Genomic DNA, 265,890 nt, shown 5'->3' with positions numbered 1-265,890 from the left:
CTCTGGCAGCACTGGGCAGCTCCTTCAGTGACCGGCTGCTTCACCCCAAATGTGGGAAGGAGCGGTATCGCAGGTCCTTCCTTCCTGCTGCTGTTAGACTGTATAACCAGCACTGCTCCAAGCAGATCACACACTCACTTTAAATCATTCATTATTCAGAACAATGTGCAACTTTTTCCCCATGTGTAATTATTACAATGTGCAATATGTGCAATATTTTTTCCCATGTGCAATAATTTGTAATTATTTGTAAATATTTTGTTTTTTCAGAGTTTTTCTGGCTTTTTATTATTATTATTATTATACACTGTACTTTTTATTGTATATTTTTTGTACGGAGTGCTTTACTGTCCCTTCGCTGCTGCAACACTGTGAATTTCCCCACTGTGGGACTAATAAAGGTTTATCTTATCTCTTAAAATGGACAGTGAGTGTAGAAACAAGGAGGTGGTTTTAATGTTATGGCTGATCGGTGTACATTTATATATATATAATATATATATATATAATATATATGTATATATATATATAGATATATATATAGATAGATAGATAGATAGATAGATAGATAGATAGATAGATAGATAGATAGATAGATAGATAGATAGATAGACCTATTGTTATTTTAAATGAGTATGTGTGATGAATAATTGAAAACAGTGTTCTATTGTTTCCCACTGCCTCTGTAATCCTTTCCCACCTGACCCAAACACCAAGCCTGCGCTGCTTCTCAGGCAAGACAGGTAACCACGTGCTAGCCTCGAGCTCTTTAAGTACCCTTGTATGGACAGAGGATTAGCCATGATAAGCTAACGGTCTCGCGCAGAGGAGGAAGCCCTAATTTCCAGGGTCAGTGCTGGAACCATAGGATTACAAAGAGGCTAAAACATACACCTCCTCCTCTACCTTTCTTTAGACTTGCCTGAGCCTGGTTGCCATGACTGGATACCTTTTCAGTGCTCAGTCTCCTGTTGTTCGGTACAAAGCGCTGCTGTAAGCACATGGCTGGTATCAAGCGAGCGTGAATAAGCGGGGAGGAGGCGGAGAACGCGGCAGTCAGACGTCTCTGTTAGAGCGCGAGCGATGTGAGGCTGCGCACGCGCTGCACTGGAGCCTCCGCGTGCTGCATGGGTTGTGGACGACGCCGCACTCTCAGTTCTTTGCTGTTTGAATTAATGCATGCTTAGAAAAGGCTTCCTTAAAGCTTCTTTGCATGGCTAGAGGTTTTAAGAAGAACGGATTTTTACTTGAATAACTGATCTTAAAAATAAATAGACTTTTAGCTGCTATGCATTATTTCAATATCAATTTAGTTAAAACATTTCACTTCAAGCCAATACATTACTAAGTCCCATACCAACTGCAACCATGACAAGACCAAGACTAAAGAAAGCTGAACTAAAATTCAGACCCTTCAAAGTTTATAAGTGTTTGGAAGAGTAGATATGTTTTGGAGAATACAGTATTTTATTTACAGTATCAATTTATGTGAAACCAAAACAAGAATGCCTTTTTTCTTTATTAACATATTTTACTTAAAAACTGCATTCATTTCAGGATTAAAGCTAGAGAGAGTAGAAGAATTTTTTTTATTAAAGAAATAATACAGTACGGGTTGTGTGAAGCATTATATTTCCTTCCATTATTATTATTTTTATAACCAACAATTCTCCCCACCCACCCACCCCAAACATATGCAGGCAGCTATTGTGTTACAACATTCAGTACAACATTAAGGAGAACATTTTTCAAAATATATGTTAAAGACCAGAAAGAGCTTAAGATCAAGAAAAGGCCAAGACCAGGACTCAGTGGTTTTAAGACCATAAAAGAGCAACCGTTTCAAGCAAAAGTTTAACTGTAAACTGTCCATTAACAATGCATTTAAAAGTGCATTAACAGTGCACCTAAAATGAGGAGGGGCTGTCATGCTAAAGACAATTATGAACATTCTTCCAGTTGTAAAGTTTTAGAGCTCAAGTATTAATTAACTGGTTACTTGTCACAGCTTTACAACATTTTTCGATTCTTCAGCATTTGTGCTGTCTTTGAATGCTGGCTTTTGCTTCCAAATTAATGATTTTCTGTTGCACCAATGGTACCTTGACATGTATCTATTATTATTATTATTATTATTATTATTATTATTATTATTACTATTATTATTACTATTATTATTATTATTACTATTATTATTATTGTTATTATTATTATTATTATTATTATTTTAAATTATTATTATTTTAAAGCAGTCAACCTTTGTCCAACATTTTCTCTAAATGTTTTCAGATTAACTGCCCTTTTCACTCAATGATTTTAGCTAGCCAACTGGAAAAAAATAACAATACAGTTCACAATGCTCTTTTTGTAAAACATGTTCAAATATTTTTGTTATTAACCAATGTGTCATTTATTCTTATGTTAAAACCTTTTTTTAACCTGATTTTTATAGTTTAAAAGTGTGTTTATGAGCTGTAATGTGCGTACTTATGACTTTTGTTTGTTTTAGTCAGTTGTAAATTTAAGGTACAGCAGAGGCAAACTCTTCTTTATCATTCATCAACAGACAATAATTAAAAAGAAAAAAAGATCCACATACATAGAGAGGAGTATTTTTGAAAGGATCACTGTTGAAGATTTGCAAAATATAGTAGCATTATGGGGACACCAACTCTCTGAATCTACAGTAAGATGTCACCTCCATGCCAACAAACTATTTACATTTTCTTTTTAAAGGGTCCTTTCATTCTCCTTTAAAATGCACATGGAGTTTGCTAGATGCTACTGAAACTGAATTGAGTTTCATGATCAAATGGTGCTCAGCATGGTTTTACTGTACACGTGACATCATGGAACAAAATTAAAATATATTTTATAAAATAAGGTTTTTATCCTCCTAAAATGTTTAATTATTGATTAAATTTAGTTATCCTTAATGTGAAATTAGGCTAATTAACCACACATATTTTAAAATGTACCTATCTTTATTAAGGGTGTCAGTAATTCCAGAGCTGACTTCATCATAATTATTGTAAGAATTTTTGGAAAACACCAGATAAACCAGTAAGGTCAAATTGACCAAATTTAAAAGACCAAATTAAAATAAATTTTTTTTTACCTAAATTCTATTTAACAGTTGTCCACTAAGTTTGGGTAAGTGGGAAAGGAAAAAAAACTTCTTTATTAAGGATCAGTTAATATTCTGGCCTTTGATATCAGTCACATATCAGAAAGGGTAAAAATGTAAAAATTCTTGTGTCAGTGCTCTTAGCACAGCCATGCCTGTATATAGTTTTGCTGCTGTTACTTTAAAATACCAATACACCACTACATCTCCAGTAAAGCATTTGCTGCAAACACATCTTTGGTGTTATGAAAAGGTTTATGTTGTTTAAATGATGCATTTTTGGTTTGGGTTTAAGTACTGTGCATAATAACAGACAATGTGTTAAGGTAAATACATTTTTGTGTTTTAAAAAAGCATTAAGGTAAAAACACATTTAGGTTTTAAAACAATGTATTTTTATATGGCAATGTGAGATCAGTATAGTCCCACTGCTGCACTGATCACATTCTGTAAATTATGATGTGTTCATTTATAAAATTCTCTCTTGTTTTTAATTATTTTGCATGAATTTTAGTCTGTATTTTTTCTCTCTATGTGTTGTTAGGTACTAACATAACAAGACCAAAGCTAGCCATTCCACTAGCTTGTACAAAAAGAAAAAAAACAAGCTCACCACCAAGCATGTACAATCTTTTGAATTGCTATTGAACATTACGTTACAAGTGTCACATTGTTTTTAAATATTGGATAAAAATGGCTCAGTCAATTGCATTATTTTTATTTCTTACTTGTCAGTATGAACTATCGGAAGCTCTGTTGCAATATCCAGACAGTGTTAAGCTTCAGTCTTTGGTGATAACAGTGGGTCTAGAATGCTTCAGAAACACCAGTGGCATTTACATGTACCCCTACTTTATTTTTTATTTGTTGTTTTGCATGCTTCCACAAGCATTAAATATAAAATATAAATATGCAATTTAAAGTACTGTACTATTAAAATACTTTTGATGCATGTTTAAACATATGGCAAAGAATACCACACAATATCCATTGTATAAATAGCTGCTGAATTTATCTTAATTTTGTTTTATTTTATTTAGCACTGCTATAAGAAATTTCCCTTGTTGTTAAGGGATATGAAGTCTATTTAATAAAGACTAATCAACTTTTTTAAAATAGTCCCTCACTATTTCTTTTGTTTATGTATTTCTGATTTCAAGATTGGCTCTGCTGGTGCAGTAAGAAATGTACTAATGGCATTGCTATTTGCTATATTCCTTAAGCTTCAATGTCACTGACGGTTTTAGCAACATTTACATTTATAATATTATATGTTAGTAACTCCAACAGTGTTTTATCATGTACAGTACAAATAAAGTGATACAAAAATCAAACAACATTTACTGTTAAGTTCTGATTGGATATGTGCTGTGGGAAATTCTAGTGGTGAGAAAGTAATTAATTAAAGGATACACTGCATATAAATTAAAGTCTCATGGGGATTCTTAAACATCTACTGATGACTGCATGTGGTAGGCATGTGAGCAAATTTATGTGTATATGTGTTTTCCTATGCAGATCACACAACCTCTGTCTAGTCCCCACGCCTTTGCACTGGTCCTGTACTGGTCCCACACAGCTAGACAGACACTGGGGAAAGGGGGTATTGTCGCCCCAAGTCCCCTTTCTCTTTTAAATCCAGACATTTTTTTTTTATCTGTCTGGACTACTTGTGGAAGACAGCACTCCTCTCCATCACCCCGACACCCTTTCCATCACTTCCCATATAAGAGCTAAGAGGACCTTGACCTTCTGTCACAAAAGCTACCCAGAGGGGCAAAGGTCAACACACACAGTCATTTTGCGACACAGTGCTGAATCAATGTTGAATTATAATCACATTTCCCGCTCAGTGGAATTCAGACATGCATTCCTATAGACTTTTAACAAAATATCTAGTATTTAAATTGGAATGTATGCTTAAAAGTAGCATCTGGCAATTTTTTTCCTAATTCTTACCTCTCTGTTAAGTGTATTTTAGACATAACCAACAAAGTATTAATAATTAATAATAAAGTAGGTCGTATATGATAAAGTTATTAAAGTTTTGATGCATTTACATTAATTTTGATTTGAAAAGAAGCTCATAATCTTCTTAACAATAAAAAATAAAAATTATATACTCTTATCCAATAAGAGTAGTCTTATATTGAGAGTGGATATTAATATTTGATATTTTATATATTATACATTTAGTTTAAAACTATAAAAACAAAATAAATTAAATGTAATTAATTAGCAAAGTCTTGTTTATTTAAAGTTAAAACAGTACGATTTTTAGGTTAAGTTACATATCAAACTTATCATCAGCAAATAAGGTATTAAAGCAGTTGATTCAAACCTAAATCAATCAGGCGATTATAAAACTCGGTATCCCATAACATCCAGTAGTGCTGTGAGTTTACCCAGTGCGTTGATTGTTAATAATTCAGGTCGGCTGTGATTTAATGTAAGGTAGCCTGAACTTTACAAACATGCTGTACATGCACATCAAAACGCATTACAAACTCAGATCAAATAAACAGATGTGGATTTTAGCTGAAAAACTTAAAAAGCATTTTAATTTAGGATGTCACAGATGCTGAAATTAATTGAGTCTCTTCCAACATTGCCAGCACTGATAAGTTGTTGATTACTATTGTTTTATAAAGTAAACATTGTTTAAAACTTCAGCCTTATATACTCAAAATAACTAATAGAGGTTTTGTACTGTACATTGCTTGAGCGTCGCATATATAGAACGTTTTTAAATCCACCGTTAGCCAGTATTTTTTTGCTCTAAAAACCTGGGTGAAAGCAGCCCAATTACTGGGATTCTTATATGGGTTAAATACTTGCAATTTCGTTTCAGCAATACCGACTTCTCACGGTCAGCATGAACAGTATGTATTGGATTTTATATATATATAAATTATATATATATATCAGAAAATGTACCAGGGTGTCATTAAAGTTAGTTTTATTGCAACCTATTGTAAAATCTATTATCTAGATCAGTGCAAGACAATCTACTACTGCTACTACTACAACAACAACAACTAATAATAATAATAATAATAATGATAATGATTATAACAATAATAATCTATTATTGTTATTATTTTTATTATTATTGTATAATACATACATACTTGTGTGAAGAATACATACATTTGTTTTGATTAATTTATGTAATTAGTGTCATACTTATTTTGATATTTTAATTTTAATTTGAAATAGATTTTTAAAAAGATTACATAGCTGTATAACTTCAGCAAATGTATCTGTGAGTGTGTCTTTGCTGTGCGCATTAAATAAATCATAACCTGATAAATGTTTAGTTTTTTGTGTTTTCCATGTATTGTTTTTAGTTTTATTAGTTTTAAACAAATCAGTAGATTTAGAATACTAACCAACGTACTTGCTTTTGACTAGAACATAGCCAATAACAAAATGCTTATTGTCTCTTAGCAGCTTTGCATATGATTTTCGTGATTTTAAATGTTTGATCTATTAGTTATTGTTTTTTTATTTATTATTTATTTTTATTTGTCTTAAGGGGTTGGAAAAATAACAGAATTTAGAGGGGTCAGAAAGCACTGCATTTAACCAGTGTCAGTTCTGTTGGAAAAAAAACATTACTTATTTATTTTTAACGTTTCAGTAATAAAGATTGTTAAATTTTTATAATACTATTAAAAACTCTTTGTTATTACTTAAAACAAAATATAAATAATTTGAACAGAAATTTAAGAAGATCGTTTATTTTATCTGTATGGGGAATTTTGTCGTTACGAATTTAGCTCGTATAAGAATATGTTGTTTTAAAAGTGTACAGTTTTTAGCCTGAACATCGTTATCAATGTTATATACCTAATTGTAAGGGGTAATTACTTCTGAGTGACTCATGTAACCCCGCCCACTTCACCTCGTAACGCTATGATTGGTCAATGTGAACGATGGCGCTAACGGAGACTAGGTGACGTCAGCTCAGACGGCAGCGAGCAGTGGAAGAAAAGCGCTGGTCGGTACCTGACGTGCAGCAGAGCAGTCGGGGGATTCGACATGAGCATCACCAGACGATCAGTGAAGTTTACTGTGGTATGACTGGCCTACTGTACATATTTAGCACTTAGAGGAGGACATTAGCAGACATAGAGAGCGTGTGTTTAGGGTAAAGACGTGGAGCTCCAGACTGCTGCATGTTGCAACATCTGCACGTTTGCTGCGATCATAGAGGATGCTGCCTTATTATGCTGATCTGATTTTAAGCGAATGGAGTCTAGAGGTATTTTATTCACCTAAAATAACAAAATTTGCTATTTATAAAATATGCAACAGTAAATTAGTTATTTAGTATTTCTGATTAGGCTACCACTATAATAGACCTGACTTTAACTGCTTTATCATATACGACCAAAATCTTACTTTATGCATAGTACCATAAGCTATCTTGACCTATGTACATTAATAATGCAAGATATAAACACGCTCTGATCTGACTGAGCATTTACGTATGATATGCCATGATTTATGCTTTTGAAATAGTTGTTTTCATGCGTTCTTGTTCTTTTAAGTTCTTATTCAGCAATGGACTAAATCCAGTTTGTAAATGTTCTTTTGTACACTCATTCACGTGTCTGTAAGGTGCAGATAGTGTAACATTTATAGATGTTTCAGAAATAGCATTTCATATTCATTAAGATTCATTGAGTCATTTTAATTTGATATATTATAGGCATACTCTGGGATGATCTAGACATTTTGTCGTTAATGTTTACATGCATTATTATTATATTGCTTAGTTCTTTTATTCATTCATTGTCTGTTTTACCAAAGCTCTATCTTGCTCAGGGTTGCGGTGGGTCTGATCCTTTGGGCAAAAAGCATGAAACAACTTGGATCGGTCGCCAGTCCATCATAATATTGCACATTTGTATTTTATAATTTACAAGACATTTTTTAAAATATACTATACAAAAATCAGTGTAAACTGCCTTAGCAACTTTCTGGTACATTTGCAGAGGCTTCCAACACACACACACACACACACACACACACACACACACACACACACACACACACACACACACACACACACGCACATTACATACCCAGGCCTATGTTTCTGTAAGGGATTTTTTTCTGTAAGGCCAGCATTCTAATGATTTTAAAATGATCATTTTTGGTAATTCTCATTGTATTTACATTGGCTAATTGGTCGTTTTATTTTACATTTTGACTTCTGATTTACAGTTTTGCTTTAAAGAATAAAGGCATGCACAAACCAGGTGCTTTCCCAAATAGATTTAATATTCTGCATGTTTTTTATCAGCCTATTCATTACTGCTGCCTATTTAGAGGAATTACCAAATACAAAGTGTAAAAGTGAGTGAGTTAGTGAGTTAGTAAATGAGTGAGTGAGTGAGTAAATGAGTGAGTGAGTAAATGAGTGAGTGAGTGAGTGAGTGAGTGAGTTAGTAAATGAGTGAGTGAATGAGTGAGTGAGTGAGTAAATAAGTGAGTGAGTTAGTAAATGAGTGAGTGAGTGAGTAAATGAGTGAGTAAGTAAATGAGTGAGTGAGTGAGTAAGTGAGTGAGTGAGTAAATGAGTGAGTAAGTAAATGAGTGAGTGAGTAAATGAATGAGTGAGTGAGCGAGTGAATGAGTGCGTGAGTGAGTGAGTAAATGAGTGAGTGAGTGAGTGAGTAAATGAGTGAGTGAGTGAGTAAATTAATGAGTGAGGGAGCGAGTGAATTAGTGTGTGAGTGAGTGAGTAAATGAGTGAGTGAGTAAATGAGTGAGTGAGTGAGTGAGTAAATGAGTGAGTGAGCGAGTGAATGAGTGCGTGAGTGAGTGAGTGCGTGAGTGAGTGAGTAAATGAGTGAGTGAGTGAATGAGTGCATGAGTGAGTGAGTGAGTGAGTAAATGAGTGAGTGAGTGAATGAGTGCATGAGTGAGTGAGTGAGTGAGTAAATGAGTGAGTGAGTGAGTAAATGAGTGAGTGAGCGAGTGAATGAGTGCGTGAGTGAGTGAGTAAATGAGTGAGTGAGTGAGTGAGTAAATGAGTGAGTGAGCGAGTGAATGAGTGCATGAGTGAGTGAGTGAGTGAGTAAATGACTGAGTAAGTAAATGACTGAGTGAGTGAGTGAGTAAATGAGTGAGTGAGTGAGTGAGTAAATGAGTGAGTGAGTGAGCGAGTGAATGAGTGCGTGAGTGAGTGAGTGAGTGAGTAAATGAGTGAGTGAGTGAGCGAGTGAATGAGTGCGTGAGTGAGTGAGTGAGTGAGTGAGTGAGTGCGTGAGTGAGTGAGTGAGTGAGTGAGTGAGTAAATGAGTGAGTGAGTGAGTGAGTGAGTAAGATTTTATAGCAGTGCTTGTGAAGCTTGACATGCAGCAGCATGTGAGGCTTTACTGTTCAGGTGACACAGCTGACGCCTACAACAATAATGAGCTGTCGTTCATTATGTCTGATTACATTTCATTATAATTCCATGTAAAGTTTAGGTTAGCGTAAAAGATAAGAAACCTTTAAGAAACGTAATTTCAGATATGGTCACAGTGTTCTATACAATTGATTATTACGATTTCGTTCCGTATTGGTTATATCGAGCTAAAAATAAAACAAATAAATACAACTGCAAAACATGTCCTTTATCTTACTTCTAAAATGGTAGTTTGTAGCCTATATAGTTTTCCTATTTTCTATTGTGACCTTGCTGTGCCATGATGCTTCACTATTGGCGACTGAGAGAGCTGTTATTTTATAGAAACACACTAATTATTGAGCACATTTTATAAGAAATGTAACAATAACATTTAAATATCGATTAAAATATTTAATTTTAAATTTTGAACCGACCTTGGTGAGCTAATGCTTCAGAATACTAAAGCAATGTTTTCAAGATGGTATATTTATTTAACTAATCTATGAAAAATGCTTTCTGTAATAAATAATAAAAAATAATATCAGTTTTATTTGTTGTTATCGTTGTCACTCAAAATTTAAATTAGTAGACTTTATTTGTTGTGCTAAGCTGGCTACTTGAGCTCTGAATACTGTATGACAGCTACATATGCTAAGCTAACATGCATGCTACTCTGTGATGGCTTGCTGTTCGTTTGGCATGTTATTATGAGCCTAAATTATTCACATTTTTATTTTTGTCTTTCAGATACTGTGTATAAGTGCGGCTCTACGTCCTCACCTTTCACATTTTACTGGGCAGAAGGTTCAGGCTGCACATAAGGGATTTGGTTTCTCTCTTTGGTTATCTAGCTGTATGAGTATAAAGGCATTTCATAAAGCTAGATAACCGAAAGTAGAAATAAATCTTAAATTCGCACCCTTCCTGCTCTTTCTCAATACAGAGACTCATTAAGAAGCTGCAGAAATAACTGAGGTACAGAATATTTTATACATGTACACTGATATATAACGTTTTTCCTTTTACAAATATGAAAACGTGGCTTAAAAGCTTGCAGTAAAATAAAGTAATGCTTTTAGACCAAAAATGATAATGCAGACATTAATATACTAGCTAAATATATAATATATATATATATAATTTTTTGGAATTTCTTAATGGAAAAAATATAACCTTAACTAGTAGTGGACATGGTGTCCCTTCAAAATATAAAGTTTTGTATGTATATTCTTTATTTTTTTATTTGATAAAGGATCTAACTGGATAAAAACGTAAGCTGGTATGGGCATTTTTCTGTGTGGGATAATTCAGTGTTGTGCAATTACTGACAATAAGGACAGTATGTTCTTAAATCTCCAGCATGACTTTTAGGCCTACTTCAACAAATAGTGACCAATGGATAGTAAATGATAAATCCAAATTCATAATTGTATTTATACTTCAGTGTAGCATTCAGATGAGTTATTTGATGGAATTGTGAACTACCATTCTCACTTACTTCATAAACATGTGGGCCAGTATTTAGAATATTGCCTTGTGCTCTTTGTGAAAGAGAACATCTAAGGTACATTATAAATGTATGTACATGTGACAAAAATAAGGAGCGTAATGTAATTCATAATTTTATTTTAATTTAATAATTTAATTTTATTATCTTCATCCTCCAGGTCATAATGAACATGACATGAGCATGAGCAACATACTACAGAGAAAGACAGACAGAGAGATGCTGAGAGGAAAACGCCTTTGTCTATGCCATGCTTCTCATGCCAAGAAAGTTCCAGTGCCATCTGCGGCCCTCTGGGGGATGGGGACACTGTGCCCATGGCACTGGCGATGAAGCCATATTAGCACCCTGGAGCCTGGGCACAATAGGCGAGGGAGGCAAGGAGGCCATCTTGAGGGAGATCTCACTAAAACATCTAAGATGGCTGGACTGGCACACGAGGTGAGTTGCATCATTGTCTTTTTTATTTCCTGATTGAAATGTGTGTGTGCATGCATTGGATGGCTAAACCAGTTTGATCAGCTTTTTGCATATGTGATTTTACAATACTAATTAACAGTGGAGGCGGAAAGATAAAGAAACAAATGAGTTTGCACGGATTAAAACAGAAGCTGCTATCTTATTTTGTAAGGAGAGCCATGCAGAACCCCCCCCCCCCCCCCCCTTTAATGTCAAGACACTTTTTACCCATCCCTGCTAATTTTACATTTTATCTTGACTATTATTCATTATTTACTTTCCACTTAGAAATACATGAGTAATACATGCTACACAAGAAAGTAGATTATTCATTTCTTTATGATATTTTTCTAAAATCAGACAATTATTAGAACCCATTGATAATCACTACATTGCTATTTTCCAAACACAATGTGATTATTTATTGGCAAATAGTTTGTTTTTTCTATGTTTAAAAGACTTATGTGCAAATTTAAAACGTGTATCTCGGTGCTTCTTTTTTAAAAGACAAGAGTTGCTGTTTATTGCTTATTGTTCTCTGTAAAACTTTTTGTTTTATTTTTTTTAAGTGAATGCTGGCTGCTCTTCTATGTTTGAAACATTTGGGATGTTTAAAGTGTTTGCTTTGGCTGCTATTCTTTTGTGATATAATTATTTATTGCTCCAAAAAATTTAGAAAGCTCCTTCTTCCTTACCATGATTGCTAATTTGCCAAACTCTTCTAACCCAATGGCAAAATTTTGCAGTACATTTACATTTGAATTATGAATCTAAAAATATGTTGATGAATAGGCATAATAAAAGACTAAAAGATCTCGATGCAGAATTGGATTGTCTGTAATTGTTTTAGGGTAAGTGCAGTGGAAAGGTTACTCTTTACCAATTGTACTCACAATTTAAATCATTTTTAAAGTAAATAGTTTTGTTTGCAGTCAGGGATAGATAATGAGAGGAAAATAGAGAGAAGACAATAAAGCAACTAGCACTACTAATGAGTGGGACTGAGCAAAGATCCTCTTGACATAGATGCATTGAAAGGAAAGAAAAGGCCAAAGCCTTCACTTGTGAATGGTAGAGGCAGCATCCCAGAGGCACTTACCATAGATTATGAGAAAACTGCATTCTGCACCATTCTTCACATTTAACTGGTTTTCATTCACTTAATTATTTCAAATTTTAGTCAGAATCAATTGCCTGTTAAAATGTCAGTTAGATAAACAAGAACTGAAGAATAAAAAAGTCTTTAAAATGCTATAGAGTAAAGCTTTACTCAGCTGGTCACAACTAAAATAAAAGCACAGGTAGAACTTTTTTGCTGTGGATTTGTGGATATTACCTGTAATAATTTGTGAAGAACTGTTATTTTTCTTTAAAATGATTAAGTACATGGAATGTATTACATTACTATACTTATTGATGAAAGCTAATTTTTAAAGCATCAGGGTAAAACTCTTTAACTATTAAAAAACACTATTAAAAGTATTTCTGCATTCAAAAATCTAAATCTTAAACCTGAAGTGTGATCTACCTTACAACAAATAATAAACTGACGCCTGAGAAAAATTCTGAATTAAGTAGATTAGCATGATTTTATGTTTTATAATTTGAAAATGTTGCACAATGTTACCAAAAAGTGATCATGAGACAAGAGCAACAAAAAAGCACAATAGTCTATTCTAAATACTTTAAAATAGTTATTTTACACTTAGGCTACTCTAAATGTCCCTTATGTGTAAGTCAGTAAGCTGTGAGGGAAAGTGGGATTGTGTCCTGTGACATGTATAAATTAAAGAATAAATAAAATATATTATATATTATATAATATGAATTATTGCTATGCCACATGCCATCCATTGTCTGGATAGTGCAATTTAAAATTCATTGCTGTTTAAAATCAATTTATACAATTGAATGTTGACTAAGCTATTTAACAAATATCGACACATTAAGTTAGACAAGATTTTTGGCAGACACAGAAATGCATTTCATTGCCATTTGTGTTAAAATTTTGGTCAAATTATAATGTAAAAAATTTGTAAACTATTCAATATCCCATTAATATAAAGCGTCTTTACTGATGCAGCTTAAAATTAGGGAGAAAAAACATCCTTTGCTTTCCCTTTAGCTGATTGTATTGGTCAGTGTCTTTTTGTTTTTCTATCAATAATTGCTTCACATAGCTCTTTGGGATTAACACAGTGACTGACAACAGAACGCTTGATGTGTATCATTCCTCTTCTTCTCTGGCTACAGCTATAATGGTACCTCGTGCCCCTGGCACTCAGGCCTCCATTTTAAATGGGCGTGAGAGTGAAATGGGTCTGCTGGCTGCCACAGGGTCGGCAGCTGCAACAGCATGCCTTAATAAACGGAACGTGTTGTCTGCCATTATTATTCTGCCCCACTCGCGTCTTTTCTTGCTTAATGAAGGCCCCCTCCTTCCTAAAGGAGCGTTCCCACCATTGTCAGGACTGGTACTTCTTCAACACGGTTTGAAAGGGGGCAGGGTGGGAAAGCCCAGAGCAGACTAGACAAGACCAGATGCCAAAGACATGAGACTGGTATGCAGATTGGAAAGCTTTTGTGTGCGACTGCATGTGTATATATGCACAAGTGAACAGGAGCGAGCCGTGGGCCACCTGATCATGTTAATTGGTCTACTCATTGCTAATGCTTGTCTGGCAGAGATGGAGATGTTGGCATACTGATGTAAGGAAAAAAGGCATGCAGCATCTGTCCAACATAAAAATGGACATTAACTCTACAACACGCTTTGTATACTCAACATTTACATTTAATCTTCCCATAAAGAATAATGGCTCTGCTTTACTTCATTGTTATAGCTAATTCCAGTTCACACCACTTCATTATTTACATATTTGGACAGGTATTACAGCACAATATTTACCAATTTAAACACTGTTGTTCACTAATATAAATGCTATATCAGATATATTTTAATAACTTGGTAAAATAATAGATTATTTCCATAATTGTAAAGAAAATGATATGTTTAAAATCTCACTATCTGATTGTGAAGAAGAATGATTTCATCTTTTTAGCCTGTTTAATTTAATTTTTTTCATGAGCCTCAGACAGATTTTGCTTGGCACTCTCACCTATTAACACCTATTTGGGAGCCAAGTTTTTACTATAGCACTTGTTTGTTATGCTATTTATTGTTAAAAATGATGTAAAATTGAAAGTTTAGTTAATGCAGTGATATTGAATACAGAACTATAAAGTTGTTTAAAATAATAATTATTCAAGCACATAGTTTTGTAGTAAAAAGACAAATAAAGCAAATAAAGAGATCTGAGGAAACAACCAAGGACATAAAGCCCAAGGAAACAACTGCTAGTCCATACTGTTAATGAACCATGACCATAATTTTATTTAGTAGCAGTGGACATAAAAGCTGGAAAAAATTGACATTTAAAATAAAATAAAATCGAGATTTTAAAAATGTTCCAAAGAGGACAGATAAGATTAGTTTGTTTTGTGTGTTTGTGTGTTCAGTTTAGGATGAAAGAAGACATGTAACATTGATGTTTGGTTCTGTCTAATTTTAATAAGAGCAGTGTGCCGGGATAGCAGCTTAGCATAGCCCTGCCACCAATTCTCAGAGCACTGAGGACACAGCAGAGGGAGATGGGGGAATCCAGAAACATGCTTTGAAAGGCATCGAGTAATAAATGTTACCCAACCTGCTTGATTAAAAAGTTGTATTGTAATGGATGTAATATGACAGTAAATAGACTGTATGAACAAAAGTGAAAATGCTACATATGGGTTATACATTTATTGAGATCCAGCTTGCTTGATTGAAAATGGAACCCATTTAGCTTTAATGTAGTTCAAGTGCCTGGGGGGTCAATTGGCAAGACGTTGTGTGTCACTGGGCCAATGCTAATAACTCTTTATAATGAGACACAGTAAAATCTCTGAAATAAAAGTGAAAAAATCTAAGAATAACAACAGGATGTCATTTAAATCACTTTACAAAGGGGAGTGTTTGCAAAGAAATACCAAACCACTAAATTCTGCATAACATGTGAAATACATTTGTGCAATATAAAGTCTGAAATAAGGATGTCTGAAATCCTCCTTAGCCTGTTATAATGACCTAATTTAATTAAGTTTGGTTTGATCGTTTGCTTTGATCTTTTAACTACGTTATAAAGCTGATGTTCAAGATGGACTGGCTAGTCACAGTTATGTATGTATTTAAATACAGTAGATAGTTTAATACCGAAGACAGGTGCTGAGCTACTTGTATTATATTGTTCATTGTAGAACTTACCTGGTTCCAGTGGGGTATTTTATGGTCAGCATACATAGATTAGGCAAAAATTTTAAAAGTTATATTTGTATGTAGGCCAGTCTATATGACTAAATATTTAACAGGTTGCAGAAAAGAGTTGTATCAGGTTCTCCATGGTGCTTTAAAATCCTATAGTCGAATTCTATACAAAATGTTTCATATAAAACAGCTTCTGTTTTTTAATTAAATTAAAAATTGTGATCACACCAACTATTTTATTATATATTTGTTTACTGTGTACTGCTTCTTTTAGTATTTTTAATTAATCTTTTATTTCATTTCATTATTTATATCTGTACTACCAGTCCGTCTTTTGCACAGTACTCTGTTATCTAAAGTGAATATATTCCTTTTCTTATATCTAGATATAAAGCTGCATTTATAATGTTCTGGAAAAAAAAACTTTAGGCTATTCATCAAGTTCAAGTTCACTGCTGTAAAAGCATCTTGTCTGTAGCCTGTCCCACACCCCCGATTTGTCTGTCTGCCTCTATGTCTTTCTGTCGTCCCTCACCGAGGGAGAGCTGCTCACACTCTGACCTGTGTTGAGGTTGCTATGGAAGGGTGGCTGGCTGCCTCAGTTATGTGGCTGTGAAAAGGCAGTGCTGTCAGGGCCATCTCAAGATGTATGCCCCCCTCCACTCCTCCGCAGCTGGGCATGGCCCCAGAGCCTGGGAATGTCAAAGCCCGGAGTTCAGCAGACACCCCCTCACCCACAGCATCAACTCTGAGACCACCCCCTCCCACAGCTTTAGTCTAGCCATAGTCTCAAACCTGATGTCTGCAGCATGAATTCGTTTTCATGCATCCATTCATGCACCCAGCATCCCTAGTCCAAAGTGTGCCTTAGGGATACAGCCCCAACTGCACTTTATAACACAGCCATGCTTCCTCTGTATTTCAGTATGAATTTGTGTATTTTTGTGTATCTCTGGGTGTTACATAATTGCAGGGTAAATGTGACAAAATGCTAAGTAAATGAGAGTTATTAAATTGTGTAAAAGCTATAACAGAGTAAGCCAAGCAAGGATGCCAATCCTTCCATAATGCACCTTGACTATGGTACTTGAAATACTACCTGAGTGTGTGTTTGAGCTCACATTCATGTTTTGTCTCCATTTTATCCATGCATGATGGAATACGAAAGCGAAATAATGAAACAGTGATTTGCATAAGCTGCATAAATTCCAAGATGAGCATGGTGAGAAAATAGATAGCAGGGACCAACAAAAAGTAAAAAGAACAAACCCTACGTTGTACAGAAAGCAAAGAGAAATTGACAGAAAAAGAGTCTGCTCCCCTGCTTCCTGTAGTGATGAAAGGGGTAGGATCATCTGTTTAACATTTGGAAACTTTAAAAGAATGGACATATGATTTACAAACACTTATTGTTACAGGGAAAGTAGGGTTAATTGGGCAACCGTAATTTTCTGTTGGAATAGTAAAAAAAAATACATGGACATAATGTATTAAACCACTATTATAAATTCTGTACAAAAAGAAAAGTTTGGAATTTTCATGTTTTTACATTTGTTTACATATTTGGAGCAAATTGTTAAAACGTGGTTTTAACATGGTTGCATGGTTGAGCATCATAATAATGAACTCAAAATATAAAGATTAAAAACCATTAAAATATGTTTTGTGCCTTTTGTTCACAGACGTTTCACGTTATAATAAGAAGCACCAGAAGAAACAGGAAGACCTGAGAAAGAATGTCCAGCCTTAAAGAATTTCTATTTATTATAATAATATAATAATTTATTATTTCTATTAGCTATTTTTTCTGGTAAATATTTCAGTATTTTACAAAATGATATGAATTAATTTTATTAATTTATTTGTTAAATTTTCAATAGACAACAAATGTGAATTGTATCAACTGTCAAATCTTAATATGTATATGTACTGAATTGTATGACACTTTTTACAATATACAAAAATTACAATAATTTTTTATTGAAATGTATTCAATGTCTTTTTGTTTTGGATGTGAGTTACATAAATAAAAGATTAAAAAAAAAACCTGTCTCTGTCCTGGAGTAAATACATTTTGGATAAACTGTACCCTTCGCTGTCAGCAGTGCTTGCACTAAACACATCAGACTAAACCTGTACAGTAACTCTGTTGAAATTTTGTGGAATTGTATCCAGGACCTTGGACAGAGAACAACACACAAAGAGTCAGAAATATTCACAGCCACCTCACCACAAAGCATTATATGTATAGAACTGAATTTAAATACAACTCAAGTAAGATCTCATTAAAGAGAGGAAATATATTTATTGATACATTCTTTCAATAAATAGGGTTTGATCCCCAGGTGGGGCAGTCCGGGTTCTTTCTGTGTGGAGTATGCATGTTCTCTCCGTGTCTGCGTGGGTTTCCTCCGGGTGCTCCGGTGTCCTCCCACAGTCCAAAAACATGCAGCCAGGCTAATTGGAGACACCAGCCGCTAGGATGCATAAACCAGTTCATTGTAGTGCCAGTCCCAAGCCCGGATAAATAGGGAGGGTTGTGTCAGGAAGGGCATCCAGCGTAAAAACTGTGCCAAATCAATAATGCGGATCACGATCCGCTGGCAACCCCTAACGGGAGCAGCCGAGGAAATAGAGAACATCATTTGAAACATAAACTGAAATTAAAAACATCTTGTTCACCTGATAAATGTCCATGGGCAGTATTATTCAACCCCAGCCTCAGTACTTAGTGGAACATCCTTTTAAGTGATTTCAGTAAATGCTAACAAGCTTCTGACACCTCTCTTGTGGAATCTTAGCTCATTCTACTATTACAAAAGTTTTTAGCCCATTGAGATTCAATTGTTTTCATGCTGTAACTGCTTTCTTCAAATCTAACCAAAGATTTGGATACTGAAAAGGCCACTCCAGGATACTCCAGGATTGATTCCTTGCACAAGCTTTGAAATGAAATGACATTCATCCACAAAATACCTTGGTATTTCTGTGAATCCATGTTGTAGTCATACAGTCAAGATTACCAGTCCCTGCAGCAGAAAAAACATTCCCACATCATCACTGACCCACCTCTATGCTTGACCATGGGGATTGTACTCTTCTGGTCATAAACCTCACTCTTCTTCCACCAGACCAATCCATATAACCGAACTGTTTCAGTTTTGATTCATTATTACATAGAACCATGTACCACAACTTTGCAGTCCTCTCTAAATGCCTTCTGCCCTATTCCAGTTAACTCCTTTGTGCTTCTTGGTCAAGAGTGGCGTGCGTCATGGAGTCCTTGGTTGTTAAGTGATCTTATATTTGCCACTGACACATACCAGCCATCATTAGATCATCCTGTAAGTCTATTGCAGTAACACAGTGGTTCTTGATGACATTGCTAAGGCCTCTGGATAACAGGTTTGCTGCTGTGCCATAAGTTTGGAATTGCTGAATAATAGTTGTGTCTAAGAATGTTGAAGTTCCTGGAAATCTTCTTATACCTCATTTAGCTTTTGTGAATGCTCTTAAGTTTTCACCATGTTCGCATTAGACCTTGCACACCTGAATCTCTGAGTGGTGTTTACATAAAACATTACAGCTAAAGCAGATTAAGGGTTGTTATTGAGTCCCAGTGGTTAAATCATGTTGTAACCCAACTTTACGTTATACAGATTAGCAATAGGTTTTAAGTTTACCAATATTATGTAGGCGTTCATTTATCGTAAGATGGCGGTATTAAAATATTCTGCTACTCTGAAATACTGCATCATTCATTTTCTTCCTTCATCTGCTGTACATGCTACACGTTACTGGTCTTTCATATACAGTATTGCTAGAAAAACACTTTAAAACATTTAAATCTGATGTTTAACAAAATCACCTACTAATTTCTGCAATATTCTATAAAACTGCATTGGCTGCATTAAAGATTTGAACAGTCACACATGCGCATTAATGAATTATACAGTATATAGTATTGTGCAGTATTTGTAAAATCCCATATTCATGCCTGGAAGAATATAAATTTTGACACCTCTGACATGGACCATACCATTTCTCATCCTGTCTGTCTCCATTTACTTTCATTATTGGTTGCGTCTTTGTTAAAGTTGTAGATGCGTAAGCCAGAGAAGGCATTGTATGTTAATGTAAGTAGCAGCTATGTAGCTTATTTAATACACTTTATAGCTTTTGGAGTTTCTGAATTACATTGTGTCAACTAGAAGGTCCTGGGTTCAATCCCAAAGTGGGGAGGTCTGGGTCCTTTCTGTGTAGAGTTTGCATGTCCTCCCTGGGTCTGCATGGGTTTCCTCCGGGTGCTTTCCTCCCACAGTCCAAAGACATGCTAGTGAGGTGAATTGGAGTCATTGTCCATGACTGTGTTTGATATGACCTTGTGAACTGATGAATCTTGTGTAATGAGTAACTACTTGTGCACACTTTCTGTTTGTATTAATAATTACAAAGTCACATGTGCACGTTGTATTAAATTAATAAAACATTAGTGATTAATTACTTTAATTTTAAAAAGAAGCAAAATGTCACAATAAATATTTTTTTAAACTATAGCAAAAACTTTCAAAAAGCATCAAATAATAGGAATTTATTTAGAAGATTCTTTAAATAGAAAAGGTAAAACCATTAACTTAAATTAACTAACTAATTAACCATAACCATTAACCATAATCCATATACACTTTCAGGAGCCTTTCCTCAAATACAGATATTTGTAAAAATGACTGTGTAATATTTTATAAAAGAAAAAAAAACACTAATAGTGTATTTTTTTCTTTAGACTAATGCTGTCAACAAACTGTAGGCTGCAAACTCAGGGGCTATTGAAGGAGTGCTTGTTTCTAGTATTAACCCTTGACTTCCTTGCATCCTTACTCCTAACGAACAGTGTATTGACCCTTTTCGACACTGAACCGAGATAAATTAAGTTGTACTGATGCTTGTTAGGTTTTTGGACAAGACCCGTTTGGTGGCTGTCCCTCTGGACAGTTCCCTGGAGAACAATAAACAAGGTTAAAGGGCTCTACCGGTCAGGGGTTAAAGTCATAGGTTAAGGGCCACTAATTAAATGACAATTTCCTTTTATTCCCTTGTGACCACAATATGCTACATTTTTAAAGTTCTCTTAAATAAACATGTGTACTTAGGCTACAAGTCAATAAAACACCACTGCAGCTTTGTCTATAGCCCAGGCTAACATAGAAAAAAATGTGTAAAATATGTATATATATATATATATATATATATATATATATATATATATATATATATATATATATATATATATATATATACAGGGGTTGGACAAAATAACTGAAACACCTGTCATTTTAGTGTGGGAGGTTTCATGGCTAAATTGGACCAGTCTGGTGGCCAATCTTCATTAATTGCACATTGCACCAGTAAGAGCAGAGTGTGAAGGTTCAATTAGCAGGGTAAGAGCACAGTTTTGCTCAAAATATTGCAATGCACACAACATTATGGGTGACATACCAGAGTTCAAAAGAGGACAAATTGTTGGTGCACGTCTTGCTGGCGCATCTGTGACCAAGACAGCAAGTCTTTGTGATGTATCAAGAGCCACGGTATCCAGGGTAATGTCAGCGTACCACCAAGAAGGACAAACCACATCCAACAGGATTAACTGTGGACGCAAGAGGAAGCTGTCTGAAAGGGATGTTCGGGTGCTAACCCGGATTGTATCCAAAAAACATAAAACCCCGGCTGCCCAAATCACGGCAGAATTAAATGTGCACCTCAACTCTCCTGTTTCCACCAGAACTGTCCGTCGGGAGCTCCACAGGGTCAATATACACGGCTGGGCTGCTATAGCCAAACCTTTGGTCACTCGTGCCAATGCCAAACGTCGGTTTCAATGGTGCAAGGAGCGCAAATCTTGGGCTGTGGACAATGTGAAACATGTATTGTTCTCTGATGAGTCCACCTTTACTGTTTTCCCCACATCCGGGAGAGTTACGGTGTGGAGAAGCCCCAAAGAAGCGTACCACCCAGACTGTTGCATGCCCAGAGTGAAGCATGGGGGTGGATCAGTGATGGTTTGGGCTGCCATATCATGGCATTCCCTTGGCCCAATACTTGTGCTAGATGGGCGCGTCACTGCCAAGGACTTCCGAACATTTCTGGAGGACCATGTGCATCCAATGGCGGTGCCGTGTATCAGGATGACAATGCACCAATACACACAGCAAGACTGGTGAAAGATTGGTTTGATGAACATGAAAGTGAAGTTGAACATCTCCCATGGCCTGCACAGTCACCAGATCTAAATATTATTGAGCCACTTTGGGGTGTTTTGGAGAAGCGAGTCAGGAAACGTTTTCCTCCACCAGCATCACGTAGTGACCTGGCCACTATCCTGCAAGAAGAATGGCTTAAAATCCCTCTGACCACTGTGCAGGACTTGTATATGTCATTTCCAAGACGAATTGACGCTGTATTGGCCGCAAAAGGAGGCCCTACACCATACTAATAAATTATTGTGGGTAATCTGACATTACGAGATTTTTTTACTTCTAAAATTAAAGCAATTCATTTTTCACCCACGGGAGACAGATTGAATTATTCTCACTGACCACGCTCACACGCACGTTTAATGTTATTTAGTTCCGTTTGACAAAAAAAACCCCTTCAAAATAGAGCTAACAGCGAAGATAACCGGTTACAAAAGCAGCGACCGCTGTTATAGGACGTGTTTGTGTTCAATACTCTGTTCACAGTGTCGATACAAGTGATTCAGGAGTCGACTCATTTTAAGCACAGCGTAAGTTTCTTTTCTCAGTCAATTCTCCGTGTTTACTGTTATAATGAATGTTGCGGTTGTAAATAAACACCAAATACTACAGAACATTTTGTGTGACTCGCTTACCTTATAAAGCTCAGGCTTAATTATACTGGTTATTACCACAGAGCAGGAGCCGACTCAGAGTCGTTTACGATTTACCGAAGTGAACCACGAATGGATGTGCTGATAGAATCGGCTCAGATGGGATCGGACTGTATTATCTTTTTAAAGTAAATATTTCAATCAGCAGAATCGCATCGCATGTATGATGTGCACAACGTTAATTACGTGCGTTTATTAATGAACGTTTACGTTAGCTTGTCAGAAGCTTTCTCAATGATGTCTGTTCCACTGCACTATTTTACACTAAAAACTACACTATTCCATAATGCTCCAGATTGCATCATTCTAAATAGGTATCGGTATCGGCGAGTGCAAAAATACATGTACTTGTACTCGGTTGGGAAAAAATGGTATCGATGCATCCCTAATATACAGTGTATCACAAAAGTGAGTACACCCCTCACATTTCTGCAAATATTTCATTATATCTTTTCATGGGACAACACTATAGACATGAAACTTGGATATAACTTAGAGTAGTCAGTGTACAGCTTGTATAGCAGTGTAGATTTACTGTCTTCTGAAAATAACTCAACACACAGCCATTAATGTCTAAATGGCTGGCAACATAAGTGAGTACACCCCACAGTGAACATGTCCAAATTGTGCCCAAAGTGTCAATATTTTGTGTGACCACCATTATTATCCAGCACTGCCTTAACCCTCCTGGGCATGGAATTCACCAGAGCTGCACAGGTTGCTACTGGAATCCTCTTCCACTCCTCCATGATGACATCACGGAGCTGGTGGATGTTAGACACCTTGAACTCCTCCACCTTCCACTTGAGGATGCGCCACAGGTGCTCAATTGGGTTTAGTCCAGCCCCGGTTCTGGACTGCTTTGCTTGGGGGGGCAAAGACACAATTTGGGGGGGCAATGCCCCCCTCAGCCCCCCCCTAGCCCCGGTTCTGGACTGCTTTGCTTGGGGGGGCAAAGACACAATTTGGGGGGGCAATGCCCCCCTCAGCCCCCCCCTAGCGCCGGCCCTGGTTTAGTCCATCACCTTTACCTTCAGCTTCCTCAGCAAGGCAGTTGTCATCTTGGAGGTTGTGTTTGGGGTCGTTATCCTGTTGGAAAACTGCCATGAGGCCCAGTTTTCGAAGGGAGGGGATCATGCTCTGTTTCAGAATGTCACAGTACATGTTGGAATTCATGTTTCCCTCAATGAACTGCAGCTCCCCAGTGCCAGCAACACTCATGCAGCCCAAGACCATGATGCTACCACCACCATGCTTGACTGTAGGCAAGATACAGTTGTCTTGGTACTTCTCACCAGGGCGCCGCCACACATGCTGGACAACATCTGAGCCAAACAAGTTTATCTTGGTCTCGTCAGACCACAGGGCATTCCCGTAATCCATGTTCTTGGACTGCTTGTTTTCAGCAAACTGTTTGCGGGCTTTCTTGTGCGTCAGCTTCCTTCTGGGATGACGACCATGCAGACCGAGTTAATGCAGTGTGAGGCGTATGGTCTGAGCACTGACAGGCTGACCTCCCACGTCTTCAACCTCTGCAGCAATGCTGGCAGCACTCATGTGTCTATTTTTTAAAGCCAACCTCTGGATATGACGCCGAACACGTGGACTCAACTTCTTTGGTCGACCCTGGCGAAGCCTGTTCCGAGTGGAACCTGTCCTGGAAAACCGCTGTATGACCTTGGCCACCATGCTGTAGCTCAGTTTCAGGGTGTTAGCAATCTTCTTATAGCCCAGGCCATCTTTGTGGAGAGCAACAATTCTATTTCTCACATCCTCAGAGAGTTCTTTGCCATGAGGTGCCATGTTGAATATCCAGTGGCCAGTATGAGAGAATTGTACCCAAAACACCAAATTTAACAGCCCTGCTCCCCATTTACACCTGGGACCTTGACACATGACACCAGGGAGGGACAACGACAAATTTGGGCACAATTTGGACATGTTCACTGTGGGGTGTACTCACTTATGTTGCCAGCTATTTAGACATTAATGGCTGTGTGTTGAGTTATTTTCAGAAGACAGTAAATCTACACTGCTATACAAGCTGTACACTGACTACTCTAAGTTATATCCAAGTTTCATGTCTATAGTGTTGTCCCATGAAAAGATATAATGAAATATTTGCAGAAATGTGAGGGGTGTACTCACTTTTGTGATACACTGTATATGTATACATGCACACACATATATACTGTATATATACACTGTACATACGTACATATGTGAAATTGGAAAAAATGTGACATTGACCATGGCATGTTTGATGGTTTCAGACAGACTGATTTGTAGATGTTAGAAACTGCTAACAGTTTTTAATGAGTTTAAACTGACAGAAACATATACCATAAGCAGACAAGCATTTAAGAATGCACCATGTGTCACACCTTGAGACGAATGAGCTACAAAAGAATAGATCAAATCAGATTCTATTTTGCCAGCTAGGAACATCTAAGAGACTGACAAAAACTGAGCGGTGATTGAATTCCTACCTACCCTGTGTTTCTGTTTAGGTTGTTCGTGCTGGTGGTGTAATGATGTGGAAATGTTTTGATATAACATACAGTATCCCTTATACCAATCAAGCATTAACTGTAGTGTTGCTGGTTATGTGTATCACTTTATGGTCACAGGTTACAATCGTATTGTGGCTATTTTCAGCACAATAATGTGCAATATCACAAAGAACAAGTCATTTCTACATGGTTCTTTAAACATAATAATGAGTTCATTGTACTTCAGTGGCTTTTCCAGTGACCAGATCTGAATTCAATAGAGCTTCTATGAGATTTGGTAACATTCACCACAAGAATGTGCACCTAATAAATCTGCATGGTGCAATCATGTCAACATGGAACACTGCAATAAAACAGTTAGTTATTATATATATATATTTATATTAGTTATATTAGTGAGTTTTCTGGCATTTTTAGTAATCTATAATATTTTCGATATGATTCATAATAGTCTTATTATAGTGACAGTTATTTTACTAATAAGCTCTATTAACTTTCAACAGACTTCCTGTTAATCAGTAAGAATTATTGTCGTTTTTCCTTGTCTGTTGATTTTATTGGTGCAATGTATCCTGATTACGTAGTTACTCAATCTTGTATTGATCTATCTATTTTCTTTTGCTTTATTCTAGTACTGTCTAAATGCTATTTAATATATTATCTTAAACGATATTAAAGAAATTTCACCATTCTATGACTTGCTATGCAAGATGACAAAAGACCTGTTTGTTTTTGTAAGCCAGACTGCCTCAAGCATAAGGATGTAGTCTACATTATAAGTTAGCATAAGAATAGTGTCCAGGCTTGTGAACTGGTCTGACCCATTGACCTCTCGCTCTGCAGACATGAATAGCATCACTTTGGGGCTGGCTGATCTTTTCTCTTAGGGTAAGACGTGACTAAGCTCCTAAGCATGGTGATTTAACGTATCCTCAGCTCCAGGGTTTGCTTTTGTATGCACTCATGTTAGTTTCTTTAGGGCACACACACTAAACTGAAAATAAGTGGTTTGATTAAAAACAAAAGGGACATTTAATAAAAAGCAGAAAGTCCTAGCCTCCTTTAATCTAAGACTGACTGGAGAATTTGCCGAAATGTATGTTTTACTAAACTGCATTTACCAAAATATATACATTTCAGGATATGTTTAAAAAAACTTTGTCCTGCATTTGTTATATACAACAAATATGGTAACAATGTAAATGTTACATGCATTTGTACAATTCCCATTTCCAGAACAGTTAATACATTTTGTAAAATGCAAGAAATAGAACATTTATTTAACTGACAAACATCCTAAGAAATAACTTTTAATGTTTATGCAGAACCAACTTGATTGTGTTTTGTAATTATTAACACATTTTGCTTACCAAAGTTTAAAGGAAAATTGTCAATCAGTTCAAAAATAAATTTTTTCAATACTGGATTGTAAATAACCATACGTAATATTGTGAAAATTTAATGGAACCCAAAATAATCTCATTCTGTGTAGAACATTAAACGTTGAATGTGCATGAAGTTTTTTTTCCCTCAGACCGCATTTCATAACAAACCATCATTATATTGTAATATAGAAAGATGGTCTCAGGGGTACTTTGGAAAACTGTTGTCACTGTTGTCACTGATGATGTCCATTTTACCTGAAACAACACAATCCACTGCTGCATTAAGAAATGCACCCTATTACGCAAAGAGAAAGCCATGCATCAATAATATGCAGAAACGCCAGCAGGAGCTGATGGACCGCAAGACAGTGGAAACATGTGCTCTGGTCAGACAAGTTATCGTTTCAGCTTATTTTTAGGAGTTCTCTTTGCCAAATGAGGCAGAGGCATATACTGGGATTTTAAAGAATGCTGCCATCAAGGTGCCATCTTTTCCTGAGAAGTCCATGGTTGTTTCAGCAAGACAATGCCAGGGCAGTTGTAGCCTAGAGGTTAAAGTACTAGACTAGTAATCGAAAGGTTGCTGGTTCAAGCCCCCCACTACCAGGTTGCCACTGTTGGGCCCTTAAGCAAGGCCCTTAACCTTCAGTTGCTTAGAAAATACACTGTCATGGTACTGTAAGTTGCTTTGGATAAAAGCGTCTGCTAAAATGTAAATGACTCGTTTGCACATGCTGCTTTATAGAGTGTGTGTGCTTGACTGGCCTGCCTGCAATTTGGATCTGTCTTCTTTATAAGGTATATAATAAATACATGATTCTTTTTGTACAGCACTTCAAACAGGGAAATGCAGCTTGATGTCTTTTTTTTGTCCACAGGTTGGATTTGCCTACATTAGATTACACAGATCTAAACCACATTTCAATTGTTTGAAACCTCAGAACTGTCCATGACAATAACACTGATGAATAGATTTGTTTCATACATGTCTTTTCAGGAATAATTTTTAGTAAATACATTTAGGACAGTGTATTCATTATAAGCCACAAAAGCACTTAGTACAAAGAAGTATTGTTCCGATTGTGGATAGTCTTAATGGTCAAAATGTAGTTGAATAATTTCAATGCTCTAGTTACTGTATAAAACAAAACATTATTTTGAATTACACTGTTCAGTATCAGTGTGTGTGTATGTGTGTGTATGTGTGTGTGTGTGTCACGCTGGGAGTTTACAAAATATATGACCACGTGTGGTGCTCGGCTCGTGTGTGACTATGCTGCCCCCTGGCGGTATGAGTTAAACAATAACTATCATCCAGTTTCCCTCGCAACTTCATCCTAGTAGCGGTCGCAGTGGGTTCTAAACTTGAACATAAGGCAGAAATATACCAACAGACATCCCAAGTTGCAAAAACTCATTTCAGGGAGGTACCCCCGGACCCGGACCTCGACCCCGACCCCCCAAGCCCAAAAAAAAAAAACTAAAAAAAAACCTCTCGCACACACCAAAGGATATGGGTGATAACAGAACTTTTAAGAGCTGCTAACTGAGCTACTAAGCTAACTGTTCGCGTCACAAACACATTAATGTGTACGACATAGTGCACTAGATAGTGTGAAAGATAATAGATTTATGTTCCCTACATAGTGTACTAGATTGTATATTAGAAAAGAATTTATGTTCCTTACTTAGTGCACTAGATAGTATACTAGATAATAGACTTACATAATGCTTTAGGTAGCGTATTAGTTAACAAATTTAGGTTCCCTACATAGTGCACTAAATTGTATATCCGATAACGGATTTATGTTCCCTACATAGTGCACTAGATAGTATTTTAGATATGAATTTATGTTCCTTACTTAGTGCACTAGATAGTGTACTAGATAATAGACTTATGTTTCTTACATTATGCTTTAGGTAGCGTATTAGTTAACGTATTTAGGTTCCCTACATAGTGCACTAAATTGTATATCCGATAATGGATTTATGTTCCCTACATAGTGCACTAGATAGTATTTTAGATATGAATTTATGTTCCCTACGTAGTGCACTAGATAGTGAATTAGACAATTGGTTTATGTTCCCTACACAGTGCACTAGATTGTATATCAGATCACGGATTTATGTTCCCTACATAGTGCACTAGATAGTGTATTAGATAACGCATCCATGTTCACTACATAGTGCACTAGAAAGTATAACTAGATGATGATTTGTGTTCCTTACATAGTGCACTAGATAGTGTATTACATAATTAATTATTATCCTTACATAGTGCACTAAATTGTATATCAGATAACAGATTTATGTTCCCTACATAGTGCACTAGACAGTATATTAGACAACTGATTTATGTTCCCTACACAGTGCGCTAGATTGTATATCAGATAACGGATTTAATACGCGATCGGGAAAAAAAGGCTGTGTCGCCTACGTGCGTGTGTGTGTGTGTCGCTCTTGGCCGCTCGTTCTAGATTCCGGGAGATTTTATCTGACTTGCGGGCATCAGGGAGCCGCTATATATATTCCTTCGGGATCAATAAAGTGTTATCTTATCTTATATGCGGGAGACTCCCGGAACTTCCCGGGAGACTTGGGATGTCTGTACCAAGGACATGTCGGTAGCTCAGTGGTTAAGGTACTGGGCTAGTAAACAGAAGGTTGCCGGTTCAAGCCATGCCACCATTAAGTTGTCACTGTTGGGTCCCTGAGCAAGGCCCTTTACCCTAAATTGCTCACTGTGTAAGTCGCTTTGGATAAAAGCGTCTGCTAAATGCTGAAAATGTAAATGTCGGTCCATCGCAGGGCAGCTTACGTTCACCAATTTACTCACTTCCACATTTGGGGAATCTAAAATAACCAATACCCCTATTAGCATGTTTTTGTAAGAGGAAAACAGATACTCAGATAATTCTTTACACAGTCCGCCATTACTGAACGCAGTCAGTATCACCTACTATGTTGATACCTGCAGTGTTCGGTTTGTTTGCATTGTTTGTTACCCTGTTTTTGAGTTTGTTTGTATTTGTTATTATTGCACTTGTGTTTGCACATTTGTACTTGATTTAATCCATTGTAGTTCAGACTGTTTATGCTGCCTAATGGGCCTAGAGCAGGGGTGGGCAAACTTTTCGGCTCAAGGGCCACACTGGGTTTTAAAAATTGACAGACGGGCCGGGTGGGTGCGGGGGTTTGGAACTAATATAAGTTCACGTTTAAACCTTTATTTTTGTGATTAAAGGATGAATTTTTGAATATAAATGAAACACCAGACTCATCCTTTTATGTGCACATTTACACATGCGTGAATGTGATTTTTTTTAATGCATTTTTTAAAATTATTTTTATCTTTGTTTCCACTTGGTGTATCGCCGTCTAAACAAAACCAATTCAGCCTTTAAAGCAGCACTTTCAACATAATTTAATGGTTTATGTGTAACATTTTAAACCAGTCAAGTGGTTTGATCATGCTGGGGTGATAGTAGGGTTGCCAACCGTCCCGTAAAATACGGAATCCTTCCTTATTTGGAAACTAAAGGCTGCGTTCCGTATTGAACTGATACGGGACGCACTTTATTCCGTATTTTTTATCAATGGTAGAGAAATGCAGCAGATGAGACAGAGACGGGGCGATCTGTATGAAACAGAAGGAAACTGCTGCTACCGTGGGAATTAGAAAGCGTTTGGTTATTATTCTTAGTGTTCACGTTTAGTCTCAGTAACGCCATGTGTGCGCAGGGATATCAGCATAACAGCCTGTTCATTACACTGCTGTTTGAGTAGCGCAGTGGGCAGAGCACGTGGCTCATGTTTTTCCGCCCTAGGTTCGAATTATGTAAAAATGTTGTTGCACTATGGTTACATGATTACAAGATGTTCTTTATGGATACTGGTTTGCCTAAAACATGGTTCTGGTTTATTATTATAAAGAATAAAAATAATAAATGGTAAACAGCAGAATCCATGTTCCTATGACGGTGTGAGACACGTTATATATTTCATAACATAACCGCCTGGTGTGCGCCATCTACTGGAATCAATTAAAACGCAAGTTTAGTGCAGGAAAAAGATTTAAATTAATGCGGTTTTAGGACAGTTTTGTAAATACTCAGCGGGCCGGATTAAACAGCCTAACGGGCCGCATGTGGCCCGCGGGCCGTAGTTTGCCCACCACTGGCCTAGAGGATGGTTGTTCTATTTCAGTGTTTTTCTCGAAAGTGCTTGACTACATTTCAAGCCTCTTAAACTTTGTTAAGCACGGTCACTTTAACTTCTAAACAAAGAACTGGAAAGCATTTCAGATACACAAAAGGCAGGTTTGTGTAGTTTGCAAATATCTTAATGCGATTAAAAATGACGTTAATATTTTACAAGATATAAGTCTTTGCTCTGTTTTATCTGGAGTATATTCATACGTAGAAATGACGGAAATACTATACACGAGATTAATGTCTTTGCGCTTTTTTATCTGGAGTAAATTGTTGCGAAGAAATGATTGACGTTAAAATTAAACAAAACATATGCGTTAGCATTGTTTTAGATGGAGGAAAAGAGCGACCCCGGCAGGACTCGAACCTGCAATCTTCTGATCCGAAGTCAGACGCCTTATCCATTAGGCCACGAGGCCGATGAAACAGATTGAGAAACCTTTCGTATTTAATCTGTCATACCCATGTTTTATTTGCAAATCATTGCGCTGACATTTATTAAGCTCTATACTGAACGCGCTGTTAATGACTAGTATATTTATGCTTTGTACTTGATAAAAAAATAAATAAAATCAATAATCTTATTCATCGAAATGTGAGTTCCTCACTCGGCCATGCTGTGTCGCTGTGTGTTAAATAAAGCTGTTACATGAGCAGAAGATCCGGGAATCCACCGAAAAGTATCGATTCTCATGTTCTCGATTTAAAAAAGAGAGTCGACTCTAAACCCTGGAGTCAATTACACACTGGTTCAAATTTGCATATTCAGACAGGGATAATAATTTTACACAAAACTTGTCTTTGGAAGGTCACGTAGAAAAAGGGTCAAAACAGCTTTCAAAAACATATGATATTGTGCATCTGAAAAACTATTTAACACAAAGTTTCTGAATGACATTCTCTCTTGTCATCTATATTGTCATATAAACATGTATTGTGTTGTTTTTAATTCTGGTGCTGGTTTTTATTTTGCCTCATTAAAATGTGATTTTATCTCCTGTTTCGAAGGTTTTTGAAATGTATTAATTAATTGACGCAAGACTTAACTCTCAAGACTGATTCCGAATTGGAGTCGACTCTGAAATCGACACAATAAACTCAAAATGGCTTCCTGTGTATTGAAGTCTTGTTAAAGCGGCTCTATCGACTAGATCCAGGTTATACGTAGAACGGTAGTAATGTGCAGTTTTTGTTATAACGTGGAAAGTTGTTGCAATTTGTTAAGTAACTTATTTTTCGACACGCGTATAACACGCTGATGTAAATGCAAACACCACGTACTGAAGTTTGTAGAATGAAAACGGTTCTGGAGTCCTGTTATTTTGACGCATTGTGTAGGGAGGTAAATACACACTGACACTGGTGGCTTTTTCTCGTGACAGCTTGCTTTGTGTTCCTGCTTAAGTGCAATTATGTCCTACGTTCAAACACCACCTGAGAGACTCTTATTCTAAGATCTAGAGTGGTGGAATGGTTATCGAAAATAAGTAATAAAAATAAGTATAAAAATGATCAACAAAGATAATATGCTAAAAAGAACCATAAGGCTTGGATATCTGATCAACATGATCACAATCCTCAAATCTAACACACCACTTGTAAATTAATAATTTGACTGTGTTTGTCTAATATATCTAACCACCATGTTTCCCTCTTGTCTAGGATCTATGGAATCATGAAGAGCTAGACTAAGGAAAGATGCTCCAACTGGTGTCTCCACTGAGGAGGTGGCAATGCCCCTCAGTTGTATTGCAGAGGCGAATGTGTTCAGGTGCAGCAGAGCCAAAAGTGCAGCAAGACTCAAGTCAGACCCGCATGAACCCTCTCAACATCCAGATGCTCTCCAAAAATCTGCATGAACAGATTTTCCGCTACCCAACAGTGGAGTACTTGAGTACCAACGTAGAGAAAAGTATCAGGCATTTGGAAAAGCATAATCTCTGGGGGAAGGAGTCTTCACTGTTGACTGACGTAGATCTGAAATTGCCCAAGATGTATGGCGACAACATTGATGGTCATTTTCAAATTCTTGCCCAGAAGCAAAGTTTGCCTTACTTGAAGGCAGCCAGTTGGCTCCAGCAAACAGAGCTGCCCCAGATGCCTGAAAAGTGGGTTTGGGAAGTGGGCTGGACATTGTATGGGGCTAATGGAGATTTTAAAAAGGTGGATTTTCCAGAGGAGAATGCCCTGGTGTTTGATGTGGAAGTCTGCATGGCTGATGGTCACTGTCCCACACTGGCAGTGGCTGTTTCACCAACTGCCTGGTAATTACAGTTTTCCTTTGTTACATAAATGAACATCAATAACTGAAAAAAAGATCTTTTAAAGACACTTAAATCTTAACACCAACTAATCTTGTTAAAATATTAGTGTATTTAATTGCATTCCTAAACTAAAATTATGTAGAATCTGTAAAAGAAAAAATGGGGGGATGAAAATTGATACTGACCTATCCTATCATCAAGAGAGGTTTATGTATAACTACACATATACAGTATACATTACCTAAAAAGTGTCACTTTTTCCTAGGTGTGAGCTGCATTTAGTAGTAGGGCTTCAATTGAGACATATGAACTGATAGATTTTTGAGCCTATACATTTTATCACTTAACCTAACAATGTTGCAGACTTATTTGTTCCAATTCTTTGTTTTTGTAAAATGGCTGTTTTTTTGCACAAAATCCATAAATATTGTTTTTTTTTGTTTTTTTTTGGATGTTACAGGTACTCGTGGTGCAGTAAAAGATTGATTGAGGAGAGATACAGTTGGTCAAGTCAGCTAACCCTGGCAGACCTCATCCCACTAGAGACTCCAGCCAATTCCTGCAGGCCTCCTGGTGGACAGTGGCAGGAGAGACTCATAGTGGGGCATAATGTCAGCTTTGACCGAGCACACATTAAAGAACAGTACTTGTTAAAAGTATGCTTTTACTCTTGGTCTCATGTACATTACACTTATCTTACTAAAACACTAAATCTTTCACAACAAGCCTAATTCATTTGGAGTTTGTGTGACTTCTCACTATAGTAATTATCTAAGTGGTGTTTTCTGATGTATAGATATTCATCTGTAAATCATTCAGGGTTACCTTTGTCTTGTTGCTTTTAATCAGGGCTCAAAGATGCGTTTCCTAGACACGATGAGCCTCCATATGGCTATCTCAGGACTGACTGGTTTTCAGCGTTCTCTCTGGATGGCTAGCAGGTACGGCAAGAAACGGGGCCTGCAAGAAGTCAAGGAGCACATGAAGAAGCTTGGACGATACTCCAAGGGCCCGGCGGTTTGTTGACATGGAAATTATTTTGCTATTACAAACTCAAGTCATTTAAATGCAGACATGTGACACATGAAATTCTAGTTTATTTATCCACATTGTCACTTAAACATGGTTTTCCGACTAAACCCTCATGTGGAAAATCAGTTAAATCATTTGGATGTTAGCTGCTTCAAGTTTTGCGCTAGGAATATGATGCTTGTTTAGCTATTAAACAGTGGATTTCTATCCAATTTTGTAAATTGACAGATAAAGTCTACAAATGAATGTTTTCATAAAAAGGATATTCCCTACATTACTTTTAGTTATGCCACATGCTTTGTGTCTGTGTTCTGAAGACAGACAACCTTGCCTATTGTGTCTTAACACCAGATTACACTCCACTTCAGAACCAATGCTAACTAAAGTGGTAAATGAGCTACTGCTTGCCTATGATCATGGTTGTGTTTCTGTTCTAGTACCGTTGAACTAAAAAGCAGCATTTAAGGCTATTACCATTACACTTCCTTTACAGCCTAAAAGAGTGCACAGGTTCAGTTTTAGGACCCTTGCATTATATACAGCCCTAAATGCAGTTAATCTGTAGTTCTAGTATGATCCAGTTATATATAGCTTAGCCAGAATTAGCCGGTCAGTTACACAAAATGAGTTAATGAATTAGAGACACAGAATCTTGGATAAAAACAGTTATTTCTGAATTGGACTACAGTATGTTGCTAGCTGGCTATTCAGCAGTTATTGTACATATTTGTTAGCTAGTTTGGAATGCTGCTGTTACCAGGAAAGTAAGCTTAATCATTTACATTATCAACATTTAGTAGGCGCTTTTATCCAAAGCAACTTACAATTATCATTGAATACAATTTGAGCACTTGAGGGTTGAGAGCCTTGCCCAGGGGCCCAATAGTGGCCCAACAGAGTTGTTTTAAGGTATGTACCGAATGTTTAAATGTTTAAGATGTATCCTACCATATGTTTCTGTGTGCTTTTGGTAGATTGGTTCTTGGAACTGGGTTAACATCAGCAGCATTAATAACTTGGCTGACGTTCATGCCCTCTATGTTGGAGGGGATCCTCTTAAGAAAGAGGCCAGGGACATTTTTGTAAAGGGCAGCATGAGAGACGTTAGGAGAAATTTTCAGGTAAAGCAAAATAGCTTTATTTTATAAAGCTGCAATGTATATTGCTCTTTGATATTTCTGTCCAGTTTCGGCCTAGTCTTGCAATGTCATTTTCAAAGGTTATTTCAGGCTAGCATTGGCCAGACTAATCTTGGCCTGGGAAACTATACCTTTATGTTCTAGGAGCTGATGCAGTATTGTGCAAAGGATGTTCTGGCTACTCATGAGGTTTTTACACAACAACTGTCCCTCTTCATGGAACGGTAATATTTTTGCAAGATTTTACTTAGCTTACTAAGCTTACTCCTTTCAGTCAGATTTTGGTATGTTAACTAACTGGTTCATTAGATTAACATGTATTGTTACAGGTGTCCTCATCCAGTGACATTTGCAGGAATGCTTGAAATGGGTGTCTCATACTTACCTGTCAAGCAGAACTGGGGCCGATATTTGGAAGATGCCCAAGATACATATGAAGAGCTGCAAAGAGAAATGAAGAAATCTCTAAAGATTCTTGCTGATGATGCTTGTCAGTTACTGCAGGATGACAGGTACCACGAAACCTTTAATGTGTTTTTTAAAGTTTAAATATACACCGATAAGCCAAAACATTAGGACCACTGCCAAAATGTGCATGGCAATACTTATTTCATAACAATGGTACATGTCATGGTGCAAATCATGATATATTAAATACTGGGCTGATGGTAGTTACTTGTAATATGCATGTTAAATGCAGCAGATATGATCAGCATAAAGGCTTGAGAGAGTTTAATAAGGGCTAAAATCCGAGGGAAGACAAGGTTTGGCTGAGGCTTTGCAATAGATTGCCAACCTGTGCAGGGCATGTTACTGCATTGTGCTTAGTGATTCCATGGAAAAAGGACCCACCACGAGCCTGACTAGGATAAAGCTGTGGAAATAAAATAAAAGACCAAATGCAGTTAGGTGGGCAAAAGAAGGTTAAACAAAATGAAAGATGTAGGGGTGCTAATAGGTGTTTAGTTAAAACAAATTAGTGGTTTTAATTCTTTAGAATAAATGTAATGTAATTGATTGTTAGATAAATCACTTAATTAACCACTAATTCATTACTTTGCATTCTTTTTTTACTAAAGGTATCAACACATTCTGGAGCCTGTTTATTTTTTAAAAAGTACTTTACCCTACATGCTATTTATCTGGTCCTAAATTCCAGTTGAATGCCATCAGCCACAATGTCAGGAATAGTTAGTATTCATTTCTTGATTTAGATATAAGGACGACCCTTGGCTTTGGGACTTGGAGTGGGACGTTCAGGAGTTCAAGCAGAAGAAAATGACCATGAGCAAGAAAAAGAAAGCCGAACAAGATGCTGAGAAAGCAGCAGCAATGGCTTCTGGATCTGACAGATTAAAGAAGGACTGGGATGAAGGTAATGCAAGTATTTACAATAAATTATAAAATAAGTCATGATTAAATTATTCACAATATTTATTTTATGGTATTATGTAATTATTAAAGAATGGGATATTTTTTAGCATAGAAAACATAAGCAAACACAAAACTGAAGATATCAAATGTAGTTAACTTGTTAAATTTTGATTAAGTGTGCAACCTTGGACCTAAGGGCGATTTAGAGATTTCACTCCACCTACTATTATGTGGGATGTAGAAATATACTGGAGGAAATCTTGCCAGACTGGTTATACCAGACTCCCTGCTGACAGTGTCCTGAGGTGAGACCCCCATGTCATCAGGACCCTTAAGCTGTAAAAGGCACCAGTGCCACCCTAGACTCCATCAAGGATTATATTTAAAGAAAACTAAACCCATAAAACATTATTAAATTACATGATGCACTAAAATACTTCTAGAACAGTTGCATCAAAATAAAAAGACCCTCTGCATCCAACACACAGTGCGACGGCATCTCCAAATGTTATGCACAAAAATGAGTTCACTCAAATGGAATGATAAAAAAAATCAACTAAAATATTTCTAAAATAAAACATAAAGATCAAACAACAACAGAATTTCCAATAAAATCAAATGTTATGTACCTTTTACAGATCCAGGTCCTCCAGAGGAAGATCAAGGGACTGTGGACCCCAGCAAAGAACTTGTAGAGAGACTGAAGGAAACTGTAAACTGCCTGCCCAAGAGGAGACGGCACATGCCGGCACACCCTGGGTGAGTACTGCGCTTGGATTTTCTTTATCTTGAGTGTAATAATGTTACTTCATTTATGGCGACTTATTGTTATGCCTATAGATTTCACCCTTAGTGACAAAATGCAGTGGCAATCATTTTTTTCACCCGACTTTTGTGATTTTATTTGGTTTTATTTCTGTCTTACCATAATGCTGCCACAAATTCTGTTACTTTTTAAACTGATCTGCTAAAGGAGTGTTTTCTGTCTTTCTACTTCATTCTTTTTGAACAGCTGGTATCGAAAACTGTGTTTGAGGTTAACAGAGGAGGATGAGGCTTGGTCTCCTGGAGCCAGCCAGATCAGTCTGCAGATGAGAGTGACACCCAAGCTGATGAGCATGACATGGGATGGTTTCCCCTTGCACTATACAGAAAAACATGGCTGGGGCTACCTGGTCCCAGGACGCAGAGATAACCTGGATGCTACAGAGGACACTGAAGGACCTGTTTGTCCTTATAGGTAAAATGCACTAATGCTGTTGGCAATGTCTGAAATATCTCCATTTTTAGGAGCTTACAGTACTTATGGTTAATGATATTTATAGGGCTAAAATGTAGTTAAACAGAGCTTTACTGAGTCTTAAATAAGTAATATAGAAAATTATCCTTTGTTCTTGCTTTATGAGTTCTCCTTTTAAATAAATGCAGATGTTAAATTATGCAAAATGCAGAAAAAACAAAGTGAATGTATTAAACGTTATATATGTAATTTGATTTACTAAAGTTTGGGGGGTTGGCAGCAGGATTGGTGTATCATTTCTTTAGTCATTTTGTTTCCTGGTTGCCAGATTTTTATTCATTCCTAAAGATGGGATAGATTTTTTTTTCGGCTGTGGTTAAATGTATTTTTTTCCAGATTCGATTTTTAATAAATTAACATATAGTAATTTACCTATTTCAAAGTAGTTAGGAAATAATACATGGTTGTAGGACTGCTTGTCTATTTAGCCTGTTTTGGGATAGTTGGAGAATGCAAATAAGGCAACTGATCGTAGTGACACGCCCAGGCTTTGAACGCTACTATCTTGATAATTGTAATGACAGTCCAGTGTTATCTGACCATGCTTTAATTGCTTTTGTTATTCCACACTTGTCACAGTAAACAATTTCAGATCATTAAACAAAAAAGGGAGTGCGTACATTGTCATTTCATATTATTGTTCCTCTTCACGGTGCTCTGTTTTAAAAAAGGAAGTTTCTTTCTGTATATTTTGCAGTAATAAAGCAAGACAAGAGTCTTACATGTCTGACAATATTGTATCACATTATTTTTGTGGTTCTGAAATGTAATTTGTTTTGTATATGATCAAATATTTAATAGCTTGTTGATTGTGTTGACTTCAGGGCAATTGAGAGCATCTACAGAGAATATTGTGAACAGAAAGGAAAGAAGCAGCCACAGTGTCTCGACAGTCTGCCCTCAGAGGATCTCATGCTGACTGACAGCAGTGTGTGGCAAACAGTATGCACTTTAGTGGCTAAATGTATCTTATTAAATACACTGCAAAGGAAGAAATGCCTAAATGATTAGTGCATGTTTGTGTGTGGTGTCTTTTAGGTGGAGGAGTTGAGCCGACTGGAGGTGATGTCTGATGATGAGATGGTGCCAAGAGCAGTGAGAACAGAAAAGGCTAAGGTCAGTTTTTTCAACAATGTATTTTTTACTGTTTGCTAAACAATACTGCTAGATTTAAAAGGTTGCAGCCATATTTGGCTATTTTGAATTTTTAGGTTGAATAATGCCAGAGCTTTAAAAAAAAGTATTATAGCCATCAAAGCCATTTCACAGTAAGAGAAATGAAAACCTGAGCTGATGACGTTATGGTATCTGTTTCATGTTTACTTCAGATTCAGTCTTTCAGGATGCTTTGTAAACAGCATGCTAGCTTACACACAAGTCTGTTTGCTTGCAAACCTGTTAATGTCTAAAGCAGGGGTTTCAACCTTTTTGGACATGCGCTCCCTTCCGTGTGCCAACCTTGACCTTGTGCCCCACCCAAACCAAACCCCTGTATTCTCTCCTTGCATACGGCCCTGTCAACTTAGCTTTATTAGCTTGACTAGCTAAAATAATATAAACAATATAATATTATATTATAATATAAAATAATATACACAAAGTACACATTGTACTTACGCTTCAGTTTTGCTGATTTAAATATTTACTTATTAAAAGATAATACAGGTCTATCTTATTCAATGCGACGGCTGAGCCTGGTTCTTTGGGCACATCATAGAAATTTGTGGTTCAGTATCAGTTACAGTCATTCACAGCGGTTCTTGCTTTTAATGTAGATAAGAGCAGAAAATGTTGGCTACCGCTCTGTGGTAATAGTCAGTTTATTTAAGCCTCCGACCAGTAAGGAAAGCGAGTCACACAAGGTGTTCTGTAGTAGCTGGTGTTTATTTAAAACTGCAGCATTCATTAATAACAGTAAACATAGAGAGCTATCTAAGAGAGATACTCAGAACGTGCACAAGCTTCGCTTCATATGAATCGACTCCTGAATCATTTATATCGATATTGTGAACAGAGCATTTCCCACTATACACCTCTCTTAAGGACACACACACACACACACACACACACACGTCCTATGATACTCGTCCTATGATAGCAGTACTCGTTTTTGTCACCGATTTATCTTCACTGTTAGTCCTATTTGTAAGTTTTGCTAGCTAACGGCCCTTTTTGTTACTGGACTGGATAACATTAAATGTGCGTGTGTGCGTGCTCAGCGAGACTAGTCAAATATGTCTCCTGTGGGTGAAAAATTAATTGCTGTAGTTTTAGAAGTAAAAAATCTCATTTAGAAGTAAAAAATGTCATGCCCCAACCCAATTTCTTCAATTTAGCACTATTATGCAATTTCACAACTGAAGCAAATTAAGGGTCGTTATTGAGTCCCAATGGTTTAATCATGTCAGTAATATTATATAGAGGTTAAATAATTATGATGAGACGGTATTAACAAAATAAACAGCTACTCTAAAATATTATTTTATTTATTATTTATTTATTTATTATTAATATTATTTATTTTATATTATTTATTTCATTATTTGCTTCATCATTCAACTGATAAAGACGTCATTTAAAGCAAAATCTAGCTCAGCAGTAAAGTTTAGAGTTTTCCTTTTAATTTTCTTTGGGGGTTGAAATTGCAACTGTAACTTCCTATCAGTTATGTCCAACAGGTATCACCAAATCTGGAAGCAGGTAGTGAATGTCCCTATCACCATGGTAATGGACCATACAATGATGTAAATATCCCTGGATGCTGGTTCTTTAAACTACCTCATAAGGTAAATGGAATCGTAATAGTTCATGTGAATCAACAGTTGTTCCCTACAGATCTCTGTTTGTATTTTTCTGACTGCTGTTTTTATATTTCAGGATGGTAATGAAAACAATGTGGGTAGCCCATTTTCTAAAGATTTCTTGTCTAAAATGGAGGACGGGACACTTCAGGCAGGCCAAGGAGGAACAAATGCAGCTCGTGCTCTAGAGATTAACAAGATGATGTCATTTTGGAGAAACGCCCATAAACGCATCAGGTACACTTGCTGAGTGCTCTTCCAGTAATGGGGTAGTAAAATGCTCAGTCATTGACTAACTTTTTTCCGCGGTCTTGTCATCGATTTATTTTCTGTCTGCAGCTCTCAGATGGTTGTGTGGCTGCGAAAGGGAGAACTTCCTCGTACAGTTAACAAGTATGTTAGTATTACTCTACTATACATGCTAATGATGCTGTAGTTACTCCACTTAACTCCTTTTTATTTTATAGACATGAGGACTACAACGAGGAAGAACAATATGGTGCCATCTTACCACAGGTTATTACTGCAGGGACAGTCACGCGCAGAGCTGTAGAACCAACGTGGCTGACTGCCAGTAATGCTCGGGTATGAAGTAATGAGAAATTCAGTTACATCCACATATTATACTTGGGTTTTCTGTTTATTGCTGTTCAGTAAAGGGGATTGGGTGGACTACCAGTCACTTTATATATATTTTAGGAAATGCCAGTCTTTGTGCCAGTCCCTATTTTTTTACAGGGCAAAAATCTAACGTAGAGATGGCCAAAATGCAACCATTCAGCACATGGTGGTGTTTTTACCTGTGAATGTTTGTATGCATGTACATTTAATAATAATAATACAACGTTCTTGGTGATAATTGGACTTTCCAGCAAGACAATGATCCCAAGCACACTTTCAAGTCAACCAAATCTTGGTTAAGGAATTAGTCCTGGAACATCCTGAAGTGGCCTTTGCAGTATCCAGTTTTAAATTCCATAGGTGGAATTTAAAGAAAGCAGTTGAAACAATAAAGCCCACAGGTTTGATACCTTAATGAGCTGGAAGCTTTTGCATGAGGATGGTTAAGTTGGCAGAAGTTTGTTAGCAGTTACCGAAATTGCCTATTAGAGGTTATCAAGGCAGGTGGTTAAATAGTTTCGATTGCAGCTCTAGCTCTGTCATAAACAGTCATAAACAGTTGATCAAAACTGGAGACCAAACATGAATTAAGTATGAAAGTAAGATGTTTGCAGTATACTTCACCAATATGTGTTTGATTACAAGTGTAAATTTAGACACAGGTACAAAACTAATTGTGTAGTAGACACAGTTATGGACTAGTTGTGTATTTTTGCAGAGGGATCGAGTGGGCAGTGAACTGAAAGCTATGGTGCAGGTCCCTCCTGGTTATCACCTGGTCGGAGCAGATGTTGATTCTCAAGAGCTGTGGATTGCAGCAGTGCTGGGAGAGTCTCACTTTGCTGGCATGCACGGTAAGATTAGATGGTTTGATTTGTGACAATTAGCTTATTCAGCAATTTATGGATACATTAAATTACTATATTGGAAAAATAGGATTTTCCCAGGTTAAAATGTTTTAAATGATGTGTAAATAAACTTTTAAATGATGCATATTATTTGTGAAAGCTACTTTAACAGTGAACCCGTGCTGTATAAACAGTAGTTTTTCTGTTTGGCTGTGCAATTTAGGCTGCACAGCATTTGGATGGATGACCCTGCAGGGCAAGAAGAGTCAGGGCACGGACCTGCACAGCCGTATAGCAGACACTGTGGGCATTAGCCGAGAGCATGCTAAAGTCTTTAACTACGGCCGTATCTACGGAGCAGGCCAGCCATTTGCTGAGCGTCTGCTCATGCAGTTTAACCATCGACTCAGCCAACCAGAGGCAGCCAGCAAAGCACGACAGATGTACGCACTCACTAAAGGCCTGCGCAGGTAGATCAGCTGAAACACTTCTTTTTTTTTTTTCTTTTTTTTTAGCTAAACTATCCTCACCAGAAAAATGACCTGACTCGTTATTTGTGGACACAGGTATCACCTGTCTGAGGAGGGGGAGTGGTTGGTAAAGGAACTGGGTGTGGATGTGGTGAGGGATGAAAATGGAACTGTGTCCAGAGAGGAATTGCGGAGAATTTCTAAACTAGCTGGGAGGAGGTAAGATTCTCATTTTCAAGTGTTTTTGTAGCTTTAATTTAGGGGTGTACAAAATAACAGAAACAGTTACTTTTGACTCTAAAGGGACAGATGCACTTCTAATAGGTTGATTGCTAATTAACAGCACGTATCAGCTATAAAAGGATACTAACAATTAGTTTTTCCTGAGATTTATTATTCTAGTTCACCATCACGAACATCTGGTGTTATCGGCCAGACGGGTGTTTACACAGAAATGACTGGCTGAAGCTCTGACCGGTTTCCTGGTGGAACCAGACATGCCGCAAACCTGACGAGGACAAAGCGGTTGATGAAAATGAAATGCATAATGTTTTAATGGGAATGGTCTGCTTACTTGTCGGAGGGGCTGGGTGCTAGTTTGTGACTCTCTTTGTCTCTTGCATAAACCCCCCCACTGGCCAAAGACCAAAGGAACTGTAATATGGGATTGGAAATTAGTACATTGAATGAAAAATAGGTGGGAAACCCCCAAAAAATCATGGCAGCATGCGAGATAGCATCAGCAAAGAGGAACAGTTGTTATAAGCCACTATGTATGTAGGTACGGAGAGAATACATAACCCTATAGGTAGCCATCTGGTACAAACAAAAAACAGGAAATATTGATAATTGTTATTTATGGAGGAAAAAAAATTGTAAAGAGATCTCAAGACCAATCAAGATTTTAAAGCTTGGGCACAAATAGCTCTACTAAATAAAATTACCCCCAAGCATACTTCCGAAGTTGGCAAAATGGCTTAAGAACAGCAAAGTGAAGGTACATCCCATAAAAATATATGGGCAGAACTAGATAAGCTTGTGCAAGCAAGCAAGCCTGCTAACCTGACTCAGTTACTGCAGTTCTGTTTGAAGAAAATGGCCAGATTGTGAGAAGCTTGTGGAAGGGTCTATGAAACATTTGACCCAAGTTAAACAAATTAAAGGCAATGATACAATATAGTAACCAAGTGTATATAAACTTCTGAGCCACTGAGGATATTACGAAAGAAATAAACACTGAAATAAATAAAATAATTGTCTGTAGTTTTATTGACACTTCTATTTTAAAATATAGTAGTGATACTAACTGACCTGAGAAAGAATGTGCACTAGGATTGAATGTACAAAATCGTTAAAAAAAAAATTCAACATATAGAATGCTGCAACATGCTACCACAAAACATTAGAAATTGACAGTATTCACAGAGGTGTTACAGCTGTTCTGGAGGCTAAAAATGACCCTATTAGCTCTTTCACACAAACATATTGTTGCACAGGTTTCTATTCTATGATCCATCCCTTCAACTTTCAAAAGTACAAAATTACTGCCGTGATCTCTTGTTCTAGTTCTCAAAATAAGAGGAAGTGGGACGTGGCTGGACGACGCGTGTGGACTGGAGGTACCGAGTCCGAGATGTTCAACAAGCTGGAGAGCATCGCTCATTCAGAGCAACCTGCCACCCCTGTGCTAAGCTGTAGGATCTCTCGAGCTCTGGAGCCAGCCGCTGTCAGAGAAGAGGTATTTCTGTCACCTTTGTTCTAAATTCGACACTAACAAAATGCAAAACTAGAAAAGAATAGAATCTTAATATTGAGCATAAATAAAAACTAAAGTTACTAGTGTGGTGTGGTTTGGGTTGTAACTATAACTAGTTATTTTTAGTTTATCACTAGCAGAATAAACTGGGCAGTTCAGAGTTCAGCAGTGGACTACCTTCACCTGATGCTGGTGGCTATGAGGTGGCTGATGGAAGAGTACGACATAGACGGGCGCTTCTGTATTAGCATTCATGATGAGGTACGCTACCTGGTAAAAAGTGAAGACAGACACAGAGCAGCACTTGGCCTACAGATCACCAACCTGCTTACCCGGTTAGTATACTTTTTACCTTTAAGCTAGTTTCTAAAATGTTAGTGGCTTTGGGCAGCATTTCATGTACTAGTGTTGCTGTAATGCAGATAAATGTTGGTTAACATCAGACACTGTTTTAAATGACTGCTCATATGATTATAAATGCTTCCGTCTTTGCAGTTGTATGTTTGCCTATAAGCTGGGCATGAACGATCTTCCTCAGTCGGTAGCTTTCTTCAGTGCTGTAGATATTGACCAGTGCTTGAGAAAAGAGGTCTCCATGGACTGTGTGACCCCATCTAACCCTACAGGACTGGAGAGGAGATATGGACTAGCTCAAGGTCTGAGTTGGTGATTTTTTTTTTTTCTGAAATAATACACTTAATACTGTGTATAACATTTACATTTTCAGCATTTAGCAGACACTTTTATCCAAAGCGACTTACACAATGAGCAATTGAGGGTTAAGGGCCTTGCTCAGGGACCCAACAGTGGCAACTTGGTGGTAGCGGGGCTTGAACCGGGAACCTTCTGTTTACTAGTCCAGTACCTTAACCAATGAGCTATCACTGGCCCTGTATAAAACAGAAATTATACTGAATTGATATGTATCCTATTCAGGCATCACTTCTAATGTTAAATTTAACAATTACATTTAACAGTGTATGTAAATTATTTCTAATCAGTAAAATCTGGTCTCTTTAATCAGAATCAAATCAGAAAAAGTTGGGACAGTATGGAAAATGCAAATAAAAACAGTGTTTTATACATTCACTTTTATTTTATTGCAGACAGTATGAACCCAAGATACAGGGTTCTTCAAAAACTCTTTTTAAACTCTATTTATTAGTTATTTCCTAAACAAATTACATTACTTTTCTACATAGTCACCTTCCAATGCATCTTTCCCAGCGTCATACCAACTTTTTAAAGCCATGAGCTAAAAATGTTTTGGTTGAGCGTGTAGCCACTGATGAACCACTGCTTTTACATCATCACCACATTAAAATCTTCATCCCCTTAAAGCTTTGAGTGGTCCAAAAAGGTGGAAATCAGATGGCGCTAAATCCAGACTATAAGATCTCTCTCTCAGACACGACCAATTACTACCCATCCCTCCCTCACGATTTCCAACCAAAATATAAAATTGCTGAGCTTTTTGAAGATCCCTCATATTTCATGTTTTGTCTGGTCAATTTAATTTCATTTGTTAATATACATCAATTCTTGCATTCAAAGTAATGTAGGAAACACTGCAATTTTCCCTTTTTTGTTATTTGATTAGAGTGGTGGTGCTTGTATATACACATTATTGCAATCACCATGGTTTTATTATATGTATGGTGCATGTTTTTGTGGTAAGAAAACAGCAATCCTGTAAAATAAATCCCAAAAAAGACTGTCAAATCGGTGCAAACCAGTTTATAAAGGAAGATAAAAAGATACACAAAAATTATTTTTGTATTCAGTGACAAACAACATTTACGTTTGAACATAAAGAGCTGAGTTACATAAAACATACAAAATTGTCACACACCCAAAGATACACAAAATAAATAGAACCATATCCAACTGATATTTACTTTTTGTAAATCAATTATATATTTTTCTGTATTAACAGGTGAGGCCTTGGACATCTATCAGATCATTGACATTACCAAAGGGTCGTTATCAAAAGGAAAATAGCCCAATCATGTCTACAAGCAGCAAGAGAGAAGAAGTGCCTGATAACAGCTTACAGGTCAACAAAGGTGGAATGAAAAGTGCATGTTTCTTTTTTTTTTACTGCTGTCTTCTTTTCTTCTTGGGAGCCTGACTCTCCTCAGCAACTTGTGATGCTTCAGTCTAAATAAACAATAATATTTAGGTCATCACAATGGGAAAAATAATAGAATGGGATATTAAGACGTTCTTTCCTGTGAGATGTTTTGATAAAGTTTATTGTGAGTATATAAGTGGTTATTTTGTTTGTATTTTAAACTCTAACTTTTAAAGAAGAGTGTTACGTTATCCTTTACAAGGATTTATGTTGTTTGTTTCTTTTCTGGATTTTTCCGATCTAGTCATTTCCAGTTTCTCATTGTAAAGCCACTGCCACTTGCTCAACCCAACACATGTCCCCTCCGACACATCACCAGCCAGTGCGTATGTAGAGCCATGCTAAGCTCTATGTGGAAGCCCCCCATAGCACTAACATGAATCTTGGATGCATAAATGAAAAATAAATAACTTTTTAAATAAAGGGCTCATTGTGACTTTAGTAAGGATGTTTACGTTTAACCAGTTAACCAGCAAATAAGTCATTGTTCCATTTATGCTGTCAGCTAAGTAACAGCTGATGCTTGATGTTCAACTGCTTTGATTTTCTTAAGTTGCTTATTTTAAATAGTTGATAATAGCATTTTTTGTAAGACAATTGCAAGGGGTTCAGTGTGTGTGCATGTAAAAATCAGTATTAGTGCAAAAGAGTCCTTTGTGTAAACTGCAGACCCAGCGTCCAGAAAAGTTGGAACATTTTGTAATATACAATAAAAAGAAGAATCTGGAATTTGTTCATTCTCTTGAAGCTTTATTTAACTGATAAAAGTAGAAAGAAAAGATTTCCAATGTTTTCACTAATCACTGTATTTTGTAAATAGAGACACGTTTAAAATTTATAATGTTCCAATTATTACTGCTTGCATCAGACCTTATCATCTATAAATGACACTCTCATAAGTGTTACACATTCAGGGTGCAGTTTTCCCATCAGCATTCAGTAATTTTGTGTGTTAAATTACGCTGACCCAGTACTGCTGAGATCACTCAATCTATACAATTTATTGATAGGACTGAGTGTAACCCTGCCTAAGTCTATACAAATAAGGCTTTGAAAGTGTGTTGCATAATGTTAAGTGCAAGTTGTAGGGAAACAAACCTGTTGGCTTGCTTCCTGCTCCTGCAGTGCAGCATCCAGAGTGGCAGCATTGATCCGAAAATCCCTTGAAGTGCTCAGCTTCATGTATTGCATCAGATTTACCTGTAAAACACATTCAAGCCTCTTGATCTAGTGTTATGTATTAGTAATGTACTGTGCTGCATGTATTCTTACATACTAGGAGAGTGTAAGTATACGTTTAAGTTGTATACCTTTGATTTCTTGGACAAAACAATCAGAAATTTCTCATACTGTTCAATATTGTAGATCAGCGTGGGGATAGGTTTGGTGTCACGAAGAACCTTAGCCTAAAGAAATACAAATTAAAAAGATTAGTGCTGAGTACAGTAGATTCCATAAGAATATGTAAGGATTTCAGAGAATAAATATCCCTACAGAAGCAGCCACAACAGCATCCTCTTCTTTCTTTTTCTTCTTTTTTTCATTCCCCTCACCACTCTGTAAGAGTCAGCACAAATAACAGGTTTTTAAAGTGCAGGATGAACAGCAAACTAAAGAAAGAAGGAAAAATCTTACCTGTACATATGTGATGAATGAATAGCATTGAGGAGTAAGATGAGAACCGGAAAGCTTCACCTAGATACACCAGCCACAGATTAAGCAAAGATGAAATGAAATACATCACTGTTGTTTAAATTTCAGATTTAGCATATACAGTGCACTGTTTGATCCAGTTAAAAATATGCTAGTAAACAGTGGATGTAAAAAGTCTGTTTGTGATATTAAAAAAATCACATTTATTTCCACCCCTATTGTGACCTGCACAATTCAATTGAAAAACTGAAATTGACGCCTTACTCTTAAGTTATTTCCAAGGCAGGAAACGTATAGATATACTGTATATCCTTGTATATACAGTGTATCACAAAAGTGAGTACACCCCTCACATTTCTGCAAATATTTCATTATATCTTTTCATGGGACAACACTATAGACATGAAACTTGGATATAACTTAGAGTAGTCAGTGTACAACTTGTATAGCAGTGTAGATTTACTGTCTTCTGAAAATAACTCAACACACAGCCATTAATGTCTAAATGGCTGGCAACATAAGTGAGTACACCCCACAGTGAACATGTCCAAATTGTGCCCAAAGTGTCAATATTTTGTGTGACCACCATTATTATCCAGCACTGCCTTAACCCTCCTGGGCATGGAATTCACCAGAGCTGCACAGGTTGCTACTGGAATCCTCTTCCACTCCTCCATGATGACATCACGGAGCTGGTGGATGTTAGACACCTTGAACTCCTCCACCTTCCACTTGAGGATGCGCCACAGGTGCTGAATTGGGTTTAGTCCATCACCTTTACCTTCAGCTTCCTCAGCAAGGCAGTTGTCATCTTGGAGGTTGTGTTTGGGGTCGTTATCCTGTTGGAAAACTGCCATGAGGCCCAGTTTTCGAAGGGAGGGGATCATGCTCTGTTTCAGAATGTCACAGTACATGTTGGAATTCATGTTTCCCTCAATGAACTGCAGCTCCCCAGTGCCAGCAACACTCATGCAGCCCAAGACCATGATGCTACCACCACCATGCTTGACTGTAGGCAAGATACAGTTGTCTTGGTACTTCTCACCAGGGCGCCGCCACACATGCTGGACACCATCTGAGCCAAACAAGTTTATCTTGGTCTCGTCAGACCACAGGGCATTCCAGTAATCCATGTTCTTGGACTGCTTGTCTTCAGCAAACTGTTTGCGGGCTTTCTTGTGCGTCAGCTTCCTTCTGGGATGACGACCATGCAGACCGAGTTGATGCAGTGTGCGGCGTATGGTCTGAGCACTGACAGGCTGACCTCCCACGTCTTCAACCTCTGCAGCAATGCTGGCAGCACTCATGTGTCTATTTTTTAAAGCCAACCTCTGGATATGACGCCGAACACGTGGACTCAACTTCTTTGGTCGACCCTGGCGAAGCCTGTTCCGAGTGGAACCTGTCCTGGAAAACCGCTGTATGACCTTGGCCACCATGCTGTAGCTCAGTTTCAGGGTGTTAGCAATCTTCTTATAGCCCAGGCCATCTTTGTGGAGAGCAACAATTCTATTTCTCACATCCTCAGAGAGTTCTTTGCCATGAGGTGCCATGTTGAATATCCAGTGGCCAGTATGAGAGAATTGTACCCAAAACACCAAATTTAACATCCCTGCTCCCCATTTACACCTGGGACCTTGACACATGACACCAGGGAGGGACAACGACACATTTGGGCACAATTTGGACATGTTCACTGTGGGGTGTACTCACTTATGTTGCCAGCCATTTAGACATTAATGGCTGTGTGTTGAGTTATTTTCAGAAGACAGTAAATCTACACTGCTATACAAGCTGTACACTGACTACTCTAAGTTATATCCAAGTTTCATGTCTATAGTGTTGTCCCATGAAAAGATATAATGAAATATTTGCAGAAATGTTAGGGGTGTACTCACTTTTGTGATACACTGTATATGGTATAATGTATATACAGTATAAGGTATAGATCCTTGTATTAGCTTAGAGATTTTTGGCTTCACATAGGAGTCCTCATATTTATATTTGTGACAAAGTTAAATATAATTTTTGCATTGTTCTGGTTGAGAATATCTCTCACTGAGTTGGTCATAGCTAGTCGTTGTCTTTCCCTATGGTATTTAGGGCATTCTGCCACAATATGTCTTACAGTGATTGGAGTTCAACATAGGCTACAAAGGGGGGTGGCCTCCTCTTCCGTTATCAGGTATGATTGAGTAAGTTGAATGCATCTAATGCAAGGGAAAAATAAAACTGCAATAATGTGGTTGCATAAGTGTGCACATCCTCTTATATTTAGGGGCGTGGTTGTGTTCAGAAAGAACCAATCACATTTAAAATCAATTAAATAACACTCAGTGACACCTGCCATCAATTAAAGTGACTGATTAACCCCATATAACGTCCAGCTCTTCTACTAGGATTTTCCTCATGTTTGCTTCATTTCATCTTACAGGAAAAGTCATGGACAGCAAAGAGCTTATAATGTATCGAATGGAGCTCATTATTGAAAGTCAGGAAATAGGTACAAAAAATTTCCAAGGCAAGGAACATAGTGAAGCCATGTGGATACATTACAGCAACTTTTATCCAACGCGACATACAGTATGGCAACACAATTTGAGCAATTGATATTTAAGGTCTTGCTCAGGGGCACAACAGTGGCAACTTGGTGGTGGTGGCTAGAACCAACAACCTTCTGATTACTAATCCAGTACCTTAACCACCAAGCTTCACCATTCTTTTGCCAAGTTTAAGGTCTCTTGAAAAAAGATAAAGGTTTGAAATGATCCAAACAAAGCCCAGACTTTAATCCAATTGAAAATCTTTGGGGTGACCTAAAGAGGGCTATAAACAGGAGATGCCCTCATAATCTGAAGAATTTGAAGTGCTTTTGCGAGGAAGACGGGACTAGGATTGCCCAGTCAAGATGTGCCATGCTGATAGACTCCTACCCAAAAAGACTGAAAACCGCCATAAAATCAAAAGGTTAGTTTAAGGTTTATTGTAAGTTTTTATTCCCCCACCCAATAAGCCTTCATTTTGTTTTTCAATCAATTCACACAGACTATAGGTCACATTTAGATGAAAATGAATCTGAAATAATTCATTTTTGTCTCTTTTTTTACATCACAAAAACCAAGTATTGTAACAGGGGTGTGTAGACTTTGTATATCCACTCTGTCCCCATTAAAATTAGACATTAACCATAACCGGGGTCTTACCAGTTTCTCCAGACGAGCAGGGAGTTGGCCAGGATGTGATGCACACACCTGGATATACTGTAACAGAAAGAGAAAAACTGACTTGAAGAACAAATGTCACATCTGAAGGTTTAGAGCACCAATCTGAATTTTTGCATTTTTATAATTCTACTATTCATCTACAATGCTGTGAAAAAGTATTTGCCCTTCACCTGATTTCCTCAACTTTTGTCAATTTGTTAAGTTTTAATGTTTCAGATCTTCCAACTATTTTTAATATTAGATAAATACAACACAAGTAAACACAAAATGCAGCTCTTAAATGATCATTTCTTTTTTTCCAAGATGAAGATTTATTTAAAACCAGTATTACCCCTAAATCAGAGCAACTGGTTGTGCCACCCTTGATCAAACGTTAGAAACTTGTTAGTTCATTTTTATGTAAAGCCAAACTAAAACATCAAATTCGTTAGAAATATAGCATGTACTGTAAAAACCTGACCATGAATAAACATAATTTCTCATAATTGTTCCCCCCTCCCAATTAAATTCCTTATTATAAGCGCTTGAGCAACCCCTTATCAACGATAAGATTACCACACCGTCTTTGATGTGTCCAATCAACACGCGAGTGCGAACACTTTGCAGTGGTGTGCTAGCATATTAGACCGCTGCACCACCTAAGCGCCCTCCATAATGTTTTTAGCATTCTTATGACAGTATAATCCCTGATCAATATAATGTGCATTTTATATTTCAATTTCGTCTGTATTGCTGAGTGTAGCTCTTACATATTTAATAAGGGTGGTGAAGATGGCATAGGTTCGACTGAGCTCTCTGAGTAAAGCGTCTGTGCAGGCTCCAGGGGGCAGTGCGGTCTGTACTAGCTCATTTAGAGCAGTTAGCAGTGTTCCCAACTGCAGAGTCATGGCCTTCTCTACAAGGTCCTGCTGGGCTAATGGCTGAGTGGCACCTCCTGTCAGATAAACACATACATGCAATGTTCCACTACAATGCTTTCTAAACATTTAAAGGCATTCAGAACATCACCCTATGTACATGATATTTTAATCATGCTAAATCAACAACAGAGTTATAAACTTTAAGTCACTCACACGTGCATTAAATTGGAATCTTTTGCAAATACAGACACTGTGTCAGTGTATTTTAATGTCACCTGTGGTCTTATCAGACGTTAATTGGCTTTTTTTCTTGGCAATTAACCAGTCCACTTCATCCAGTACCCTGCCCACTTGGGACAAGACTAAGAGCTATAGAGAAAGAGAATTCATCAATCAGAACACTGTACTCATTCATTTAATGTCATATACTTTTTAAAATCAAAATGTTTATTTTTATTAATCAATGTTCATGTGGCACAGCGGTAAAACACACTAGCCCACTAGTGCTGAGATCTGAGGTTCAAATCTCTGGTGCTATCGGCCGGTCAGGAGTCTACACAGACATGACTGGCTATGTCTGAAGGGGGAATGGTCAAACAACCTCACCACTGGGAGGTGCATCTGTTGGTGAGCTCTTAGAGGCAGTTTTAAGACCAGAAAAAAGGAGGTATGCATCAGGAGGGGTATCTGGTGTAAAACTGTGCCAAGTGAAATATGTGGACCAGAATGATCTGCTGTGGCAACCAAAAAAATATGTGAGTAGCTAAAAGAAGAAAAATATTTTATTGTAAAGAAAGAAGAGAACTTACTGTGGTCGAAGCTGCTGTCTTCATGCTTATAATGGAAAAGTGGGACTGCTTCTCCACCTCCACGTCCTACAGAAAATTGGGGGAAAAAAGATAATCTTCTGCCAGCCACATATACAAACACAAGTATATACTAGGGGCCCTGGATATAAGTGCCATACACTGTCTTTGGCACCTTTAAAGCATTCTTCTAACAGAATGCTTTACACAATCTCAGTACATGTACAGTCAAGGAGGACTGGTCAAGGATAAAGCAGACATGACACAAAAACTGTAATGATTTTCTTAAATACGCTTTCAGTTTTAGCTAAACTACCATAAACAACCAATCACACTCACACTCTTCTTTTGCCGTGATCCATCAAATCCTAAACAACATTAACAGGGTCCTTATCATTTGGACCTCCCAAGAATGTGCACTGCAATGACTATTTCAAAACAATGATGCATGTCGCAGTGAGGTATATATTAAATGTTGGGCTGATGGTAGTTACTGGTAGTGCACGTGTTAAACGCAGCACATATGAGCTTAGCTGTGCCAAGGACCTACCGACAGTGCCATCAATTGTAGAGATGGGACGATCGATCGGCTACGAATCGGTATCGGCCGATTTTTAATCAAAATATGCTATCGGCGATATTTCCTAAAAGTAGCCGATCCGATCGTGTGATATATAAAGATCATGTTAAGTTAACAGCTCAGTGGATTGATCCAGACTTTGAGCTACGAAGCACCAACCATCACATCACCATTCATCAACAATCGTACAGAAACCACAGTGAAAGCTCTTACGATGTAATTTTGCTGATTGTAATATTTACTTTAAAAAGATAATTAAATCCGGTCACATCTAAGTCGATTCTATCAGCACGTTATATAAACTCCTGGTTCACTTTGGTAAATCGTAAGCGGTTCTTACTTGTGATGTAGATGAGAACAGAAGACGTTACAGAGCCAATCCGAGGCAAAAGTTTATTCATTACCAAATTCGTTAGTTCAGGATCATCTGCTGAACTTTTAGAAAACTTTTAGCTCCTTAGACGGAACGAGTCTGACTCGGTTACAGATCTGTGGTAATAGCAGTTTAATTAAGCTTTTTAATGAAGCTTTTTAATGTAAGAGAGTCACACAAAAGTTCTGTAGTAGCTGGTGTTTATTTAAAACCACGACATTTAATTAATAACAGTAAACACGGAGAGATAACTGAGAAGAGAAACTTACGCTTCACATAAAAACGAATCAACTCATGAATCAATAAATCACTTATAGCGATACTGTGAACAAAGCGTCTCTTCTAAAGGCGCACACACGCACGCGCGCTGCTCCGGTTTATCTTTACTGTGAGGCTCTTTTTAAGTTTATTTACTGCTAATCCCCCCGGAGATCGGAATCGGTGCCAAAAACCCCGATCGGTCCATCTCTAATCAATTGCTGACAAGTTGTTGGGCAGCCAACACTCATTGATGCCAGAGGGCATTAAGGCTATGGTGTCTGGTATGGCCCAGCAGAAAAGCTATTGTGGCCCAGCAGAACTGCTACTGTGGCTCAAATTGCAGATCATTTTAATGCTGGTGATGAGGTGAATGTGTCACAACACAGTGCACCAAACCCTTCTGTTTATGCAGCCGCATAATCACAGGCCAGTCAAAGTGCCCATGCTAACTCCTGTACAAAATTAAAAGCACCTACAAAGGGCAAGCAGGCATCAGAACTGAGCATCGGAACAATGGAAGAAGGCCGTCTGGTAGGACAAATCTATAGACATATGGATAGATGTGTATAGACACACATACCTGGTCTATGTCTCCAAGCTGGCTGTGGATGTCCTGACACATCTCCCACAGCAAAGACACAGGACTTTTATAGAGAACATGCAGATTAAACAGCAGAGACAGCAGACCCTTACTGAAAGATATGTCCTCTGAAAGAGAGAGAGGAGAGAAACATCACATACAGAGCTACACTATATGGACAAAAGCATTAGGACACTCCTTCTATTTTTATGTGTTTTAGCCACAATTGTTAACAGATGTAATAAATTAATTGTATAAAGGAAATTATGTGCTTTTAACTTTGCTGCAACAGAAGGGCCTTTTCTGTTCCAGTATGTACAAAGCAAGATCTATGAAGACATGAATAAATATTTGCCAGCATTTCCCAGCATTCCCCTAAATTACTTAATTTCATTAATGTTAACAATCTTTCTGCTTTCAACTTTGTTGATTCAAGTACTGAGATTCTGAGATCATTTCAAATTCGACTTCCTCCTCTTGTCTGCTCAACACTGCTCTTCTTCAATCAAGTGTCTGCTATTTGTTCTCCTGTAGCTCATCTGTGTTTCTCCTTAGGTTCTGTCCCCACTTCTCTTAAAATGACGTTCATCCTTTGGTATATTAGGATTGGCTCCTAACTCTCTCCGGTCCTATCTCACAAACAGGCATATCTTTCTATAGCTATTCACAACTCTCCTTGATCCGATCGAGGGTTGTTCAACCTGCGGTTGAGAAAATCTAAGAAATACACAATGGTAAACAAGTACTCTGCAAATGTATTTATTTATCTGTATATCTTGCCATAGTATGTTTAAAAAAAGCTTGACTTACACCAGACCTGGGCATTGTACGGCCCGCGGGCCACATCCGGCCCACGAGACATCTCCAACCGGCCCGCATGAGGTCCGTGGCAATTAAAAATCAGATGTAAATAAATGTACATCACACATGCTATATAACAGGATTGTTTTTGATGGGACCACTATGTCTTCCGCAAGTTTGGATTTACGTGTGTGCGAGTGTATCGGGTTTCACCGTAATGTGTCAGCGAACAGAACTGAGTGTGATTGACGGTGGAGTTTTTAACAAGACATGGAGTTCTGAAGTATTTATTTACTGAAGTCAGATGTAATGCTGTTTAAGGATCACAATTTAGGCTTTAAATCGCTGTTACGGTACTAAACAGAGAAATACAACAACATAAACGCTGAGCGTCACACCTGAAGCTTCACTAGCTAAACTGCAAAAGCAACAAGGACTTTTTATAAAGTTTAACACATCCAGAACTGAAGCAGTCAGGACCAGCTTTGTGATTTTAAAAAGAATATCCAACAATAACAAAGGACTGAAAAACAGCAAATGAGGTGATTAGACTCCAATCAAAATAGTGTAAAGTTTAAAAAACTGCACATTTTGTTCACATTTGTTTTTGAAAAATTAGTTAATAAAATAGTGAAATAATGTTGATGTTTTTACTCCGCCTACTTCTGATTGTAACATCTAAACAGTAACAGATTATCAGATCTGTACAATTTACTGCTTTTTATAAAGAGATCAAATTAATATTGAGCAGAATTAAGTTCACCTTATTGGTCCGGCCCTCCACAACAGTCCCAGTTTCTTATGTGGCCCCTTGGAAAATTTAATTGCCCACCCCTGAGTTACACTAAAATATATGTGCAACAAAGCAAAGTTAGGCTGTACTTTTTCTAATTCAACTACTGAGCTATTTATTATACTATATTATTACTATTATTTTAATGCAGTACACTAAAAACATCAAGCAAGAACTCATAGTAGAGTATTGGATCTACCCTAAACATGTTCAAAACATTCAAGAAACACACTGCAACATCTGCATACATGCTAAATCACTGAAACTATCATGCATGCAATGGCGCAGCTGTAAATTACTCTGACCCACTATCACAAAGATCCAGGGATTGAATCCACAGCGGTGCTCACTGTGGTACGATTACTGTTTTATTCAAGACCACAAAGCACTGCAGAGAGTGGTGCGCTTAGCAGAGCGCATCTTCAGGACTGCTTTCCCTTCTCCGCAAGGTGACTGCCACAGACGATGCAGCACCAGAGCAATATAAATGATGAAGAACGCCACCTATTCCAATAACTGCCTGTTTGACCTTGCGCAATCAGGCAAGCGCTTCCGCAGCCTGGTGGCTAGAATTGAGAGGCTCAGGAGGAGCTTTTTATCTCAGGTCATCTAAATCCTCAACACTGACATGCCCACCACAGTCTTTACCACCAACTCTAGGACTTTACTAATGTGGCTATTCTGTTATCTATTTTTTTATATCTCATTCTTACAGTCTAAGGAGTTGGGCCAGGTTTTACATTTCATTGCAGGTTGTATACTGTATATGGCTGTGATTGTGACAAATAAAATCTGGAATCTTGCTATCAGATAGTCGGGCATCTACATACAGACATAACTGGTTATGTCTGAGGGGAGATGATGGCCAAGGCCCTGTTATAGATTGGCTACCTGACTGGGGTCCTGACGCTGAGAAAGCTGGACCCAACACAATCCAGGACCAGGACTGAGCAATGGGAAAACATGAAAATAAGATGAAATAAAAGTATCCATAATAAATGTACAAAGAGGAAATAAAAACCGCTTACCAAAGCTGGTTTCTTTGCAAATTTTGACTGTCCATGTAATCATCTGGACAAACTGTCAAACAAAGGCACCATAATTTAGTTAGAGAAACTCCTTCTTAATAGACACCATTAGCACTGAACTGAAAGAAGTTTGTGGATATTAACTACCTGTTGGGAAGAGGGATCAAGCAGTCGTGAGAGCGAACCGAGGATGCTGACCAGCAGCTGGGCCTCTTTGCTATTAAAATCCTCCTCATTTCCACTCAGTTGGCTGAACAGAGCACGCTGTAGGTACACACAAACACACACAGGGCCAACATATTAAAGCAAGAACAGGCGTTGTATACCATTAAATCACAATGTATTTGATTACTGTCAGCATTTTCAAGCACTGGAATTTTAAGCACTAGTAAGAATATTAACAGACTCAACTAACTACAGTAACCTGTAGCTGCCTGGATTGCTCTTTTTGGACCAAACCACATTTACCACAGTCTAAATTTCTTCTTTTTCTACAAATACCATTTCTAAAAACAGCTTTGTAAAATGTGATAATAGAAGAATCTGTGATTTGTTGAATCTTTATTTACCTGACAAAAGTAGAAAGAAAATGTTTCACTAATCAACTTCATTGCAGTTTGTAAATTAAAACACATTTATAATTTGATACCTGGACAAAGGCAAAATAAGAGTAGAAAATTCAAGTTTCTTGAATCAGCATTGTACAATAAGCAGGTGAATTGGTAATTCAGAATAGAATCAAAATTGGGTATAACAGATGAATCCACCAAAGGATCAGTCTTGATTTGTTGTGGCTCACCACTGTGTTCCAAACTTCATAAAAGAATTGCCAATCAGTTCAAAAAGAACATTTCAAATAATTTAGTCTTTCACCATCTACTCTTCATAATATTGTTAAAAGATTCAGGGAATTTGGAGAGATCTCAGTAGGTGTAGGGCAAAAGCGGAAACCACTGTCGAATAAGCAGGAGTACAAGCTCATTACATGCTACTGAGAAATATAGCCTTTGAAGGATTGTTAGTACTTCAGAAAACCAGTGTCACTCAACACAGTCCATCACTGCATCAAGAAATGCAATCTGAAACTAATTTCGGGCATCAAATTCTCTTTGCCAAAGATGAAAAGGACCATCCAGACTGTCATCAGTGAAAGGTGCAAAAGCCAACATGTCATGGTATTGAGGTGCATCAGTGCCCATGGCATGGGTGACTTGCAGAAGTGTGAAGGTACCACTGACACTGTGAGACTGATGCCATCAATGCAAAATCTTTTTCAGGGAAGTCCAGCAAGACAATGCTAGGCCTCATTCTGTATGCGCTATAGCCGATACAGAACGCGTGTCCTTAAATGGCCTGACTGCAGTCCAGATCTGTCTCCTATTAAAAATGTATGATGCACCATGAAGTGGAGAATCAGACAAAGGTGAAAACAGACTGTTGAGTAGCAGAAGTCTCGTATCAAGCAAGAAATCCACTTGCAAAACTGTAACAATTCATGTCCTTAGTTCCTCCAAGTTTTATTAATGGGAAAAGTGATTGAACACAGGGTAAACACACCTCTGTCCCAATTTTTTTTTATTTTGCAGGCATCAAATTCTAAATGTGTTTAAATATACAACCTACTTTTAACAGATTTCTTTTTTATTGCGTTTTACAAAACGTCCCAGCTTTTCTGGAAATGGGGTTTGCATATTAAGGCGAGAATGGATGTAGCAGCATGTAGCATTCTACTGCAGGGCTATTAGTGTCAACCACAGAGAAAAGCTCACTACCTGAAACTGCCGAATGTAGAAGGCAGTCTTTTCAGTCAGGTTGGCATTTTCATTCTCTCCCTCCAACTCCTCCTGTCTGGAAGCATCTGAGTTAAAGAGAAACAGTCTGCTATTCCTGGTGCTTTGAAAAAGAAAACATTATAGCCTGAATGACACTAGAAGTTAATTATCCAGAAATATAGTCACTTACCAAGTGAACACAGGAAGCTGGTCACTTTGGTGGGGAACTGATGTTGCACAGTGCTGAAGATACGCAGTAACCCCTCCAGACACAGCAAAGATACACTTTGACTCTTTTCCTTCTTGTCTGTGTCTTCCACAGTCGATGGAATGTTAGTGTACCGCCACATTAGCACACTAAGGTAAAAGAAAAGTATTTTAGTTTGTTGAGCATGCTGGTTATATTGTTTGAGAACCCCTTTAGTCACACAATACAACTTTAAGCATTTACTTATTTATTTATTTATTAGGATTTTAACGTCGTGTTTGATACACTTTGGTTACATTCATGACAGGACAGGTAGTTACTGGTTGCACAAGATTCATCATTTCACAAGTTTGTCAAACACAGTCATGGACAATTTTGTATCTCCAGTTCACCTCACTTGCATGTCTTTGACACGGGGAGAACATGCAAACTCCACACAGAAAGGACCCGGACCACCCCACCTGGGGATTGAAGCCAGGACCTTCTTGCTGTGAGGAATCAGTGCTACCCACTGAGCCACCGTGCTGCCCACTTTAAGCATTTAACCAGTGATTATGAAATCATGACTAAATCCAAACATGCAACAACTGATGATTCAGTGAAGTCCATCACAGCTGATTCAGTGAATAGTCAGATATCTCAAATGAAACACACGCGACAAATTCGAGAATGTGCATGGACACTGAGAGACATGTCTTGAAGCAAAACCTTGCATGTGGTGGGCATGGCTTATCGGATCCTTGTGACGTCAAACAAGTTTCAGATTAGGAAAAACAGTGATAGAGACAAACAAAATGCTGATGAAAGTGAACCGGAAAGACACTGTAAGCCAAAAGTGTGTGTATGTTTGGTCAAAGTGTGAATGTCGCATTCTACCTGGAAGTCCTGAAACGTTCGTTGTAACGCATCCAGTGTGTACGGCCATGTTAAATTAGAAAATGGATTTTGCTGCACGACAACAGGCCAGCGCACTGCGGGATCCTTGTGGGCCAGTTCTTACCTCAGCTCACACTGTTTTAATAAGTTACAGTAAAGCATATCTATATTAGTTTAAAGAAAGAGACCTGGTAATGTCACAGAGATGGCGGAAGGTCTTGTCAGGGCTCTGGCCATCAGGCCCATCTGTGTGGCCCGTCTCCTCCAATTGCTGGACTTTTTGTAGAGCCACGCTCACAGAGTAGCGCAGGAACTCTCCACTGGAGCGCAGCACTGACAGGCTCTCCTCATGAGTCTGAGCGCTGTCTCTGCACATGAGAACATAAAACAACTTATTTACCAGTTTCACTTGACCTTAAAAAAAAAGATGTACACACTTTTGGTGCATTCGCTGTTACCCACCGAAAGAGAGCAGTTAGCAAGATGGATACAAATCCAACAGAGAGAAGACTGCGTGGGGTTTTGTTCGATGAGGTGCGGCCTTTGCCTGATTTTTCTTTTAGGATTTCAGCCAACTTGTGGTAGCGATTGAAGAGCTCCAGTATGTCCTGAAAACGGTTCTTACTGCTCAGAAAAAAGGTCAACTATATGAGTACTATTTTCTTAGACACAAAACAAATCAGCTGTAAAAGCCTTATAGTAGTTCTAAAAACACACAGATCAAATTACTTGTAGTTGGCCATGATGAAGTTGTATTCGATGAGAACCTCATACAATCCCATCACCAGCACAGAGTAGATACTATTCTTCACCCCAACACTGGATGCCATGGAGAACTCAGCAGACTTATCCTGTGAGAAACAGAGAATGTTTCTGTAGTCATAAGCTGTCTAGAAGACACTGATGCTAGGTTAGCCCAAAATTTTTCATCAGATCACATAGTGAGAGAGTCTCTGTTTTTGTGATTTATTGGTATTTAATGCTTTCCAGCTTAGTGCTTAGGTGACACAGTGGTAAAATCATTCCAGCCCAATACCACTCAGATTCAGTATTCAAATCTATTTCACAATGGTGGCTGTTCTGGTGTCTACACAGACATGATTGGCTATGTCTGAGAAAGGAATGGCCAAAAAGTCTCACCACTGTGAGGTATACTTGTCAGTGCGTTCTCAGTACCAGTCCCAAGCCTGGATAAATATAGGGAGGGCAGCTGGTGTAAAAACTGTGCCAAGACAGTTATGCAGACTAGAATGATCCACTGTAGCGACCCCTAATGAAGAAGCAGCCGAAAGAGAAACAATGCTTACCAGCTCAAAATCTTCCAGCTCACACTTGATCATGCGCCTAGTTATACTTTCTAATATTGCATGGAGCTCGTCCTGAAATCCTCCTTCATCATCCAGATCTTCATCATCACTGTCACCTTCAGAGGGTGTATGAACATTCTGATACCACAGAAGGCAGTGGATGGTACAGGAAACCAAATGACCCTTAATGAGGGAAAACAAAAAATAATAAAGTAAAATGGTGAACACTTAAGGAAAATAAGCAGTGAATATAAGCATAATATTTATAAACAGCAATTACTTAATGTGATTGTCAACATGGAAAAAATGTCAAAAGAATGTGACCAACACCTTGTGGAATCCATGCCACAAAGGCTGTTCTGAGAGCCAGTAGTAGTATGGTGTGTAGCATGTGGTCATATTACCAAACGTTCAAATTATAGTAAAAATAAAAACAACACATTTTGGTAATATGTCAAGCAGCAATGACTTAGGTAAATCTACATCTGCTTTTGATTGATTGTAAAATGTGTGTAATTTAATAAACATTGGAAGTACAGGATATAAAGTATTGAAAAAAACAGTATATTGTAGGCAGAAGTAGAAACTGTAAAAAATATAAGACTAATATACTGTAAGTCTCTTCTGAAACACAACCTGATTTTTATAAAGTTACATTATTTGACTATCAGTGGTGCTCAACTTTGTGTGTGTGTGGCGGGGGGGGGGGGGCATTCTACACTGATGAGCCAAAATATTAGGAACACCCACCAAAACTGTGCATTGCAATGCCTATTTCAAAACAACGGTGCATGTTACAGTCAGGAATATATTAAATGTTGGGATAATGGTAGTAAACGTGTTGAATGCAGGCATAAAGACCTAATGAACTTTGATAAGGGCCAAATCATTATGGTTTGATAACTAGGTTAAAGCATCTCCAAAACAGACAGCTGTGGCGAGTACCCACCAACGGTGGTTTAAGGAGGGACAAGACATAAACCACGTCTTGTCTTGTACAGAAGAACTACTGTGGCTCAAAAACTTAAGATCATTTTAAATCTAGTAATGAGGTGAATAAGTCACATCAGCATTCTTAATAAGTGATCACCTTAAAAAGCTCAAAACTTTCTACATCATTCAAAGAATAATCCATCAAGACATTTTAGCAACACAAGAACTAAATACGGTCTGCAATCTAAACTAACTGAGATGAAATAGATAATTAAATAAGTAAAAAGCTAAATGTACATTCATATGAGAATTACAAATTTTAAGAACATGACTTGGAAGATGTACTACCAGAGGCTCCTGTAGGAAAACCTGGTCTCCCTGTGCACTAATACACGACTCCAGCTTCACAGGGGGCAGAAGGTCCGGCTCCGGCTCATAGAATCGTTTCAGCTGCAAAGCACACAAATGCAGACACAAACACTATTTAATTTTTTACAGTTAATATGAAAAGTTACCAACAATTCAGCTTCAAAGTTAAAGTTAAGTCAAAAATAAATACAACACAATCAGTAGATTTACAGCATTTAGCAGACCTTTTCATCCAAAGTGACTTACAATTGAGCCACACACAACACAAGCAATTGAGAAGTTGCAGTTCTAGGGCTTGAGCCATCAACCTTCTTATTGCTACGCTAACACAGTCCCACTACATACAAGCACAATAACTTACCTGGGACAGAAGGGTCTGCATTATGGAACCTGCCAGTTGGGAGTTGCGCCTCAGAACATCAGGAAAACCCTTTGGGGGCACAAGAAAAACACTATTGTAACTGAAGAGAAAATCTGAAAGAATGGCAAAAAGATAAAACAAAGAAGAAAAGAAGTCTGACCTCGTAGAGCATGAGCCTCACATCCGCCTGCTGGCTGAGGCAGCGGCGAAGACTGCTTAGGATCTCCAAACAGAAAGCCTCGTTAGCAGCGGCATTATAGCGGGAATGAACATCTGCTTGTACCTGAGACAAACAATACAAAAAAAAACCATAAACACTTTCTATTCCTCCAGCAGACCAGCATTCACTGGATATACCATTTTTGAGATCAAGTGCAGTATCATAATCACTTTTAATGACTGGCAGGCATGTTACCTGGCTAGAAGTTAACATTTGACTGGCCTGACTGGAGGCCACACTGCCCAAGACCCGGAAGTTCTTTAGCAGCAGGAGAAAGCCAGCCACCGCAGACTTTCTCCCATCCAGCTGACTACAAAGAGAACAGACAAGGCGCTGGATGTGTTTTAGGGATTAAAAACATAAAAGACTGACTGACAGCCCCAACACATGGACTTCCAGTAAAAAAAAAAGCACATGAAAATGGCAGAAAAAATAACCTAAAATGACCATCTGATAAGCATTAAGCATCATGTTTTTCCATTGATGTGGAACATGATATTTCATTCATTTCATTTTCAGCAATCGCTTTATCCTGGTCAGGGTCTTGGCAAGTGCAAGGCAGGAATACCCTGTACAGGGAACCAATCCATCACAATCCATCCTTTAACCACCCACCTATAGACATTCGCTGAGATGGAACTGCTGAGATTCAAACCAGGATCTTAGAAATGATGGACTAGTATAACAGACCATTGCAACACCCACGTGTCTCAGTTGTGATATTTTCATTTTATATCACCCTGGCCAGGGTTGTATTGGGCCCAGTTTTAATTGGAAACACTGAACTTATTCACTATTTTGTCCATTATCCTGCAGCCCCATTCAGATACTATACGAATAGCTTTAAAAGAAGTTTTGAAATAGCAGCTAATAAGAAATGTTCATTCTTATCCTACCTGGAAAACATGGCTTTCCTCAGCACCAGAATCAAAGCATCCTTTAGGCTCATGCTGACCTTGAGTAATGGCTGGAGAAAAAAATGACAGATAAAGTCAAGATAAAAGATAAATGTAAAAAAAAATTAGAAAAAAAATTAGAAAAACACAATGCTAACACGAAACATAATAGCTCCCCTGAATGTGTGTTTACCTGTACAGCTTTGAGAAGGCCCTGCACTGTGCTAAGGGGCAGAAAGGATAGCTGGTCAAAAGTCTCTATCACTTTTGAGGAGGACTCCAGGAGAATCATGGGAGCAGACGTAACGATGTTGGAAAGCAGCTCTGAAAGAAGAAAAAACATAAGGCTTAAAACAAACAGAACATTCAAAATCCTATCTGGAAATCCTACAAAAGCTAAAGATCAGTAATTTGCTGAATGGTAAAATTCCACATACCAATAAAATGAGTAACTGGTGAAGCAGTCTTAGTAACCAGTCGATTCAGAACTTGCTCCAAAATCTCTGCTCTGATTGGCTCGTGCATCTGTTTAAAATAAACAACAATACAAAAAAAAAACCATAACACAACTTACTATTTACTAGCAAGCCATATACATTAAATACATTACTTTCTTTAAAAACTTTACCTTAAAGCTCTCAAGAAGAACTTGTCCACCAAGTTTACATGATAGCTGGGAAGGTGTTTTAGCTGCAGCAGTGTGAGATTCTGTGGTTTTCCCAAAAGGTCCTGCTTTTGGTCCAAACATGTCCATAAGGATAAATCCTAACTGTACCAAGCTCTGTGTAACATGATCCCAGCCAAACACGCTGCAAACAAAACTCCAGGGATTAACCTTACTGATCACAATGCTTTAAAGCTATTTATCATTTGTATACATGTTTGAGATTATTATATATATACAGTGTATCACAAAAGTGAGTACACCCCTCACATTTCTGCAAATATTTCATTATATCTTTTCATGGGACAACACTATAGACATGAAACTTGGATATAACTTAGAGTAGTCAGTGTACAGCTTGTATAGCAGTGTAGATTTACTGTCTTCTGAAAATAACTCAACACACAGCCATTAATGTCTAAATAGCTGGCAACATAAGTGAGTACACCCCACAGTGAACATGTCCAAATTGTGCCCAAAGTGTCAATATTTTGTGTGACCACCATTATTATCCAGCACTGCCTTAACCCTCCTGGGCATGGAATTCACCAGAGCTGCACAGGTTGCTACTGGAATCCTCTTCCACTCCTCCATGATGACATCACGGAGCTGGTGGATGTTAGACACCTTGAACTCCTCCACCTTCCACTTGAGGATGCGCCACAGGTGCTCAATTGGGTTTAGTCCATCACCTTTACCTTCAGCTTCCTCAGCAAGGCAGTTGTCATCTTGGAGGTTGTGTTTGGGGTCGTTATCCTGTTGGAAAACTGTTTTCGAAGGGAGGGGATCATGCTCTGTTTCAGAATGTCACAGTACATGTTGGAATTCATGTTTCCCTCAATGAACTGCAGCTCCCCAGTGCCAGCAACACTCATGCAGCCCAAGACCATGATGCTACCACCACCATGCTTGACTGTAGGCAAGATACAGTTGTCTTGGTACTTCTCACCAGGGCGCCGCCACACATGCTGGACACCATCTGAGCCAAACAAGTTTATCTTGGTCTCGTCAGACCACAGGGCATTCCAGTAATCCATGTTCTTGGACTGCTTGTCTTCAGCAAACTGTTTGCGGGCTTTCTTGTGCGTCAGCTTCCTTCTGGGATGACGACCATGCAGACCGAGTTGATGCAGTGTGCAGCGTATGGTCTGAGCACTGACAGGCTGACCTCCCACGTCTTCAACCTCTGCAGCAATGCTGGCAGCACTCATGTGTCTATTTTTTAAAGCCAACCTCTGGATATGACGCCGAACACGTGGACTCAACTTCTTTGGTCGACCCTGGCGAAGCCTGTTCCGAGTGGAACCTGTCCTGGATAACCGCTGTATGACCTTGGCCACCATGCTGTAGCTCAGTTTCAGGGTGTTAGCAATCTTCTTATAGCCCAGGCCATCTTTGTGGAGAGCAACAATTCTATTTCTCACATCCTCAGAGAGTTCTTTGCCATGAGGTGCCATGTTGAATATCCAGTGGCCAGTATGAGAGAATTGTACCCAAAACACCAAATTTAACAGCCCTGCTCCCCATTTACACCTGGGACCTTGACACATGACACCAGGGAGGGACAACGACACATTTGGGCACAATTTGGACATGTTCACTGTGGGGTGTACTCACTTATGTTGCCAGCTATTTAGACATTAATGGCTGTGTGTTGAGTTATTTTCAGAAGACTGTAAATCTACACTGCTATACAAGCTGTACACTGACTACTCTAAGTTATATCCAAGTTTCATGTCTATAGTGTTGTCCCATGAAAAGATATAATGAAATATTTGCAGAAATGTGAGGGGTGTACTCACTTTTGTGATACACTGTATATATATATATATATATATATATATATATATATACCGTATATACAGTCTGTGTGGCCTAAAATATTTATTGCATTTACTCTTAACACAGTCTAAATAGAAAATTCCTCTTGACTCATTTAAGGTTACTGCAAATCTGCAGTTATAAGTTTTTTATGGTAAACCATCCAATATGATGACAAATATGATGAAACATTTCTATCCTAAAAGGAATGTTCTTTTCGAGGATAAAAAAAAAAGCATCTATCCACAGGTCATGGGGTCAAAATCCGGCTTAATGAATATACCAAATAATAAAATTAGCAAGTAAAGAACTATTTTTATTAGAAAAATTTTACTGTTTCGGAGACTCGTGGAAGCTTTCCCAATGTACACTGCAAATGTTCAGGATGATTGTGGTGACCAACACATTGACTGTTACCATTAGTCAGGGACAGATAACTTGGCAACAAAAAACATAATATTGGTATATTATTTTGGCACATACATGTGGCACATGCACTGTTTTGCTGCACTCAAAGAATTAACCCAACTAGTGTATTCAACACTATACTACACTATACATATAGACAATTTTGGAACATCTGTGGTCTTGCGCATCTTAATCTGCTCTATAATCAGAAACATGTCTGTGAACAATGTCTCACACACAAGAACAGGGTAAAATATGCTAGTGGTCTATGTTCAAATTTGAGTCAGTGCTGATCCTAATATCAGACTGGTATAACCAAATAAATCAAAACCTTTTCTTTCCACACAGCAGTCATTTTAAGCTCCTCTAGTTTAAAGCACAACTACTAACCTGTTTCTGACTGTGTCCAGAATCATTTGGGAGATACTGTGGCAGGGTGGCAGCAGATCCCGCAGGAATTTAGAACCCTGCTGAACCTGCTCGTCCTTGAAATTCCTAGTGATGGCTCCTTTGAGGAACTCAAACACCTAGACATCATCCAAAGAAAATGTCAGTAAGAACAGGGACAATATTAAACTGTACCATATAAAATGCTGCACATTTGTATATCACACCCATATTAACCTACATATTTTCTAATGGAATTGAGCTGGAAACAGATAAAAAACATTACTATGTGCAGGGAACATCCAAAATCACAAACGGACTACACTACACGATTGGACACATCATTTTTATTTACCTAAATTCTATAGGGACACAATAGTCAATAGTTTATAACCAATTGTCCTATAAGCTTAGTATATCAGAGTACTTGATGCATGTAATTATACCTAAATGTTTTTCTTCTTCTGAATTCCCCCCCTTTATCTCCCAATGTAGTTATTTTTAATTCCTGATTGCTGCATGCATAACTCCCAATCTGAATCCAAAACAAGATATCTCCCAATGTCCAGATTTAAATCCCATTAAATTGTTTTGAGTGATTTCATAAAAGCAGCTCCAGCATGAAAGCCATCAAACCTCAATGAGCTGGAAATGTTTACATGAGAAGAATGGGTAAAAATTCCACAAGCAAGGTGTCAGAAGCTTGTTAGCACTTAATATATTCACTTATTCAAGGTCATCAATGCAAAAAATATGTTACACCAAGTACTGAGGCTGGGGGTTGAATAATAGTGCATAGTGCACGAACATTTGAAGAACTAGATCTATTTTTTATTTATTTTTTTTAAACCCAAAATAATGTCGACTCCTCAAAACTGTATGTAATAATCACAAATATTCTTTCTCTGTTTAAGATTTCCATACACATCACCATAATACTTTTTAAGGTGAGGGGGTTCAAATAAGTTTAATTGCAACTGTATATATCTTTATATTTCCTATATATTTAGCTATCATACTTGTTCTTCATAGCGCTGGATGCGAGCCACAGAAAGCAGAAGCGCAATGCTAAAAGGACACAGTGGCTGTCCCTGGGATACCTGCAGAGACAAAAGAAAGATTTTAAGTTTTGATCAGAAGCATATTCTTTTTCAGTTCATAAGTTCATAAGAATACAATAGGTTAAAAAGATATATTGTCAATAACACTGAGACAAAAAGAGATGAAGAGAAAGAAAAACATCACCTTAAGGCTTTTTAAAAACTCTCTTCCAAGCTCATGGTCAAGGCGAATAGCAAACACAATGTGCAGAATAGCAGTTCCTTCCACATGTCTGAGCTGGTCGTGGGGGATGGTTTGCACCTCAACATCCATACTTCTGAAAATACATCATTAATAAAGCATTTAGTCAAACAGACCCAGATCTGAGCATAATCAAAGAAACAGAAAGTATCATACTTACTCCCCTTTGGTTTGCTCTTCTTTCTGTTGCCTATCCTGTTGTCGAAAGTAGTTAATAATTCCTTCCAGCAATAGCTTTTTACAGCCCTGCTTAAATCACAAACACACAATTAATGTAGAAACATATTAGAAAGCTTATAAGCATTTATGCCAAGCGCATGCAAGTTCTGCAGACCTTCGCCGAAAGAAGCAGCAGCTGGTAAATAAGAGGAGGAATTTCTTGCAGGTCCAGCTTGAGGAACATCCTGAGGACCTTTTCAATCAAAAATTGAAGCTCGTCTGTAGATAACGGCACATCCCTAACATAAAATAAATAAATGAAACATATGTATGTGTGTGTGTGTATTTACAAGCATGAAAGGAAATTCTTTGTTTTACTTTTTTATCCAGTTCAACAGGATCCTGGATTCATTCAGACCTGCTTTATTTGCTTGCCACTGTTGTGTTTATTTGAGTTACAATAATCTTTAAGTAGGGCAGTGGTAGCTCAGTGGTAAAGACACTCGACTTGTAATTAAAAGGTTGCCTGTTTAAGCCCACCACCGCCAACTTGGCGCTGCTTGGGCCCTGAGCAAGGCCCTTAACCCTCAATTGCTTTAATTGTATTTAGTCACATTTGTAAGTCACTTTGGATAAAAGCATCAGCTAAATGGTGCAAATGTAAATATAAGTTATGGTAACCTTCCTGTCAGGTTAATCCAGTCTGGTTATTTTTCCTCTGACTTCTTACATGAACAGGGCATTTCCAACTGCAGACCTACCGCTAACGGTTTGCACCATTTTGAGTACAAATTCCAGGAGATCAGTAGTTTCTGATAAAGTCAAACAATCTTGTCTGACACAAACACCGGTGCTACAGTCAAAGTCAATTGGATCACATTTTTTTCCCCATTCTGATGTTTGACGTAAACATTAACCCAAGACATATCTTTATATTTGTTACAGTCTATTATCCTAGCCCACCACTGCTGAGCTATGGGTTTAAATCTCAGCAGTGCTTTTGACTGGCAAGTCATCTAGACAGACATAAATGGCTATGTTGGAATCGGGACCTGCAATGGATTGGGTATTCCTTGCCTTGCACCAGTGTTTTTCAGAGGAACAGTAACAGCCATAACTCTATCCAGGATAAAGCAGTTGATAAAAATGACCTGTGATCTTTGACTGTCACATAATATGCATTGCACTGCTGCCACATAGCTGACTAAAAAAATACATGAAAGAGCAGGTATACATGTGTCCCTAAAAAGTGGCAAGTAAGCCAATACTGGAGTTCTTCTAACCTGAACATGGTTGTAAGGTGGATCACACACTGTGGGTCCCACCTGTAAGCAAAAAGACCACATAAAACAGAGAGTAAATAACAAATAATTTCCAAGTCCAAATAAACCATAAAGGCGGTTTGAGTCTTATTGCAATCAAGGAATCATTCATTTGCTCTAAAATAGCCAGTTGCCTCATCATGATTGGGTAAAAAAGCAAGGATCGGTTGTGGCTCAACACTTAATGCAAGACTGGATGCAAGGTCCATTCAGTATTGAAATGTTGTCAATAATACAAATTTTAAGAAGGTAGAACTGTGGCGCCCAGGTGGTGCAGCGAGATATTCCGCTAGCGCACCAGCATTGAGTTTCTGAACTCCTCGGTTCGAAAGTCGGTGTTGCCACCGGTCGGCTGGGCGCCATCTAGCGAGCATAACTGCCAGTGCCTGCAGCAGATACTAATTGGCCACCGTATCTGCAGGGTGGGGGCCGGACTATGTGTGGTTGGGTGAGTCTTCATACGCTGTGTAAGGACCCTGATTAGCGGGAGAGACTGTGCAGAATATGCAGGGGCGAGAAGTGGAGGGCTGTGCACATGTCGGAAGAGGCGTGCTCTCCTTGGATGCAATCTGGTGTCTCTCAGCAGCGGAAGACAAAATTTAGTGCGCTAAATCGGGAGGAAAATGGGGAGAAAATGCATTTTTTTAAAAAGGTAGAACTGTGGGTAAGCAACAATAATCATCTGATATACTTCATACAATATCAGGTTAAGCAGACTGGCGCCAGGGTCGTTCAAGACTTTGAATCAGAGTAAACATAAAGTTCTTGTACTGGAAGAGAAAGCAACTTTTGCTTTACTCAGATACATGTTTGGCAATTGGTTGGAGAACATTTAAAACAGAGATCAGCAATACCTTTTGATATAATTACCGACAGTACCAACAGGATGATGAAATCTAGCTACAGATGGTTTTGGTATCACTAGGTATAAGACATGATTACTTTGTCTGTTTGCACTACTCGTGAACTGTCTCTTACATATTAGACCATTGTAAACAGTTGCATTTATCACTACCTGCTTGAACAAAGACTATTGATCAGCTGCTTTTTGTACTCCTCTCCACTTAACTCTCCTGAAAACACAAAGGCATCGAGTGAAGTAAAGAACATCGTAGTTTGTGATCATAAATCCAAAAACTTTGACATTGTAAAAATAGAGTGAATGACAAAAACTTCACCTTTGCCATAAGCCACAGTCTCGGTAGCTGCCAGGGCAGTAAGGATGGTGGGAAAGAGTTCCAGCGATTTGCCACTGCCTATTTCTCCACCTTTAATAGCATCCACATAGAGAGATGCTAATGCTGCCAGAGCAGGGCCAGGTAGAGTATGTGTCTGTAATATATATAGAATGAAAATAAATAACTTTACTCAAACACTTATCAATAATGTTATAAATACAGCAGACACTGATAAAGAAAATGGACAATGTTTTTAGTGCACATGCATTCACACCTCCAACATAAGCAACCCAATAATGTCTGAGGCCACTTCAGTCTGTAATTCTCCAGATTCACAAAGAGGAATACAGTGCTTATAAATACACAACCTGCGACTGGTTCCCTCTGAACTATTTACAGGTGAGCCTAAAGGCATAGACAAAAAAAACAGATTAATTACTTACGATTGCAATGGCAAAGAAATGTGCTTTACTTTACAATGTCTTCTACATTACCTTTGAATACAGATTTAATCAAGGCTGTTGTATCCTTTCCTTTTAGGGCAGCATTTGTAATCAGAGCAGTAAGCTGCAAAAAGAGCCCCAAAATTAAATACAACTACAAACATCATTACTGCACAAAAATGTTTGTTTAAATGAACTCACGTTGCTTAAGATTCACATCTTTACTCACCAAACTATGATTAATAAGACAAGACAAATGCTGTTACACAAAGCATTTGCATTTTCTCCCTAATTTAGCATAGTCAATTTGTCTTCTGCTGCTGGGGAATCCCTGATTGCAGTCGAGGTGGGTATATTGGTGCTCACGCCTCCTCAGACCTGCGCACAGTTCTTAGCGGACCCCTTCTTTTCACCCATGCATTCTGCACAGCGCCTTTATCTGTCAATCAGAGTCCGTACACAGCGTTTGAAGACCCCACCCACATAGTCCGGTCATGCCGCCCTAGCAGAGACATGTCTGCTTCAGGCACTGCCAATTATGCCCGCTAAATGGCGCCCAGCCGACTGGTGGCAACGCAGAGTTTCAAACCGAGGAGTTCAGAATCTCAGCGCTGGTGTGCTAGCGCCACCTGGGGCGCCGTTACACAAAGCATTTTAAACTTATCAGCAAAACATGCTTTTAGCGCACTGGTATAAAACATAGATAGTAAAATCATTGCATCTTATCAGCCTATGAGGACTTGCCTCATCCCATGTCCACATGGGTTTTCTTTGGGTACTCAGTTGTTTGGTATTCCAAAAAACATGCAGAAGATGGACTGGCTAGCAGTGGCTACTCTAAAATGCACTTTAGTGCGAGTACGTGAGTCAGACTTAAGTGTGTACGTGTGAGCTGCACCCTATTCACGTTGCATACTAAAAAAGAAATCAATAACTAAGTAAATACATGCAAATCTGTCAAAAGAATTGTTAAGTTTTTTTCCACATTCAAATTTCAAAATGTGTATTTTAAAAAGCAAGTACACACTTAGTTCCTCCCCAGCTGTTTATTATCAGATTGTACTGTAAGGGTGTAATTTGTGTAACTTAAAAAGTAATAATATGACTTTTTGTCAGATGTACATATGATTTTCACTTTACTAAATACACACCTGATCATCAGATAGAGAAGTAAGGTGATGCTGGAGTTCCTTTACACCTTCCCCTTCAGATAAGGACAGAATTTTGTCAATGGCTGCCTTCATCCTGGACACCTGCTGATGTCTATAAACATAACAAAAATACAAATATTTACAAAGACAACATTAAGGAAGAAAGTGATTTAAACAGATATACCATGTTACTTCATAAACCTCATAATAACCTGACTGTAAAAATGATCTTAAGTGTACATGGTCAGAACGACACCAGTCATTTGTTATGTGAGAAATTACATATATAGGAATCCAGTGGTCAAAGGGACTGATGTTGACATCAGAAGCATAGCTATTTTCATAGGTAATAGGTTATAGGTTAAGATAAAATACAATAACAATACACTGTCTAAATGCATTTGATCTGTTCATAGGTAGTAAAAATCACACATTTAGAATGCTATTTGTTTGGATGAAACATTTACAGGAAAAGTATACTACCACTACTACTACTAATACACCAATCAGCCTTAACATTAAAATCACCTCCTTGTTTCTACACTCACTGTCCATTTAATCAGCTCCACTTATCATATAAAAGCACTTTGTAGTTCTACAATTACTGACTGTAGTCCATCTGTTTCTCTGCATGCTTTGTTAGCCCCCTTTCATGCTGTTCTTCAATGGTCAGGACCCCCACAGGACCACCACAGAGCAGGTATTATTTGGGTGGTGGATCATTCTCAGCACTGCAGTGACAGTGACATGGTGGTGGTGTTTTAGTGTGTGTTGTGCTGGTATGAGTGAATAAGACACAGTAGTGCTGATTTTAGTTTTTAGTCCTGTAACCACTGATGAAGGTCTAGAAGATGACCAACTCAAACAGCAGCAATAGATGAGCGATCGTCTATGACTTTACATCGACAAGGTGGACCAACTAGGTAGGAGTGTCTAATAGAGTGGACAGTGAGTGGACATGGTATTATAAAACTCCAGGACTCCAGCTGATCCACTCATACCAGCACAACACACACTAACACACCACCACCATGTCATTGTCACTACAGTGCTGAGAATGATCAACCACCCAAATAATACCTGCTCTGTGGGGGTCCTGACCATTGAAGAACAGGGTGAAAGCAGGTTAAAAAAGTATGTAGAGAAACAGATAGACTACAGTCAGTAATTGTAGAACTACAAAGTGCTTCTATATGGTAAGTGGAGCTGATAAAATGGACAGTGAGTGTAGAAACAAGGAGGTGGTGATCAGTGTATTACTAAGAATACTACTAGTAGTAATATAATAATAATAATAATAATAATAATAATAAAGAATAAAAACACAGACAGGCTTACACAAACCACTTCCACAATCAACAGATTATATAAGCAGGTGGAATAAATCAACATAATTTTTTTTAAATGACGTTATTAAAAAAAAATTTTTTTTAATTCTGTATCCTCAGTCATGAAGAGTTCATATTTACTCCGGTTATTTCAGTTATAGAGGACTATTCCCACAGTTTGAGAGCTGTTATAACTAAAGCTAAATGTGTTACATAACCATACAAAACCATCTTAAAACATCAGCAGTAGTATAGTGATTCTGAATTTTATATAAGTAAACATGTAATGGAGGATTAGTAGTTAGTCAACTCTGCTTAATCTTTCATAAAGCAACATATAAAAATTACACAGTTTAAAAAGTAAACAAACCTAGCATCATGTTTCAAAACTACACGAATTAAATCAAAATACTAGTGAGCATATATTCCGTATTGTGTGGTAAACCTGCAACATGTAATTACCTGTGTTAATATTCTGGGTGATGTTTATTAATGTTATTGTTCCTGTCTGTTCCACTATCACAGCAACTCTCTTTCTGAAGAAGATTCTGCCACTGAAAGTCCCGCCAGTTCGGTTGTATTCACTTCCTCTCCAAACAGCCCCATGACCGATTCTCATTGGTCCACTCTGTTAAGTGCCGCCTACAGTCGGCGGTCCTCATCCAATCATTATAAGGGAGAGTCTCTTAAGGGCCAGACAGGTTTTATCCCTAAAGCATAACGAAATTAGATTTTTGTTAATAGATCTAAGTTTAATTTCAGGTGATGGCGAGGCAACGCTTCACTAAAGATTCTGAGCCAACTGCGTTGACAAATGGTTTATTTTTTATGTCTTCAGTGCCAACTAAATCCCTAGTATTCAGTAGAATATGTAAGAAGAAGGTTCTAGGTTCGATTCCCAGATGGAGCGGCCGGGTCCTTTCTGGGAGGAGTTTGCATGTTCTCCCCGTGTCCGCATGGGTTTCCTCTAGGAGCTCGGGTTTCCTCCCACAGTCCAAAGACATACAGTCAGGTTAATTAGAGATACTAAAGTCCTTCTAGGTCTCTCTCTCTCTCTCTCTCTCTCTCTGTGTGTGTGTGTGTGTGTGTGTGTGTGTGTGTGTGTGTGTTTACCCTGTGATGAAAGGTCCTTTCCAGGGTGTTCCCTGCATTTTGCTCATTTTGTTGAATTAGACTGACGACCCTAATAGGATAAAGCAGTAAAACAGACAGTGATAAATGAATGATGTTTTATTCTGGTCCAATTTTTCTGAATCGATGGTTTGTAAAACCAAATATTTCAATAAAACAAGCCAAACATAAAACCGAATGCTCTAGATTCTTCTTTTTTCTTTTTTTTTAACAAAGTGAATGTTCCTCCAAACCTAGCAAGTTTTCTTGCCTTACAAATATATGGAGTTTTTTGTGTTTTTAAAACAAGCGTTCATTAAAGGTCTTTTCAAAATATTAGGAATTAAAGATGAATCCCCGCAGGTGGCTTGAACCCACTCACTCCATTTCTGGCCTCCAATCCTAATCAGGGTCCTCAAATTTGGGGGTGGGGGGTCAGTCCATTGCATTTTTTTAGTATTTCCAGTTTACCTAACTTTGGGCTATGTCTTTGGACTATGGCAGAAAACCAGGGCTCATCAGGGTCCTGGGATTTGGGATGGGGGGTTGCAATTTTTAGTATCTTCTGTGTACTTGACTTTCGATTATGTCTTTGGACTATGGGAGGAAACCAGAGCTCCCAGAGTCCCATGCCGTTCCGCCTGTGAATCAAACCCAAGACCTTTGTGCTGTAAAGCGACAGTGCTACCCGTCGAGCCCTACTAATGGATAAAACCAAGTACAACTGTGCAACAAAGTATTTTGTTAAGTAACATTATTAGTGTTTGTGTTTATGCTTGTAGTTCGGTTCCCTTATATTTTAGTCGTGGCTTGCTTAGCGTTTACACTCACAAATTTACAATCGAACTAAAAAAGTGAAGTATGGCTCATGTATGATGTGCTGTGTGAGCCAGTCCTCATGTAACAGACACTTTTATGTATAATGCAATATACTGAAGATGTTCACTGTATGTGCTTGCATGTTTAATGCATTTTGTCCCTTTAGGGTTTCCACAATCAGTGGAGAGAGGTGTGTTCAATGGTACATAATCAATCACCTTTGAACAGTCCGGTACGGTTATGTTCCCCATAGCTTTGTCTCAGTACACTTATGAGTTCAGTAATACCTAAATGCACTTGGTTACAGTCAGAACAATGCACCATGCTGGGCTTAATGTACTTGTCGGGCCGTGTATGCCTGACGGTATTTTTTACCAACTGAAAACACAGCAAGAGGTGGTACACCAAAGAAGGTACTTCGTTCGATGTGGAGTGTTTAATGTCGCATTATGTGACATGTCATGTTTGGTTCGTTTGGTGCACACCAGAGTTTGAAATGAAGCATTCAGAACCAAACTAACAAAACGTATTAAAGCAATAGGCCACGAGAGACCGTGCGTTTAAAATCATAGCAGTAACGCACGGTCTCGAGTGGCTTATTGCTTTTATAAAACAGCTGTCGACATAAAATATAATAAAATACAACAATGTTTAATTTATAAATGTTTTTATTTACAAAAACACTTACAAAAAGCATTCTTCCGCAAAATCAGGTAGTCCGTTAACAGTGTTGCTAGGCAACATGAGGGCAAACATAACATTCGCAATAAACATTCCTCCACAAACACTATTACACTATTTTACAAAACTATGTTACACTACCGCTTAATGATTAGGATTACTGTTTATATTAATCTGGACATTTCCATGTGTAGTACATGACTTGAAATAGTGTTCAACCAAGTTTGTACTTTTTCTTTTCAGTGGCGTATTAATATGGAATGATGTGAGGTGGTCATAGGTGTACGTTTATCGGGGATTTTACAACGGCTTCGAATGCGGCTCAGCCAATCAGATTTTAGGACCGGAACTATCCGTTTAATAAAGTATTAAACGGATAGTTCCGGTCCTAAAATCTGATTGGCTGAGCCGCGTTCGAAGCCGTTGTAAAATCCCGGATAAACGCACACCTATGACCACCTCACATCATTCCATATTAATACGCCACTGAAAAGAAAAAGTGAATGTTATGTCCGCCCTCATGTCGCCTAGCAACACTGTTAACGGACTCAGGATTTCGCGGAAGAATGCTTTTTGTAAGTGTTTTTGTAAATAAAAACATTTATTTATTGAACATCGCAGTAACGTACGGCCTCTCGTGGCTTATTGCTTTATTTTAATCGAGCCAAAGATGACAAGTATAAACACAACTGTGTCCACGAGTGCGTGTGTTTCTGTAGGATGACTTGGAGTTTTTGGTTTGATTTAGGGTGTTCAAAACATTCGAGAACCACTGAGCATAAACCACTGAGGACCAAGTGATTAAGTTAGACATCGTTTATTTAAAAAAAAAAATTTCGCTAATTGCAGAAGAAATGCTGTTCTGATGTGTTGCAGTTCGAACACTAGGTGGCGCGCGTTTACTAATAATTTCTCACGTCGCGTGATCGCTGTACGGCGTGAGTATTTAAGCGTGAGGAAGTGGTGGGTGTGTAAACGAAAATAATAAAATGTAAACGAAATTACTGTGATTAATTCACGATTTACATTGCTGAAGAGCTTTTCCTTCAGTTATGATGCACATTTGTGTCGTGTTTTCTTAATTTGAAGAAATGAACGGGACTCGAACTCGCGTTTGAGTGGGAAATTTGTGGTAATACCTCGACTAACACGCAGGGCCAGTGGCGCAATGGATAACGCGTCTGACTACGGATCAGAAGATTCTAGGTTCGACTCCTGGCTGGCTCGGCTCATTTTTTTTTCAAATGAGTCAATATGTAACTAATGTATTTTTGCCGTTAACTCAACTGGACTTACTTCAAGTCGATTCGTATTATCTTTATCATCTAGGTTCGACTCATAGCTGGCTCGATTCTTTTTTTAATGACTCAAAATATTTTATAGCCAAGGTGGTTCACTAAAATACTTGAGATTGTTAATTTTGTCAAAGGACGTTCATAAATCTATCAACAGCTTTTAAACATAAATCAAGTTTTATCCTTGCTTTATCCTGATCACTGTTGCAGTGGGTACAGTTTCACAAAATATAGCTTTTAAGCAGTGGAAGCAGTGGACCTTATTTACTTTGTTTGTGACCCAATCTTGCAATTCCAATACTTAAGCAATAGAACACGAGAGGGAGTGTGTTATCGGTCTCAGATCCGTAGATCATCACAGCCGTGATGTTATTCGCGATAACACATGACCTCGAGTGTTCTATTGCTTTTATACAACAGTTTTTACAAAATAAAGTAAGAAAATAAATGTTGACAAAGCTTTAATATTGACAATACCTTCCGCCAAAAAGTAGTTCCACAACAAATATAAAGTTTAACACTACAAAACAGACATCCCAAGTTGCAAAAACTCATTTCAGGGAGGTAAGAACAACAAGAAGAAAAAGTCAAGAACCTCCGAAGAGAAAAAAAGAAACAAAAAACATATTGCACACACCAAAGGATTATGGGTGATAACAGAACTACTAGGAGCTGCTAACTGGGCTATTAAGCTAACTGTTCGCGTTACAAACACATTAATGTTCCCTACATAGTGCACTAGATTGTGTATCAGATAACGCATTCATGTTCACTACATAGTGCACTAGATTGTGTATCAGATAACGCATTCATGTTCACTACATAGTGCACTAGACAATATATTAGACAATTGATTTATGTTCCCTACACAGTGCGCTAGATTGTATATCAGATAGCGGATTTAAAACGCGGTCGGGAAAAAAAGTCTGTGTCGCCTGCGTGCGCGTTTGTGTGCATGAAGCTTGTCGTTACTGGCAACGCGTCAGCGGAGTAATACAGTTGTGGTGTGAAAAGACCGTGCTGTTATCACGAATATCAGCACAGTTAGAACGCTTCTCAACCAATCAGATTGTAAGGTCGGAACTACCTGTTGTATAAAATAATAATAATAATAACATTATACACAATAGAAATAATTGTTCTTCAATTACTAGAATGCCTTTGTCATATATACATATACAGTACAAGCAAATATTTTTCTGCATATCCAAGCTTTTTGGAAGTCAGGGTCAGCCATTGTACAGCATCCCTGGAGCACAGAGCTTTAGGGGCTTTGCTCAAGGGCCCAACAGTGTCTGTCAAGTCAACTTTATTTATATAGCGATTTTTACAATAGACATTGTCTCAAAGCATCTTTACAAAATCCAGAACCAACAGACCAAAACCCCTGCTGAGCAAGCCAAGGGCGACAGTGGCAAGGAAAAACTCCCTTAAAATGACAGGAAGAAACCTTGAGAGGAACCAGACTCAGCAGGGACCCATCCTTCTTGGGTGGCCTGGAGCATAATTTGAATAAATAGGATTTACACAATATACACACAAATTAAAATGAAATAAAAGTTATAACTAGCAAAAAAATGGAGTTATTATTCAGTCCAGTCTGTGATAAAGTCTGTAGTGAGTTCTTGATATTCTTGGTGCAAACACGGCAGGTACCCGTCATATCAGGCAGGAGCAGCACTGTTGGCACGGAAGTCTCGACTTCATTCCTTAACCTCGGGTGGGTAAACAGGTTTCCATCAGAACCACCTCGGGGTAAAACAACAGAAAATGTAATGTAACAGAAATGTAATCCCACCATCTTCCAACTGATAGCCCAATGCTCTACCCACTAGGCTACCACTATCCCAGCAATGCACCTGAAAGATTGCTTTTATAAACTATTTTAATAATGTGTGTTTAATGGAAATAAATATTGATTTGTTATGTAAGTTTTATACACAAAATGTGGGCTTTATTAAACAAATTAACAGCATAATTACTAGAAATGTAGGGATGTTGAAACCTTAAAAAAGAATGAGATACATCACATATAGTTGTATCATACACTGAATGCTCAAAATATTACCCCCCCCCCCTTTTCCCAACATAAAATGTGCATGTCAATGTGTTTAGTGAATTGTATCTGGTCATATATGACTTTTTTCCATCTGTGTCTAAATTTAAGGTGACACCGTGGTACATTTTCTTAGTCATTTATCAACAGATTACAGAATATACAAATAAGAAAAAAAGTGTTAAACCTCATAAATAAGGCAGTTGAGTAAAAGAGCTTAAAGTCTCAAAATGTATTTTTAGCAAGATTAGAAAGTTTATAGCAACCAGAGCTTTAATAAACTTGATGTCTAGAGTAAGATATGGGTGTAATTTGCCTCCCCACATACTGATGAAGATTATTAATGAAGCTAAATGTTCAAGGGTCATGGTTTAGGATTTGCAGAAGATGGCATTTTGGGGTCACTGCATTTTTCTAAACTGATATTAGGTGCCATATTCTAGCCAACAATGTACTTTGAAAGCTTGCCAAATAAAGTACAGTAGACCCTTGACGTACGAATTTAATTGGTTCCAAAGGGCTGTTCTTAAGTCAAAATGTTTGTTAGTTAAACCTATTTTTCCCATTAAAAATAATGTAAATAGAATTAATAAGTGCCAGACCCCCCAAACCACCCCCTTACCTAACCTTTCTAATGTCTTAAATGGTCTTTTTTGTTATAAATACAAGTATATTTTCCCTTAAATCTTAAATTATAGAATAGAAATTTCTGTAATAAACAATAATGAACAACAATACACATTAGTACTGTACTGTACATAAAAACACACCACATAACATTTCAGTACAACACGTGTGCTGTACCATACACCATAATACATTTCCTTCTTTTTTTTATAAAATGTATCTACCAGAAACAACAATAACTCTCATATTTCTCTATTATTTCCTTCTTTATTTCAATAGTGTTGTATTTTGTAGGTGTAATTGCACGAAAGAAAGACTTTACTGAGCCGAATTCCTTCTTCTCTCTCCATCACTGCCTCCTCTGTCTGATACACCGTGACATCTACTGGCAGGAGTAATTATACTGTACAACAACAAATGTAGTTTTTTTTTTTTTTTTTTTTTTCAACACTACGCTTTCTCTGCACATTCTTTGGGGACATTTTAATATTGAATTTTACAAAATATAAAGAAAACACCGGAAAAACACTGTCCGCTGTCCGAATATATATATATATATATATATAAAAAGAGAGAGAGACGGTTGGAGTCAACTTGTTTGTGACGTCACGTGTTTTACGAATTTCGGTTCATAATCCGAAATTTGTTTGTACGTTAAGTTGAAAAAGATTGTTCGTAACCCAAAATGTTTGTATGGTAAACCGTTTGTAACTCAAGGGTAAAGAAGATGACTTTATCCACACTGTTAATCACTGATGTTTTGGAGCTGATTGATGTAGTCACTGCTCAGCTCTGTTTGACTCAAAGATGCCTGTAATCAGATGAGTAAGATCCATTTAGTCACGTTGCATAGCTGCCTATAAAGTGAATCAAAACTCTGCTCTCACAACAAGCAGAATGCAGTGTTAACACTTCAGAATTCTGACAGATTTGTGGCTATCTTTGTTTAACAATATTAGCTCATAGTGAGTCTCATTAAGTTTAAACATAAATAATAAAATCAGTCTTCAGCTTACTATATTCTTCTGGAAGTAAACATGGTCATTAATATGGGCATGAATTTCGTGCACAACGTCATTTCATAATTACTGTATGCCGCTCATTAAGACCTCCTACAGTAATGAACCACGACGAATCTGCGTCACGAGAAACCACCCAGTCACGTAAACACAAGCTCATCTCCTAAAGAAGGTTGGAATGCGTCATTTTATTCCCCACCTGTATTTCGGCCGTTTAGATCTGATTGGTTAGGAGTACGGTAAGCAGTCTGCTTTAAAAAAAAATAGGTGAACTAATTGAGAGCTCAAGAACGAATCGTAACACAGGAATTATGACTTGTAGCCAATCGCAGGGCAGGAGGCGGGAAGTGACGGAAACGGGTGGGAAAAGAAATGTTGTTGCAGGGATTCGCGGTAGGGAGAAGACAGTGACTGGGAAAGTGGAAGAACGGCTCGCTCGGACAGCTGATGTAATGGTGGCAGTTGGGCGCTGAGGACAGATGGCGGTGTGTGCTAGGCTCTGTGGAGTGGGGCAGTCGCGCCGGTGCAGGCGGAAGCAGAGACAGGGCCAGCGCGACCGGGAGAGCGACTCTGAGATGGACATGGACGAGGAAGAGGAGGAGGAGAAGATCGTGGGGAAAAGCAAAGCTCTGACTGACAGCAGCTGTCCTAAACGGCCTGGCGCTGAGTGCGAGGGCACCTCGGCCGATGGAAGCGACATCGGAATGTGCTGTCAGGGAGAGGAGGAGGCTGAAGAGGACACGGCCTGGACTGCTACTGCGCCTCCGCGGCCGCAATCTTTACTCGATTTACCTCCCGAATTGCTAATGGAAATCTTCTCATCTCTGCCTGGCACTGCGCTGCCCAATCTGTCTCTGGTGTGCAAGAAATTTAAGCAGATCCTAAGTACAGAGACCATATGGAGAAGACGCTGTGCAGAGGGTAAATAACACACAGGTTTACTCCATATTCAGGATCAGCCATAACATTAAAACCACCTCCTTGTTTCTACACTCACTGTCCATGTTATCAGCTCCACTTACCACATAGAAGCACTTTGTAGTTCTACAATTACTGACTGTAGTCCATCTGTTTCTCTATATACCTTTTTTTAGCCTGCTTTCACCCTATTCTTCAATGGTCAGGACCCCCACAGGACCACTACAGAGCAGGAATTATTTAGGTGGTGGATCATTCTCAGCACTGCAGTGACACTGACATGGTGGTGGTGTGTTAGTGTGTGTTGTGCTGGAATGAGTGGATCAGACTCAGCAGTGCTGCTGGAGTTTTTAAATACCATGTCCACTCACTGTCCACTCTATTAGACCCTCCTACCTAGCTGGTCCACCTTGTAGAAGTAAAGTCAGAGATGATCGCTCATCTATTGCTGCTGTTTGAGTTGGTCATCTTCTAGACCTCAATCAGTGGTCACAGGACGCTGCCCACGGGGCGCTGTTGGCTGGATATTTTTGGTTGGTGGACTATTCTCAGTCCAGCAGTGACAGTGAGGTGTTTAAAAAGTGTCTTATTCACTCATACCAGCTCAACACACACTAACCCACCACCACCATGTCAGTGTCACTGCAGTGCAGAGACTGACCCAGCACCTAAATAATACCTGCTCTGAAGTGTAGTGGTCCTACGAGAGTCCTGACCATTGAAGAACAGCATGGAAGGGGGCTAACAAAGCATGCAGGGAAACAGATGGACTACGGTCAGTAATTGTAGAACTACAAAGTGCTTCTATGTGGTAAGTGGGGCTGATTAAATAGACAGTGAGTGTAGAAACAATGAGGTGGTTTTAATGTTATGGCTGATCAGTGTAAATCATAATAAACATCTTTATAATGCACTGTTTGAGAATATTGTGGATATTTACATAATGTCTCTAACACACTTAATACCAATAGCGTTTTTTTCTCTATGTTGATTTTCCCTGTTAAATACATCCATTAAATTATTCATAAAATTATTTATTACCTGCTGGTCAAAGGTCGTAGTGGATGTGGCTACAGGCATCCATGGCAGTGGATCACATCCATTTAGTTATTCATTCACACTTTGGCAAATGAGGGCAGCCAGTCTGAGAGCATACATGGCTCAAACCCAGATCCTCAAAGTGCATTTTTCTGTGTGACACTCAGTTCCACCTTTGTTAAATACTTTAAATACTCCAACGATCTGAAATTAAAATTTGTCATTTTTGGTTTATGTTGCTGGTCATATTGGTGCACAGACTATGTTTTATAAAAATGGCAATGCCTGTTTCAGAACTATGGTGCATGTCACAGTCAGGGATATATTAAATGTTGGGTAGATGGTATTTCATGTGTTGAATGCAGCAAATATGATCAGACATCAAGACCTGAGTGACTGTAATAATGGCCAGTTCCTCATGGTCAGATGACTAGTTTGAAGTATCTCTGACACAGTAAGGGGTGCTTACAGGCAGCCGTGGTGAGTACCCTCTGACAGTGGTCTAAGGTGGGATGAGCCACGAACTGCTGACAGGTTGTTGGGCAGCCAAGACCCAATGATACCAAAAGACAAGAATGCTGTAGTTTGCTGCTGGTACAGACCAGCACAAATTGCAGATAGTTCTTATACTGGTGATGAGATGAATGTCACAACACACAGTGCATTGAACCAATCAAAGTGAAAGAACCCATGCTAACTACTATTCACCCTGGAAACATCTAAAATGGATAAATTGGACATCTGAGCAATGGAAGGTTGACTGGTCAGACAAATCCTGGATGGCCTGGCACATGTGAATCATTTACCTATGAAAGAAATGGCATCAGAATACACTGTAGGATGACCCACCTCACAACGTGTAGTCAGCAGTTTTTCTGGTAATGTTCTGGTACCAGATACCACAGAACTTCTTTAGATGTCTTGTGGAGGCCATGTGTCAGTGGATCAGAGCTGTTTTGACTGCATATTTGGCAGATGGCCCAAGATCAGTGTACGTATGCATGGAACTTATATTTACAAGTTATACGATTAACCTCTCTCTCCCCCACTGGTTGAAAATCACTGTGATGTTGCAACATGGACCAACACAGTTATTACCTACAATAATTAACTATAAAATGGCATAACTTTTATTCTAGTTGTTTGCTTACTGTTACATAATTTTGTAATATTTTTTAAAAGGTGCACAGACTAGTTTGTGGCTCTAGTGAAGTACAGTAGATTGTGTCTTAAATACAATATCTTGATTCAAATTTAAAGTAACACACTAAGCATGAATAAGCGCTGTGTTTAGCCTGCTGCTAGACAGAGTATTATACTGCCTATCATCAATAAATATAGCTTTATGTCATGCTGAGGTTTCCATCCATAATGGATTATCATCATAACATTTGGAGAATTCTGTTTAGCCTTTGCATATGTGCTCATGGTTTTTGTTCTCACTGTTTTTCCTTTTTTAGAATTTGGCATGAAAGATGACCTAAGGAAGATGGAGGTGGCAGGGGTGTCAAGCAGGGAGCTTTATGTGAAACGTAAGAATGCCTTTCTTGCAGCAATAGAATGTCAGCTCATTTGTTTACATATACAGCATCCAAATAAAACTGTAAATGTTCAAAGATTTGAGGTAAAACCTTTACCAGTTTATATAAGTATGTAATTTACACCAAATGCATAATGTAGTTCATATACTGCACTCACCCTATAGGCTGTGTGACTGTTAGCTTTGTCCTCATCTGAACCATATAGACTTGGCAGCTGTTTGATCTGGTCCTTTGCTGCACCTCATTGATAATGCTGCAGTTCCTTACATAAATAAACTGCAAACTCAGCTAATCTGGAAATGTATGGGCAGTTGTTGGGACAGTAAAACATAGACACGTTCTTTAAGAGGTCTTCACTAACAGCTGTTGGTTCATTGAAATTGTGTATACAGTCTTAGTTTCTGCTAGTCTCTGCGTGTTAGGTGTAAATGTGGTAGTGTGTGATGGTAGAGTTGGTTTGCAAAATTGCCATGAGCAGATTTTTTTGAGCAGAGTTCAAGAGAGGCTTTTTTGTCATTTCAGCTATATACAAGTACATATTGGAACGAAACATTTCTCCAGGACCAGGGTGCAACATAGAACAAAAGGTGCAAGACAATACAATAAACAGTGCTGATAAACAACAGTACAATGAATACAAAAAGGCCTACAATAAATACAAAAAGACATTTCTAATCTAAAAAAAAAGTAATTAAGAAAGACAAGACTAGAGACAAGTGTAGTGTTGGCCAGTACATGGTACTGAGTAAATGATAGGTGCGGTAAAACATGTTCTGTCAATGCAGTTGAATTTACAATGATTGCAGATCACAGAATAAACTGGTTATATACACAGTACACTCAGCAATCTGCTGAAATTCTCTATTTATATGCTAGTTTAATGGATTTACGAATTTAATGAATCTATGTGCATTTGTACAGCAGCTAGTGTCAACTTTACCATGACAATGAAAAGTGCTAGTAGATGTAAAAGTATTTCGAAAATCTTTTTATTTATGATAACGTGTAATTACTTTGAAAAGTATTAGATATACTTAAACCGAGCAAATTATTGTAATAAACACTGTAAAACGAGGTAAAAAGATTTGTGTCTTAATAATCCTGGTTGTTGGTGTTGGTTGGATATAATCCATTCTTTAAACAGTGGTAAATTACAGTACTGCAGGGATCCAGGTTCAAATTCTAGTGGTTCCATGTCAGTCTAGATGCCTGCTGTGTGGCAGGCTACAGGCTTCAGACACCACCCAGACAACAATAATAATCAAGCTTATCTTTACTCTCTCTAGGTATTAAGGTTATCACATCTTTCCACGATAAAGTGGTTATGCCAGACTTGAGCATATGAATTAATGTGACCTTAATTATTCGGGTCAGCAGGTCTATTTTTTATTGCATCAATCTGAGGGAAAGCCATCTGACCCTGATTTCCTTGGGGTTTGAATTTGATATTGCCTTTTAAATTCTTTCATCTGTTAATTTTCCAATTAAAAGTTTATTTTGTTTGTTGCTTAAACCCATTCACTTTCTACAGAAAGATTTTCTAAAAACAATTTCTTTCAAATGTTTGAATTTGTGGAATTTGTTGGAGTAGATTAACAGACAGTCCTCCAGTTGCATAATGTCTTTATTTTTGAAATATTAGCTTGTTATGTAATTTAAGTTGAATTCATTAAATCTGATCTTCTTGTCTACAGCCAGTTTTATTTCTAGATTAAATATCTTTTTCTGCATAGAAACATATGCTGGTTGTAACCAATTTTTCTTTATTCATCTGCAATATCCTGCAATTTTCCCTCTAAGAACTGCTTTTCATGCATTCCAAAGACTTGATGCGGACACTTCCCAGTTATCATTTTTGTTAAGTTTTTATATCCACCCTTAATTGTTGCCTGATTTGATTAAGAATCCTTGTATTTAGCCTCCAGGTAGTATTCTTCTTTTTACAGGGAGATTCGAATATTTGATTGTAACTCCTGATAGGATGAAGCAATCTAAACCCCCCAAAAAATAAGCTACACACCTTGACGTACAGTATGTGTAATCGATTGCATTACATGCAATGTTGGAAGTGATCTCTGTTTTCTGCCAGACACATTGACACGATGCTCCATGTTCCTTAACATGTTCAGTCCAGTTTCCGTACCATCTTCTAAATAATACTCTTTAAGAGTACATCACAAACACCAAATTTCTTTCTAATTTCACTCTGATATTGCTTAAACCAATTGGTGACCCAATAGGTTTGCACCATAAAGACGCGCTGCTCAATAATGTACACCACTATCCTGATGAGAAGTCGAATGACTTTAAATGAAGGGGTATGGGGTATGTACCCGGAAGTTGCAAACGGAGGTTAAATGTTGCGATGGCAGTCTGGCGCCTATCTCATCGCTCCGACGCAGGGGCATCCCAGCTTGTTCGAAGCTCCATATACTGAGGAGCACATTGCATATTGTTTTGTTCAGATTGCTACATCCTAGCGAGAGTTATTACAGAATATTCAAGGCCTCTTTCTAGTGAATCTCCCTGTAGAATCTGGTATTAAAGCCATTGAGATTGGGATATGGTCTGACAATATGAATTTCAGATGCATTACATTGAACCAAAAAACAGTCAAGCCTTTAAAAAAGGTATGCTCCCTATTTGTCAGAGTTAGATCTCTCCGTCTATATGTATTTCCCAATTACCATAGCATTATTTTTGTGCAATTCTCTTTCCAGAGTAATACGGTTTCTTGAGTCAAAATAGCCATGGCTGGATAAATTCTAACATTAAAGTCTCACCACAGATTAGGATAATCTGAGCCTCCAATATTAATAATTCAGAAGTTTGTTCATAAAATTTCCATTTAAATCCTGAAGCAAAATCAACATTTAGAAAAATAAATAAAACACCCTGCAGAAATCCCAGGATCAATGCAAATCTCATGTTAATATTGTTTTTCATATGTGCACTAGTTTAATTTACTATGAAATAAAAGTCGCTCTTCTAAAACCCTCACAGAAGAAAACTTTTTAAAGCATTTGTTTGAGTTCTGTTAACCCAAACTCAAGACTCAAGTCTCTTGATGGAGAGCTACTTCTACTACCTACCTCTTCAATTTTGCCCTTCATAATTGGATTCCACTGGACCATTTACATTATATGTAGTTACTTTGACTTGATATTTTACATTGTGTCACTAGTGTGTACTGCACTGTACTGTACTGTACTGTACTGTAGGGGTGGGTTTATAAAATCGATTTTTCGATTCAAATCGATCTTTATTTGAACGATCCGATATCGATTCATATAAATGCGAGATCGATCTTTTAAATACGCCCCTTTTTACGGTGCACACGGAAATCTGTTACCCCCTTTAATTTCGCGTGACCAGCCAGTGTTTTTTCATGCAACGAGATCTGACCTGCACATCAGTTCAGCATGGCAGAAGTTCAAGTTATGACCACTACACAACTTTTTGCACTGATTTTCGCTTGGCGACGGGTCGGTGCTGGATTCGGGAGGAACTCGGTGTTCGCTCTGCGATCAAAACTCGGCTCTCAATCAATGTGAGAAACAGCGAGGGGAAACACAGGGGAGAGGTTGTAAACAGGTGGTGGAGCGCAATATAGTTTCTATCAGAATACATCAGCACACGCGAGTTTTACAGTATTTCTGACCTGATCGTTCTCTACAAAACAAAATATTTATTAACCTCCAACTCACTATAGAACAAGCCATGCTGCTCGTGTTGCCAAATCCACTCAGATTCATTTATTTCATCAGCGCACAAACTTTGATCGCTCGCTACTTGTTGATGTGCATGTTTGGACGTGGTATCATTAAACCTTTCATCACTTCTCACATGTGTTTTTGTGACAAAACATAGTTTTGGAGACCAGAGAAGCTCGCCTGTGATTCCCCCTGGTGATAGATGGTGTAGTGTAAAACCCCCATCGCCGATCAGTCGTGTAGTGTGAACATTACGGCGACCAGGTGTTAATCAGAGTGTCGTGTAGTGTAAACTTGGCATAAGCTGTTCAACAGCCAGGTGTATGTTTACATTACATTTACAATGTTGTAGCGTGTCAGACATATAAAATAATAATAAAAAATGAATGTTACTGTTTTCTGTTTTGGATTAATTATTTATGTAAACAAAACACACAAATATTTTTAATAATGAGTGTTCTTTGTACAATTATCACATTCGTTCTCTGAACATCTGTACATATTTAAACAAAACCTGTTAATGTAACTCAAATATGCCTAACTGTGTTGAATCGAAAATTGAATCGAAAATCGAATCGAGAATCGAAAATCGAATCGAAAATCGAATTGAAAATCGAATCGAAAATCGAATCGAAGATCGAATCGGGACCTTGTGAATCGGAATCGAATCGATCCAGGAAATTAGTGGCGATACCCAGCCCTACTGTACTGTACTGTACTGTACAGTGTACTGTAATTCCCCGAAAGCTTTTATAAATCAAATCTTCCCCCCTGTAGAGGGATGGAATTCCAAGTCTTTCAACTCCACCACAGAAGTGGTGCATGAAACCATATGGCTGCTGACAAATCCTCACCACCTTTCTCATTCTTCATACTGTGGCTAATCAACTTAATGATAATCAACTTAAGTTGCCACCCCCACTCTCTTCCTCCTCTTCACCACCTTTTTATGATGTCGTACTGTCCTACAGCCTACACCTTACAGTCTCCAAACTCTTTCAGGTTACATCTCCTGCATAACATGCAGTTCACCTATATGCACCTTCCTCCCTGTCACCCTGGGTTTCTCCTTTTTAATTCATTAAACTTACTCCAGAAACCTTCTTTCTACTCCATCTTACCACCCACTTGTGGGGCATATGCACTGATCACATTCATCAGCACTCCACACTCCACACCAGCTTCACACTCATCACTCTGACACTCTTTTTACCTCAACTACATTGTTGTGTTGTGTTAACCCGTAGAATACTGCTGGAGTTTTGAATAATGTTATAAGAACAGCTTATATAGAAACTTATGCTGAAACTACAGGTCTACTGTTTTTTGTTTTATTTGGAATATTTTCCTTTAATTAGGCATTTACTATGGACTCAACCCTCTTTTTGTACATTGACCCATTGTGACACAAACATACACAGTTAACGTTGCTTTAAGTGGTTTGCCCCTTTTCTCCTTCTGTGGTTAAACCACCTGTCTAGGTGTGAACCCTCGAGTGAAGTCAGGACGCTTTATGAAGCTCCTGCCGGATTACGAGCACATGGACTATCGGGATGTGTACGCACACTGTATGTACTGCCAGCTCTGGGTGTTGAAAGTGGTGGTTGATGTGTGTGACACTTACAGGGGGCTTTGGTAGAGGTTGCCCTTTCCTGCTGTAGCAATTTGGTGATTTTACAGAAATTATTAAATGTATAAGAAGTTTAAAAGATGCTGGAGTTTGATCAGCATTAAAGGGCACCTACCTCAACCCTTGTTTGCCATAGTGTCCTGCATGCATAGAAAAAGGGCACAACACTGGCCTGATGAGCTAAAGTCTGTGGTGATTCTAACCTGATTTGATTGTGTGAAGTGGCTCTTTTCTCATTAACCCTGCTTTTCTCCACATTGCTTTATACCAACTGATGGTGACCTAGATGATTGTGGTTATTGTAGACATAACACATTTGAGTTGTTGTAACTGAATTGTATGATTATAGTGGTATTTGCAGTTAGTAATCCCTCCTCAATCGCGGGGGTTGCATTCCAGAACCCCCCGCGAAAGGTGAAAATATTTTAAGCCCTTATAAACCCTCCCACACTCTTATAAACATTTCCCGCACAGTTATACAGCATAAAGCGGAATCTAATGCTTCTCTCCTTTGCTGAGCCAATCAGCACCCAGGATACTTAACCGCATGCTCTGATTGGGTAGCTTCTCAGCCATCCACCAATAGCGTCCCGTGTATGAAATCAACTGAGCAAACCAACTGTGGAAGCATGTATCATAAATAAAAAGCAGCGAAAAATCCACGATTTTTATTTAGATATGCTTGCATATAAAATCCGCGATAGAGTGAAGCCGCGAAAGTCGAAGCGCGATATAGCGAGGGATTACTGTACTAACCAGAGGAAACTTGTTTGCACAGTGAAAAACAGACATACTATGTTTAAACTACTAGGTAACTAGGTAATTACTTGGGTATAGTATACACTCCTGCCAAAAATAGGTCAAACCCAGTTTTTTAATGGTCCTAACGACAAGTATTTGGTCAGAAAGTGAACAAAATGCCCTCCTGAGGCCTGTGCCCCAATTTGCTTGTTGCTGCCTTGAACTATTATCTTGTACACTAAGATAAATTCATGAAAAGATTTAAATGCTTAAGATAAAAACGTTTTCAATATATCTTTTAGCTTTTTTCTTTCTTTTTCTAAGATTAATTCAATTTTGGGTTTAGCCTGTTGTTTTACCAATGACTACAGTCACCTCCAGAAATATTGGCATGCCTGGTAAAAATAAATAAAAGGTTTTCAGAACAATAAAACGCATTTATCAACAAAGCCATGCATCAAAATTACTGGCACCTTTAGAAATTGTAATTGCCATAGTGAAACTAAGGTATGGTACTATTAATATTTAACTTGTGCACACACAGAGTAGAAGCTTAACTCGCATCCACTGACACATCTTTACTAAGGTAGGTGGAGGTAGGTTCCTAGCATTTTTGGCTCAGAGAATGACAGTTTCTGAGCTCATCTGAAACCTACTGTTTATGTTGCTTTGTGTAGTGTTCATGAACAGCCAAAGATTAGGAATTTCCAATTGAATGGCCCGAAACTAGCTTAAATTACCACATTGAATCCTATAAGCTTAGCTAAGCGAACCTGATCCCTGTAAATAATAGTTCTGCTTGTAATAGTTGTGCCTAGATTCTGTGTTGAATTTTATTCACAGCATAAGACCTAGGCTTTACAAAATCGTTTAATGTAAAAACCTGGTGTAACAAAAACTTGCGAAATTAAAATAATAAATAGGAATGTGCTTCAGTTATTTACATGTATGTCATTTAACAGACACTTTTATCCCAAGCATCTTATAACTGGGGGCATATACAATCCAGGCATTTGAAAGACAAGCAGTGGCAAACTGGCAGATGTGGGCCTTGAACCAGCAAGTTTCTGATTACTGGTTTAGTACCTTAACTGCTGTGCTGTCACTGCAACAGTTCGATTTTGTTAATAATAGTAACACAGGGTTTTGTTTTAATAAAGGGTAGATAGTTAGACAGACATAGATAGTTAGACGGCGGCTGATGTAGACACACACGCAAACATACATACATACACACAGACATACTGTATTCTTGATCTTTCTTTCTTTGCACTAATTTGTTGTGATTGTTTACCCTCATATTTACTCTTGCTTTGTTGTCTTTAAGTTTGTATCTTGTGCTTTTGTTGTAGTGCTCCATCCGTACAGACACGTTTTGGGTCTGTGGCAGCCTGACATTGGTCCCTATGGAGGCCTGCTGAACGTAGTGGTATGTCCCTCTATTAGTAACATATTAGTACAAGATTCTCATTGTGAAATCATTTTGTTCATTAGGACTGTCTTATATGCTCTTTGGTAGGTGGATGGCTTGTTCATCATTGGCTGGATGTACCTGCCACCCCATGACCCACGTGTGGAGGACCCAATGAGACGCCGCCCTCTCTTCCGAATTCACATGTGGGAGAGTAACAAAGCCAGTGTAGAGTGTATGTACGGCCACAAGGGGCCCCATAAAGGAGACATTCAGGTAACAGTGCCTGGTATTTTTTGAAAGAGTTTAGGTCATAATGTGAACAGTGTGGCAAAGTGTGCCCCTTGTGTTGTTGGGATTTAAAAATAATGGACAGGGCAGGGAAAGATGGAGACGAAGTTTCAGTTGTGGTGACCCTTAATGAGAGCAGCCATTTTTTTTTTTTTTTTTTTTTTTTTTTTTTTTTTTTTTTAAACATTACAAATAATACTTTAGCCTTTACATATATTTCCACCCCTAAAAAACATAAACGAAATGGGTTGTGAAAACATTGATTGTTTACTTTTATCTATATTAAGAATATTAGTTCCCATTAATGAGAAATACAATGATTAAAAGATGATCAGATGGTCATGTGATGTGTGTACTTTGTGTTTTTGCAGACAGTAAAAAAAGATGAGTTCTCTACCAAATGCAACCAGACAGATCACCATCGAATGCCTGGGGGAAGACAAGAGGTACAGGACCCTATGTTCTTGATCATTATCACTTTGAAGGATTAGGGTCTATTTACTTAAATTGTTAGTATAAACATCAATTCTCAGGGGTGGTATTTTGCAAGTCGGGCTGATAATAGGTGTGTGTGTGCGCAGGAGTTTCGTACTTGGCTGGAAGAAGAATGGGGACGGACATTAGAAGATATTTTTCATGAACACATGCAGGAGCTGATTCTTATGAAGTTTATCTACACCAGTCAATATGAGTATGTCTGCTAAACAGCGATCATTTATAATTTAATAATCAATAACTGCAGCCGAACAAAAAAAGCCTTAAATTTTACCCAATCATTTTCAAACAACAGTGGTTCTGCAGTTCAGCAACGCTTTGCCTATGTCTCTTTTTATGTCATAGTTTCTTGGCCTGAATTATGTTTGCATACTTTTGTTTGATGCATAAGATTTCAGAAAACATAAAAAAATATTTATTAAAAGAAATCGAATCTATCTATCATGCAGGCCTTGCATGTCTCAGAAAAGAAAAGGAGTGGTGTTATGGTATAGGGATGCATTGCTGAATTGGGACCTAGGTTATTTTCCATATCGACAGAGTAGGGCTGGGCGGTATATCAAAAATATTGATATATTCGATATTACTTTTTACACGATGTTGAAAATGACCATATCGTTATATCGAGTATGCCTAGGATACACAGGTTACCATGCTCTCTTTTGCGCATGAGCGGGTGGGCGCACCACGTGGGCCCGCCATTATCAGTGTGTGCCTCTATACTAATTTCCTCCACTTTCATTAAGCTCATTCAGGTCTACCTCATTACTAACTGATACGTCTGGCAACCATGGAGAAAAATTAACTATGTGGCGAAGATTTAATACCAAAAAAAAGGGCGCAGAAATGGTTAGAAATAGTTCAGCTTCTGTAGGGATGACACACAACAGAGTAGAGTTTTGTGCAGTAAATATTCTGGGAACATAAAGGAAAACATTTACAAAAAGGTGGATTATATCCCTAATGGAACAACACAAGGATTAGATTATGGTCTCAATTTGAAAAAGAGAAGCTTAGGTAAGCAGCGGTTATAATTTTATACTGCTGTGTGGTTGATCTGGTTTGCTGTGCTGCTGTTTATTGTGCACTTTCATTTTGCACTGATAGCAAACCATTATCAAATATTGAACTTTTTCAGGATTTTTTGATACTCATTTATCTAAAGTAAAATGAACAGCAGAAATGTAATTGTGAGGTCTGCCATTGTACTTTGTTAAGTTTACATTATATCGTATCGTATATATATATCGCCACTTCTCAAAAGCATATAGAGAGCCCTACAATAGAGCCATAACTTACTCTCTATACCAAAAAAAGAGGGCATCTGGTCATCAGTCTATCATCTGAAGTGCAATTGGGTTGTGCAACAAAAAATGATCTGAAGCACGAGAGCAATTTTCCTAAATTTAATTAAATAAAAGTTTTGTAGTGGCCCAGTTAAAGTCCTGATTTGGTTGTGGTGGCCAAGAGGAGGAGGCCAAAATTTCACACTCTGATGTAAAGGTTTGACCAAAGGCATTCGCAGACGTTGCTGCTGAAGATGGCGCAATCACTTATTAAGTTCTGGTGCTTTGTTGAAGTAATCCATTAGTGTGAATGTTTCACTGTTATGGATTGACAAAGTGCAAACATGCCCATTTAGTGACATCATGCAGTAAAGTTAGACAAGCAGGCTTGGCTTATCAACACACCAATTTATTCCAAATGTGTATAATGGGGTTAAGGTCATGACTCAAGGTCATTGAATTTCCTCCACACCAAATTAGTAAAATTGAGTCTTTATAGATTGACCTTTTTTCTGTGCAGTCACAGTGGAACAGACAAGGATCTTTGTTGTCACAATGTTGGAGGCATATAATGTATTATATATAATGCACCATAAACAGAAGAAGTCTCCACATAGTGTATCTTAACAATAGCTGCAGAGACCTTGGTTCAGTTAATTACATTTGATTAATTGATTTAGGTAAAACCATGGTAACAGTTCAAATCCAAATACTTATCAAGCCTTAATCTGTGCATATGTGTACCCTATATAAAGTAAACAATCAAATTCTTAGAATGAATGCAAATGTATTTCCTTCAGTAGAAAAGAGGTTTACATGTTTTATCTCTATTCTCTGTTTGCAGTAATTGCTTGACATATCGGCGGATCTACCTGCCCCCATGCCTACCTTCAGACCTGCTGAAGCCTGGCCTTTTTAAAGGCACATACGGCAGCCACGGCCTAGAGATCATCATGCTGAGCTTCCATGGCTCTCGGGCCAAAGCCACCAAACTTACAGTGAGATCTCATCACATGGCTTTACATGGCTTTACAGTCATATATTTTTGACTTTGTGTTGATACAGTATTACATCAAATACAGTGTATAATAGAACAATAAATTCTGCCACAATACATCATGTAGAATTAAAAATCAACAATTTAATTTTATCGTTACAGACTGGTATTTGTACGAGCCTGTCTAGTAACTTACATTTTTGAATCGTTGCCTTAATAAAGACAAAAACACAGTCCTTTGTATTGAAAAGAAGTAAAGTAAAATACTGAAAAATTAAATGTGAACTATTTTAATGTGTCTATCCCTTTTAATAAGTTCTTGGTTAGTTTCAACATGCAGTACGTGGCTGAATGTAGATTTTAAACAAAGTCTGTGGCAAACAGTTAATTACAAGTGCTTATTAAACCTGCTAATAAAATAATAAAGATGTAGTCGGTATATTAAATCTCTTCCTGACAACATTAGTGCAATTATTATAAGATGATGGGCAGATTTTTACTTTTATATACAGAAATGATGGGGATATTTTGCATCATGTTTCTGTATAGTTACACACAGACCTATGTGTGCATAGTTTAACATGCTTTTACACATATTAAAGCCAAACTGGCTCCTTGTTTGTAATTTTAATGTGTAACAGTTCTTTTATTCATTACCTAAATACTATAATAACATTAAACTTAATTCAAGAAAGGAAGAGCTCTCCAGCTCCTCTTACAATTCAAATTAAGCATGAATTGAAATTACATTTACAATGGACAGCATTAACCGAACAATGACCCCTTCATCAGTTACAGGTTAACCGGTTTATCATTGCCCTCTCCAGTTTATAACCACTCCAGTTTTTGGCACAGTGCTTTTTGCTGTTGCACTTTAGGCAAGCCCAAGTTAGGCAAGTGGATATTTATCTAACATTCTTCAATTCTGTAGATTATTAATTTTCCAATCAATATTACATCACGGACAGAAATAACAATGTTAAACCATGCTGCTTTTGCTATTGCAGTGTGCTTGCTAAAAGATTAGATTTCTTTTCAGTTTAATAGTAATGGCAGCTTTTAAACTCTTTTTCTTTGCAATGCGCATTGTTAATTTTTCAGTCATTTCTGACATAACTGCCAAGCTGCTAAAGGCTTTTCCATGATAAGATGCTACCACAACCATATTCTGCTGTAAGGATAATGTTAGCTGACTGATGTGCTTTATTAGATTTATTAGAACCTTACCCTCCCCGGACCACAAGAATTTCTGCCACTTAATTTGGGCTTTTTCTTAGAACTTTTAATTATGGTGATTTGGTGGCACACCTTGAAGATGGTTGATTCATGAACTTTAGTAGTGCTATCAACTGGCCGTGCAACTACACAGACATGACCCAGTGTTTTCTGATGTAAAAATGCTGTCATTTTGTTGAAAAGTAGTGTTGACTTGTATAACATGTCTCATAAGCACATTCTAACTTTTACATTAAATTAGAGATAGCAGTGGCTAAACTGGGAGAAAATCAGAGAATTAAAAAAATATTTTTATGTTATTAAATGCTGTTGAAAGTGCCAAAATGTGTTACAATGCCCATGTCCCAGGTTTTTTAGAATGTGTTGCAGCCACCTCTATGCATGCATTCATTTTAATAGTAAAAAATTAAACACAATTCTAAATATAGAAATAAAATATATACAGTGTATCACAAAAGTGAGTACACCCCTCACATTTCTGCAAATATTTCATTATATCTTTTCATGGGACAACACTATAGACATGAAACTTGGATATAACTTAGAGTAGTCAGTGTACAGCTTGTATAGCAGTGTAGATTTACTGTCTTCTGAAAATAACTCAACACACAGCCATTAATGTCTAAATAGCTGGCAACATAAGTGAGTACACCCCACAGTGAACATGTCCAAATTGTGCCCAAATGTGTCGTTGTCCCTCCCTGGTGTCATGTGTCAAGGTCCCAGGTGTAAATGGGGAGCAGGGCTGTTAAATTTGGTGTTTTGGGGACAATTCTCTCATACTGGCCACTGGATATTCAACATGGCACCTCATGGCAAAGAACTCTCTGAGGATGTGAGAAATAGAATTGTTGCTCTCCACAAAGATGGCCTGGGCTATAAGAAGATTGCTAACACCCTGAAACTGAGCTAAAGCATGGTGGCCAAGGTCATACAGCGGTTTTCCAGGACAGGTTCCACTCGGAACAGGCTTCGCCAGGGTCGACCAAAGAAGTTGAGTCCACGTGTTCTGCGTCATATCCAGAGGTTGGCTTTAAAAAATAGACACATGAGTGCTGCCAGCATTGCTGCAGAGGTTGAAGACGTGGGAGGTCAGCCTGTCAGTGCTCAGACCATACGCCGCACACTGCATCAACTCGGTCTGCATGGTCGTCATCCCAGAAGGAAACTGACGCACAAGAAAGCCCGCAAACAGTTTGCTGAAGACAAGCAGTCCAAGAACATGGATTACTGGAATGCCCTGTGGTCTGACGAGACCAAGATAAACTTGTTTGGCTCAGATGGTGTCCAGCATGTGTGGCGGCGCCCTGGTGAGAAGTACCAAGACAACTGTATCTTGCCTACAGTCAAGCATGGTGGTGGTAGCATCATGGTCTTGGGCTGCATGAGTGTTGCTGGCACTGGGGAGCTGCAGTTCATTGAGGGAAACATGAATTCCAACATGTACTGTGACATTCTGAAACAAAGCATGATCCCCTCCCTTCGAAACCTTTTTCCAACAGGATAACGACCCCAAACACAACCTCCAAGATGACAACTGCCTTGCTGAGGAAGCTGAAGGTAAAGGTGATGGACTAAACCCAATTGAGCACCTGTGGCGCATCCTCAAGTGGAAGGTGGAGGAGTTCAAGGTGTCTAACATCCACCAGCTCCGTGATGTCATCATGGAGGAGTGGAAGAGGATTCCAGTAGCAACCTGTGCAGCTCTGGTGAATTCCATGCCCAGGAGGGTTAAGGCAGTGCTGGATAATAATGGTGGTCACACAAAATATTGACCCTTTGGGCACAATTTGGACATGTTCACTGTGGGGTGTACTCACTTATGTTGCCAGCCATTTAGACATTAATGGCTGTGTGTTGAGTTATTTTCAGAAGACAGTAAATCTACACTGCTATACAAGTTGTACACTGACTACTCTAAGTTATATCCAAGTTTTATTTCTATAGTGTTGTCCCATGAAAAGATATAATAAAATATTTGCAGAAATGTGAGGGGTGTACTCACTTTTGTGATACACTGTATATAGCAAATATGTTACATTTTAACAAGTTCACAGTGTTGTCAAGTGTGGACTGTCTTAGTAACCAGTAGGGTTATAATCCATGCATTACAATTCAAGCTTAGGCATCTTCCACTGCAAAGGTCTGATGCTTATTTAACCTGGCATCGTCATGGTTGGGTAAAAACAACATACAGCTGCCAAATGGTATGTAGTGGCAAAGCTCAACACCATGATGTAATAGGGCTTAATAGCACTTGCGCTTCTATTTTTAATATTCTAGGGTTAAAGCATAAAAATAAACGTAGAAGCACAGATAAATGTTGGCACCAAAACACAAAAACAGGATGAGGAAAGATTTTTATTAACATCTACAAACCTACACTGTATTAACAGTATGAATTAGGTGATATGAATGTTACACTGCAAAATGTGTGTGTTGTGTTTGTGTATGTGTGAAGTATGTGTATAATATATATGTATATCTTTTCGCTGGTTCAGGAGTAGTATGGCATTTGAGTGTTCTCACAGTTCTTGCTGCTGTGTGTGTTTAATTTTATTCAAAGTTGTAGATGACACAAGTTAATTACTTACCCTGTTGAGCCCCGTAAAGCACCAAGTGGGGCTAATGATAGTGATTTATGATTCATTCAATATTTAAACTCTTACCTCTCCCCCTTCCCATCCCTAAACACACACACTCGCACAGGAATTCCGGACCCAGCCCCACTTTCTGTGCTTTAAACTCGGCCAGTTGTGTTTGTTTGGACACAAGGTCAGGATGGTGGTTCTGCTGAGATTTGATTCACATTAATCATCTAACTTTAAGCCTTTTAATCAGGCTAGAAATAAAGTTGAACTAGTTTAATAATTAGATGTTGTAGATCAAACCATATATAAAAATTGAAACTAATCTCCAGTGGTGTAGATAATAAAAACATTTTTAAAAAGTTCTACATGATGTTATTTCTTATGTAAATATACATTTCCAAGTAGGTAGAAGTCTGTGCTTTGTCGCCTCCTTAATTAGAAACTAGTGCTTCCAGTGCAGATTCTAAGTAGTTTTGTTCTCTACATGTGACCCAGAATTCTCCATGTACACTGATCAACCATAACATTAAAACCACCACCTTGTTTCTACACTCACTGTCCATTTTATCAGCTCCACTTACCATATAGAAGCACTTTGTAGTTCTACAATTACTGACTGTAGTCCATCTGTTTCTCTGCATGCTTTGTTAGCCCCCTTTCATGCTTCAACGGTCAGGACTCTCACAGGACCACCACAGAGCAGGTATTATTTGGGTGGTGGATCATTCTCAGCACTGCAGTGACAATGACATGGTGGTGGTGTGTTAGTGTGTGTTGTGCTGGGATGAGTGGATCAGACACAGCAGCACTGATGGAGTTTTTAAACACCAACCAAAAATATATCCAGCCAACAGTGCCCCATGGGTAGCGTTCTGTGACCACTGATGAAGGTCTAGAAGATGACCAACTCAAACAGCAGCAATAGATGAGCGATCGTCTCTGACTTCACATCTACAAGGTGGACCAACTAGGTAGTAATGTCTAATAGAGTGGACAGGGAGTGGACACAGTATTAATGCTGTGTCTGATCCACTCATACCAGCACAATACACACTAACACACCACCACCATGTCAGTGTCACGGCAGTGCTGAGAATGACCCACCACCTAATTAATACCTGCTCTGTGGTGGTCCTGTGGGGGTCCTGACCATTGAAGAACAGCATGAACATGAGCATGTAGAAAAAAAGATGGACCACAGTCAGTAACTAGAACTACAAAGTGCTTCTACAGTGTATCACAAAAGTGAGTACACCCCTCACATTTCTGCAGATATTTAAGTATATCTTTTCATGGGACAACACTGACAAAATGACACTTTGACACAAGGAAAAGTAGTCTGTGTGCAGCTTATATATCAGTGTAAATTTATTCTTCCCTCAAAATAACTCAATATACAGCCATTAATGTCTAAACCACCGGCAACAAAAGTGAGTACACCCCTTAGTGAAAGTTCCTGAAGTGTCAATATTTTGTGTGGCCACCATTTTTTACCAGAACTGCCTTAACTCTCCTGGGCATGGAGTTTACCAGAGCTTCACAGGTTGCCACTGGAATGCTTTTCCACTCCTCCATGACGACATCACGGAGCTGGCGGATATTCGAGACTTTGCGCTCCTCCACCTTCCGCTTAAGGATGCCCCAAAGATGTTCTATTGGGTTTAGGTCTGGAGACATGCTTGGCCAGTCCATCACCTTTACCCTCAGCCTCTTCAATAAAGCAGTGGTCGTCTTAGAGGTGTGTTTGGGGTCATTATCATGCTGGAACACTGCCCTGCGACCCAGTTTCCGGAGGGAGGGGATCATGCTCTGCTTCAGTATTTCACAGTACATATTGGAGTTCATGTGTCCCTCAATGAAATGTAACTCCCCAACACCTGCTGCACCCATGCAGCCCCAGACCATGGCATTCCCACCACCATGCTTGACTGTAGGCATGACACACTTATCTTTGTACTCCTCACCTGATTGCCGCCACACATGCTTGAGACCATCTGAACCAAACAAATTAATCTTGGTCTCATCAGACCATAGGACATGGTTCCAGTAATCCATGTCCTTTGTTGACATGTCTTCAGCAAACTGTTTGCGGGCTTTCTTGTGTAGAGACTTCAGAAGAAGCTTCCTTCTGGGGTGACAGCCATGCAGACCAATTTGATGTAGTGTGCGGCGTATGGTCTGAGCACTGACAGGCTGACCCCCCACCTTTTCAATCTCTGCAGCAATGCTGACAGCACTCCTGCGCCTATCTTTCAAAGACAGCAGTTGGATGTGACGCTGAGCACGTGCACTCAGCTTCTTTGGATGACCAATGCGAGGTCTGTTCTGAGTGGACCCTGCTCTTTAAAAACGCTGGATGATCTTGGCCACTGTGCTGCAGCTCAGTTTCAGGGTGTTGGCAATCTTATTGTAGCCTTGGCCATCTTCATGTAGCGCAACAATTCGTCTTTTAAGATCCTCAGAGAGTTCTTTGCCATGAGGTGCCATGTTGGAACTTTCAGTGACCAGTATGAGAGAGTGTGAGAGCTGTACTACTAAATTGAACACACCTGCTCCCTATGCACACCTGAGACCTAGTAACACTAACGAGTCACATGACATTTTGGAGGGAAAATGACAAGCAGTGCTCAATTTGGACATTTAGCGGTGTAGTCTCTTAGGGGTGTACTCACTTTTGTTGCCGGTGGTTTAGACATTAATGGCTGTATATTGAGTTATTTTGAGGGAAGAATAAATTTACACTGTTATATAAGCTGCACACAGACTACTTTTCATTGTGTCAAAGTGTCATTTTGTCAGTGTTGTCCCATGAAAAGATATACTTAAATATCTGCAGAAATGTGAGGGGTGTACTCACTTTTGTGATACACTGTATATGGTAAGTGGAGCTGATAAAATGGACAGTGAGTATAGAAACAAGGTGGTGGTTTTAATGTTATGGCTGATCGGTGTATGTTGTATTATTACTGAACCTGTTGGTGGATTTGTGGAATGTATGCTCTTTATTATTTCCCTGTTACTCTCAGGGTGACCCTAATGTGCCAGCGGGACAGCTGACTTTAGACATAGACCTGCGAAGTCCAGTGCAGCTGCCTGACCTGGAGAGCCAGCGGAAAATCGAGGAGTTGTCTCGGCTAGTGATGGGGGTGCATGAAGAACTCCAGAGAGGTGCCCAGGGCACTGACGCTGCTTCAACAGGTGCCTCCGCTGCAGAGGGCTTTGATGGCGCTCCTGCATCTGGAGCAGAGGACGATGACGGCGAGAAAGCAGCTTGTTCTAGCACCAGAGCTGAACCTCAACCATTCATCTTGCCTTTAGGGGTCATGGCCCGCAATGAGGTGTACCCACGCACATGCAAGATTTGGTGAGTGTAAATTTTACTGTCCTTTAAACTGTTTTGAGTTGCCTAAATGTTTAGATTTTTTTATTAATGTATTAGATGCCTTACTTTGGCTATTAAAAATAAATTACTGGCCTTTGTATTGGGTCAAAGATCAATGCTTTTACCCTGTCTAGAGATTGCATGTTTGAACTCTGACAGTGCCAGAGCCAACCATGTCCAAAAGAACTTAACATGCCCTCTGTTGAGTTAATGATTGGCAATCATGGGCATCAGTACCCAGTTAGCCTCTTTTTTAAAGAGGCTCAGTTTGTGCATTTACTTATTTGATCATAAGTTGTGGCCTAGCGGTTAAGGTACTGGACTAGTAATCCAAAAGTTGCTGGTTCAAGCCCCACCACTGTCAGGTTGCCACTGTTGGGCCCTTGAGCAAAGCCCTTAACCCTCAATTGCTTAGACAATATACTGTCACTGTACTGTAAGTCGCTTTGGATAAAAGCGTCTGTTAAATGCTGAAAATGTAAATGTAAAATGTAAATGAACAGGATTGCCAGATCTGTGTGAGAAAAGCAGTTTAATTCCTCTTAGCCCCAGTCTGAGGTGTTTTCTGGCTTTGCTTCCAATAACCAGTCTCATAAAAATAAAGCAGTTAGTGAATATTAACATCCAGTGAGCCACCAATTCCCATCCCCAGGTTTTTTTTGGCATCATTAGTTCTTAAACATGCAACCTTTGGGTAACAGGCCAAACAATGTTCTCTTCTGCCACTCAGAAGCCTCAGTTTGATGAACGTTGATGACTGACTGATGTTAATTTGTGATTATGTTTTAGTTTCTACGGAACAGGTCTGATAGCGGGTCATGGCTTCACAAGTCCAGAGCGCACCCCTGGCCTGTTTGTTCTCTTTGACGATGACCGCTTCGGGTTCATCTGGCTTGAACTGAAGTCTTTCAGCCTGTACAGCCGCTTAACTGATGAGCTGGAGCACGCTCATGCTCCCAGCATGGAGCATTTTGAGGCTATGCTTTGCAACATGCAGTCCTGGACATCCTGATGAGCAGCCTTCTCAGCCATACTCTTTTACATTATGCACACTTCAGAAGGGTTGGCAGTTCCAGACTTGCAGTACCGTGTCTTCAAGTGCTCTGGCTCGACTCATATACTAATAATCAATTATGAGTACATGCTGTTGTGTTGATAAAAGCGTGTATTGTAGCGCTGTCCCAGGACTGGAACTGCCCATCCCGCCCTACATGCCATAATATCTGGATTATCTTATCTGCTCCGTATGTCCCTAAACAACCTGAGAAACCTCCCAATAATCTTAATGTGCAGATAAATCTAACCACACAGGTATGTTTGCAGCTACAAGTTTATACAAGTTGCATTATGTACTAAGGCTTTCTTGTCAGCTTTTAATTTATTTATTTTTGTAACCTGAATACAATGACGACAAGGAAGATAATGCAATTCACCCACAATGAGCTACGTTTGCCTTTAGTTTTGCCTCTGAGTTTGTCATTACTATATTTATTTCTTAGTCTTTAGAAATGTGTAGCTGCCAGTACTCTTGAAGTCATTTAATTTAAATGTGAATTTATAATGGCCTGTCTCCAGGGATAGATTTTTGAGCTCTATAATTGGTTTTAGCTTTTAATTGCAGTAATGCAGTGTTTTTGTAGTGTAATTGTATTCTTTTTACAGTGCCTGCAATGTTATTGTTTATACTTTATCTTATCCTTTTAGCTCTGCTCTGCCAAAGTGCTTATAATACAGATTAGATTCTAACTAGGGATGCAATTTTGCCAAATTTTATTAACTGATGACTGACCATCATTATTATTAAGTGCTGTTTAGTTGATTCTGACTCCTGGCGAACATATGGATAGTAGTTCTCCAAAATAATGACTCCTTCTTCCGTTTGGCTCTTCAGGCTTCTTAATAGCTCATTTACTACTACTTTTGTTTCCATCCATTTGCTGCTGGCCATTCTCTTTATGTCTTTGTTGGTTTTAATGAACCAACAAACTTTTAGCATCCTGTTGTTATATTACTCACATCACTATGTTTAACAATTTCTTGTCAGTATAGTCTAAATAGCTTTAATGTAGGACAGCTACATCAACATAAATATAACAACCAGAGCATTCAAGCATTTAGAATTTGTATTTTAAAGATTGGTAGCTAGTAGTTCATGATGAATAACCATTCATATAACATGATTACCAGTTTCATACCTTTTATATTGAGACCAAATATCCAAATGATTTCTTTAAACAAGGATACACACATGCCGGCATGTTACTAACTTCATTATTGTTACTACATGCAGTGCCAGCAGCTCTGTACTGATGCATAAAAAATCCAGGTTTATAATTGAAGCAATGCACATAATTAATGTTAATTAGATAAATGTGTGATATTTGATTTAAATGAGATTTGATTTAAATTCAAAAAGGATTTCCTGCTGGACCTACAAAACCAATTTCAAAACAGTTGGGACAGTAGGTAGAGAAAGAAAGCAGTGATCCATAATTAAATTCAAAAAATAAATTTTATTTGGACCTACAAAACCAATTTCAAAACAGTTGGGACAGTAGGTAGAGACAAAAAGCAGTGATCCATACTTAAATTAAAAAAAGGATCTCCTGTTGGACTTACAAAACCAATTCCAAAACAGTTGGGACAGTAGGTAGAGACAGAAGGCAGTGATCCGTAATTAAATTCAAAACAAAATTTCCTATTTGGACCTACAAAACCAAATTCAAAACAGTTGGGACAGTAGGTAGAGACTGAAAGCAGTGATCCATAATTAAATTCAAAAAAATACATTCTATTTGGACCTACAAAACCAATTTCAAAACAGTTGGGACAGTAGATGGAGACAATAGGTAATGTTTGTAGATACATGTCGATTTCTTATTAGCTGCCTGCAACACATTCTAAAAAAGTTGGGACATGGGCATTGTAATACTTAAAAGTTTGTGGAATGATGAAAAACACATTTTGGCACTTTCCACAAGTAAATGGGTAACAGGGGATGCTATTGTGAAATAAAAATCAACATAACTCTGTAATCAGTATACTTTAGAAAACCCATATTTCAACAACATCCAGAAATGCTGTCAACTTCTCTGGGCTCACAACAGAGCTGGGCTGAAAAAAAGAAAACTTTGAGTGATCCGACCTTTCAGTCCACCTTTCACATTATTTTTTTAAAAAGTGTACATGGTGTTGTCCAGACCAAAGAGGAAAACATCATCCATCAGTCTGTTATGCTGCCATATAGACATCCCCAGGAGCTTGTCTTAAGCAAGACGATGTCAAGCCACATTTGCATGTGTTAAAACTGTGTGCCTTTGTGGTAGAAAAGTGAAGGTGCTAGACTGACCTGCCTGCAGTTCAGATTTGCATGTGACACAATATGAAGCGTAATATACAACAATGGAGGCTTCAGACTGTAAAGCAGAGCAAGCAAGAAGAGGAAATTACTTTACCAACTGGTGTCTTCCATTTCTAAACAATTAAATAACAATGTTTAATGAAAAGGTGATGTCACACAGTGGTAAAGTTGCCCCTGTTCCAAGTTGCAGCCATCACATCTAGAATGATGTACATAACACAGCAATAAAGCTGCTGAGTTAAAAATGTAAAATCCTAGGCCGCTTAGGTGGCGGAGCGGGAAAAACACACGCAGCAACCAGGCTGGGATCTCGAATACATCGTATCGAATCTCAGCTCTGCCTTGCCGGCTGAGGATGAGCGGCCACATGAACAACGATTGGCCTGTTGTTCAGATGGGCAGGACTAAGGCGGATATGGATCTCTCTCTGTCAGACTGGTGCAATTACGACCTCTGCTGGCCGATTAGAGGCGCCTACACAGAGATGAGGAAAGAGTGCTCTTAGGGTGTGTCTCTCCGTACACAACGCTAGGTGGCACAGCACACCTCAATGTGTGGGTGATAAGATGCATACGGCTTGCTGCCCATGTGTTGGAGGGGGCGTGGGTTAGCTTCGATCTCCTCTGTCGGAGCAGGGTTTGGCATTGGTGGAGAGGAAGCATGACGCAATTGGACACGCTAAAAAGGGGGAGAAAAAGGGGAGAAAATGCATAAAAAAAAAAAATCCTGTCTTTGCTGGTTTTAGATAATTTAGATAATTAGAAAAATATAAGTAAAAACAGCAAAGATTTGCTACTGTCCCAACCTTTTGAATTGGAGTTGTAGAATCGAAGTGATCTTTCATTAGAGGGGACGCATTTGGCAGCAGGAATGGATAATTTGGCTTAACAGTGGCGTTATGGGTAACATTCTGTGGTGTTGTGCATGTCTGCTGATTTCAGCACAACATTGGCTCACTATACACAGCAGTGGTGTGTGTGATATCTACAGCTTCAATGTTAGGTTAAATATCAACCAAGAGCTGTTAGAACGGAAATTAAATGAGCTTCTGACCTCATGACTTATTAATAGATCATAATCTTAACATAGATTACTGTAGAACATCATATCTGATGACTCTATTCTATACTCAATGACACAGATCTCAATTGACGTCAATTTTCTGTTTAACTTCTGTCCAGTTTTTTAAATGATGTTGACTCTGTTGGATTTTGCTTGAACACCTGAGCAGCATTTTTAATAGTGTTGTTAGGGTTGATAGATTTTAGCCATGGCAAAATCAAACATAATAGGAGAATTTTCGATGCATGTACCCTTTTAATTTAAACCATTTATTTTAGCCTGACTTTGTTTTCTCAAACACTACAAACTTACACCTCACTGGCATATCCAGATATGACCACACCATTAAGCTGAAAATTAAGTGTTGATAAAAAACCAAACATCTGGTAACCTCAACTTCTACATATGATCTACAAACCCATTTCCAAAAAAATTAGGACATTTTGTAAAATGCAATAAAAAAAAATCTGTGATTTGTTAATTCTCTTAAATTTTTATTCTTTACTGTCTTTCGGTCCATCTAAGATGAGCTTAGGCCCAGAGAACTCTGCAGTGTTTCTGCATGGAATTGTGCAAAGTCTATGTTTTTTTTTCTTTGTGTAATAGGGTTTTAATTTGCATTTCTTGATGCAGCAGTGGACTGTGTTAGGTAACAGTGCTTTTCCAAAGCACTCCTGAGCCCACATGGCTGTATTTAGCACAGTATGACTTTGCCTGAGAGTTCAAAGGTTACACACTTTCAGTGGTTGTTTCGTTCTTGGCCTACACAGACAATTCAATGAAGATTGGTACAAAGAAGTGAGCCACGACCCATCATTGCTTGCAAAGGCTAAGCCTTTGTTGGATCTTACTTTTTAACCAATTATGATTCTGTCACCTGTTACCAATTCACCTCCTCATTGTGGAATATTTCAAAACACTGTCACTTTTCATTGTTATTTTACCTCTGTCCCAACTTTTTGTAGTTTGTTGCAGCAATCAAATTCTAAATGTGTTTATTTGTACAAAATACAATGATCAGTAAAAACAGTGGAATTTTTTCTTTCTACTTTAAGTAACAAATCACATATTCTTTTTACAGCGTTTTACAAAATATCCCAACTTTTCTGCAAATGGGGTTTGTAGTTAATATAGTTTAAATGATAAAAATAAAGAAAAAATCAAACATGTCTTGAAAAAGAGCAGAGTTGCTTACAGGCTGTATACAGATCTGGAGCACTGATGAGAAGTGTCCTATGTATTTTGGTGTTTATTAAATAGATAATTGTTAATATATTTAAGTATATTTAAGTTTAAGACATTAGTGCAGTGGAACTGATTTAAACTCCACCTATCTTGTCTCTCGTAGTGAAGTTATGTGTTCTCATTTTACTCTCTCTTTTCTCCCTTCAGTATTCCTAAAATCTTCTTTAGTTTTTCAGCTATTAAAATCCGACTGTTGCCCTTTAAATTTTGCCAGACTGGAATTTAAGCAATGTATCTCTAATCATGGAATATTTGGTTTGACTGATTGCAGGAATGGTTATGTGGTTTACCTAGTTCTCTTGTTTGTTGATGCCCCTTGAATAATGCACTTAACCTAGATAATTTAGTTGACTACCAATCCTACAAACATATCATTAAGAATATGCATGTTAAAACAAAGCAGTTTTCTTAACAAGAACACTAAGGGTATTTAATTCACCTAGATTTACTATTCAGAATCTCAGGTGTCATCTATATATGTATTCCCCCAATTAATATTATATTATACACGATTTCGTGCTTATTTAAATCATGTATCGGAGAGTTTATAGAAATGCCATTGCATTGCAAGTGAATGTTATTACTGTACTTTCCCAGCTGAGCATTTGGACATAGTGAAAGAGAAGCTTTTGTGTAAAAGATTCTTTAGAGTCTTTAAAACGGCATACTGGTACATGGGTAAATTAGTATCATCACCAGCAAACAAGCTCCTACAAATTCACTGGCTGAGTCTGCCTTAGCATATGTGGATCAAAAATGAGCGCTTGCTCCACCTTAACCAGATTTGCTAGAAACAAGAGACTGATACTGTCACTTCTCTAAACTTGAACAAAAGCTTTGTTAGGCATCTTTAATAACAGCTACATAATAGCATGTTTTAACATTATTATACTGTGGAGCATGGAAGAGTGCAGTAGATCCCCTCTTTTCCTGGCAGCAGCGACAGACTATATATTCCCAAGACTAAAAACCTGTGTTATTTTATATTCCACTGCAGCTTTCAAAAACTAACCACTTTAAGCTAATATAAGCTACATATGAAGGAAGTGAAAGTATTTCATGAGATATTTTTGCTTTGTTTTGAGTGATTGTGCACATAATTACAAAGTTTATTTTAAGTGAACATTTTGTCTGTTGTGTGAAGCTATTTTAAGTTAAAAATCTTAACTCCGTTAATTTAAAAATGAAAAAAAAGAATGTTGTGTTTAATGTAAACCCAGTTGCATAAACTTCAGGGAGCTTTAAAGCTTGTGTACATCTATTCCCAATAAACTGGAGTAAATTGTAATCCTGTTTGTTTTTGAGTTCTTGTTTTAGGTCAAGGGGCATTACAGTTGTAGACATTCTTTAAGATGTGTGCTTTTATTTGCTTGTATAAACTGTCATTTCACTTTTTTATAGAAGGAACAATGAATACAAACTCCATATTTAAGAGGCTTGTAAAGGCTGATTTCAACATAAATGTCAGGTCAAAATGTGGTAAAATAACCCCCAGCTAACAACCAAAACCCTTAGTGGTAATCAGAGATGGATGAAGTCGCACGTAAGTCGCACACACGGCGACTTTAGACTAGTTTCAAGTGACTCGCAAAAAATGACTTGTGGACAGCACAACATTAGTTACGTGTGACAATTATACAGTGGGGTATTTAGTCAGCCACTGATTGTGCAAGTTCTCCTACTTAGAAAGATGAGAGAGGTCTGTAATTTTCATCATATGTACACTTCAACTATGAGAGACAAAATTAGAGAAAAAAATCCAGGAAATCACATTGTAGGATTTTTAAAGAATTTATTTGTAAATTATGGTGGAAAATAAGTATTTGGTCACCCACAAACAATCAAGATTTCTGGCTCTCACAGACCTGTAACTTCTTCTTTAAGAACTTCTTCTTCTGTCCTCCACTCATTACCTGTATTAATGGCACCTGTTTGACCTCGTTATCTGTATAAAAGACACCTGTCCACAGCCTCAAACAGTCAGACTCCAAACTCAACCATGGTCAAGACCAAAGAGCTGTTGAAGGACACCAGGAAGAAAATTGTAGACCTGCACCAGGCTGGGAAGAGTGAATCTACAATAGGCAAGCAGGTTGGTGTGAATAAATCAACTGTGGGAACAATTGTAAGAAAATGGAAGACATACAAGACCATTGATAATCTCCCTTGATCTGGGGCCCCACGCAAGATCTCATCCCGTGGGGTCAAAATGATCATGAGAACGGTGAGCAAAAATCCCAGAACTATACAGAGGGACCTGATGAATGACCTGCAGAGAGCTGGGACCAAAGTAACAAAGGGACCATCAGTAACACACTACGTCGAGAGGGACTCAAATCCTGCAGTGCCAGGCGTGTCCCCCTGCTTAAGCCAGTACATGTCCAGGCCCGTCTGAAGTTTGCCAGAGAGCATATGGATGATCCAGAAGAGGATTGGGAGAATATCATGTGGTCAGATGAAACCAAAATGGAACTTTTTGGTAAAAACTCAACTCGTCGTGTTTGGAGGAAGAAGAATGCTGAGTTGCATCCCAAGAACACCATACCTACTGTGAAGCATGGGGGTGGAAACATCATGCTTTGGGGCTGTTTTTCTGCAAAGGGGACAGGACCACTGATCCGTGTTAAGGGAAGAATGAACGGGGCCATGTATCGTGAGATTTTAAGCCAAAACCTCCTTCCATCAGTGAGAGCATTGAAGATGGAGCGTGGCTGGGTCTTCCAGCATGACAATGATCCCAAACACACCGCTCGGGCAACGAAGGAGTGGCTCCGTAAAAAGCATTTCAAGGTCCTGGAGTGGCCTAGCCAGTCTCCAGACCTCAACCCCCGTGTTGCCCAGCGACAGCCCAAAACACTCACTGCTCTAGAGGAGATCTGCATGGAGGAATGGGCCAAAATACCAGCTACAGTGTGTGCAAACCTGGTGAAGACTTACAGGAAACGTTTCACCTCTGTCATTGCCAACAAAGGTTATGTTACAAAGTATTGAGTTGAACTTTTGTTATTGACCAAATACTTATTTTCCACCATAATTTACAAATAAATTCTTTAAAAATCCTACAATGTGATTTCCTGGATTTTTTTTTTCTCATTTTGTCTCTCATAGTTGAAGTGTACCTATGATGAAAATTACAGACCTCTCTCATCTTTCTAAGTAGGAGAACTTGCACAATCAGTGGCTGACTAAATACTTTTTGACCCCACTGTATATACAGTATATACATTTATAAAACGGATAGTTCCGGTCCTAAAATCTGATTGGCTGAGCCGCGTTCGAAGTCGTTGTAAAATCCCCGATAAACGCACACCTATGACCACCTCACATCATTCCATATTAATACGTCACCGAAAAGAAAAAGTTAATGTTATTTTCGCCCTCATGTTGCCTAGCAACACTGTTAATGGAACTACCTTGCGTCGCGGAAGAATGCTTTATTGTAAGTTTATACACAATAAATACATTTATGAATTAAACATGGTTGTATTTATTGTATTTTATGTTGACCGCCGTTTTATAAAAGCAATAAGCCACAGCTTCCGGCGAAGTGATGAAGCGTTGCTTCCTACTTAAAATGGTGGAATACCCTACATAGTGCACTTCACAGTAACAGATAATGTGAATGGAACGTGCCTACAGAATTGGCCCTAATGATTTTAAGAACCGCTTTCTGAACCAATCAGACATTCTGATTTTAATTGTTAGTAAGAAATGCTGTTATTTGCATGTATTTAGTTTGCAGCGTCACACAGATGATTGTCAATGAAACGCTTGATTGACTTTTTAACGAGTTAGTGTTTTACTTCACAACCGGGAAAAGTTTGGAGGTTTTTAATTATGAGCACATTTACAAAATAACGGATTATATTCCTAATGGGACAACACACGGTTATAAATTTAATAGCATCTGGAACAACATAAGCTAAGGTAAACAGTATTATGGATTTTTTGCTGTGTTTGGGATTTTGCCCGCTGTGCCGTAATTTGCAATGAAAACAAAACGTCAGTTTAAGCTTTTAACTGGTACCTGAGAAAGTAAAGGCACGAAGTAAAACGGCAAAATACAGTCGCTAATCTGTTGTTGTTTTTTATCTGAACTTACATATAATTTGTTTATTTCTATGCCACACTTGCAATATTTGTTTTGTGTTTATTATATTGACTCGTGACTTGACTCGGACTCTAGCCTAAAGACTCGTGACTTGACTCGGACTCTAGCCTAAAGACTCTTGACTCGACTCGGACTCATATTTTGTGACTTGTGAACATCTCTGGTGGTAATTGGAAGGCAAAATCCTACAAAATGTTACTGTGTGCATCTAACTATAAGTTACATGCACATTCATGGGCTGTTTTTAGGAATACACCTTCTATGTTCACCTGCTCATTTATTAGATTATTTCACTAGCCAGTAATGTAGCAGCAGTACAATGCATACAGTCACTGATAAGAAGCTGTTCATTACTGATTTTTCTGGATTCAACTGACAGAAAGGCTAAGGTAACTCCAATAAACGCTCTTTTTAACTGTGGTGGGTGGAAAAGCATTTCAGCATGTATCACCAGCAGAAGCTCACATAGAGGTTTACTAGAACATGATGTTAAAATTCTAATAAATAAAATAAATAAATCATGTTTTACACACTTTGGTTACATTAATGACGGGACAGGTAGTTACTGGTTACACGGTTACACAAGATTCATTAGTTCACAAGTTTCATGTCAATCACAGTCATGAACATTTTTGTATCTCCAATTTACCTCACTTGCATGTCTTTGGATTGGATTGCATGTCTTTTGTATCTCCAATTTACCTCACTTGCATGTCCTTGTATCTGTGTGTAACCCACACAGATACAAGGAGAACATGCAAACTCCACACAGAAAGGACCCGGACTGTCCCACCTTGGGATTGCACCCAGGTGCTTCTTGCTGTGAAGCGACAGTGCTACCCACTGACAAAGAGTTATCAGTAGGGGGATCTGTTAAATTTTTGGGCTATCTAGCAGCCAGCAACACAAAAATGTTGAAAATTAGACACATCATTTTTAAAACAAATGTGACAAGGCATGTTACAAACTAAAAATGAAAAGAGACTGGCTTTTACAACAGGACAATCATCCAACAAACTTTTCCAAATCCACTCTGAATTACTTTAACGCAAAATCTTTTGGAATGTCTCTTACAGTCTCATTATTAAACATCATTAAAATCTGGGAATAGGTATTTAACAATGTGCTCACGACACTAAAAGTGCTCTTCAAGGAGGAATGAGTAAACATTTCAAAAAGAATGGATAGACTTCTAGCTGCCTACAAAAAGCATTAGCAAGCTTTGATGTCTGCATCATAGGGTGTAATAAAGTACTGATTTAATTAGGTGTCTTAATTCTGCACATAGCTATTAATTTTTTATGAGTATAATATATAGTGACTGTTAACTGGCATTTACAGAAAACTGATATTAAATAAAATGTTATTCGGCCAGGGGTGTGCAGATGTTAGCATACAACTGTATCACACATGAGGCTCCAGAAAATATAATCATAAAATGTGATAAAAATGTATTGCATTTATGAACAGGAGTATTTGGTACAATTTAACTCACAACCTTACTCTTATGAGTAGGGCCCTACTAAATTCATGGAAAAATGTGCTTAATTTCACGGACTTTCACGGAAACGTTTTTCAAAAATCACAAATGTCACAAATCTTAGCAAAATTTTAGTGCCACATTTCACCCCTCTGCGTCCACAAAACTGGTTGGGAGTTTTCCAAACCCAGTTACTTAAGTAGTGTTTTAGCTGCTTTAGACTTCGACATCTTGGACTTTTTGACTTACCGGATGCTAACTGAATTGCTGTTCCCACCTAGGGGTGACAGTAAGACAATAACACCCAACATAGAAGCAGTGAAAACGGCTTTTCTAGCAATCTCTAATTATTTATTATTTCTGTGCGGCCCGGTAATAAATAGCTCACGGACTGGTCTGCGGCCCGGTGGTTGGGGACCACTGTTGTAGTGTGTTAACAATATTTTATGTATGTGTTTATGTATTAAGTGCATTTTGTCCCTTTATGGATTCGATAATCAATGGAAAAGTGTGCTTTTGTACACAAGTTATCATCTCTCTGTAGTCTGTGCTGCACCTCAAAAGAACAAGTCAGTAAAGTATTACCTTCCTTATAGTTTATTTCTTACTTTAGAAACTCAGCAAACTCTAAAGAGGCTTGGTTACACTAGGACCACCTCATAGTGCAAATTAACCAGTAAACATGAGGCACTTGAATGCTACACGAATGAAAAACGTTAAATCACTAAACATAAACCTTAAATGTTGAATTTTACAGCAAATTGCATATTACACTGGAAATGGCTTATTCCGTGGTCTGTGACACGATTTTCACAGCCGTGAATTAGGTAGGGCCTTATTTATGAGTGTGTAATTGTTGTTCATTGCTTTACCAAGTTTTTAGGGGAGGTTGTTAAGAAAAAGCTTTCAAAGCACTATTGGCTACCTGCATTAATTTTATTAAAATGTTTTGGCCGTTAAGGTGGTGTAATGTGTTAGCCCCCCACTTCTGAGAAACTGACGTTGCCAGTTAGAATCTTAGCTGTGCTACCTACCAGGCACTCACACAGACATGATTGGGAAGAGGAGCGAGCTGAATTGGTTTAAAATTGCAGTCTCTGTTAATTCGCTGATAGCACTGCATGACTCTTTGTTTCTCTTTTACTACGTACACCCATGTGAACGTCTTAAAGGGGGCACATAATAGTCCATGCCTCTCCTTAGTCAGGGTGGGGGTAGGCAGCAGCTGAGGAAAGAATGGGGGAAATATGCAAAAAATGTATGTATGTTGTATAAAGTTAGTTAAGACAAGTAATCAACAACAATATCAGGTTTGTCACAGCTTTTATTTTTTAGCTTCATAAAGTAGCTACAGCTCTGTCTATAGCTCAGCATGCTCCATCTTCTCCTGAGCTGAACGAATCAGCTCTGGCAGCTTCTCTGTCAAGAAAATATAGCGCTCAGCCCTCAGGTTCTTGCTAGGTTCCTGCTGAAGGTCAATGCTCAGGTACTCTGCTTCAGCTCCATATTCAGGCCACACGGTTAGACCTGGTCCGTTTGGAGACCTGTACATAAATAAATAATAGAAGTTCACTGGCGATGATAAGTTTTTGTGAATAATGAAATGGAAATTCATGACAGTCTTTTAAGTTTGGTAACACAGTTCTCGAACCTGAAACACTTGACTCACCCAGTGCGTGCAAAGTTTCCCCAGTAGTTCATTACAGTCCTGCATAGTTCATTTTCTTCCTCTGTGAAGGATTCTAAAAACAATTAAGCCATAAAATTAATACTTAAGATCAGTGGACCTTATTGGCCAGGTAAATCCCGATTCTGATTTTTTTACTCCCAAACTAGCTGTTAATACAATGCTAATAATGCTGTTAATATAATATAACAACATACAGTTGTTAAACTGTACAGTACACGAGACAGAGCCCATAATAATGAGAAATAAAGAAGGATTTTGGCCCTTTTTATTGGTACTTATTACACTCATTGGCAAATTTACACTCACACTAAAACATTTACATGTATTACCAACTTGCTTTACCATTAGTCATTACATTTCAAAAATGGACATATCTTTGCAAGTAAACTGTATTTTTGTACAGGGGCTCATATTTAAATATACAGCAGACCCTTGACATTATTTAATTGGTTCCGAAGGGCTGTTCTTAAGTCAAATTGTTCGTTAGTTAAACCTATTTTTCACATAAGAAATAATGTAAATAGAATTAATCTGTGCCAGACCCCCCAAACCACCCCCTTACCTAACCTTTCTAATGACTTAAATGGTTTTTTCTGTTATAAATACAAGTATATTTGCCCTTAAATCCTAAATTATATTATAGACATTACTGTAATAAACAACAGTAGTACTGTACATAAAACACACACCACATTTCAGTACAGTACGTGTGCAGTACAATACATCATACACAATTTCCTTCTTTTTATATAAAATGTATCTACCAGAAACAACAACTCTCATATTTCTCTATTATTTCCTTCTTTATTTCAATAGTGTTGTATTTTGTAGGTGTAGTTGCACAAAAGAAAGAATACTTTACTGAGCCGAATTCCTTCTTCTCTCTCACTCACTGTCACCTCTGCCTGATACACTGTGACAGCTACTGGCAGGAGTAATTATACAACAACAAATAGTGATTTTTTCATTTCCTCACCACTGCGCTTCCTTTGCACCTTCTTTGGGGACATTTTAATATTGAATTTTACAAAATATAAAGAAAACACTGGAAAAATACAGTCCGCTGGCCGAATGTTTGTTCACTGTATATATATATATATATATATATATATATATATATATATATGTAGAGAGAGAGACGGTTGGAGTCAACTTGTTCGTGACATCACGTGTTTCGCGAATTTCTGTTTGTAATCCGAAATTTGTTCGTACGTTAAGTTGAAAAAGATCGTTCGTAACCCGAAATGTTCGTATGGTAAACCGTTCATAACTCAAGGGTCTACTGTATACGAGATGGATTTAAAATGAATGTTATTGCCAGTTTTCCTTTCAATCTACACATCACCTTTTAAAAGGACTGAGTGAAAATGTTCTTAGAAAATTATTCAAAAATCAAAAACTGAAATCTCTTATTTACTAATTTATTTAGATCCTTAATTAAATAAAGCTCAGAAAAAATAGTTAAAATCTGACATTTGGCACCTTTTCAAAATGGTAAGGAATAGGATTTCAACAAAGTAATGCTTTTTTTATTTGTACTTAAATGTTAACTGGGAACATAACAACTGCTGGGCGATATAGAAATCAAACTTACAACCAGTTTAAACACAGGAAAGTGACTTAATCTTTGTGTCTGTGTGTACCACAATGAGCATGGAGAAATAAAAGAAGAGCCAACTAAACCAAAACTTCACAAAAGTGCTGACAATCTCAAAGACCATCTCCAGAGGACATAATGTTTCTGCGTCCTTCGAAGGTTTACAGCCGATGGCACTGTAGCTGACCTCCCTGGTTGTCGCCGTAAGAGATATATCGATGAAAGACTGCAATGAGGGATTATTGGAATAGTGAATAATGAAAAAAACCTAACAAATTTAAGCTGACCTACAGACACTGGATACAACAGTGTCTTTGAACTTTTGAACTAGAACTTGCTAGAACTTACTTGAGAATACCACAATCCTTTTGGGGGAATGTCATGTGGACAAGTTGTATTTGGTAAAGCAAAAGATTGTGCCATTAACAGAAAATGAAATAAAGACTTAAAAAAACCCACATAATCCCAATGGTCAAAGTAATAAGAGGTTCACAGATGTTTTGGCATCTTTGTCTTTTAATTAACAGTGACCACTCTGCCAAAAAAGCCTGAATTTTGGAGTAATATAAACATGGTTGTCCATCCAACAGGTTCTCAAATCTCTGCACAAAACTTTTGGAGTGATCACTGGATTAATTCTTACCTCTCTGACCAAGGTCTTTCTTGCCAGGCCCTTCTTACCCAAATGCCAAATTTGACCTGACCGTCAACTCTGTGAAGCTTCAAGGCTGTGCCTAGCCACTTCCATGTGAGAATTATTGAGACCACTGTGGTCCTGAGAACATTTAAGCCTTAAATATTGGTTTATCTTCCTGTGCTCATCTTGTTCTTATTCTGACAAAGCAGTGTAAGTTGTGGGATCTTACAGTCCCAGTTGTGCCTTTTACACATCTCAAGGACAATTAAAGCAAACAGGATGCACCAAAGCCACACGGAGTGGTTTCTGATAAACACCCTTATGAAGTATTATATACAAGAACCATGAACTGTACTTAAATTACAGCTCCAGATTTATGGAAATGTGTGCATGTAGGTTTTTCTCTTACCACTGATCTTTAGATCGCTGTTCCAAAAGCACATGCCAAAAACAAAGGCAATGTCATCAAAATGATCTGTCCCAACAAAGCTTGGCCTTTTCCTCTGAATAAAGCTGGTGGTGTGCTCTAGCTGGTATAGGTAAACTTGAGGTCCAGCAGCTGCCAAGTAAAAGCAATGTTCAAGAGACAAAACAGCTGTTACCAGAATTAAATGTACATACACAATAAATTTGGCATTAATAACTGAATTATCAGTGATACTATGATTAGCGATACTTAATAAGTAAGTCTTAATTTACTTAATTCAATTATAGACTCAAGCAGAAATATTATTGGACATTTAGATTTTGATTCCAGTTGGTACACAAATACAGAATCTTTACCTTTATGGACTTTGGCCAGTTTGAGAGCTGGAATCTTAAAAATGATGTCTCCCATCATTTCTCTGTAACCATCACGAATTTTAATCGGGTCAGCAGTTGAGCCCAGATATTCTTCTACAGTTAGCTCTTTGATCCATAATGAAATTGATGCCTTAATGAAAAAAATATGTGCAAAGCTTACACTTGTTCCTCAACTTCACAGCTATGAAATTTGTTTTATCCTGTCTGTACATTTACTATGCAACTGGGTTCTTACATCAGAAATAAAAGAGGCCATTGATGCGAGTGCTTGCTCTCGACTCATCCCATCAGTCCATCCTGGAGGTAAAAAGGACTGCAGAAAGTGCAATGCTGTTGTAGATATTATTTTAATAATGATGTTTATACTATTCATCATAACGAAAATGCCAAGTTTAAGAGCTCTATGTGCTTTTCCCTTTATTTAATAAATAGCACTGTAACACATACTGTTACAATGTTTACCTGTGTAGTAAACTGCTTATTTCAAGAAAATACATTTCAGCAGAAATGGAGTACACTGTGAATTTAACTGTAAAAATCTGTAATATACTAATGAGACTGTGTTTACTCACATGAGGCAGCAACCAACCAAATTCATCACTGTTCACACCAGTAATAAGTGGTACTTTGTGGAATTTCTGGTCTTCAAGGAGCTCCTTCGCAGGTTTAGGAAGAAATTTCTTATCTACTGTCACTACAAACTGCAGCATCAATTTCTGTAACATATTCAAACCTTCAAGTAAATAACATTGGCAAACATACAGATGGGTGACAAAGCAAAAATTGGATAAATGCATAAAGAAATACAATGGATTCAGAAAGTATTCAGACCCTTTAACTTTTAGTGCATTTTGTGTGGTGGCTTTGATTTGTAATCATTAGAACTGCACTAACCCCCCCCCCCCCTCCCCTTTCAATTCACAAAAGTATTTAAACCCTTATCACTCCACTCCAAATTGTGGCCGGGGGGGAGGGGGGTGCTGGAGCCTATCCCGGCTTTTCAATGGGCACAAGGCACAAAGTAACACCCTGGACAGGGCACCAGTCCATCACAGGGCAGACACACATACACACATATACATACACACTTCCCTTCACCTATAGGGCAATTCAGTGTCTCCAATTAACCTAAATGCATGTTTTTGGACTGTGAGAGGAAGCTCCCGGAGGAAACCCACGCAGACATGGGAGAACAGGAAAACAGGAACAGGAAAACTCCACACAGAAAGGACCCAGACCGCCCCACCTGGGGATCAAACCCTGGACCTTCTTGCTGTAAGGTGACAGTGCTACCCACTAAGCCACGATGCCGCCGCCAGGTGCATTCTGTTTTTATTTTTTTTTATTATCTCAAAAATATGTCTAAAACTCGACTGGAATCCACCTGATAAGATGAACATTAAATTATTTGGGCACATCAGCAAGTACTGTGTCTGGAAAAAAAAACACACATCACCTGGCTAATACCATCCCTACGATAAAAAATTATAGTGGCAAATCATGCTTTCCACATTATACGAGCACTTGTCACTGGTTTGCACACCTTTCGCACTCAGAGCACACAATACCTTTCACACACAGAGCAAACAAATGTATCTGCTGTATGGTGGCTGATTTGAGGCTTTCTTTGTGCCCCACCTCCTTTTTAAACTCCTTTTTATGTTCCTATATCTCTACCAATAATGTCATGCTACTATCCAAGAGATAATTTATGGTCCTACTCTCAGGATGGGAGGAATACTATTGCTGTCTGCCCTACTAGCTCAGCGGTTGAGGTACTGGGCTAGTTTTCGGAAGGTTGCTGGTTCAAGCCCCAACACTGCCAGGTCACAAATGCTGGACCCCTGATCAAGGCAATTGCTTGCATCATAGTAGTTCAGCAAGTTACTTTGAATCTTTCTGCTTAATGTCAAAGAAAAGCAAAACATGTCAAGCCTTATACATGCTATAAGGGCAGTTATTGTATTTTCAATTCTTGTATCTGTTGTTTATGCATTTTGGAGAAAGCATTTTAGTCCTTACCCTCACAGCTTTGTGTCTATAGTACTGTAGATTAGAAGTATACTACCTGCAAGTGCTCACCGGAAGCTCTAAATTAATAAAGTATACGTTGCAAATGTGACTTCATGTGTGTTCATATGGAAAAAGACAAGAAAAGATATGGATACCCAGGAAAATGTTTAGTTTTCTTTTAGTTTCTATTATTGTAGAAATTAATGTAATTATGCTTAATGCAACAAAACAAATCAGTATTAGGTTTGTATCCAGTTAAATGCTAGAAATCACATATTTGCTAGAAATCACATATTTACTTAAAATCAGATTTTGCGTGCGTGAATTACTATAAATAAGGCCCTACCTAATTCACGGCAGTGAAAATCGCGTAATGGATCGTAAAAAAAAGCAGTTTCTTGTGTAATATGCAATTTGCTGTGAAATTCAAAATTTAAGGTTTGTGTTTAGCGATTTAAGATTTTTCATTTCCATAGCACATGAAATGAGGCGCAATATGAAACAGTCCTAGCAATCATACGGCAATAAAGTTAGTGTGACAGACTTTTCTGTGCTGTAGTGTGCTGACAATGTTTGATGTATGTGTTTATGTATTGAGAGCATTTTGTTCCCTTGGAAATTCTATAATCAATTGAAAAGTGTGCTTCTCTACACACGTGATCATCTCTCTGTAGTCTGTGCTGTGTTTCAAACGAATATTGTGTGCAATACAATATTTTGTCTCACCTCTTTCGTAGCTGATATCACATCCTCCACTGACCAGCTCTTTACACACTCAGCAATTTTCTGTGTGCTGATGATGTCACAACCTAATGCCTTAGCCACTTGCTGCAGTGATACACAAGTTCAATGTTTAATGTTTGCTATTTTATACACTTGGTCATTTAGAATTTTAATGGACTGAGGGCTCTAACTTACCTGTGCTGCTGGCAAGGGATCCGCCACGATGCCTTCCATTATGGCAGTGCCACTCTCTGCAATTGCACGATGAAAGAGTCCAGCAGACAATGGAGACAGAAGCTTGAAACCAAACACAGGTACATGAGGTAAAAATTCAGTTATATTTGTTGATTGTACGCATAAAAATGACAAATACAAACAAATACAGCAAATATTCTTCTAAATTATGGACACCTGACCATAAGCTTGTTGGTTTGTGACTGCATTTGTGCCCAGTTAGTCAAAAGTGCATGCATAAGCTCAGACAACAATGCTGAACAACAAAGCCTGGCAGGCAATTTGTGTGTGACCATAAACAAGAACGACTATTCAGCTCAAATGTAAGTTACTTTAGATAAAAGCATCTGCCAAATAATTCCATATAAACAAATTATTATATATATTATATATTATAATTTATAGTTTATATATATATATAAACTATTAGAGCTTGACATTCATGTTTTGGGAAAAAAAAACCTACATTAACCAGCTTACCTGCAGCCAACAATGTTTAAAAACAATTAAATGGTCAGGGTATAAAAACATTAAGCACAGATACACCAGGGACAGTGCATTAATCCATCACAGGGCACCACACACATTCACTCACTTAATTGCTCACATCCATAGAGAATTTAGATTAGCCTATTGACCTTCTGCTTTTGGAAATTTGAGGGAAACTGGTGTACTCTAAGGAAACAAAGACATGGGGAAATATACAAATCTTCTCACAGACAGTGACTTAAGCCAAGTATCAAACCGGGGTCCTTAGGACTGTTGCTGTCAGACACCCACTATACCAAATGTGCCACTCGGGTACAAAAAACATAACACTGTAACGATTTAAATGCAAACTGTGCATTTAACTGTGTTTTAACAAAGATCAGATTAGCAAAACATGCATTTAATAATACAAGAGTTTTACAGAAACGTGATTACAGTATAAGAGAAAAGCCTCAGGTGACCTACCAAGAAAGATACACTGGCACCTCCTGCAGACTCTCCAAAGATGGTGACTGATCCAGGATCACCTCCAAAACTGTGAATATTCTCTTGAACCCACTGAAGAGCAGCCACCTGATCCAGTAGACCATAGTTACCTGGAGCATGTTCATCTCCTGTGCTGAAAAGTAAAAAATGCATATACAGCGATCAGACATAACATTATGACCACCTTCCTAATATTGTGTTGGTTCCCCCTTTGCTGCCAAAACAGTCCTGCAACTGCGATGTACTGTGTATTCTGACACCTTTCTATCAGAACCAGCATTAACTTCTTTAGCAATTTGAGCTACAGTAGCTTGTCTGTTGGATAGGACCACACGGGCCAGCCTGCACTCCCCATGTGCATCAATGAGCCTTGGCCGCCCATGACCCTGTCGCAGATTTACCACTGTTCCTTCATTTGACCACTTTTGATAGATACTGAGCACTGCAGACTGGGAACACCCCACAAAAACTGCTGACCCAGTCATCTAGCCATCACATATGGGCCCTTGTGGATCTCGCTCAAATCTTTATGCTTGCCCAATCATTCTGCTTCTAACACATCAACTTTAAGGATAAAATGTTCACTTGCTGCCTAATATATCCCACCCACTAACAGGTGTCATGATGAAGAGATAACCAGTGTTATTCACTTCACCTGTCAGTGGTCAGAAAGTTATGTGTAAAACCAGTCCGTCCAGTACAACTATCGTCCATCCAAAACAGGTTATACTGTTTTTTAAGGGCAGTGGAAGCTCAGTGGTTTTGGTACTAAACTAGTGATCAGAGGGTTGCTGGTTCAAGCCGCACCACCAACAAGTTGCCACTGTTGAACACCTGAACAGGCCCTGAACCCTCAATGTTTCAACTGTATTTGGTCACAATTATAAGGTGCTTTGGATAAAAGTGTTTGCTAAATAACATAGATGTACATGTATTTACCAATAAACAAAAAAAAAGGTAGTCATGTCAGTATCATATTTTAACTTTGTCTGGCTTGTATATTACTACTAGCATTTGGATGAAATGCAGGTTATTGACACACTTCACAAGAAGTAATTAGTAGAAAAAAATGTAAATAGAAAGAAATAGACATAATAGTTACCTAAAGAATCCCAGGAGACCCAGCCTGTACTGGATTAAAACAACCACCACATTCTGGTAGGCAGAGAGAACTGAACCATCATACACTGATGCTGAACCCAAGCTCAGTCCTCCACCATGAATCCAAACCATGACCTAAACAAGAAACAATAAACAGCAATGAGTTGGCATCTTCTGAGAGTTTTAGTACAAAAGGTCATTATAATAATCATGCACAAAGGTAAAACAAACATTATTAAAAGTTTCTGATAAGAGTGAGGTGTGGATTGAGGTCTTACTGGTAGGTTTGCATTTTCACCAGGAGTTACTGGAGTGTAAATGTTGAGGTAAAGGCAGTCCTCTGAAACTGCAGGAATTTCGCCAGTGATTGATAAACCCTTTAATAAATATATCGATGCATCTCTATTTTGTATACACCTAAAAAACAGTAGCATGATTTAGAATGAAGAATGTGCACATTATTCCAAAGAAATCACCCAAATGGTTATAGGTGTTCAAATCCTGCCACTGAATGAAGCACAATTTTTGTTGGTCCTTATGGTAATTGGTTATTAGAAAAATATGTTGGGTGCAAACCCAAATGGTTTTAATTAAATCATGCTATAAGGCTGCTGGGGTAAAGCAAGATGCAACTGTTAATTTGGTAAGCAACATCTTACATCATCTTACATGTAAGGCTGTTTGGTGGCATCTCTCACTCCTTGCCATGGTTCAGCAGGTTGGGGGGCAGCAAACCTCAAAGGTCCCACAGGTGGTTTGGCAAATGGTACACCCAGGTAGCTTTGGATAACTGTCTGCTTCCCCTTAGCTGTCACATACATACCTTTTAAAGCTCCATTTTTAGTCTGCACAACTGGTCCTGTCAAAATGCATAACAAGAAAATGACACCACTGACTGGCGATAAACAAAATAAAATATAATAAAACAATATATTTAAACAATAACTATAATTATGAATGGGACCAGCCTTTACCACTTGAAAAGCTTTAATTCCTTCCTGAATGCTGTCTATATTCCTATATATATAGGGCAACACAGTGGGTAGCACTGTTGCCTTACAGCAAAAAAGTTAGATTCCCTGGGTTCAAATCCCAGGTGGAGCAATCTGGTTCATTTCTGTGTGGAGTTTGCATGTGCCCTCTGTGTCCATGTGGGTTTCCTCCGGGTGCTCCCACAGTCCAATGACATGCAGTCAGGGTGTGTGTGAGTGTGTGCCCTGCAAAGGACTGGCAACCCGTCCAGTGTGTTTCCTAATGCACAGTGAATTGCACCACTGTGTTCCTTACCAAGACAAAGTGGTGGTAAAACTGACAAGAAATGAAATGGAGGAAATCACAACAGCTGTGAGAGCATCACTAACTTCACTAAGACAGTAATTGGAGCTCAGGTTCAAACCCAGGATACTGAGATGTGAGTCACCAACTCATCTGTAACACCATCAAACTACACTAAAACTATAGAAGGACCTTCAACAATATAACCTTACCATCTTTTTTCTCACTCATCAACCTTGGAAGAGTCTCGGTGATAAAGGTATAGTGTTTTCCCTTCAGGTTCTTGCCAGGTTTCTGCTCCAGGCCAATACCGAGATACTCAGCTTCACTTCCAAACTGAGGCCATGGGGTCAGACCAAGACCATTTGGAGACCTGACCGCATAACAGAGAGAAAACAGTCATAACTAGAACTTGTATATATTGTGCCTCAGAATGAGCTTTCTCATGACATGACATATCAATACCAACCAATGAATTAGAAAAAGACTAAAATTAATGTGATCATAGGGTTTAATAGCTGGCAAACAGAAAAAGTATTAATAATAACGTACCCAGTACGAGCAAAGTTCCCCCAATAGGCCATCATAGTTCGACAAAGTTCATTTTCTTTCTCTGTAAAGGTACCTGACAGACAAAGTGAGGAAATTATTTATATCTAATTAGACACAATAATTAACAATTATTATATATAATAAAAATAAAAGGTAGAACTGAGCCAGAAAGCATTATTTTAGGGAGACAATTGACAGTCATCATAATGACTTAGCACCTAAACTTCTCTTCAAGCACTAAAGCTGATTAACCAGTTATGTTTTGAGCATTGTCATTGTGACCTTTCAAAAATAGAAAGGGTAAAGGGTCATGAAGATAAGCCACTATTAGTAACTGTACAAAGTCCACATATTTATTATGTTTGTCTGTTAATAGGTGTTTCTAATGGTTGTAGTATTAGTTAGAAATACCAAAGCACCAAATACTCATTTATTAAAGCAAATGAGGGTTAAGGGTCTTGCTCAAGGGCACAACCGTGGCAACTTGGGAAGTGGTGGGGCTTGAACCAGGAACCTTCTGTTCACTATTTTAGTACTTTATCTGCTGTGCTAACACTGACAATATGTATAATATGATGCATGAATGTTAAAGGAAGGTATTTTTAACTCACCATTGATCTTAATGTGCGCATTCATAAAGCAGTGACCAAAAACAAAAAAGAGTTCATCTGCATGATCACTTCCTGCAAAGCTGGGCCTTTTCTTCTGCAGCTCATTGAAAGTGTGCTGGAACTCATACAAGTAAACTGGTGCTCCAGAATCTGTAAGTTACAATTTAATATTTTTATTACCAACACAAAGAGTAACTCACAAGCAATGTAAATGCATTTTACCTTTGTGGTATGTTGCTGTTTTGCGAGCAGGAATGTTAAACATCAAGTCGCCATACATTTCTCTGAAGGCGTCTCGGATCTTGATGCGATCGTTTGTGACGCCCAGGTACTCGTTTAAAATTAATTCATGAACCCATTTTTCACTGACCTAAGAAAAATCATATACAGAAAAAATACAGTTTATTATATATGTACAGGGATCCATGACAATTTAAGAGTTTCAACATGTAAGATTAAAAAATGAAAACAATAAAAACATTTATTTATAAACGATCTTTAGTGTGTCCAATTTTTACCCAGCAGCGTTATGCTTCCTCTCTACTGTTGCTAACCCTGCCCCAATTGAGAAAAGCAAACTGACTTTACACAAATTCTAACTGATTTGACCTGTATTTAAATTTTATATTATTTGTGCTCTTGTCGTTTTTGAATAAAAGCATTTTATCCTTTGTGTTTTTTCCATAATTTACAAGTTTCAAACATTATTTTAATTGAAATTCCATATGTCTAAATTATTCGTTTTTAATGGCTGACCTAATCTCTATGTGCTAAATGTTTTAATTTGATGCAATAAGAGCCTTACATAAAAGAGATACTGTGGAATATTGTGTATTGTACCATTCATGTGTATACGTATTTATTAAAATATTCTAATAAATATTTATTTAAAAAGTAAAATTATATAATAAACACTAATGTCTCACAGATAGGTGACAAAGTAAAAACACAGTAAATGACACACTTGACTGAACAGAATTACAATTACTTACATCTGAAACAATGTAAGGCATTAACTGCACGACTTGGTCTCTGTCAATTCCGTCAGTCCATCCCGGAGGAAAAACGAACTATAGGAAAAGGTTTTTGTTGTCATTAGAATTTGTACATCTAATAAACCATTTAAAAACAGGAAGAAAAGACACTGTTTTATCTTGTGATCAGCCACACAAGGAAACATTACTTACATTAAGCAGGTTAAATCCACCCTCGTCATCAGATACCCCAGTAATAAAAGGCACTTTGTTGAACTCTTTGTTCTGAAGAAGTTCATTCACAGTTTTTGGGAGGAATTTACCATCAACAGTAACTTTAAACACGCTGAGTATATCCTAACAAAGAAAGACAGTATTACACCATAAAAGCTTTGTTATGGCACAGCAATTACATTTAGGAATTATTAAGATAACTATACAAATGTAATTAATTTTACAGCTCTAAAACCCACCCCTTCAGCAGCCTTCAAAAGTTCCTCCTCTGACCACTGCTTTACACAATCAACAATCTTCTTTGTGCTGGAGGTGTCACAGCCAAATGAATTTGCTACATGCTAAAAAGAAAGAAATAATCAAATATTTATTTTCTTAATAAAATATTTCATGGTTAGCAAACAAGTGATAAAGTGGAAAACATATTTAATTATAAGTTCTATATAAAAAGCTGAGGTCTGAGGTCTTGCAAAAATGGGGCTGTTTTGTTCTGTTATACCAACTATTATTCTTATTTAATATTTAATTTACACATGTTCTAATTTACACATCATTAGACCACTATTCTTATACAATAAAAAAGTTCAAAAGGTTGCAGCTAAGACCCTTTTCATAGCATTTGATATCACTGATATCAAGCAATAAATGACAAGTAATAGAGAAGTAATTCTGTTATCGAGTCTCAAAAGAATAACAAATTCAAAGTTAGTAGGCAAAGAAGATAAAGTTTCTATACCTGAGCCATTGGTAATGGGTTGATGGTGAAGAGTGCATCCAGTGCAGCAGTGCCACTTTCTGCTATGGCATAGCTGAACAGACCAGCAGACAATGGTGACAAAATCTGTTCAAAAAGAAGTTCTTACACACTTAACTTTCAATCTAAACTTAAAAGTGTTTAGCAATGCAATTTAAAAGTACATTTTAATAGATCATTTTGTGCTGGGATGTCTTACATTATAAGACACACTAACTCCTCCTGCAGATTCTCCAAAGATAGTGACCGATTGAGGATCACCTCCAAAGCTATGGATATTTTCTTGAACCCACTGAAGAGCAGCCACCTGGTCAAGAAATCCATAGTTTCCTGGTGCATGTTCATCCCCTGTGCTAAAATTAGGAAAAACCATAAAACAACTGAGTCTCTGTAGAATGAATTTAAACCCAAACACATAATGCATTTTTAAAGTTTAAGTTAAAAAATAAAAATAAGCTTTGTTTAATTTTTTCTTTGATATTACTGGCAAACGTGCTCACTGTATAAAACTGATGAAATACCACACCAGGTTTATATGAAAATAAAGTAATATTGAACACATGGACAAAACTATAAGTTTTACAAGTAGGGCAAACCTTCGCATTCAGAACAGTTTTAATAGAACCTAAAATGCTGTCATAAAACTTCTACATGCTTTGTGAGTTTTTCAACTCTGCTTTGATTTGGGCTTTTTGATTGTTAACTAACCCTGCTCTTATTGTTAACTACTATGTAACTATACATACGCACTAGACGTTAATCACACTATTACTGTTTTACCATACATATGTAGACATTGCTAATATGATGTGACTTTTCATTTCTAGTTATAGCTGATACATGATGTTTATAGTAAAGTAACCTAATACAGTGTCTATATGGTGAGATATGGTTAAACGTATATTTAATATACAAGTAGTTGCCAGAGTATTTACTGTAATTATCCAGTTACAAATTGTCAGAAGCCTTAACTCTTTATTTTTGGTTAAAAGGTGTCTTCATCTTACCTAAAAAATCCAAGTAAGCCAAGTCTGTACTGGATTAGCACTACAACCACATTTTGATAGGCTGCCAGTGCATGTCCATCACACATGGAAGCAGAGCCCAGGGTTAACCCTCCACCATGGATCCAAACCATTACCTGTGGCACACCAGCAATATAAAGGTCTTACAGATACACTTTAAAAGAAACTATGTCAAACAGACAAACAACAGAAGTAACAACCAAATTAGAAGCAGTAGTGGTAGTAGTAGAAACTGCACCAGCAGTAGTTCCTTATTTTAATATAGAAGGTGCGGACTTCACAATGCACACTCTGTCCCGTTATACTGGTAATTATAGTAGCAGTCGTTACAATAGCCAAAGTAATAGATGTAGTATGAGCAGTAGTAACAGAAGTTGTGGGAGTAGTAATAGCATAGGAATTGCATAACTGCATAGTTGTAATTGCATAAGTAACAGCAGCATTAGTAGTAGTAATAGCTACAGTTGCAGTAGTGGCTGTAATAGTGAGAGTAGTAGTAGAGGTAGTGGTACCAGTAGCAGCATCAGAAGTCATAATACTAGTAGCAGTAGTAAAAGTAAAAATATAGTAATCGCTGTAGCTGTAGAATAACTGTACAGTGGTAGAAGTAGCAGCAGCAGTAGAGACAGCAGTGCCATTAGGAGCAATAATAATAGAATTATTAGTAGTAATGTTTTTACTGCTGTTTGAACAAATGAGAACATCTTACTACATTATGTCTAATTACTTTAAAGGCTGTACAGTAAGGTACTTACAGGTAATTTGGTATCTTCATTGGGTTTAGAGGGTGTGTAAACATTAAGGTAGAGGCAATCCTCTGATACTTCAGGAATTTCCATGACCATAGTAAAATTACCCACAAGATCCAGAAGAATCTGTCTGTTTTGCAAACACCTGGAACAAACACAATCAGAAGTAAAAGAGTTTATTCATTTTTTGTTTATGTTCAGCAACCACTGATCAACATTATTGACTGATCAACATAAATATGTACAGTTGACCATTTCTATATGTATAGCAAGCATTTAGGATTAATTTTATTTGACAGTATATTCCTACATGTAAGGCTGTTTGGTAGCGTCTCTCAGTCCCTGCCATGGTTCAGCAGGCTGTGGTGCAGTAAGTCTCAAAGGCCCCACTGGTGGTTTAGCAAAAGGTACACCCAGGTAGCTGTGCACAATAGTTTCCTTTCCAATAGCCTTTAAGTAATCACCTTTTAGAGCTCCATATTTAGTCTGCACAACTGGACCTGTAAAAATGACAGAAAGTATGCATATGCAATTTAGAAATTAAACAGGTTTAACAATTTGGCTCATAACCACAATAACTATTTGGCTGAAATTATGTGGACACCCCTCCTATTTATTAAATTCACACCCATTGCAAACAAGTGTATGAAATCAATGATTTAAAAAAAATATATTTGGATAGAATTTTTGGTGTGTAAGATCACGAGTTGCCTGAATAAAGCTCTGACCTCAATGACATTGAACTTTGGGATGAACTGTAATGTTGTAATGTTACTGAATTGAAGCCTTTGTTAGTGTGCTCACATTCTAGGGAAAACAACACAGAAAAAAACACAACTCTCCTAAAAAAAAGTCTACCATAAAAGACCTGTGGACCTTGTTTCACATCACTTCTGAGATACAGATAAAAGTTCAAACTTTTTAGCAGAAATGCACAGACCAATTGTTTAGGAACATTTTACGAGAAGTAACAATAGTGGCCTGTCCTGTGATGGACTGGCAACCTGTCCAGGGTGTTTCCTGCCTTTCAAATTGAATTGTACCCTGAACTGTAAGATAAAAGCAGTAGTAAAACAGACAGTGAATAACACTATCACTAGAAGGTCAGTAAAAGTTTGATTATGCAAAAGACTAACACAAAACACAATAAGTAAACCATCCTTAGACTAGAAAAGTAGAAATTATTATTTTATTAAACACCTAAGCCCAAAGTCTAGACCTTAAACTTGCTCTCATGCTGTCTCATGATGAGATGTGAGGAGGGCTGCTTATACAAAAAACATCCTTAAACATTTTTCAGTCAGCAATGTGAATTATTAGTGTTTATTCAAAAAGCCACAAAAATGTGGAAGTGTTGTTACTATTTGCAGAATGCACGTGTTTTGTTTTGACGTCTGCAGTTCTCGCGCCTGCACAGAGTAAAGTTGCGCAATGCTGCAACTGTATTACAGTTACGCGGTAAGTGTAATTAATTCAGTCTTAATGAAAGTATACATTGATGATGATATTGTCAGTATAAAACATAGCTGTACTGAAGGATGTGTGTGAGAGTGAGAGAGAAAGTTTCTGTTGTAAGAACTCTGCACAAATTAACTGCAGCTGATTGCTGCCACTTCAGTTCAATCAGCTGCTTTTGGTCCTGTGTGATTTTTTGTTTGTGTGTTTAGCCGTCTAGTCAGCTAGGTTAGCAAGCTAAATGACTTGTTTTCTCCCTGCCTGATGGGGAACTGTGTACTGTAACTGTGTCTGTGGTTGTTTTGTGTTCTTTTTTTCAATGATTATTCTGGGCAAATGGTTAACATATTGGTGGCTCGTATGATTGATAATCATGGGTATGTGTGTTCCATATTCTTTTTATTTGTGCCAAATAACTGCATGACAATTGCATACATTTAAATTAGATATTTAATCTCTTTTCAGATTAAATGAGAATCTGAGAAGATGATGAGGGAGATTTTTCAGCACCGCCAGAAACTTTTTAATGATCCAGACAGAAGTGCTGATATCCTTTCCACCTTCCCAAGATTTCTGGATACAAAAGGATTGGTAAGTTTGGAATGATGTTTATACTAGGTTGAAATTAAGCATTTAATGTAGTAGTACAACTAGTAGTTTAAAATTAATTCTTTATTAAAGGTTGATCAAGACTTCACTCTCCTGTTTTAAAGACAGAATGCGTTCTTCAAGCCAAATATCATAAAAGAGGCCAAGAGGCTCACTTCAACACCAGAGCTGCGTCACGTGTTGCAGTCAGCAGAAAGTTCACCAGGAAGTGATCTTGAGTCGACATGTGTGTTTTGCGTGTTTTAATGCATTTGCTATAATTTTCACCTTTCATAACTTTGTAATTATAGACTAGTTTATACACTGGACAATCATTGTCTGTTTACTGTTCTTAATATATGTCTCTTCATTGTTACTTATCTGGACACTACTGCACTTTAACTATAATATATGTAAATAATCTCCATCCTCTGGTTAGATGCTACTGCATTTCGTTGGCTCTGTACTTGTACTCTGCACAATGACAAAGTTGAATCTTTTTTTTTTTTTTGCATTAATTCATGCATTCATTATTGTAGAGTTTAAGATTTAGTTTTTGTTCTCTGTTTCTAAGTTGATCTGATTTGGGGGAAAATCTGACCAATAGGTAGACATTTCAAAACTCAACACCTCTTTGCAAAAGTATTAAATTTGATGAATTTTCCATTATTTGATTGTGACTTTGTCTTCAGTCTATGACCAACAAATGGCCTCCGTTGTTGCTTTTGCATTTTCACCCGCCACCACCAGGAAAAATAAATGTTATTTTTGAAAATTATTTGGTGTATTGGAATTAATTCTTCTAATTATTAGAAGAATAATTTAGGGAGTTAAATGAGCACTACTGAAATATTAAAATATAACTCAGAGCGGTGTTATTTTTAGATAGAACCCAACAGTGGCTGCATAGCAGAGCCTGGATTTGAACTATGGCGTCAAAACAGGGCCAAAAGTATTGAGAACCAAAAAGCAGATATTGATTTTTAGTTCATTTTGTATTTTACATTTATGAATAGTCTGTTTTACGCTTTTGACTGCGCTGTTTCTCAATCACGTTTCTCTCGGTCTCGCTTTCAGTATAAAACGTTTCTCGTTTACGCTGTTTTCTGTGCTGCTCTCAGTTACGCTTCTCTCAGTTTTTCTCTCGAGTCAAAATTTTTCTCAAGTTAGAGTTTTGGCCCCGTTTTGACGGGTGGGCGGGACCTCGTCACTCATTGGCTCAAGTGTACGTTTATATTCTTGTGTTGCCAGATTGGGAGGATTTTATTTTAAACTTGGGGGATTTAAGAAACACAGCATTGCAAATAAAAATGTTTTCAATGTCACTAAATGTATAATAACTAATATGTAAGATATCAGCAGTTTATTAGTATAATGTTCTTTATGAGCACGCATTGGTGATTTTCCATGCATTTCGGTGGGTTTTGAAATACGTTTTGACAGTGTAGCAATTTGGCAACCCCCATGACAACAGTTTGGACATTTGCTGGAGCAGCGTATTTGAGGTGTGTTTTCACTTTATTATAATATTTAAATGCTAATAAAATATATGTTTGAAATATTACTAACCCTATGTTTAGTTTAATTACTTAGCTTTAGCTTACTTTGCTAACTACAGCGGATATAAGACTTTATCTCAGGGAACGTTTGTTAATTATCATTTATTTCCAATGTTTTAACCATAATTAGTTTATTAATGTCTCTTTTTGCTCCTTTATTGACAGTGTGGAGCAGCATGGTGCAGTATTTGCAGCAATATGAACCGAGGAATCTATTCCTGTTTGTATGATCCTTTAGAGCAGGGTCTCTTATTCAAACATATACAAATAATCTGTGGGCTGTAATCAAAGAAACGCATGTAACTCTTTAATAAGTGTAAATAATATATTCATCTGTCTGATTTCATTTTCAAATGTAGTTTTTTTTGTGTGTGTATCCATATACATTGTTGTACTTAATATTTATTTATTTATTTAAAATAATAAAAAACCCAAAACATCTTTGTGCTGACTTTAGTACTATTATTATTATTATTAGAAGCAGCAACAGTAGCAGTATTAGTATTATTATTTACATATCAGCATCAGTAAACAATGCATTGGAGTAAACAACATTCATGGTGAAATTAACCCAGCATTGGGTAAAAAGATCCTTATAGTTGGGTTGTTGAAACAAACCAGCACAAGTACATTACATAACAAAACAAGTTGGGTTTAAATAACCAAGTGTGTGTTCTGTCCGATATTTACAGCACTGGGTTGCCAAATAAGCATTTTTAGAGTGCAGTTGCCTCTAAAGTTTGCAAGATCACAAAGTTGTAAAAACCCTTTCCTGACTTCTGCTTGCTAAATGAAAATTCAGACAACATTTAATCTCCTTCAGAGGAGCTGGAACTATTTCAGGCTGCCGGATTAAGGAGATGAAGGATATCTGTGGGAGGTACTCGGTGCTTATCTCTAGCAGCCAATGAGTGACAAGGTCCCGCCCACCCATCAAAACGGGGCCAAAACTCTAATTTGAGAAAAATTTTGACTCGAGAGAAAAACTTAACTGAGAAGCACAGAAAAAAGCGTAAACGAGAAAATTTTTATACTGAAAGCGAGACCGAGAGAAACACGATTGAGAAACAGCGCAGTCAAAAGCGTAAAACAGACTATTCATAAATGTAAAATACAAAATGAACTAAAAATCTGCTCTTTAGGTTCTCAATATCTGCTTTTTGGTTCTTAATACTTTTGGCCCTGTTTTGACGCCATATTGAACTGCCAATCCTCCGGTTGATAGCCCAAAGCTCTACCCACTAGGCTACCACTGTCCAATTTCAGCCAAAGTTTGTACTCCCTTAGTTACTTTTACTCTGTTTCTGAGTTAAAACAGGAACTCTGACAAGGTGTTAAACATTTAACTATTTTGAAAGTGTTGATTTAACTCTTAAGAGTGTGGAGCTATATAAACCCTGAAAAAGTGTTAAAATCAACTCTGTGGGAGTTAATTCAACACTGGACTTTTTGCTGTGTATATTCCTATATATATATAGGGCAACACAGTGGGTAGCACTGTTGCCTTACAGCAAAAAAGTTAGATTCCCTGGGTTCAAATCCCAGGTGGAGCAATCTGGTTCATTTCTGTGTGGAGTTTGCATGTTCTCTCTGTGTCCATGTGGGTTTCCTACGGGTGCTCCCACAGTCCAATGACATGCAGTCAGGGTGTGTGTGAGTGTGTGCCCTGCAAAGGACTGGCAACCCGTCCAGTGTGTTTCCTAATGCACAGTGAATTGCACCACTGTGTTCCTTACCAAGACAAAGTGGTGGTAAAACTGACAAGAAATGAAATGGAGGAAATCACAACAGCTGTGAGAGCATCACTAACTTACTAACTAACACTAAGACAGTAATTGGAGCTCAGGTTCAAACCCAGGATACTGAGATGTGAGTCACCAACTCATCTGTAACACCATCAAACTACACTAAAACTATATAAGGACCTTCAACAATATAACCTTACCATCTTTTTTCTCACTCATCAACCTTGGAAGAGTCTCGGTGATAAAGGTATAGTGTTTTCCCTTCAGGTTCTTGCCAGGTTTCTGCTCCAGGCCAATACCGAGATACTCAGCTTCACTTCCAAACTCAGGCCATGGGGTCAGACCAGGACCATTCGGAGACCTGACCGCATAACAGAGAGAAAACAGTCATAACTAGAACTTGTATATATTGTGCCTCAGAATGAGCTTTCTCATGACATGACATATCAATACCAACCAATGAATTAGAAAAAGACTAAAATTAATGTGATCATAGGGTTTAATAGCTGGCAAACAGAAAAAGTATTAATAATAACGTACCCAGTACGAGCAAAGTTCCCCCAATAGGCCATCATAGTTCGACAAAGTTCATTTTCTTTCTCTGTAAAGGTACCTGACAGACAAAGTGAGGAAATTATTTATATCTAATTAGACACAATAATTAACAATTATTATTATATATAATAAAAATAAAAGGTAGAACTGAGCCAGAAAGCATTATTTTAGGGAGACAATTGACAGTCATCATAATGACTTAGCACCTAAACTTCTCTTCAAGCACTAAAGCTGATTAACCAGTTATGTTTTGTGGTGGTGGGGCTTGAACCAGGAACCTTCTGTTCACTATTTTAGTACTTTATCTGCTGTGCTAACACTGACAATATGTATAATATGATGCATGAATGTTAAAGGAAGGTATTTTTAACTCACCATTGATCTTAATGTGTGCATTCATAAAGCAGTGACCAAAAACAAAAAAGAGTTCATCTGCATGATCACTTCCTGCAAAGCTGGGCCTTTTCTTCTGCAGCTCATTGAAAGTGTGCTGGAACTCATACAAGTAAACTGGTGCTCCAGAATCTGTAAGTTACAATTTAATATTTTTATTACCAACACAAAGAGTAACTCACAAGCAATGTAAATGCATTTTACCTTTGTGGTATGTTGCTGTTTTGCGAGCAGGAATGTTAAATATCAAGTCGCCATACATTTCTCTGAAGGCATCTCGGATCTTGATGCGATCGTTTGTGACGCCCAGGTACTCGTTTAAAATTAATTCATGAACCCATTTTTCACTGACCTAAGAAAAATCATATACAGAAAAAATACAGTTTATTATATATGTACAGGGATCCATGACAAATTAAGAGTTTCAACATGTAAGATTAAAAAATGAAAACAATAAGAACTTTACTGCATTGAGAACTATATGAATTTTTGTATTAACAATAATTTATTCAAGAGATTAGTCAAACAGGATCATTATTTTTACCACCTATAATCACATGGCACCAGCCAACATCTATAAACAACATTTCTACTACTGATAATGAGCTTACACTAATTGGTGACAGATTTTATTCATTTGGGCAAGTTTTTAAATTTTGTAGTTGCTGAATGTACAAAAGTTCTAACTAATTTGACCTGCAATGTTTAACTGAATAACTAGAAGTAAAAAATTTTTATCTTTTATGTTTTGCTATTTGTTACGACCCAGTCTAGGGGGAAAAGCCGTAACCCTAAAGGACAACTGAAGTTAAGAAAAAAACTGATTTTACAAATGGAAACTAAACGGGAAACCCAGAAAATAAACGGACAACAACAAATGCGGTTTACGGTTTTATATAGTGATTGTGCAAATATTTACAAAGTGAGATAAGTGCAGTGGCGGCTCCTGCCAAATCTCTCAGGGGGGGCAATTGTTGCGATGATGGCCAAGGTGACCCGTTCAATGGATAAATTAAAGCTTAAATAATTAACATCTTAAGTCATCTGTCAGTTTGCCCTCACAAATAACTTTGGACATGGAGAGAGACCAGCTTTACCATTAACCATTTTACCATTATCAAAATGTTTTATTTAGGCTGTTTAACATTTATTATTTTCATTCTTTATAATAATAAGTCAGAACCATATTTTAGACAAAACAACATACAGTGGGGGAAATAAGTATTTTTGTAGTCCCTTACAAAGACTTGAACAGTCTATAATTTTTATGGAAGGTTTATTTTAACAGAGAGAGACAGAATATCAACAAAAAATCCAGAAAAAAAACATTAAATAAAAGTTATAAATTAATTTGTATTTAATTAAGGGAAATAAGTATTTGATCCCCTACCAACCAGCAAGAATTCTGACCCCCACAGACCGGTTATGTGCCCATGAGGCACACAAATTAGTCCTGTCCCTGTATAAAAGACTCCTGTCACAGAATCAGTTTCTTCCGTTCAAATCTCTCGACCACCTCAAGACCAAAGAGCTATCAAAGGACGTCAGGGACAAGATTGTAGACCTGCACAAGGCTGGAATGGGCTACAAGACCATCAGCAAGAAGCTTGGTGAGAAAGAGACCACTGTTGGTGCAATAATTCGAAAATGGAAGAAATACAAGATCACAGTCAATCGCCCTCACTCTGGAGCTCCATGCAAGATCTCACCTGGTGGGGTAAGAATGATTCTGAGAAAGGTGAGGTCAGTCCAGAATTACACGGGAGGAGCTTGTCAATGATCTCAAGGGAGCTGGGAGCAGAGAAATGCTGGATATGACCCCAAGAACACCATCCCCACCGGGCATTTCTTTGCCTCCAAACACGGCGAGTGGAGTTGATGCCAAAGAGCTCAATTTTGGTCTCATCTGACCATATCACATTCTCCCAAGCTTTCTCTGAATCATTCAGGTGTTCATTGGCAAACTTCAGACGGGCCTGTACATGAGCCTTCTTGAGCAAAGGGACTTTGCGGGCACTGCAGGATCTCAATCCATTACGGCGAAGTGTGTTACTAATGGTTTTCTTGGTGACTGTGCTCCCAGCTCCCTTGAGATCATTGACAAGCTCCTCCCGTGTAATTCTGGACTGACCTCACCTTTCTCAGAATCATTCTTACCCCACCAGGTGAGATCTTGCATGGAGCTCCAGAGTGAGGGCGATTGACTGTGATCTTGTATTTCTTCCATTTTCGAATTATCGCACCAACAGTGGTCTCTTTCTCACCAAGCTTCTTGCTGATGGTCTTGTAGCCCATTCCAGCCTTGTGCAGGTCTACAATCTTGTCCCTGACGTCCTTTGATAGCTCTTTGGTCTTGCCCATGGTGGTCGAGAGATTTGAACGGAAGAAACTGATTCTGTGACAGGAGTCTTTTATACAGGGACAGGACTAATTTGTGTGCCTCATGGGCACATAACCGGTCTGTGGGGGTCAGAATTCTTGCTGGTTGGTAGGGGATCAAATACTTATTTCCCTTAATTAAATACAAATTAATTTATAACTTTTATTTAATGTTTTTTTTCTGGATTTTTTGTTGATATTTTGTCTCTCTCTGTTAAAATAAACCTTCCATAAAAATTATAGACTGTTCAAGTCTTTGTAAGGGGTTAAATTACAAAATCAGCAGGGGATCAAATACTTATTTCCCCCACTGTAAAGAACATCATGTAACATTTTTTCTCAATAGTGCAAACAACATTTTTACATTATCCATCTTCACACTCACATGCAGCCCCGGTTCTGGACTGCGTTGCTTAGGGGGCAGTGAGAGAAGTGCCGGCCCTGCTTGTGTTACTTTACTTTCGCCCTACACACGGCATTACTAGGACTAAAAGTGAACACTACTTAAAATAATAACCAAACACTTTCTAATTCCCACGGTAGCAGCAGTTTCCTTCTGTTTCATACATATCGCCCTGTCTCAGTCTAATCTGCAGCATTTCTCTCCCATTGATACAAATACAAAACACCTCGTTCAGTTTCCAAATAAGGAATGATTACGTGTGACGCAGGCACGTAAGTGCGTGCCCCTCCGGAAGTCATTCAAAATGCATTACAGCTCGTGCAGTACGAAAAAAAGAGCTTTAACATGAGAGTCTATGAGAGCGATCCGGGGCGATTTTCAGTTAGACTGCAGTTGCCCCAAAAGGGGCGGTACTGTACGGAACACAGCTCGACGCTGATTGGACTACGATATTCCGAGGCAAGACAGACTCCAGAACAGTCACAGATAGTTTAACACTGGTTGAATGTGATAGAAAAATTTCTTCCCTTTTGCCTTTTGGTGGATCGCCCTAATGAACGAGCCGCCCCTGGATAAGTGATGACTATTTACAATACTATATACAACATGAACACATATGCAGGACAGAACAGGCTAACACAAAGAACACTGACAGCAACACTAAATACACAACAAGCACCAACTACAACACACGCACGCACCAATCACGGCAACACAGTTCTCGATAGCCAAAGCCAGTCTGAGCGCAAAAAGCCGCCGAATAGGTGTTGCAGCTCCTCTCTTCAAGCATAAGTCCCGCTACTGTTTTCCCGATCCGTCACGTTGATTGGCGATGCCGCAGCCTAACCCAAGCGATCGGTTGGTTGTCCTCCAGTCCTGCCTGCTGGCGGATCAGCGATCCATTGGTCGTTGTCCCGCTCAGAAGCAACAACAACAGAACAGAACGCACGAGTGTGCCAATAACACTAATGCGCTGTGTTATAGCGAGCCCATAATTCGCTGCCTAGATCAGGCAGCGTAACATATTATTTACAGGTTTCAAACATGAAATTACAACATATCATTTTACAACCCCAATTCCAATGAAGTTGGGATGTTGTGTAAAACATAAATAAAAACAATACGATGATTTGCAAATCCTTTTCAACCCATATTCAATTGAATACACTACAAAGACAAGATATTTAATGTTCAAACAGATAAACTTCATTGTGTTTTGCAAATATTCACTCATTTTGAATTTGATGCCTGCAACACGTTCCAAAGAAGTTGGGACAGGGGCATGTTTACCACTGTGTTACATCACCATTCCTTTTAACCAGAGGTGGAAAGAGTACTAACATATTGTATTCAAGTAAAAGTACTATTACTTTAATGATTTTTTACTTAAGTACGAGTAAAGTTACTAGTCTAAAAATCTACTTAAGTAAAAAGTAACTCATTTAAAATGTACTCAGAGTAAACGTTACTTAGTTACTTTTTTTAACAGGAGAGGGTGACAAGTGGATATAAATCTCACAATAGTTGTTTTTTATTCAAATATAATAGAAAAAAACATGTTGATACAACATTTACAACATTTAGGGATGTGTAATGTGTCATTTTAGTACAGACCATCCCATAAAACTTTTTCAAACTGTATAACCACTAGTGATGGGTCGTTCGTGAACGATCCGATTCTATTTAACGGCTCTTTAAAATGAATGAAAGGAACCGATATATATATATATATATATATAATATATATTTTTTTTTATTATTTGTGCGCACTTCTTATCAGCGGTAATCCACCCATTCCGCTTAGCAGAAACAAACACAGGCACATCTCTGCACAAGAGAGGATTTTTCTGAAACTACATGCAATGCAACCACAGTATGTCTCTCTCTTTCCTGTAGTTTTTTTCTCTATCACGTATTACCGAGCGGAATGTAATGAACTGAAATGTAAGCCAAGTTTGGCTACAAGTTATACAACAGATGATTTATTGCATTTATTTTAAACTATTTTTGTTATGAAAATATACTTGTTGTCAATTTGTATACTTTTGCCAACAATCTTTTTTTCTCATTTAAGTGTTGTTTGAATTAGATGATTGTTCATCATTGATATTAATATCGGGGCTGTATTATAGTTACAGTAGCGCCTCTCGCTTCCTGAACAAAAGAATGAAGAGCCATTTCTTTGAACGGCTCTTTAAAAGGAACCGAGCCAAAAGATCTGACTCTCCAACGCAGAATTCACTGCAGCAGTTTCCCAGACGCGATTTTTTTAGCGTTTATTTTACTCAGTAACGGATGTTATTTAAAATGTAGTGAATTACAATTCTTAATACAAAACATACTTAAGTAAAAGTAAAATTACTGGTTGTAAAACCTACTTTAAAAAGTACAAGTACACAAAAAAACTACTCAATTACAGTAAAACGAGTAAATGTAATTCGTTACTTTCCACCTCTGCTTTTAACAACACTCAATAAGCATTTGGGAACTGAGGACACTAATTGTTGAAGCTTTGTAGGTGGAATTCTTTCCCATTCTTGCTTGATGTACAGCCATGCTGTTGTAACACGTGCAGAATGTGGCTTGGCATTGTCTTGCTGAAATAAGCAGGGACGTCCCTGAAAAAGATTTGCTTGGATGGCAGCGTATGTTCAACAATGTTGGCATTCAATGTTGGTTTTCGGCCTTGCCGCTTACTTGCACAGATTTCTCCAGATTCTCTGAATCTTTTGACGATATTATGGACTGTAGATGATGAAATCCCTAAATTCCTTGCAATTGCACGTTGAGAAACGTTCTTAAACTGTTGGACTATTTGCTCACGCAGTTGTTCACAAAGTGGTGAACCTCGCCCCATCCTTGCTTGTGAACGACTGAGCCTTTCGGGGATGCTCCCTTTATACCCAATCATGACATTTACCTGTTTCCAATTAACCTGTTCACCTGTGGAATGTTCCAAACAGGTGTTTTTTGAGCATTCCTCAACTTTCCCAGTCTTTTGTTGCCCCTGTCCCAACTTCTTTGGAACGTGTTGCAGGCATCAAATTCAAAATGAGTGAATATTTGCAACAAAACAATAAAGTTTATCCGTTTGAACATTAAATATCTTGTCTTTGTAGTGTATTCAATTGAATATGGGTTGAAAAGGATTTGCAAATCATCGTATTCTGTTTTTATTCACGTATTACACTACGTCCCGACTTAATTGGAATTGGGGTTGTATTTGAAATTCCATACGTCTAAATTATTTTTTAATGGATGACCTTATCTCTATTTACTTTAAAAAAAAGTAGAATTATACTGTATAATAGACACTAATGTCTCACAGATATGTGACAAAGTAAAAACACAGTAAATGACACACTTGACTGAACAGAATTACAATTACTTACATCTGAAACAATGTAAGGCATTAACTGCACGACTTGGTCTCTGTCAATTCCGTCAGTCCATCCCGGAGGAAAAAGAGACTATAAGAAAAGGTTTTTGTTGTCATTAGAATTTGTACATCCAATGAACCATTCAAAAACAGGAAGAAAAGACACTGTTTTATCTTGTGATCAGCCACACAAGGAAACATTACTTACATTAAGCATGCTAAATCCACCCTCGTCATCAGATACCCCAGTAATAAAAGGCACTTTGCTGAACTCTTTGTTCTGAAGAAGTTCATTCACAGTTTTTGGGAGGAATTTACCATCAACAGTAACTTTAAACACGCTGAGTATATCCTAACAAAGAAAGACAGTATTACACCATAAAAGCTTTGTTATGGCACAGCAATTACATTTAGGAATTATTAAGATAACTATACAAATGTAATTAATTTTACAGCTCTAAAACCCACCCCTTCAGCAGCCTTCAAAAGTTCCTCCTCTGACCACTGCTTTACACAATCAACAATCTTCTTTGTGCTGGAGGTGTCACAGCCAAATGAATTTGCTACATGCTAAAAAGAAAGAAATAATCAAATATTTATTTTCTTAATAAAATATTTCATGGTTAGCAAACAAGTGATAAAGTGGAAAACATATTTAATTATAAGTTCTATATAAAAAGCGTCTGAGGTCTTGCAAAAATGGGGCTGTTTTGTTCTGTTATACCAGCTATTATTCTTATTTAATATTTAATTTACACATGTTCTAATTTACACATCATTAGACCACTATTCTTATACAATAAAAAAGTTCAAAAGGTTGCAGCTAAGACCCTTTTCATAGCATTTGATATCACTGATATCAAGTAATAAATGACAAGTAATAGAGAAGTAATTCTGTTATCGAGTCTCAAAAGAATAACAAATTCAAAACTGCCACTAAAAAAATAAAGTTAAATAGCAATGCTGTAGTTAGTAGGCAAAGAAGATAAAGTTTCTATACCTGAGCCATTGGTAATGGGTTGATGGTGAAGAGTGCATCCAGTGCAGCAGTGCCACTTTCTGCTATGGCATAGCTGAACAGACCAGCAGACAATGGTGACAAAATCTGTTCAAAAAGAAGTTCTTACACACTTAACTTTCAATCTAAACTTAAAAGTGTTTAGCAATGCAATTTAAAAGTACATTTTAATAGATCATTTTGTGCTGGGATGTCTTACATTATAAGACACACTAACTCCTCCTGCAGATTCTCCAAAGATAGTGACCGATTGAGGATCACCTCCAAAGCTATGGATATTTTCTTGAACCCACTGAAGAGCAGCCACCTGGTCAAGAAATCCATAGTTTCCTGGTGCATGTTCATCCCCTGTGCTAAAATTAGGAAAAACCATAAAACAACTGAGTCTCTGTAGAATGAATTTAAACCCAAACACATAATGCATTTTTAAAGTTTAAGTTAAAAAATAAAAATAAGCTTTGTTTAATTTTTTCTTTGATATTACTGGCAAACGTGCTCACTGTATAAAACTGATGAAATACCACACCAGGTTTATATGAAAATAAAGTAATATTGAACACATGGACAAAACTATAAGTTTTACAAGTAGGGCAAACCTTCGCATTCAGAACAGTTTTAATTGAACCTAAAATGCTGTCTTAGAAGTTCTACATGGTTTGTGAGTTTTTCAACTATGCTTTGAGTTGGGCTTTTTGATTGTTAACTAACCCTGCTCTTATTGTTAACTAACTATGAACCTATACATATAAGCACTAGACATTTATCATGCTATTACTGTTTTACCGTACATATGTAGTCATTGCCAATATGATGAGACTTTTCATTTGTAGTTATAGCTGATACTGATGTTTATAGAAAACTAACCTAATACAGTGTCTATATGGTAAGATATGGTTAAAAGTATATTTAATATACAATTAGTTGCCGAAGTATTTACTGTAATTATCCAGTTACATATTGTCAAAAGCCTGAACTTTTACTCTTGATCGAGAGGTATCATAATCTTACCTAAAAAATCCAAGTAAGCCAAGTCTGTACTGGATTAGCACTACGACCACATTTTGATAGGCTGCCAGTGCATGTCCATCACTCGTGGAAGCAGAGCCCAAGGTTAACCCTCCACCATGGATCCAAACCATTACCTGTGGCACACCAGCAATATAAAGGTCTTACAGATACACTTTAAAAGAAACCATGTCAGTTTAAACAAACAGCAAACAACAGAAGTAACAATTAAATTAGTAGCAGCAGTGGTAGTAGTAAGAACTGCACCAGCAGTAGTTTATTATTTTAATATAGCAGGTGCGGACTTCACAATGCACACTCTGTCCCGTTACAGTGACAGCAGCAGCATTTACAGTAGTACTAGTAGCTACAGTACGCACGCTGAGACTGTAGCCTAGTTGTTTGTTTGTTTGTAGCCATTAGCTAAATAACTTTTTATATACGTATGTTTTAAACGTTAATCTTTCGCGCGTAGTTGATATAGAGTGTTATTTTGTCTATCGTAAAAAAGCGCTTGTGTTTACGCATGTGTTTACTAACGTAAATCCGTGCTTGTGAAAACTTCTGCTACCGGCATCCGAACGAAGCCGGTTTTGTTTGTTTTGTAATTCAGCGCATAAACATTTTATTCATCCAGAATTAAAACCGCTTTCTGTCCGCACGAAGCACGTTTGTGTTTGGATGTTTTTGTATTTTAGCGTTTAAACATATTTGCTTTGTGGAGAGTTAAAGCCGTTTTCTGTTCGTAGGAAGCGCGCTCTGTTTATTTGTTTTGTACACCAGCACATAAACACCGTTTTCCTTTAGAATTACAGCCGGTTTTGTCGGAAACGAAGCGCGTTTGTGTTTGTTTTTGTATTTTAGCACCTAAACATATTTGCTTTGTGAAGAGTTAAAGCCGTTTTCTGTTCGTAGGAAGCGCGCTCTGTTTATTTGTTTTGTACACCAGCACATAAACACCGTTTTCCTTTAGAATTACAGCCGTTTTGTCCGAACGAAGCGCGTTTGTGTTTGTTTGGTTGTTGGTTTTATATTCCAGCTCATCATCGCCTGTTTCGTCCGGAATTAAAGCCGTTTTTCTGTGACCACCTGCAGAAGCGCCGGTGAAACCAACATAAACATCAACTTCAACTCATCTTCTAAAGCTAAGTACTGTTATTATGGCCCCAGCAGGAGCTTTATATCCCTGTTCTGAGTGCAACATGTTCAGTTATTCCTTCTCCGTGTTTAGTGATAACTTTATATGTGATAAGTGTAGATTAGTTGTTAGTCTGACGGAGAAGATCTCAGTGTTAGAAGGGCGCATTCGGGCGTTAGAACAGACTAGTACTAGTGAGGGCTTAGATTCAGCTGTAGCAGTCCCGAATGCCAGCAGTTCAGGTACAGAACCCCAGACTCCGGCATTAGAGCCCTCACAGCGGGGCGACTGGGTGACGTCTCGGCGACATAGTCGTAGGGCAAAGCACCGACCATCTCAGTTGCACGTGTCCAACAGGTTTTCCCCACTCAGTGAGCCACCCGCTGAGAAGCCTGTTAATGTAAGTGCTCTGGTTATAGGAGATTCTCAGCTCCGACACGTGCGTATTGCGACCCCCATAGAGACACCAGCAACCATAGTCACCTGTATTCCGGGGGCCAGGGCGCCTGACATCAGAGCAAATCTAAAAGTGCTGGCTAATGCTAATCGATTTTCTAAGATTGTTATCCACGTCGGCACTAATGATGTTCGTTTACGGCAGTCTGAGGTTACTAAGAGTAATGTTAAAGAGGTGTGTGAGTTAGCTAGGTCGATGTCCGAGGCAGTAGTGTGCTCTGGCCCCCTACCGATTCGACCCAGTGGCGAAACCTACAGCAGGTTGTTGTCGCTGAACCGCTGGATGTCTAAATGGTGCTCAGAAAACTGCATTGATTTTGTAGATAACTGGTCCACTTTTGAGGGAAGGCCTGGTCTTTTGAAGCGGGATGGTGTCCACCCCACGTGGGAGGGTGCTGCTCGCATTTCTTGCAGCATAGGTGACAGGCTTTACCACCGCGTTAGTGTAGCGGCAGATAGAGGTAAATGACTATCCAGAGCCAAGACCAGGCAGCAGACAAACAGACCTAACCGACTGTCTGCGAGTCGCCATCGGACGTCACCCGGAATCCTTAGGTCACAAACCATTGAGACTGTGTCTGTTTACCGTGGCAGGTGTAAGCCAAAACAAAATCAAAAAGTATGTCATAATAACTTAATTAAAATTAATCTAAATGAGCATCATGAAAACACTAGTAAGGCTAAACTAAAGTTAGGACTTCTAAATATCAGATCACTTGCATGCAAAACAGTAATTGTAAATGAAATAATTACAGATAATTTGTCTTAGTGCACTTTGTTTAACTGAGACCTGGGCTAGACCTGATGAGTATCTAGGTTTAAATGAAGCATCTCCTCCGGGTTACAGTTATGAACATAAGCCACGTCTTAGCGGTCGTGGTGGAGGAATAGCCACAATTTATGATAAAGACATAGGTCTAACTGTAAAATCATCTCCCCTAACAAACTCGTTTGAAGTTCTTATCTCTGACATAACCAATAAATGTTCATCTGATAAAACTAGTATGTTTAAACTGGTTACTGTTTATCGACCCCCTGGTCCTTACTCAGAATTTCTTAACGAATTTGCCGATTTTCTTTCTAAATTAGTCTTATCAACTAAAAAAGCTTTCATTGTTGGTGACTTTAATATTCATTATGAGGATAAGTGTAATCCACTCAAAATTGCGTTTGATTCTATTTTAGAATCCTTAGGCATCACCCAAAATGTAACAGGACCCACTCACCGCTGTAAACATACCTTAGATTTAATACTTACTTATAGGGCTGGGCGATATGGATTAAAAATAATATCTCGATATTTTTTGCTGAACGGCGATATACGATATATATCTCGATATTTTTTTTATCCCATAAGGAATTAACAAAAAGACACTTCTGAGACTAAGCTACATGTTCCAATTTTTTTTACAGGCACTTTTATTAATATTCATGCTGGGGAAGCTTTACACAAGAACTATTTTTCCTTAAAAAAAAAAAAAAAAAAGAGCTATTCTAAGAAAAAAAAAAGTTGTTTTCTAAGACATCTCCTGTTGTGTAATGTGAATTACAAATATATTGTCTGGCCCTTTAAGAATGTTAAGTGTACTATAGGGCGCAGGGAGCGAGTGTGTAGGGAAGATGTCGGAATGACACGGTTTCCGGCTTAGCTTGTGTGACATTAAAAGTAAAACCCCGTTAAAGTAAACCCCTCGTTAACCCCCCACCCCCACATGTTTGGACTTTATACATTATTTTATGTATATGTCGCCATAACATTTACATTAATATTTTTTTTACCGTATAGAACTCAGTTCTGTAATACAGGCAGAACTAATCGTACATGTTACTGTGTAATTATTACAACATTTAATGCATTTTAATCAGCGTTCTGCTTCATGCACTTTATTATTATTTAACAGCTTTATTTGTTGTTTAATTGCTCCTTGTTTACTGCAGAGTTAGTTCATGCAATTTAATAATGTTTGGTTGTTTATTGGCCGACAACAAGAAATACTATAATAGAAGATAAATAAATAAATGACGTGTCGGACGTCGGGCGATCGTCCAGTATAAACTAACACAACCACGTACAACATCCAGTACAGAAATCCCCATAATGTTTGTTTTTACAGATAGAGCAAATATCTGCACATCACATATACAAACACAAGAGTCAGAACAACAGGAGACGCACCGCTACGTTATTATTACTTCCTCAACACTTAATGTGAAGTAAATACGTGCATGTCAGCGCGTGCATGCGCTTGTATTGGTTTTTTAAACGAATAACGACTCGTTTTCTTGTTTTTTAACTTTGGGATTTGAAGTGAAAACGAATGAAGGTACACGGAGCTGGAACCTTTTGTCTGGACTTGTTTTCGGCATTCTCTACAGAATACATTATTCTGCTGCTCATCTGACACTTTGAATTCGAACCATCTCCAAATAATTCCAAAAAGAGTCATTATTTTTCTTTTTAGTAAGCAGCTCCTCTTCGATAGCTTCTGTCACGTCTTTATCCGTCTCCATGCTATCGCTGCCTGCAGGAATTACTGGTGAAGCGGTGGGGCGGGGCGAGTTGTGTTCAGTGAGGGAGAGGGGCGGGGCGAGTTGTGTTCAGTGAGGGAGAGGGGCGGGGCAGGTGAACATGTGCAGAGACAAACTGGGAGAAGAGAAAGACGAACTGTCTGATCTAACTGGAACGCAACATCTATATCGATATATGCGATATTGTCTTATCTTATATCGCGTATGAAAATATATCGATATTTTATAAAATCTCGATATATCGCCCAGCCCTACTTACTTATGGTATGAACATAGACAACCTGGAAATTGTACCACAGAATGACTTAATTTCTGACCACTCCCTACTAATTTATGAAGTGTCTCTATCCAATAATATACAGCAACCACATCGTTTTAAATGTAAGCGCACTATTACATCTGCAACTGCAGCAGCGTTCATAAACTGCCTACCAGAATTACCAAATATATCAGCTTCAGAACCTAAAGAACTAGATCAGGCAACTCAAAACCTAGAGACCGTACTGCGCACAACCTTAGATAACGTAGCCCCACTCAAAACTAAACTGATTAGGGAGAAAAAACTTGCTCCTTGGTACAATGACCACACATGCGCACTTAAACAAGCAGCACGGAAATTAGAACGCAAGTGGCGTCACACTACACTGGAAGTGTATAAGATTGCTTGGAAAGATGCTCTAACTGAGTATAAACATGCACTTATAAAAGCTAAATCTTCATATTATTCGTCCCTAATAGAGAAAAATAAAAACAATCCTAGATTCCTTTTCGAGACAGTGTCCAAATTAACTAAAAACGTCAATGAAACTGAATCTAATATACCACCCGACTGTACCAGTGATGATTTTTTAAAATTCTTTAATGATAAGATAGAAAAAATACGACTTCAGAGTCAAAATGTGTCACTTGCCAATGTTAAGTATAAACTCACTCTGAGCAGCATTGGTGATAATAGTAACGAGTTAATCCAACTAAATTCCTTTAATCCAATCTCCCAAAATGAACTAACTGTGTTGATTAAATCATCGAAGTCATCATCGTGTATACTCGATCCTGTTCCAACTCGTTTACTTAAAGATTTACTCACAGCTATTGTAGAGCCCCTGCTTACATTAATCAATGCATCCCTTAGCCTTGGGTATGTACCTAAATTGTTTAAAAGTGCCGTTATTAAACCCCTGATTAAAAAACCTAATCTTGATCCACATGTTTTATCTAATTATAGTCCAATTTCAAACCTTCCTTTTGTCTCTAAAATATTAGAAAAAGTCGTTTCCAAACAATTATGTTCTTATTTGAATGAAAATTGTATTCATGAAAAATTTCAATCAGGATTTAGACCCAATCATAGTACCGAAACCGCATTAATTAAAGTAGTTACCGAGTTGTTAATGTCTTCTGATAATGATGTGTCTCTTTTCTTGTTCTATTAGATCTTAGCGCAGCGTTTTATACGGTCGATCATAACATTTTACTGGAGAGGCTAGAAAATACAGTAGGTGTTTAAGGACTCGCACTCTCTTGGTTTCAATCATATCTGACTGACCGCTCGCAATTTGTTTATGTAAATAATAAATGCTCGGAAACTACAAAAGTAAAGTGTGGTGTTCCACAGGGGTCGGTACTGGGACCGCTATTATTTACACTCTATATGCTTCCACTAGGTGAAATTATTCATAAACATGGCATAAAATTTCACTGCTATGCAGATGACACACAGCTGTATATATCAGCCAAACCAAATGATACTGACACAATCAGTAAGATAGAAGATTGTGTAAACGACAAAAAAACTGGATGTCGTGTAATTTTCTTTTACTTAATTCAGATAAAACTGAGGTTTTACTTGTTGGCTCTAAAGCTGCAAGAGACAAGTTGTCTAACCTGGTGCTAAACCTAAACACTTTCTCTGTTACTCCCAGCCCAGATGTAAAAAACTTGGGTGTCACAATAGATTCAGATCTTTCCTTTGATACACACATTAATAATATTACTAGAGTTGCTTTCTATCATTTGCGTAATATCTCTAAAATAAGAAATATACTATCTGTTAATGACGCCGAAAAACTGATCCATGCGTTTATAACTTCTCGGTTAGATTATTGTAATGCTCTTCTAACTGGATGCTCTGGTAGATCCATAAACAAACTCCAGTTAGTTCAAAATGCAGCAGCTCGAGTGCTAACTAGAACTAAAAAATTTGATCATATTAGTCCTGTTCTATCATCTCTTCACTGGCTGCCAGTTAAATTCCGCATTGATTACAAAATACTTTTACTAACCTATAAAGCGCTACATGGTCTGGCTCCACAGTATCTGAGTGAGCTTATTAATCACTACAACCCAGCGCGTCCACTTCGTTCACAAGATGCAGGGTTACTTATAGTTCCTAAAATTAAAAAGACCACAGCTGGTGGAAGAGCATTTTCTTACAAAGCTCCACAACTTTGGAATAACCTTCCTGCCTCTATTCGGGATTCGGACACAGTCTCAATGTTTAAGTCTAGACTAAAAACATATTTATTTTCTCAGGCTTTTGATTAATATAGACAAAGGCGCTGAGCTTGGGGGTTCTTGGTCATAGAAACTTGTGGTGATCAGGGATGTTGGGTTGCTGTCGTTCTGCCTCTCTTGTCCAATCACTCCGGTTTGGGTAGGAGAGGTGGGCGCTGATGTCCTATGAAAGCCTTCATGACCTTGTTACCTGCTCGCTCTCCCTTTTAGTTATGCTGTAATATTTAGGGCTGCCGGAGTCTAAAACTCTCTGTAAAACTGTTTTACTCAACTAGCATTGTACATTATTAACTACATTCTCTGTTGTTTTACCCCGAGGGCATTCTGATGGAAACCTGTTTACCCGCCAAGGTTAAGGATTAAAGTCGAGACTGCCGTGACAACTATGCTGCTCCTGCCGGATGTGACGGGTCTGGAGTAATTGCACCAAGAATGACAAGAACTCACTACAGACTTTATTGAAGACTAGAGCGAATAACAACTCTATTATTATTTATTTATTTATTTATCTATTTATTACCAGTTATAACTTTTAGATCATTTAATTCTGTGTTTGTATGATTTGTGTAAATCGTGTATTTATTTAAAGTATCCTCCAGACCACCCAAGAAGGATGGGCCCTGCTGAGTCTGGTTCCTCTCAAGGTTTCTTCCTGTAATTTTCAGGGAGTTTTTCCTTGCCACAGTCGCCCTTGGCTTGCTCAACAGGGGTTTTTGTATCTGTTGGTTCTGGATTTTGTAAAGTTGCTTTGAGACAATGTCTATTGTAAAAAGCGCTATATAAATAAAGTTGACTTGACTTGACTACAGTAGCAATACTGGTAATTATAGTAGCAGGAGAAGTCACAGTGACATTAAGAGTCACAGCAACGCTTTCACAGTCTCAGAGGTTGTTACAATAGCCAAAGTAATAGAAGTAGTAAAAGTATTAGCAACAGAAGTAGTGGGAGTAGTAGTAATAGAAGTAGCAACAGAAGTAGTGGGAGTAGTAGTCATAAAAGTAGTAACAGAAGTAGTAGGAGTAGTAGTAATAGGAGTAGTAGTAGTAGTAGAAGTAGTGGTAGTAGTAATAGCATAGGAATTGCATAACTGCATAATTGTAATTGCATAAGTAACAGCAGCATTAGTAGTAGTAATAGCTACAGTTGCAGTAGTGGCTGTAATAGTGAGAGTAGTAGTAGAGGTAGTGCTACCAGTAGCAGCATCAGAAGTCATAATACTAGTAGCAGTAGTAAAAGTAAAAATATAGTAATCGCTGTAGCTGTAGAATAACTGTACAGTGGTAGAAGTAGCAGCAGCAGTAGAGACAGTAGTGCCATTAGGAGCAATAATAATAGAATTATTAGTAGTAATGTTTTTACTGCTGTTTGAACAAATGAGAACATCTTACTACATTATGTCTAATTACTTTAAAGGCTGTACAGTAAGGTACTTACAGGTAATTTGGTATCTTCATTGGGTTTAGAGGGTGTGTAAACATTAAGGTAGAGGCAATCCTCTGATACTTCAGGAACTTCCATGACCATAGTGAAATAATCCAAAAAACCCAGAAGAATCTGTCTGTTTTGCAAACACCTGGAACAAACACAATCAGAAGTAAAAGAGTTTATTCATTTTTTTTTATGTTCAGCAACCACTGATCAACATTATTGACTGATCAACATAAAGATGTACAGTTGACCATTTCTATATGTATAGCAAGCATTTAGGATTAATTTTATTTGACAGTATATTCCTACATGTAAGGCTGTTTGGTAGCGTCTCTCAGTCCCTGCCATGGTTCAGCAGGCTGTGGTGCAGTAAGTCTCAAAGGCCCCACTGGTGGTTTAGCAAAAGGTACACCCAGGTAGCTGTGCACATTAGTTTCCTTTCCAATAGCCTTTAAGTAATCACCTTTTAGAGCTCCATATTTAGTCTGCACAACTGGACCTGTAAAAATGACAAAGTAAAAATGAATGCATATGCAATTTAGAAATTAAACAGGTTTAACAATTTGGCTCATAACCACGAAAACTATTTGGCTGAAATTATGTGGACACCCCTCCTATTTATTAGGTTCACACCCATTGCAAACCAGTGTATGAAATCAATGATTTAAAAAAAAATATTTGACGTAATTTTTGGTGTGTAAGATCACGAGTTGCCTGAATAAAGCTCTGACCTCAATGACATTGAACTTTGGGATGAACTGTAATGTTGTAATGTTACTGAATTGAAGCCTTTGTTAGTGTGCTCACATTCTAGGGAAAACAACACAGAAAAAAACACAACTCTCCTAAAAAAAAGTCTACCATAAAAGACCTGTGGACCTTGTTTCACATCACTTCTGAGATACAGATAAAAGTTCAAACTTTTTAGCAGAAATGCACAGACCAATTGTTTAGGAACATTTTACAAGAAGTAACAATAGTGGCCTGTCCTGTGATGGACTGGCAACCTGTCCAGGGTGTTTCCTGCCTTTCAAATTGAATTGTACCCTGAACTGTAAGATAAAGCAGTAGTAAAACAGACAGTGAATAACACTATCACTAGAAGGTCAGTAAAAGTTTGATTATGCAAAAGACTAACACAAAACACAATAAGTAAACCATCCTTAGACTACAAAAGTAGAAATTATTATTTTATTAAACACCTAAGCCCAAAATCTAGACCTTAAACTTGCTCTCATGCTGTCTCATGATGAGATGTGAGGAGGGCTGCTTATACAAAACACTCCAGAACATCCTTACACATTTTTCAAACAGAAATGTGAATTATTAATGTTTATTCAAAAAGCCACAAAAATGTGGTAGTGTTGTTACTATTTGCGGAATGCACGTGTTTCGTTTTGACTTGGATGAAGATACGTCTGCAGTTCTCTCGCCTGCACATAGTAAAGTTGCGCAATGCTGCAACTGTATAACAATCTAACATTGCGAGTAAAATATACTTTGTTTCTTAGTGAATGTCTTACCTTGGTCTGCTGTTGCAGGGATTAGTAGAGTCGATCCTAGCAAACTCCAAAAAAGCAGAAATGGCCCCATGTTCAAACTACAAGTTCAGCTTCAGTGTTGAAGCTCCTTAACAGTTTGGTACCTTTCTGTTACTTCAGTGTGTTTATATGTGATCAGGGCGGTGGTAATCAGTATGAACTTTGACTCGCAAATCTTGCACTGTAATGATTGTTAAAGGTGCAGTTCTCATTTTACTAATCTTACTATTGTCAAGAGTTAAAAGACTAAGAAAACAGCGTTTGAAAAACACACAGACGAACTGGCTTATTTACATATTTCTTGCGGGTTGCAACATAAACTTCCCTTAAGAGCCTTTCACTCAGTCTTAACGGCTTTACAAAATGTCCCAACTTTTTCGTAATTGGCGTTTGTATGAATTGTTGCAGTTGTTACCGTTCAATCACTCTCGCCATAAAATATATTGCTGATGTGTATAGAATTGAATGGAAGGAAAAAAAATATATATATATATATATATATACAGTGAGGAAAATAAGTATTTGATCCCCTGCTGATTTTGTAAGTAAGTTTACCCCCTTACAAAGACTTGAACAGTCTATAATTTTTATGGAAGGTTTATTTTAAGAGAGAGACAGAATATCAACAAAAAATCCAGAAAAAAAACATTAAATAAAAGTTATTAATTAATTTGTATTTAATTAAGGGAAATAAGTATTTGATCCCCTACCAACCAGCAAGAATTCTGACCCCCACAGACCGGTTATGTGCCCATGAGGCACACAAATTAGTCCTGTCCCTGTATAAAAGACTCCTGTCACAGAATCAGTTTCTTCCGTTCAAATCTCTCGACCACCATGGGCAAGACCAAAGAGCTATCAAAGGACGTCAGGGACAAGATTGTAGACCTGCACAAGGCTGGAATGGGCTACAAGACCATCAGCAAGAAGCTTGGTGAGAAAGAGACCACTGTTGGTGCGATAATACGAAAATGGAAGAAATACAAGATCACAGTCAACCGCCCTCGCTCTGGAGCTCCATGCAAGATCTCACCTGGTGGGGTAAGAATGATTCTGAGAAAGGTGAGGTCAGCCCAGAATTACACGGGAGGAGCTTGTCAATGATCTCAAGGGAGCTGGGAGCAGAGAAATGCTGGATATGACCCCAAGAACACCATCCCCACTGGGCATTTCTCTGCCTCCAAACATGGCGAGTGGAGTTAATGCCAAAGAGCTCAATTTTGGTCTCATCTGATCATATCACATTCTCCCAAGCTTTCTCTGAATCATTCAGGTGTTCATTGGCAAACTTCAGACGGGCCTGTACATGAGCCTTCTTGAGCAAAGGGACTTTGCGGGCACTGCAGGATCTCAATCCATTACGGCGAAGTGTGTTACTAATGGTTTTCTTGGTGACTGTGCTCCCAGCTCCCTTGAGATCATTGACAAGCTCCTCCCGTGTAATTCTGGGCTGACCTCACCTTTCTCAGAATCATTCTTACTCCACCAGGTGAGATCTTGCATGGAGCTCCAGAGCGAGGGCGGTTGACTGTGATCTTGTATTTCTTCCATTTTCGAATTATCGCACCAACAGTGGTCTCTTTCTCACCAAGCATCTTGCTGATGGTCTTGTAGCCCATTCCAGCCTTGTGCAGGTCTACAATCTTGTCCCTGACGTCCTTTGATAGCTCTTTGGTCTTGCCCATGGTGGTCGAGAGAATTGAATGGAAGAAACTGATTCTGTTACAGGTGTCTTTTATACAGGGACAGGACTAATTTGTGTGCCTTTTGTGCACATAACCGGTCTGTGGGGGTCAGAATTCTTGCTGGTTGGTAGGGGATCAAATACTTATTTCCCTTAATTAAATACAAATTAATTTATAACTTTTATTTAATGTTTTTTTTCTGGATTTTTTGTTGATATTCTGTCTCTCTCTGTTAAAATAAACCTTCCATAAAAATTACAGACTGTTCAAATCTTTGTAAGGGGGTAAACTTACAAAATCAGCAGGGGATCAAATACTTATTTTCCCCACTATATACGTATATATATATATATACAGTGTATCACAAAAGTGAGTACACCCCTCACATTTCTGCAGATATTTAAGTATATCTTTTCATGGGACAACACTGAAAAAATGACACTTTGACACAATGAAAAGTAGTCTGTGTGCAGCTTATATAACAGTGTAAATTTATTCTTCCCTCAAAATAACTCAATATACAGATATTAATGTCTAAACCACCGGCAACAAAAGTGAGTACACCCCTTAGTGAAAGTTCCTGAAGTGTCAATATTTTGTGTGGCCACCATTATTTCCCAGAACTGCATTAACTCTCCTGGGCATGGAGTTTACCAGAGCTTCACAGGTTGCCACTGGAATGCTTTTCCACTCCTCCATGACGACATCACGGAGCTGGCGGATATTCGAGACTTTGCGCTTCTCCACCTTCCGCTTGAGGATGCCCCAAAGATGTTCTATTGGGTTTAGGTCTGGAGACATGCTTGGCCAGTCCATCACCTTTACCCTCAGCCTCTTCAATAAAGCAGTGGTCGTCTTAGAGGTGCGTTTGGGGTCATTATCATGCTGGAACACTACCCTGCGACCCAGTTTCCGGAGGGAGGGGATCATGCTCTGCTTCAGTATTTCACAGTACATATTGGAGTTCATGTGTCCCTCAATGAAATGTAACTCCCCAACACCTGCTGCACTCATGCAGCCCCAGACCATGGCATTCCCACCACCATGCTTGACTGTAGGCATGACACACTTATCTTTGTACTCCTCACCTGATTGCCGCCACACATGCTTGAGACCATCTGAACCAAACAAATTAATCTTGGTCTCATCAGACCATAAGACATGGTTCCAGTAATCCATGTCCTTTGTTGACATGTCTTCAGCAAACTGTTTGCGGGCTTTCTTGTGTAGAGACTTCAGAAGAGGCTTCCTTCTGGGGTGACAGCCATGCAGACCAATTTGATGTAGTGTGCGGCGTATGGTCTGAGCACTGACAGGCTGACCCCCCACCTTTTCAATCTCTGCAGCAATGCTGACAGCACTCCTGCGCCTATCTTTCAAAGACAGCAGTTGGATGTGACGCTGAGCACGTGCACTCAGCTTCTTTGGACGACCAACGCGAGGTCTGTTCTGAGTGGACCCTGCTCTTTTAAAGCGCTGGATGATCTTGGCCACTGTGCTGCAGCTCAGTTTCAGGGTGTTGGCAATCTTCTTGTAGCCTTGGCCATCTTCATGTAGCGCAACAATTCGTCTTTTAAGATCCTCAGAGAGTTCTTTGCCATGAGGTGCCATGTTGGAACTTTCAGTGACCAGTATGAGAGAGTGTGAGAGCTGTACTACTAAATTGAACACACCTGCTCCCTATGCACACCTGAGACCTAGTAACACTAACAAATCACATGACATTTTGGATGGAAAATGACAAGCAGTGCTCAATTTGGACATTTAGGGGTGTAGTCTCTTAGGGGTGTACTCACTTTTGTTGCCGGTGGTTTAGACATTAATGGCTGTATATGGAGTTATTTTGAGGGAAGAATAAATTTACACTGTTATATAAGCTGCACACAGACTACTTTTCATTGTGTCAAAGTGTCATTTTGTCAGTGTTGTCCCATGAAAAGATATACTTAAATATCTGCAGAAATGTGAGGGGTGTACTCACTTTTGTGATACACTATATATATATATATATATATATATATATAAACAAAGAAAGAATCTGTATCTGTAACATAATAAATGACAATTTTGAGTTCAAATGACAAATATCCCAGCTAACAATTTTTGGTTCCCAGAACATTCTGGGAACGGATCATTTTGGATGCCCTTTGGTTCCCCAGGAAAGTTTTCTTTACGGAAATAGAACGTTTCCGTTTGGTTGTGCATTATAGTTCTGGGAACGTTCCCCTAACGTTCCCGTAACCTTAAAATTATTGAAACCTTTAAGGGAACCTTGTACTAACCTTTAAATTATTGAAAACTTTAGACAAGAAAACCTCACTTTCTAGTTGTGCTAATGGAGAGTTCTGCTTGCTATATACGTACACTGCAAAAAATGTGGAGTAAGATTTACTTAAAAAAACTTAGGAACGTTTTTCCACGTACAAACTGCTAGTAAATTTAACAGACCATATATTCAAGTAAAAGTTACTCACAATTCTATCTGGATATTACTAGAAATTCTTCAGTAAAAGTTACTTTGCTACACACTGCTTCAAGTATATTTTAATAGCTGTATCTTAGTAGATTTTACTTAAACATTGCAGCACTAAAAGCATTAAAACATGGCTTATAAAATGCTATATTATATATTATTAAAAGGCTATATATTATTAAAATGCTATATTATAAAATGCAAAATAATTTTACATTATTCAACATCAATGATTACCATATACAAAAACCACTATAACAGACAGACAACATTTTTTGTCAAACTTTTTTATTTGTTTTGCTCAATTAATGGAAATGCATATTTTACTTACAGTTCAGTGGACAAAATGTCTTTCAAACAGCATGTTTTCTAAAGTCTCACTCGCTACACAAAAGTAAAAAATTTAAATGGAAAACAAACTATAAAAGTGTCACAGTGTAAGGACAAAATAAATGATATCAATCTTTCAAACATTTTTCTGAAAACTTGCAGTAAAAAATAAAAATAGATGCAAAAGTAAAAGTTTGTCAGAAACACTCATTCCAGGTGGACTGTAGTTATCCTCCTGAACTCATCTTTCACCTAAGACAAAGATTAAAAAAATAACATAAATTAGTAATTATAAAGTTTATGTAGACCTCAGAATGTTATGTTACATATTATAATTCAATTTTACTTTCTCAAGGTTTGCTCACAGGTCGCCTAATAATGCACATTTGTATTTGAAAGACCCGGTGTTCTGTCGATTTGTCCTACCCTATCGAAACTTCCTACCGTAGTGCAGATTTATAGATCTATCTGTCGATTTGTCCTACCCTATCGAAACTTCCTACCGTAGTGCAGATTTATAGATCTATCTGTCGATTTGTCCTACCCTATCGAAACTTCCTACCGTAGTGCAGATTTATAGATCTATCTGTCGATTTGTCCTACCCTATCGAAATTTCCTACCGTAGTGCAGATTTATAGATCTATCTGTCGATTTGTCCTACCCTATCGAAATGTATTCCTGTAGTAAATATTTAAGTTTTATTGATCTATTTTTATTAGAATTATGTTTATCTTATTACAAACTATAGGTAGCACATCTTGATAGCTTTATATCTTATTATAAACTATAGGTAGCACATCTTGATAGCTCTATATATTATTATAATTAGTGGTAGCACATCTCGATAGCTCTGTATATTATTATAAACTACAGGTAGCACATCTCGATAGCTCTGTATATTATTATAATTAGTGGTAGCACATCTCTATAGGTCTGTATATTATTATAAACTACAGGTAGCACATCTCGATAGCTCTGTATATTATTATAATTAGTGGTAGCACATCTCTATAGGTCTGTATATTATTATAATTAGTGGTAGCACATCTCTATAGGTCTGTATATTATTATAAACTACAGGTAGCACATCTCTATAGGTCTGTATAATATTATAAACTATAGGTAGGACATCTCTATAGGTCTGTATATTATTATAAACTATAGGTAGCACATCTCGATAGGCTTATATTTTATTACAAATGATGGGTAGCACACTTGATTTATTGACCTGTCTGTCAGACATTTATCTTAATTTTTAATTTATTTATTAGGATTTTAACATGGTTACATCCATTACAGGGCAGGTAGTTACTCATTACACATCTATTCACATCTATAGATTTATTAGTTCACAAATTTAAAATCAAACACAGTCATATGCAGTTTTGTGTCTTCAATGCACCTCACTTGCATGTCTTTGGACTGTGGAAGAAAACTAGAGCACCCAGAAAAAACACACATAGACATGGGGAGAACATGCAAACTCCTCACAGAAAGAATCCACCTGTAAATGGAGCCCAGGACCTTCTTGCTGTGAATCAACAAGGCTACCCACTAAGCCACTATACAGCCCATACATCTCAAATAATTGTGTAATATTTAAACTAGTTTATTAACAACAACAACAACAACAAATTTTGGGTGTGATTTGTTAAATTCTGCACATTAAAATGTACCCATGTAATGTCACACTGCACCTGAGTAAAATAGGTAACAATGCTGTACAAATCAGTAAATAATGTTCACAATAACTTTTTAATAATAAAGGTAAAATTTGATAAAAATCTGTATAATATAGCTGCTCTAAATATCTATCATTTCAATCATGCTCTTGTCAGCTCTGTCTTGTAATCAGTAATCCTCTGCATTTTCTTAAATCACCACTCAGCCCTGCTGTCATGAAGTTCACTTGGCTTTATAATTCCTATTAATTAATGGAGACAGTGGCAAAATCTGGTTTAGCAAAATTCTAACTATTTTAAAATGTTCAATAACAATATTACCTCCAGCTTTGTTATTTATACATGCATATGAACTTGGGTTCATCCTAAAAAACTTACTATGTATAAGCATTCTGTAGTTCTACAATTACTAACTTTAGCCCATCTGTTTCTCAACATACTTTTTAACCTGCTTTCACCCTGTTCTTCAGTGGTCAGACCCCCCACAGGACCACCACAGAGCAGGTATAATTTGGGTGGTGGATCATTCTCATCACTGCAGTGACACTGACATGGTGGTGTGTTAGTGTGTGTTGCGCTGGTATGAATGGATCAGACACAGCAGTGCTAATTTTTTAAACACATCACTGCTGGACTGAGTGGTCCACCAACCAAAAATATCCAGCCTACAGCACCCTGTGGGCAGTGTCCCGTGACCACTGATGAAGGTCTAGAAGATGAAGCGATCATCTCTGACTTTACATCTACAAGGTGGACCAACTAGGTAGGAATGTCTAATACAGTGGACATTGTATTTTAAAAGTTCAGCAGCACTTCTCATACCATCACAACATTTACATTTACATCACAACACACAATAACACACCACCACCATGGTAGTGTCACTGAAGTGCTGAGAATGATCCACCACCTAAATAATACCTGTCCTGTGGGGGTCCTGACCATTGAAGAACAGCATGAAGGGGAAACATGTAGAAAAAAAGAGATGGACTACAGTCAGTAATTGTAGAACTACAAGCGAGTTCTTTTGTCTATGTAGTGTGTATTATTTATATATATATATATATATATATATATATATATATATATATATATATATATATATATATATATATATATATATATATATATATATATATATATATGATATATATATATATATATATACATATATATATATATATATGTATATATATACATATACACACACACACACACACACATACAGTGTATCACAAAAGTGAGTACACCCCTCACATTTCTGCAAATATTTCATTATATCTTTTCATGGGACAACACTATAGAAATAAAACTTGGATATAAGTTAGAGTAGTCAGTGTACAACTTGTATAGCAGTGTAGATTTACTGTCTTCTGAAAATAACTCAACACACAGCCATTAATGTCTAAATGGCTGGCAACATAAGTGAGTACACCCCACAGTGAACATGTCCAAATTGTGCCCAAAGTGTCAATATTTTGTGTGACCACCATTATCATCCAGCACTGTCTTAACCCTCCTGGGCATGGAATTCACCAGAGCTGCACTGGTTGCTACTGGAATTCTCTTCCACTCCTCCATGATGACATCATGGAGCTGGTGGATGTTAGACACCTTGAACTCCTCCACCTTCCACTTGAGGATGCGTCACAGGTGCTCAATTGGGTTTAGTCCATCACCTTTACCTTCAGCTTCCTCAGCAAGGCAGTTGTCATCTTGGAGGTTGTGTTTGGGGTCGTTATCCTGTTGGAAAACTGCCATGAGGCTCAGTTTTCGAAGGGAGGGGATCATGCTCTGTTTCAGAATGTCACAGTACATGTTGGAATTCATGTTTCCCTCAATGAACTGCAGCTCCCCAGTGCCAGCAACACTCATGCAGCCCAAGACCATGATGCTACCACCACCATGCTTGACTGTAGGCAAGATACAGTTGTCTTGGTACTTCTCACCAGGGCGCCGCCACACATGCTGGACACCATCTGAGCCAAACAAGTTTATCTTGGTCTCGTCAGACCACAGGGCATTCCAGTAATCCATGTTCTTGGACTGCTTGTCTTCAGCAAACTGTTTGCGGGCTTTCTTGTGCGTCAGCTTCATTCTGGGATGACGACCATGCAGACCGAGTTGATGCAGTGTGCGGCGTATGGTTTGAGCACTGACAGGCTGACCTCCCACGTCTTCAACCTCTGCAGCAATGCTGGCAGCACTCATGTGTCTATTTTTTAAAGCCAACCTCTGGATATGACGCCGAACACGTGGACTCAACTTCTTTGGTCGACCATGGCGAAGCCTGTTCCGAGTGCTGGAAAACCGCTGTATGACTTTGGCCACCATGCTGTAGCTCAGTTTCAGGGTGTTAGCAATCTTCTTATAGCCCAGGCCATCTTTGTGGAGAGCAACAATTCTATTTCTCACATCCTCAGAGAGTTCTTTGCCATGAGGTGCCATGTTGAATATCCAGTGGCCAGTATGAGAGAATTGTACCCAAAACACCAAATTTAACAGCCCTGCTCCCCATTTACACCTGGGACCTTGACACATGAGGGACAACGACACATTTGGGCACAATTTGGACATGTTCACTGTGGGGTGTACTCACTTATGTTGCCAGCCATTTAGACATTAATGGCTGTGTGTTGAGTTATTTTCAGAAGACAGTAAATCTACACTGCTATACAAGCTGTACACTGACTACTCTAAGTTATATCCAAGTTTCATGTCTATAGTGTTGTCCCATGAAAAGATATAATGAAATATTTGCAGAAATGTGAGGGGTGTACTCACTTTTGTGATACACTGTATATATATATATATATATATATATATATATATATAATATATATTTATATATCTATTATATATATATATTTATATATTTATATATATATATATAAATAATATATATTTATATATCTATTATATATATATATTTATATATTTATATATATATATATATAAATAATATATATTTATATATCTATTATATATATATATATATATATATATATATATATATATATATATATATATACATATATATATATATATACATACACACACACACACACACATATATGTATATAGACATCTTTATTAACAGAACATCTTGTGTATTAGCCAGTATACAAAACATTTTGATTTTGTAGTAAATAATATTCTAACCCGAGGAACATCTCAAATAATTAGAACTAAACTGACAAGGGAGCAGCAAAAAATATACAAATAACTAAGTACATAAAAACGTAATAAATGCTCAACATATTCATTCAGTAATTAACTTTAAACTCAACTTTAACTTCAAACAACCGTTACTGTACACATTGGCTTTTCTATATGTATGAAAAACGGATCTGAAATGACCAAAGACATGTATAAACGTGGTTAAATACATCGTTAACACACAGCATTATTAGATACACAGTTAATTAACTGTAATCAATCGAGTACAGCTTATTTAAGCACTTTGAAAATTTTTATATAGCTTTTTTTTTTTTAAGTCACATAATAACGGCATTACATACACTTAAACTTTAAAGTTTTTAAAGAATTAAAACGAAACCATACGTTACTAACCGCTAGAAGAAATAAATTAGGCAAAGGTAGCACAGAATTATAGGCGTTCCCCAAAACGCGTGAAAACCGATGTGCGCATGCTCGGTAGGACAAATCGATGGGTAGGATAAATCGACAGAACACCGGGACTACAGCCTCAGACAGATTTATTATTTAAGTAGCAAAACAGGCTTTCATAATCATGAGACAAAAGAACTATTTTAGAACCAACGTTTTAAGCCCACGTTCATTAAACGGAACAAGTTATCCCGATTAATATAACTACATTAATTGTGCTATGCTAACAGACGCTAATTTGGAGTCAATAGTGTAGAAAGTTAAACAAATTTTAAATATTTATAATATTAACTGGCACGGTAATATAATTTCTTAAAAAACGACAACTTACCAAAAAACAGTCCCCTTTGGCCAAATCATGTCCTCAACAACCGAAAAACTTTGTGGTGAGAAGACAGACTTGAGAAGATTCAAAAGTCTCAGCAGCTCGTTTTGCACTCCGTGTGTGAAACAGGCAATGCGCATGCGTGGAACATAAAGTTAATATTTACTAGAAGTTTTTAGTTTTGCTTTGCTTCAATCCAAGAAATAAAAAACATAGTTAATTTTACTTGGTATTTAGAATAAAATTTACTAATGTATTTGATAACAAATAATTACAAAGAAACACCAAGTAACACACTAAATTATATGTGACATTCTTAAGTAGCAAGACTGTACTAGAATATTCTTGTATAAAGTACTTTAAAAATCTTCACTCTATTTACTAAGTCAAAAAATAATTTTTTGCAGTGTAGAGCTAATTTCTCTCACTGGATCATGAGAAAACCTTCCGGGAACGTTAATGGAACACGTTAGGTTTCATAGTTCCCGGAACGGGAACATCGCTGATTTTTTTAACGAAAATAGAACGTTACCATAACGTTATGGGATGGTTCCCTAAAAATAACCATAGGGGAACCAAAATCTAACGTTACGGGAACGTTTTGTGTTAGCTGGGTATCTAGTTCTTTTGACAAATGTCCATGTGGACTATTGTTCAACCCCCAGCTTTAGATTAGATAACCTCTAATAAGCAATTTAGATCACATTTAATAAGTGAGTTAACAAGCTTCTGACACCTCTTTGGTTAAATCATTGCCCATTCTTGTGCAAAAGCTTCTAGCTCATTAAGGTTTTATGGCTTTCGTGCTGCAACTTATTTCTTACAATCCCACCAAAATCTAATTTTCTATAGGATTTAAATCTGGAGACTGGGAAAGCCACTCTAGGATATTGCAGGACTGATTCTTTAACCAAGCTTCGGTTTGGAAGTGTGATAAGTGTGATCAATTTCACTACAAAACACAACAAAACATTCCTCCCTGAAATGCCTTGGTATTTTTGTGAATTCATGATGCCAGTCAGTCTGCCAGTTCCTGCAGTAGAGAAAATTCCTGACATCATCACTGACCCATTTACATGCTCAACTTTGTATCTTTTGGATTCTTCTGGTCATAGGCATCATCTTTTTTTGCACCAGACAAACTGCTTATCCAAATGGCCAATCAGTTCAGGTTTTGATTCCACACTTTATAGAACTGTGTCCCAGCATTATCCAGTTTTCTTCTGGCTAATTCCAGATGACCCTTCATGTGCTTCTTGGTCACCCTTAATCATGGCTGGATTACTGACCGGGCCAGTGTATTTATGATACAATATATTTTTATTTCCGAGGGCCCTCCATTTTAAGGATCCTCTGACTATTAGGGACTTTGACCACAGGGCCTCTTGGGGGCCCTAGCCATGCTTTTGGGGCCCCTAGCCATGCTTTTGGGCCCTAGCCAAAATACTTCTCTGTTATAGTTGACTCCACTCCAGACCTTGCTCATGTGGACCAACTTACTTTTATTTTCAGGTTTGTTAATGACGGACATGTAGTTGAGCGTTTTCTAGCTTTTGAGCCTATTGAAAACCATAGTGGGGACAGTTTGGCAGAGTGTGTCGTTACTATGGTGGAGAATCTGGGCCTAGACTTATCCAACTGTAGGGGCCAGTCATATGATAATGCAAGTAACATGTCGGGAAAGTACAATGGAGTCCAAGCTCATCTTAAACAAAGAAACCCTTTGATTTGTTATGTCCCCTGTGCAGCACATTCACTGAATTTAGTTGGTGTCAATGCTGTTGACAGTAGCCCAGAAGCTGGACGTTTTTTTGACTTTGTACAGGCAATGTACACATTTTGTGCATCATCTACACACAGGTGGGGAAAGGTTTTCCGTGATACTGATATCAAACTCACACTGAAATCACTGTCAGGTACTCGATGGAGCGCACGAGCTGAGTCAACTAAGGCTCTTTGGAAATATTATGCACAACTGAGAGAGGCATTGAATGATATGTCTAAAGATATGGAGGAGAAATGTGTAACTCGAAGTGAAGCCTCTGCACTCTGTGACAAATTAAACACGTTGGAGATGGCCTTCATGGCATACTTCTGGGACACAATACTACAGAGGTTCCAAGCAACAAGCCTGCAGCTGCAGAAGCATGATATTGACATATGTACAGCTACACAACTTCTCTTGTCTTTACGAGACTTTGTGGCAGCACAGAGAGATAACTTTGAGGTGTTTGAAGGGGCAGCTTTAAATGTCACCACTGCTGTCTCCCAAGAGTACAGGCATGACCTCCAGCGTACAAAGAAGCGCAAAATTATGTCTGATGATAGTGCAGAGCCAGGTGTAGCATTTAACGGAAAGGACAAGTTTCGGATCGAAACTTTCAATGTTGTCATTGACAAACTTGTGTCCTGTCTCAACCACCGTTTGAATGCATACACACACTTAACTGAGCTATTTGATGTTCTTTTCATGCCTGACAATATGTCCAACAGTGAGCTCACTTTAAAGGCTAACTCACTCGCTGCAGCATATCCTTCAGATCTGAACATGAGCCTGGCAGATGAATTGATACAATACAAATCATTCATAACAGAAAAATAAAAATGTCCTAGTAAAATGCTCAAAACCATGATAAATCTGAATTTACAGTCAACCTTTCCAAATGTCTACATAGCACTTAGACTTTTTTTGACTGTGCCTATCACAAATTGTGAAGGGGAGCGTTCATTCTCCAAACGGGCTCGTATTAAGAATGAACTCAGGATTAGGGGTGGGGGTGGGGGGGTGGGAACCTGGGCAACTCTTTGCCCAGGGGCCCAGACTATCCTTAATCCATCCTTGGTGCCATACGGTGCGTCTCGTAGAGGAGAGCCCCCTGTGTCCAGGTCACTTTGAAAATCTTGACCCCTAAGAGTAATCTTTTTTTTTTTACTTCGAGCTAGGAGGACGGGGACAGTGTCATACGGTGCGTCTCGTAGAGGAGAGCCCCCTGTGCAATCCGGGCGAGCTTCTGTTTTTTTGTTCGCGCTGTAACCCTAAAAAACCACTTATGTTATCCGGGTCACTTTGAAAATCTTGACCCCTAACAGTAATCTTTTTTTACTTCGAGCTAGGAGGACGGGGACAGTATCATACGGTGCGTCTCGTCGAGGAGAGACTCATGTGCGGTCCGGGCGAGCTTCTGGCCCTCTGTTCTCCCTGTAAGCCTAAAAAAACCACTTATGTTCTCCGGGTCACTTTGAAAATCTTGACCCCTAACAGTAATTTTTTTTTACTTCGAGCTAGGAGGACGGGGACAGTGTCATACGGTGCGTCTCGTCGAGGAGAGCCCGCTGTGCGGTCCGGGCGAGCTTCTGGCCCTCTGTTCTCCCTGTAAGCCTAAAAAACCACTTATGTTCTCCGGGTCACTTTGAAAATATTGACCCCTAACAGTAATCTTTTTTTTTACTTCAAGCTAGGAGGACGAGGACAGTGTCATACGATGCGTCTCGTCGAGGAGAGCCCGCTGTGCGGTCCGGGCGAGCTTCAGGCCTTTTGTTCTCCCTGTAACCCTAAAAAACCACTTATGTTCTCTGGGTCACTTTGAAAATCTTGACCCCTAACAGTAATCTTTTTTTTTACTTCGAGCTAGGAGGACGGGGACAGTGTCATACGGTGCGTCTCGTAGAGGAGAGCCCCCTGTGCGGTCCGGGCGAGCTTCTGGCCTTTTGTTCGCGCTGTAACCCTAAAAAACCACTTATGTTCTCCGGGTCACTTTGAAAATCTTGACACCTAACAGTAATCTTTTTTTTTTACTTCGAGCTAGAAGGACGTGGACAGTGTCATACGGTGCGTCTCGTAGAGGAGAGCCCCCTGTGCGGTCCAGGCGAGCTTCTGGCCTTTTGTTCGCGCTGTAACCCTAAAAAACCACTTATGTTCTCCGGGTCACTTTGAAAATCTTGACCCCTAACAGTAATCTTTTTTTTTTACTTCGAGCTAGGAGGACGAGGACAGTGTCATACGGTGCGTCTCGTCGAGGAGAGCCCGCTGTGCGGTCCGGGCGAGCTTCTGGCCCTCTGTTCTCCCTGTAAGCCTAAAAAACCACTTATGTTCTCCGGGTCACTTTGAAAATCTTGACCCCTAACAGTAATCTTTTTTTTTACTTCGAGCTAGAAGGACGTGGACAGTGTCATACGGTGCGTCTTGTCGAGGAGAGCCCCTGTGCTGTCCAGGCGAGCTTCTGGCCTTTTGTTCGCGCTGTAACCCTAAAAAACCACTTATGTTCTCCGGGTCACTTTGAAAATCTTGACCCCTAACAGTAATCTTTTTTTTTACCTTGAGCTAGGAGGACGAGGACAGTGTCATACGGTGCGTCTCGTAGAGGAGAGCCCCCTGTGCGGTCCAGGCGAGCTTCTGGCCTTTTGTTCGCGCTGTAACCCTAAAAAACCACTTATGTTCTCCGGGTCACTTTGAAAATCTTGACCCCTAACAGTAATCTTTTTTTTTACTTCGAGCTAGGAGGACGAGGACAGTGTCATACGGTGCGTCTCGTCGAGGAGAGCCCGCTGTGCGGTCCGGGCGAGCTTCTGGCCCTCTGTTCTCCCTGTAAGCCTAAAAAACCACTTATGTTCTCCGGGTCACTTTGAAAATCTTGACCCCTAACAGTAATCTTTTTTTTTTTACTTCGAGCTAGAAGGACGTGGACAGTGTCATACGGTGCGTCTTGTCGAGGAGAGCCCCCTGTGCGGTCCAGGCGAGCTTCTGGCCTTTTGTTCGCGCTGTAACCCTAAAAAAACACTTATGTTCTCCGGGTCACTTTGAAAATCTTGACCCCTAACAGTAATCTTTTTTTTTACCTTGAGCTAGGAGGACGAGGACAGTGTCATACGGTGCGTCTCGTCGAGGAGAGCCCGCTGTGCGGTCCGGGCGAGCTTCTGGCCCTCTGTTCTCCCTGTAAGCCTAAAAAACCACTTATGTTCTCCGGGTCACTTTGAAAATCTTGACCCCTAACAGTAATCTTTTTTTTTTTACTTCGAGCTAGAAGGAAGCCATGCTTTTGGGCCCTAGCCAAAATACTTCTCTGTTATAGTTGACTCCACTCCAGACCTTGCTCATGTGGACCAACTTACTTTTATTTTCAGGTTTGTTAATAATGACGGACATGTAGTTGAGTGTTTTCTAGCTTTTGAGCCTATTGAAAACCATAGTGGGGACAGTTTGGCAGAGTGTGTCGTTGCTATGGTGGAGAATCTGGGCCTAGACTTATCCAACTGTAGGGGCCAGTCATATGATAATGCAAGTAACATGTCGGGAAAGTACAATGGAGTCCAAACTCATCTTAAACAAAGAAACCCTTTGATTTGTTATGTCCCCTGTGCAGCACATTCACTGAATTTAGTTGGTGTCAATGCTGTTGACAGTAGCCCAGAAGCTGGACGTTTTTTTGACTTTGTACAGGCAATGTACACATTTTGTGCATCATCTACACACAGGTGGGGAAAGGTTTTCCGTGATACTGATATCAAACTCACACTGAAATCACTGTCAGGTACTCGATGGAGCGCACGAGCTGAGTCAACTAAGGCTCTTTGGAAATATTATGCACAACTGAGAGAGGCATTGAATGATATGTCTTAAGATATGGAGGAGAAATGTGTAACTCGAAGTGAAGCCTCTGCACAAATTGGACACGTTGGAGATGGCCTTCATGGCATACTTCTGGGACACAATACTACAGAGGTTCCAAGTCACAAGCCTGCAGCTGCAGAAGCATGATATTGACATATGTACAGCTACACAACTTCTCTTGTCTTTACGAGACTTTGTGGACCTCCAGCGTACAAAGAAGCGCAAAATTATGTCTGATGATAGTGCAGAGCCAGGTGTAGCATTTAACGGAAAGGACAAGTTTCGGATCGAAACTTTCAATGTTGTCATTGACAAACTTGTGTCCTGTCTCAACCACCGTTTGAATGCATACACACACTTAACTGAGCTATTTGATGTTCTTTTCATGCCTGACAATATGTCCAACAGTGAGCTCACTTTAAAGGCTAACTCACTCGCTGCAGCATATCCTTCAGATCTGAACATGAGCCTGGCAGATGAATTGATACAATACAAATCATTCATAACAGAAAAAGAAAAATGTCCTAGTAAAATGCTCAAAACCATGATAAATTTGCCCAGGGACCCAGACTATCCTTAATCCGTCCTTGCCCTTAATGCGTCATTGAGTCTGGCCATGAAGTTGGTTGTTAAATTATCTTATTTTTGTCACTAATTAGTTTGTACCTTTATCAGGCCATCTTGTAAGTCTTCTGCAGTCACAAAGTAGTTTTTCTTCGGTTTCCTCATGAGATGAGGCCTCTGGAGAAAATTCTGAGTTTTCACCCAAGGCCAGGCAGGTTTGCTGCTGTGCCAAAAGTCATAAGGAACTTCTGGACAATACTCCAAATGTTGTCTTAGGAAATATTCACGGTCTTGAAAATCATCTTATACCCATTACCCTTTTGGTGCAAAGAAATGATTCCCTTGCTTTTGTGACAGCACCTTAGTTTTCAACACCAATATCTCTGGTAGGTGTTTATGTAACATCAGAGCTGAAGCAAATTAAGGATCAGTATTGAGTACCAATGGTTTAATCATGTTGTAACCCAATTTTAGGTCATACAGACTAGCAGTAGGTTTTAAGATCAGCAGTTTCATGTATGGGTTGAAAAATTGTTACATGCCATTAATAACAAATGTCCTGCCAGTACATTACTCCATTATTCATTTTCTTTCTTCATTAGCTGTATCATTTTACTGATTAAGCAAAATATAACTATGCAGAAAAGTTTAATTGTGAATGCTTATTTTTCTTGGGGGGTTAGAGGTTTGGATATTTAGTGTTTAAAAAAATATACAGTTTACCTAGTTGGTTTTGTGAAAAACATTTCATGCAGCTTCCGTAGCGGCCGAAAGGTGTCACTGTTACTGCGCTCAAAAGAGTTAAACAAGCGCAATCACGGAAGTACACAATACAATATCACACGGGATGGATCTCAAATCTTTTTTCTGTTTAATATGTAGTGCACTAGACAGACGCCTGAACATATAAGGTCATGCCCTATGCAGTACACTTGTGTGAGAATCATAGATATATTTGAAATACAGCCACATACACAGTAAAATACCAACACATATAATGCTTAATGGTTTAATAATGAATTGTAATTCAAGAATTGAGCGTTAATGTTTGTGACATGAGTTTAGAGTTGTGTTAGCTGTAATTAATATTTTGCTGTAATCTGGTGACAACGTCCTACATACTTTATTTCTCTGTATTAGCGTTTGTTGTTGAGCTAGCTTAGTTTAAACGAGTGAAACTGAGGAGGACGAAAAGGGAGATGAACAAGGTGAAACTGCACTTATATATATAGCAAAATTAGCAGGGTAAATTATCACCTGGTCATTATGGTAAATTGTGTCCAACAGGATCCATATGTCACTTAAAACTGTAGGTCTGCATATGTGCGGACACTTGTAATGTGTACCTGACTGTCAATGCTAATATACTCCAAATAATTATTACAGTTTAATTACAAAGTCATTTAATCCAATTTTGTATGTATCCAATGTTTTCATTTATGTTAGATTTTAAGCATGTAATTTAAGTCATGGATTTGTTATTTGTATTAGATATATTATTGCCATTTGTTCTACAGAATACTTCTGCATTTCTGCTCGCTGTGTCCTGCAATGATGTTTTTGCCCCAGATAATAAAACAGATTCCAGTCCACTCTTGAAAGGCCATGCTTTCACTGTCATTAAGGTAATGTGCTGCCCTTTAAAAATTATAGTTCTCAGTAAATATTCATTAGGTTATTTATACGTTCATTAATCTTTTATTACTACCATATCCTGATTAGGGCTGCAGTGGGTTTGTGGTTCACTCCAAAAACAACAGACACAAGATGATAATAATAGGCATAATCTACAGTACATACTGCCAATTTTCCCTATAATTCCAGCTCATTTTGCGTCACAAGGACACTTTACAGTCTCACTAACCAGTGAGCAACTCTTGTTAAAATAATTTTTAATGGGAGACACTAAATGTGAGTCTCAAAGTAAAGTTGTGTCCTAAATGACACAAAAATGTAAAATTAATGTATTGCGTATAATGCACTTACTATATAGCACACAGAATGTGGTTTGGGCAGGGCCAGGAAATCGAGCATAAAGGTTGTTTGGGCGGCACAGTGGCTCAGTGGGTAGCACTGTCGCCTCACAGCAAGAAGGTCCTGGGTTCGATCCCCAGGTGGGGCGGTCCGGGTACTTTCTGTGTTTTTGCATGTTCTCCCCGTGTCTGCGTGGATTTCCTCCGGGAGCTCAGTTTCCTGCCACATGCAAAGACATGCAAGTGAGGTGAATTGGAGATACAAAATTGTCCATGACTGTTTGACATTAAAGACTTGTGTACTGATGAACCTTGTATATCGAGTAACTACCGTTTCTGTCATGAATGTAACCAAAGTGTGTAAAACATGACATTAAAATCCTAATAAATAAATTAAGGTTGTGCCAGTGGCTGAAAATGACCAGTTAACAAAAATGTAATTTTTCATTATGTCTAACAAATGAGAACAATGTAGTACTAATAATTATCTTTGCCATTTATAAACTTAAGACTATGCATTGAAGCATTAGATAAATATTGGATGCATTGGAGCTATGAGAAATGTCATAAACAAGGGTGCAACATTTAACCCACTGCATCCCCCCCAATTTTTCCCCCTAATCTAGTCGTGTCCAATTACCCTGATTGCGTCCTCTATACTTATTCGACTTTTCACCGCTGACTGAGGACGCCTCTCAACTGACATATGCCCCCTCCGGTACGCACAGTCAGTACAAACTGCATTTTTCACCAGCACGAGTGGAGTTTATACACTTGACAGGCACTGTGCACGGAGGGCCACACCCCCATCAGCATTATTCCTCAGCCTTGTGCAGGCGCCATCAGTCAGCCAGCAGGGGCCACAGTTACACCAGTTATAAGGACCTATGGTCCGACTTTCTTACCCTTTAACCCTGCTGCCGCCCAACCCTGCTGCCGCCCAACCCAGTCAGAAGGCAGAGCTGAGATTCGATACGATGTATTCAATACCCCAACTCTGGTGCACTAGCGTACTTTACCGCTGCGCTACCTGAGCGGCTAACCCAGTGCATTTTTTTTAAGTTGCAGGGGTTTGTTAGTGGAAAGACCTGTCAGGATGGAGTTGCAGTAATCCAGCCTTACTATAACCAGAGACAGAACAAGAATCTGAGTGGCTTATATAAACAGCAATGGTTAAATCTTTCTGATGTTACAGAGCAATAAGTGGCATGATTGAGTTAGAAACATGAGTTGAGAAAGAGGTTGCTATTGAGGAAAACACCAAAGTTTCATACATTATAAGATGGGTTGATCTGAGTAATTGAGAAAAATGACTAGGTCTTTGCATGAAGTTAGATTCTCTAGAAAAATATATCAGTTCTGTAATACTAGGGTTAAGTGTTGATATGCAAGCTAAGACTTGGGTGTATGAAGGACAGAATGGCAGGATGAGCCGATTATCATTAGCTAAATGAAGAGAAGCCATGGGAGAGTCAAGCACAGAACCCTGTGTGACCCAAGTTGAAAAACTGCATGGAGAGGATGTAGATCCCCTCCATGAGTGATAATGAACCAATAGTACTTAGGGGCAGGACTAGCACAATTGCTTGATGATTATTGTTCATGCATGCCACATTCCAAAATGTGACTTAATACATATGATTAATAATAATAATGATTTTAAAGAAAAAACACAATAGGCTGCTCATTTGTCTTCAATGTATAAATGCATAATCTGTGCTGTCAGTAATTACTTGCTTTCACAGCACAAAAAGCAGTGATGGATTGGAACAGAATAAATGTGTATAATTCAGAGCAGTGCCAGCCCAGATACCAACACACAGTTTTAAAACAGTTTATCCCTATTTTTCTGATAATTTGCTGGGACGGTATGGTGGCATGGCTCGGTGGGTAGCACTGTTGCCTCACAGCAAGAAGGTCCTGGGTTTGATTTCCTGGTGGAGTGGTTCTTACTGTAGGGAGTTTACATGTTCACCCCCATGTCTAAGTGGGTTTCTTCTGTGAGCTCCGGTTTCCTCCCACAGTCCAAAGACATGTAATTTAGGTGAACTAGATATACTAAATTGCCTGTGATGGTGTTTGACATTGAACTAGGCCTGATGAATCATGTAACCACCTGTCCTGTCACAAATGTAACCAAAGTGTAAAATGATGTTAAAATCTTAATACTTTTCTGTTATTCGATAGGCAGTGCAGGCAGTTAATAAGAGACTAGTGGGCCTAAATGAAAGTGATACTTTGCTGTTTGAGGTGATCCTGCTTGGAACTGATTGTGAAGAACACATCAAAACTAAGATAGCTGACAGTGCAACACATTATGGTAAGTCAGGCCTGTAGACAATATGACTGTAAAATGTTGCTGAATGTTTTCAGTTATGAAACTAGGTTTGATATTTATAATCTGCTATCTTGTTGTTTTAAACAAGGTCTAGAAATTGGCAAATTTTGCTTTTGCTCCAGAGCAGACTTGGCAAAAACACTTCAAGCTAACCATATCAAGTTGTTCCTGTCGACGGACAGGGAAGATGTTTATAGTTCCCTGCAAGCAGGTACTGTAAACTACTGTATGAAGTAGAGTGCATGCAAAACAGGGTTTTTTGTTTAGTTGTATTGTGTCTTAACAGAATACCTTACATTCACTTATAGACATGTTAATAAAGTACAAATGACATACATACATGACATAAATACAATAAAGTGCAAATGACATACTTTATTGAAGACATACATTTTATATCTGATTTCTGCTTAATTGTTTTTTTTTTTCTGGTCAGGTATTCCTGCTGCTTTTCTGTACAAGCAGACAGATCAGCAGGTCCTGGATCAGCTGAGGGTGCTTTTTTCAGGCGATCTCATTGGCCTGCCAGAAGATTCCATTAACTGTCTTAAGGATTTGGGATTTGATGATGTCCAGATTCAGAACTTCAATGCATCAAAAGTATTGACACTACACTCTTTATACAATACTGGTGCCAAAACAGCAGACTTCTGTTACAGTTTATCACTAGCAGTTACACCATACAGCAAATGTAAATTTTACTGATATACATGCCTTAGGATTTTTTAGTGTGATTAAGTGATACAAAATTAGGTCATAATGGTGAATCAGTTTTACAATCATATTATGACATCCTATTATTTTCAATTGTAGTATAATCTAATATGCGAAAACAATGGAATCACTCAATAAGTGTGCATTACAATGACATCAAGGGTGCATGTCAAGTGTACAGTAAATGTTGGGCTGATGGTACTCATAATGCATGTGTTGATTGCAGCAGATATGAGCAGCATAAAGACCTGAGTAACTTGATAAGGACCAAATTGTTATAGTCAGATGACTGGGCTGAAGTATTTCCAAAACACCAAGGGTTGCTCACAGGCAGCCGTGGTGTGTATTCACCTAACATTGGTGCGTGGAGAGACAAGACATGACCCGCCAACAGGCTGTTGGGCAGCCAAGGCAGATTGATTCATCTGGCTTCTTGAAAAGAGCTACTGTGGCCCAGCAAAAAAGCTACTGTGGCTCAAATTGCACAGAATATTAATGCTAATGATGAGGTGAATGTGTCACAACATACAGTGCATCAAACCCTTCTGTGTATTTGGTTGAGTAGTTTACCACTTACAGCAATGGGCAACACGGGCATCGTAACTAGACAGTGATCCTGTTTTCTACAAGATCACATGGGTAGTCTGGCACATGTGAAACATTTACCTGCAGAAGAGGTAACAAAATACTATGTATGACGATCCACCTTACAACATAGAGAAGTTAAAGGGGCAGCTATTATGTCCATATATCAAATATCACAGAACTCTAAGAGCGTCAGAGCTGTTTTGACAGCATATTAGGCAGGTAGTCCATAATGGCATATGCGCGCACACGCACGCGCGCACACACACACAGATTGATGACTTTACTTTGGAAGAAGTCTGTGGCTTGCTCAAAGTCCTGACCTCAACATCATTAAATTCCACTGAGATGAAGTGGAATGTCAATTGCAAGCCAGACCTTCTCGCCCAACAGTTCTTACAAATGTTATTTTCATTGAATGGGGATTAAAACTCCCAGACACACTTCATTATCCTGTGGAAAGCCTTTCCAAAACAATAAAGGTTTCCAAGTAAACAAGGTGGATGGGACAAACTGTATATTAATGCCCATACTTTTGGGATGCTAAAAATGGGCCAATATGTGGTCAGGTGTCTACATAATTTTGGCTATTTACTGTAGCATAGAATTGGTAGGCTTGTTCATCCAGTCTTTCCCATAATCTATCCTTTCCCCATGTGCTTGCAGGGCTTCATGAGGGAATTTGCAGTGCTCATTGGGAATATGAGGAGAAGGTTTGGGCATGAGGGCAGCCCTCTCCGTACCAGCCTCATGACTGTGTGCGGCTCAAACGACGTGTGCGTCAGTGCTCTGAAAACGCTCAGAGACTGGGGTGTCGAGGTGGACGAGGCCTACTGCTTGGCAGGAGCTCCTGACAGCCCTATCCTGTCTGTGCTTCAACCCCACATACTGTGGGACATAGGACTGCAGAAAGTAAAGGGAGTGGATAGTCTCATGAGGGTGAGCAGTCAGACGCTGAAGTGAGAGTTTTGCCTTTTGTGTGAGAACTCAGTTTATTCTCTGTTATGTGGTAAGTGCCAACTTTATTGTCAGGTTATAATGATAAAGAATTTGTTTGTGAAAAAACACAGACCACAATTTGATGTTAATTTGTTTTTAATTTTGAAATGCAGTGCAATAAACCAAAAAACAACAAGCTTTATAAACAATAGAGATCATGTCCACATGCATGACTGTAACATCTCTTAAAACACTCATTAATACTACAAAAAATAAAGAAATTGTAAAAACGGATGATGTTCACAACACTGGCAAAATAAAAGCAGCTGTATGCATATGTCACAATGGCTGTGTCTGAAATCCCAGTTTGTGTGGTTCACAATTCTGTAATGAAAATTCATTGTAAATAATGGAATTAAAGTTCCAACATTTGGGTCAATGCTGAATAGAAAAGGCAAAGTTAATAAATTTCTTATTTTAAAAATAAGATGTGCATTTTGTATTTCAACTAAGCTACTTAATATAATATTCACAAGTTGAGGTGTTATAAAAATAAATGCACTAGTGCACAAAATGACACACTGACGTTTATAGTCCGCAGACCATAAAATGGCACCTGTGCTAGAACGGTTTATGCCTGTACAAAAGCTTTTAAAATGGCAATATTTCATAGTCCCATTTCTAATTCAGGGTTGGCTACTGAGTGAGCATAAAAATATAGCCAATGAGTAAAAAGGTGATGTCAAACACAGCCAATGATTTCTTAACATCTTATTCACATGTACACTGACTTGGTTGTCCCAATAGATTTGATCAGTTAATGCTTAATTAAAACTTTAAGGCACTAGTAACAAAAATAACAGTTGTAAATTCAACTGGCAGCACGTTATGCCAAGCATTGCATACTGTAACACTTTAATAATAAAGTTTATTAATACTCTTTTAACATGAATGCAAAGTTCATTTGACACGCATGCATGACAGCTCTTGCATAAGATGCATATTAGTAAAACCTGAAGAGTAAACATGATAAAAATGTGCTAATTATAAAGCCAGAGACGTATTGCTATAACTGCAGCGGAGCAACAGGGTGAAGGCAACCCAAATATACATATTAGCAGGCGTCTTTGGCTCGACCTTGCAAAAACTGAACTGAAAAACCTAAATGTGGAGTACAAACAAAATGCAAAAATAGCATGAGTTCTGATGTCACGTGTAAAATAAAGAAAGAAAAAAAGCTGCATGTAAAACACTGCTTATTTGAACACATGAATTTGTTAATGAATTAATAGAACAGCTTTAAAAAAATAGATATTCACATTTCTGAAGTAACTTATCCTTCCTAATACACCTGCAAGCTTATGAAGCCAATTCCAAAATGAAAGAATATTCGCTTCGGGGAGTTTATCAGCCTGGCACTTCAAACAACAGCATTAGCAAGATGGAGCTTGTGTTGAGGTATTTTTACTAGAACATAGACTGTATACCTTCATGCTTCTTTATTCATGCAGCTATTCTGTAACTACAATTCTGTTTCAGCCAAGTCACTTCCTATGATTGCCTTTCAAAACAATGCAGCATTCCACAAATTAGAAAAAACTGGTGCTGTTATGTGGACCTGTTCTAGAGTGTTTCTGTGGATGTGTAGCGATGGTTGGTGGTTTTCCTTATACGTAGATGCCCTCAGGGTTTAGAGTGGAAGTGATAAGACTGTGTAGCACCCCCACAGCATGGGACGATCCTGGCCTCTTTAGTGAACCAGTCTGGGCTGCAAAATCTGCAAGAAAAAATCTTTGTAAATCTACTTGTAGATCTATTATTTCTCCTCACATGCATACATACAGTGTATCACAAAAGTGAGTACACCCCTCACATTTCTGCAGATATTTAAGTATATCTTTTCATGGGACAACACTGACAAAATGACCCTTTGACACAATGAAAAGTAGTCTGTGTGCAGCTTATATAACAGTGTAAATTTATTCTTCCCTCAAAATAACTCAATATACAGCCATTAATGTCTAAACCACCAGCAACAAAAGTGAGTACACCCCTTAGTGAAAGTTCCTGAAGTGTCAATATTTTGTGTGGCCACCATTATTTCCCAGAACTGCCTTAACTCTCCTGGGCATGGAGTTTACCAGAGCTTCACAGGTTGCCACTGGAATGCTTTTCCACTCCTCCATGATGACATCACGGAGCTGGCGGATATTCGAGACTTTGCGCTCCTCCACCTTCCGCTTGAGGATGCCCCAAAGATGTTCTATTGGGTTTAGGTCTGGAGACATGCTTGGCCAGTCCATCACCTTTACCCTCAGCCTCTTCAATAAAGCAGTGGTCGTCTTAGAGGTGTGTTTGGGGTCATTATCATGCTGAAACACTGCCCTGCAACCCAGTTTCCGGAGGGAGGGGATCATGCTCTGCTTCAGTATTTCACAGTACATATTGGAGTTCATGTGTCCCTCAATGAAATGTAACTCCCCAACACCTGCTGCACTCATGCAGCCCCAGACCATGGCATTCCCACCACCATGCTTGACTGTAGGCATGACACACTTATCTTTGTACTCCTCACCTGATTGCCGCCACACATGCTTGAGACCATCTGAACCAAACAAATTAATCTTGGTCTCATCAGACCATAGGACATGGTTCCAGTAATCCATGTCCTTTGTTGACATGTCTTCAGCAAACTGTTTGCGGGCTTTCTTGTGTAGAGACTTCAGAAGAGGCTTCCTTCTGGGGTGACAGCCATGCAGACCAATTTGATGTAGTGTGCGGCGTATGGTCTGAGCACTGACAGGCTGACCCCCCACCTTTTCAATCTCTGCAGCAATGCTGACAGCACTCCTGCGCCTATCTTTCAAAGACAGCAGTTGGTTGTGACGCTGAGCATGTGCACTCAGCTTCTTTGGACGACCAACGCGAGGTCTGTTCTGAGTGGACCCTGCTCTTTTAAAACGCTGAATGATCTTGGCCACTGTGCTGCAGCTCAGTTTCAGGGTGTTGGCAATCTTCTTGTAGCCTTGGCCATCTTCATGTAGCGCAACAATTCGTCTTTTAAGATCCTCAGAGAGTTCTTTGCCATGAGATGCCATGTTGGAACTTTCAGTGACCAGTATGAGAGAGTGTGAGAGCTGTACTACTAAATTGAACACACCTGCTCCCTATGCACACCTGAGACCTAGTAACACTAACAAATCACATGACATTTTGGAGGGAAAATGACAAGCAGTGCTCAATTTGGACATTTAGGGGTGTAGTCTCTTAGGGGTGTACTCACTTTTGTTGCCGGTGGTTTAGACATTAATGGCTGTATATTGAGTTATTTTGAGGGAAGAATAAATTTACACTGTTATATAAGCTGCACACAGACTACTTTTCATTGTGTCAAAGTGTCATTTTGTCAGTGTTGTCCCATGAAAAGATATACTTAAATATCTGCAGAAATGTGAGGGGTGTACTCACTTTTGTGATACACTGTACATGCATACATACATACATAGTTTGCACCTCATTGTTTCTACACTTACTGTTCATTTTATCAGCTCCACTTACCATATAGGAGCACTTTCTAGTTCTACAATTACCGACTGTAGTCCACCTGTTAACTCTGTTCCTCAATTGACCACCACAGAGCAGGTATTATTTAGATGGTGGCTCATTCTCAGCACTGCAGTGACACTGACATGGTGGTGATGTGTTAGTGTGTGTATGCTGGTATGACACAGCAATGCTCATGGAGTTTTTAAATACCATGTCCACTCACTGTCCACTCTATTACACACTCCTACCTAGTTGGTCCACCTTGTAGATGTAAAGTCAGAGACGATCGCTCATCTATTGCTGCTGTTTGAGTTGGTCATCTTCTATACCTTCATCAGTGGTCACAGGACGCTGCCCTTCTCGGTCCAGCAGTGACAGTGAGGTGTTTAAAAACTCCATCAGTGCTGCTGTGTTTTATCCACTCATACCAGCACAACACACACTAACACACCACCACCATGTCAGTGTCACTGCAGTGCTGAGAATGATCCACCACCTAAATAATACCTGCTCTGTGGTGGTCCTGGGAGAGTAATTGTAGAACTACAAAGTGCTTCTATATGGTAAGTGGAGCTATAAAATGGACAGTGAGTGTACATTTACATTTTCGGCATTTATCAGACGCTTTTATCCAAAGCGACTTACAATTATGACTGAACACGATTTTGAGCAATTAAGGGTTAAAGGCCTTGCTTAGGGGCCCAACAGTGGCAACTTGGTGGTGGTGGTGGGGCTTGAACTGGCAACCTTCTGATTACTAGTACCTTAACCACTGAGCTATCACTATATATATATATTACAAGTTGGACTAATGGTAGTTACTCATAGTACACATGCCTAATCTAGATTATATGAGCAGCATAAAGACCTGAGTGACTTTGACAAGCGCCACAAACTATTGACAAGTTGTTGGGCAGCTAAAACAGATTGATTACAGTGGACCTAAAGGCTATGGCATCTGGTATGAGCAAAAGAGCTACTGTGGGTCAAATTGCAGCTCATTGTCATACTGGTGATAAGGTGAATGGCATAGTGCACAGCTCATTAAATCCTTCAGTATATGAAGCTGTGTAGTTGCAGACCAGTCAAAGTTAACTCCTGTCCACTGCTGAAATTACTAGTCATGCAGGCTTCAGAACTTGACATCAAAGCAATAGAAGTTTTTAAAAGTCCTGTATTCTTCAAGATCATGCGGACAGATAGGCACATGTGCATTTAAGAAATGACACCAGGCTGAACCAGGAGGAACCACATTACAACATACAGAAGTTGAAGGAACTGCTTGTAATGTCCTGGTACCAGATACAACAGAATTTCTCCATAGTCTTGTGGAGTCCATGTCTCAGTGGGTCAGAGCCATTTTGACTTTAATTTTATGCATTTTTTCCTCAAATTTTTTTTTAGGTTTTGCCCTTTGCACAACTCAAACTGGGATGTGAATAGAAATGCTAAGGTATATGACTTTGCTATGGATTTTTCCTGGTAGCAGTTACTAAAGGAGTGGGTGGAACACATTCACTTCTCAGTGGGGGATCTGATTGGCTTGAAGACTCTATTTTCATTTGTACCAAAATAAAATGTGATAAATAAACACAGAAAGTTGTTTGTGTGCATGTTTGTGTGATTATTGAAAAATTGAGAAAAATCAGAAAGCAAATAGAAGGCAGGAGGCTTTAATTTGAGTTGACTGGAAAGTTTTAGGAAAGACAAAGCAAAAGAGTAGCAGTAAGAGTACCTGAGTCCTGAGGAGCAGGGCTGGTCTCCACATCACTGGGCTCCACGGGCAGCACAGTCACCTTAGTGCCTGTCTGCTGGATGAACTGTTGCAGATTCACCTGCCTCAGCTCTTTGGTCAGTTGCTCCAACTCATACTGACTGTCCTGGGGAAAATTAGTATATGTGTTCACATTTATCATGAAAGGCATTAATGGTCTGATCAATAGCAGTCTTATTAATTAATTATGAGATATCAAGCATAAAAGTCAGCAAAACTGATAGGAACATAACTTACACGGAATTTAAATGTGCTGAACCTGGTGTGTGAGGACACATTTTTCATATTTTCATATTCAGTTAAAGCCAGAACCAGAATTCTTGGTCAAGATGGGTAAAAATAAAAAACAAACTTAGATATTTAAAATATTTCGAAACATAAATTAAAGAAATCCAATTTAAGTTAATGTCTTTCAGGAAACAAAATATTTTTTTAACAATAGCACATATAATTATTGGCAGCCCTGCGTTATTATTAGTTTGTACAGCCTCGTTTTGAGAGCAATACTATAATGCCATACATAGGGGAACATAATATTGTAGCGACCCGCTGCTGTGGACGAGAAGGGGGCGGAGTTTTACCCAGAAGGACTTGCGGCTGTGGTATCAAGATCTACCGTCACCGTGTTGATCAGCGCTGGGAATGGGCTGGCTACATGAGAAATACATCATCAGCTGTGTAAACGTGGTATAATGTCTGTGTGTGAATGGATGTTTGTCCACATGTTCAAAAAAGAGCAATTTCCTATCCCATCCTCGATGCCGACGCTACAATATAATAAAAATTTAAACAATAATATAAATAAATGATCAGTTTTAATTGTATTTTTTCTACTTATAATTTAAAAATCAACATGTAAACAAAAATAAATCTAAGCAAACAATCCTTACTTTATTATTATTAACGGGTTAATAATAAAAAAAAGCCCTTTGTCGCCCTCTATTGTAGAAAGAATGTTGTATTGTGACGTGGTCCTTCTATAGATGTATAAAAGGCCAAGCAATAGAAATAAAATGAGAGACCAATTTCAATGAAAAGTAAACTTGGACAATTATTGTACCTCTATATGGGTGGGCTTTGGTATTGCTAAGTTTATAACGAGCCTGTTGTCGTAGCTGCAATAATATCTGTCTGGAGCGCTGTCTCGAAACGCCTGAAAGTTTTGTGCATGGTTCTATTTCAACTTTTGTCAAAAGATTTTCTTTATTTTCCCAATGAAACTATACACAGATAGAAATTCTAATTTTAAAGAACACAAGCTGAGGTAAGTTTTTGTATTTCTTTTATTTGTATTTCGGTGCCATGATTTACTGCACACTTTTGTTTTGCAATGAAAACAAAGCATTAGCAAATATTGAACTTTTGAGGTTTTTCATTTATTTGAAGCAAAACAGCCAGCATAAATGTAATTGTTATTTCAATATAAAAATTGTTAAAATGAGGGATGTTGAGAATAAGGTTTTACCTATTAAACAGCTTGACAAGAAACCATGTTTATAATGAATGAATTTTTTTTAATATTATGACCTTATTCTCAAAATCAAATATAGAAAGTTAACCTTTTCATGGTAAGGGTTTAATAATTATTGACACAACAAACTACAGTACATGTTTACATGTGTGTCAGTTTGGCAATCTGTCATTTTAAAGACACGTGCTGTAGTCTGATAGTAAAACTAGAACTTTTGCTCACAATCACCAAAGGTATGTTTAGAGACAGCAGCAGATTTTAAATACAAAAATGTGACAGTTAAGAAACTAAAGCTTACAAGAGGCTGGCTTCTACAATAGGACAACTTCTGGAATGGTCATTACTAGAGATGGGACGATCGATCGGCTATGAATCGGTATCGGCCGATTTTTAATCAAAATATGCTATCGGCGATCGGCGATATTTCCTAAAAGTAGCCGATCCGATCGTGTGATATATAAAGATCACGTTAAGTTAACAGCTCAGTGGATTGATCCAGACTTTGAGCTACGAAGCACCAACCATCACATCACCATTCATCAACCATCGTACAGAAACCACAGTGAAAGCTCTTCATGACCTAAAATAACATCATTAACGTTGTGCATCATACATACGATGTAATTTTGCTGATTGTAATATTTACTTTAAAAAGATAATTCAACCCGGTCACATCTGAGTCGATTCTATCAGCACGTTATATAAACTCCTGGTTCACTTTGGTAAATCGTAAGTGGTTCTTACTTATGTAGATGAGAACAGAAAACGTTACAGAGCCAATCAGAGGCAAAAGTTTATTCATTACCAAATTCGTTAGTTCAGGATCATCTGCTGAACTTTTAGCTCCTTAGACGGAACGAGTCTGACGGTCGGTTACAGATCTGTGGTAATAGCGGTTTAATTAAGCTTTTTAATGAAGCTTTTTAATGTAAGAGAGTCACACAAAATGTTCTGTATTAGTTGGTGTTTATTTAAAAGCACGACATTTAATTAATAACAGTAAACACGGAGAGATAACTGAGAAGAGAAACTTATGCTTCGCGAAAAATGACTCGTGAATCAATGAATCACTTATAGCGATACAGTGAACAAAGCGTCTCTTCTAAAGGCGCACACACACACACAAACGCGCGCGCTGCTCCGGTTTATCTTCACTGTGAGGCTCTTTTTAAGTTTATTTATTTTATTTACTGCTAACCCCCCCCCCCCCCCCCCCCATGTTATCGGCAGATGTCCCTGAAAGGAGATCGCAGATCGGAATCGGTGCCAAAAACCCCGATCGTCCCATCTCTAGTCATTACTGTCCCTGTCCTACCTTATATTTTTCTATTAAATATTAAGTTACTATGCATTATTACCTGCAGAGAATTGTATTTTTAATAGTCTGCAACAGTGGTTGAGTTTACACAGTTCGTCCATTTTCTTTAGGAGAAATGAAGTTATTTGTCTAGGGGTGCCAAACTTTTGCATACAACTGTGTGCATAGTTTAACTTCGGGTTTTATAAACACATACCAAACAAGAGAGCTGAAATAAAAAAGCTAGAGTAAAAACAGATGACTAGTGACAAATCTCAGCAACAACATCTAAGCTTTTGGGACAGTCCCCGTCCCTATTCTTACCTGTAGTCTCTTACTGGAGTGGCTCAGTGATCTCTCCACAGCTCTGCAGCTGTTTTCCAGCTGTGCTGTGTGCTGCGCCTGAGCCTTGAGTTCAGCCTTAACTGTCTGCAGCCTGGCCTTCACTTCTCCCTCGCTCCAGTGCTGGTTCTCCCTCGTCTGCTCCTGTTGCAGCTGAGACCTCAGTCCTACCTCTATATTGTGCAGACAGGTCATCTTCTGTTCCAGCTCATCCTCGCAGGCTTGAAGCCGAGAGCAAACCTCCTGCAGTCGCTCCTCCAGCTGCCTCTCACTCTCACACTCGATCTGCAGCTCACTGGCCCAGAACTCCTCCTCTTCCACCTCTACCTGGTTCCTAGACAGCTGCTGCTCCAGACACATGATCTCCTCGGTCATGGCTACCCATGAGTCCTCGCTGCATGTTCTCCTCCCGCTCCATGCCTGCAATTCTGCATCACATGCCTCAGTCCGGTGCTCCAGAACAGCTAGAGAATCTCTCTGCAGCCTGATGAGGCGTGTCAACTCTTCCAGGCGGCGTGAAGGAAGCCTTGGGGATGTCCCCAGGCCTTGCTGGGTATTATTCAACAGAACCACACAGCGTTTGGAGTCACTGTCTCCAATCCTGGTGCCATTAAGAATGTCTCTGAGGCTGCGTGGAGTCCCAGTGAAGGTGAGGGATTTACGGCGTGGTTCACGACGCCGGAGCGATCGCTCGCCCTGGGCTCTAAGCTTGGCCATGATGGGAAGGCTCTGGCGGTAAAGGCCACGCTCGGGGCCCCGATGAACAGGGGGACCCTCAGATGGAGGGCGCTCGGTGAGAGAAGGGCCTGTGCGTTGCAGAGTAAACTGGACGTCACCAGCATACTGGCCCCAAGTGTTTAAGGAGGCCACGGGGCTCTCATGAGGAGCCAGGTGTCGCTCTGAATCTCTCCATTTTTCAATCAGTGTGTAGCGCCCAGTACGACCTAAAGATAAGTAAACAGACCACTTCATGTTAAAAGCTAATTTCAATTTAAGATTAATAACTGTCTAAAATAGTCATCATTATACTAATAATTAAAAAGCCCCAACTATTTCTAATTAGGCTTAGAAAGGGCTTTAGAGACCCCATTAGAGTTTTTTTATTTTTTTTAGTGGGATGATGACTCAGTGTTTCCATCTCACCAGGCACTTTTTAAGCAGCAGTATGTTCCTGGCTAGAGTGGGGGGTCGACTAAAAATTACACATCCATTTAAGTGCCACTACAAACAGGCTTAGACAATGACGTCAACAATTAAACTACCAGTCTTAACCCCTTCATCACAAATACATTTACATTACATTACATTTTCAGCATTTAGCAGACGCTTTTATCCAAAGCGACTTACACAATGAGCAATTGAGGGTTAAGGGCCTTGCTCAGGGACCCAACAGTGGCAACTTGGTGGTGGTGGGGCTTGAACCGGCAACCTTCTGTTTACTAGTCCAGTACCCTAACCACTGAGCTATCACTGGCCCAGTGATATAACCACTGAGCTATCACTGGCCCAATGAAATACCTTCATTAATATAATACTTTAGAAGACTTAAAGACTAAAAAATCTATTTGGCTGATTAAGACAGCTTTGAGAGTTGGAATGCCAGCATATAAAGGTTATTCAGTAAGTACTTAGACTTATTTTTTTATTTCTGTTTGAAACTTTAAAGGCTCACTTAAAATGCTATCAAGTTAATTTTATTTTCATCAACCGCTTTATTCTGGTCAGGGTTTAACAAATTACCAGTATTAAAGTAATACTCATCTGCTTATCATGTTATAATCATTGTTCATAATACACAAATGCTGTCAATACAAGCTTTAAGATACTGACTTAGCTGTATTTCAGCTCTATTTTTGATCAGTGTGTCTCGTTAGCTCTTATGATTATTATTTATCATTTATTAGGATTTGTAACGGTTTCATTCATGACAGGACATGTAATTACTGGTTACACAAGATTCATCAGTTCAAGCCTTTAATGTCAAACACAGTCATGGACAATTTAGTATCTCCAATGCACCTCACTTGCATTTCTTTTGACTGTGGGAGGAAACCGGAGCTCCCGGAGGAAACCGGAGCAGACACGGGGAGAATATGCAAATTCCACACAGAAAGAACCTGGGCCGCTCCACCTGGGAATCGAACCCAGGACCTTCTTGCTGTGAGGCGACCCACCGAGCTGGCACCAGTGTGTAATTTATGTGTTTTTCCTTAATTTGTTTAAGCATAGTATGGTATAGTATGTGCAGTATATCATATAATACACCAAATGTATTACTGTTTAAAAGTATCATTGGCCACAATTATTTATATAACAATAAATCTTCAGCTAAAATGTAGAATTGCAATAAGCCTGGTGGTCATGTAGGATACCCACTGAGCCACCGTGCCACCCCTTAGCTAGCTCTTGTGATTAACTGTACTGTTTGCTCCCGACTTTATATAAAATCTACATTCAGAATTCTGAACTGGTTCTGCTCACAGTGTTTATCTCACTGTTCTACATTACTGCCACATTTCCTCTGTTGGGCTGTTTTTCATTCAATTAAGCATAAAAAAGTGTTAATGATAAACTCTGTGATGTGTTTTAATGGTGGTCAGTTACTGGTTAAATTACATTTGCATCCTTAGATACAGCTGTATCATTTTTTTATTAGGATTTGTAGAAGTTTTACGCTTTGGTTACATTCATGACAGGACATGTAATTACTGGTTACACAAGATTCATCAGTTCAAGTCTTTAATGTCAAACACAGTCATGGACAATTTAGTATCTCCAATGCACCTCACTTGCATGTCTTTGGACTTTGGGAGGAAACCGGAGCTCCCGGAAGAAACCCATGCAGACACGGAGAACATGCAAATTCCTCACAGTAAGGACCCGGAGCGCTCCACCTGGGAATCAAACCCAGGACCCTCTTGCTGTGAGGTGACAGTGCTACCCACTAAGCCACCGTATTCATTTAAAATGAATTCCAAAGACCAAAAGCCTGCTGATCCAGATGTACAGTGTATTCTGGTTTCCAATATCAACAACAATTGTTGTTGGTCAGGGGGAATATGGTAACACATCTGGTGAAGTGGGTGCCACAAAGCAACATGACTCCTGAGATCCTGGATTTGACAAATTTTCTACAGGTATTTACGTTTTCCCACCTTCCACAACCTTTCAAAGTAAACTGGCTAAATTAACCCCCACCCCCACATATAAATGTGTGATAGAACGAGTACATCCTGTCATTCAGGGAAGGACTGCTTACCTATAGCCTGAGCCAGCGCGATGACCACTTCCTGACAGGTGGTGGCCTCTGTGACTCCACAGACCACGCGCTGCACTCCATCCACCCAGACCTTTAGCTCCATTCTGGCTCAGAAAAGTGGCTGCCTTTAGCTCTGCTCCCTCATTTCTCCAGACTGGCACTCTGCACACAGACATGGCACAGATTAAACTAGACTGGTCCCATAAAAAAAAAGTGTTCTGCATAATATTCAGCCATTTGTAACACTAACTCTACTAAAGTCGTCAGTCAGTAAGGAATTATAGCTTGTAGTTTGACTTCAACAATACACCAGGCTGGTTCATTGTGTATAAGTGCGTATGCAGCAAGGGACAAACGGGAACCTAAAACCAAATTTAAAAAAAAGAACCAACACCACCTAAAAAACAGCATGCTACATCTACATAAACAGCATAGATGTGTGTTAATTTGTTGATTCCACAGAGAGCAGCAACAAAGCAGGACATACTAGTTAAGGTACATTTATGTCATGACTTGTCAGTCTTACAATGTTTATAACTATGCAACCACTTTTTGGGACTATATAGTTAAAAATTAATCCCCTTTAAAAAAAAAGTTTTTATAAGTTTGTGGGTTATCTCAAACACGCACACACACACACACACACACAAACATATATATGTATGTATGTATATATATATATATACAGTGTATCACAAAAGTGAGTACACCCCTCACATTTCTGCAGATATTTAAGTATATCTTTTCATGGGACAACACTGACAAAATGACACTTTGACACAATGAAAAGTAGTCTGTGTGCAGCTTAAATAACAGTGTAAATTTATTCTTCCCTCAAAATAACTCAATATACAGCCATTAATGTCTAAACCACCGGCAACAAAAGTGAGTACACCCCTTAGTGAAAGTTCCTGAAGTGTCAATATTTTGTGTGGCCACCATTATTTCCCAGAACTGCCTTAACTCTCCTGGGCATGGAGTTTACCAGAGCTTCACAGGTTGCCACTGCAATGCTTTTCCACTCCTCCATGACGACATCACGGAGCTGGCGGATATTCGAGACTTTGCACTCCTCCACCTTCCGCTTGAGGATGCCCCAAAGATGTTCTATTGGGTTTAGGTCTGGAGACATGCTTGGCCAGTCCATCACCTTTACCCTCAGCCTCTTCAATAAAGCAGTGGTCGTCTTAGAGGTGTGTTTGGGGTCATTATCATGCTGGAACACTGCCCTGCGACCCAGTTTCCGGAGGGAGGGGATCATGCTCTGCTTCAGTATTTCACAGAACATATTGGAGTTCATGTGTCCCTCAATGAAATGTAACTCCCCAACACCTGCTGCACTCATGAAGCCCCAGACCATGGCATTCCCACCACCATGCTTGACTGTAGGCATGACACACTTATCTTTGTACTCCTCACCTGATTGCCGCCACACATGCTTGAGACCATCTGAACCAAACAAATTAATCTTGGTCTCATCAGACCATAGGACATGGTTCCAGTAATCCATGTCCTTTGTTGACATGTCTTCAGCAAACTGTTTGCGGGCTTTCTTGTATAGAGACTTCAGAAGAGGCTTCCTTCTGGGGTGACAGCCATGCAGACCAATTTGATGTAGTGTGCGGCGTATGGTCTGAGCACTGACAGGCTGACCCCCCGCCTTTTCAATCTCTGCAGCAATGCTGACAGCACTCCTGCGCCTATCTTTCAAAGACAGCAGTTGGATGTGACGCTGAGCACGTGCACTCAGCTTCTTTGGACGACCAACGCGAGGTCTGTTCTGAGTGGACCCTGCTCTTTTAAAACGCTGGATGATCTTGGCCACTGTGCTGCAGCTCAGTTTCAGGGTGTTGGCATCTTCTTGTAGCCTTGGCCATCTTCATGTAGCGCAACAATTCGTCTTTTAAGATCCTCAGAGAGTTCTTTGCCATGAGGTGCCATGTTGGAACTTTCAGTGACCAGTATGAGAGAGTGTGAGAGCTGTACTACTAAATTGAACACACCTGCTCCCTATGAACACCTGAGACCTAGTAACACTAACAAATCACATGACATTTTGGAGGGAAAATGACAAGCAGTGCTCAATTTGGACATTTAGGGGTGTAGTCTCTTAGGGGTGTACTCACTTTTGTTGCCGGTGGTTTAGACATTAATGGCTGTATATTGAGTTATTTTGAGGGAAGAATAAATGTACACTGTTATATAAGCTGCACACAGACTACTTTTCATTGTGTCAAAGTGTCATTTTGTCAGTGTTGTCCCATGAAAAGATATACTTAAATATCTGCAGAAATGTGAGGGGTGTACTCACTTTTGTGATACACTGTATATATATATATATATATATATATATATAATAGACAGATACATATATTACATACATTTACATTACCAAATAACTACAAGGCAGACTTTGAGACACTTCAATCATGCAAACCTAAATTGTTATCCTATGCCGCTCAGGTGGCGCAGTGGTAAAATCTGTGCCAAGTCTGGTATGCAGACCAGAGCTACTGTGGTTAGCTTCAAACATATACATATACGTACATAGGAGCAGCCGAAGGAAAGAAAAATCAAAGAAAGAACACACATATTATTAAAATATAGTGGCCGCTCAGGTGGCGCAGCGGTAAAAACACACGCTAGCACACCAGAGCTGGGATCTCGACTACATCGTATCGAGTCGCAGCTCTCTCTGCCGGCTAAACTGAGCGGCCACACGAACAACAATTGGCCTGAGAAAATGCATAAACTAAATATATATATATTTTTAATTTTGTTATCCTAGTATTTTGATATAATGTAACCAGTCAAAGTGTGTGCTGTGTAATTGCATGTTTCAAACCTTGTTTGCTGCTAAAACAAAAGCGTACTGAATGTAAAAAAAAGCTCCACCTGGCAATAAACAATACAATTGTCTTGTGAATCACTAACTCTACCAAATTAAATAGGTTTTCAGAGGAAATGTTCATGGTGCACGTGAGAGACCTCTGCATGCTTCCAGATAGTCATGTTTCCTTCCTAAAAATATCCCCCAGCCTCCCCGAGGCTTCCCTAACAAAGGAAGGCTTTTTCCAAGGCAGCAAGATATTAGTCCCCTTTTTATGATACAACTCTACACAATGTGCTGAAAACCTGTCTCTATGCAGTACAGGGTTCAGGAATGAATGTGTTGTTTTTTAATCTTCTTGTATTTGGGGAAATTGCCAAACTGAGAACTGGTAATAGTGGGACCAGATGGACTCAACACATTTTGCCTCCCACATACTCATGCATTTCTAGGTTGTGATACGTAGGAGCATGAAGGAGCATTTTGCTTTTGGCATGAAATATAAAAGCAGCAGAAACAAAGCATGACTATAAAAAATCTCCTATTAAAACTCCCCTACAAGAGCATATAGCTTATATTTAATGAGTTTGGATATAGAACTACTGTATATGCTGTAAAAGCTATTTTGATACAGTTTTTACAAAATGTTTAATCACAGTAAACTGTCACTGTAGAACAGTGACTAAGCAAGTGATCTATTGCTAAAGAGCATTACGCACATGTGGACACAGAGGTTTGAAAGTTTTTACTATCTAAACAAAGAATAATTTTACTTTGCTCAGACGTTATATAAAAAAACAGTGCATGAGCCACACAACTTCATTACGACACCAAAATCATTATTAGATGAAAACAGAGCACTAGTGTATTTTCGAAGAGAAAACCAAAATTCCAAATCCCAGTTCCACTTAATTAATGTTAATAAAAACAAACCTATTATTTAGTCCTATATTACAACAGAGCATGACGCTTTAAATAGCTGCCTCTATAAACAAAGCAAGGGTGATTTAGTCTGTGTGAAGAGAACTGCAATGGAAAATTAGACCGTTTATGTCAGCCAAAAACCACAGAATGGCTCCACCTTGTGAAATGCAATAATGCTCTACCAACATCACACACATCCCAATCCAAGACTAAACTTACAGATGATAATGATTTTAGGACTAAGCTTTTCCTTTGAAACAACACCAGAAACACATTTCTAGTGTACTGCCTTTGATTTTACTGTAAAAATCATAAAATTTATTATCAGCAATAAGAAGAGTGAACAATTTGCAAGTATGAAAGTGTATCAAACACATTTCTCTGATATTGATTTCACCATAGCATAGATACTGTAATAAACCTGAAACTATAATAATGTCTCTTAAAACTGAAGAGCCTAAATAATTCTTATAAATCGCTTTTTTCTTTTTTACTTTTCCCTTTTAATCGTCATTTGCAATTCCTCATAACAAATCCTCTGCCATTTGCACCACCCCCACTCTGACCAAGACACATGTGCATGTGGCGGGTGCTTCTTTTACTACAGTCAGCAGGGGATTCTCACAGACAGTTGTACTGTGGTACAGACAGTTTCGCTATGCATTATGTGAATCCTTCAGTGCCCTTAACCAGGCAGTAAAGGTTGCGTTTCTGCAGCGACAATAAAGAGAAAACCAATCTGACCTTCCTTCAGACTGTTAAATGCCCAGCTAGGCTGAGAGCTTTCTACAGGGGTGAGCTATGGCATTAGGCTGCTTGATACCTGAGCATTTTATTTTAATAAGTGTTCTTTCTTTGATTTTTCTGTCCTTTGGCTGCTCCCATGTATGTAGATGTGTATGTTTGAAGTTCACCACAGCAGCTCTGGTCTGCATACCAGACTTGGCACAGATTTTATGCTGGATGCCGTTACTTATGCAACTCTTCTATTTTATTTGCGTTTGGGACCGGCACTGAGAGTGCAGAAACAAATGCACCTCCCAATGGCTAAATTCTGCACAATTAACCGTATTTTTATCATTATCGCAATAAACACATCCGTACACATCGCAAAAACACACAAAGTTGGAAATAACAACAGAAGGAACTTTGAATACTCCATACTATTTGTTTATTAGGATTTTAAAGTCATGTTTTACACACTTGTTACATTCATGACAGAAACGGTAAATACTGGTTACACAAGATTCATTAGTTCAAGTCTCTACACAGTCATGGACAATTTTGTATCTGTAATTCACCTCACTGCATGTCTTTGGGCTGTAAGAGGAAACCGGAGCTCCCTGAGTAAACCCACACAGGCATGGGGAAACATACAAACTCCACACAGAAAGTACGTGGACCGCCCCACCTGGGAATCAAACCCAGAACCTTCTTGCTGTGAGGCGACAGGGCTACCCACACTCCATACTATGCACACATGACATAATGAAGCTGGAGCCAGAGTGAGGCAAAGAGGTCCAGACTGAACACACAAGCAAACACACCGTTAGCTTGGGGAAGAGAAATGAGCTCTGCCATGCTAATTGCCCAAAACACAAATGAGGTGAGATGGATTTGGTCTCACATAAAAGGCACATCTGTAGTTTGGAAATACTTTGGTTTTAGAGTAGATGATCAGGCTTAGTCCAAAGTTTTGTGCAAATCCTACCAAGCAATTGCAGCTAAAGTTTCTGGTTTCATTGCACATCAAAACATTTAGGCTTGTTAAAATGAAGCTCAATGGTGTGTTTTATATTTTAATGGGATGGTTTAGGCTCGTTGGCTAATGCTTACCCGTCGACTAACGGGGGTCGGTAAACAGTTAATAGAAACTGGGTACATTTGCATCCCAGGTCCAGTGATGTAAAAGGTATGTGAGTTTAAAGGTGTTTGAAGGTACAATGCATTTTCCTTTCTAAGTAAAATATTATATGTACAACAATGTACAAAAGCCATGTAACACAGTAAGCATTGTTCTTAAGATACTATGAATGGAGTAGAATCTTTAAGGTGGAATTTTTAAGTATGCATCACTTGTAATGCTTTCATAATTTAAACAAATGATATAATATTTCTTCTGTGTTAATGCTGTTAATCCTATTTCCCTAACAGAACTAAAAGCCAATGTAAAAGCAAATTTGAACAGGATTACCAGTTTCAGTGGCCAGTGCCATATGGTCTCCGTCTTGGGTGCTGTGAAACCCCTCTATGATTACTTTTTTCTACGTACTACAAAACTTGGCACAACACAAGCAAAGGAAAGTTACAGACCAAAGGAAGCTAAAGCCTATAGCATAATAAAGCCCAAAAATATTAAGCAAAATTATATAAAAAATGTCCTACTTCAAAGTAAGCTCCAAATATCAAATACACACTATGAAACCTTTAGTTAAGTACATTACAAAAATGGACAGACATAAATAAAAGGACACAAGAGCCTTGTAAAATCACTTCATCTCCATTCATGAAAGTGGTATTTCCTTTTAAGAGCTAGATCACTTATCCACTTATTAGCCACCCCTGCAGCAATACTGCCAGGAGATTCTGTTCTGAGTCAGGCTCTAAAAGGATTGTAAGCCATTAACCATGTGCTCATCAAAACCTCTGGCTCTTCGTGATATTCTCTTACTGGAAACAGAAATGTGTCTCAAGGTCTTCAGCTACCGTCGCATAACACACAGACACAGAACTACTAGAAGATCAAACTGAATGGTCTGTTCCATGATTCAACAGTGATGCACCCAAACATTTGGACCACACCCAGATATTTTGCATTGCAATGCCTATTTCATAACAATAGTGCATGTTACAGTCAGGATTATATTAAATGTTGGGCTGATGGTAGTTACTTGTAGTTCATGTGTTGAATGCAGAAAATATGAACAGCATAAAGACCTGCCCGACATTGATAAGTGCCAAATTGTTATGGCCAGATGGCTGGGTTAAAGTATCCCTTAAACAGCAAGGGTAGCTCACAGGCAGCCATGGTGAGTCCCCACCGACAGTGGTCCGAGGAGGGACAAGCCATGAACCGCAAACAGGTCATTGTGTGGCCTAAACTTAGGGACATAAGGACTATGCTCTCTGATATAGACCAACTAAGTACCACAGGACATTCTCAGATGTCTTAAGAAGTCCATGCCTCAATGGGTCAGAGATGTTTAGACAGCAAATGTGGTGGGTGGTCCTAATGTTTTGACTCATCAATGTATATGACCTTACTATTCTACATTGCTTACAAATTATTACTTTGTAATTCATTAAATCATTGAAAATTGGCGTTTTTTATACTTGCTAGTAAATCTTGCCAAGAAAGCTTCCTTTGAAAGAATGAAGTTGCAGAAGCCATTATATTCCACCCTGGTATACAGACAGGTGTGCTTGTTTGTTCATTTTTGCTTTATCACAACTGCTATAAGAGTTTGTCAAAAACTGTATGAAGTGTTTTTGTTTTTTTTTATGCATTGTCTCCCCTTTTTTCTCCCTTATAGCGCGTTCAATTGCCCGATTACATCATGCTTCCTTTCCACCAATGCCGATCCCTGCTCTGATTAAGGAGAACGAAGCTAACCCACGCCCCCTCCGACACGTGGGCAGCATGTTGTATGCATCTTATCACCTACACTTTGACGAGCATTATGTATGGAGAGACACACACTGAGAGCACTCTTTTCTCATCTCTGTGCAGGCGCCATCAATCAGCCAGCAGAGGTCGTAATTGCGGCCGCTCAGCCTAGCTGGCAGGCAGAGCTGAGATTCAATACGATGTATTCAAGATCCCAGCTCTGGTTCCAGCGTGTGTTTTTACCACCGCGCCACCTGAGCGGGCCGTATGCAGTGTTTTTAAATAAATTAAATTAGCAGCAGGTGTAGAATCATCCAAGATTATCTCTGGGTTGTCAAATGAGATATGAATGTAAGTGGTGTCACTAGAAAGCTTTTTCATATAGTCATTTGATATTCTCTAACAGCAGCAAGAAATCATATAAACGGTAAAGACACACTTCTATTAATATTTGCTTATGTGAACTTTTTGTTATGCTAAACAGCATGGTGCATGCCTGATATGACTGTCTGTACTAAATGCCTCAGCAGCGCCTGTGGAGACACAGACTGGTGATACACGCTTAATAAGATTAGGATTGTCTTTATGTAGGTATAATTTGAAAGGTGACCTTAAAATCCCTATGTTTAGCAACAGCCATTTTTAATTGAAGCAATTTTTCTTTTACCATCTCCAAGCCCATAATTAACAGTTCATCAGCAAAAAACGTGAAAAAAACATGTGAACTGCATTTAACAGCTTTTCCTACAATAAATGCCCTTGTTGTGTCCTGAGTACACTTAAATGCTTTTAAATGCATTTGTGTTCAACAGTTTACTAATTTAAAAAAAAACATGACATTCACACTGTTTCAGTACTTTGTCATAACCTGCTATATTGGCTTCATCAACAATTAACTAAGTTTAATATTGTTATCATTAAAACGCTGTAGAAGAATATGGATTAATATGGATCTTTACCTTTTAAAGCAGAAGAAATCTCAATCCTGAAGAAATAAAGACAGTATGTTCTGATGAACACATACCTCTTGTGCTACAACAGAACTCACAGTGAACAGCTCATTTGAACAAAGAACCTTTATTGGCTTTTCAATACCTAACAAACTAAAAAAAACAGTTTCACTCTGGTTGTCAGGAAGTGAGAGGAAAAAAAAGCTTGGACAAGCTGTAGAAAGTGACAAGGCCTGCTGTGCACAAAAAGAACTCAGGATTCAGGAACCCGTACCCCTTTTCTGCCTACACAGGGCCAGTGTTGGTGTCAGAGCCAGTGTTAATTCAGGAAACAAACAGACCTTTTTAAGAACTGGCTCACGATTCCACCAGTTAAAGATACAAACCATTGTGTAATCAAGTGTAGTTTGTTAATGCATAATGTAAAACGGTGTTTTAATGTCTAACTCTTGCTTTGTGTACTTATTTTAGCTATCTTTAGCATCTATACCAACATAAAGATATATAATATAGTATATAAAAGCATAGTTGCATGCACTAGTGGTTCTTACCATCTATATTAGTCAAGCGACAGCTCTGATTAAAAGTGGGTTGTTAAAAGTTAGTAGCAGCAACAAATGTAAATACAACAACAATAATAATAATAATAAATAATGGGCAGATGAAAAGTCTGTTTTTGTCATATTTAATTTTGAGGGGTGCACTTCCATGTATTAATTGTTCTTTGTTTATTTTACCTGCTAATTCTGATTTGATGGGGGAAAAAAACCTATTTAATTTGTTTTATTTTTGGACCTTTGAAACAGATGTTTAATTATTGATCATATAATTTTCTCAAACAGCAATTTGTTCTGATCACCATTTGTTGTTTCCAAACCAGCAATATTTTGGTGCTCATGCATCAGACTGCCAGATAGAGAAGTGTGATTCGTAACTCCACAGAACATGTTTACACTGCTGAGTCCAGTGACAGCAGGCTTTACACTACTTGGTAATGTAAGGCTTGCATGCAGCTGCTTGGTGATGGAAACCCATGCCATGAAACGCCTGGCACACAGTTTCTGTGCTGATGTTAATGCCAGAGGAGTTTGGAACTCCATGGTTATTGCACTATTTACAGCACATCTAAAGCTCTGTCAGATTGGACAGCAATCATTTGTGCACTGTTGCCTTCAGGTTTCTCCACAGAAGTTCCATGGGAACATCTGGGCTTTAGCTGGGCCACTTAAGACGATTAAGAGACTTGGTGAAGGTGAACTGTCATTATTGTCTATGCTTGTGTGTACTCATGATGAGGTTTTCATCAAGGATGTTCCTGTATTTGGGTGCATTCAGCCACAGTTTAATCATGGAGGTCCAAAAACAGTTCCTTGGACCTCATGGCTTGGTTTTTGTACTGACAATGCAGTGTAAACTGTGGGCCCTTGTAGACCCAAAGGTGTGTTTTTAAACTTTGTTCAATCAATAGACATTGAAACAGGTGGACTCCAATTAAGTTGCAGATACATCTTAAGGATAACTGAAGCAAACAGGGTGCATCTGACTGCACCTCAATACATTGTTTTTAATTTTAAATAAAAGAAGAAAAAAAACCCTCTAAAACATGCAAATTCATTCAAAATCAAATCCACAAAATGATGCAAAACCACAAGAGTTCTGAATACTTTTTAAACCCACTACATATATAACACGATATTTTACAAAAATAAAAAGTACATACAGCCTTATATAGAGGAACATTTTTACTTGGCAATTTTTATTTCCTTTATTCACTTGGAAATAAATGTACCTCTGTTTTCAAAAGGACAAACCAAGTCCTGCAAAATGATTTAATGACTGCGAAGCCCTGATTTGAAAGAAGAACTACATAATACTTCATTCAGAATACTTTTTTCTTTATAAAGAGAGCATTATTTATAAAGTAGCAGGGTGGCTGTAATGCAAATCCTTCGCTGCTGCTGTTTCTGCAGTTGTTTCCAGCTAAACTTTAACTCTGTTTGTGTCTGGTAGAGCTGCCATTCTACATGTAATTACTAGCAATTTATGCACTTTGAAGTAATTGGTTGCAGGCCTTGACTAAAATAGATCCACACACACAAGCACAAACAACACATGCTATCTGTAGATTCTCTTCAGTGAATTAAAGAAGCACAAAACTAGGGGTACTATGTGTCTGCAACAACTTTGCAGTCAAGACAAGAGTAAAAGTTTGCATACCTTTAAAACAGAATAAATGAGAAAGTGACAGATTTACTTAATTACTTGTATGCCCACATTTTGATTTTAAACTCTTTCCAAGCTTGTGTACAATATACACCAATCAGCCATAACATTAAAACCACCTCCTTGTTTCCACACACATTGTCCATTTTATCAGCTCCACTTATCATATAGGAGCACTTTGTAGTTCTACAATTACTGACTGTAGTCCATCTGTTTCTCTGCATGCTTTGTTAGCCCCCTTCATGCTGTTCTTCAATGGTCAGGACCCCCACAGGACCACTACAGAGCAGGTATTATTTGAGTGGTGGGTCATTCTCAGCACTGCAGTGACACTGACATGGTGGTGGTGTGTTAGTGTGTGTTGTGCTGGTATGAGTGGATAAGACACAGCAGCGCTGATTGAGTTTTTAAACACCTCACTCCCCCTGGACTGAGAATAGTCCACCAACCCAAAATATCCAGCCAACAGCACCCCGTGGGAAGCGTCCTGTGACCACTGATGAAGGTCTCGAAGATGAGCAACTCAAACAGCAGCAATAGATGAGCGATCGTCTCTGACTTTACATCTACAAGGTGGACCAACTAGGTAGGAGTGTCTAATAGAGTGGAGAGTGAGTGGACACGGTACTTAAAAACTCCAGCAGCGCTGCTGTGTCTGATCCACTCATACCAGCACAACACACACTAACACACCACCACCATGTCAGTGTCACTGCAGTGCTGAGAATGATCCACCACCTAAATAATACCTGCTGTGTGGTGGTCCTATGGGGGTCCTGACCATTGAAGAACAGGGTGAAAGCAGGCTAAGAAGTATGCAGAGAAACAGATGGACTACAGTCAGTAATTGTAGAACTACAAAGTGCTTCTATATGGTGAGTGGAGCTGATAAAATGGACAGTGAGTGTAGAAACAAGGAGGTGGTTTTAATGTTATACACTGGCTTTATGAAAATAGGTCTGAAGACCAGGATGGCCATGATATTTGTAATCTTAAAAAAAATTATGCCTTCAGACCTTATGCCTTTTTTGTAAAGTTCAGTAAAAATAGGAATTGACTCACCTGTGTTGTGATTTTATTACATACATTACGTAACCAGGCAAGTGTTCAACTGTTGCTACTGCTACTACTGTACCATAGTGTCAGCTGTTCTGAAATATTTCATGATGTGTAAAGAGAATGTCAAAAGAGGAGACGGTCATGTCTGCTACAAACGAGCAATTTACAATGCTTTCTTTCTATTTTTCTTTTTTGGTTCATGTTATTTAAAAAAGGTAGGTGACCTTATATTTTAGGACTTATAACTAGTTAAAAAGTAAATAAATTCTTAAGCTACTCAGGGCATGTGCAATACCCCACTGCTACCTCACTGCTGTAAATAATGTTTGTTGTCCTTTTTTTATAATTATAATTTAGCTTTTATTCTTTATATTCAAGATTCTTATACATACATGTGTGTGTTGTGTATATGCATATAATTTTTGCTTCTATTTTTACTTATTGTATGTGTAAGCACCGTCGGATTGCTACTCAATTTCGTTGTACACTGTGCAATGACAATAAAGGCATCTTATCTTATAATAGTATTTATGTTGTAACATATTACATGTGCTGGAAAATAATTTTACGCATTTAATTTGCCCATTAAAAAGGTAATAAAAACAGCAAAAACAAAATCCGAACTGCCCATTTTTTAAAACATCTTGGACTTATTTTTAAAAGTTAGATCATACATTACACAAACATTTTTCCATTCAGGGGATTCAGGGGGTGCAAACACTCAATTTAATCTTTTCACTGAAAAGAAAACAGACACACCAAAACTAAGACTAAGCAGGATTCCTAATATTTACAAATCTGATCTTAAACCCAAGCAGGGGTTTAATCAGGAATTATGGGCCTTGATTTTGCACCATGCAGACTGATAAGATTGAGACTGTACATTCCATTGCACTATGCATGCTTTAAACCGTGATAAGAATAAGTATTCCCACAGCTCACAATTTTGCCAGCAAGGCCTAACCTCACTTCCAGTCACTTCATAAGAATTTTCATGGCTGAGGAGTGTCAGTAAATGAATCAAAAGTAAAGTGTCTTTGCTTTGCACACAAAAGTGATTGTGTTTCTTTGAAACGGAAATAAAAAAAACAATCGCTAATGTCAAAGTCAAAACTGATAGCACTAAAAGTACAACAAACTCCTTCTACTGCCTCTTACAAATAAGTACCGAGTCCACAGCAAACCTCCCGTCAGAGCACAAAGAGGAAGGAAAACAGCCCCCACTTACACTCCTGTAAAACAATAACCCCAGGGCTCTTGGGTTTCAGCAAGAGTAATCAAAGTAAGTGAAATCTAAAAAAATAAATTGGTGGATACATAACTATATAACCTTCCAAACTGTGCATGAACCAAGCCTAGTTTCCTAAGCCGACAGCCCTTAACCCTATCTACAACACATACTGTCAAATTACATTTCATAGTCATCTGACCTCACCAACAAATTGCATCTAAGAGACCTTGCTTGTTTGTGGCACATGATTCGACACTTTAAGATTAAATTATAGTTCACATGCCTAGTGTGTTAATGCATATGCTTGCTTAATGTGTAAAATCTTAGTGCCTAAAATAGGACTACTTCAAGCAAACAGTGGTATAAATACAAACAACTGCCATTAACACTAAAGAAAATACATCTCCAGCCTAGTTCTTCTTCCAGGACAATCACAGAAAAGAACAGAGTGCCTTTTCTGGTATTTCAGCGCAGAGCAGCTAGCGCTGTTTGAGCTCTTGTAAACCTTTTTGGGAGTTTCTGCAGTACAGTCTCGGCTGGGATGTTTTAATAAACTTAAGAATCACCTCCCCCCTGGATGGAGGTCAGAACTGGCAGACGGACGAACATCTGGATGGCACATTGAGCTCTGCATAATGCTGCCTTTGTTCTTGTGCCATGATAGGGAATGGTAGGAGAACTTTAAAACACCAGCCTTCAGGAAAGAGAAAGTGCTATTGGAGAAAGCGATGAGGTGGCCAGGTTTGACCATATGGTTATTATTAATATTCTCTGATCTCATCTCATTTAGTGGCTACTCGTAAACCACATATTGAAAAAACACATGGTTTCTAAGTTAACATGAATCTTGATACACTGTTTTGATAAGGTAAAACAATTAGTTAAAGCCTGGCAAACAACTACTTGTAGTGCAGTGTAAATATTTAAAACCAGAGGACAAACTACGTGGCTTTGAAAAAGGCTGAGAATGAATGGAAAATGCACATCTCACAATAGGTTACCAATTTACAACAATTTTGTCAACAAAGAGGTAAAATTCACAAATCCAGGCTTAAAAATTAATATGAGAACACAACCACTTAATAAAATGCTTGTATTAGTATAAGACAAACACAAATAAACAAAACTATAAGCAATACCATAATGACTGTTTTACATGGTGCATGTAGTAAGCTGTTATGAAATATTTGGTTTTAAAACATACTTCAGTCATTATTTGGAACAACACTACTGTCTTCACTGTACTGTACATTGAATTCAAGTATAAATTACTGTTTACATCTGTACAAAATGCAGAACTAAAACCAAAATAATACTGGTTTACACTCTAACCTCTCAGGTTTTTGTAGTCTAAAATTGATGCATCAAAAGAAAAGAGATTTTAAGTGTTGAATTAGACAGAGGAATGCAAATGTTGCTCATTTGTTTTAACTGGTAACTGATTAGTTACTGAGCTGACTGATGGAGCCTGCACAGGGCTGAGCAATAATGCTGATGGGGGTGTGGCCCTCCATACACAGTGCCCGTCAGTGTATGAACTCGACTCGTGCAGGTGAAAAATGCAGTCTGTACTGACTGTACGTGCCGGAGGGGGCGTATGTCAGTTGAGAGGCGTCCTCAGTCAGCGGTGAAGGGTTGAATCAGTAAAGAGGACGTATTCAGGGTAACTGGACACGACTAGATTAGGGGACAAAATTGGGGGGAAAAAGTGGGATAAATAGAAAATTTACTATTACTAAAAAATACTACTTCATACTAATATGTCTTTACGCTTTGTTTAATAAAAACATCAGTAATGTAATAAAAATGGCAGTAATGTAGCACTAGCACTAACTAATAAATGTTAATCAATGAATAATAATGCAGTAGGTATATTAAAGCTCGTCTTGACAACATTAATGGCGTTATTATAAGGTGAAGAGCAGAGTTTTACCCTTATACTGCAGCATAATGTAACATATCCACACCAAATAAATAAAGCTACACATAGATCCATGGGCACAGAGATTAACATTTACATTTCAACATTTAACAGATGCTATTATCCAGAGAAGCTTACAGAAGTTCTTACTTAGTTAACATTTCCTTACCGTAGTAGACAACACAAATCTGTTGAAATAATAATCTGTTTTGATTATTTGTGTAGATTTGCGTAGAGTTCTAACATGCAGTCATACTGACACTAAACAGCTTCCGTTTGTGATTTTGTTTGTTTTTATAATGCCATGTCATATTTATGACATTCATGGTAGGAATCGATGTTTTATGCTAGTTTTATTGTATTATTTTCTTTATACATATATTATATATATGTTGTCAGTCTTATACCAGCACAACACACACTAACACACCACCACTATGTTAGTGTCACTGCAGTGCTGAGAATGACCCAACACCCAAATAATACCTACTCTGTAGTGGTCCTGTGGAGGTCCTGACCACTGAAGAACAGCATGAAAGGGGTCTAACAAAGCATGCAGAGAAACATGGACTACAGTTAGTAATTGTAGAACTACAAAGTGCTTCTATATGGTAAGTGGAGCTGATAAAATGGACAGTGAGTGTAGAAACAAGGACGTTTTAATGTTATGGCTGATTGGTGTATGTAGACTTTGTCTTTCACTTTGTCTTTCACTGTTGTGGGCATTCGATCAGGATGTGTTTTATGGTAATTTGTATGTGACAGTCCTCACAATGTGTAGGGTCTTCTCCTAGTATTAAATGTTTGTGTGCCAATCTGGAATGGCCTATTCTACATTTAGTGTATATAACCTGATCTGTACGTTTTTTCATAATGTATGTTTGGTCTGTTTCTGATATTGTAATGTTTATTGTTCATTTGTGTGTTCCATTGAAGTTGCCATTAATTTTTAATGTAGTCATTTATAAGGGGTTTGATGTCTGTTGGTGGAAGTTTAAGGTTAATTATTTTTTGTCTGTTCTTCCTCTTGCCAACTGGTCAGCTTTTTCATGGTAGGTATCCAGCATAGTCTAATATCAAACTTTTTGTCTGCGAGCTCTTTAATGTTGCTCTGTATTTTGATTACTGTTGGGTGTTCGGCTGTGGGTGTGTTCAGTGCTTGAAGGCATGATTTTAAGTCTGTACATATCAGGATGTGCTTGTTCATTAGTCTTGCATATTCTAGTGGCATATTCTAGGGCTTACGCTTCTGCTGAAAATAAAGAGGTGAGAAGTGTTACTGTTTGTGATTTTAATGCAGAATATTACAGATGTTCATGATTTAAATAATATGATTAGAGCATCTCAGGACACATCTGCAAACAAATCTAGCAAATGTTCACTAAGAGTGGGTGAGGCTCTCCTAATCTGTAGAGATCATAGCCACACTCTCAAATGAAATGAACCATGAGCTGTTGGAAATGAATTGTAATGAAATTTTATACCAACCATATCCATCATACAATGAATGCTCATTTAAATGCCTATCTGGGTCGTTTTAAATAGGAGCTGATAGCCACAATCTGCTTTTCTTCTGTAATTCCTTTACGGACAAGAATACCCATATCTCTGATTGGGTTATGCATGATTACACAGCAGTGCATTTCTTTTAGTTCAAACCTGATGAACATTTTTTAAACAGATGATGAGTCATTTTACACATGTGCATGGTGCATCAGTCTATACATCATTCTTTTTTAAATCAATGACAATTTTTTTAATGCAAATAATGTCCTTGTAAACACAACCTAAACTGCACTCTATTCATTACACATTGTGTTTAAATAGTGAATTGATGCAAAAGTAATCCATCAGACTATCTACTACAGAGTGAGGTAGTTAGGACACTAATACAATTAGCAGACTAATACAGTGAATTTAGAAACATGTTTTATGTTTAAAAAAAAATCCACAGTACTTGTAGTTTTACTGTCTTTCATACCCACACTCAGTTCTTCTTGCTCTCACAGTGGCTGTTTGTATTTGGAAGCCCGCCACTAACTAAGTATTGTAACACTACATTACTAAATGCTTAAAATGATTAGAGCACCAATGCAATTTTACACAAATGGAAAAAAAATAATGTAGTATTATCTATATGCAAAATAAATACAAACCCCATTTCCATAAAAGTTGGGACACTTTGTAAAATACAATAAAAAGAAGAATCTGTAATTCATTTACTCACTTAAATCTTTACATAAATGATAAAAGTAGAAAGAAAATTTTTGTAATGTTTTCACTGATCAGCTTCCTTGTATTTTGAAAATATTTGTTTTAACCAATACCAATACCAATGCAAGACTGCAAATAATTTACACCTTACTCAGTTTACCTTACATAATAAAATTATAAAAACAATTAGGGAATCTGGAGAAATCTCAGTCCATGTAGGGCAAGAATGGAAACCACTACTGAACACGTGTGAATTTAAAGCCCTCAGATGACATTGTGCAAGAAATCGACATGCTATTATGATAAATATAGCTGGAACTTGATGCAAAATATCCGCACCATTTGTAAATAAACGTACATGCAGATTGACATGTGCAAACTTTAACATTTACATTTTTGGCATTTAGCTGACGCTCTTATCCAGAGCGACTTACAGAAGTGCTTCTTAGTAAACATTTTGTTACCCTAGTGTAGACTGAGATTTCTCCAGACTTCCTGAATCATTTTAGAATATTATGTAGGGTAAATAGCGAAAGACAAATTTGCAATGTTGTGTTGAGAAATTTGCTTAAACTGATTGACAACTCTCTCATTAAGTATGGAATAAACAGACTGAGCCTTTGGTGTATCCTCTTTTATACAATTCACCTGCTTACTGTGGAATGTTTCAAAACACTTTTCATAGTTATTTTGCCCCGTCCCAACTTTTTGGGAGTGTGCTGCAGGCATCACATTCTTAATGTGTTTATAGTTACAAAATACAACAAAGCTGATTAGTGAAAACATTGGAAATGCTTTCTTACTGCTCTGGTCAGTTAAATAAAAAATAATTCAAGACCAATAACTAATCACAGATTTCTGTTTATGTTGAATTTTACAAAACGTCTTAACTTTTCTGGAAATGAGGTTTGCAGTGCAGTGTCTGTAAACACAACAAAACTAACCAATCATGTATTTAGCTAATTTAATAAAATGACACACTGGATAAATTTAAAACACTAGCAAACTGTGTTTCTAAAAGGCAGAAATGAACTAAAATGCTTTTACAGTAAGCATTTACAGAAATGTCCATTTTTGTGTTTTGCCTATTTGACAGTTCAGACTATATTGCAAGTATCCTAAACCAAAAGTTCCCAGGTGAAACTACAGAAAAAAACACAACAAAACTGACTATACTTTGGCCAAAATAGACTTTATGATCAGTGTTATACAGTAATGTGGACATAAGAGAGCCACAAACAACGACGAATGACCATTCTTTGGCCTGACATTGATAAATGTTGATTATTAGGTACCAAATATATTAGGTACAATTTTGGCTCTAGTTCCCCTATAACCACAGCATTATGAAATACAAGCCATTGAGCCAGTGAGTCTGTCATGTTTCTACTTGTGAGCAGCAAATGATCATTGGAAATGTTTATTATGTACCTTGCAGGAGGAGTGTAAAGAAGCAAGACTGTTTTTCAGTTCTTTTCACACACTTTCCTATTTTATTGGCTTTTTCAAATATTGGCATCTTGTACATAGTTAATTGTTTTGATAGTGCATCTTTAACATGCCATTCACTCTGGTACATGATTTAAGACCTGGTGTATCTCATTTGTGTTATTTAATTAGATAAAGACTGAATCTGTGAAAACTGTAATTTCAATACTTAATGACCTTATTTATTTATTTTTAGTAGGATTTGGTTGTTCTGTTTTGTAGAAATAAACAGTCAGCCCAATTAAGCTCGATCATCTTTTAGTTAAACTGTAGTGTAAAGTGTTAATCGGATTTAAATCACAGTAGATCTCTGCATGTTGCTTGCGAATCTGAATCGTCAAACTGAAGCCAGCAATAAAAACAACACAGATTTTCTTCTGAATTGTTACAGTGTGTGTTTCTCACTCTACATCTCTAAGCATTTCAGAAATACTGAATAATAAAGGAGGTCTTTATCTCACCTTTACTGAGTAGCGAGGAGAAAATCGCCAGGCTGGATTATTTCTCCTTCAACTGACGTCGCAGCGTCTGAACTTCGCTGAAGAAACTGGCAATAGCAGCTAATAATGTTCATTTTCCTGAGCATAAACACAAGCAGTGGATGAGGATATCCGTTCTAACGGCTCTACAGGCAGTCTGACAGCTTTTCCTGAATACGAGAGAGAGGAGAGAATGAAGCAAAAGGACTAACGAGCAGAGGAAAAGTTTTCATGCTGTGTAGCGGTGCGGGTGCAGTATACGCGAACCCCCCTCCTCACCTCCCTCCACACTACACCAATAACATGATACAGCTCCGGGACAGCGCGGTGCATTGTGGGACCTTTAAAGCTGCACTCAGCTCTAATCCAGCTCAGTAATAAATCTCAGCTACACCTTCCGAACACGCCACCTTTACCGTGTACAGTAACCCCACTCTTTTATCCACAGTGTTTCTAATTAAACGCTTTAAACTATATAAATGTGCTTTAGCTAATCATTGTTATTCGTCCTCAGGATGTGAGTTTGTTTTACATCAGAGTGTGCATCATTATGTTTACAGTAACACAACAAAACGTCACCGTGACGTCCTGAACATTTTTATTCAACGTGGAAATACGACTGCAAATGACAAAACAGTTACATCAACACATTTCCAGCAACCATGTTCAGAATGTAAGAAATACTGACATCTAGTGGCGTAAACGGGAACTCTCTCTCTCTCTCTCTCTCTCTCTCTCTCTCTCTCTCCTCTCTCATTAAATTGTTCTTTGGTATATTTATTTATTAACATTGTAAAGTCATGTTTTACACACTTTGGTTACATTCATGACAGAACAGGTAGTTACTCGTTACACAAGATTCATCAGTTCACAAATTTAATGTCAATCACTGTCATGGACAATTTTGTATCTTCAATTCACCTCACTTGCATGTCTTTGGACTGTGGGAGGAAACCGGAACTCCTGGAAGAAACCCACACAGACACGGGGAGAACATGCAAACTCCACACAGAAAGGACCCGGACCGCCCCACCTGGGGATCGAACCCAGGATCTTCTTGCTGGATCTTCTCGCCCGCTCTTTGGTATAAGAGTGAGTGCATGACTGAATAGGTGTTACTGGCAAACAGTCAATTTATGACAGAGCTCCAATACAGTGATGGACAACATTCATCAATTTACTAGCTTTCTTACATCTATGGATAATTAAGAGCAGACCACACACCTACTGCATGTTTTATGGGAGTGGTGAGAAAGAAAAACTTCAAGCAAACAATGACAGAGGATTAAACCCAGATTAGAAAAACAGTATGCTGCTATGCAGCACAGTGATAACAATTATGTTAACAAAAGATTATATTTTATTGATATATTATAAGAGTTAAAGTATACACTTGTCTAAAACTTTTATTTATTTATTTATTAGAATTTTTAACGAAGATGCATCAGTTCACAAGTTCAAGGCAAACACAGCCATGGACAATTTTGTATTTTCAATTCACCTCACTTCACTGTGGGAGGAAACCGGAGCTCCCAGAGGAAACCCACGCAGACATGGGGAGAACATGCAAACTCCACACAGAAAGGACCCAGACCACCCAGGGGATCGAACCCAGGACCATCTTGCTGTGAGGCGACAGTGCTACCCACCGAGCCTGTCATTTTTTCCAGGCTCAAAAATAAAAAATGTGTATTGGCTGCATTAAATTGCTCTTTGGTATAAGAGTGAGTAAATGGCTGAATAGGTGTGTTATTGGCAAACAGTCAATTTATTACAGCGCTTGGGCATTACGGTGGCTAAGTGGGTAGCACTGTCGCCTCACAGCAAGAAGGTCCTGGGTTCGATCCCCAGGTGGGGCGGTAAGGGTCCTTTCTTTGTGAATTTTGCATGTTCTCCCCGTGTCCGCATGGGTTTCCTCCAGGAGCTCCGGTTTTCTCCCACAGTACAAAGACATGCAGCCAGGTTAATTGGAGATACTAAATTGTCCGTGACTGTGTTTGACATTAAACTTGTGAACTGATGTGTCTTGTAACTACCGTATCTTTCATGAATGTAACCATGGTGTAAAACATGACGTTAAAATCCTAATAAACAAATTAATATTACAGAGCTTCAATACAGTAATGGACAACATACATTCATTTACTAGCTCAATCACTCACTCAGTCCCACTTACACCAATTGGTAATTAAGAGCAGACAACACACATACTGCATGTTTTATGGGAATGGTGAGAAGGAAAAACTTCAAGCAAACAATGACAGAGGATTAAACCCAGATTAGAAAAAGAGTATGCTGCTATGCAGCACAGTGATAACAATTATGTTAACAAAAGATTATATTTTATTAATATATTATTAGAGTTAAAGTATACACTTGTCTAAAACTTGCCAACTGCTGCAAGAGTTATTTATTAGGATTTTTAACAAAGATGCATCAGTTCAAGGCACACACAGTCATGGACAATTTTGTATCTTCAATTCACCTCACTTGCACATCTTCAGACTGTGGGAGGAAACCAGAGCTCCCGAAGGAAACCCACACAGACACAGGGAGAACATGTAAACTCCACACAGAAAGGACCCGGACCGCCCTGGGGATCGAACCCAGGACCTCCTTGCTGTGAGGGGTGACAGTGCTACCCACTGAGCCACTGTATCGCTCAAAAGACTAAGTTAAAGTTTACCCTGTGATCAAATGTGATCAAATCACATCAACAAGTCCTAAACCAGATAAGAAAATCTAAATAAATAAATGAAGGAAAACATTAGCTTGTATAGCAAAATTATCCAAAACAAAATATATTTGACAAAAAAGTATGAGTTAATTTAAAGAGGCAATTAAAGTCAGGTGTTTTCGTCAAGGGTCATGAGTCATGAGTTTAGCAGGCCCTCCTACTTTTCAAGAACAAGAATTTTGATCTTCACCACATATTTACGGAAGTGTGTCATGCCTTGATGAAAGAAGATTAATTGGTACATATGTAAATAAATATTTATGCTCACCAGGCTACATAAATGTTACAAACTAATTTTTAAAGAGTTTGACCTTCCTCAGTCTAGCGTAAGATAAATAACATACAAACTGAGGATATTTAGTACAACTTTTAGTCTCCTAAATAGTGGTCATCATCTAGCAAAAATTACTTCAAGGGTGTGGTAAATTATATTTGGTTAAGTCACAATAACCTCAGAGTAACATCTAAGGACCTACAGGCCTCTCCTGCATAAATACTTTCAATGTTCATAAGTCCACCATCAGGCGAATGATGAACAAGAACAGTGTGCATGGCAGGATATCAAGGATAAAGTTACTTCTTTTCAAATATAGTACAGCTGCCCATCTAAAGTTTACTTAAGCAGCTCATTGGAAAAATTTTCTGGGGAATCCAAAACAGAATTTTTTTCATTGAAATGAAAATTATGTTTGCCAAAAAGTAAACATTTCATTCCATTACATCTCACTTGTTAAGCATGGGGAAGGCAGTGCCATGATTTAGGGTTGCTTTTTTGCCTCAACACCAGTATAGCTTGCCATTGTTGAACATACAAACTCTGTAGTGTACCAGCAAAAAAGATTACATTTTTTCTCAGTGGCCTAAGGTTAAGGTGCTAATATCACAGCATTTATAACTCAACACATAAACACAGAGATAAATAAACAGTAATATAATTATTGTAAGTGCTACAATGTCTTTATAATAAACATTATCTCACATTAATGTAAATGTTCAATGTAAATATTGTGACTAGCACAATCATTAGTTTGTTTGTTTATTAGGATTTTAATGTCATGTTTTACACTTTGGTTACATTCATGACAGGAACGGTAGTTACTCATTACACAAGATTCATCATTTCACAAGGTTACAGTGTATCACAAAAGTGAGTACACCCCTCACATTTCTGCAAATATTTTTATTATATCTTTTCATGGGACAACACTATAGAAATAAAACTTGGATATAACTTAGAGTAGTCAGTGTACAACTTGTATAGCAGTGTAGATTTACTGTCTTCTGAAAATAACTCAACACACAGCCATTAATGTCTAAATGGCTGGCAACATAAGTGAGTACACCCCACAGTGAACATGTCCAAATTGTGCCCAAAGTGTCAATATTTTGTGTGACCACCATTATTATCCAGCACTGCCTTAACCCTCCTGGGCATGGAATTCACCAGAGCTGCACAGGTTGCTACTGGAATCCTCTTCCACTCCTCCATGATGACATCACGAAGCTGGTGGATGTTAGACACCTTGAACTCCTCCACCTTCCACTTGAGGATGCGGCACAGGTGCTCAATTGGGTTTAGTCCATCACCTTTACCTTCAGCTTCCTCATCAAGGCAGTTGTCATCTTGGAGGTTGTGTTTGGGGTCGTTATCCTGTTGGAAAACTGCCATGAGGCCCAGTTTTCGAAGGGAGGGGATCATGCTCTGTTTCAGAATGTCACAGTACATGTTGGAATTCATGTTTCCCTCAATGAACTGCAGCTCCCCAGTGCCAGCAACACTCATGCAGCCCAAGACCATGATGCTACCACCACCATGCTTGACTGTAGGCAAGATACAGTTGTCTTGGTACTTCTCACCAGGGCGCCGCCACACATGCTGGACACCATCTGAGCCAAACAAGTTTATCTTGGTCTCGTCAGACCACAGGGCATTCCAGTAATCTATGTTCTTGGACTGCTTGTCTTCATCAAACTGTTTGCTGGCTTTCTTGTGCGTCAGCAGACGACCATGCAGACCGAGTTGATGCAGTGTGCGGCGTATGGTCTGAGCACTGACAGGCTGACCTCCCACGTCTTCAACCTCTGCAGCAATGCTGGCAGCACTCATGTGCCTATTTTTTAAAGCCAACCTCTGGATATGATGCCGAACACGTGGACTCAACTTCTTTGGTCGACCCTGGCGAAGCCTGTTCCGAGTGGAACCTGTCCTGGAAAACCGCTGTATGACCTTGGCCACCATGCTGTAGCTCAGTTTCAGGGTGTTAGCAATCTTCTTATAGCCCAGGCCATCTTTGTGGAGAGCAACAATTCTATTTCTCACATCCTCAGAGAGTTCTTTGCCATGAGGTGCCATGTTGAATATCCAGTGGCCAGTATGAGAGAATTGTCCCCAAAACACCAAATTTAACAGCCCCGCTCCCCATTTACACCTGGGACCTTGACACATGACACCAGGGAGGGACAACGGCACATTTGGGCACAATTTGGACATGTTCACTGTGGGGTGTACTCACTTATGTTGCCAGCTATTTAGACATTAATGGCTGTGTGTTGAGTTATTTTCAGAAGACAGTAAATCTACACTGCTATACAAGCTGTACACTGACTACTCTAAGTTATATCCAAGTTTCATGTCTATAGTGTTGTCCCATGAAAAGATATAATGAAATATTTGCAGAAATGTGAGGGGTGTACTCACTTTTGTGATACACTGTATATCAAACACAGTCATGGACAATTAAGTATCTCTAATTCACCTCACTTGCATGTCTTTGGACTGTGGGAGAAAACTGGAGCACCCCCACACAGACATGGGGAGAACATGCAAACTCCACACAGAAAGGACCTGGACTGCCCCACCTGGGGATCGAACCCAGGACCTTCTTGCTGTGAGGCGACAGTGATTCCCACTTAGCCACCGTGCCACCCCAATAATTAGTTATTAAACATTATATCAACAATTTACTTTAGCTTATTTGTTTCACTAATTAAATAAGTTAAATGGTTAAGAGCCTTGCCCTAGGGCCTATGAAACAAGACACAAAAAAGTACAGATGCAAAAAACATTTTTATGACTGCCATAGTATGCATGTTCCTTTACAAATGTATTTAAACTTTTTACATACATTGCAGATGCATTCATTAAATTATAGCTAAATTGCACCTAAAATCATTTGCGTACAATCACTTAAATTTTTTAAGGTTCATCTTACCTATGGGTTACAAATACTGCAGGGGGCTACAACTTCCAAGATACGATTTAAACAATAATTACTCTCAGACAGGCCATCAGACTCCCACTCATTAACATGTACTTTGGGATTAGAAAGAATTTAGACCCCCTGACTTTACCCATTAATCTAAACTTAATCACCCATCAAAGTATTAAGACCCTTTCCCATGGAACATTAAAATGGGGTCAGATGTATTATGTTTGCTTTAATTATCTTTGAAATGTGTCTTGAACTCAACTGGAGTCCACCTGTTAAGATTCTAATAAAAAAAACCTGGGTCTATAAGGGTCCACAATTTACATTGCAAAGTTAGGACAAAATACATGCCATGCCATAAATTCCAAAGAACTGTTGATGGCTTTAGACAAAAGCAAAGCACAGACATGGCAAAGAGAAACTGATTGTCACTGTTTCACAAACCCTTGAACTGTTTAATTCAACATTAAATCTAGTATGACATTGTGAGAAAATGTATGGCATGGTGCCTAGTAAACTGTGAAATAAATAGACAATATAATTTAATTTGCCCTTAGATTAACAAAACTTCATAACTTTCATGAACTTACTTTTTTCTTTTGCTGTTTTTTAATCTTCTCATGAATCCAAATGACAGCCATTGCTAGAACTTTCTTTCATACAAACTGCATCTGAATAAACAATAGCCAATACTGTCTGTATTTAGGACCACAGAGGGCTCAATAATTTTGAAATAGAGGATTCTAGGCACAACCTTGAACCTTCCTACAGTTGGCCTTACACAATTGTGCATCTAGACAAGAAGGGTCTTGGTCAGGTAGAACTGATCACACTGAAAGAAATCAAATCTCGTTTGCAGAGATGGGAGAACCTGTTGGACAGATTACCATCTCTGCAGCACTCCATATATCAGGACTTTATTGTAGAGTGAATTGACAAAATCCTTTATTAAGTAAAAGGCACATGACAGCCAACATACAACATGAGGAAAACGATATATTGAGAGGCAAACTGAACTTTTAGGCAAAAATACAAACACAATGTCTAGCTGAAAACAGGCACTGCACATTACTGGGTTATTAACATTCCTATAGTGAAACGTGATGGTGACAGCATCATGCAACAGGGGTGCTTCTCAGACGGAACAGGGAGCCTGCACCAGAGCACACACAAAACCAGACTGTGTAACCAACTACAACTCTAGGATGCAGAGTGCACAGTCCCTCCCATTGCTGCATAATCACAATGCTCCATCTGAACACTGACACCTGCGGTTCATTCTGCTGCAGTGTGGGAACAAGTGGAAAAGGACAGTATGTCCTATAAGCAGTTTGTGTCTTTAATCAAGACAGTGGTTGACCATCTATTACAAGGTAGAAAGTAAGGAGAACGAATACTGAGACTGCAACAAGGTCAAAATACCACAGTCGATTATGCTCTCACCTTTTGCACACTCGCTGAACAAAGGGGTTGGAATGAACAGACTCTGATCACTACATACAGACACAGACTTTGCCCAGAGGTACAAACAGAATAGCCTGTTGGGATTACTCCTTATTCTTAGCTTCAGTGTGGCTCCACTACTGTTTAAAATCTCAGGTGATGGACATATACCGAGGGCATGTCACCACCTAGCTAAGGTATTCGCCAGGCAAAAGGCCACCAGATTTTTGACACACAGACCCTGGGACTGTGCCATCAATCTCCTGCCAGAAGCCACAATGCCCAGGTCCGATTTAACCCCTCCTCTATCAAGGGGACAGCAGAGAAAAGCCATTCATTTCCAATTTCAAGTACTGTATGATTGTATATTTTTGTAAATACATACCTTGCTAAAATGTTTGATAATCTGTGTTTAGTCGCAGCCCTAACAGATTCGCACAGTGGTTCTCCTTTCAAAACAACAATGACAACAAGGAAACTGGAGTACCTGTAGGTAACCCATATGGACACAGAAAGAACATAAAAAACTTCTCTCAGCCAGTGATCGAAGGCAAGGTTCATGCTGCTCAGAACAGGTTATTCTGTTACAAAGTTGTATAACTGTTTAAAAAAAGCTATTAGAAATGTTCAGGGTGGCAGGCAGCTGGTAGAGTGCTGTATAGCAACATGGGACCTAAAGACCTGGGTTTGATCCTTACCAGAAGTGAATGAGAAGTGAGGATTTTTGATGTGGTCTTTTTAAACCTCATAAATGGTGAATAAATATGTTGCCCTGTGATGGACTGTTGCCCTGTCCAGCGTGTATTTCTGCCTTAGAGTGAGTGTTTTCTGGTGGATAAGGACCAACCTTGACCCTAATCAGGATAAAACTGTTAATAAAAATACTATTTATCACTCACTCACTCACTCACTCACTCACTCACTCACTCACTCACTCACTCACTCACTCACTCACTCACTCACTCACTCACTCACTCACTCACTCACTCACTCACTCACTCACTCACTCACTCACTCACTCACTCACTCACTCACTCACTCACTCACTCACTCACTCACTCACTCACTCACTTTCTTAACCGCTTATCCAGTTAGGGTCGTGGGGGATGCTGGAGCCTATCCCAGCTTTTCAATGGGCGCGAGAGCACACAGTAACACCCTGGATGGGGCGCCAGTCCATCGCAGGCCAACTATTTATTAGATAAATACATATTCCTAAATGTAATAGATTATTAAAAAATTTATAAAGTGTGTTCAAATTCATTTTAATTTGTTAATATTTTGTTATTTGTTGTTAATTTTGTTAGGTTTTTATTAATATTCCGTAAATAATTTGTTAGCCCCATTTGTTATGCATCTTCAGTGTTGTTTATGGTTGCTTGTCCACATATACCAACGTTAAACACAATGTATGCACTTAAATTGTAAAAAAGAAAGTATAAAATGAGATAATATGGGAAGCACAGTGGCTAAGTGGATAGCACTGTCGCCTCACAGCAAGAAGGTCCTGGGTTTGATCCACAGGTGGGGGTCTTCCTCCCACAGTCCAAAGACATGCAAGTGAGATGAATTGGAGACACTAAATTGTCCATGACTGTGTTTGATATAACCTTGTAAACTGATGAACCTTGTGTAATGAGTAACTACCGTTCCTGTCATGAATGTAACCAAAGTGTAAAAACATGATGTTAAAATCCTAATAAACAAACAAAATGGGATAATATAGGACTTTACTAAAATGTTCTTATCGTATTTACTTTTTGAAAACTTGATTACATTTACATAATTTAATGAACTATTATGATTATTTTTATTAAGGTACCACTGCCCTGACTTAGCATTGAAGATTAAAAAATAGTAAATGCTTTTTATTGTTATTGCCTACTTGAGAATGTTACTGTGTAGTTGTAAATAATTTAATAGTATATATATATATATATATATATATATATATATATATATATATATATATATATATATATATATATATATATATATAAATAATTGTATATTAGATTGTATTGTGGGCAGGGCTGGTCCACGTGTTTTTTTTCAACATGGCTTTTCCTGCTGATTAATGTCGCTGAGAGAATGTGCGTCACGTCTTTAGAACAGAAAGAAAACAACAGCCAATCAGATTCCAGCACGGCTCTGACGTCTGCACAGCACGTTGCGGTTATATTTAGGACCTATTTAAACAGCAGAGACAGTCAGAGCTGTGCTGCAGGATTGCTCTGAATCTCGTTGGAAGTCTTTTCTCAATATCACTGCCCAACTTTAGAACACGTAACACTAAAACAACACAGTTTTGCGTAACACATTACAATGACCATAAATACATTATACGGTACATATACAGTGATCAGATTATGTTAACTTATCACAATGACTGTGAATCGATCTGATCTGTTCAAAAACACTTTTGTTCACGAGGCAGCAATAATAATAAATATGCAATCTGACGCTGGAATGAAACAGATTACACAGCTAAGGCAGGTATTTTAAGCATCTTTCGGCTGGCTGTATAAGTACAGAAAGCCGCTGAAAATATACACTGCATAGAGAAGTAAGCGATCTGTCTCATGCTACATTCAAGTGCTCCACAGAATCTCCTCCTTAACGAGTTCAAAGTCGTAAGTACGTTGTAAAGTGCGCAATAGTTTAGGTTGGAAACAAAATGAACGCCATGGAAATTTACATTTTTGTTATGGATAAGAAGTTTATTAATAAAAAGTACATTTTTGCTTTACTGCAACAAAAGAAACTACAAAAACTACAAAGCTAAATTGTGGATTCATTCAGTTAGGCACATTAATCACTTTATTACATGTGCCTAACTGAATGAATAGTTTATGAATATATATATATATATATATATATATATATAACTTATATACTTCACATTTTGAGTAGAAATTTTGCTGCTAAATAACAGTTCACGTAAAAATACAATCTGTCTATATTATTAATTTATTAAAATCTCTTATCCACATTTTCTCAGCAGCTACCATGGCATTTTTGGTCACTAAGGGTTCTTAATTATTATGCTTTGTCACAATATTTGATGATGTATAATTTGTAAGTATTTGTACTGCAGTGTTTCGTTAACTTAATAATTTTAGTTTTATTTGCTACACTTCAGAAGAAAACTCTTTACTTTACAACTTTACACTCATTACTCTAAAATTAGACTGTTTATTATTATTATTGTTGTTGTTGTTAGACAGCTTCTGTTAAGGCACTTCACCAGACAATCAAATTTGGCGTTCAGTTCTGATTATGGTCATAATGTAGACAAATAAATAATCTATTTGATTCCAATTATTGAAAAATTGGAAATTGGATGTGAAGTAAATATTACAAAAAAATTGTATCGATTTTTAGGATCCTTTAAAAAAAGGAATGTATTGTAAATGTTATGGTATTCTGTAGTATTTTATACAGTTGTCCTACATAATTAAAATGTATATAACTTAATTGCAAGTCAATACAACAAATACTACTGCAAACAGTTATTGATTTTTCTATACTACCTAAACAAGAATTTATGAAATATTTTAACATGTAGTATTAATAGAAAAGTAAACATTGTTGTATGAATGACCATTATACCCATTGGTTTTTTCATTTAGCAAATTAGTTGACTGGTTAATGTTGGACATGTCAGGACTTGAACTGAAATTCTACACTGGAGATTAAGACTTATTATGTGTGGTTGAAAAAAAAGTGTGCAAAATCATTTAAAAGAAATATATGTAACACTTTGTCCTTTTGTTACATTACCACATATGTTACAGTCTATATCTTATGTCTATATTTTATTATAATTTTTTTTTATTATGGTTCCTAAAACTTTGGAATCACCTGTGTGTATGATGAAATACTGTACTATCTGTACCAGAGGTATCAAATACCTATGTAGGAATATATTTACTTTTCAGTCTCTTATTTGTTTGATTCCAATTGGTAAAATGATCAGCAAAAGCCCATATAATCTGTCTTGTCTTTGTGACTGAAAGACAACAGTTTCTAACAGAAATCCAAGTAGGACTAAAATCCTCCTTTCCTGTCTCCTTACTGCTCATACAGCATTTACTTACATAATACGGGCAAATAAACATTTTACCATGGAGTATTGCTTGAGCTGTATAGAGAAAATAAGATGTACCATTTTGGTGACGTTTTTTTGTTTTGCTGACATGCACATAGGCTAATTAAGCACAATAATGTGTTGGACGCTTAGACCACATGGAATACCGTGTCTTTGTGTTATGTTTTTATAGTACACTCAAATACGAAAAATGCAATAATATTTAAGGTTTCAACCTAACACACGAGTATTTGTCCTTTTACTTATGTATAACATTTATAGCTAACAAATTTCAGCCTCCCCACTGGTACCCCAAAAGATTGTTTAGGGGCTTATATGTATTCTTTTGGTAATAAGGAGAATCGTGGGATAACTTGAAGGCAGCATTGCTGGCTCACCGTATCCGCCCATATTTATGTGAAAAACTGAAGTGAGGCGAGTGCACCAACAGGCCGAGCAGGAGCGCTGAGAGCTTCTCCCTGCTTCCCAGCTTTCTGTATAACCGTTATTAAATGTTTGAGCAGTTAAAGCAGCGGTGTACGTTTAGAACATGGCAGGAATTTCTCTGAGGACCGGACTATAGGCTGAGCGCAACTTTATTTGGCTATTTCGTGGCTTGGACGCGGAACTTGAAACGCCAAAGGTAACACAAAGGCAGGGTTTACGGAAATGCGGTGCACTGCATAGTCTTGTGCTTTAATGTCGGACACGGCGAAGTTTAAACGTGTTTAAATAGCTGTTTGTTAGTGAAGAGAAATGTAGTATAATCGTGTTAAAGAGTCAGTTTGGCCTGCAGTGTAGTTCTATGTGGTATGGCGGGGGCTCCGTCCATAACTAAACCTCCCATGGTGCTGTGTGTAGCAGGGCTGTGTAGTTCATTTCTACCCGAATGTTTTTCTCTTATATGTGTGAAGCAGTGTATTTAAACACAGTTCGCTTTAAACACATGGCTCATTTGGGGAGTCGGATTGCTTCTGTGTAGTTTTGGTGTAACTACATTATGCTACGCGGGAGTTACTCCTGTGTTTACCATTTGCATAGTAAGCCGTTATATAGATTTGGCGAAAGTTTGGCTTTCTGATGTGAGATTGTGTGCTGAATGTAGTGTTATGAAGTATAACTGCTGTACACGCTTACTATGGACTTTCTGGATGTTGATTTTTGAATGAATGAATGTTATTACACCACTGTGTTCTGGCCTGGGGTTTTTTCTCGCATTAACGCTTTAAAAATCGATTAAAACTCAAATCAAATTCATCACAGTATGTTTTTTTTTATCCAGGCAGTACCACTAATCAATCAGGAAAATGTAAATCCTGCTTGGTCATTAACCAGTGTTGGGATCAATTTAAAACTAAAATTAGAAATAAAGCTGATATAAAATGCATTTCACAATATATACATTGTACTTATTGATTACACTTTACATTTGTATGGTTTAAAAACTGCCTTTCTAAAGAAACTGTTCTTTAAACCTCAGAATCTCCCCTTTTCAACCATATCAGCCTGATTTCCTATTTCAAATACTTTACAAATATTTAACTGTCAAAGTAGTATGATATTTAAAGTGTCACTAATACAAATACTTTTTGAATATTCATATTTCTTTGTACAGTGGTACTTTGAAACTCAACGTCACTTGTTTTTAGGACTGGCGTTGAGTTTAAAAGGTGTTGAGTATCAAGGTATTTTTCCCCAAAAGGATGTATGGGAAACCTGTTAATGCGTTCCATTGTCTCGTGAAACTGCATATATTTTAGGCTTATGTAGTGCTGGACAATAATTCGATAGAAAATGTTTCAATAACAGTGATATGATTTTTAAACAAATTCGATCGCTATGCTTACGTCAGTGCGCTTTGCCCGTGTTACTTTTTTGCGGAAGCATTTCTGCTCGCAGGTGTTCCCATAGGGACGCAATTCAACAGCGCACCTCAAGCGAGTAGTTCTCCATCAAAACAGTGCAGTTACACACTCAACATAAATGTCAACCACCAACACAACTACAGAAGAAGTACTACATGTAGTACTGAGTACTAATACCAGTTATTAATATTACTTCTTATTTAGGCACCAACGGGATATTCGCGTTCCACTGTTGCCAGATTGGGCGGTTTTCCTCCTAATTGGGCGTTTTAAAAAAACAAAAAAAACAATTTAATAGCATTTAAATAACACTTCTATTTAAAAGGAAATATTCAGTTTTAAGAAGCCCCAGCATTGTAGAAGGCTATTAAAAGTAAAGTAAATTTTCAGTGCTGATTTGGCTTAATAGTGTTGGTCAGAATGTATCATATTCTTGAAAGAAAATTAAAATTTGTTTTCCATGCATTCACACTGGCATGTTCTGGGGTTCAAATGAGTCTCATCAGTACACACAAGTTTGCAATCAAATGATCAAGTATTGCAAAGGAATATCTTTGAAATTCTGTTAAGGTTATAAGCTATATTTTAGTTTTTCACAGGGAAAATGAGAAAAAATAAAAAGCTTATTATGCTAGGCTTGATGTAATTCTACATGGCACTCACTGCCTGTATAGGTAAACGAGTGAGTGACCAAAACACTACTAGATCAACAGCTACTAGCCACATACAAAAATAAGGTATCAGACAGTTTCTGTGCCGCCCCTGTGTGAGCAATGGTCTCAGTCTGGCCACCACTATGGAAATTGTCTGGCTCCGCCACTGTCCACAGTTGAAAAAGAAGCAGATGAAATAGCTGATAAGAGAGGAAGGACTGATTCAGTCGTGTATTCAGCTTGTATTTCTTGCCAGAAACCAGAAAAGAGGTTTGCAGGTACAGCCATCCAATTTTGGTGTTTTTGGCAGTTTTTCTGACATTTGTGTTATTCATATCGATATCGGAATTATATCGTATCGACCGAAATTAGGAGTTATATCGTGATATCAATTTTAGCCATATCGTCCAGCCCTAGGCTTATGTAAATAATGGGGTTGTTTTTGACACTTATACACTGAAAATAACACCAATATAATAAAAAAAAAACACTGAAATACAACTGAAAACAGTTAATATTGATAAAAAAATACAATAAAAACTGCACCTTACTTTAACTGTATTGTTTCCTTATGCTTCTTAATCGTGGAGATGCTGGATCTTGGAATACCGTATTCCATTCAGTAAAGGCACATTCACATGAGAAGCGGCACAAAAGCTTGGTGCTGCTGTACCATTATTTTCTATGGAGTGTGGCGGTGCACAAAGCTTAACGTGACTTATTGTACTAAAACAAGATGGGAGGAATTTCATTAGTAGAGAGAAATTATGAGCAGTAATGATTGAGAGGTTTAGTGTTCCTATGTCATTCTTTTTATACATTAAGTCACGCTAAGCATTTTAGACTCTGATTTTCACAATCCTGAGAACCCTGAGTTTTAAACACAAGTTTAAAAGTGAAACAGGAGAAAAATCCAGCTAAACACAGATACATGTGGACGCTTTCAGTGAATTTAACATTTAATCCTCACAAATGCAGATTCGTCTCATATGTGCACTTTGAAGACGTCTTACTGCACCGCTCAAGACAAGCGCTGAACAAACCAGCTGTTTATTGTTAATTTGAAATTAAATAAATACATAAAAAAAATGCACATGTTGAGTTTAAGGGTACAAATTTCTCGATGAAGGGTGTTACGTTTTAAAAATTTTGAGTTCAGGGGACGTTGAGTTTCAAGGTACCACTGTATTTTTATTGCAGTTTCCCCCAATTTTTCCTCTCAACCTAGTCGTATTCAATTACCTGATCGTATTTTGCCTTCTCTGCTGACCCCTCTTACAGACATGCAGCCAGTCATGTCTTGTGTAGGTGCCTGGAAGGCTGATAGCAGAGATGATATTCAAAGTCAAGAGCTTGAGGTCTTGGCACTAGTGGGATAGCATATTTTACTGCTGTGCCACCCAAGAGTGAACGCTCATATTTTCAATTTAAGCAATATGTTTACTGTGGAGGCAAATTGACTCACTTTTAGGATTAGGAATATGCAAATTATTTAAATCTTTAATTATAAACAGTGTGCATTTGGAACTTTGCCCAAAAAGAATTTGAGATTCATATGAGATATTCAGACATGCAGTAGAGTATGTTTTTATACAGCAGAGGTTGTTTCTATTTAAACCCACCACTGTCAAATTTGTTTTTCAGTTCATTCTCAATTAAAATGTTCTCTTATAAAATGTTGACCAAAGGTCAATCAATATTAGACATGGTGAATTGCAGCAGATTTTTTGTTGGAACCCAAATACAAATTCTGTGTTTTTATTGACAATCTTAATTGCATTAAAAAAAATAGCAAATGTGCAAAACTCTTGAACAAGTTGGGACTGAGGCAAAATAAGACTAAGGTTATACAAGTTACACTGTTCTGGAAGGTTTCGCAATTAGCAGTTGAACTGGTTTCAGATGAGGTCATCAATATTGAGTATATCCACAAATCCACAAAAGACTCAGTCTTTGCATGCATTTATGGATTGTTGTTCGCCATTTTGTGTCAAACTTTGTGAGAGAATTGTCAGTCAGTTCAAAGACAATATTTCTCAGCCCAGGGTTGCAAAAAATAGGTCTTTTCCCATCTACAGTTCATACTATCATGAAAAGATTCAGGGAGAGGAACTTTCTGTAAGCAAAGGCCAAGGGTAGAACCCCCTGCTAAATATGTGTGATTATCGAGTCTTCAGGCGGTATTGTTTGAGAAACTGTCATGTTATCGTGATGGACAAAGCCACATGGGCATGGGAGTACTTTGAAACATTGTCACTCAACACAGTCTGCTGCTACATCAAAAAAATGCAACTTGAAACTGTATTAGGCAAAGAGGAAGCCATATATTAATTTTGCACAGAAATGCTGGCAGAATCTCTGGGCCCAAAGTCATTTGAGATGGACCGAAAGACAGTGAAAACGTGTTTTGGGGTTGGACTAGTCTTTATTTCAGCTTGTTTTGGGTGGCAGGGTGGACTGTTACCAACAAAGTGCAAAAACCAGCATCTGTGATGGTATTGGAGTGCACCAGTGCCCAAGGCATGGGTGATCTGCAAGGTACCAATAACGCATAGGCTTATGTTGGTATTTTGGAGAGACATACGCTGCCATTGAAACAATGTCTCTTCCCAGGAACTCCATGTCTATTTCAGCAGGACAGTGTCAGGCCTCATTCTGCAAGAGTTACAACAGTGTGGCTTCATAGACATAGCGTATTTGTGCTTGAATGCCTGCAGTCCTGATCTGTCTTCTATTGAAAATGAATGGTGCATCACAAAGAAGAGAACCAGACAACTGCACCACAGACTGTTGAGCAGTGTTAATTTTGACAGCAAATTTTGATTTAGTTTTAGTCATAGTCTTTTGACTAAAATGTCATTTAGTTTTAGTCGTAATTTAGTCATCTGAATTGTTTTAGTTTTAGTCGACTAATTATCATAAGACTTTAGTCGACTAAATCTACAGTCGATTCAGTCGACTAAAATACATGTTTGTTTGTTTATTAGGATTTTAACGTCATGGTTTTACACATTGGTTACATTCATGACAGGAACGGTAATTACTCATTACACAAGTTTATATCGAACACAGTCATGGACAAATTTAGTGTCTTCAATTCACCTCACTTGCACGTCTTTGGACTGTGGGAGGAAACCGAAGCACCCGGAGGAAACTCACGCAGACACGAGAAGAACATGCAAACTCCACACAGAAAGTACCCAGACCGCCCCACCTGGGGTTCGAACCCAGGGCCTTCTTGCTGTGAGGCGACAGTGTTACCCACTTAGCCACCGTGCCGCCCTAAAATAAATATAAAGGGTGTAAAATGTAAATGCTTTTTTATCACTTCCCTTAAATTATTTAAGTCATTATATACACTTACACAAAATTAAACATTTTTAACCAGTTATGGAATATTATTAATGTTTGAATGTGCAATACACACAAAACCAGATTTAACTTATTTCAAACATCTTTATTTACCTGACCTTGCTTATTGAGCATAACGATAACAAAATATTAATGACCAGTAGACCTGCTCTGCCTGAAAAGTATATGCATTGTTTATAACAAATTGCATATTACATTCTTTATAAAACTGGGTACTGTAAAAGCAGCAGTGCCTCACATGGTTTACACATCGTCTTGTTTTTCACGACGTCAAATGAGAAATGTGTCCATATGTCGACTCTCCTCTTTCTCCCTGTTGACATTGTGGAGTTAATCTAGTTCCATGAGTAAAGAAAGTTCACAGGCTAGTCTGCTCAAATATTATCAAATATGTGCGAGTGTGGTCTTACCGCGGTACTGCAAAAGATTAGTACTGATTGGATGGCTAATCGGCTTGTCCCGCCTCTCCTCATACGCTAAAGTAGTTCTGATTGGATCTCTTCCTTACTTGTCCCTACCTTCCACAAAACTAAATCAGTTCTGATTGGATGTCGTCCCTGCCAAACATTTTCGTCTCGTTTTTATTCGTTGACGAAAGTGTCGATTCATTTCGTCATAGTTTTTATCTTTTTATGTAGTTTTTGTCTCGTTTTCGTCATGAAAAAAAGGTTCGTTGACGAAAACTATGACGAAAATCATTCGTCAACGAAATTAACACTGACTTGAGCATCTCAAGTCTTGTATACCTGCAGAACTGCAACAGTTAGTGCTATGATCCAGTGGTAAACATGCATCTGTCCTAGCTTTTTTAAAGTGTGTTGCAGGCATCAATTTGTTTGAAAATACAAATTATAGCCCAGTTGGCACAACGGTATATTCCGCTGGTACATCAACACAGAGATTCTGAACTCCTCGGTTCGAAACTCTGCGTTGCCTCCGGTCGGCTGGGTGCCATCTAGCGGACATAATTGGCAGTGCCTGCAGCAGATACTAATTGGCCACGCTGTGTAAGGACCCTGATTGGCAGAAGAGAGGCCTGTGCTGAATGCATGGGCGAGAAGAGGAGGGCTATACACGTGTCGGAAGAGGCATGTGCAGTGACATGCTCTCCTCAGATGCAATCTGGTATCTCTCAGCAGCGGAAGACAAATTGAGTGCGCTAAATCGGGAGAAAAATGTGCATTTAAAAAAAAAAAAAAGGTTCTTTGTTCTTTTATCTCTCTTAAATATAGGTTTAAGTGTATTAACAATTTACAGATTTCAGTTTTTATTGCATTTTCAGAAAGTGCCCCAACTTTTCTGGAACTGGGGTTTGTAAATGATAAAGTAAGGGCATATTACTTTGGTCAATTAAGTCTTTCCATTAGTCAATAAAATTCCTTGTTTTATGGATGAACTGTAAATAAATAAGTTTCTCTGGCAGTTAGGTGTGCTCAGTTAAAGGAACATGTTTACTCAACTGTGATGTTCTCATGTAGAATAAACCAATTTTTATACAGCACTGTCACCTCATTGCAAAAGGGTCTTGGGTTTGTTTCCCAGGCGGAGTGGTCCTTGTTCTTTCTCTGTGGAGTTTGCATGTTCTCCCCATGTCTGCATGGGTTTCCTACAGGAGCTCTGCTTTCCTCCCACAGTCCAAACATTATTGAACCATAATGAAACATTATTTTGCCTTTGTACTGTTTTCATGCCTTGTCTCACAGTTTAGTCATTTCCAGTTCCACATTGTACTGCTGAGTGCTCAGGTCTCTGTGATACTTTGATTCTAATTATATTTAGTTGGTTATTTAAATGGAAATATAAGAATTAAATAGAAGAAATGTATGACTTTTTAAGACTTTTTTTATTTGGATGAATAGTGATTTATGTTTAAGTGTAATGCTTTTATTCTTCGTACTTTTAACAAACAGAAAGGGAAACTTAAACCTGAAATTCTTTGTTTGCCATTAAAGTGAAATGAAATGAAAAGTAAAATGAAATTGCATTGCACAGTAATATTCCAGTAATGATTTGTATGCCGTATGTCATTACAGCAGTGGCAGGTTCAGTTACAATCAGAAATATTTAAACCCACAAAGAAAAGTATTTCTAACAATGAACTTTTCTGCAGAGCTAGATTTTGCTTTAAGTTTAATGATACAGCAGATGAATGATGTATTTTAGAGTAGCAGAATATTTTGTTAATGCCCCCATGTCACAATTATTGAACCCCCCACATCATTTTGCTGATCTTAAAACCTACATTGTAGGTTTTTTTTTAGAGAGGCCTTAGCAGTTCCATTATGACAATGAAGAAAAAACACTGTGTTACTGCAAAAGACTTACAGGTTGACCTGATGAAGGCTGGGACAAATTTGTCATGGGCAACTATAAGGAGATCACTTGCCAACCAAGGACTTTATGGCTGGTCTCCACAATGCACAGCACTCTTGACCAAGAAGCACATGAAGGATTGATCTGGAATATGGGTACAGAGTTGTATGGAGTGAATCAAATCTGGAACTGTTTGGTCATATGTATCCACGGTTTGTCTGGTGCAAGAAGGGCGAGGCTGATGACCAGAATCTGGTATTATGTATTCACAGAAGCTTGTTAGCACTTAGTGATATCACTCATTAGAGGTTATCAAGGCAAAAGGATTTTCCACCAAGTACTGAGACTGGGGGTTCAATAATGGTGCACATGGACATTTTTCAAGAGAACTAGATAGTTTTCATTTTGGCTCAAAAAAAAGTTGACTTATTTAATCAGAATTGCTTTTATATATCAATAATTTCTGTTTACTGAGACTTGTTGCATATTTTCAATCAAGTGTATACACATCACCATAATACCGTTTAGGGTGAGGGTGTTGGATATTTACATTAACGGCGTGAAATCAGTTGAGGGTAGAGTTGGGCTTGATTTGGCAACCTTTTGATTACTAGTCATTGAATATTCCTACTCCGTCTATGCAAGTGTGCTTATATTGTAAGCATGTTTGTTTTGTTTCCCCTTGAAGCTACACCCTCTGTTTATGTTACAGGGCTACCTGTAAAAATCACCACAAGATTGTTGTCAAGACACTAATTTTTGCTTTTGATGTATTGCAATATGATTATCACTATCACTTATGTTTTATAAACCAATAAAAAAATAAAACATTTTAAATGTTAAACTTAACATAACACGGTGACACTTCCATTTCAGTCTACCTGTCTTCAGCTTTTGGTTATAGCTAATAAGTTATGTACATTCTATGCATCGAATGATCAGAGTATTTCTTAAATGTCAGCTATTCAGCTTTATTGTATTATTGACCTTTAAATAATATTTTCTCCCTTTTTTGAGGAACTGAAATAATGACACAGCCTGAAGTGGTATTTCTTTATTTTAATAACTTGTATCATACAAAACTCAACTTCAGTTGTACAGAATAGTTATTTACACAAAACATAGGCTTGCATTAGCTAAAACGCTTATTTGTGTAAAGTGTGCAGTGCATTTAGGAAGACACTAGCACTGCACAGAGGCACTGATGCTTATTTCAGAATCGGTCACTGAAAAGCTGCAGTTGTAGTTCTACTTATGCAGAGAAACTCCAACAAACTCTGATGAAGTATTAAATTTTTCATCTATGTAAAGCTAATGAAGTTGAGATAAAAAAATGTATTAGTTAAATTGTCAGCCAAACATGTTGTGTCAGGTTTGTCAAGACATAACATGCTGTTTCACATAGCACTCAGAGCTCACCAAAAAAAGCTCTTTGTTGAACATTATTTCTTTGTGTAGTGCAGTAGGATAAAGGGTTTATGCATTTAAAACAGTGACATGGCTATTAGAGGTTTAAATCCTGATCCGTCTTGGAATCCCAGTATTATTTTTTTCATCAGCTACTGTCAAAATTCAGAACCTATCAATTGGGGTTGGGGGCTTGGGTGAGATACCCAAAGTGCAGTGCTGCAAAGTAGTTAACACTTAACTGGACATTTCCACTTAGTCAGGATCTTCTCAACCCCAAGTTATGCACATCAGTTGATATCATGGCTTTTAACACCGTCGACAACAATATAGTAATCTACTGTTGAATGTGCTTATTGTAACATTTAGTTCAGTTCAAATTAAGTCATGACCTATGACTTGTGGATACCTTAAAATTGTAACACTGTTATAAGTAATATCTTACATCTAGGGTTAAAGAACTCCCATTAGAGTGGCTGGACTGGTTTCATTTTAGCTATGAAAAAAATTTATGTTGACTGCAATGTTAGTGGACAGGACTTATTTTGAAATATTGAACAAATCATAATTAATTAAATGTTAATTAATTTTTTTAATGTGGTTTTCCAGGTGAACAATGACCGAATATAAGCTGGTGGTGGTGGGAGCTGGTGGCGTTGGCAAGAGCGCTCTCACCATCCAACTCATCCAGAACCACTTTGTGGACGAATATGATCCAACTATAGAGGTAAAGTGGTCTCTAAATAAAAAGATGTAAAACTTTACATTTCATTTTGAAAATTAGTTTGCACAGTGAAACAATACAAGTTTTTTTCTGGATTCTCGCACTAGATGGTAATTTCCTGGTGCGGGGCTTGTATTGCTTTACAGTATGGATGTGTGTCGGGGCTTAATTAACGTTCAGTAACAATATGTCAGTTTGCTGTTTTTTTAACTGATTAAACTACTTGGGGGCAGTCTGTAAAGCCTTAAACTGTAGGGCTCCGTCTGTAAGGTTCAGTGATGTTTTTTGGTTGCTTTGCTCCATCAGATACCTGGTGAGTTAAACCTTTGCAGGGCACAATGAAGTCAGGAGACTATCAAGGCATTTTGAAGCAGAATGTACAGTACAGTGTCAGAAAGCTGCTCCACTGTTACCAGACATGGGACTTCCAGTAGCACAAGGTGTATAAGGCATCAGGAAATGCCCAAAAAATGGATGGGATGTAAACAGCAGACTATTCTTAAGCAGCTGCTATGAGTCCTGTTCTAAATTCTATTGAACATTTGTGGAAGAAGCTGAAACCTCAGTTGTAAAATAGAGCCGAGAGAGCTGAAACAGTAGGCTAATGAAGATTGAAAATGCTTGATTGCAGTCATTAACACAAAAATTTTACCCCCTGAGGTACCAGATCTTTAAGTATCAGTCGTTATACTCTTGTTAACTCTTGTGTCAAGAACTTGTTCTTGATGAATCCACTCTTTCTAACCATAACTAAAAACATCCAACACACAGTTAATGTTAAAGGATTAAACATTATTTGATTTACATAACCATAACCATTAGGAATTGTTGGTTATATGCAGAGTTCTCAGTCAGAGATGTTAGTTTCTCTGTGCATTTAAATCTAATGTTGGGTACAGAAGTTATGTAAAGAACCAGCATAATCATTTACAAAGCACTCTGTTCATTCACTTAATTTACCTCGCCCCAACTTTTTGAGGATTTGCAGACATTGAATTTAAAATATGTTTGTATTTTTCTTTCTACTTTTGTCTGTTAAATACAGTGTCAAGTGATTAAAATTTTGTCCATCTTTGTGAAAGCTTAAATACTAGTTTAGTTAATGCTCCGATTAAATAACCCCTGGTTGATTTGCATTATTTGGTATGTGTAGGACTCATACCGGAAACAGGTGGTGATTGATGGAGAGACGTGCCTACTGGACATCCTGGACACAGCAGGTCAGGAGGAGTACAGCGCCATGAGGGACCAGTACATGAGGACAGGGGAGGGTTTCCTCTGTGTCTTTGCCATTAATAACACCAAATCCTTTGAGGACATTCACCACTACAGGTGAGGGCAGTTAACAGCAATAAAGCGTACTTCACTGGATGGCGAAATGGAAAGGTGCAATTAATAAACTCACTTTTAATTATTAAAATTCGTTTTATCACTTAGATGAAACTTAGGTATTCTGAAACTGTAGAGCTACATTTTTATTGTAGTGTGGTGTCAGAAAAATTATTGCAGTTGTAGCCCTTGTTGTTAACTTGATTAAAACCAAGACATTCATAGAGACAGCATAAAAAACCATGTCGAATCAGAATCCTGCAACTTAAGGTAAAGAAAATTATGAAAATAGTGGAGTTTTATCAAACCAGAGCAATAAAAAGGTTTTATCTTTAAGGATAATTGTTGCTTAATTTAAAATATATAAAATGAAAAATGTGTGTAACATGATCTTAATCTTTGTAATGTTTTACTATTTGTGGAACTAATAAGAAATACAAATGTTATCAAGGTATGATCAGCATAAGTGTTTTTATCCTTGAAGAAATAATTTATACATTCACTATATGAACAAAAGTATTGGGACCCCTACACATTATGCCTACATGAGCTTTTAGGACATCCTATTTTAAATCCTTAGGCATCCCTTCCCCCTTTGCAGTTATTGAGTCAGCAGAGCATTAGTGACTTTCATGCACTATGCACCTAAGCACTTGGCAAACCTGCTCTGTAACCTTACATGGTCTGCCACTTTGTGGCCAAGTTGCTGTGGTTTCTAAATGCTTTTATTTTCAATAATTCCACTCAGTTAATCGTGGACTATCTAAGAGGGAAGATATTTTTACAAACTGACTTGATGCATCGTTGGCATCCTATTACAGTCTCACACTCTAATTCAGTGAGATCTTTAGCATGACCCATTCTCTCACCAATTTGTGTTTATTTCATTATAGTATGTTTATGTGTGGTTTTGCAGAGAGCAGATTAAAAGAGTGAAAGACTCCGAGGATGTTCCCATGGTGCTGGTGGGAAATAAGTGTGACCTGCCATCTCGCACAGTGGATACCAAGCAAGCTCAGGATTTAGCACGTAGCTATGGAATTCCTTTCATAGAGACCTCAGCAAAAACGAGACAGGTATGCACCCACGATCTATGTACAACACGTATGAAATAAGTTTGTTTTTTTACTGCATGACAGCTGGCTTAGAATGCATTTGGGTTTATCTTGACAGGTAAAAATCTATTTATTTATTTATTTATTTGATTAAAATTAAATTGAGACATCTTATGTTAAAGCTGCACACAGCTAAAAATAGTCAAAAAATACCCTATTTACAGAAAAGCTTTAGACATTTTGCAGATTGCAATAAAATGTTGAACAGAGGCATGTTTACCATTGTTACATCAGCTTTCCTATTAATTACTAATAATTTTGATTGTTTGGGAACTAAGAGTATTAATAGTTGCAGTTTTGCTAGTGGAATTTTAGCCCATTCTTGCCTGATAAAAGATTCCAGCTGCTAAACAGTCTGTGATTACCATTGTATGATTCTCTTCTTCATTATGCACCAGACATTTTTAGTAGGAGACAGGTCTGCACTTCAGACAGGCCTGTCAAGCACATGCACTTTGTGTTTATGAAGCCATACTGTAGTAGTTTGTGGAGAATCAGATCTGGCATTGTCTTAATGAAATAACCATGGATTTCTCAAGAACAGATGCACGAGTGGTATGTCTCAAATCCCAATGTACACTTTTACTGATTAAAGTCTGGATGGTTCTTTTTAGCATTGTGAACTCCATGTCCATCAGACATCAGCTTGGGCTCACAGAACTTGGTGGTGTTTCTGCATAGAATTGATGTATGATATTCCCTTTGCGTAAAAGAGTTTGAAGTTGCATTTCTTAAAGCAGCAACAGGCGGTATGTGTGACAACTGGCTATATGTATTAAAGCAGTCTGACTGTTTATCATGCTGTTTTCATGCTGTTCTGTTGTGCCATCTTTAAACAATTAGATCCCTTTGAAATTTTGTAAGATCTTTGTGAACCATGGCTTTTGCTGTAGGATGCAACTAAGTCAATGTCAAGAAATCCTGCTAGAGGAGCTGAACTTTATATTGAGTCAATCAGTCACTTTAATTGATGGCTACTATCTAACATGAGTCTGAAAGTGATTGGTTCTTTCTGAACACAACCACATTACCCAATTGTAAGAGCATATGCACACTTATGCAACCACATTATTTTCACATTAGTTTTTTAATTTCCCCTTTAAATGATTTCAGTAGGTTTTTCAATTGAATTTCACAGATTATAGGTCACATTAAAGGTGGAAAAAGTTCTAAAACAATCTTGGTTAGATTTTTGTACATCACAAAAACCTGGTATTTTAACAGACATTTTATAACAACTGTAGCCCATAAGAAATAATTAACATATTTCCATCTCTCTCTTTTAAGAAAAAAAGAAACACACCTGCGATTCATATTTTATTTAGATGCCTAAAGTACCTCTATTAGATTGTGATAAAACTGTCCATTTCTTTTAACTGATAACTGATCATTATTACGACCATAGGCTTGTTTAATAAAACAGTGTTGTGTTAAAAAGGTGTCACTAATGTAGAACAAGATAAACATAAATACAGTGAGCAGAACCAGTTTAGCATTTAAAATGAGGAGTTGGAAGTGATCAGTTCATTTCTAGGGCTAACTATAAACATACTAATCAAGAATAATAGAGATGCAGGCAGTTTTAGTTCCATATATAGTTCTTCAATTTTGCAGGGTACAAGATATTCACACCCCCTTCATTAAAAAAACAAAATACCGATCCACATGTAGTTCCACAAGTTCAACACTCCATACTGACACTACCTTGCATTTTTGATTATAATGTGGTGGTGTTCCATTGTTTGATTTATTAATAATATACATTTTCAAAAGTAGTTTTTTTTGTGAGAACGCTTTTTTAAAACAAGTTTGTGCATAGCTGACGCATGCACACTGAGGGTTGGTGCTCTCATTTCAACCATCAGCTGGTGGAAACAGCAATAATCGAACATTTACCTATTGTTCACACTTTAGCACGTTTTTCCACTGCATATAAAAAACCAAAAACAGACTCAAAATGGGCTGAAAGGTTCTAGTGAAGTTTTTGACTTGCGTTGAACAATAGAAAAGTTCTTGAATTAACAATGTACTTGTGTGATCTGCAATTTGGTTAACCGATTTATCAGCTAAACACTCATTTACAAACGTCTTTTAAATTTTGTCATTGATATTCAAAGCGATTTTTAAATAATTCACCAATTGTTAAATATGATAAAGTTGATTACAACTAGTTTTGCTGTTTTAACAGTTTTTGCTATTTAAATATTCACATTATTAAAAATACCTTTGAATACTTAAGCCTAAACATTCTTCATTTATTAATCAAATAATTATCAGATACATGGTCAGTTTGGTAGCCATGTGTGTGTGTAGCCATTGCAGACAGAGAGCATAAATCTTTTGCACCCAATAAAACAATTTTCATTTGGATTATAAATTACCACAGGTGCTTATCATTATGCAGTGTTTACTCTTTACATTTACCAGTTTTGAATATTGTACTTGAATGCCAATTAGCTTTGCATACCATGCTGTAAACAGTACTGCTAGCCCGGTATGGTTGAGGCCTTTTGCATAATGACATTGCTGCTGAACTGGTGGAAAAAGCACAGATGTTAGCAAGATATTTTATACTTTGTGCAGCGGATAAAGTGGATATTTTGCCTTTAGGTCAAAATGAGAGGTTCTCAATTTTTGCCACAATGTCTACAAGGCATTTTCTATCTTTTTTTTTTAGTTACTTAGTGTTGATACAAGAGCACTCTTAATGTTTCTTCTATAGATGCTTATATGTTTTTTTCTCCTTTTTTAAAGGGGGTTGATGATGCCTTTTATACTTTAGTACGGGAAATCCGAAAGCACAAGGAGAAGATGAGCAAGGAGGGCAAGAAGAAGAAAAAGAAGTCCAAGACAAAGTGTATACTAATGTGAATAATACCTGGATTTCAGTATCAACTCCAAACAGAAAATTTAAATGACATTTTGTACATTACACTAAATTATTAGCCTCTTCGAAGTGCATAATGGACCCCATTCATCCTTTTAAAAACAAATGTTTCTTGTTTAGTGCCAGGTGCCCCAGAGTATTGGTCCTGAATTGCTTTGGACTTTTAATTTACGGTCACCGTCAAAAGTTTGTTTCACCATAAGATTTATTTTTCTGTGTAGCATTTATGAACTTGAGGATTTTATAATTTTCAAAAAGATTTCTGTATTACCAGGTTTTATAGAGAATTGAAAAAAAATCATGGGCACATACTGTGCTTCATAATCATATTAATACATCTTTGTCACCCAAAACATCTTTTAAAGACAATATTATTTGTCCTGTATTGAATAATAGATAGATAGATGGGGCAAATAGGGAATGCAGCATGTCTATTAAAGTCAGCTTAAGCATTTACATTTCCAGTTCCTTGTCCTCTAAATAATACCAAAATCATGGGCAGTTATGCAGTTATGTAATGTTATGCAGTCATATCTTTCTGTCATGTTTAGGACTTTAAGATTTTGCAGTGAGATGTCTTTATTACTGTTTGGTAAAAAAAAAATTACTGCAGTGATTTTTGTTTTTGTTTGTTTTGTTCAATGTTCTTACATTCTTTGCCCCAAATTGTGTTGAATTAAATGCTAGGATTAAAAGAAACTTGCAGGATTTAGAACATGCTGTGCAAAATTGCAGCTTGCCATACATCGTAGTAAATGTTATTGAGAATATATTCAGTATAATCTATCATCTCGACATCATTTAGAGCCAACTCTGTATAAGGTAATATTTTAATATTCCACCACTGTGTAACAAAAGATCTACTTGTTTGGTATTTCACTGATTTATATTAACCTGCATGTGAACGTTGTCCATTGTAGTCCTTTTGTAAGCTATAGGAAGTGGGATGTGGGTAGTTATCATTTAACCCCAAGCCTCTGTTTTCATTTGCATGCTGTTCTTTTGTTCTAATTACTTGGGAAAGACAGTGAGGTGGTAAAGTATTTAAAACAGTCCATGTTGTCAGAGTAAGAAATTTTAAACTAGTATGTATTTTTAAAGAGACAAATTCTCCCAGTATTGAGGTTGATTTAATGATGGTGATCTAGGTTTTGTATTATGATGTCTTTAATAGCTGAAATTATAAAAAACACAATGTTACAGTAGAATAAAAGCTTACAATTTAGGGTTCCTCTCATGAACATATGTGCTTATTAAATTGTAAAGAATAAGAATCATATTGCTATACGTCCAGCCAAATGCATTGTTATGGATTTACCCTCGTAAGGTAGGAAATGTGCCCAGCCACATAGTAATAAATCTACCTGGTTTGTCTACCACTTCTCAAAGACATTATAAACGCAAAACAAAAATGATTAACTAAATGAACTATCGTTGCTGCCATAAAGACATTGCACCACTTAATGTGTTGCTTGCCTGTTGCATCTGCTGCTTGCCTATTAAATGAACGTTTCCAGATACATGCACAACTGTCTTTCCTTGTTTGAAATAAAAATGCTGATGTAAAAGTTGAGGGCAAACACTACCATAAAGGCTTTCCAAAGCATATGTCAAAAAGCATAGTTGCCTTTTTATGTGTTTTTTTTTTTTTTTTTTTTTTTTTTTTTAATCATGGATTAAATGAGTAAAATGGTGCTTTTTGTATATCCACCCTTTATATTACATGAGTACAATAGTTTGATTTGTTGCTAATGCTGCATAACAAAAAAAATCTGGATAGCCTGTGATATGCAATGCAATTTTGCAATTTTTTTTTTTTTTTTTGCCTCTCTCCCTTTTAAACTAAAGTGACAATACATTTAAAAGAAATTATCAGTAGAGATTCAGTTTTGTGTGCGAGATGTTGTATTCCTCAACCTCTTACTCCTGGTGTTGGTGTGCCAATAAAATAATTCTTAATATTCATGTATACCTGGAGTGTATTTTGACAACCTTTGTACAGTTCTTATACAAAAAGATGCATATTTTGTAAATTGTGCTTTAGTTTCTTTTGTTTGTTAAAATAAATGTCACTTTAATAGAGTCAGAACTTTCCTGTGTATGTGAGTGTGGTGCATTGCTGGGTGAAAGGGGTGTAGCCAAAACATACGTTTTAGTGTCAGAATTGTCATGTTTCATGCTGGACTTTACTTCTGCCATGTTACTAAATCTAGGACATTCAAAATTCTTGACTATTTGGGTCAGTTTTTTTAATCAATATTAGAGCCATATACACTGATCAGCCATAACATTAAAATCCCCTCCTTGTTTCTACACTCACTGTCCATTTTATCAGCTCCAGTTACCATATAGAAGAACTTTGTAGTTCTACAATTACTGAATGTAGTCCATCTGTTTCTCTACATACTTTTTTTTAACCTGCTTTCACCCTGTTCTTCAATGGTCAGGACCACCACAGAGCAGGTATTATTTAGGTGGTGGATGATTCTCAGCACTGCAGTGACACTGACATGGTGGTGGTGTGTTAGTGTGTGTTGTGCTGGTATGAGTGGATCAGAAGTTTTTAAATACTGTGTCCACTCACTGTCCACTCTATTAGACACTCCTACCTAGTTGGTCCACCTTGTAGATGTAAAGTCAGAGACGATTGCTTATCTATTGCTGCTGTTTGAGTTGGTCATCTTCTAGACCTTCATCAGTGGTCATGGGGTGCTGTTGGCTGGCTATATTTGGTTGGTGGACTATTCTCAGTCCAGCAGTGATAGTGAGGTGTTTAAAAACTCCATCAGTGCTGCTGTGATCCACTCATACCAGCACAACACACACATATGTCAGTGTCACTGCAGTGCTGAGAATGATCCACCACCTAAATAATATCTGCTCTGTAGTGGTCCTGGGAGAGTCCTGACCATTGAAGAACAGGGTGAAAGGGGGCTAACAAAGCATGCAGAGAAACAGATGAACTACAGTCAGTAATTGTAGAACTACAAAGTGCTTCTATATGGTAAGTGGAGCTGATAAAATGGACAGTGAGTGTAGAAACAAGGAGGTGGTTTTAATGTTATGGCTAATCAGTGTATGTTATAAGACCTTTTTATTACCCCCTTCCCCCATCCCTTTCAAACTCAGAAAAGATGCATCATATCAGATATTTCTTTCCATGCAGATTCAGTGTTCATAGAATTGGTCAAAAAGAGCAAGAAATGTGTTCAAAGTAAAGTTGGTGACATTAAATTCAGCCCATTCAATTCAAAAGCACTGTATGCAAAGCAAAGTTCCAAAGTTGTTCCAATTTGAGATGGTATGTAAAAAGGCAATGGAAACAGAAAGCATTCTAATACTCTTAGACCTGTATTAAGCTGAAAACATTTCAAGAAACCTATTTGACATTTTACCAAAAAGCATTGTTTACTGGTTAACAATTAGGCATTTAATGCTTGCAACACCTTCCAAAATATTTTCAAAACCTGGGGCAACAGAATTTTACGGTTACACTATTTTGTAACAACAGGATGTATTTGTTTTGGCACTGAACATCCCAATTGATTGTTTAAAAAAAACTGTATTTCTTTGTCATACAACTCTTCATATGTGCCATTTATTGATGTATTTTTCTTTAAAATGTGTAAAAGAAACTGCTAAAAACTGTAGAGCAGGCAACAAAGTCTAGCACATGCACACTCTTAAACTCTCAAATATTTTATTATGGAGGCTGTATCCACCCTTACTCATAAGCAGGGGAGTAACTACTGGGGGTGCAGAGGGGGCAGGTGCACTGGGGCCCATGGTGTGGGGGGGCCCTCCACGACATGAACTCACCCCCCACCGCACTCATTGGCTGCACTCGGCAGGTCGTTATTATTATATTACAATATTGTAGCGGTCTTATGTGAGTGACATTCAGCTCAGCCAATCAGAATGCAGCACCCGGTTTATCCATGTGCATTCGGACGTTCTGTAGTTAGTTTTGTATGGGTGAAAGACGAAAAGGGTGTTCCAAGTACCAAAAAAATAAAATGGTTAAATTGTATAATTTTTTCATTTAATATTGTGCACAAATGTGTCACCTATGTAAATATGTATTTTTTTTCTCAGTATTTTGCTTATTTGATCATTTTAGTGTTGTTGACTAATTTATGAAAAAATACACACACAAGGAACAATCTTAGCCATTTCAAATTTATAAGTTTAGTATATCTCTTACAAAACATTTAAAACCTCAGAAGAAACTGTACTTACTCTGTTTTAAATTTTCTGTGCATTGTTTGTACTCTAATGCATCTTGGGATTTTGTTTATTTGTATACAAGACGTTTTTGCTACACATTCTATTCTACGTATTTAAAACCCAATCAAACTCTGTTTTCTATGAAGCAGGCCTGGATTCTCTTGCATTCACATGAAAAAAATATATATAATAATGACTTATTACAGTTATTTTAAGCAAATGTTTTTGTTGCACTGTATGATGATTTTATGCTGCACTGAATGACATACTCCAAATTATCCTGTTACATCAGAATATTCATGACTTCATTTGTTTTTAAGTTCTTTATTGATTAAAGTAGCAGTAGTAGAATGAAAATATGCCACACCAGTGGCAAGTATGTGTAATAATATTACTACATCATGAGTTTGCATGTTCTCCCCGTGTCTGCGTGGGTTTACTCCGGGAGCTCCGGTTTCCTCCCACAGTCCAAAAACATGCCAGTGAGGTGAATTGGAGACACTAAATTGTCCATGACTGTGTTTGATCAAGCTAAAGAACCTTGTGTGAAGATAAAGTACCGTTTCCTGTCATGAATGTAACCGAAAGTGTAAAACATGACGTTAAAATTCTAATAAACAAACAAACATCATGAAAAAAGTAAGGCAATCAAAAACTTAAACTTTATTCTGAAATAAAACAAGAAACTTGCATAAAAGTGATGTAACATAAGATCATTTGAAGTCCTGTCATAGCATGAAAAAATGGTTGCTGTTAAAGCATTTCAATATATTCATAAAGCATTTTAATATTAAAACGTAGCTAATGAAGCCATCATAACAACTTGTAAGGCACCAGAACAGTGTGGAAGTGTGGAATTTGTGTCATAACACATGAAAAAGTTGCTGCAGTAAATCTAAATTCATTCAGCCGTGAAAACCATTTGAAGTCGCATTTTATTTCATGAACTGAACAAATGTTTTCCAGTCTTTTGTTGTTAACCTTGAGGTTCTTGCTGTACATGGCTTTAGTTCTGCGATTATGATTTTGACATCAGACTTAAGGTAGTAAATTTCATCAGGTGGATTTGGCCACACAAAGGAATTTCTGTTTCAATTTTGCTTTAAAAATAATTTTAAAACATTAAAAAGTCAGTATAACAATGTCATTGTCAATTTAGTGCAACAGCGAAATTCTGTTGCGCTGAATGACTGTTGTACTGAATGACAGAAATTTTACTTTAGCACATTTTACAGTTATCCCAGTGGTTAGCCAAAGCTAACATTGACCTTAACTCAAAGACATTTCTACACATATTCACATTTAAATGTTAATAACCTTGTTTGTTTACAAGATTAACCGTAATATTACGTTTTCTGGGTTGTACTGAATGACACTCAGTTTTGTTCTTTAATGTACTGTGTCAGTAAAAAGACATTTTTATCAAATAATGTTAAAATGCATTGACCTTTGTGTGTGTGCTGAAGGGTCCCCAGGTGTCTTCTTTTGTTGTTATAATTGGTCACATGACTGCAGTAGCTTGATTGCATATTAAAATAAGGCTTTTTATTAACGTTGTACTGAATGACAACTGAAGATTGGGAAAATGGGGACTGAAAGTATCCTGAATATTATTAATATTAAAAAACACATCTGATGACATTTGTACAATTATGCCAAAGCAGTAAATTTTAAGTTTTACTTAAGATTAATTATTTTTTTCTTAATGTTTTATTCCTTAAAGAGGTAGGGGGACCGTTGCACTGAATGACATTTTGGGGGTTTCAAGGGTAATTTTTTCAAAAATCATACATTTTCTGTAAAAATTACTTTAAGTTTCAGTAAACATGTACAAATGTAGTAGATTGAAGGTATATCCACTTATATTAATATAATTGTATATTATTTATCAAGTGGGGACACTAAAATGTTACGTCTCGTCTTTGACCCGTATATGACCCTCTAGTAGCAAGTGTCTAATGCTAGCTGTAACGTGCGGCGATAACGAAATTAAACACATGACAATAAAGTAAAATATTAAAATAACTAAAAGACAATGAAATATCAATACATGTAATCAAAATATACAGTGAGTGCACAGCCAGGGATTTTGGGAATCTGTGTAACCTGCTTATGGGGGCCCATGAGCTCCTAGTTACGCCTCTGCTCATAAGTGATTAGATCTTCAATTTCCCTCTTTTAACTTTGTGTTGCAGGTATTAATTTCAGAAAGAGTGTATAATTACAACAAATCAAAGGTAAAACCCCAATGTTTTTTGTTTAAATTAAGGCTACAAATTTTGACAATTTCTTTTAACTGACGGGGACGCAAGAATGCAGGGTTTATCTTGCGGTAATATTAATAGACAGACAGACAGACAGACAGGTAGGTAGGTAGGTAGGTACTTTAATACAACAGCTCACATCAGACAACAACTTCTTGCATACACACAACATTAACTAACAGCATAAAAACAAGCAATAAAAATAAAAATTTACAGTTTGGTTTTATATACATGTAAACACTTTTTATGGTGCATGCATAGCATACAAAATATAGTATTTATTGGGTATGTAAACATTGGTTTTATGGTGCATGCATAGCATACAAAAAGTAGGTATTTATTATAAATTATTATGAATTAGCAGGAATTATTATGAATTGCGAGCCTTTTACCAGTATATTACTGTGACCATGATTCAGACTGTTGCAGGGAGCCCCCTTGTGGGATTGGAGAGGCATGCAGGAGCTGCTAAAGTTGTCATGTCAGAGTCAAATCAAGGTCAGGAAAATGTGCAGAGACAAAAAGATAAAACGGGCAGAACAGCTGGTAAGAAAACTCTTGTAGTTTAAATAAAGGTTACTGAATAACTAGCTAGTCTGTATTATATGTGTAAACTACGAATTGGTCGATTTCAGTTCATTTGGTTGAGCAGTGAAAAACACTTTTTTGCAATATTTTTATTATTATCTATTTTTCCCCACTTTTTCCCCCCAATTTTTCTCTCCTATTCTAGTCGTGTCCAATTACCCTGATTGCGTCCTCTATACTGGTTCAACCCTTCACCGCTGACTGAGGACGACTCTCAACTGACTTGCGCCCACCTCCGGTACGCAATTAGTGCAGACTGCATTTTTCACATGCACGAGTCGAGTTCATACACTAATGGACGCTGTGTACGGAGGGTCACACCCCCATCAGCATTATTCCTCAGCCCTGTGCAGGCGCCATCAGTCAGCCAGCAGGGGCCGCAGTTGTACCAGTTATGAGGACCTATGATCCGACTCTCTACCCTCTAACCATGAACAACAGTCAATCGTTGTTCATACTGCCGCCCAACCCCATTCAGAACCCCAACTCTAGTGCACTAGCGTACTTTACCGCTGCACCACCTGAGCGGCTCACTCTGTCAAATATTAAACATGATGCTCATTACAGAAGTGTTTAGATGTTTTGTGGCCATTAAGTCGGCGTTTAGTTTTGACAGAATTTAAATAATATTATTTGTAATATTTGTTTACACAGTTTGGTTGATTTGATATCCCTAACCTAGTTATTGTTTGTTTGTGATTACAATTCATTCCTTATATTTATTAAACTTAAGATATGATATATTTACATAAAATATGATCTTAGTTACTTGAACCATGATATGATTGTTGTTACCAAACAAGTTGGTTTAAGTATTTTGTCACAGTCTGTAGAATGTACACTAAATGAGTACGAAACAAGTTTTTGTTAGTGTAATGTTATGGGTTTGGCACTTGTGTCCCCCTATTACTAATGTTAAAGCTACAATTTAAGCATTGCTGGTGTTGGATGGGAAGGCCTGGCTTGCAGGCAGCATTTCAATTCATTGGTGTTAATTGTGGTTGAGGTCAGTGCCCTGTGCAGGCCACTTGAGTTTTTCCCCAGTAAGTTAAATGCATATAGTTTTTAAAAATGATTTATTTTAAACACATTTTGGCAATGAGTGTATCTAAACATCATTAGGAGAATTTTACTTAAACATTTTGCCATGGAGTATATACAAACCCCATTACCAAAAAGTTCCAAAAAGGGACACTTTCTAAAAATGCAGTAAAACTAAATTCTGTAATTTGATAATTTCCTCAAACCTTTATTTAACAGACAAAAAGACAAAGAAAAGATTTACATTGTGTTTAATGATGAACAATTTTTTTTGCAAATTTAGAAATTGATGCCTGCAACACACTTAAAAAGCTGGGACAGTGGCACATTTACCCCTGTGTTCCATTACCTTTTCTTTTAAACGCTACTTTTTTAATCATTTTGTAAGTAGAATTTTAGCCCATTCTCGCTGTGTACAAGACTTGAACTGCTCAACAGTCCATGATGCTGTTGTCTGATTCTCCTCTTTATGATGCGCCACACATTTCAATAAGAGGTGCTGTTGTAACTCTTGCAGAATGAGGTCTGGAATTGTCCTGCTGAAATAGACATGGAGGTCTTGGGAAAAGATGTCCTTTTAACAACGGCATTTGTATCTCCTCGACCCCATGTGCCTAAAACCATTATGGTAGCATTATGGTTTCTCAAACTATATCACCTGAGAGCTTGATGGCCACTCACATTCAGCAGTGGTTTCTGCCCCTTATGCACCAAGATTTTCCATGACCCCGACTCCTTTCATAGATGGTGAAAAACCTAAATTCTTTGCAATCTTGCACTGAAATCATTGTCTTGACAGAGAGACAATTCTCTCATGACGTTTGGCACAAAGTGGAGAACCACAAATCATCCTTGTTAGCAATGACTACGCCTTTGGTAAAGCCTCCTTTTAGACTTAATCTTGATGACCTCACATGTTACCAGTTAAACTGCTAATTGTAGAACCTTCCAAAAACAGTGTAACGTGTAATACCTTTGTCTTATTTTGCTTCTGGCCAAACTTTTTTGAGTGCCTTGCAGGTGTCACATTATATTGTACTTTATATTTAGAGAACACAATTAGGTTTGTCAGTGAAAAACTTTTCCTTGTACTTTTATAAGTTATATAAAAGTTCAAGTGATTTCACAAAAACAGTTTTTGGTTTTTGTTGAATTTTTAGAAAGAGTCTCAACTTATCAGGAAATGACATTTGTATTTTCCAAAGTCTTAACTAAACTGTACTAAACCTGGGATTGGACCTCATCTCCTGTAACTTGGCTTTTCTCCCAAAAACATGCATATTGAGCCACTCAGGTGGCGCAGCGGTAAAACGCGCTAACACACCAGAGCTGACATTTTGAACTCTCCTGGCAGGTACACAAACAACGATTGGCTGTTGTTCATACAGGGTGGGAGCCGGAGCCGGGACCTCATAACTGATGCAATAACGACCACTGCTGGCTGAGATCAGCATCGGTAGAGAGGAAGCGTAATGCAAATCGGGTAATTGGATATGACTAGATTGGGAGGAAAAAAAACAAAAAAAAACAATGCATATGGTTGACTTTTGCATCCATCACTTGCATGGATACGTGTTTAATGCCCTGTGATAGAGCAGCGCACTGTCCAGAGTGTATTGCTGCCTTGCGTCCATTACTCTTGATCCACAGCAAACCAGATTATAATGAAGCGATTACTGAAGATAAATAATGGAATCCCTATGAGATGCATTTCCTCTGCAGCCCAATAGAGAGCACTCTTCTTCCATATTAAAATTACATCAGCTTTCATTACCTCCTGACACCTTCCGTGCCTCCCATTTTCTCTATGGAATTAAAACTACAGTACAAGCACTCATGAAGACTTTCTGATTTGATCTGAAAAACTGTTCATCTCTCAAAGGTTCAAGGTCTAATTACATTCACAATACAAGATTAAATTCAAGACATGATATCAATTATATATACAGTATAGGGGTTATGCATGGTTCTCAAAAAGTTTGATATTAGATAGAAGCTCAGCATATTCCACAGACAATCGCTGGCAGTAGTGTCAATCATACTGAAGAGTTTGGCCTAGTATTCACTTTAGTGATGAATCATGCCTCACCATCTGGCACTGGGGCATAGATGATGGATAAACCCGGGTTTTGCCAGAATCGTACCTGTCTAAAGGCTGTGTGCCAAATGTAGACTTTTAATGCAAGATGAATAATGGTCTGGGGTTGTTTTAGGTCAATAAAAAGGACAACAGTTTGGGGAAGACCCTTTCATATGTTCACGTGACAACACCCTGTGCACAAAGTGGAATCTTTAATTATATTGTTTGTGCCAATTGATTTGGAGAAACTTGACTGGCCTGCCCAGAACTATGACATCAACCCTCAACCCATTCCAACACTTTTGGGATAAATTGGAACAGTGACAGTAAGCCATGTTTTATCGTCAATCAAAATTGCCCAATTTCACTAATGCTTTTGTGGTTAAATAGTGAATCCAGAAGATTAAAATCTTTTATAGCAACAAAGCAATCAACTCTATACTAATTTTTATAGTTATAAAGTGACATTTTGCACAAGCACATATGAATGTGATGTCTTTTTTCATTTATTCATTATTTCCTTCATTTATTTTCACTTTCCCTTCATCCTGATGAGCAGCATATGTCTCTCCTAATGAACTCCCGAGCCCATGTGTCTATATCCATTATGGTAGCATGATGGTTTCTCAAACTATATCACCTGAGAGCACGATGGTCACTCACATTCAGCAGCGGTTTCTGCCCCTTATGCAGAAAAATTTCCCCCGACCCCGACTCTTTTCATGATATTATGAACTGTAGATGGCGAAATTTTGCTCTTAGAAATGTCTTTGAACCGAGTGACAATTCTCTCATGATGTTTGGCACAAAATGGAAAACCACAATCCATCCTTACTTGCTAAGTATAAGTCTTTGGTGGATGCTGCTCCAAACCCTTTCATGATTTCACATGACAACGCCCTGTGCACAAAGTGGGATCCTTAATTATATTGTTTGTGCCATTTGGTATGGAGGAATTTGACTGTTAAATGAGTCCAGTGTCTTGAAACTATGGATGCAAGGTAAGAATATACCCTGGACAAGACACCTATCCATCACTCCCACATTTATGCATCTACTCACACAAAGGAACAATCAGTAGTCAATCCATGTTTTGTAAGGTGGGGGAAATCATGAGTACCCAATAAAAAACCTCCTAAGAATGTGGGAGAACATGCATAGAACCTGAACAGAGGCAGGAATTGAACTTAGATTCTTAGGTGAAAGAATAATGAATGTAATTAAAGCCTGAACATGAAGTACATTGGCAAATGTTCAAAAAGTGATATCAGTCAGATCCACAGCAGCCATGTACACGAAACACTGAGGTGCGCTCTGTTCTGAAATTCGCTCTCTCTCACTCTAAGGTTAATCAAGCTGTTTATGTACAGAGTAACTTTTGCCAGGTTTCAGCTCAGGCTTAACCTTGTTAGTGAATGTTCAGCCACTAACAAGCTGTACACTTAGCTAGAAGCTAGAAGGCAGAAGCAAACTATGTGCTGGCAGCTGTGCAGTCTGGAAGTTTCAAATTAAACTGGAAGGAATATGCAGTTGCAATCAAAAATGTTCAGCACCCTTCAACTCCAAAGGTGTTATGACAATGTGTTTAGAATAAAATTGTAAAAAAGTCTCGACATCATTTTAAGTTCAAATGAAAAATATCTAGTTCTCTTGACAATTGTCTGACACACAGTCAAAATTGGCAGTTATTGCAGCATTTAGTATTTCTCTGGTCATAAGCATTACCTTTCAGGCACCAAATAAACTACTGATCAATATGGCCAAACAATTCCAGTTTTGATGTGTCACTTGAACTCTTAACCAAATTTCTTTAGATGTATCTCAGTCAATAATCTTCCTGTGTCTCCATCCTTGGTTAAGTGATCCTATGGCTGCCACTGACACATTTGTCCCAGCCTTCATCAGGTAGTCCTGTAAGTATTTTGCAGTAACACAGGGGCTTTTTCTCTGTTGTTCTGATGACATTGCTAAAATGTTGGTTTCTTCCCACGACCAAGCAGGTTTGCTGCTATGCCATAAGTTTGAAACTTCTGGACAATACTCCCAATGGTGCTCTAGAAATGTCCAAGGTATTGAAAATCCCTTGAAATTGCAACTCACCTTGAACACTTAAATCTATTGGTGGTAATTATAAAACACTTCACAGATGAAGCAAATTAAGGGTCATTACAAAGTTCACAATAGTTTTATCATGTTATAACCCAACTTTAGGTCATTTAGACTAGAAGTAGTTTTGAAGATTAGTAATATTATGTAGGGCAGCATTAACAATATATTCTGCTACTCTAAACAACGTCATTATTTTAGCATTCAACTGATTCATTTAAAGCAAAGTGCAAGTTCCTTAATAAATTATATTTTTGTCTGCAGTACTGGGGTAAAGATGGTATAAAAGCACTTTCACAAACCATTAATTTTTACTAAACGTTTTACTCTGGTGGTCAGTGTTACATTGGGTCCAGTCCTACAAGATAACAATGGACATAAGGCAGAAATAAACTCTATGAAGTCCATCAAAGATCATAGTAATTAAGTACTAAATGTAATTACTTTTTTGTGAACTCAGTACAGTAACTAATTACTGATTCAATTGTTGTAATCAGATTACAGTTACTTTTATGCATCTAAGCAAACAATTTACCACAAATAACTTAGAATGCCTGCACAGTGTTTTGTTAGTTTGTTTTTTGTTAGTTTGTTTTGTTAGTTTGTTTGAGATGTTGTTTTGCTTGTGCTATGTGTTTACCAGGAAATTGGAAACACCTGGAAACACTGTGTGCAGGGCAAGAATAGACAGGGCACAAATCCACTGCAGTAAAACACACACTCATCCATTCACTGACTTACTGACAGCTAAGGGCAATTAAGGGCAGCTGATTTTACCTTTTACCTGTTTTATGATAACTACATTATATCATTTTATAACCAGAAGGAAACACTGTGTTTCTTATGTGTATGTTTGGTTCATGCTTGTTTGCATGTACACTTGTGTATTCTTGCTTTAACACAGCATCATTGCCACATTCTCAAAGCAAAATATGCACATCCTTAATGCAGTCAACATGCTTTAAAAAAAAAAAAATTCCCTCTTTTCTCCCCCTTTAGCGCATTCAATTGTTCAACTTGCATCGTGCTTCCTCTCTGTCTATGCCGAACCCTGCCCTGACCGAGGAGATCAAAGCTAACCCATATCCCCTCCGAAACATGAGCAGCAGCCGGATGCATCTTTGCCACCTACACATCGATGAGTGTTGTGCCACCTAGCGTTGCATGCGGAGAGACACACCCTAATGGCACTCTTCCTCATCTCTGTGCAGGCACCTCCAATCAGCCGGCAGAGGTTGCAATAGCATTCTGACAGAGAGAGACCCACATCCGGTTCTTTGTCCCGCCCCCCAACTGAGCAATCGGCCAATTGTTGTTCATACAGCCACTCAGCCTCGAACCGGTAAGGCAGAGCTGGATTCGATACGATGTACTACGAATACAGCTCTGGTTGCAGCGTGTCTTTTTACCGCTGCGCCACCTGAGCGGCGTCAACATGCTTTCTTAAGATGAACACTCAATCCACTTCATCATACATTTAGATGCTGAAGTACCACCTATCATACTCAAGGCAGTTAGATGAATAAATGCAGAAAAAAACACAAACAATTCACATAGATCAATTTCTTTCATCCTTTTTATCACAGGTACACAAATTTTTTATTAAAATACCTTAGGTAAACTTAGTGTTTTCAATGAGATGAAAGAGAATCTGACATTAAATGACCTACGAATACATTTCACCACAGAGAAAAAGCAATTAAATCTTTGCCTTCTGGCATTGATGAGACTTTTGCAGTCAGATAAACAAGATAAACAGTGAAAAGGATCTGGATAACAATCCTGCTTTAGGGCTTTTGTTTATGACAACCAATTAAAAAATAGCTAGGTCATTGCTGGTAAACTAGTATATATGAATAGGGTTTTAGAAATAGGTTAATTTACTTTTATTATATTTACTGTAATGCTTTTAACAGTCACCAAACTGTTCAAAATCTATCATAATAGACAATTCTATGCAAGTAGTTTTGTATGCATTGATGACAGTTGTTAAGAAAGAGGGTATTTAAACAGCAGCTTGGCCAATTAAGGTTAGCACTTACAATGCTTACGAGAAGCATTTTAAAGTTTTTCACCCACAACTCAGTGAGCTGTTTACAAACTTGATTGTGAAGCACTATGATCCATAAGATGTTGTCAAATGTCACTGTACTGTAAGTAGACTGTAAACATTTTGTAAACAACTTGGATTAAACATTCCATTTGGGAAGCTTTATTAGCAACAAAAAGTGGACAAAATACCAGATAGGACATGATATTACTGCTAACATTGGCACCATACAGTACGGGTTTGATTTTTCAACACTTGTAACAGCAGCTAGAAAAAGTCACATTATTATGACCACCAGCTAATATTCAGAGTAACCACTGTGTGCAGCACGCATAGCAGCTAGACAGGCTTGGAATGACTCAATAAGGTAGGTTGTCACAGGTATCTGAAGCCATGCTGAATGCAGTGCATCCCACAGCTGCTGGAGGGTGTGTAGGGGAGGATCCATTGAGCGAACACGACAATCAAGGTGGTCCCACAAATGCTTAATTGAGTTCAGGTCTGGGTAAATAGGGGGACAGGGTAGTACTTGGAAGTCTTGGTCATGCTTTTCCAACCACTGTCTGACATTTCTAGCTATGTGACATGTCACATTGTCTTGCTTGAAGATCCCATCCGCCCTAGGGAACACAATTTTACCCTAACAGCGACGAGGGATATATGTGCAGACAGCCTATTGCACACTTTAAATACCCACCAAGCCAAGCTCACAAAACACGAAACCATTATCACAAGCTCACAAAACACGAAACTATTATATATTAACAAACCAATAAAAATACCCTTATACCCTATATAGTCCTTCTGTAATTTCGACTGTGAATGGACATTAGTGTTTGGACGTTATTGATGTTCCTGCTCCATGCATTACTGTCACTACGCTGCTGCTCTCTGGCTAGCTGTTGCTGTTGTGCTGGGGGTATTACATAAGAAGCTGTTTGACCAGTGGTTGTGTCCATAGATGTGAGATGTAAAAAGGTGGGACCTAAAGAGAAGGCTCAAAGCAATATGAAAATGCATATACAATGTATGATTACTGTAAAAAGCAAATGTCAATGTAAACCAAATTCCTGGACATTTTAGACAATTTAGAAGCAATTTTACCTTATAAAAAGATAAAGAGCCAAACTGACATTCTGTAGCCTTGCTCATTTGGGAATAGGGGGCTGCAGAAGTAGGAAAAAGAACAAAAAGAGAAACATCCCTGGGCATCCATACTGTCTTAAAATCTATTTAAACACATTAGAGCATACTTAACACTTAAAATCAGCGAGTGCGAGCTTTAAATGACCACTTAAAACAGCATTATCTCTCAAGAAACTCTGACTTTTTCATTCAAATGGATTTAAAATGTTTATACTAGAAAGTCAAAAACTTCTAACTTAAGCTTCCTCTGTAATCTATAGCTTAAAACAGCAATGTGCTGCAGCAGGTACTGCACAGTAGATGGATTGGCTACTCAGAAATGGCTCTAGGGGAAATAAGTGAGTGAACTGGTGACTGTGTGCTGCCCTGTAAAGGATTGCGTATTTCCTGCTTAGGCACATTGTTAATGTGTTAGGCTTTTTACCCAACTTGACCCTGATCAGTACAAACTGGCTACTTAAGTATCAATGCTGTCAAAAGGATTAAAGTGTAATATTCCATTATTAAGACATTTAAAGTACACATTATATTTAAGACAGTTTAGATTAAAATCATGAAGAATATAACCTTTTTTATATTTATATTTTATATTTTCCAATTTTTAAATGTAATTTTTTTTAAATTAAAGCCGAAACAGCATTTGGAAAACAGAAACTCATCCAATACTACAGCTTAAAACCACTGATGTCAGTAACGCGTTACTTAGTAACGCGTTACTCTAATCTGACCACATTTTTCAGTAACAAGTAATCTAACGCGTTACTATTTCCAATCCAGTAATCAGATTAAAGTTACTTATCCAAGTTACTGTGCGTTACTATTTTTGCGTCTCGGAGAGTGACGTCTGGCCTATGCGACAATTAAGTCACGAGCTACGTCCGGAATCGCATACTTACAGAGTATGCACTAGATTGGAGGAAGTATGCACTACTCGGTCGGTAAAGAAGTACATACTTTCAGTACAGAAGTGTGCAGTATGCACACAACACCGCTACACTACACGTGGGGACGTGATGACGTAATATCACCATAGTTACAGACTCATTACAAACCCCACTCGCCAAAATTTTGGTTTTTTTGTTATTTATTTGTCTCTAAAAATTTTATTTTATTTATCTTACTTACACTTCTGAACAGAGGACTTAGTTTTCCGCGTCTTTCTTGTTTCTTATTCCGCTTCAATCGCCTACGCAGCTCCAGTTGCATTACGGCAGCTGCTGAATGTAACTAATAAAGTAACTTGTAATCTAACTTAGTTACTTTTAAAATCAAGTAATCAATAAAGTAACTAAGTTACTTTTAAAATCAAGTAATCAATAAAGTAACTAAGTTACTTTTTAAAGGTAACTATGCCATCACTGCTTAAAACTGCTTTATTAACCAGCTGATGTTCTGAAATGTAAGTCACATAATTCATGATCTGTCAGTGGTGACCTACAGTGTTTCTTTACATTAATGACAGACGTCTGCTCACAGATAGATGGAAATGTAATCTAAAAATTCTACTTGAGAGTTAATTTACAGTAGTGGATAAAATCTGCCCATTGGTCATTGTTGGCTCTCAGGTGGTTCTTTAGACATGTAGAAAATTTACATTTTCAGCATTTAGCAGACGCTTTTATCCAAAGCGACTTACAGTACTGTGACAGTATATTGTCTAAGCAATTGAGGGTTAAGGGCCTTGGTCAAGGGCCCAAAGGTGGCAACCTGGCAGTGGTGAGGCTTGAACCAGTGACCTTTCTAGTTACTAGTCCAGTACTTTAACCACTAGGCTATAACTTCCCTATCAAATTAAATGATAAAGGGCCGCTCTAGTGGCGCAGCGGTAAAAAACACAAGCTAGCACACCAGAGCTGGGATCTCAAATTCATCGTATCGAGTCTCAGCTCTGCCTACTGGCTGGGCTGAGCAGCCACATGAAAAACGATTGGCCTGTTGTTCATATAGGGGTGGAGTATTGAGCCGGATAGGGACTCTCTCATAACTAATGCAACTACGACCTCTGCTGGCTGATTGATGGCGCCTGCACAGAGACAGGGAGAGAGTGCAGATCAGGGTGTGTCTCTCTGTACACAGAGCTGATCCACAGCTGATCTTCTCTGGTGTAGGTGACAAAATGCATACGGCTGCTGCCCACGTGTCGGAGGGGGCGTGGGTTAGCTTTGTTCTCCTCAATCAGAGCCGGGGCCAGCATTAGTGGAGAGGAAGCATGATGCAATCAGGCAATTGGACACGCTAAAAAAGTCAGGAGAAAAAGGGGACAAAATGCATAAACAAAATATATTTAAAAAAATAAAAATAAAAGTCAATCATATCAGTATGGCCGTATGTTAAAAAGTGATAAGTTATTTTCACAAGTTACCATATTATGCTACACTATCGTATCTGTAATCTATGTTACAACACTAACTATAACAAAGTTAAATAAAAATTCAATAGGGATTTTAAGGACATGCATTTACTCACACATACACTCAGTTTAAAGCTGTGGTTGTAGTCAGACATAATCAGTATCAAAGTTAAGGCAAACAGCATGTCAGTCACATCTGTTGCTTTGTACTCCTCAAAGCCCTTCATTCTTAGTTAACCTGAATAATTGATGAATGTGTTCAGGCTGATGTGTTCCCTCTTTCCAGCCTTGTTACTTTGTTTTTCTGTTTTGCTCTGGGATTAGCTTAAATAATTACTGTTGTTATAGTGCTGATTTTTTTGTTTAATTTGCTTTTAAGAAAGTATTCAGACCTCCCTGATTTTTGCACTCTTTATTATGTATTAGAATACATATTAAAAACCACCATCCACCAATGCAATGATTGACATAGTTTGGAAAGACACATCTAGGTCTGTGAGTGCCCACAATTTACACTGAACCGTCAGGGCAGAAATAAAACCATAAAGTCCAAGAATCTGTCTGTGGATTTCTGTGTTCAAATTGTGGCAAAGCATAAAGGCAATAATAATAAAAAGAAAATTTCTAAGTATTTAAGGCTCCCAGGACCCAGTGGCCTCAATAAGTCAAGTCAATTTTATTTGTAGAGCGCTTTTTACACTGGACATTGTCTCAAAGCAACTTTACAGACTCCAGGACCAGCAGACCAAAAACCCCTGTTGAGCAAGCCGAGGGCGACAGTGGCAAGGAAAAACTCCCTTAAAAATACAGGAAGAAACCTTGAGAGGAACCAGATTCAGTAGGGACCCCCATCCTCCTTGGGTGGCCTGGAGGATAATTTAAATGAATAGAATGTATACAAATACTGTACATACATACACAAAATTAAATTAAACTAAAAATTATAACTAGCAAAAAAAAAAATTGGAGTTATTCATTTTTCAGTACAGTCAGCACACTTTTGAGCTTGGAGTTTGCTAAACAGCATGTAAAGGTTTGTGGTAACAGAAGGAAAAAGATCTCTGGTCTGATGAGATAAAAATCAAACTATTTGGGCTAAACAGCAAAGCAGTGTGTCTGGTGAAAAACAGGCACTGCTTATCACCTGGCTAATACCATCCCTTTGTTGAAACTTGGTGGTGGCAGCATTGTGCTATGGATGCTTCTCAGTGGCAGAGACAGGGGAGTGGTACAAATTGACTGACAAATGAATGCAGCCAAATACAGAAATCTCCTTAATGAAAACCTCCTTCAGAATGTATGCAATCTGAGACTGTGCAACAGTTCACCATTTACCATGACAATGACCCAAAGCATGTAGCCAAAACAACTCTGGAGTGGCTTTAAAGCAAGGCTTTAAACAGCCCAGACTCTTATTTTTGCATTTCCCCCCAATTTTCCTCCTAATCTAGTCGTATCGAATAGCCTGATTGCATTATGCTTCCTATCTACTGATGTTGGTCTCAACTCTGACTGAGGAGAGCCATGACTAACACACGTGTGTGACATGTGTGCAGTAGCTGACTGCATCTTTTCATCTGCACGAGACGAGTTCATATGTGGACCAGCTTTGTGTACGGAGAGCCACACCCTGATCCTCATTATCCTTCATCTCTGTGCAGGTGCCATCAATCAGCCACCAGAGGTCGAAGCTGCATCAGTTATGAGGAATCCCCCTCGGCACCTCCCTTAAACAAGAGCCAATTGTTGTTCGTGTAGGTGCCCAGCCTGCCAGATGGCAGAGCTGAGTTTTGAACTAACGAGTTTGAGATGTCAGCTCTGGTGTGCTAGCGTGTGTTTTACCACTGCACCACCTGAGCCCAGACTTAATCAACTTGAACCTCATCAAACTTGTAAAGAGATGTAAAGACGGCAGTTTACAGATGCTTGCCAACTACTATGACAGAACTTGTAAGGGTCTGCCCTAAAGAATGGGATAATCTGCTTAAATCTAGATGTGCAAAACTTGTGGAGACGTATCCAAGAAGACTGGCAGCTATAATCACTACCAAGGTGGCTTCTACAAAGTATTAAATAAAGGGTCTTTACAAATAACAGATTTCAGTTTTTAATGCATTTGTGAAATAGGTAAATACATGATCATTGATGGGTAAAAATGCAAACTATATTCATTCAAAATGAATTCCTCAACACAATTATGTGTGCAAAAAGGGTCGAAGGGTCTGAATAATTTCTGAAGACACTGTATGTTTGGACATGGTGTTCACCTCTGATTCTTCCTTCTTCTTTAAATGGGTGATTCATAACACTTTTATCCCAGTCAGCAGGCGGAACTACCAGGCCTTTATTAGCACATCAATCACCATCAGGCTACATTGAGCCCTTGCTGTGGTCAGCCGCTGCTCCTCCAGGCTCTCCGATCACCTCTCTCACACTGCCCATCTACATCCTGCTGCTCACACACACAAATACAGCCGGGGGCTATTCAGGCTACAGAGGGATTAACTACTCCACTAACATGCTAGTGTGTCCTTCACTTCAGACTCTCACTTTCTATCCCACACAAAATTAGTAAAAGCTTGTTAAAATAAATTCACTTATACTCAGTATATACTGCTCCACAACAAAAGCCCAAATAAAATACAACTGCACCACAAAATATATGTTCATCATAAATGGTTTTAATAGATTTACATTTACATTTTCTGCATTTAGCAGACGCTCTTATCCAGAGCGACTTACAGAAGTGCTTCCATAGTAAACATTTCATTTCTCAAGTTTTAGTAAACAACAGTCAAAGAACACAAATCCAAAGTGTTTTTTTTTTTTTTTTGGAAATGTAAAATTTTTTTTAGTAAATAAGTACAAGTCAGCTTAAGTGCTTAGTAAAAAGGTAGGTTTTTAATCGTTTTTTAAAGACCGCAAGAGACTCAGATGTTCGGACAGACAGAGGAAGTTCATTCCACCACTTGGGTGCTAGAACAGAGAAGAGCCTTGATGCTTGTCTTCCTTTAGTCCTGGGTGGAGGCTCCAGTCGAGCGAGGTTGCGTGGTACAGAGCGTGGTTTGATTAGACCACGAAGGTAGCTTGGGGCTGGTCCATTTTTGGCTTTGTAGGCGAGCATCAGTGTTTTGGCTGAAGACCAGGTCCAGAAGATTGCCTCCTTTGTGTGTCGGAGGGCTGTGGTTAAAGAGGAGGTCGAAAGATGAAAGAAGAGGAAGAAGACAGGAGGACTGAAGTGTAGGGAGATTAAAGTCACCAAGAAGAGTCAGAGGAGTTCCATCTGAAGGGAAGAAACTCAGAAGAACATCCAGCTCTTCTATGAAGTCTCCCAATGAGCCTGGTGGTCTGTAGATGACAAAGGATGAAATGTTAAGGTGAGAAACATTCACAGGAGTGAAGTGCCATTTCCTGGTCAAGAGCAAACCTGTACCACCACTCCTACCAGATCCTCTCGGTGTATGAAAGAAGGTGTAGGCAGAGGATAAGGCTGCTGGTGTTGCTGAGTTCTCGGTGGTGATCCATGTCTCAGTCAGTGCCAGGAAGTCAAGACTGTGAGAAAGTGCAAAAGCTGAGATGAAGTCACCTTTTTGGATGGCTGATTGACAGTTCCAGACCCCACCTACCACCACTGTTTGAGTCTGTTGCAACAGTTGGGGGTAGATGAGGTTGCTGGCGTTGCTGTTCCTGTAATGTGACTTCTGATGTCTGCAGGGTCTGTGAGATATGAGCACAGGAATGATTGAGTAGCACATGCTGAGAAAAGTTTGGTAAATAAAACAATGTCAGAGACTAATAGTACTTACCCAAAGTTAGTTTAGTTTAGATTAGTAGTAAAAGTTAGATAGATTAAACAGTCCAGACAGACATTAAAACCTAGTGATAGTAAAGAGGAGATTTAATTTTATAGTAAGCTTAGCCCTGCCCCTCAATTCACATCTAGGCCTCTAACAATAGACACCTGAAACCACTTTAACCAATCAGCAAAACACAGATTAATGCAGCAACAGACTAGCTTTAGTTTCTTACAAATAGTTAAATTCTAGCACAGTTAAGCAAGTTAATAGTCAAAGTTACAAAGATAGATTCTAAAACAAGTTACAGCAAAGAATATACTTCAACCAGAAGCCTACCTTTCTCAGGAATACAAATGAACACAATGGAAGTTACAAGCACTAATAGCCAATAAATCCTGCAGTAATGAAGGAAAAAATGAATTTACATGTGCCGAATATTCCACCAACTACTTGGTACAGCTTTCCGTGAAAATTGGTTGGTAACTTTACACTGTTAAAGGTGTCATGTGCTGGCCTGTGTCCTTTCTCAGCCAGCATGGGTGTGGTGTAGAGCAGTGGTCCCCAACACACAGAAAGAATGAAATGAAAACACTGCTTCCATTTCCAACATCCTATCTTTGTGAAGCGAGATTTTCTGCAGTGACGGCAACTAAAGCAAAGTTACAGAGTAGACACACTTCAGGTTTTATTGTCTCCTATCACCCCTAGGTGGGAGTGTCTCGTTGTCGTGAAAAAAGCTCAGGATTCTCACTGATTTTTAATAATTGGTGAGTAATACTATTATGCACTTTGTGTTTTTTATTATGCTCGTCGTCTAATTTTATTTTAAATCCTCTCGCCCCCACTGGTCCCCATTTTCCTCCCGATTTAGCGCATTCAATTGTGTCTTCCGCTGCTGAGAGATACCAGATTGCATCCGAGGAGAGCACGTCACTGTACATGCCTCTTTCGACACGTGCACAGCCCTCCTCTTCTCGCCCATGCGCAGGCGTCTCTTCCACCAATCAGGGTCCATAAACAGCGTATGAAGACCCACCCACCCACACATAGTCTGGCCCCCACCCTGCAGATACGGTGGCCAATTAGTATCTGCTGCAGGCACTGCCAATTATGCCCACTAGATGGCACCCAGCCGACCGGTGGCAACACTGAGTTTCGAACCAGAGAGTTCAGAAACTCTGGCCATGATAACTCTTGATTTTCAGTTTTCCCTGCAGGTCAGTGGTAAATGATTAATAAAAATGATCTATTTACCAGTTAACACATGTAGTGTAGCAGAATAGTAATAGTATTAATGCTGCATATACAAACATTAATGTGAAGTTTTAAACTTTTAGCCACAGTCATATTTCCCAGCACCAGTAGGCATATACATATGCTATGAATGAAAAGTATTAACAAAATGTCAGTACGACATAAGCTGGATTCTGTACTTTCAGCTAATTAAGCCTAATGCACCTATTCATAACCAACTGTAATTTGCAAAATAGTGTATTTACAAATCTATTACCAACACACCTGGGATTTTTTATTAAAGGCATTAAGAAGAAGAACATGTGATTTGTAAATGTGTTCGAATCTTTATTTTTTTCATGTATTTATTTTTTACACATTTTTTTTTTACCCAATTGTGTTATGCTTCCTCTCTACTGGTGCTGACCCTGCCCCGATTGAGGAGAGTGACTGACACATGCCCCCTCCGACACGTGTGCAGTAGCCAACTGCATCTTTTCACCTGCATGAGGTGAGTTTATTATGTGGATCAGCTTTGTGTACGGAGAGACATTATTCCTCGACTCCAATCAATCAGTCAGCAGAGGTCATAATTGCATCAGATATGAGGTCCCTATCCGGCATTTCCCTCCCTGAATGAACAACAGCCAAACGTTGTTTATATAGCCGCCCAGCCCAGTTGCATGCAAAGCTGAGATTCGATATGATGTGTTCGAAATCCCAGCTCTGGTGTGCTAGCGTATTCTACCACTGCGCCACCTGAGCGGCCGTTCGAATTTTTATTTAACTGATAAAAGTGGAAAGAAAAGATTTCCAAAGTCTTCACTTATTGACTTCATTGTATGCGGCAGGGTGGCCCAACAGGCAAAGGCATGCTAAAAATTAAAGTTTTATATAACAGGGGGATTAATCTTAGTTCCTAAAACATTAAAAAGTCTCATTAAAAGCAAAGGTAATTGGAACACAGGGGTAAACATGCCTCTGTTCCATGTTTGGAGTGTATATTGCATATTGTATATTGCAATATATTGCAGGCATCAAAATTGTGTTTATATTTACAATACATTGAAGTTGATAAGTGAAAACTTTGGAAATCTTTGTTTATTAGTTATATAAAGATTTAAGAGAATTAACAAAAACAGATTCTTCTTTTTACTGTGTTTTACAAAATGTCCCAACCTTTCTAAAAATGGAGTTTATAAAATGCCTATGAAGGGCATCAATAAAACACGTAACCTTGCAGTGAAATCTCTAAAAATCGGTTTTACAAATACATTTGCTACTGCAATATTATGAAAAACATTGTTAATCAATGTTCAAAACTAAAAGCTTACTTAACTGTGTTAATGTTAGTCACTCTGCTTAGTGCCAGTATGTAAATGTATAAATGAGAAGACTAAAGATGTTTGCCAGTGGCATGGCTGGTGGGGTTGGAAGCTGTTTCAGTGTGTGTGTGTGCTTGTAAGTGTGCCCATGAGAAAAAATTATGCTTTTAATGTGAGCGCCTGACAGTAAAGCGGGGATATTTGGGTAATGCTGGTTACCTTAGTGACAAAGCGAACAGTAAATAAAGAGATGTGCAAACGGTTTGTGATCTTTTGGAAAGCCTTTTTGCTCCTGAAGCTGAGATTGTAATTGTTTTGCTCAGAAATGGACTCTAATGTGTATGCATGAAAGAGAGGAGAAGAGTTTAAAAGGACCAGTTTAGACACTGGATGTGCTTTCCAGGATGTTTTGATTCTTGTTAGTGGTGGCAGGATTTTACAAACCAAATAGTTATTCTGCACTGATTACAAGATTGCTTGAAAAAACTATTATTTTTTTCAGGTCTGTCAAGATAAGGCTTAGTGTGTGTGTGTGTTTATGTGTGTGCGTGTATAAACGTGTATATTTGTGTGTAGTCTCTTGCTTATTCAAGTCATGTCACAGGCCAGATTCTCCATTGTCAAGAGACTCTTTCATCAGCCGACTTCAAATGTGGCTGTCATCCAGTCCAATTATACACAGAGAAATAGCTACTGTTACACCTCAAGAATTGATTTAAGACAAAATAGAAAAGTGAAGAAAGGAATACTGATTCAAGGGCACACACACACTTGCAGAATGAGAATATGCTTTACTCTAAGATTCAGCAAAAAACTTTTAAAACATTTTTTGATGGTGTCTGATGTAAATATTGGTTATAATGAGATTCTTGCTTCACGCTGCACATTATGTTTGGAGTCTCTAAGTCTTGCCTTTCTTTCATCTGTGAAGGTTGATTGAGCCACAATAAAAAAATAATTAAATAAAATAAAAAATAGATCCCAGGTCCTTTCCACACGACTGCTTTACTACATTGTGCAAACTGAATCTGCAATCTGGCTCCTTTGCCTCTAGCTCCATTGTCACCAGTATTTTCCTAGTAACACACCTTGTTAATCAGCAGATACACTTTATAATCTTAAGTATGAACTTATTATATATCCCATTTCAAATCCATTAATAACCTTTAAAATGAAGTCATCTGGAAAGGCTTTCTTTCAAACTGTTGCTACGAAGTTGGAAGTATTTATTTATTTATTAGGATTTTAACATCAAGTTTTACACGCTTTGGTTGCATTAATGACAGAAACGGTAGTTATTTGTTACATAAGATTAATTGGTTCACAAGTTTATTGTCAAACAAAGTCATGGACAATTTTGTATCTCCAATTCACCTCACTTGCATGTCTTTGGACTGTGGAAGGAAACCGGAGCTCCCGGAGGAAACCCACACAGAAACGGGGAGAACATGCAAACTCCACACAGAAAGGACCCGGACTGCCCCACCTGGGGATCGAACCCAGCACCTTCTTGCTGTTAGGTGACAGAGCTACCCACTGAGCCACCATGCCATCCAAGTTGGAAGTACAGTGTATCACAAAAGTGAGTACACCCCTCACATTTCTGAAGATATTTAAGTATATCTTTTCATGGGACAACACTGACAAAATGACACTTTGACACAATGAAAAGTAGTCTGTGTGCAGCTTATATAACAGTGTAAATTTATTCTTCCCTCAAAATAACTCAATATACAGCCATTAATGTCTAAACCACCGGCAACAAAAGTGAGTACACCCCTAAGAGACTACACCCCTAAATGTCCAAATTGAGCACTGCTTGTCATTTTCCCTCCAAAATGTCATGTGATTTGTTAGTGTTACTAGGTCTCAGGTGTGCATAGGGAGCAGTTGTGTTCAATTTAGTAGTACAGCTCTCACACTCTCTCATACTGGTCACTGAAAGTTCCAACATGGCACCTCATGGCAAAGAACTCTCTGAGGATCTTAAAAGACGAATTGTTGCGCTACATGAAGATGGCCAAGGCTACAAGAAGATTGCCAACACCCTGAAACTGAGCTGCAGCACAGTGGCCAAGATCATCCAGCGTTTTAAAAGAGCAGGGTCCACTCAGAACAGACCTCGCGTCGGTCGTCCAAAGAAGCTGAGTGCACGTGCTCAGCGTCACATCCAACTGCTGTCTTTGAAAGATAGGTGCAGGAGTGCTGTCAGCATTGCTGCAGAGATTGAAAAGGTGGGGGGTCAGCCTGTCAGTGCTCAGACCATACGCCGCACACTACATCAAATTGGTCTGCATGGCTGTCACCCCAGAAGGAAGACTCTTCTGAAGTCTCTACACAAGAAAGCCCGCAAACAGTTTGCTGAAGACATGTCAACAAAGGACATGGATTACTGGAACCATGTCCTATGGTCTGATGAGACCAAGATTAATTTGTTTGGTTCAGATGGTCTCAAGCATGTGTGGCGGCAATCAGGTGAGGAGTACAAAGATAAGTGTGTCATGCCTACAGTCAAGCATGGTGGTGGGAATGCCATGGTCTGGGGCTGCATGAGTGCAGCAGGTGTTGGGGAGTTACATTTCATTGAGGGACACATGAACTCCAATATGTACTGTGAAATACTGAAGCAGAGCATGATCCCCTCCCTCCGGAAACTGGGTCGCAGGGCAGTGTTCCAGCATGATAATGACCCCAAACACACCTCTAAGACGACCACTGCTTTATTTAAGAGGCTGAGGGTAAAGGTGATGGACTGGCCAAGCATGTCTCCAGACCTAAACCCAATAGAACATCTTTGGGGCATCCTCAAGCGGAAGGTGGAGGAGCGCAAAGTCTCGAATATCCACCAGCTCCGTGATGTCGTCATGGAGGAGTGGAAAAGCATTCCAGTGGCAACCTGTGAAGCTCTGGTAAACTCCATGCCCAGGAGAGTTAAGGCAGTTCTGGGAAATAATGGTGGCCACACAAAATATTGACACTTCAGGAACTTTCACTAAGGGGTGTACTCACTTTTGTTGCCAGTGGTTTAGACATTAATGGCTGTATATTGAGTTATTTTGAGGGAAGAAAAAATTTACACTGTTATATAAGCTGCACACAGACTACTTTTCATTGTGTCAAAGTGTCATTTTGTCAGTGTTGTCCCATGAAAAGATATACTTAAATATCTGCAGAAATGTGAGGGGTGTACTCACTTTTGTGATACACTGTATATGATTATTTTATATGATTGAATTTAGACAGTTGTTAGCAATAGGCAGGGGTGAAACATCTTAACTCAGTCAAAAGGACTAAGGTATACAGTGTGAGTTGAATCAGGTGAAAACAAATTTTTTTTTAAATTGGGCTTAACATGTGTACTTCAAACCTGAGCTTGAAATACAATACATGCTTTTTACTAGCTTTTCTATTACGCTCATACTCTATCTGTATTTCACTCTCAGTCATACAGTATAATAAACAATATTCAGCTCAGTTTTCTATTCAGCACAGCCAATTTTCATCTCAGCACCAATGCATTTTACTGCGTCAGTACAAAATCTACAGGCTGATACAGCTCCACTTGCAGAGTTGAATTTAAACATGGCGTAAAAATAATTGCTTTTCTGATTTTCTCTCTTATTGCACTTATTGATTCATTTAGCTTCTTAAGATTGAAGCCAGGTTAAGCCCTTGAGTTCAAATCTCAGTGGTGCTATAAGACAGCGGTCCCCAACCTTTTTCTCACCACGGACTGGTTTCATATAAGATATAATTTCACAGACCGGCGGGGAGAGAGGATTTAAAATAGAGTAACTATAGAATGGAAATCAGTGTGAATCCTAAGCTTTTTTTCGCTGCAACGAGACGCTGCTCCCACCTAGTGGTGATAGGAGACAGTAACACCCAAAGAGTTTTGGAAATTTAATTGCTATTGTAGCGATCTCTAATTATTTATTCTTTCTGTGCGGCCCGGCAATAAATGACCCACGGACCGGTACCAGTCTGCGGCCCGGTGGTTGGGGACCGCTGCTATAAGACACTCAGCAGCCTGAAGAAAAGTCAGAGTTTCCCTTCATTGTCGGGGCACTAGCAAACTCTATAGTCTGGTTAAGGCACTGGCAACACATGAGGCATAGCCTGACTTTCCATTTGCTGTATGGCTCTCTGTAAGAAACCACCACTGGCTAATGAGTGGCTGGCACTAGTCTTTGTTACTCTTTCAGGGATGGTTCGGGACAATCCAGTTGGTAGTGGGATTGTATAGGTGAATCAGAATCATTAACTGGTTTAATTAACTGAAGATTTGAAATTTTAATTCATAAGCCCATAAAATGTCTTTTAGTGTTTAGTAGTCCAATGCCAGTGCTGCATGGCACTAACAAGCCTCTTTTTTATTTTGCTATCTTGAGACTTGCTTACTTCAACCAGTGTTAAGCTGTGGTTAAAACTGTTGTCTGTTTTATCGCTAAAACTGAGAATGAGCAGTTTGAGCAGTTTAATAAAAAACAGTTATAATGAAAACAAAAAACATGAGCCTACAATCATCAGTACAATGTTAATGGATAGTGACTGGACTTGTAAAAGGATGATGGGGCATATCTCCACAGCTTGACAAAAAATACTATATTATGCTGATAAATAACAGTTATTGGTTAACCAACCACATTTACATGTGAGATATGATTATTTAACAGCATTCTACAGTTAATATAAAAATCCAGTAAGATACTGTTTTAAATCTACAGAAACTTTACAGCAATTCATTACAGTGTCACCTATTGAGCTAAATTTTTCATAGGTTGAATTTGTCACAGGTTGAAATCTTTTCCCTTAGATTTATGTTAGACTAATGAGTTATATCAGTTACAGGTCTTGATGATAAGAAAAAGAGCAAATGTATTCATTCATATCATGTCAGATGACACAATGGACCACTGGCCTATTCTTTAAAGCATCTGTGTAATAGCTGTGCTGATTACATTCCTCTACCACCCACCTCTGCCCTGGCATTGATTAACTGCACATAATGTGTCTGGATGAGATGCATTTTATCTGGGTAATTGCTTTGCACCCTCCTTTGATAGGCCAAAGGATACCAATCTTTATAGAGCTTTTGGAGATTTGGTCTCATCATTCTGTAATACCCATGGTTTGTGTTTGATTCCATTTTTATTTTGCAGCCAAAGAAATAGGCACATGGAAAAGATGTTTATGTATGGGTTAATGTGCCGGTGCTGAAGATTATGCAGCTTTTATGCTGTGATTTGATTACAGGACATGATTGAAAATAATAGCAGGGAGCAGTTAATTCACAGCGCTTAATTATATACACAGCGATTAGGTTCCTTATTGCAATTCACTTAAACACACAAGGCTCTCACTCACAAACACACATACACAGACACACATGTTTAAGTTTTACAAAGGAGGAAAAAGTGTCACTATGGAAACAAGAGGAGGAATTCTTAATGCAACCTCCCAGGAAGCCCTAGTAGAGACAACAAAAGAGGAATCCACAGTTTTGAGTGGCATGCTATGGCAGATCCATTTGTAATGTCAACCCCATTGCTGCTAGTGTCAATGTAAACAAACATATAAAACAGCCTTATTTAACTGTCATCACTGTCAAATCTATCCTACTTTATGCTCTGCCTTCTGCCTAGCTGGAGCGTGTTTAACAGACATGTAATTGATATAAATGTAGGTAATGCTGGTTGTTACTTTATGAGTTTTTCATGACATACATATATATCAGTCTTACATATGCATCTTGGTGTGTTATATGGGTATATGTGGTTTTCTCTCAGTGTGGAGCACATTAAACCATTTTAGCAGGGGTAATCTATTTTAATAACAGCTGCCACTGTGTTAACTTATGATGATAAATGAAAATCCAAATGACGGAGGACAGGAAATTCCTCCGGGAGGGACAGGGGATAGAGATATGCGACTGAAAGGATAGAGATATGTGAGTGTGTGTGTGTGTGTGTGTGTGTGTGTGTGTGCAAATGTGTGTGTACGTCTAATACTATGGGCTACTCCATGGTTTAAAAAAGCTCTACTTTGATTAACCGTTTTAAATCCCTCCCATTGCTTTGCTGGGTCTCTCCTTTAACACTTCCTTTCAGAACCATGGACAGCATTATCTGCTCTCACTATTCCCCCCCCCCCCCCCCCCCCCCCCCCATTAAATTCGAGGCTAGTGTTATTCAAAGTCTGTTTAAAAAGCCCTTCAGCATATTTTTATGCTCTAGGTTGGGTGACACCTATTTGTAGATTCACGCATGATGCCCAGATGTATGAA

At 38.2% G+C, this 265,890-nt stretch overlaps 7 protein-coding genes, 1 long non-coding RNA gene and 2 other non-coding genes across 14 annotated transcripts; 6 read left to right on the top strand and 4 right to left on the bottom strand.

The window, feature by feature from the left end:
- Positions 1–10,444: 10,444 nt before the first annotated feature.
- On the top strand, positions 10,445–17,736 carry LOC134320241 (uncharacterized). The gene is made up of 3 exons (XR_010013621.1): positions 10,445–10,508; positions 11,201–11,481; positions 17,485–17,736. It is a non-coding gene; the product is annotated as an uncharacterized LOC134320241 (long non-coding RNA).
- Positions 17,737–30,869: 13,133 nt separating this feature from the next.
- On the top strand, positions 30,870–47,286 carry polg (polymerase (DNA directed), gamma). 4 transcript variants are annotated; one of them, XM_062991169.1, is made up of 23 exons: positions 30,870–30,926; positions 32,481–33,082; positions 33,543–33,738; positions 33,932–34,099; positions 35,089–35,235; positions 35,398–35,477; positions 35,583–35,765; positions 36,468–36,628; positions 37,266–37,386; positions 37,640–37,867; positions 38,752–38,869; positions 38,966–39,043; positions 40,606–40,713; positions 40,805–40,965; positions 41,068–41,121; positions 41,196–41,313; positions 42,068–42,203; positions 42,421–42,667; positions 42,764–42,886; positions 44,234–44,405; positions 44,550–44,758; positions 44,919–45,079; positions 46,360–47,286. In XM_062991169.1, the coding sequence occupies exons 2-23, from the start codon at positions 32,517–32,519 to the stop codon at positions 46,422–46,424; spliced, it is 3,600 nt and encodes a 1,199-aa protein (XP_062847239.1). In that variant the 5' UTR covers positions 30,870–30,926; positions 32,481–32,516; the 3' UTR covers positions 46,425–47,286. The 4 variants fall into 4 exon arrangements, with proteins under 4 accessions (XP_062847239.1, XP_062847231.1, XP_062847248.1 ...); XM_062991161.1 differs by lacking the exon at positions 30,870–30,926 and adding an exon at positions 32,005–32,160; XM_062991178.1 differs by lacking the exons at positions 30,870–30,926; positions 35,089–35,235 and adding an exon at positions 32,005–32,160.
- trnar-ucg (transfer RNA arginine (anticodon UCG)) lies at positions 31,165–31,237 on the bottom strand. The gene has a single exon. It is a non-coding gene; the product is annotated as a tRNA-Arg (tRNA).
- fanci (FA complementation group I) lies at positions 46,498–75,194 on the bottom strand. Its single transcript, XM_062991199.1, has 38 exons — positions 75,084–75,194; positions 73,294–73,405; positions 72,194–72,266; positions 71,974–72,104; positions 71,700–71,853; positions 71,537–71,594; positions 70,483–70,524; positions 69,375–69,498; positions 69,201–69,286; positions 68,984–69,116; positions 68,758–68,838; positions 67,742–67,878; positions 65,087–65,267; positions 64,896–64,983; positions 64,652–64,782; positions 64,459–64,529; positions 63,758–63,872; positions 63,503–63,625; positions 63,343–63,411; positions 62,961–63,062; positions 61,680–61,862; positions 61,102–61,223; positions 60,835–60,996; positions 60,561–60,740; positions 59,479–59,645; positions 59,289–59,374; positions 57,664–57,780; positions 57,517–57,568; positions 54,895–55,022; positions 53,104–53,169; positions 52,570–52,663; positions 52,184–52,368; positions 51,414–51,470; positions 48,193–48,252; positions 48,052–48,114; positions 47,868–47,963; positions 47,656–47,757; positions 46,498–46,583 (listed from the first exon to the last, which is right to left on the bottom strand). Exons 2-38 carry the CDS (start codon positions 73,384–73,386, stop codon positions 46,521–46,523), a joined length of 3,975 nt encoding a protein of 1,324 aa, XP_062847269.1. The 5' UTR covers positions 73,387–73,405; positions 75,084–75,194; the 3' UTR covers positions 46,498–46,520.
- Positions 75,195–78,385: 3,191 nt separating this feature from the next.
- trnar-acg (transfer RNA arginine (anticodon ACG)) lies at positions 78,386–78,458 on the top strand. Its single transcript has one exon. It is a non-coding gene; the product is annotated as a tRNA-Arg (tRNA).
- Positions 78,459–82,618: 4,160 nt separating this feature from the next.
- fbxo31 (F-box protein 31) lies at positions 82,619–105,087 on the top strand. 2 transcript variants are annotated; one of them, XM_063001562.1, is made up of 10 exons: positions 82,619–83,149; positions 85,645–85,716; positions 90,920–91,006; positions 93,162–93,238; positions 93,329–93,496; positions 93,883–93,957; positions 94,093–94,202; positions 96,137–96,290; positions 103,143–103,480; positions 104,288–105,087. In XM_063001562.1, exons 1-10 carry the CDS (start codon positions 82,708–82,710, stop codon positions 104,508–104,510), a joined length of 1,746 nt encoding a protein of 581 aa, XP_062857632.1. In that variant the 5' UTR covers positions 82,619–82,707; the 3' UTR covers positions 104,511–105,087. The 2 variants fall into 2 exon arrangements, with proteins under 2 accessions (XP_062857632.1, XP_062857635.1); XM_063001565.1 differs by lacking the exon at positions 90,920–91,006.
- Positions 105,088–116,063: 10,976 nt separating this feature from the next.
- Positions 116,064–154,874, bottom strand: ces2b (carboxylesterase 2b). Its single transcript, XM_062991149.1, has 37 exons — positions 154,774–154,874; positions 153,560–153,749; positions 153,257–153,395; positions 145,188–145,321; positions 144,379–144,532; positions 144,162–144,266; positions 143,630–143,731; positions 143,370–143,513; positions 143,175–143,252; positions 137,205–137,352; positions 136,983–137,132; positions 136,593–136,665; positions 136,253–136,413; positions 131,016–131,205; positions 130,712–130,850; positions 129,939–130,072; positions 129,131–129,284; positions 128,914–129,018; positions 128,417–128,518; positions 128,157–128,300; positions 127,962–128,039; positions 127,192–127,339; positions 126,970–127,119; positions 126,359–126,431; positions 126,019–126,179; positions 125,201–125,390; positions 124,810–124,948; positions 124,533–124,666; positions 123,410–123,563; positions 122,417–122,518; positions 122,225–122,326; positions 120,058–120,201; positions 119,721–119,798; positions 119,465–119,615; positions 119,091–119,240; positions 116,427–116,499; positions 116,064–116,301 (listed from the first exon to the last, which is right to left on the bottom strand). Exons 1-37 carry the CDS (start codon positions 154,841–154,843, stop codon positions 116,118–116,120), a joined length of 4,827 nt encoding a protein of 1,608 aa, XP_062847219.1. The 5' UTR covers positions 154,844–154,874; the 3' UTR covers positions 116,064–116,117.
- Positions 154,875–172,120: 17,246 nt separating this feature from the next.
- LOC134309803 (cytosolic 5'-nucleotidase 1A) lies at positions 172,121–178,518 on the top strand. Its single transcript, XM_062991135.1, has 6 exons — positions 172,121–172,297; positions 172,607–172,714; positions 175,250–175,382; positions 175,489–175,611; positions 175,837–176,000; positions 177,366–178,518. The coding sequence occupies exons 1-6, from the start codon at positions 172,289–172,291 to the stop codon at positions 177,660–177,662; spliced, it is 834 nt and encodes a 277-aa protein (XP_062847205.1). The 5' UTR covers positions 172,121–172,288; the 3' UTR covers positions 177,663–178,518.
- A 131-nt stretch (positions 178,519–178,649) lies between these two features.
- On the bottom strand, positions 178,650–208,516 carry LOC134309798 (ras association domain-containing protein 8). Its single transcript, XM_062991121.1, has 5 exons — positions 208,236–208,516; positions 189,328–189,489; positions 186,051–187,012; positions 182,920–183,064; positions 178,650–179,415 (listed from the first exon to the last, which is right to left on the bottom strand). Exons 2-5 carry the CDS (start codon positions 189,428–189,430, stop codon positions 179,306–179,308), a joined length of 1,320 nt encoding a protein of 439 aa, XP_062847191.1. The 5' UTR covers positions 189,431–189,489; positions 208,236–208,516; the 3' UTR covers positions 178,650–179,305.
- An 11,667-nt stretch (positions 208,517–220,183) lies between these two features.
- On the top strand, positions 220,184–237,479 carry kras (v-Ki-ras2 Kirsten rat sarcoma viral oncogene homolog). The gene is made up of 5 exons (XM_062991109.1): positions 220,184–220,375; positions 229,952–230,069; positions 231,220–231,398; positions 232,312–232,471; positions 235,265–237,479. Exons 2-5 carry the CDS (start codon positions 229,959–229,961, stop codon positions 235,379–235,381), a joined length of 567 nt encoding a protein of 188 aa, XP_062847179.1. The 5' UTR covers positions 220,184–220,375; positions 229,952–229,958; the 3' UTR covers positions 235,382–237,479.
- The last annotated feature ends 28,411 nt before the right edge of the window (positions 237,480–265,890 follow it).

Source organism: Trichomycterus rosablanca, chromosome 1 (assembly GCF_030014385.1).
Source record: "Trichomycterus rosablanca isolate fTriRos1 chromosome 1, fTriRos1.hap1, whole genome shotgun sequence".
Lineage (NCBI taxonomy): Eukaryota > Metazoa > Chordata > Actinopteri > Siluriformes > Trichomycteridae > Trichomycterus > Trichomycterus rosablanca.
This window is presented reverse-complemented; position numbering and strand designations above follow the sequence as displayed.

Coding starts and splice junctions, on each gene's coding strand:
- polg (XM_062991169.1), top strand. CDS start 32,517: ATGCTCCAACTGGTGTCTCCACTGAGGAGGTGGCAATGCCCCTCAGTT. Junction 36,629..37,265: donor AAAGAAGGACTGGGATGAAG/GTAATGCAAGTA, acceptor TACCTTTTACAG/ATCCAGGTCCTCCAGAGGAA. Junction 39,044..40,605: donor TGAGAACAGAAAAGGCTAAG/GTCAGTTTTTTC, acceptor TATGTCCAACAG/GTATCACCAAATCTGGAAGC.
- fanci (XM_062991199.1), bottom strand. CDS start 73,386: ATGAAGGCAGCCATTGACAAAATTCTGTCCTTATCTGAAGGGGAAGGT. Junction 64,530..64,651: donor GCCTTCTCAAAGCTGTACAG/GTAAACACACAT, acceptor TTTTTTCTCCAG/CCATTACTCAAGGTCAGCAT. Junction 46,584..47,655: donor AGCAGGAAGCAAGCCAACAG/GTTTGTTTCCCT, acceptor TTGTTTATTTAG/ACTGAAGCATCACAAGTTGC.
- fbxo31 (XM_063001562.1), top strand. CDS start 82,708: ATGGCGGTGTGTGCTAGGCTCTGTGGAGTGGGGCAGTCGCGCCGGTGC. Junction 85,717..90,919: donor CAGGGAGCTTTATGTGAAAC/GTAAGAATGCCT, acceptor CCACCTGTCTAG/GTGTGAACCCTCGAGTGAAG. Junction 94,203..96,136: donor ATCTACACCAGTCAATATGA/GTATGTCTGCTA, acceptor CTCTGTTTGCAG/TAATTGCTTGACATATCGGC.
- ces2b (XM_062991149.1), bottom strand. CDS start 154,843: ATGGGGCCATTTCTGCTTTTTTGGAGTTTGCTAGGATCGACTCTACTA. Junction 136,666..136,982: donor TGCACACATTAAGATCAATG/GTGAGTTAAAAA, acceptor TTTGTCTGTCAG/GTACCTTTACAGAGAAAGAA. Junction 129,285..129,938: donor GGCTTACTTGGATTTTTTAG/GTAAGATGAAGA, acceptor TCCTAATTTTAG/CACAGGGGATGAACATGCAC.
- LOC134309803 (XM_062991135.1), top strand. Junction 175,383..175,488: donor TGACAGTGCAACACATTATG/GTAAGTCAGGCC, acceptor GTTTTAAACAAG/GTCTAGAAATTGGCAAATTT. Junction 176,001..177,365: donor AGAACTTCAATGCATCAAAA/GTATTGACACTA, acceptor ATGTGCTTGCAG/GGCTTCATGAGGGAATTTGC.
- LOC134309798 (XM_062991121.1), bottom strand. CDS start 189,430: ATGGAGCTAAAGGTCTGGGTGGATGGAGTGCAGCGCGTGGTCTGTGGA. Junction 187,013..189,327: donor CGCGCTGGCTCAGGCTATAG/GTAAGCAGTCCT, acceptor ACTTATCTTTAG/GTCGTACTGGGCGCTACACA. Junction 179,416..182,919: donor CCCTGCTCCTCAGGACTCAG/GTACTCTTACTG, acceptor TTTTTCTTGCAG/ATTTTGCAGCCCAGACTGGT.
- kras (XM_062991109.1), top strand. CDS start 229,959: ATGACCGAATATAAGCTGGTGGTGGTGGGAGCTGGTGGCGTTGGCAAG. Junction 230,070..231,219: donor AATATGATCCAACTATAGAG/GTAAAGTGGTCT, acceptor TGGTATGTGTAG/GACTCATACCGGAAACAGGT. Junction 231,399..232,311: donor GAGGACATTCACCACTACAG/GTGAGGGCAGTT, acceptor GTGGTTTTGCAG/AGAGCAGATTAAAAGAGTGA.